General features: G+C 42.8%; 4 protein-coding genes and 1 long non-coding RNA gene across 8 annotated transcripts; 2 read left to right on the forward strand and 3 right to left on the reverse strand.

Annotated features, from left to right (window-relative positions):
- The first annotated feature begins 23,144 nt into the window (after positions 1-23,144).
- On the forward strand, positions 23,145-34,221 carry Mpv17l (MPV17 mitochondrial inner membrane protein like). Of its 3 annotated transcripts, XM_085694523.2 has the most exons (5): positions 23,145-23,561; positions 26,562-26,632; positions 28,050-28,116; positions 31,169-31,198; positions 31,574-34,221. In XM_085694523.2, exons 1-5 carry the CDS (start codon positions 23,252-23,254, stop codon positions 31,708-31,710), a joined length of 615 nt encoding a protein of 204 aa, XP_085550649.1. In that variant the 5' UTR covers positions 23,145-23,251; the 3' UTR covers positions 31,711-34,221. The 3 variants fall into 3 exon arrangements, with proteins under 3 accessions (XP_085550649.1, XP_048289218.1, XP_048289219.1); XM_048433261.3 differs by lacking the exon at positions 28,050-28,116 and having other exon boundaries at positions 23,199-23,561; positions 31,434-34,221; XM_048433262.3 differs by lacking the exon at positions 28,050-28,116 and having other exon boundaries at positions 23,387-23,506; positions 31,434-34,221.
- A 50,134-nt stretch (positions 34,222-84,355) lies between these two features.
- On the forward strand, positions 84,356-162,218 carry Bmerb1 (bMERB domain containing 1). Its single transcript, XM_048433263.3, has 6 exons — positions 84,356-84,637; positions 129,991-130,114; positions 149,971-150,044; positions 156,611-156,725; positions 158,107-158,189; positions 160,980-162,218. Exons 1-6 carry the CDS (start codon positions 84,535-84,537, stop codon positions 161,090-161,092), a joined length of 612 nt encoding a protein of 203 aa, XP_048289220.3. The 5' UTR covers positions 84,356-84,534; the 3' UTR covers positions 161,093-162,218.
- Positions 117,468-119,010, reverse strand: LOC125399783 (lysophospholipid acyltransferase LPCAT4). The gene is given in 8 exon segments (XM_087910849.1): positions 117,468-117,614; positions 117,616-117,667; positions 117,669-117,749; positions 117,751-117,988; positions 117,991-118,268; positions 118,270-118,427; positions 118,430-118,929; positions 118,932-119,010. Coding segments are annotated over 8 exon segments (1,533 nt in total).
- On the reverse strand, positions 135,222-142,598 carry LOC125399713 (uncharacterized). Its single transcript, XR_015738942.1, has 4 exons — positions 142,327-142,598; positions 140,025-140,073; positions 137,056-137,370; positions 135,222-135,350 (listed from the first exon to the last, which is right to left on the reverse strand). It is a non-coding gene; the product is annotated as an uncharacterized LOC125399713 (long non-coding RNA).
- Positions 162,219-171,973: 9,755 nt separating the features above from the next.
- Positions 171,974-228,481, reverse strand: Marf1 (meiosis regulator and mRNA stability factor 1). Of its 2 annotated transcripts, none has more exons than XM_048433267.3 (27): positions 228,341-228,481; positions 222,233-222,434; positions 220,054-220,740; positions 219,163-219,334; positions 214,117-214,343; positions 212,063-212,180; positions 211,109-211,281; positions 208,126-208,551; positions 207,776-207,933; positions 207,535-207,693; positions 206,262-206,451; positions 204,646-204,824; positions 203,231-203,311; positions 200,010-200,246; positions 199,802-199,921; positions 199,146-199,321; positions 197,475-197,695; positions 196,011-196,153; positions 195,716-195,849; positions 194,430-194,632; positions 193,121-193,348; positions 188,626-188,856; positions 179,095-179,307; positions 177,748-177,808; positions 177,547-177,663; positions 176,108-176,278; positions 171,974-174,432 (listed from the first exon to the last, which is right to left on the reverse strand). In XM_048433267.3, the coding sequence occupies exons 2-27, from the start codon at positions 222,371-222,373 to the stop codon at positions 174,185-174,187; spliced, it is 5,214 nt and encodes a 1,737-aa protein (XP_048289224.2). In that variant the 5' UTR covers positions 222,374-222,434; positions 228,341-228,481; the 3' UTR covers positions 171,974-174,184. The 2 variants fall into 2 exon arrangements, with proteins under 2 accessions (XP_048289224.2, XP_048289223.2); XM_048433266.3 differs by having other exon boundaries at positions 177,481-177,663.
- Positions 228,482-229,851: the final 1,370 nt, after the last annotated feature.

A 229,851-nucleotide genomic window follows, 5' to 3' on the forward strand; every position in this document is an offset into this window, starting at 1 on the left:
CTCCTGTTTCTTACGCATCGCCTCTGAAGCCTGAGCCCTTGTCAGTGTAGGAGGTCTCTACTTTGCATTTGGGTAATTAGCCTACTTGTGTTAATAAAAGTATTTCCTAGCAAAGGGAATCGTGTGTATTGCTATAGAGTTGGGAAAACAGTGACTCGCCAAAGAACTGTTAAAGAAAGGAGGGAGGGAGGGAGGAAAGAAAGAAAAAAAGATGAAATGGTACCCCTCAAAGACTGGAAATTGAATATGCTCCTGCTTGAACAAAACAACGTGTTATGAAATTTTTCAAACGTTTAGAAAAGTAGAAAGAATTGCAGCGCGCAGTCATGTGCCCATTCGCTAGATTTACCATTACCGGTTTCTGATGCTTGTTTTTATCGCATGTGCTCAGATAAACATCCATCAATATATGTTCTGATATATTACGTATCTGAACACCTGACTATTATTAAAGAATCAACTTTTAGGCAAAGGAGCAAGGATTGTCTCCCCCTCCCCCCACCCCGAGTTGAGGCCAGTCTAGGATACATATCAAATTCAAAACTAGTCATAGCTACTTAATGAGACCCTGTCTCCAAACAAAACAGACCTAAGGAGACAGCTGGAAAGGATGGTTGCCACTGACCACCTGAGTTTGATCCCTGGAACCTATATGATGGACGGGGAGAACCAACTCATGCAGGTTTCTTCTGCCTAATGTGCCTACGCACTCACAAAATAAATATTAACAACAAAAACAAAAACTCTTTTAAAAATAAAAAGCAGTTAATGGACTTTAGAGGTGTCTTAGGAGGTAAAGGCCTGTGCCTAAGCCCAGCTTTTAATTTGATCCCTGGGACTCAAATGGTGGAAAGAAAACCACCTCTGGAGTTGTTCTCTGGACAGTGGCACACATGCACACACACAAAGGAGCACACAAAAATAAAGATGTAAAAAAGATTTTTAAAAAGAAGCTCATGAGTGTAAAGTTACCTCCAGGTATATGTGGGTTGTTTTAAAAAAAATTGATTCAAGGACTGGAGAGATGGCTCAGTGGTTAAGAGCACTGATCGTTCTTCTGGGTTCACTTCCCACATGACAACTAACAACTGCCTGTAACTCCAAAAATCCTACATCCTCACACAGACATACATGCAAGCAAAATACCAGTGCACATAAAATAAAAATAGGTAAATTATTTTTTTAAAAAAATAGATTCAAGCTGGATATGGTGGCTGTTTGGGTTAAAGCCTCACCCCAGCCCCTGGCATCCATAAACCCAAAGAGTCTGGAATGTTCTGATGGAAGTTCAATCCCAAGCCCCTTCCCCTGGGATTTGCCTCAGTCCAGATTCCCTGCTGCCCCCAGAAAGACTGCAAAACAAGGACTCCTCCCCAGAGATACTCAAGACCACTCAACGGTTATTTAAACTGGCCCCCAGAGAACAAACACGTGGTTTTCAGGTCTTCCTTCCCTGGCTCCGCTCGAAAGCCATCCAGGAGCGTTGGTATCTCTTAAACGTGGGCTTTTTCTAATTCAGTTTGATTTGGTCTGATTCAGATTATTTCATGAGTGGAAAGGGTTATTGTGGTGCAGAAGTAGACATGTGGGTCATGTGGAGCAGAACAGAAGAGTCAGTCTTAAGTACAGGTAGTTACAGTCATCTGACACTTGGCAAAGATGCCAAGATTACATGCTGGAGGAAAGCTAGCATCTTTGGCAAATGGTGTTGGGGGAACTGGATGTTGGGGAAACTGGATGCAGAAGAATGAAATTGAACCCATATTGGACGCATATGTAATGCCCTGCACAAAAACCAACTCCAAATGAGCCAAGTATCTCACTGTAAAACCTGAGATATTGAAACTGCTAGAAGAAAATAGAGGCTTTAATCTACAACATATAGATACAGGAAAGGTCTTTCTGGATAGGACCCCATTTGTTCAGGAAATAAGGTCAACAGTTGGTCATCCTAAAACCAAAAAGCTTCAGTACAGACTTCGTGTGATATTGGTTCTGAATTGATAGTGATTCCATGAGACCCCATGAAACATTGTGACTTTCCAGTTTAAGTAGGGGCTTATGGAGGTCATGTGATTCATGGAATTTTGGCCATGAAAGTCCAACTTATTGTGAGTCAAGTGGGTCCTGGAATTCATCCTCTAATGTTTCTCTAGTTCCAGAATGTGAAACTGGGATAGATACACTTAGAAGTTGTCAGAATTCACACACTGGTTCCCTGACTTGTGTAGTGGGGGCTATTATGGTGGGAAAGGCAAATTGGAAACCATTGGAGTTGCCTCTGCCAAGGCAAATAGTGAATCAAAACCAGTATCGCATCCCTTGAGGAAGTTCATTGACTTGAAACATGCAGGGGTAGTGTTTCCTACATTTCTCCTTAACTCTCCTATTGGCCAGTGCAGAAGACAGATAGATAGTGAAGAGTGACAGGTGACAATTGACTTAAACAAGTCATGACTGATTGAAGATGCTCTATCAGATGTGGTCTCCTTACTTGAGAGATTAGCGCATCTCCTGCTATATGGTATGCAGCTATTGATCTAGCAAATGCTTTTCCTGGGTACCTGTTCATAAGGACCACAAGAAACAACTGACCTTCAGTTGGCAAGGCCAGCAGTATACCTTTACTCAAGAGTTCTACCTCAAGAGTATATTAATCCTCCAGTCCTGTGTCAGACTTGGTTCAAAGGAATCCTGAGTGTCTGTCTCTTCAAAAAAAAATTACAATGATGCACTATATTGATGACATTATGCTGATTGGACCAAGTAAGCAGGAGGCAACAGCCACTTTGGATTTGTTGGAAAAGCATTTGTGCATCAGAGGATAGGAAATAAATCTAAACAAAATTCAAGGGCCTGCTTTGTATCTCCACATCATAATCCTCACTTTAGTGTGTTACTCTGGCCCATATACTAAGTGACTTGGAAAGCTGTTTAGCTTTGTGTGGAGTCTGCAACAGGAGAAGGCTCTTCAACATGTTCAGCTTGCTGTGCAGGATGCTCTACCACTTGGACCATATGATCTAGCACCAGATTGGGACTGCTGAGACATCCAGTCTCGTAGACTGAATAACTAACAGATTCTTGGCTTTTCTGTCAGGAGACAGACATTGTTGAACTACTCAGACCACAATAAACCACTCTTTCGTGTGTGTGTGTGTGTGTATGTGTGTGTGTGTGTGTTTTCTTCCTATCATTTCTGTTCCCTTAGAAAACCGCTAATACATAAAGGAAGCAATCAGTCCAGTGAAGAAGAAGCCTACAGAAGGAATCAGACTCTGCCAGCTCTACATCCGATAGAGCATTAATAACCAGAATATGCAAAGAACTCAAAAAACAAATAATCAAGAAAACAAATGATTCAATTAAAGTAGGCTATGGATCTGAACAAAGGGTTTCCAAAAGAAGAAATAAAAATGGTCAATAAGTATCTTTAGAGTGTTTGATGTCTTTAGCAATCAGGGAAATATAAGTTAAAACTACTTTGAGATTTCATCTTCCCCAGTCAGCATGGTTAAGATCAAGAAACAGCTGACCGCAGATGCTTGTGAAGATGAAGAAAAAGGAACTCTCACTCACTGTTAGCAAACTGCAGACTGCTGCAGCAACTCTGGAAATCAGTATGGAGAGTTTTCAAAAAGCTAAAATTAGGTCTACCATAGGAGTCCCTTGGCATATACCTAAAAGATTCAATATCCCACAACAGAGATACCTGCTTGGCTGTAGTCATTGTCACTGTGTCCACAGTAACCAGCACATGAAATCAGCCTCAAAGTTTATCAGTTGATGATTGGATAAGGAAATACAGTACACTTTCAAAATGAAATTCTACTCATCTGTAAAGAAGAATGAATTTTATAGGTACATGGATGAAATTCAAACTGTTTCACCGAGTGAGGTAACCCATACCCAGAAAGACAAAAGCCACATGTTCTCTCTTATATGTAGCTCCTAGTTCCAAATCTTGAGATCTGAGTAAATAACCTGTAGTAACTGCAAGAGCCAGGAAAACAGAAGGGGACCATGGGGAGAGAAGGGAGAAGAAGCTCTAGTAAGGGGACTAGTAAGACACAGGTACTATGAGCGGGGACAAAGGAAAATCATGGAAGGGAGTTAACTTTGGGCAGGAAAAGAGGGTAATACTGAAGGAGAGATAAATTCTATTTTATTATATGTACTTATTTATGATTATGGGTGCTTTACAAGTATGTCTGTGCAACACTTGCATGCCTGGTGTAACACTTGCATGCCTGTGTCCACGGAGGCCAGAAGAGGGCATTGGATCCCCTGGAACTGAATTTACAGACACTTGGAGCTGCCATCTGTGTGCTGGGAGTTGTAGGGCATTCTGCAAAAGAGAAACCAGTGCTCTTAGTCACTGAGCCATCCCTCCAGCCTTTATTTTTCTTTCCGAGACAGGGTACTGTGTATGTAGCCCAGACTGGTCTTGGGTGACTCTGAGCTCCAGATTCCCCTCCCTCCATCTCCCAAGTGCTAGGATTATGGATGTGTAGCATTATGCCCAACTTTTCCTTTCTAAAATTATTTTAATATGTTCTGCTATATGAATTTTGGCCAAAATAATGGGGTCTAGTGTGTATCTCGGGCCCTGCATGAAGATAGGACATTTTGAACCTTCCAAAAGACCAACTGGACACCCTCACAAAAAGACTTTATTTTATCATACAATTCCAGATGGCAATCCTTAACTGTGGAAATGTTAGAGTTACATTGTTGCTCTTTCGGAAGATATGGGTTCGATTCCCAGCACCCACAAGATGGCTCACAACAATCCATCACCTCAGTTCCAGGAAATCTAGCACTCATAAATGACATGTGGTACACATATATGCACACTTGCAAAACATGTATACCATCATTATCCCTCTATTTAGAGTTGATCAAAATGAGACTGTCATTTATTTGGACAGCAAAACAGCCCTCAGGAGAGTCATCTGTTCTAGAGCCTTATAAAGGTCCCTTAAGCATGACCTTATAAAGGTCAGCACAATGGCCCCTTTGGTAACTGCCTACTTTTAAGCTTGAGAGTGTCTCATGTTAAACTGTCATAAACTTTGTCCTCTACACTATGTCTCAGTTGAATTCATCTAATGGAGATCACCAACACCAGGGAAGAGGGAAGAGCAGAGAGCAAGCTTCTGGTAACAAGATGACTATTATCTGACAAGAGTAAGTGGACGAATTTCCTCATGACCAGACATAGAAAGGGAAGGTGAGAGTTTCTAAGACCAGTCTTGAGGAAGAGAAATTCTAGTCCTTATGGCCTGCCTCAGTGGTGGAGTTATGGGGTAGGAACTGTGGTCAGACATTGTAAACCAGGGACGGTAGCTCACATCTATAATCCTACCACTTAGGAATCTGAGAGAGGAGGACTTCTATGAGTTTGAAGCCAGCCTGGGCTGCACACAGTGTTCTAAGCCAGACTTAGCACACATGAGATCCTATCTCATAAAACACAAAGCACACACACACACTAAAAAAAAAAAAAAAACTCTAGGTTGGGGAGATGGCTCAGCAGTTAGGAACACTGACTGCTCTCTCAGAAGATCTGGGCTTGATTCCCAGCATCTACACATAGGCTAACAGCCATACACAACTCCTGTTCCAGAGGATCTAATGTCCTCTTCTGGCCTCTGTGTACCCTACATGAAAGTGGTACACAGGCATATATGGAGGCAAAACAAGCTTAAGTTTAAAGATTAAGGAGCTAGAGAGATGGCTCTGAAGTTAAGAGTGCTTGCTGGCCTTTCAGAAGGTCAGAGTTCAGTTCCCAGAACTAACCTTGACAGCTCACAGCCAACTGTGATTCCAGCTTGGGGCAACCCAATGCCCTCTTCCAGCCTTGGTGAGCATGCCCGTCATGCATATATGGCTCATACACATAAAAAAATAAACCTTTGTAAAATCCAGGAAAAATATGCTCTGGTTTGCTTATTTCTCCTCAAGAATCCCCTGTTGTAAATGAAGTTGTAAGGTGGTTTTCTGAGGAATACTTTTAGATTTGGGAATAAGGAAGGAGCACAAAGCTTTTAAAACTCATGGTTACAAACATTTTGGCTCTAAGCAAGCACAGCCCTTTTGTTGCCTTTAACATCTTTGAGAGGTTTTTCAGGAGGACATTTCTTTGCTGTCGTCAGTTTTGGCCTAATCACAGTTGTGATCCTTTATAGGTCGTTTACATAGCACTTCCTTTTCCCATTTGAATATTGGGAATTTTTTCCTTTAAAAAATCTTTATTAATTTATTTTTGTTGTGGGAGGAGTATGGGTGCCAGTGTGTATCATGTGTGTTCCACCTAGGTGGCAAGTGCCTTTGCCCACTGAGCAATCTAGCCAGCTTCTATCTAGAGTTTTTCTTGTGTGCTCTGACCCTTACGTGTTGCCCTTGGTCATGGGTTCCCAGTATTTTTCTCTGATATATGCTAAAATTCTTTTGTCTCGCTCCCTTCCTAGTCTCTTTTCACAAAATCACCCTTAGGACACACTTGAATAGGCCCAAGCAAAGATGTGGTGCTTTCAGTTAGTTTGAGATAAAAGTGGCCTCTAGGATCCTTTTTAAAAGGCAATTTAAGCAACCATTGCCATCTGGGCCCACATCAGAGGCATGTCTACAACAAGGCCAGTAGGAGTGTTCTGCAGGGGAATCGATAGAACATTTGGCTGCAGGGGTGCCTGGAATGCTTAGCTTTGGGACTTCTGAAATGTCTACAAGTGGAGCTGGGAAGCTCACTCAGGTTCGCTCTGGGTTCCATCACCTCTCTTGAGGGTGAACTTTGGTCTCAATGCCTTTTAGGCATAGTAGTCTTTCTGTTGTCAGTACAGACTTCAAGATTAGCAAAAAGAAGTTATGCCTCAGACACTATGGTCCAGTGGGTGGTTTTTATTAAACTCCAATTCATTTAAACAAAATTAAATAATAACAGCTACAGTAAGCATCATTGTAATCATCTAAATGTATTTTTAATGGTATCCAAGGATGTAAATTGAAGTTCTGTTCCCACATCAGTACTTACTCCTCGCTGAGAGTTCCTAGCAAACTCCCCTTTTACATTTCAGTCTATCTGGTCTCTGTGATCCCAAACATCCTCTACCCACAAGGGAACTTAATAGCTCATGAATGTGTCCCTTTGTTACTGCCAGAAGGTCTCTGAAGCACAGATTATAGAGCACCATGTTAATGAAGTCATTGATCTCGAAACATCTTCAGTTTGAAAGTCACATGAGTCTTCTAACGTTTATTTGGTTGATAAACTGTCTTCAGCTACTGAATTTTTAAATTGCTTTTAAGCAGAGGCAAGTTTACAGTGACATATGCACATCCACTGGAGACATTCAATATTCATTTCCCTTACTTTCAACTCCCAGCAAATCAAACAGGTTGATTTGTTTGATAAAGACCATCCTGGATGTTGGCAGATGTTTGTCTTTCCAAGTACTTAACCAGTCCCTGGGCTTGCTGGGTATCTATGGCGAGTGATGGAGCTGGCACACACATTAGATTCCCAACAGACATTCATCCCATTCTTCTATGGTTTCAGAGACTTGCCAGAAGATTAAAAAATACAGTGTATCCAGTTAATGTTCCATTTTGGACAAACAAAGAAAGGAAACCCTTAGTGCAAATATGTCCCAAATATTTCTTGGGATATTATTATGACAAAAATATTTGATATTTAAAGTTAACAGCCTCAATTTTACTTGACAACCAATCCATCCTCTACATTACAGTCCCCAGTATCCTTTTCTAAGTACTGAATTCTGAGGGCAGGAGAGATGCTCCCTCAATAAAATGCTTGCAGCACAAATATGAAGATATAAGTTCAGATCTCTATCCACAATTTAATCTGGGCACAGTGAAGTACATCTGTAGTTCTAGTGCTTGAGATGGAGACAGGAGGATGCTTGGAATTCACTGTCCAGACAACTTAGATGAATAGATGAGTTCCTGGTTCAGTGAGAGATTTGGTCTCCAAAAGGAAGGTGGAAGATGCTTGCTATGTTCACTGTCACATGATCGTGAATATACAGGCTCACATACTCACACAAACACCATGAACACATATACACACATCCCAAAGAGCTATTCTTTTTTCTCTTTTCTTTTCTTTTATTTTCTTTCCTTCCTTTCTCTTTCTTTCTTTCTTTCTTTCTTTCTTTCTTTTCTTTCTTTTCTTTTTTTTTTGCTAGTGAATTTGATTAAGAGAACTGTCTGGGAATAATTGAAGAAATTTTTTTCCTATAAATCATAATTTCTGTCAATTTAGGAAAGATTTTGATTTCCTTATGTCATTACAAACAAAAGTCCTTTCTGCAGCATTGCTTGACCTAAATGGTGTCCAATGGGCATGTGTTAGGTGAATGTATGAGTATACAAATGTCCAAATGCCTGGAGTCTTGCTTAGGGTTACTATTGCTATTATGAAACACCATGACCTTCCACCATGAGGAGGAAGGGCTTGTCTTATGCTTCCATATTCATAGTCTGTCACTGAAGAAAGGACAGGAACTCAAACAAGTGAGTTTGAGGCAGGTGTAATGCAGAGGCCATGAAGGGGTGCTGTGTTAATCCCACTGACTGAGAATAGGACCACTACCACAGTTTAAAGTCAAATTTGAAGCAAGCATTAATTAAATACTGGCCAGGTAGATAGGCTCTGGACAGATCTGTCTCTGGTCCCTGGGGCCTCCTGGGGAAATGCCTTAGTCACAGTTTGTAGCAGCTGAAGAAGGAAAACTCACTATTCATTACAATTCCCACCAGGTACAATAAGGGGCAAGAAATATCCTGACATACCTCCAGCCTACATCCAGTCTGGGCAAGTGTACATCCTGATGTATTTCCTGCCTATGAACCTCCTACCCACATGCCACAGTCAGTGCAGATGGGGCAAACAAACTTGTTGAAGGGAGTGGAAATGCTTGGCTTGGTATCTCCCATAAACAACAGCCTCCAGCATCTCAGGAACTGTCTGTCCTTGGGCAAGGGGTTTGCAGAGCAGAGGCATTTTTGTTTCATAGATCTCTAAGACAAGTAATTAAAACTTAAAATTTAACTTTGGCTCTCACAACTGCATACTGGCTTGCTCCCCATGACTTTCTCAGCCTCCTTTCTTATAGAATCCAGGACCACCAGCCCAGTGATGGCCCCACTCACAATGGGCTGGGCAATTCTTTATCAATCACTAAGAAAATGCTCTGCCGGCTTGCCTACAGCCCAATCTTATATGGAGGCATTTTCTCAGTTGGGGTTCTCTCTTCTCAGATGTGTCAAGTTGACATAAAATTAGCAACTACAAATGACCCCTTGTCAACTTGACACACAACACTTTTTTGTTTGTTTGTTTCTGTTTATTTTTTCTTTTTCTTTTTCTAGACAGGATTTCTCTTTGGAGTCCTGGCTGTTCTGAAACTTGCTATATAGAACAGGTTGGCTTTAAACTCAGAGATCTGCCTGCTTCTGCCTCTTGAGTGATGGGATCAAAGGTGTGCACCACCACTGCACATTTGACACATAGCACTTTTTAAGATACAATTCTTCCTTTTTTTGGTTCATCAGGATTACTAATGAATATCACAATATAAACTTAAAAGTAAAACAAAGTCAAAAGTACCACAGTCTTTACCAATTCAAATACTTTAAAAGTTCAGTCTCTGTAAAAACCCAAAGTCTCTTTTAAAATCCAAAATCTCTTTTTAAAATTCAGTCTTACTGAGAGAAACAATTAATAAATGCGACCTCCTGAAACTGAAAAGCTCTGTAAAGCAAAGGACACAGTCAACAAGACAAAATGACTGCCTACAGAATGGGAAAAGATCTTCACTAACCCCACATCAGACAGAGGTCTGATCTCCAAAATATACAAAGAACTCAAGAAATTGGACACCAAAAGAACACATAATCCAATAAAAAAATGGAGTACAGACCTAAACAGAGAACTCTCAACAGAGGAATCTAAAATGGCTGAAAGACACCTAAAGAAATGTTCAACATCCTTAGTCATCAGAGAAATGCAGATCAAAATAGCTCTAAGATTCCATCTTATACCTGTAAGAATGGCCAAGATCAAAAACACTGATGACAATTTATGCTGGAGAGGTTGTGGGGAAAAGGAAACACTCCTGCAATGCTGGTGGGAATGCAAGCTGGTACAATCCCTTTGAAAGTCAGTGTGACAATTTCTCAGAAAATTAGGAAACAATCTTCCTAAGACCCAGTAATATCACTTTTGGGTATATATCCAAAGGATGCTCAATCGTGCCACAAGGACATGTGCTCAACTATGTTCATAGCAGCTTTGTTTGTCATAGCCAGAACCTGGAAACAATCTAAATGCCCCTCGACCAAAGAACAGATAAGGAAAATGAGGTGCATTTACACAATAGATTACGACACAGCAGAAAAATAATGACATTTTGAATTTTGCAGGAAAATTGATGGAGCTAGAAAACATCATATTGAGTGAGATAACCCAGGCCCAGAAAGACAATTATCACATGTACTCACTCATAGGTGGTTTTTAAACACAAAGCAAAGAAAACCAGTCCACAAATCACAATCCCAGAGAACCTAGACAACAATGAGAACCCTAAGAGACATACATAGATCTAATCTACATAGGAAGTAGAAAAAGACAAGATCTCCTGAGTAAACTGGGAGCACGGGGACCTTGGGGGAGGATTGAACGGGGGAGGGGAGAGGCAGGGAGGAGAGCAGAGAAAAATATAGAGCTCATTAAAAATCAATTAAAAAATTCAAAGTTTTACTGGGCAGTGATGGTGCACACCTTTAACCCTGGCATTGGGGAGGCAGAGGCAGGTTGATCTCTGAGTTTGAGGCCAGACTGATCTACATAGTGAGTTCCAGGACAGCCATGACTATGCAGGGAAACCTGTAGAAGGTCTTTCCTTTGGGCCACAAGCTAATAAAAAAAAAAAAGACAGAAACTTACTATTGATTACGAAAGCTTGACCTTAGCTTAGGCTTGTCCCATTAGCTCTTATTGGTTAAATTATCCCATTTATTTTAATCTACATCCTATTGCATGGATCATTACCTCATCTCTCAGTACTGCCCCTGTTTCTTTCTCCATATCTGGCTGGCAACCCTGCCTTTATTCTTCCGCTATTGCCCAGGATCTATGACTAACCAGTGTGGCTGCTGGGAATAAAAGTGTGTGCCACCACTGCCTGGCCTGTGTGGCTGACTAACGCGGTTTCTTTGCCCTGACCTTCAGGCAAGCTTTATTTATTAAATATCACTACATTTCCCCTTTCTGTCTAAAATAAAAAAGAAGGTTTAACTAATTTAAGAAAAACTATATACAGTAAGTACAATAGCTATATATATATATATATATATATATAATATACAAGCAACAAATACATCACCAATGTCTAGTCCATTTGATAAATTCAGAGAAAATATTCCATATTTATCCTATCTTGGTGAGTCCAAAGTCTTATACCTAATTTATTCTATCCTAACTTGCTTTCTGCATCAGGTAAACAAGAAAAACTATAACTAAAACTATCTAATCATCAAATCCCTCAGAGACCAAGAAAGAAATAATATTAACTGAGTAAGTAGGAGGTATGAGCAAGCAATTTCCAAAAAATGTGAGAAATGACAAAAACAGCTGACTTCCTGGACAATCACCCAAAATTTCTCTGCAACGCTGGGACATCCATCTTTGGCCTACAGGCCTATAATATCTGACAGACTTTTCTATGAAGCATGGTTTTCTGAAGGACTGTACATCCTGATCTTGACTATGTTTGGCAGTCACTTTCTTTTGTGTCCTGCTTGTCTAATTTGGACAGCAAATTGTCAGCAGTTGAGGCATGGGGATTTTCTTGCCCTGTGGCTAACTTTTCCTACAAAGAAAGCAAATTCCATGTGGAGTTTCTTCGACGCCCATTATCGTCCCTGAAGTAGATTGGTGCTGCCAGGAAGCAGAAAGAACCTATGTTATTAAAACATCTTAAATGTCATTTTCTGTAGTTATCTGAAGTGTTGGAAGGTGACTTATTTAAAATATATCTCTGTTTAACCTTGAAAAACACACCTAATGTAACTACAGTTTTGGTTGTAGTAGTGACTAATTACTAACCTGCATTTCCTTATTATCTTAAACAGTAGATAATTACTTTCAAGAAATAGAAATTTGCATTACATTATTAAATGAGCCATATAGGTACAATACTTTGAACAAGAGTGGAAACATATGTATAACATGTTTTAACAAAATTAATCTCAAATTTGTACACAATATACAAAAGTCCAATCCAGTGTAAAGCATTTAAAACTAGAGTTGCTTTTTAAAAGTAGATTCAATAATCTACCTTTTTATCTTATATATATATCCTCCCTTTTTTCTTTTCAGAGTAGATTCAATAATCTACCCTTTTATCTTATCATATCTATATCCCCCTTTTTTATTTTCAAAACAAGAACCTTGACTCTAATTTCCTTTCTTTAGCTTTTTTCCTGACCATTACCAATAACAATCTGTAACCAATCCCCTAAACAATGATAAATACCCATAATCCAATGAAAGACTAAATCACCCACCACTCCTCTTCAGAATGTGAGTGTCATATTCTTAAATTTACTTTCTGCTTTCTTGGGGGGAGGGACAATGGCATCTTTGTGGGATCCTGAAAAGAAAAATCTGGATTAATTCAAATCCTGGGAGAGATAGCTGTATTGTTTGTTGTCCAGTCTCTTGTAATGGAAAAGTGTCTCAAGTCCTGACTAGAGTAACCTGTTAAGCTGGATCATCTCAGCTAGCCACTTCAAAATTGTTCTGAGCAGTTTATAGTCCAAAGCCAATGTTTAGGTGGTGTTTTCAGCTTAGTGGTGTTATCATAGTCCTGGAGGAATTGGTCATGAGGCTCTATCCTCCTCATGGAGACTTCAGAGGTCATGGTTCACTGCAGAAAACTGATAGAGACTCAAACCTAACGTCATGTACAGGAAGGTACAGGAAACCTTCTAGAATTACTCTGTATGACCATTAATAGCATGACAAAAGTTTAAAATATATGCATATCTATTAATCTTATAAATCTTATACCTTAAGAAAAACTGTTAAAGAATCATCATAAAACCAAAAGATCATGAGGTTAGTGGCAATAAAATAGTACTTAAATATTTATTTTTCATCTGTCCCATATTAGCTGGCTTTTCTGACATGAGACAGAGATTTTGGATTTTACTTTAATAAGCATGCTTGGGTTTAGAGAAGGAGAGAGCCACACTCAACTCCAAAGCCAGCTTTAATCTTTAATTAGATTGGAACTATTAAAAGACCATTTGCATTATATGTCTGTAGAGAACAGCAGAAACAAACATTTGGGAAGATTTGTGAAATTTTATCCTGTTGGAAATGTCATATACCAATAGATCAATTTATTCCTTTTCTTGGATTTTTTTTTTCTAGATGATTTGTCCCTTTTCTTCAGATGTCTCATTTGACCAATGGTCTTCAGATTTATTAGCTGGATATCTTTATTCTCTTGAAAAGACAGAAACAAAACCTTTCTCCAACCCTAATTTGGGGAGTTTCCTTTTGGCAAGTTATATCTGATCAAATGAAAAACATTTCTTAGTTTTATAGGTTAGTTTAGATTAAATGGCCATGGTGCTTAATGAATTATTACCTCTTCTAATTAAGAGGTGTCATTTGTTCAAATTGAATCTTTATTAATTTTGATGGTATCTATAACTTTTCTTTTCCTATGGAAACAAAAGCAAAACCCCTTCCCCAATGTAACACATGTTCTGGTTTCCATTCTGAGGTCAATATGCCTTCAAAGTATAAGGCTGATTTAATTCCGTAGTTTTTTCCTACTATCCAATGACTCACCACAGCTGTTGTTCCTTTCTCATTAGCATGTTTAAAATTCAAAGTTAATAAAGCACTATGCAATCTTTTTTTCTGCAGGTATTTATCATCCCTTTCTGTTTATTTAACATATCCTTTAGAGTTTGATTTGATCTTTTTTTAATTCCCTGCCCTGTATGACTGTGTAGTATGCCTGTAATATGCTTTATATTATAATAAACAAAAAACTGTTTCATTTTCTTAGAAACATATGCTGGAGCATTGTCTGTCTTTATCTGTACAGGTATACCCACGGTGGTCATAACTTCTAGCAAATGTGTGATTACTCAATCAGCCTTTTCTGAACACAAAGCACTTGCCCATTGAAAACCTGAATAGATATCAATGGTATGGAGTACATATTTTAGATTTCCAAATTGTACAAAATGGAACACATCCATCTGCCAGATTTCATTCTTTCGAGAACTCTTTGGGTTATTTCCTACAGGTAGTGGTGTTTGGTTATAGAAAGAACAAGTACAACATCTCTTTGTAATTTCCTTGACTTGCTGCCATGTGACAGAAAAGTCTTCTTTAAACCTTTGCTATTGACATAATGTTTTTCATGAAATTCTGAGGCCTCCAGCACATTTCTAATCAATAATTGATTGATTTCTGCATTACCTTGTGCTAGAGAACCTGGCAGACCCTTACTGTATCAATTGTGTGTTACATATATGGGATGATTCATATTCCTGATTATATCTTGTAAATAAATAAATAATGAAGTCAATTCTGTATCACATGGTATAAATTCAGCAGTTTCAATATGCAAAACAACTCTTTCTATATATTGTGAATCAAGAGATTCTTTAAAATCCTTTAGCACTATGAAGATAGTATATAATTCTGACTTTTGGACAGAATCATAAGGGCTTTGATCCACTTTACTTAAATTTTCTGATTTGTAACCTGCCTTTCCTGATTTATTTGTATCAGCATAGAATGTAGGGGCTCCAGTTATTGGTGTGTCCCATAAAATGCAGGGAAGAATACAATTAGTTCTCTTTATAAGTTGAATTCTATTATTTTTGGGATAGTTGTTGTTAATCTCTCCTAAAAAAATTACTACAAACTCTTTGCCAGGGATTATTTTCTTCCCATAATTTGTCAATTTCATCATTATTAAAAGGTACTATAATTTATTCCTGCTAATTGATGAACTCCCAATTATTCTTTTAGAATTAACTCAGAATTAACCTTTTCCACATAAGTTTTTAAATTTTTACTTGGTTTATGTGGTAAAAAGATCCATTCTAAGATAATATCTTCCCTCTGCACTAAAATTCCTGTAGAAGATGTTTGGAGGGTAATATGATCAGAATGCAGTTAAGATTTGGATCCACATGAGCTACATGTGCCCTCTGTAATTTCTCTTCAGTCAAAGTCAATTCCCTCTCCACCATCTAAGGTTTTGTTTAAGTTAATAACGTCATCAGAACCTAATGGGTAATCTATAGTACCCAAGAGTGTACTATAGATAGTAAATGTCTCCTAGCTATCTCTGGAAGTCATTAAGAATCTGCAATTGATCTCTCCTAATTTGCACCTTTTTTGGGTCTAACTTTTTGTAAACCTATTTTAAAGCCTAATTAATTAATAGAATCTCCTCTTTGTAATCCAATTTGTAATCCCCAACAAGGTAAAATTTTCTTTACTCTTTAAACATTCTTTCTAAAGTATCTACATTTGACAGATAGCAAAATGTCATCCATGTAATGGTAAACTATAGATTCAGGAAATTGCTTACATATCATTTCCAATGACTGACTTACAAAATATTGGCACTGGGCAGGCCTATTTAACATTCCCTATGGGGGAATCTTCCAGTAATATCTTTTGGCAGACTGAGAATTATTATAAATAGGCACTGTGAAGGCAAATTTTTCTGTCTTTTTCTTGTAAAATTATAGTGAAGAAATGATCTTTTAAATCAATAACTATAAAAGGTCATTTTTTGGGGCAATAGAAAAGACAAAGAGATACCAAACTTTAGAGATTTCATTGGCTAAATCATCTTATTAACAGCTCTTAGATCTGTTACCATTCTCCATTTTTTTAGATTTCTTTTCATCAAAGAATACAGGAGAATTCCAAGGACTAGTTGATGCTGAGCATCTAGTTGCTTTTGTACCAGTTGTTCTAAAGCCTGCAGTTTTTCTATTGTTAAAGGCTATGGCTTAACTTAAACAGATTTTTCTGTCAATCATTTTAAAGGTAGGGCTGTTGATGCCTTTGAAATAGCAGCAGCTGTTGTGGCCTGTTCTTGTACAACCTGTATGGCTGGTGACTAATACAAGGTATTATAATACCTTGTAATATTTTCCCCAGAAACATACATTAATTCATGGTTTGTTTCTAAGCTTAGGGGAATGTTAATCTGAGTATTCATTGCTATAACAGATCATGTCCCCACAAATTCAACAATATATGGTTTTAATATTTCTCTCTGTCCTTCTAGTCCTATACATTTAACCCATCTTGTATTCTGCTTTACCTGAGATAAAGTTCTGATCTCTAAAAACTGAACATTTACATCCTGAAGAGGCCAATTTGTATGCCAAGATTCTGATGAAATTGTTGTTATATGTGTACCTGTGTCTACCAGACCTTCAATGACAATGTCATTTATTCATATTTTTAATTTTGGTCTTTGTTCATTTATAGAAGTTTGCCAAAACACTCACTTTATGATTTCTCCTGATTTTTTTCTCTCTTCTATAGGTGTTCTATTATCCAGAGCAGTATGGGTTTTTTTTGCAATAGGCATTAGGTTCTTTACTTGCTCCAGGAAGGAGTTTCCTCTATGATGTTAGGAAATGATTTAATCAAATTTGGCATAGGTGCCTTTGAGAGGCCCCACACCTTCCACAGAATCCAGAAGGAAGGTCGTTCTGAATGGATTATTCCTAGAAATTCTAGGAATGCCCTATCTACAATTTCATTTATATAACATTTGACATTTCAATTTTTCTCAAATCTCTAGAAATCACCTCTCCTATCCATGCATCATCATGTTCATGAGATTCAATATTAATTGTATCTCAGATCCATTCGTTCAAAAACGCTAACCTTGCCTTTAATGGCTCAATTATCCTTTTACATAGAGAATTGGCATTTTCAATAGCCAGAGATTCAATTATTATTTGTCTAGTTTCTGAATGTGGTACCATTCTATTTACTGCTGAAGTTGATCTGTATAAGAAACCTGTAAAGGCTTCCTTTGGTCCCTGTATAACTTTAGAAATGACTCAATTTTTTCCTATTTCTTCAATTCTGTCCCAAGCATTCAAAGCTGCTGCACAGTATAAATCCAGGGTGTGGTTGTCATATACAGCTTGCCTTTCTACATGTGGTAGAGGCACATACCTTTAATCCTAACACTTGAGAGACAGAGTTGGGTGGATGTCTGTGAGTCTGAGGCCAGCCTGGTCTATAGAGGGAGTTCCAGCCAACCAGGGCTACACAGAGAAATCCTGTCCTGTCTCAAAACAAAACAAAAAACAATCCAGGCAGTGGTTGTTCACACCTTTAATTCCAGCACTTGGGAAGCAGAAGCAGGCAGATCTCAGTGAGTTCTAGGTCAGCCTGGCCTACAAAATGAGTTCCAGGACAGGCAGAACTATTACAGAGAAACCCTGTCTCGAAAACAAAACAAAACAAAACAACAACAACAAAAAACCCTCAGCTTGCCTTTCTACAGAAGCATAGTCTCCTTCTCCAAGAATTTGATTTAGGGAAATTTTTCTATGTAGAGGTTCAATAATCTTAGCCTCTTTTCTCTGAACCACATACTTCATTGTAATTGTGGACCTGGCTCTAAAACACCTTTAACCAATTCTACCCTATCTTTAGGGATAATTCTATTACAAATTGACCACGAGTGTAACATTTGCTTCAGAAATAGTGAATGCATGCCATATGAGACTATTGCTTCCCTGAATCTCTTTATAGTTAACATTGGCACAGGAGCCCAGTTAGCTGTAATAGAGCCTCTGCCATTTAGCAGCTACTGGATATATCAAGGTTGGTTGTCTGAAAATCTTAGGCTGTTTCTCTCTATTCTTATAATGCAATGCTGGAATTGGCTTGCTATTAAATTCCTGTCTGGATTTAAATATATCTGTGATCTGTTTTCTTTGTTTTTTTAAGGTCTGTTTCTTAGCACTCAGAATAGTCAACTTTTTTAGTGATAAGATAAAAATGATAAAACCAATAGTGTTTACAACTGACATTACATAAATCTCATCTAAATTAGATATTCTCTCATTTAATTATTCCATTTTCAAACTGTCCAGCATACTATCATACAGAAACGCAAATCCCTTCAATGTAATGGTGTTTCCAATTTTTTAATGTTGGAAAAATTCTCTCTTTTAACTAATTCCTCCTTTAAGAATTCTCATTTGTTTTTACCAATTCTGCCTACAATGTTGATGAAGATATGAGGCTTATTGCTGCTGTGTAGGACAGTAAAAGCCTGACTGGATTTCAAACAACTACCTAATTTGGCAGCAGTCCAAGAAGGGGGTTGCCCAAGGTGGGGGGAGAGAGAGAGAGAGAGAGAGAGAGAGAAAGAGAGAGAGAGAGAGAGAGATCCGACTGTCTGAAAAACACACAAGTAATTGTTCATAAAAAAAACCACACGTCTGGGGGGTACTGCTTGAAGGCAGATCGAGGCAGTCTAGGGTGGATGAATCCTGCTGTGTTTAGAGCATGTGTGCTTCTGGAGTTCGGGTGACAGCTGGAGATGGCTTCAGAGAGGCTGCAACAGGAAAATCCCAAGCTCACTCAGAGACTTGGGGGAAATAAGGAAATAAAGTTTAGGTGGTGAAGGCTGGAGCCCCCCTCCAACTTGCAACTCCAGCAGCAGCCCCATGTGCATCTTGGCCTGTACCAGTGACTTTTTCATGAATTTGTACCCCAAACAGGGAGCCAAATGTAGCATGAATAATAAAAGCACAGAGACTGATATTGGGATTCAACCTGAAGATCAGAGAAACAAATCAGCCAAGCCACTAGAGAGCTCTTACCTCCATGAAATCTTCAGCGTGAAAGAGAGAGAGTTCCTGTCTCATCCCAATTTATATTCCTCTCTAGTGCTGGGATTAAAGGCATGCGCTACTACCACCTGGCCTATATGGCTGACTAGTGTGGCTGCTTTGCACTGACCTTGTTGCAAGCTTTATTTATTAAAATACAAATGAAATATTACTATAGTCCTGTTTGAGTTTCTCTGCTGGCTTTCTTCAGTGATGGACCACGATTTGAAGTGTAAGCTTAATAAACCTTTTCTTTCCTTTGGTGGTTTGAATAGGTATGGCACCCATAGACTCATGTGTTTGCATGCTTAATACATAGGGAATGGCGTTATTAGGAAGTGTGGTCTTGTTGAAGGAAGTATGTCACTGTGGGAGCAGGCTTTGTGGTCTCATATATGCTCAAGCTGCGCCCTGTGTGGCACACAGTGTCTCCTTCTGCTGACTGCAGATCAGGATGGAGAACTCTCAGCTCCTCTCCAGCACCATGTCTGCCTGCATACTGCCATGCTTCCCACCATGATGATAATGAACTGAACCTCTGAAACTATTAGCCAGCCCCAATTAAATGTTTTCCTTTAAAAGAATTGTTGTGGGGGGCTGAGTAGACGACTCAATGGTTAAGAGCACTGACTGTTCTTCCAGAGGACCTGGGTTCAATTCCCAGCACCCATATGGCAGTTCACAACTGTCTAAAAATCCAGTTCCAGGGGATCTAACACCTTTATACCAATGCACAAAAAATAAAGTTAAATAAATCACAAAAAAATTTAAAAAAAGAGTTGCTGTGTATTGGCGGAGGCTACTCATTTGTTTCCCAGCCATCCAGACTCCTGAAATCTGTAGTCAGAGGCTGTTCATTTGTTCCCAGCTGCTAAGACCCGAAATAATCACACAGAAACTACATTATTTTCAATACAGTTTGGCCAATAGCTTAAGTGTATTTTCTAGCTAGCTCTTATATCCTAAACTAGCCCATCTCCGCTAATCTGTGTATCACCAATCTGTGTGGCCTACTGGCAAAGTTTCAGTGGGCTCCAGTGGAGGTGTCTGTCTCTTATGGCAGCTGCATGGCTTCTCTCTAACTTTGTCTTCTCTCTCTCTCTCTCTCTCTCTCTCTCTCTCTCTCTCTCTCTCTCTCTCTCTCTGCATCTCTGTTTGGATTTCCTGCCTGGCTTTACTCTGTTATGCCATTTCCCAAAAGCAGCTTTATTTTTTTTAAAAAATATTTATTTATTTATTATGTATATAATATTCTGTCTGTGTGTATGCCTGCAGGCCAGAAGAGAGCACCAGATCTCATTACAGATGGTTATGAGCCACCATGTGGTTGCTGGGAATTGAACTCAGGACCTTTGGAAGAGCAGGCAATGCTCTTAACTGCTGAGCCGTCTCTCCAGCCCCAGCAGCTTTATTTTTTAAGCAATAAAAGCAACACATAGATAGAGGGACCTCCCACACCAGCTGTGGTCATGGTGTCTCTTTGTAGCAATAGAACCCCAAATTAAGACATTCCTCAACTTGCTTTTTGATTGTAGTGTTTTTATCATACAATAAAAACCATAACTAAGACAGGGTATAAGTAATAAACAGATATGTTGCTGAGCTAAAAGCTTGCCTAGCTGGGGAAAATCTGACAGATCCACTTAGGACCAGTGGTAGAAAAATGAGAGCACTAGAAACCAGTAAGTGGGAAGTATGGAAAGTCAAGGCACAGACACTGGCAGAGTCCCAGGGACTGAAGAGAAAGGATGAATTCGTTTCTGTACACTGTGATAATAGTATTGCAGACTAGAGTCAGTAGAAACATATTTTCTTATAGTTTGGGAAACTAGAAGGCCAAGGTCAAGCTAGCTCTATTCTGAACCCTTTCTTTGGCTTACCTTCTCCCATTCCTTTTAGTTTTCCTCCCCCTCACTTCCTCCTTCCTTTTCAGTTTTTGCTCTGCTACCTCTCTGTGTCTTTCTCTCTGTGTGTGTATATACAAGTGGATATGGCATGGCATGTGGGAAGGCCATAGGACAATTTGTAGGAGTCAAATTCCTCCTTCCACCATGTACATTCTGGAGATTGAAGTAAAGTACCTTTTCCCCCAAGCCATCCTACTGTCCTCCATTTTGGTTTTTAAAGTCAGAGTTTATATGGTCCAGGCTGGCCTCAAACTCATTCACTGTGTGGTTGATACTAATCTTGAACTCTTAACTCTATGCCTTTACCTCTCAAGTGCTAGAAATACAAGCAAGGACACTGTAACCAGTCCAAATAGCCAACCACCCATAGTTTTTCTTCTGTGTGAATCCACTATGGTGTCTCTTGATAAGTCTATTTCTTCTATGAAGACGCCATATAGATTGTCTTGTCTACCTCATGACCTCATTTTTACTGGGTCGCTTCTGTAAGGTCTTTGTTTCCAAATATAGTCACATTCTTAAGTACCAAGAGTTATGGTTTCAATGTATAAATCAGGCTAGGAGACAATTCAGCTTATAAAAATAACTTATAGTTAGGAACAATCTTAGAGAACTGGTCTATGGTTCAGAATGAAGTAAACCAGCAGGGCAGCAGCTCAGGGTGAGAGAAAGGGACTTTCTGGCACCTACTTAAGTTAGATCAGCATGTCAATGGGTAACTCTATTACAACAGTTCCTACTTCCTTGTTTGGATAATTGTACCATGGTTATGCAAGATGTGAACACGTGGGGAGGTTTGAGGAGAGAGTATGCGGTGGCTGGGCACTGTGGCACCACCCTGTAACCTTAGCTGGAGGATTAGGAAGATGAGGCTAGGTTACATGAGCCCTGGACTCAAACAAAACAAAACAAATGATCAAAGGTATATGGGAATTCTTTGTATTTTTTGTTTTTGTTTTCTTCAAATGGCATCTTGTTATATAGTCTAGGGCGGCCTCAGCAGCTCCTATTCCAAGTACAGGAATGACAAGGTCTGCCATCACACCCAGCTTCCTTTGTATAATTTTGCTACATATTTTGAAATCTGGAATTATTTCAAAATTAAATCACTGAGTTAGTGAGAGAATTTAAAAGATTAAGGCACTTGTCTCCAAGTCTGACTGCCTGAATTTAATCCCCAGGATTTACAAAGTGGAAGGAGAGAACTGACCTCCACCACTCGAGGACCCAAGTTTAATTTCAGCACCCACATGGCAGTTAATGATGATGTATGTAACTCTGTAGAAACTTGGCATGATATTAATGTACAGACAAAGCACACATACACTAAAAATAAAAATTAAAAATATAAATAAAAGAAAATATCCTTTAAAAGGAGCTAGATTTTTTTAAAGAAAGAAAAAAAATAATATGTTGAACAAACAGAAGACAGGAGCGATACTGAATGAGAGACTGACTATCAAGGAAGGAGGAACAGGCAAGAAAAGGCATGGGTCAAATGAGTTGCAGAACGTCAGAGTTTCTATCTGCTGCCCATACGCCCAATTACCTTTGCTTTTGGAGCTGGTACTATGAGTCTCCAAACCTGTTTTGGGGTGGCAGGAGTCACTGAGACACAAGTTGAAGTGGGGAAAGTAATCGATACATCATCCAGTACTATTTCATTCATGAAATGTCTCAGCCTAACCTTTGACATTTAGCAACGAATTGTGTGCTAAAAGAATGAATTCCCTGCATACAAGCGCCTCAAGTACATTGACACTTTGGTAGCAGAGCTAGCTTGCATTCTTCATTTTTATTGCAATAGTGGGGAACTGAAGCCGGGGCTTTCTGCTAAGTAATCACTACTACAGAGCTTGGTTTCAGCCCCACATCTTTAGAAATAGGATTTACGTGTCACAAAATTTAAGTCCACTTTAAATTGGATCTTGTGGCCCAAACCTGGAATCCCAGAACATGGGAAGTAGAGGCAGGAGAATGGGAGTTGAAAGTCGTCCTCAGCTAAATATGGAGTTGGGTCTCAGTTTGAAACACATGAGATCCCATTTCAAACAAACAAACAAATCCCGACTTTAAAGTGTAGAAGCCACTGGTTTTTGGCATATTCACAAAGTCTGTGAGGTCATCCCCGGTCATCCCCAGTGGCAGCCACAGTTCTTACAAGGCCCGGCCTTTGGGAATGACAGTTCTGCTTTCTGTCTGAGCGCCTCTCCTTCTTGAGATTTCTTGTAAATTGTCCAAACCGGGTGGACCCCTTTTGCCACAGAGGCTCCGCCCTCCCGGTGGCCAATCGTGACGGGATTGGGCACGCAGGTTGGGTGTGCATAGTGGTGTCCAATCGCCCTGGTGCCTGAGGCTCAGTCAGGTGTGCAGGAGCGGAAGGCACCCTGGGCGGTATGGCGAGTTGGTGGCGTGTGTTTCCACGCGCCGCGCGGCGCTATCCGTGGCCCACTAATGTGCTGCTCTACGCCGGCCTCTTCTCGGCGGGTGATGCGCTGCAGCAGCGGCTGCGGGGAGGCCCGGCCGACTGGAGCCAGACGCGCCGCGTGGCCACTCTGGCCATAACCTTTCACGGCAACTTCAACTACGTGTGGCTGCGTCTTCTGGAGCGCGCGCTGCCGGGCCGCGCGCCGCGCACAGTCCTGGCCAAGGTGCTGTGCGACCAGACTGTCGGTGGGCCCATTGTCCTGTCGGCCTTCTACGTCGGTGAGGGGCCAAGGCGGAGATCGGAGTCTGGGATTGGGGCACACAGGCCCGGCAGGAGGCTCGGGGAGTGGGGAAGACTGGGGACCGCGGAGACCGGAGATCAGAAACCACTGGGGCTGAGGCAGGAGATGACATCTGCTGCCAGGGAACCAGGGCTGGAACGAGGCCTTGAAGCAACGACAGGAGGACTGGATATTAGGGGATTTTAGGTTTCCGTGAGGAAGAATTTGGGGGCTGCTGGCCAGAAAACTGGAGATCTACCGTGCCAGGGATTCAGGGGGATGGTGTCAGAGCTGAGATGCTAAGGTGTGCAAGAGTGAGTGAGTGTGGGGTCTATGTTCCTCTGGAAAAGGATACATCCAAAAGACTCTGGCTTAGCTAATCTCCTAGTAGCTGCATCCTTGTGCTCTACCTGTTCTGGGAAAAACCACACAGCCAATACACCAATTCAAAGATGAGGAGATCGGTGACTCTGGGGGCAGAGTGGGTGGGACCCGAGATTATAGAAAAGTCTTAATCTTGCTTGGGCAACAAGAATTCCCTGAGGTGAGGGGCGGGGGTCACAGGGAGAATGGGAGGGGGTTGTGTACCTGAGGAGTTCTCTTCGTGCTGGACTGGATGGCTTGACCCTTGGAAGCCTATACTTACTACAGCTTGGTGCAGTGACAAAGGGGTTAGTCACGTCCTGCAACTTGACAGGCTAGATTCCTATTGGATCTCTGAGATATCACAATAGTAAGGTAATACTAATACAATAATAAGGCGGATACTCTCACAATTCCCATGCATGTTATAGAATGAGGAGACATGAATGGAGGGATTTGGAAGTTCACCAGAAGACAGCATAATCCAGGCTTCAGCCATGTTCTTCATCTTAATGTTGGTAGTCATAGTAGGAATCTAGGAAATGATGTTATCCCAGGGTGTGGGAGACACCTATGGTGAAGGCCTGAGGCTTTCTGATACATCACCTGCCGGGATTTTTGCTGCGTCTTGATTCCAGATGTGTGATTCAATCTCCCTCCTTCATGTTCCAGTGAAGGGGAGCATGAGCGGGGGCTGGGAGTTAAAGATGCTCCTTCAAAACTGATAGTCAGGGGCTGCACCTGGACGGGTTTGCTGCTCACCTCACTAAGCACTTTTTTAGACAAAGCCACGCTGTGTAGTGTTTATGGCAGTCCTCCTGCCTCAGCCTCTTGCTTGCTAGTTTTACAGTGCCACCATGACTAACTAGCTGTCTTTTCCTCCTACCAGTTAATTGTAAGGTGGGTCAAGTGATGTGCTGATGTAAGGACTTAGCACTAACTGGGTAAGCAGGTCACAGTACTGGTTGCTGGGTTCTGTCTCTTGTAATTGACAACAACACACTCTTATTTCCACCCCCATCCCCCTAAGTGCAGAGTCAGAATTTTTTAATTAATTTATTTATTTGTTTATAAAAATTTCCACTTCCTCCCCTCCTCCCCATACCCTCCCATTCCCCCCACTCCCTCTCCCCCCCCACTCCCTCTCCTCCTCCCTCTCCAGTCCTAAGAGCAGTCAGGGTTTCCTGTCCTGTGGGAAGGTCAAGTTCCTCCAGGTCTAGGAAGGTGAGCATCCAAACAGACTAGGATCCCAGAAAGCCAGTACATGCAGACAAAACAAGACCCAGTGCCATTGTCAATGGCTTCTCAGTCAGCTCCCATGTCAGTCACATTTAGAGACTCCGGTTTGATCACATGCTCGTTCAGTCCCAGTCCAGCTGGCCTTGGTGAGCTCTCATTTGATCAGTCCCAAAATTTTTAAGGGTTGTTTTTACACACCTTTAAAAGTAAGGTTCTGGCTCTATTTCTTGAATGTTAAACTCTGGTTAGAATATACTGATGGGAAATTTGTAGTTGCTGGAATGTCCAAGGCCCAGTAGTTTTTATCTTTAAAGGAATGAAGTTAGGGTGAGAGTGTGGCAGTGTAACTCAGTGGTAGAGCATGGGCTTAACCATGGTGGAGGCCCCAGGTTTAATCCCAGCACAACTAAAGAAGAACAAAAGAAAGGAAGGAGAAGAAAACTGGGAAAGGTTAATTTTTGTTGTTGTTGTTGTTTCCAAAGTTGGTGCCCGGGCTGCAACTCAGTTGGTAGAGGGCTTGGACTCTGGACTCTGCTCCCAGCAACACATGCCTGGGAATGGTGGTTCCCATCTGTAGCTTTCCAACACGCGAGAGGCAGAGACAGAGGATCAAATCATCTTTGCTTATCTAATAGTGAGTTTGAGACCAACCTTTGATACTTGAAGTCCTGTCTCACAAAACAACAAATTAGCTAGGGGCTCACACTTTTAATCCCAGCACTCAGAGGCAGAAACAGGTGGATCTCTGTGAGTTCGGGGCAAGCCTGGTCTGCAGAGTGAGTTCCAGGACAACCAGGGCTATATAGAGAGGGGAAAAGAAAGGACTGGAGAGATGACTCAGCAGTTAAGAACACTTGTTCTTGCAAAAGACCAGGCTTCAATTTCCAGCACCCACATTGTGGCTTGCAACCTTATCCACAGTGTGTGGTATCCATACATGTGAGGAAAGACACCTGCTACTAACCCTGACAACTGTGGAGCCCTCAGGGTGGGCAGAGAACTGACCTCAGCAGTTGTTCTTTGGCCTCCACACTTGGGCAGTGACAAATGCAAACACACAAGTAAATAAACAAATAAATGTAAAATAAACATAACCTGGAAAGACACCAGCAAGCTTGTCATCCAATGCTAGCTTTAGTTTGCGTTTTGTGGATTCTTCGTTTAGGTAAAGAATCATTCTGCTGTAACTTTTATACCTGGCTATTCTTACTTCCTACTTGGTGTTCCTTTAAATTTAGTTTTAAAACAGAGATATTTCTGTTTTTCTGTTGAGTCAACAGTCACATAGTGAATGATTGGAGTTGGCTGTGCCTGGATGCTGTTGGGATGAGAAACTTGACCGCTGTTAGACAGTGGCCATTCTACTTCTGAAGTCCTGGTATGTTTCTGTAAATAGGCATGAGCATTCTTCAGGGAAAGGATGACATATTTTTGGACCTGAAGCAAAAATTCTGGAATACATATAAGGTAAGACTAGCTTTTGAAAATATAATCGTATCTTTTAAAATATTTTTAACATTAAAGAAGAAGGCTCCGTGGGTAAAGGAGTTGCTGCCCAGCCTGAAGACCTGCCTTCTGCCCCTGGACTTCCATGGCGATTCTCACAGTTGTCCTTGAACTTCCCCCACAGTGACGTGATTTATCTAGTGGAATGATGGGGCTTAGGAGTGTGGAAGTCAGAGGTCCACTTGTGGGCGATCTCTCCTTCACTGTGTGGATCCCAGAGGTTGAAGTCAGGTCCTGAGACTTAGCAGCAAGCTCCTTTACCCACTGAGCCATCCTGCTAGCCCACCTAGTTTTTCTTTCAGTCTCTTCTTCCCTCTTCTCCCTTTCCCTTCCTTTTCTTTCTGCTTTTTTATTTCCTCCCTTCCACTCTTTTTTTCTTTCCCTACTTCCCTCTTTCCGTTCTTGAACACTGATCTCTATAAGTTGACCAGACTGGCATTCAGTTCACTGTAGCTCTGACAGCCCTCACTCTGCTGATTCTCCTGGGACCTCAGCCTCTGGAGGAGATGGATCGCAGGTTTATACCACCAGGACAGACTCCAAACAACTATGATTAAGTTAGACTTAACTTTGGCTGATCTGGGAATCCAATATTTCAAAAAAGCATTGTCTCAATTTTGTGACATTTTGTTTTGTTTTAATGAAAATGGGTATCTCATGATGTCGCCCAAACTGGTTTACAACTTTTGGGCTCAAGCAGCCTTCCTACCTCAGCCTCCCAAGTAACTGAGACTGTTAGGTTGGTGCATCTGCTTCGCGGGGACAGGAAGTAAACACTGTCGCTGCATTCAGGCAGGTGTTCACGATGATTTCTGACTTCATTAGATTTGTTCTGGTCAGCAATCACATTTATTCAATAGGTTTCCAAACCTATTTGCAAAACAGGAATTGTGGGCTGTGGGCCGTCAAGGCATTGTCCCCACTGCTGGTGCAGCGATGTGTGTTCCGCTGGTCCTGTGAAAGAGCCTTCTCCATGTCACAAAGGTGTTTCCCAGACTTATTCCTAGTGAGGCAAATCTACTGCTGTGTTCTTTCTTCAGGACAAAAGTCTATGTTGCTGTTGAGCCAACACTACCCATGCATTCAGTGAGGGCTTGTTGTCTTCAGGCCTGACAAAGTCAGTGACATTTCTCAGCTTTGACCCAGCACTAGACTGATTCAATTAATAATAACAATCAGATAGATAAATTTCAAAATCCCAAAATATATCCCTAATGTCTTTACTTGTACTTAGTCTCTGTCTGGGGTAGAGCACCTTAGCAGTGCTGAGGGTAGAGCTATAGCTTGGAGGTAGAAGTGTTTGTTTAGTGGAGGGATTCTCAGTTTAAAGACACAAAAGTGAAGACAATATGAAGCCACATTGAACTGTCACTTGCAGTGTTTCTATCGTCTTCTGGTGGATGGATCTGAGCCCAGAACCAGCAATGTCCATTTGATGATTGAAGGTAGACTGGAGATCTGAAGCCAGAGAACCCCAGAGTCCCTATAGTTAGGGACATTTCCTGCAAGGAAGGGGTTTAGAACTCTTGCTACTTCTCTTGGGTTAGAAATTGTGCTTCTACAGCAACTTTGGAATGTGACTTCCTTGTCATTTATTTTAGAAGGGAGTGAGGTTTCCCATTATATCAGATTCAAGAGAGATACATACATATGACATGTTTTATTAATTTAAACATTTATTGATTTTATTGTTTGTTTTGAAACAAGGTCTCACTGTGTAGCCCAGGCTGGCCCAAACCTACTCTGTACTCAAGACTGGTCCCCAAATGTATAGTAATCCTTCCTCAGCCTCCTGAGTGCTGAGATTATAGGCGTTGTAGGCTACCACACTGAGCTGTATGTCAAATGTTAGAAAGAAGAGGCAGCAGAATTGGCAGTACAGGGCCTTGGTAATCTCTTCCCTTAGTACTGCCTTGGGTGCAAGACCTAGGATTCTTGGCATGTCTTATGTCTTTATTTCCTTTCTAACACTGGGATTAGATCCAGGTCCTCACATACATAACCTATCCCTCCTTACCTACCCCAGTCTATTATTGTTATTGTTGTTGAAATTATTGTCTTATGTAGCTAAGGCTATCCTTGAGCTCATTATGTAGCTGAGGATGACCTTGCATGCTGGGACTTGAACCCAGAGCTTTGTGAATGCGAGGCAAACATTCTCCCAACTGAACCATATCCTCAGCCCTATTTACTTTTTTTTTTTTCCCCAGTGGACCCCAAGCATGCTAGACGTGCATGCTACCACCGAGTTACACCAAGCTTTTTTTATCAATCATTTTTGAGGAAGGGGTCACTGAGTTTCCTAGGCAGTTGTAGAACTTGCAATCCTCCTGCTTCAGTCTCCCAAGTAACTGGGATCACAAATCTTCCAAGTAGTCTGAGCCTCTTTCCCCTCTATTCTCTTTCCCCTTCCATTTCCTTCCCTTCTATTCCCCCTTCCTTCACCTTCCCTCTTTCCTACAGTGCTGGGGCTATCATTCAGGGTCTTGTGCATGCTAGGTACCTGTGTACATCTTAACCTCTGCACCATTTCTGAGCTGCCCTGCTGTGCTGGGTACTGTGTGGTGAGTCTTCTTGGCCCTGGTGTTCACCAGGTGCCACTCAGCTCTGGACTGTGAGCAAGGGCCTGCTCTTTTGTCCCAGCCACTTCTTTATGGTGGGTATGTACTCTGGGGTTCTTCTTTATTGTGGGTATGTACTCTGGGGTTCTTTTCTTTTTCTTCTAGCAGTTTATAATTCATTGTGATGTTTAATTAATTTTGGTGCTCAAAAACATTCCAGAGTTGGGTAGTGGAAGGTCCTTCAAGTTGATTTCTGTGTTCCTGCAAAAAGACTCCTATCTTTCACACATACATACACATACATGCTCGTGCGTGCACACGTGCGCGCGCGTGCACACACACACACACACACACACACACACACAATACATACTCTACCTCCCAAGTGCTAGAATTAAAGATTTGCCAACTGGCTCATGTATATATTTTATTTTTTAATTTTATTTATTTTGATTTTTTCGAGACAGGGTTTCTCTGTAGCTTTGGAGCATGTCCTGGAACTAGCTCTTTTAGACCAGGCTGGCCTTGAACTCACAGAGATCCGCTTGCCTCTGCCTCCCAAGTGCTGCAATTAAAGGCATGCACCACCACTGCCTGACTCGTGTATATATATGTATATATATATACATATATATATGTATGTGTATATATATGTATTTATTTATTTATTATGTGTACAATATTCTGTCTGTGTGTATGCCCACAGGCCAGAAGAGGGCACCAGACCCCATTACAGATGGTTGTGAACCACCATGTGGTTGCTGGGAATTGAATTCAGGACCTTTGGAAGAGCAGGCAATGCTCTTAACCTCTGAGTCATCTCTCCAGCCCCCTTGTGTATATATTTTTAAAAATTAATTATTGTGGCTCTTACTTATAACCCCAGCACTCAGGAGGCTGAGGTAGGAAGACTACTATGAGTTTGAGACCAAGCTGAACTACAGAGCAAGACCCAATTACAAAAGCAAATAAATTTAAAAAAATGATTTTGAAAATTAAGATGTTGGCAAGATGACTCAGTAGGTAAGGGGGCTTGCCACCAGGTCTGAGAATCTGAGTTCAGTCTCAAAGACTTCTGCAAGTATCTTCTGACTTGCCTACCCCCCCCACACACACATGTGCACACGCACACACACACTAAATATATGTAAGAAAAAATTATGTAATGTCAGCTAATCTTGTTCTGCATTAGATAGGTTGGGTGCGTGTTGTTCCATAAAGAACTGTTTGGGACTGTGCAGTGGTGGTGCACACCTTTAATCCCAGCATTTAGCAGGCAGATCTCTGAGTTTGAGGCCAGCCTGGTCTACAAAGCAAGTTCCAGGACAGCCAAAGCTACACAGTGAAACTGTGTCTTGAAAAACAAAAACAAACAAACAAATAAGAACTGTTTGGATTAGCCAGGTGTGGTGGCACGCGCCTTTTTGTCCCAGCAGTGGGAGACAGAGGCCGGTGGATCTCTGTGAATTCTAAGCCAACCTGATTTATAGTATGGGCCAAACTCCAGGCCAACCAATGACACTATAGTGAGACCCTATCTCAGAAAAAAAATTCTTTTGGTTTGGAATATACTTTGAAGAATTCACTGATTAAAAACCATGTAATATATATATTATATTCTGATACTCACTTGGAAATTATAATATGTAAATACATGTGATTATTTTAAAGTGTCTATTGCTTCCAGAATTTCATGCTGACTTTTCATTCCACACTTATAACTAACAAAAGGTGTACTCAGTTACGAGCTGTGCCCTCAAGTCTCCACTTGCTCTATTCTCAAGATGTCAAGGAGTCTCCATTTAATCAGCTCAGAGTGCAATCCAGACTTTGCTGGGCAGCCTACATGCCTGACATTTCTTAGTGTCTTATAGAATGAACTATGTGTTTGTTTTGTAACTAGACAGCATTCTAATGAGGGCTTTCTTTATTCCAGAGTGGTCTGATGTACTGGCCCTTTGTGCAGGTGAGTGCCAAGCTGTAGAGAATCCGGGTCTGGGGGCTGGAGAGATGGCTCAGCTGTGAAAGGCTAGGCTCACAACCAATAGTATAAGAGAATCTGGGGCTGGGCCTTGGCTCTATGGGAGAGCATTTGCCTGTCATGTGCTGGGTCAAAAGGTCAGTTCCTGGCATGGAATATAAACAAAATCGCAAACAAACTGTTACCTATGCATTCCTAACAGACTCTTTCTACATTACAGCTGACCAACTTCAGCCTGGTTCCTGTGCACTGGAGAACAGCGTATTCAGGACTGTGCGGTTTCCTCTGGGCCACCTTCCTGTGCTTTTCCCAGCAGAGCGGTGATGGCACAGTGAAGTCCGTGTTCATCTTCTTTCTCAGGAAGGAGGCGAGTGACAGGCCTCCAGAGGAGTGAGGAGTCCAGGACTCCTGCAAAGACTCAGTTTTGTTTCTCCATTGCTCTCGGTCACCTGCAGCAGGCCTGCTTCACCAATCAGTTATTATGGGCTCTGTCATGAAGAATTCCTTTTCCATAGGCCCACTTGTTTTGAAATTATCGATGACTTTTTAACTGTCATCCAAACCTTTCCCATTCATTCCAGCTTGAAAGTCTTCCTTCCGTGTTCTCACATCTCTAGTGCTTTGGCTAAAATTACAAGTGACAGGTGACATTTTGAAGTTATTACTATTTCTATTCTAATACTATAAGGCCAGTTGAGTTTTAAGAAACCTCCAGTTTTGATTGTTTATATTTCTAGCCTAAACTCTCGGACTATTTCCTACACGTCAGGATCAAATTGCCATTGGTCCTTATAGTTCAGTTCCTATCTACATAGAGTTCAGTGAAGACATTTGAATAATAAGCCTCCCCAGATACTCGATAATAATTCATTACATCAACACTGAAGTCTTCTTTCTTTCTTTCTTTCTTTCTTTCTTTCTTTCTTTCTTTCTTTCTTTCTTTCTTTCTTTCTTTCTTTCTTTCTTTTTTGAGGTAGAGTTTTTGTCCTGGAACTGGCCTTGAATTCACAGAGATCCACTTGCCTAAGTTGTTTAAGCAGATGCTTTTATCTTCAAAAAGAAACAGTGTTGGGCATCTTCTGGATAGAATATTTATTGTTACTATTTTTTTAAGATAGGGTCTCTCTTTGTGTAGCTCAGGCTACCCTGGAACTCACTGTGTACTCCAGGCTGGGCTTCAGCCTTACAAATGCTGAGATTATAGGCATGCGACATCTTGCCTTACTCTCCTGCTATTCTACCATCCAAGCACAACTATTTAATTGATATCTTCCAGCTTTGCAAAGAAAAAAAATGACCAACACACCCTAATTTCTACATATATGAAATAAAATATTTGATTTCTTAATTATAGTAAGTGAAAATTCTAGAAAACGAATTATTTCCTTCCTCTCTAAGGAATAATGCTAATCCATATTGTATTAGTGTACACAGTTTGCAATAGTCCTCTTGCCTCTGGGAGGATTACTTTTTCTAAATGCTGGGACTACAGACATGAGCCACTGTGCCTGACTTGTGTGTGTGTGGTACTAGGGATAGATCCCAAGGTCCTGCGCATGCAAGGCAAGCACTCTGTCACTAGCTGCATCCCAGGATGCTAATGGGATTCTTTCATAATTCAGTGCTTTAAAGTGAACACAAGAAACATCAGCCAGCCTTTCACATCTACTCAGCTTGTCTCGTCTCAGCCAGTCACCGTCAGTTTTCCGAAGTCTGTAAGGGAGGTGTGCTCCTCTCTGCTCGGGAGACTCGTGGAGGAGGATCACTCCAGCCCAGGAGTTCAAGACTGAACTGGACAAAACAGCAAGTCCCTGCTCCCAAACCACAAAGACAGACATTTCAGCAGTCTCGCTCACACATTGCCTATGGTTCTGTTGTCAATACCAGCGTACTTGACAAATGTTAAGATGTAAAACACTGACTTCTGAGTTTGTCTGGAGAATGTATATTTAAGATCATTTTTAGAATTCATACTTAAATTTCTAAGCAAATAATTTATATGGTTTGTGATATGTTGGTATAAATTATGAGCATGCACCTTCTAAGTGTCTAAGTTATTGAACTGTAACAGGTATTAATGCACTTGCATTAGGGCAGTAGTAAGAACAATTCTTGATGACTGTATGCTTTTGAAAGTTGGGTGGCTGTGGTGGTCTGCCTGCAATCTCAGTGCTCCAGAAGGTGGAAATGGGATTCTTTGGAGCAAGATAGCTTAAGCTTGGTCAGCTGAATGGAATCCATGAACTCAGGGTTCAGTCGGAGTTATTGTATCAATGTAGTGTTTGAATGAGAGTGGCTCATGGATTTGAATGCTTACTCATCCGGGAGGGGCACTCTTTGAAAGGATTAGGAGGCATGGCCTAAGAGCGGGCGTGGCCTAGAGGAGGAAGTGTGTCACTGGGGGTGGGATTTGGGGTTTCTGAAGCCCAAGTCAGGTCCAGTGTCTCTCTCTTCCTGTTGTTTGTGGATCCAGATATAGGACTCTCAGCGACTTCTTCAGCACCATGTCTGCCTGCATGCCACCATGCTTCCCACCTTGATGCTGGAGGGTGCAGGCAAAAGCACGTTGGCCCAAATACTGTCATTTTGACTTTAGACTCCATTTTACCTGCAAGGTGAAATAAAGTTCAGGTTTCCAAGCCCTAGGGGAGCTGAGAACTTTCCAATGGCTGACCCACCTCCTCCCTAAACCACAGAAACCTGTGTTTTGTGGTTGTGCACCTTTAGCTTTAGAAACATTGTGGCTGTTCCTAACAACAGAAAGAACAAATGAATCTGACTGATTGGACTGAAAGCCTTGCATTGTATATTAATTTACAATGATGGAAGTTCCTAATCCTGATTGGTGGAAATTGTAACTGTAACTTGGCAACAAATATTTGTGATTTCACTGCATATATTATTTTTTCCACTACTACCCCAGCTTAGTGCTGTCAGGAGAGTCCTTGTCCTGCAGCCCTGATCAGTCAGCTTATGTGGTGATTTAATAAAATCTTTGGAACCTGTAAGTGCAGTCTCTTTCCTTCTTCATGGAGCATAATGGGCTAAGTGTAGCACAATTATGGACCAAACCTCTGGAACTGTAAGCAAGCACTAAGCCCCAATTAAATACTTTTTTTCTTTCTTTCTTTCTTTCTTTCTTTCTTTCTTTCTTTCTTTCTTTCTTTTTTGTTTGTTTTTTGTTTTTCAAGACAAGGTTTCTCTGTAGCTTTGGAGCCTGTCCTGGAACTAGCTCTTGTAGACCAAGCTGGCCTTGAACTCACAGAGATCCACCTGCTTCTGCCTCCTGAGTGCTGGGATTAAAGGCATGTGCCATAACTGCCCAGCAAATGTTTTCCTTTAGAAGGGCTGCTGTGGGCATGGTGTCTCTTCATAGCAATACAATGGCTAAGTCAATTAGCAATGTGGAGAGGGATCAAAGAAAGATATCATATGTCAACTTTTGGCCTCCATGTGCACACACATACCTGTGAATGTCCATACACATATATGCTGTGGGAGCTCCTTCCGCTCCTTCAGCCAATAGCTGCTGAGATATATATGCATACTATCTTCACATACATACACACAAATATATGTAAATAGTTATAATATATGTAATATGTGTAAATATATAGACACTGGATGTACTTAGGGAGTTGGGATGTAGCTCAGAGGCACAGCTTTTGCCCATGAGTCATTCAAAGAAGGAGAGGAGTGAAGAAGAAACAGTGAACTGGGGCAGGGAAAGAGGGAAGAAAGACTAATATGATATTCTCTGGTCATTTCTCAACTTTGCAAAAATATATTGATTCTTTATAATGCCTTCGTAATTAAAAACTCTGTATAATTAGTACCTTATTGGTCATTTTCATTTGAGTGAAAACTAACAGGTTACTGTCATATCTATATCATAGTACGGCGAGAATTAGACCATTTGAGAGCTGGTGAAAAAAATTTTAAATAATCTTTATTTTACGCACATTGGTGTTTGCCTGCATGTATATTTGCGTGAGGGTGTCAAATCTTGGAGTTATAGGCAATACAGTTGTTAGCTGCCGTATGGGTGCTGGGAATTGAACCTGAGTCCTCTGGAAGAGTAGCTGATGCTCTTAACTGCTGAGCCATCTCTCTTCCCCCTTATGAAAATTTTTGTAAGAACTGATTTGAGAGCTTGTTTCAGTATTTCCATGTTTTTCTCAGTATGTGTTTGGTGGGTGATTTGGAGAGTGCTCTCTGCCTAGCAATCAGTGAAATTCGTCAGTTAGGGATGTGTTGTTCTTTGGGAAAATTTAATTACTACCTGATCTGTAGCAGAAGAAACCATTTGATGACTAAAAGTAATTAGAGATGCTTGATTGGTATGGTGGCTCACCCCTGTCAGTCATAACAGCAGGGAGACACAGGCAGGAGGACTAGAAGTACAAGGTCATCCTCAGCAAGTTCAAGGACAGCTTGGGCTATCTGAGCACTGTCTGAAAGACAAAGTAAAAACAAAACAAAATCCAAATTAGAAAAGTAAAGAAATAAAGGAAAGGAGAGGCTGGAGAAATGGCTTCTGGTTAAGAGCTTTAGCTGCTGTTGCAGAGGACAGCCGTGGGCTTGGTCCCCAGCTTCAACATGGCAGCTCAAAACCTCCTGTAACTCCAGTTGCAGGGGATCCAACACCCTTTGGGCTTTTCAGGAATCAAACATGCACACAACACACTCATACAGATAAAATTTAAATAAATTTTTAAAAAATCTCTGAGAAAGAGATTAGGTGTGCTAGTCAGATTTCTGAGTTCAAGGCCAGCCTGCTCTACATTGTGAGTTCCAGGTCAGTCAAGGCTATAAAGTGAGACCAAGAAGCTACAGTTACTAAAACTTATGGTTACAGTATAAAGAGAAAACACTTTAACATTCTAGTATTTTACAAATAATTGTCACTTTTGTTTTTAATGATTTGTGGAGGGAAATCTTTTCCATTTCCTTTACATTAAAACCCAGAGTTAAATAAAGAAAATTAACTTCTGCCTTTGAAGTGTATCTAAACAGGGCCTTCACATTAATTATGTGACTGCACTGGGCCAATTTAAATGTATCTCTTCTATAGACATAGATGACTCAAGGCACAGTTCCTAAGTCATATTTCCTTCTGATTGCCTTGATTATTTCTTTTCTTCTAAAGACAATCATCCTGCAGGATTCATTGCAAGCTATAAAAAAATTACTATTTTTTCTATAAGGACAATTTACTTTTAGCTCACTTGAATTTTATGTACATTTCTACAGTGTTTGCCAAAACACATTATGTCTAGAACATACTTAACATACTTAACATAGGCAGCTTTTGTTTGCAATTAGCTTCATTGTTGTTTTTTATTTTTTTTAACTCTTTTGGTCTTTGGGGGATCACTACCCAGCTCTCAAAGAAATCACACAGAGGCTTGTTCTTTCTTATGAATGTCTGGCCTTAATGTGGCTTATTTCTAGCCAACTTTTTTTTTAACTTAAATTATCCAGTCTGCCTTTTGCCTCTGGGCTTTTATCTTTATGCTCTATACCTTTCTTTACTTCTTATTCTGTGGATTGCTGTCTAGCTTGGTGGCTGGCCCCTGGAGTCCTCCTCTCTTCTCCTTTTGCTCCTTGATCTTTTCCTCGCAGATTTCTCCTCCTTATTCTCTCTGCCTGCCAGCCCAGCCCTCTTTCCTTTCTCCTGCCTTGCAATTGGAAATTGGCCATTCAGCTCTTTATTAGTCCAATCAGGTGTTTTAGACAGGCAAAATAACACCGCTTCACAGAGTTAAACAAATGCAACATAAAAGAATGCAACACATCTTGGCATCACAAAATGAATGTTTCACAGCATAAACAAATGTAACACATCTTAACTAATATTCTACAACAGTTCATCTTGTGAGAGTGCTAAAAGGTTTCTGTTCCTGATTTTTTTTTTCAGACAGGCTTGCCCAGGTTGCCCTTAAAACTATATATCAGAGGTTCCTCTACTTATGTTCCTCAAGTCTCAGAGTTTACTCAGCGTATCTTAGAATCTGATGCCCCTGAAGTGTGTTGACTGGGTTTACTGAGGATGGTGGAGTTTCTGTCTCCATCACTTCTTTCCTCTGGTTGGTTCTAAGCCAGGACTGGTCTCTTTTTGTCTCCTGCCTTGATTTGAAGACAACTCTACCAACCCTCTCCTTCAGAAGCTCCTGGCTGTAGGTCCAAGGAATTCTGTTGTTTCCTGGGGATGACTTCCATGTTTTGGCCATATTCGCATACATTTCTGACTCTAACCAGCATGCTGGTCTTTAAGGGTTGAGTGAAATCTCAGTATCCTGGTCTTTCGTGGGTCATTGAACAATTCTTGTTCACATATGTCTGTAACATATACAGAGTAGATGTGAGTGATACTCACTAGCTTACATTTACACAGAATTCCTTAGAGGCCAGCAATGTGACTCACAAGGTAAACTTGGAAGTCACTGGAGCCCAATTCAAGATGGAAGGAGAGAATCAACTACTAAAAGTTGTCCGTTGATTGCCAAATGCGTATCACGGCACATGAGTCCCCCTACTCTATCTCACACACATTCATGCAATAACAAATTAATTTTTATTTATTTTGTTTTTCTGAGACAGGGTTTACTCTGTAGCTTTGGAGCCTGTCCTGGAACTAGCTCTTGTAGACCAGGCTGGGCTTGAATTCACAGAGATCCATTGCCTCTGCCTCCCGAGTGTTGGGATTAAAGGTGTGCACCGCCACAACCTGGCAAATTTTTAAAACTGCTTGTGAGGATAAAGATGCTTGCCAAGTTTGAATGAGTTTGATTTCTGAGATCCACACGGTAGAAGGAGAGAATTGGCTCTCACAGGTGACTTCAGACTTCTATCCAGGAGCAAACATATTAATAATAATAGTTATAGTAGTAATGATAATAAAAATAATAAAATAAATGCATAAATGCATAAATAAATGGAAAATGTTCTTTTAGGGATCCTGGAAATCATATGTCACTTGTCCTTCTTCTGTGTCTACTGCATGATAGACAGAAGACTGACATTCAGTCAAACAGCAATGTGATTTCCCCCAAACAAGAGAACTGGTTACTTTCCCGTTTGAATGGCTGGAATGAGCATGCTATGATCTCTGTAAATACTGAGGACTGAGCCTTAGTCCCTGTTGATTGATACTCCTTTTGGGACTGAGGTTCTCATCATATTTGATGATGATTTTTAGAAAAGGACTGAGTGTGACTGATTGTTCTCTGCCACGGACAAACACTGGTTAAGTCTCCACTGTGTCTGAATACTGCTGCTTCAGTCCTGTGATGAGCACTTCTGCCTATCCACTCTGTAGCACCTGTATCCTTCGGTGTCTTATCCCTCTGAGCCAGGGGCCAGGAAGCTTGCTTCCTATTTTGTATGGAAAATGAAAGGCAAGCAACATTATTTGCTTTACTTTTGAGTTTAAATTTTACTTGTAGGATGTGTATCTTAAATTTTGACATCATAGCCAGGTGGTGGTGGCACACGCTTTTAATCCCAGCACTTAGGAGGCAGATGCAGGTGGATCTCTGTGAGATCAAGGCCATCCTGGGTTACAGAGCAAGTTCCAGGATGGACTGAGCAATAGCTACATACTGTTACAAAAAAACAAAACAAAACAGAATGATATATGACTTAGTAGGTATGAAAAAGTACATTGGTCTGAATGAACTGTGGCAAGTAATTGGCTGTTTTGTGTTATTGGTGATGTTTATTCTGGAAAAAAATGGAAGGATAATGACATTTACATTCTGTAATCTTTCCTAATGGTTTTTATTGAAAACGCAAGACATAGGCCTTTGTTTTGAACTAAAATACAATTGGTTTCATTTTTTCATTGCATAATGGTTATTTTCAAATGGTGACTCACATTCTGTTCTGCATGTATACAGGTGAACCATGTGGATTGAAGTTGTTAAGTGACTTCTCATTCTTTAAAAAAAATCATTTATTTATTTTTGTTGCTTTGTTTTGGGAAAGGGTCTCTCTATATAGTCATGGCTGTCCTGGAACTCACTCTGTAGACCAGGTTGGCCTCAGACATGGAGTCCCTGCCTCTGCTTCCTGAGTGTTGGAATTAAAGACACGTGCCACCATGCCTAACACTCATTCTTTTTTAATGTGAGTGTGCGCACACTATGTGTTTGCTTGAACATGGACGCAAGTGCACGTGCAGAGGTCAGAGGACAACCTGCCAGAGCCTGTTCTCTTCCCACCATGTGGATTCTGGCCATCAGTCCTGGAGGCAAGTATTCTGACTATCTCAATTAATTTTTTATTAATTATTATTATGGTCATGTGTGCATGACTGGTGAGCCCACTCATAGTGTCATGGTATCCTTGTGGACGTTAGAGGACAACTCTGGGGAACTGGTTCTTTTCCTCCATCTTTATGTGGGTCCCAGCAATGGAACCAAGTCACAAGGTGGTAAGGGAGCTGGAGAAATGGCTCAGTAGTTAAGAGTACTGGCTGCAGTTTTAGAGGACCTGACACTTTCTCCTAGACTCTAAGGATACCAGGTATGCATATGCTTCACAGACACACAGGCAGATAGATGAACATATAAGATAAATAAATATGTACATGCATAATACAAACATATATACTACTGCTTGTTTGGGTTGGAAGCCAACGCAGGCTAGGAGCACTCACTGCTCTTCCAGAACCTGAACTTAGTTCCCGGCCTCTTGGCTTAGGTTAGAAGCACTGGCTGCTCTTCCAGAATCTGTACTTAGTTACCAGCATCCACACCATGCAGCTCACAACTATCTGTTTTTGGTTTTGTTTGTTTTGTTTTTCAAATAGGGTTTTTCTATAAAACAACTCTGGTTGTCCTGGAACCCACATTGTAGATCAGGCTGGCCTCAAGATCCACCTGCCTCTGCTAGGATTAAAGGCATGCACCACCACCACCACCTACCGCTCACAACCATCTGCAACTACAGCTCCAGCGGATCTGGAACACACTTCTGGACTCCATGGGCACCTGCACTCAGTTTCAAACACCCACATAGAGACACACATAATTTAAGAACTAAAATAAACATTTTAAAAAGTCACAAGGCTTGTGTAGCAATGCCTTCTGTGTGATATTAGATCACACTGTGAAACCCAAGACTGTGTTAATTAAATAAAAGCAGCCGTGGGTCAGGAGCTGAAGCCAGCAACTAGTTGACAGAAACTAACCTAGAGAGTTAGAGAGAGTTCAGAACACAAATAGAGAGACACACAGGAAGTAGTAGGGAGGGACTTTGAGTGTGGTGGTCTTTTTGGTTTGGCGTGGTGGGAAGACTCTCTCTTTCTGAGATGCCAGTGAAGGAGGAAGGGCTGCTAGTTGGGCCTCAACCTCTCTGAGTTACCAGGTTTTCACCCCAGCCTCTGACCCTGAGTCTTCATTGGTCAATAAAACAATAGAGATTTAGTTAAAAACTACAGTTGGCAGCAGCTCCAAGAGGCAGTTCTGGTGGGACTTATGTGTCTTGCGAGGCCTCGGCCTGGGCAGCAGGGCAGTGATGGTGGAGCTGCACTGACATAGCAGTAGATTTAGGTACGGTCACTGGGCTAATGATAAAACAACATTTTGGCCCTCCAGCATGTGCCCCAGCTGTACAGATGAAGAAGTCCCACCAGCCTGGGCCTCTCCGAGAGTACTCACAACAGTAACCTGTCACTCGAGAGCACTCCAATCTTATTCCACATGATTCAGAATTTGTTATTTATTTAGTTATAACAAGTAATCAGAAATAGAAATCATCCATTGTAAGTAATACATATCAGATCCCACATGGTCTGCCAAGCCCTCCAGCACAAGGTAATGATGAAACTGTTCAGCTATTGATAGGAAATGTGCTATGAGCCTCAGAATTTCACAGGAAACACCACGTTAATAACAAAGTCTTGAATAAAGATTTTCTATCGCTTGGCAACAAAATGTTCTACTTGTTCTTTACATAACCAGATTCTACTACCTGCAGGAAGTAACCCAAAAGGTACTCAAAGAAATGAAATTTGGCAAATGACTGTGCTTCATTTTGCAGAGTTTGGGAAATTAAAGTATGTACATAATACCATGGATACATGTTCAAGGTTTCAATGGGCAACTGCTTTAAGTTCTGAAAGGCTGATTCTGCAATTACACATTTATTGTAAGTTATGGTCATTATAGGAATACCTGTACAAATTAAGACTGACAATGTCTCTAGTAAAATGAAACAGTTTTTTGCATATTACAACATAAAGCATATTACAGATATGCCACACAATCCTACAGGACAAGCAGCTATAAAAAAATCTAATTGTACTTTAAAAGATATGTTTAATAAACAGAAAGGGTTAATAAAGACCCCAGAGATAGACTGCACTATGCTCTATTAACTTTAAATTTTCAAAATGCTAATGAAAAAGGAACAACAGCTACGGAGAGACACTGGATAATAGAAAAAAATGCTGAATTAAATCATCCTTTAAATTTTAAAGTTGTGTTGACCTCAGAATGGAAACCAGGATATGTGTTATGTTGGAGAAGAAGTTTTACTTTTGTTTCCACAGAAGAAGAAAAGCTATGGATACCATCAAGATTAACAAAAATTAGATTCGAACAGGAGAGATCTTGTGATGAGGAGAGGTGATGGTTCATCAAACAGCATGGCCATTCAATCAAAAATAACTTATGAAGACTAATAAATGCCTTTCATCTGATCAGGCATGACAAAAATATTTTTGAATGATAATTTACTGAAGGCACAATTTCCTTACTAGTATGAATGGAAAAATGAGTTTTCTTAAACCACGTGTCTTAATTCCATGTTAGAGTATTAGACTGCAGATTGCCACATGGCCCATGCCATCTTGGACATCGGCTTTTGAGTTTTCTTCTTAAACAGAAAGGATATTTTTATTGTTTGGTGTTAAAAACCCAATAAGAGATTTAAAATGTTTTAAGTAAATTTAAAGAGTTAATACAGTTCAAGCTTGTTTTCGAAATATCAGGTAATTGAACGTGGTTCCTTTGCAAAAGCAACAAGTGCTCATAACCTCTAAGCCACAATAAAAATAAATCTTAAAACATAACAAAATGTTCTTGGTCTACTAGTAAAAGTTCTTGTAGATTTAAGGTATCTGTTTTCATTCCCACCCCTTCTTTTCTATTCAAGAAAACTAGGACTGATAGGATGATTCAGAGTAAAGGCACACACAGCCTGATGACCCAGTACCACTAGGTAGAAGGAGAAAACCAACTTCTTCAAGGTGGTCTCTGACCTTCACATGTGCCATGTATGTGCATATGTGAGCGCACACACAGGCACACAAAACAAAATTTAATATTTATAAAAATGAGACTAGGTGTGGTGGCACATGCTATAACTCCAGGACTTTGGAAGTCAAAGCAGAAGGATCAGGTCAAGGTCATCCTTGGGCACACAGCAAGTTTGAGACCGGCCTGGGCTAAATGATGCCTTATCTTTAAACAAACAAAATCTCTTTATGCCAGGGTTGAATGCCGAGTTAAGTAATATTTAAATGCTTAAAAAACAATGTGAAGTACTAAATTAATAGACTAAGCAAAAGATATAAACCCAGCATTCAGAAATAATCATCTGTTAAATTTCTGTAGACTGTTTCTTCTCTGTAATGATAAACAACACCAAAGAGAACTAATATCTCAGATTTCTGACCAATAATGAATTTCTGAGCATAGACAGCAGAACATTGTCTGTGGTGATGTGTAGGTTTTCACACACAACTAATGATTGCAATTTATTGAACCTGTTATTATTTATAAACACATGGTGGGGGACACACAAGGGGCAGCGGTAGGTCACCCAAGGACTCAGTGGGTCCTCTTGGCAGGCGGGTGAGTGACAGATAGATACACTATGCAAAGAGAAAGAGTTTGGGTATAGAGTTTATTTAGTGGGTTATGGAGGGGAAGGTGGGAATGGGGAGAAGGGGAAAGGGGGGAGAAGAGAGAGGGGCAGTAGTTACCTCTTCAGAAGAGGGACAGGAAGAGGAAGAGAAGGAGCAGGCTGGAGAGGAGGTGGGGCGGGGAGATCTGCTTGCCCTGGCAGAAGCAGGGGGAAGTTGGAAGTGGGCAGTGATGTGGGAGTCCCCTCTGTGTGTTGTGATTACCATTAATGAATAAAGAAACCGCCTTGGCCTGTTGATAGGGCAGAACTTAGGTGGAGAAGACTGGACTGAATGCTGGGAGAAAGAAAGGCAGAGTCAGGGAGATGCCATGGATCTGCCGATGGAGATAGACGTGCTGAAACTTTGCTGGTAGGCCACAGTCATGTGGAGATACACAGATTAATAGGAATGGGTTAAATTAAGATGTAAGAGTTAGCCAATAAGAAGCTAGAGCTAATGGGCCAAGCAGTGATTTAATGAATACAATTTCTGTGTAGTTATTTTGGGGCTAAGCTAGTCGGGCAGCTGGGAACTGGGCAGCAGGACAGAGACCTCTCCTCCTACAGGGCTGAACTTGTCTCTTAAAGGGACAGGGTACCCAGATGACAGGGAAGGTCAGCAGAATGATAACAGAACCTTCTAGAAAATTTTTAAAAGTTATAATAGACATTAGCTATTTCTCAATAGTCTGCAGCAATTATACCGGGCCAACCTAGTCTACATAGTGAATTCCAGGACAGCCAGGACTACTTAGAGAGACCCTGTCTCAAAGGAAAAAAAAATCAAAGAAAGAAAACCAAAGAGGGAAAGAAAGAGAAACTTGACTGGTGTGGTGACACCTAGAATCCCTGGACTAGAGGTGAAGGCAGAGACTCATCATCCTCAGAAAGGTAGTGATTCTAGGGTAGTAGTCTGTGCTGTATGGTACTCTCCCAAAAGAGCAAAACCTGAGCTGGGCACAGTGGCACACTGGGGTGCCAGAAGCAGGCAGATCTCTGTGAGTCTGAGGCCAGCCTGACTTACATAGTGAATTCCAGGACAGCTATGGCTACAGAGAGCAGAAGGACACTGTTTTATAAATATATATGGACTAGAGTGTCTCTAGGTGGTACAAAACTTCCCTAGACCCTGTGACTTTTATTCTTTTGTAGAAAAAGAAGAAAAACCAAACCAACAATACTGTTTTATGTGAAATTCAAATTAACTACGCCATTTTTCAGTGCTGCCTCAGGGACCGTTTGGCACTGTATGAAGACATTTGTGGTGGTTACAGCTGGAGCAATGAAGGCAGAATGTTGTGGTTTGGATGTAAAATGTCCCTCACAATCTCATGTGTTTGACCACTTGGTCACTTTGGGAGGTTGTGAACCTTGCTGAAAGAAGATTCCCAAGGCCTGCCTCATGTCTTTCCTGCCGTGATGGACAGATGTGGACAGCCCTGCTCAACAGCTTCTTATCTCTATTCTGCTTCCCCACATAGCTCACTTCCTTGTCCCATCTCTTTTGTTCCCCTTCCCAGTTAGGATCTGTTGTCTTCTGTGTGGAAGCTCAAAGTCAAAGTAAGATTTTAAGGGCCGGGATTTGACTTAACAGGCAAAGTACTTGGTGCTAAGCCTGATGGCTTGAGTTTGATTCTTGAGACCCATGTGGTGTAAAGAAAGAACCAACTCCTGGAAATTGTCCTCTGAACTTCGCACATATGCTGTGTCGTGCACATGCCCTCACACATACATACACATGCACAAACAAACAAATAAATAAAATTTTCAAACAACAAAGGACATTGTAATACTCGACATCCATCTTTGAAAGCCCCCTCCCAGGAGTTGCCTTGGTTCCGATCCACCTCCGGGAAAGCCCTCTCCCCAGGGAGAGGGTCAGGACCTCTCCCACAGGTTATTTAGGCTGCTGCCCAAAAGAGGAACACATGGTCTCGGGTTTCGTGGTCTCCCCTGCTCTCTCTCGCCACACTTTCCCGGTCACCAGGGAATGTTGCAGTAAACGTGGGCATCTTTTATTTGGTCTAATTTGATCTGATTGGAATTACTTGTATCTGTGGAGAGGCTCATCTTAAGAATTATTCCTAACAGATATTAGCATATTAAACATTAAGTTTACCTAAAATTAAATTCATAGGTGGAATTGATGGTGAGGGCACATGTCTTTAATCACAGCACTGGGGAGGCAGAGGCAGACAGATCTTTGTGAGCTCGAGGCCAGCCTGGTCTACAAGAGGGAGTTCCAGGACAGGCTCCAAAGCTACAGAGAAACCGTGTCTCAAAAAAAAAAAAAAACCAAAAAACAAAACAAAGCAAAATTATAGGTGGTCTGGGGCGATGACAGTGCAAGCATGAGGACCTGAATGCAAACCCAAACAACTAGTGTGGATGAAACAAGTGTGGGAGAGAGAGATTAAAGTGCGTGCCACGAAATGTGAGGACCCGAGTTTTAATGTCCAGCACCCACTGGACATGGTCAGGGGTATCTAGAATTCTGGTTCTTCTAGTCAGGATAAGAAGTAGAGGTAGAAAAATTCCTGAGAGCTTTCAGGGAAACTAACCAGGCATATGCATCAGCAAACAACAGAGGTGGAAGGTGAGGCCTGAGCCCGAGAGTGTCCTCTGACCTCCACACGAACACACACACCTTCAGAGAATAGTGGTATTTTAGGAGAATAGCATGGCAATGGGAATTCACATATCATTTTAAACTCTGGGCATGGGCCAGAGAGATGGCTCGACAGTAAGTATGCTTGCGTGTATGCCTCCTAATCTGAGTTTGATCCCCAGAACTCACATGGTGGAAGGGAAGAATTGATTCCTGCAAGTTGTTCTATGACCTCTGCTGTAGACATTTGCATGTTCCCCACTCAAAATAAATAAATGCAAATTAAGAAAAGGAATCTATGGACATATTCAAAGAGGTTGTGAAAGGGAAGTTTTTTTGTTTTGTTGTTTGGAATCAAATCCAAGCACATGCTAGGTAAATGCTCTGTCACTGAGTGGAACCTCAGCTCCAAGGGGAAGCATTAGCTGCAAACAATAGTTCTTGGCTGTATTTTATTTTCAATTGTGTGTCTGTGGGTATATGTGTACGTGTGTGTGGTATCTGCCTGATGTGGGTGCTCGGGAACTGAACTCTGATCCTCAGCAAGAGCAGCAAGTGCGCTTAATCTCTGAGTCCTCTGTAGCCCTGGCTACAAGATTCTCAGTAAAGATGGTGTCGGTGTAAATTTGAACAGACATTTGCTGAGCCCATGCTCTTGTAAATTTGCTATTTGCTTTCTATTTTTTTTCTTTTGAGGATTTATGTTGTGTGTATGTGGGAGTATGTGTCATGTGTGTGGTGCCCATGAGACCCTGGAACTGGAGCTTCAGATGCTTGACTTCAATGATATGTCACAGACTTGGGTCCTCTGCAAGAGCAGCAAGTACTGTTAACTGATGAGCCCTTAATTTTCTTTACTGAAACAGAGTCTCACACTATACAGCCCAGACTGGCCTTGTACTCTAGGGCAATCCTCCTCCCTCAGCCTCTTATGAACTGAAGCCATAGACAGAAGCCACCATACCTAGCAGAATTAATTTCTGGCCTTTTGGAGTCTTTTGTTACTACTGAGGGCAGGAGAGAAAGACGGGCAGTTCAGGGAACATGGAAGGGCAAGGTACCTCACACTCAGGAGCCTGATGGAAGCCTCTCACCATCTCAGAGCTACCAAGTGCAGCACAATTAGCAGCATTTGTTGCTATGGTTGCCAACACAGAGACAATATTCCTTTCATATAGTCATATTGCAAACAATAAATTTAAAACAGAAATAAATCATGTTTAAGATCCAGAGTTCAGTCTTCACATCCCACCAACTTGTGACATATAGTTTTACCTTACTAGTTGGAAATCCTATCTGAGGCATCTAAGTGACCTCTCCATGACCTCACTTACTAGGGGACGAAGAGGACACTTAAAACCTTTTGAGGGGCTGGAGAGATGGCGCAGTGGTAAGAGCTCTTCTTGCACTTGTTGAGGACCAGGATGGGAGTTCAGTTCCCAATACCCAGAGTAGGAGGCTCACAGCCATCTCTAACTCCAACTCTGGGGATCTGATGCCTTCTTCTTCTTCCATGTGCACTGCACACATGTACACATACATAAACACAGACAATCATACACTGAAAAAAAGAAAGAAACCTTTACAAATGTACATTTTGAAGCACTGAAATTGTGTATATGGCTACTGCAAAGATACTTGATTGAGCTCTCTCTTGAGAGATCACACTAGAGTGTATATTCTCCTTTTTCTAGCTCTGTTATATCTTCTGAATAAACTTCGGCTCTGGTTTATACCGACGCCTCCTGAATTCTGAATTCTGTGAAATTCTCCTGAAAAGCTGTGAAGCCAATTATCTAGACCCACTGGAGTGAAAGTCTGCCATTCATCTCTCAGCAACTCTCCAGAGCTGGATCTCTGGTCCCACCCCTGCGGCCACCACACAGGAGTGCCTTTCTTCCTGTCTTCCCAGGCTCACCTTTATCATTTTCTATTACATTGGGATTAACAGAGGCAACTTCATTTTGATTTTGATGACGTTCCCAGAAGTCTATTTGACACTTTTTGTATGCTGCTAGTGTCTACAGTCAGAGCAGACATGTGGGACCTAGCGACTCAACCTGTGGAATCTGGCATTCCCTTCAATATAGGCTGTAGGGACTGAATTTGTTCATAGAACTCCAGGCTGTGTCCACTGGAGAAAAGCTTGATGTCTATCAAGTTCTATAAACATTTACTCACAGGAGCGCTCTCTGAGCTAAGTATATGAGTAAAGAGAAGGGCTGTTTTTCTTTCAGAATTGAATGCTGAATTAAATGACAAGGAGGAAAAACTAAGGAATCTACAGAAGACAATTGCAGAGCTAGAACCAGCTGAGCAATGAAGGCAATGATTCCCACCCCCAAGTATGGTGGTCACTGTGCTGTGGCCGATTCTTTTCCATTAGGAACAATTTTGCAGAGGAAAGAAGTGAAATGAGAGGAAAGAACCCTGGAAGTGAAGAACCTTTGGGTGGCGGGAAAGGCACCCACATCTGCTGTAGTAGTTTTGGATTTGGTCACTTTTGTTTGACACAACAGAAAGCCTTGCTATCTAGCACAGGTCTAAGAGCCAAAGATATCCTGTAAGCCCTGCCTGCCCTAGGACCAGGTGAAAGAGCACCCCAAAAGGGTGTCTTCAACGCGTGGAGACCCTCGTCCAAGAACCAAGTCTGAGCCACTGGATGCAAAAGCAAGAGGTATTTTTATTGTTCACACAGGGCCTGTGGGTGCTGCAGTCACATGGAGAACTGAGCACCCTGGGCTGGGTTTTGGGGCAGATTATATAGGGTCGGGGGTAAGCAGAAGCAAGGTACAGAAGCAGATGCATGGTTACAGGGATCCCATTGGTCAGTTTGAATGAGGCGAGGGGTGAATTTGAGGGCAGGTCCCATGGTCCTTGGCCGGAATCAGAGGAACCAGATAATTGATAATAACTGACCTGACCCTATCTTAAAGCACATATGGTCTTCCTTGAAGTTTTCGTTCCCATCCCAGGCCAGATGTCTGATCATAAATCTCCTGTCTTGCAGCCTGAGGAGGCTGCCCTCGCTCTGACCTCAGGTATCCTGCCAGATGTCTGACCATAAATCCCCTGTCCTCCAGCCCGATAAGGCTGCCCTCGTTCTGACCTCAGGTATCCTGCTTTGCTCAGCACTCCGGTGACCTTTCTCTGAACTGAACTTGTTTGTCTTGAGCCCTTGCAAGACGGCATAACTGCAGCTAAAGCTGAGTTGGGGTCTTTCACAGGTAACTTCCTGGAATGCTAGGAGTTGCAGTTCTCAGAAAATAACAAAGCCATATGGAAAATATGGTGGCTATATAATTTTGTCCTTAAAAAACCCCTTACACACGCAACTTGTAACGGGCGTGGTCGATCGATAATTAAAGATCAGCCAGACTAGCTTAATACAAAAGATACAGCTTTAATAAACAGAAGAAAAACTTACACCAGAGTCCCAACGGTCGGTCCGTCCGGAATGCAGGGGCCAAGAGAGGGCAGGGAAGCGCACCCACCAGGTTTATAGGTAAATTTTTGCCTTAGGGCAACACGCCCCACGGACAAAATGTGATTGGCTGAACTCCCCTATCAGCGACTCATCGTCACTCACTGGGAATGCAGTTGTTGCCCTGACCAGAGTCCATACTGGTCAGTACTTAATTAAAACTTGCTTCTAATTTGGCTCAAATTTATTGAATTGATTTGTCTTTTACTAATCTCAGGATTAGCACTGGAGGCCCCAGTGAGATAAGAAAGACCTTTTCGCCCCAAATTCTGCAGCTCGGGCTCTTGACTCTGGCTCCAGGGACCTCCCACAGTGAATGGGAGGAGATAGCAAGCGTTGTTGGTAAGTCATGGAAGCCTTTTAGCTTCCTAGGGCACGTCTTATGCCTAGTTTCTGGGTTCTGGTTTTGGGGTACCCCGATCTGGGAATGGGGAGGATCTAATGAGGTCTGTGCACCCCTGTTCAGAGCAAGAAGACAAATCCCATAACTCTCTGGTTAATTCTGGTGAGTTAGGGAGTCCAGCCAGAGCCACCAGTTTCTCTCTCCTGATCTGCCTTGGAGCCCTGAGTTTCTAACACCTAGGTTAACCATAGAGGAATTCCACAACACTGGGGACCAATCCAAGGGTTTGGAAAGGCCCAGTGTGGTTTCAGGAGCTGAAGAGGATGTGAAGGGCCCAGCCTCTGATGGCTTCCTAGTATCAGGGTTGTACAAGAAAGCTATAAGAAAAGTGCTCTTGGTCATACTGGTGGACCTCTGAAGCAGAAGATTCCAATTGCTAAGTGTTGTTTTGGCCCTATGTCTTATCCTCTGTCTGCACTTGGTATTATGTGTTCTGACTGGGGCTCCCATACAGAAACCCTGCTGCAGCACCCCTGTGTCCGTGGAGAATTGGATTCAGCAGCAGCAGCTTGCAAGCCACTCTGTACCCCCAATTTATAACACTGGAGGAGGGAGGGAAAGTTTTTTTTGTCTGTTTTGTTTGGTTTTGGTTTTGGTTTTCTGAGACAGAGTTTCTCTGTAGCTTTGGAGCCTGTCCTGGAACTAGCTCTAGTAGACCAGGCTGGCCTCGAACTCACAGAGATCTGCCTGCCTCTGCCTCACGAGTGCTGGGATGGGGTAAGGTAGCCACTGCCATTCTCTTGTTAGAAACCGGGTGCTGTTCCAGTCCACCTTCACAGCTCAGCACCAGCAGCCGGGTCCTCACCACCTTCAGAGCTCGGCGCCAGCAGCCGGATCCTCACCACCTTCAGAGCTGGGCACCAGCAGACGGGTCCTCACCACCTTCAGAGCTCGGCATCAACAGACGGGTGTTGTCAAATGTGATCCTCATACCTTGAAAAGGTGCTCTCTGTCACAGACGTCGCTCTTGCTCTCTTGCTCTGTCTGTCTGTCTCTTGTCCCCACTGCTAGACGGCCTTTCATTCCACGTCCCCCACATACACAATAAATCTCATGTGAAATCTGTCGTATGGTGTGATTTCTATGTTTGGGGGTTGTGGATGTTGTTGCTTTGCTTTGTTTTTTGTTTTTTGTTTTTCTTTTTCTTTTTCTTTTTTTTTGAGACAGGGTTTCTTTGCGTAACAGCCTTAGCCATCCTGGAACTAGGTCTTGTAGAACAGGCTGACCTCAAACTCAAAATGGTCTGCCTGCCTCTGCCTCCTGAGTGCTGGGTTTAAAGGCGTGCGCCACTACCACCTGGTGCGTGAAGTGATTTCTACAGCACTCTTTTCCTGGATCTATCAAGGAACTCAGCCTCATAAACCCTAACCTGGTTTTGAATGTGTGAGCTTACTGTACTGTTTCTCCTATCGCTAGGGCTCAAAATTTACCTCTGGCCTTTCTGGCCACTGAAGCTGATGTAATAGGGATTGAAATGTCAATCGGGTATGCACAATATTACAGCTGTTTAATGCTCTCCTAGCTCCTCCTGTATGCTCCACCATAGGGTTTCTCTGTAACAGCCCTGGATGGAACTTGATCCGTAGAGCAGGTTGGCCTTGAACTCACCTGCTTCTGACTCCTAAGCGCTGGGATTAAAGACATATTGTATCACACCTGGCTGTTCTAGTTTATTGAAAAACTGGCTCTAAAATTAGGTAATGGTTCACCCTTTCCCAGACTCAGACATGCTTTTAAAACCTCTGTCTGAGTCAAGAGTTGAAACAGTGAGAAAAGAAAAAGACAGAATAGGTAAAGGGATTATTGGTTTCATTTAATTATCTTAAACTATTATATGAACTTTCTTTGGTTAAAAAATCTGTAATATCCATAACAAAAAGTTAATTTAGTCCACCAGAACCGAAGTGTGACAGAACCAGCTACCTAGGACAGAGAGTGAACAAGCGCTACCGGGAGCAGAAGCCAGGAGCAAATCCAGTCCTGGAAGCCACCCCAGTCCCAGGACACTGGCAGATCAGGACTGAGCCAGTGACCAGATCCAGAGTCAGCAATCTCCACCAGAACAGGTTCAACTCCAAGCTAGGGACTTCTGCAGGAGGGGATCCAGATCAGGATTTACAGAAACAGGGCAAAGCCAATAACTTAGGCCAAAGTAGACCTGAGACAGCAAACTGCAAGTGAGCAGAGCAAAGCACAGGAGCACTGAGTAACCAATGGGGTAACTAGAACTGTGACACTGACTTTACCATGAGGAACAACCATCTGAGCTTTGGATTCACTGGCACCTATAAGGTTACTCAACAGAATCTCAGACAGTCCTTATCATACCTACTAGAGGAAAAGATGAGTAGATCACACACTACACCACAAAGAGCAACACAGCACCAGTAAAACCTAAAGACCCTACAACAGTAAGACCTGAACAACCAAATACGGATGAACCAGAAGAAAATGACCTAAAAAATAACTTCAAGAGAATGTTTGAAATTCTTAAAGATGAAATGAGAAATTTCCTTAAAGAAATTGAGAAAAAGACAAAGAAAAAATTGGAAGATATCAGCAAATCACTTAGAGAAAACCAAGAAAAAGAACTCAAACATATAAAAGAAACTATTCAGGACTTGAAAACTGAAATAGAAACAATAAAGAAAACACAAGCTGAAGGAATTACAGAAGCAGAAATCATGAGAAAAAGATCAGGAACCACAAACACAAACATGAACAGCAGAATACAAGAGATGGAAGAGAGAATCTCAAGTGTTGAAGATACAACAGAGGAAATAGACTCATCAGTTAAAGAAAATATTAAATCTAACAAAAGCTTAATCCAAACTATCCAGGAAATATGGACACCATGAACAGGCCAAATCTTAGAATAATAGTATAGAAGAAGGAGAAGAAGTTCAACTCAAAGACACAGAAAATTTATTTAACAAAATCATAGAAGAAAACTTTCCCTACCTAAAGAAAGATATGCCTATGAAGCATATAGAACACCAAATAGACTGGATCCAAAAAAAAGTCCTCTCGCCACATAATAATCAAAACACTAAATATACAGAGTAAAGAAAGAATATTAAGAGCTGCAAAGGAAAAAGGCCAAGTAACATATAAAGGTACACCTATCAGAATTACACCTGACTTCTCATTGGAGACGACAAAAACCAGAAGGTCATGGTGAAGCATTATACAGACATTAAGAGACTACGGATGCCAGCCCAGACTACTATACCCAGCAATACTGTCAATCACCATAGAAGGACAGAGCAAGATATTTCATGACAAATCTAGATTTCACCAATACCTAGCCACAAACTCAGCCCTACACAAAATACTAGAAGGGAAACTCCAACCCAAGGAAGATGGGTACACTAACAAAAACACAGACAATTGATGATCTCATTACAGCAAATCCCAAAGAAGAAAAAAAAACCGCACAAATTAACATCACCAATGATGAAAACTAAATTAGCAGGAGATAGCAATCATTGGCCATTAATATCCCTTAATGTAAATGGACTCAACTCACCCATAAAAAGACACAGGCTAACAGATTGGATAAGAAAAGAGAATCCATCCCTCTTTTGCATATAAGAAATGCATCTCAACTTCAAAGACAGACATTGTCTAAGAGTAAAAGATTGGGAAAAAATATACCAATCAAATGGACCTAAGAAACAAGTGGGTGTAGCTAGCCTAATATCTAACAAAATAGACTTCAAGCTAAAATCAGTCAAAAGAGGCAAAGACAGTCATTTCATATTAGTCACAGGAAAAAATCCATCAAGAGGAAATTTCAATACTGAACATCTATGTTCCAAATACAAGGGCACTCTCATATGTCAAAGAAACACTTCTAAAGCTTAAATCATACATTAAACCCCACACACTAATAGTGGAAGACTTCAACACTCCCCTCTCACCACTGGACAGGTCAATCAAACAAAAAATGAACAGAGAAATAGGAGAACTAACAGATGTTATGATGCAAATGGACTTAACAGACATCTATAGAATATTCCATCTAAACAGAAAAGAATATACCTTCTTCTCAACACCTCATTGAACCTTCCCAAAAATTGACCACATACTTGGTAACAAAACAAACCTCAACAAATAAAAAAAAAATTGGAATAACCCAATGTACCATATCAGATCACCATGGTATAAAACTAGAAGTCAACAGCAATACTAATTCCAGAAAACCCACAAACACATGGAAATTAAACAATACTCACCTGAATCATCAATGCGTCAAGAAATAAATAAAGGGAGAAATTAAAGACTTCTTAAAATTCAATGAAAATGACCACAAAACATACCCAAATTTATGGGGCACAATGAAAGCAGTGTTAAGAGGAAAGTTCATAGCACTAAACACCTACAGAAAGAAGCTAGAAAAATCCCACACTAGTGAATTAACAGAACATTTGAAAACTTTAGAACAAAAAGAAGCAAACTCACTTAAGAGAACTAGACCGCAGGAAATAAACAAAGTGAGAGCTGAAATCAACAAAATAGAAACAAAGGAAACAATACAAAAAAATCAATAAGACATCGAGAAAATCAAAAAAATAGACAAACCTTCATCAAAACTAACCAAAAGGTAGAGAGAGAATATTCAAATTAACAAAATCAGAAATGAAAAGGGGGACATAAGAACAGACACAGAGGAAATACAAAGAATCATAAGGTCATATTTCAAAAACCTATACTCCACAAAATTGGAAAACTTAAAGGAAATGGACAACTTTCTGGATAAATATCACTTGCCAAAATTAAATCAAGACCAGATAAGCAAATTAAACAGACCTATAGCTGCTAAAGAAATAGAAGCAGTCATCAAAAGTCTCCCAAACTAAAAAAAAAAAAAACCCAGGACCAGATGGTTTCAGCTCAGAATTCTATAAGACTTTCAAGAAAAAACTAATAACAATACTCCTCAAATTATTCCACACAATAGAAACAGAAGGAACATTGCCAAACTCTTTTTATGAGGCTACAATTACTCTGATACCCAAACCACAGAAAGGCATTACTAAGAAAGAGAATTAATCTCACTTATGAACATTGATGCAAAAATATTAAATAAAATACTGGCAAATTGAATACAAGAAAGAACAGAAAAGACAATGTTGTCCACTCTCTCCATAGCTACTCAATATAGTTCTTGAGGTTCTAGCTAGAGCAATAAGACACCAAAAGGAGATCAAGGGGCTACAAATTGAAAAAGAAGAAGTCAAACTCTCACTCTTTGCTGATGATATGATAGTTTACATAAGTGATCCCCAAAATTCTACCAAGGAACGTCTACAACTCATAAACACTTTCAGCAATGTAGCAGAATACAAGATTAGCTCAAAAAATCACTAGTCCTTCGGTACATAGATGATAAAAGGGCTGGGGAAGAAATCAGAGCATCAACACCCTTCATAATAGCCACAAATAGCATAAAATATCTCAGAGTAATTCTAACCAAACAAGTGAAAGACTTATATGACAAGAACTTTAAATCTTTGAAGAAAGAAATTGAAGACACCAGAAAATGGAAAGATCTCCCATGATCTTGGGTAGGCAGAATTAACACAGTAAAAATGACAATCTTACCAAAAGCAATCTACAGATTCAACTGCAGCTACCTGGGGAGTCGCAGCATTTTTTAATTAATCCTTTGCACTCTGTTCCCCAGGGAGAGCAGAGTGGGCAGGTATGACTAGAAAGGAATGTGAGAAGAATCGTCCTACAAGAATGCAGGGCAGAGACAAGGTCCTGAGTGGGAAGGAAAGGGTCTTGTCTTCCCCATGACAGAAATTGGTGAGAATATTGTAGGACCCAAGTGTGATTTTAAAACAGAGTAAGTAGCTCCATTAAAAAGTCAGTGGACTTACCCCCTGCCTGTAAGTGCCTGGGCTTGGAGAGGGTAATGGGAGCCACCAAGTCTGGGCCCTGTCAGTCTGCCAGGCTGAGAAGCTCAAAGGCTCAGATGCCAATGTTGGTGAGGCTGGACCTCCATGGCATGGCATAGAGTACAAAACCTGCTTGTGGGCATTCTGACTTCCAGTGTCCAGGCTGTCAGCAGGCAGGCAGCTGAAGGTCAGAGCAAGATCATGACTAGTGGCCCTCTTGGCTGCATTTGAAACAGACTCCTGGTGAAGTTGACTTGGGCTGAGCTCTGGTCGACATCTCTTTTACCCCTTGTTGGGGTCCTGGTGACCTCAGAGCAGCTGCTAAGGCTTGGACCTGGAACATAGTCTTCTCTTGCAGTCTTGTCTGTGGGGAGGGCTCGGCTGCCTCTTCTCGGGAATTGAAAACTTTAAAAGGCCATTTTTACCAACTACTGTATGGGAGTTTGGGGGCCTACCTCAGCTTTTTAAAATTTCTAATATCTGGAGTTGACTGAGAAATGAAATGGGTGGTGAGGACCGTGACTCCTATTGGGGAGGCTGCGTCAAGTCGTGTATACTGAACAATGGTCTCTTGTAATCAATTTAGAAAAAATTCCAGGTTTCCACCAGCTAGCTGTGTAATTTCTGAGAGCTTATCAAAATTAACAACTTTGTTTGAGACCATTTCAAGGAGACAGAGGACCATGAGGTCCCTCCTCTGTCGCCCATTCTGACTTGGTTGATAGTCCCAGTATGTATCTGGCATGGCCACACCCCCCACAAGGACCATACTGTCCCCTAGGTGGGTCTGGTCTGCACTCTGTCTTGCTGCTGCTTCTTGAGAGTGAGAGTGGAGGCCTGGATGACATAGAGGTCAGAGGTCAAACTGTGGGCCTGGAACAGACAACAAAAATTCTTTGAGGGCTGGAGAGATGGCTCAGCGGTTAAGGGCATTGCCTGCTCTTTCAAAGGTCCTGAGTTCAATTCCCGGCAACCACATGGTGGCTCACAACCATCTGTAATGAGGTCTTGTGCCCTCTTCCAACCTGAAGGCATACATACACACAGACAGAATGTTGTATACATAATAAATAAATAAATATTTAAAAAAAATTCCTTGATATAAACAGAAGGATTAGCAGAGAAGGGATCCAACCACTTTTCTACCTGTAAGAGATCCTGAAGGGAGAAAGAAGTGCAGACTAGAACAATTCCATTGGCTCAAGCCACCTCTAAGAGAGGGCAGAGGAAGTCAGGAGTCGGGTGAGAATGGGTATGAGAAGAGACTGGGGAGGATTCAGGGCGGAATTAGGCCAATGTGTAGAAGGGGACAGGGTGTGGGTTGTGGCATGGAAGGGTCCGGAGGGGCCACAAAAGGAAGGGGAGGAAAGGAAGGTGGGTAAGGAGGAGACAGTCGGCCCAGAGGTAGGAAGGGGGAGGGTGGATGGGGGAAAGAACTTGAGGAGTATTGGCCACTGAATGGAATGCGTGGCCCAGTAGGAGGGGGTGGGTAGGCAGAGTTGGTGGGGGAGTTGGGGAAGGGGCCAGTATCTCCAGGGAAGGGCAGGAATGCAGTACTCAGAAACCATTGGTACACAGATTTCTGGCCACTTGTTGCCTTGCAGGCAAAAATTTTCAAGGTCACAGAGGATGGCCACTGTGTCCAGTTGTCAAGGACATATTGAGGCCAGGCCTTAGTGCCCAGAGAAGTCAGGCATTCAGGATGTATGGTGTCAGACAGCCCTAATTTAAAAAGATTTTGTAAAAGGCAGCCCAAGGGCATTTGGGATCTGACTTCGAATTGCAGGTGCCCATTTCACAAGTCTATGCCAGGACCTGAAGTCTAATGCAATGCGCCCACTGTGGTAGGTTTTAGGTCAAGAAGAAGGTTTATGGGATATTCCCTTGAACAGAACATCTCTGAAGAAGGGATTCCCAAGTGACAAAGACAGGTCTTTGTCCTTGTATTGGGTTGAGGGCCTGGCATGGCTGCGTCTTTGGCAGGGCACCCCCAAAATAGGAAAAGGACCTGGACCTCTGAGGCAATGACTTGGAAAGGAGCCAATCTTAGCCTGGTGTGGGAGAGATGGGTGTATCCTCACAAGCGGCCGCAGGCCAGTGGGGCATCATCAGTCCCCTGGTGGAACCTCCAGATGAAAGGTTTCTGCACCCTGATAAGCCTCTCTGCCGATGGAGCAATCCAAATCAGACCAAATCAAACCTGTACAACGATTAATAAAGACTCAGCTTCAACCTGAAGGTCAGAAAAGCAAAACAGCCAGCCACTGGTTCTTTTTTTTTCCTTTTTTTAAAAACTGATTTATTGAGCTATACATTTTTCTCTGCGCCCCTCCATTCCTCTCCCCTCCCCTTCAACCCTCTCCCATGATCTCCACGCTCCCAATTTACTCAGGAGATCTTGTCTTTTTCTACTTTCCATGTAGTTTAGATCCATGTATGTCTCTTTTAGGGTCCTCATTGTTGTCTACGTTCTCTGGGATTGTGATTTGTACAGCCACTGGATCTTACCTTGACCTCAGTCTGCAATGTCAATCTTGCCTCCAGGAATCTCAAAATGAGACTGTGTCTGAGAGCTGTCTCCTCTCATTTTATAATCCTCTCTAGGACTGGGATTAAAGGTATGCACCACCCAGTTTCTATGGCAACTAGTGTGTCTACAGGGCTTAAAGGTGTGTGTCAGCACTGCCTGGTCTGTAAAGCTTTACTCTCTGATCTTCAGGCAAGCTTTAGTTATTAAAATAGAAATGAAATACCACTACACAAACCAAATTAGAAAAAGCCTAGGTTTAATACATAAAACACTCTGGGATGATTTTCCAGGCCCCCAGAGAGGAGATAGGAAAGAGAGACTGGAAAACCACAAGTCTGTTTTCTGGGGACAGTTTAAGTACCATGTGGGGGTGGTCTTGAGTATCTATGGGGGAGGGATCATCATTTGACAGGCTTTCTGAGATTCAGCAGAGTTTGGAGAGAGATGGGGAGGGATCATGGGGTGGAGCTTCCACCAGAACATTGCAGACTCTTCGGGTGTATGGATGCCAGGGGCTGGGGTGAAGCTTCCACCAGGAAACCCAGACTTTTGGGGAATATGGATTGTTAGGAACCAGGCATTGTGCTGGCCTGCCCCATGTCAGCTGGAAGGATGCATGCACCAGCATTCAGGCAAATACTTAGCCCAAGGGCCCTACGATTGTACATTACAACATCATGCACTGTAGTTAGGTCATGGTTTGTGTGATGTGTAAGGCTCTGTAGGCATGTACAGAGGGTTCCCTACAAGCAAGTTCTGCCTGCCCTAGCTCTCTTACTCACCATTTCTCTCTCCCAGGTGACTGTCAGGAACCCCCTTTCACCTGCCTATCAACAACCTCTCAGGTGGATTTGTTGTATATTGTGGTTCAGTCTCTCCCTGCCGGCACAAAGCAACATGGATGCCATGGCTGGGGTGAAGCTTTCACTAGAACACTTTCTCTTCTTCCCCTGAATCACCTGGGAGTGCTTTGCTCAGATTAAACCTGGATTTATTAGTTTGGCCTGATCCAATTTATTGAATCAGCAAAGAAACTTAATAATTGGTACAGAAACCTTTTACGAATCTCAGGATCAACATCAGTTAGCCTCAAATTCATAATCTTGCCTCAGCATCCGAAGTGTTAGGTTAACAGTGTTTATTCTACAATTATGGGGTTTGGATTAGTACCCACATAGCAAGCCCAGCATCCCTGAAAATGCCTGTAAATTCAGCCCCCAGGGCACAAAGACAAAATGATTGCTTGACTCTTCAATTATTTCAGCTTAGCTGAGAAAACATAAGCCCAAGTTTCAAGGAGAGATCTTGCCTCAAAGGAACAAGTGGAGTGTGATAGATGAGGCTATCAGGTACAGACACACCCACAGCACAAATACACAGACACAGATATACACATTCACACAGACACAAGCACAAACACACAAACACAGATGCACACACCCATACACACACAGCAAAGCAGTCTCATAGATACAGATATATGCACTCATACAGACACAAGCACACTCACACCAGCACAGACACCCTCCCACACAGCACACTCACACTGATGCGTATGCCCCCACATACACACAAGCACACTCACATTGACACAGATGCACACACACACACAGCACAAACACACTGACACAGATGCACACACCCACACACAGCACAAACACATTGATTCAGATGCACACACCCACATGCAAGCACAAATACACTGATTCAGATGCACACACCCACATGCAAGCACAAACACACTGATACAGATGCACACACCCATACACAGCACAAACACACTGATACAGATGCACACACCCATACACAGCACAAACACACTGATACAGATGCACACACCCACATGGAAGCACAAACACACTGACACAGATGCACACACCCACATGCAAACACAAACACACTACACAGATGCACACACCCACATGCAAGCACAAACACACTGATTCAGATGCACACACCCACATGCAAGCACAAACACACTGATACAGATGCATACACCCACATGCAAATACAAACACACTACACAGATGCACACACCCATACACAGCACAAACACACTGATACAGATACACACAAATAAACCTCTTTAAAGAAAGGAAAAAAAGGGCTAAAATACCACAACAAAAATTGAGAGTTCTTAATCATTTGCTTGTCCAGTTGATTGATGTAGATCACGAATGTGGTAAGTTCCAGGTGTAAAGTAAAACTGTGGGTGTTATTTGTGATGTTTGCTCTTGTGTCCCAGAGTTTATTAAGGTCAGGCTGGACTTTCAGACCTTGTTTATCATTGTTTTCTAGACTCTAGACGTTCTACACGACATTTATTGAATTAGTACAACAATTTAGTTGTGCCATGTAAATTAGTTTTGTTTTTAATTTTAGAATTTGTAGCAAGTGTTCTGTTGGTCCAAGTAGAAGGAGATTGTTTTTAGAGAGGACAGAAATGGGGGTCATTCCAGGGAAGCATTCTACTACTGAGCTACATCTTCAGCCCCAGTCGGGCATTTTTTTTAAATACTATTTTATTTTTATATGCATTGGTGCTTTGCCTGCATGTGTGCCTGTATGAGGGTGTCAGATCACTTAGAACTGGAGTTGCAGACAGCTGTGAACTGCCATATTGTGCTGAAAACTGAACTTGGGTCCTCTGGGAGATCAGTCAGTGCTCTTAACTGTTGAGCCATCTCTCCAGACCCCCAGTCTGGCATTTTAAATCAACTTTCCTTTGTAAAGTAGGGAGACAAAATAATAGGAAAATAAAGGATAAGTTTTTTCAGACTCCTTCTTTTATGGTAGGATTAGAACCAGGAACACTTACTGCCATGCTAATGGAGCTCATCATCCTCACTCCCAGGAAGATCAGGTAAACAACTTCATCTCAGCGGGGGGGGGGGGGTGGTCCTTTAGCACGCGTGGCTCCATTTTGATTTTCAGCTAGGTTTATGCAGAAGCTGAGCCCGAACAGTGGTCTCTGTTATTTGTACTTAATAGTACAAATATAATGTACTCCATTAAAGATAATGGAGCTCTTGGTTAAGAGTGGAAGCCGAGACAGCTAAAATCCAGTTTAGAAGTAAAATAGAGGAAATACCAGTTTGGACTAAAATATTTATTGAGCAAATGAAGAACAAGCTCCTTGGAGTTTGTTAGGGAAATGGATGACTAAGGCTTCCAGACCACTCTGAGATTTGCAATACAGCAATGGTCAGACTACCTGTCTTTCATTTTCGAGCAAATCTTTACCCCTAGTATGAATGTGTAGCTGGAATTAGCGCTCAGGAGTCTGTCTTGGTTTGATGAAAAGCAAACATTCCCGAATACATTACTTTTGGAGAATGAGTCTCTTAAAACAAGGCTTCCAATTCCGCGGGAGATTCTGCTCAGACTGACTGAATACTCTCACGTCACAAGTCTTCCTTTATATTGGCCGAGGGGGCAGGTATGAGCCGCTTACATGACTGTAAGAGGTGTGAGCCTAGACGAGATGGGAGGATAGCATGTGCTGCTCTGATGTCACGTGGTGCTGGGGAAGGAAGCACCAAGGATGCAGAAAAAAACCAAACAAAACACATCCAGCAATGACCTAGGTGTGAGTGCTTTCATTTTCTGTACCACATTCTTTTTTATGTTTAAAATGAAGACATCTGTGATATTTTAGGTTTTTAGCTGCAAACTAAGAGTCTACAGGAAGCTTTTATGATATCTAAAGGGATAGAAGGCTTAGAGAATTTTATATTAGAACTTTTAGGAGACATGTATTTGTGTGTGTGTGTGTATGTGTGAGTTTACGTGCTTACCCACATACATGCTACCACATGTGGCCATCAGAGGATTATTTGTGAGAGTGGTTTCTCTCTCTCTTTGTGAGTTTCAGTTAGACTCAGATTGTCAGGTCTTTATCTACTGTCAGTGCCTTTATCTACTGAGCCATTTCATCAGCCTTTCACCTATATAATCCTAAAATTTCTGTCAGTGACTTAAAGATAGACAGACGTGCTGTTTGGTGTTATGGCCACAGTGAGTAGATCCCTTCTCATCCCCATTGGGATATTGTGGTTGGACCTGGTCTATTGGGACCCGGAGAATGAGATCACTCTGGCCACTGCTTTGCCAATTATGTTAATTTGTGGTTGAAGGACCAAAGTTCCTCCATTTTGTCCTCTGCCTCCATCTTATGCTGAAATAGTTAAATCTCTGTATGAAGCCACCAAGGGTGACTTCACCTGGACTGAGGAAAGGCAGAATGCACTTGACACTCTGAAACGGAAACTCCTAGAGGCTCTGGGTACTCGGACTCCCAGATGTATAAGCCATTCTACCTGTTGGTGGAAGAACACACGGGAATAGCAAAAGGGGTGCTCATTCAGGCAGTGCCTGTCTGAAAAGTTAGACCTTGTGGAAGTGGTGTGGCCTCCCTGTCCCCGCATTATAGCAGCTGTAGCCCTGCTGGTAAAAGATACTGACAAGCTAACTCTGGGACAGAATTTGACTATTGCCACCCCCGACGCTTTAGAGGGGATTCTTTTTTTTTAAGATTTATTTATTTATTTGTATATTATGTATACAGTATTCTGCCTGCATGTGTACCTGCACCCCAGAAGAGGGTACCAGATCTCATTATAGATGGTTGTAAGCCACCATGTGGTTGCTGGGAATTGAACTCAGGACCTCTGGAAGAAGAGTCAGTGCTCTTAACCGCTGAGCCATCTCTCCAGCCCTAGAGGGGATTCTTAAGCAGCTGCCAGACTGGTGGCTGAGCAATGCCTGCATGACCCACTCTCAGCTTTAGTCCTAAAGCCAGCCCAGACTACATTCCAAGACCCAACAACTTTCAACCTAGCCACGTTGCTACCTGATGGTGCAGGAGAATTGTCTGTATTCTGTCAATCATGTATTTTAATAAAACGCTGATTGGCCAGGCAGGATGTATAGGCGGGAAAGCCAGACAGGAAGTAGAGGTGGAGCAAAGAGACTGGGAGTATTCTGGGAAACAGGAAGCTCCCTCTGCCAGTTCTGCCCAGACCACGGGAGAGGAAAGATGTAAGCTGCCCCCCTGGAAAAGGTACTGAGCCATGTGCTAACGTAGATAAGGATAATGGGGTAACATAAGTTATAAGAGCTAATAAGTAGCCTGACCTAATGGGCCAATCAGCTTCATATCTTATGGAGTCTTATGTGTGATTTTCTTTGGGCTTGCCGGTTGTGGGGTACCAGGCGGGACAGATACCCCAACAAGCAGGAACTCATGTTACAACCTGACCCTGACCTCAAGGCTCCATTTCATGATTGTTCTGGGATACGGGCACAAGCGCATTGCATCAGACCGGACATGAAGGATATCCCACTACCGGACATGGAGGATATCTGGTTCACAGATGGAAGCAGTTACGTGCTAAACGGACAAAGGTACACAGGGGCAGCAGTTACAGCTGTAATGGTAAAACTTAAAATGCTGCATGCAGATCCCCAAGTGGCTGCAGTGGCAGAAACACTGCAGGTCCCAGAAAGTGGCAGCAGTAGCGGGCAGAGGGTCCCCGAGGGCAGTCAGTCCCAGGTAGGGATAGTGCACGAGGGCGCGAGGAGAGACAGATGCATGGGCATGCTGAGGAGGAGGGCAAGAGATAGATGGATAGGCATGCCTTGCAGAGTGAGGTTGGGTATTTATTTAGTAGGTTATGGAAAGGAAGGGGAGAAGGGAAGAAGAGGAGGGGGGAGAGTTAGAAGAAGGGGAGGGGGAAAGGGGAGGAGAATGGAGTGAGGCAGAAGCTGCCTCTTCAGGGGAGAAACAGAAAAGGAAGAGACTCAGGTTACAAGCAGGAAGGAAGATCTGACTGCCTCAGCAAACTGGAAAGGAAGTGGACAGGGCTTGTCTCTTAAAGGGACAGTACAGATTATTACAGCAACATACTACGGAAGTTGTAAGGGTAGAGCCCCTACCAAGGGGAACATCTGCACAAAGGGCAGAGTCGATAGCTCTCACCAGAGCTCTAAGACTGGGGAAAGAAAGGAGGCTAAACATCTACACAGACAGCAAGTGTGCTTTGGCCACTGCTCATATTCACGGGGCAATGTATAAGGTGAGAGGCCTCCTAACAGCTGAAAGAAAGACAATCAAGAATAAACAGAAGATCCTGGATCTCCTACAGGCCCTTCAGGAACCCTCAACTTCAGCTATTATTCACAGTCCTGTACATTAGAGAGGTTCAGGGCCCATGCAGAACCGGGGGTAAGGAACTTACCCCAGATTCTCAATTAAGATCTGGCATGGATCCATACCTTGCCTATGCTCAACCCCTAGAAATTGTGGAAAACAGCCGATGAGCAGGTCATCCTGACAAGGAAGCTAGGACATTTGTCTGTCCTTACATTTGGGGATAAATGTTAAAATTCAGAATGCAGTCAAGCCATTGAACGATTTGTGTCCCAGTATTGTGCCTGCCAACTGACCAATGCCATACTGTTCCCCTTCAGTCCTAGTGCTGGACAGAGGAGGACTCAACCAGGTATGTATTGGGAAGTGGATCTTACTGAAATCAAACCTGGAAATACTGGATATAAGTACTTGTTAGTATTCATAGACACATTCTCCAATGGACTGAGGCATATCCAATCAAACACGAGATGGCCAATATGCTAGCAAAGAAATTAATTGAAGGTACAGCTTCCCGGCCATAATTGGGTCTGACAATGGGCCCAGACTTCATATCACAGGTAAGCCAGGGAATGGCCACTGCACTGGGTACTGAAAGACAGGTTGGGTACAATATAACTTATGGTTCAGAGATCACACATCCACAGACTCCTCAGGACTGAAGATACTTACAAGTTAACTGTCAGGAACCCATGACTGGGTTCACTATAGTTACTAGAACAGGGGAAAATGAAGAACCGAAGTTCCTCCATTTTGTCCTCCACCTCCATCTTGTGTCTTGTTTAAGTTATTTCCTGTAAAACATTCCCGTCCTCAGAAATGACTTGGGGCAAAAGTAACAGGGGAGTCACCTGGAAAGTACAGATAACTGCAGAATGTCCCCATCCTTGACACAACAGGTGAGATTTGAAAATGAAATTTCTGAAAAGCCTCTAGACATGAGCCAATCAGGACTGAACCCATCACCCCACACCCTGCTAATGTAACTTTTCTGGGTTTTAGCTTTAAATAATGCCCTCTAGGAGGGCAGAGTACCTCTTCTTGCTGCAGCAGCTGCTGCTGCTGGTGCACCAGTTGCTTTGATGAGGTCCCTGCTGGCTTGTATTGTGCACACAATAAAACTTACTTTTGCATTTCAGTGACTCAGTCTCCCTGGTGGTCTTTTGGGGTTCCCCACAGACTGGGCATAACAGTGGCATCTCATAAAATGGGAAGATAGCCAAGTATAGTGTCACACACCTGTAATCCCAGCACTTAGGAAGTGAAGGCAGAAGGATCAGGAGTTCAAAGTCATCCTCAGTTACATGGTGTGTTCAAGGCCTGCCTGGGCTATTTGAGACATAGTCTCAAAAATAAAGTAGATGATAAGGCTGTATAAACTGATGGCACGTCTGCGCCATGTTACAGCTAAGGGGAAGGTTTTTATTGTAGACATGAGAAAGAGAAAAACCAGAGGCATTTGAAAGAGTCCAGAGTAGAGAGAGAAAGAAGTAGACTGAGCGTGGCCAGAAGACTGGACTTGGCCATGAGAGAAGCAGGAACAGAGAAGAGAGAGAGTCAGAGAGGAATGTAGAGAGGAGCTACAGAGCACATGTTGTGAAATAATCTTCTTGTACACTATGAAGATGTCTTGCTCTCACTGGTTTAATAAAAAGCTAAATGACCAGTAGCTAGGCAAGAGGAGGTTAAGTGGGACTTATGGACACAAAGAGAGCTCACTGGCATAAAGAAGGGTAAAACTGCCAACCAGGTGTAGAGGAGCAGGGTGTGTACAAGATGAGGTAACAAGTCATGAGCCACATGGCAGCAAATAAATTATTAGAAATGGGTTAGTTTAAGTTGTAAGTGCTAATTAGAAACAAGCCTCAGCTATCTGATGAACATTTATAATTAATAATAAGTCTCTGTGTGGTTATTTGGGAGCTGGCTGGTGGGAGAGAGAAGTCCATCTACAAGCACACATATCAAAACTAACAGGTGAATGAGTGGCTGTGGGGAGAGAAGCCCATGAACTGGAGGGAGTTGGGGGTAGACAACGCTGTGAGAAGGCCCAGAGTGCTCCATTCGACGCTATAGTCTGTATTTCAAAGCCCATATTTTTGGAAAGCATTGCTGTTCTGATTAGTTCCATATAATTCACATTTGAAACTGTTAATGTGCTGATAAAGTTTCAGATTACCAGGATGATACTGCATTATTCTCCTTTTCAGTCAACTGAGATGACAATAATGAAAGTGTCTCATGCTGGCCCTGCTGGCCTGGCTCCCAGGAATCATCCCTTGCCCTCTGAGTCCTTGGCCTTCTCAACAGAGTTGAGGCAACTGTCCAGGACCAGGAGTTGGCAGAAGGTGGCCACTCTGCACAGGTGGCCAGGACAGCCAGCTATTGAACTTGAAGCATTATTGCTCAATGCTAACGGGAACAGACTATTGCAGTGGTGGCCTGGTTCTCTGGGATCACAAATTCTATGTTCCTCAAGTGTTCAATGCTGAATCCATTCATTTTTGAGATGGTAGAGCAACATCTTGGTATGGGTGCTTGGGAAATGCAGAAAGTGGAAAGAGGGAAGCTTCCCCTCTTATCTCAACGATAGAAACAACTGTTGTTGGTAACATTTTCCTAGGTTGATTTCATGCACTATAAGCACTATTTAGGCAAGTGTGGGGTAGTGCATGGCTGAAAGATCAGCATTGGAAAGGAGAAAGCCCAGACAGGAGAATCAGAAGTTCAAGGTCATTCTCGGCTACAGTTTAGAACTGACCATTGAGTTGCCACATATTCTCAGCAGCTATGCCATCTCTAAGCTCAAGGAAGAGGGGAGAGAAATGGAAAGAGCGGGAACACAGGGAAATGGGCAAGAGATGCCGTCTTTTGATCATGGCAGGCCACTTCAGTTATCTCATAGCAGTTGTGGTTATTTGCCCAAGACTGGCTCTGCTGGGCTGTCAAGATGGCTAGGTGGGTAAAGGTGCTTGCCACCAATACTGGAGACCTAAATTCAATTGAAGGTACCACGCGATAGAAGGAGAGAACTAACTCCTGCAGGTTGTCCTCTGATATTCACATAAGTACAGGCATGCATGCACACACATTCATGTAATAATGATGATGATGATGATTAATAATAATAATAATAATAATAATAATAATAATAATAATAATAATAAATGTCCCTGTCCATAATCATGGATGCAGGAGGGGCTCATGAGACCTTACTCAAGCCATGTTAAAATATTGGCTACTGAAAGACCCTGATAGAAGGGCAATCATTGTCTTCAGTTGTGTCATGCTGGTGAGCCCACCAAGCTCCAATTGATAATTCCACGCTCATGGCTACTGGTTAAACTTAGTGAGTCACAAGATAAAGCAGAAGAACTTGAACATGGAGAAGGGATTTAGGATGGTCAGGAGTTGGCGGGGTGATTAGAGTATACAGAATGCATTTTATACACGTGTAAAATGTCATTGAACAAATTATGTTAACAAAAAGAACAAGCAAAATAAGTTTTATGATTATAAAAGTAATACATATTATTCCATAGGAACATTGGAGACTACAAACAAAACACTTGTCATCATGACATTTATAGGTAACTATTATGAATATTTGTTGCATGTCGTTTTCCCCTGGTAATGTGAGCAGATATGTAAACATATAACATGGGGAATGATTGCTGGCTGACACACACACATAATCTTGGCACTCAGGAGGCAGAGGATCTCCTCAAGTTCGAGGTCATCCTTGGATACTTAGCTACTTTGAGGCCAGCTAAGGCTGCAGAGATCCTGTCTCAAGAAAAAAATTAAATAAAATACTTTTCATTTCATTTCTACTATGAAAGAACAGAATTGAGGTCACAATGTGCATTTAATGTTAACCAAGGTCAAGAACAAAGAGGGCCTAATAGTACAAGCCTAACATTCCAGCTACTGTGAAAGCTGAGGCAAGACGGTCAAAAATTCTAGATTTTTCTGGGATACTCGGTGAGTCCAAAACCAGCCTGGGTTACATAGTAAAATGCTAAAGAAAATAAGGAAGGAATAGAGGGAGGAAGGAAGGAAGAAAGAAAGGAAAAGAGGGAGGGAGGGAGGGAGGAAGGAAGGAAGGAAGGAAAGAAGGAAGGAAGAAGAGAAAGAATACAAAAAGATATTAGTTGATGGGTCACAAAAATGAAAATTAAGCATTACTGAGCATATGGAGAAATTGTATATTTGCATATTTCTGGTGAAATGTAGAATGTTTGACAGTTCCTCAAAAAGCTAACTACAGAATTACCAGGTGGTCTGATAATTCTACTTGTAGATACATATTCCAAAGAAAATAAACAAGTCCTCAAATAAGTGCTTATACAAAGAAATACTATTCAATCATGAAAATAGATGAACACATGATTCAATGAGAATGAACTTCAAAGAGTGTGGTAAATGAAAACAGATAGACATAGAAGTCCATATGTGATGGGGTCATTCCTATGAAACATTCAGAATAGATAATTCTTAGGGGAAGAGCGGGGTGGTTGCTAGGAACTGGAGAATGGCAGAAGGTGGAATTACAGTTTTCTTAAAGGGTGGTAAAAAAAAGTTTTAAAATTAGTTAGAGAAATAACTCAACAATGGGGCCTCCCCACCAGCCCTAGGGTGCACCTTGTTGCAAGATATTTGATTACACTTTATAAAGATGAGTCACTGTGAGTGACTGAATAAAAAACTAAACAGCCAATAGCTAGGCCAGGAGAATAAGTGGAACTTCCAGTAAAGAGAGAATCTGGGTATGAAGGTAGGCACACAGAGGAGATGCCAGGAGAGGCAGAACAAGTTGGAGGTACAGGAAGAAAGAAAGGTAAAAAGCCACATGGTAGAACATAGATTTAAAAATATGAAACAAGCCTAAGCTATAGGCTAATGTTTCATAATTAGTAAGAAATCTCCATGTCATTATTTGGGAGCTGGCAGTGCAGAGCAAGGATTGTTACAGTGCCCCCATCAGAATACCCTTTCATTGTAAAGTACTGAAAGCATTCTTCTATAGTATCTTACCACCTTTTCAATTGTGTTTTTCTTAGGTACTTCACACACCTATGAAGGCGTAAGTCACAGACAATCCCACACCAGTTTGGAATTATGATTAATAGAATGGTTATTTATTCAAAGGGGAAAAAACTTACAGATTACCGTCCCAGACAACAGCCCCTCCGCGCGAACAGGAAAGGAGTCCAGGGGCCGGAAACGGAGCCGGAAGACAAAGAGAGAGTGGAGGACAGCCGCTGCTTTTTTTTAAAGGGAGAGACCACGCCCCAATGGGCTGGTAACTCAGCGGCGATTGGCTGAAGGAGCTGAAGGAACTCCCACAGCATCTCCCCCTTTTGTTTAAGTAAGAGAGTTCTAAGCCTACTACGCAATTATATACAATAAGTACAAACCTACGAAATTATATACAATAAATACAAATATCCTATTCTAACTAGCTTAAGTCTTGTATAACAAATAACTTGGCCAAGTCATGAAAGGAAAGTAACTACATTTATATAATCTTCAATCCCATCGAAGATCTGAGAAGGGAAATAATGTTATCTGAGTAATTAGGAAGTGCAATCAAACAACTTCCAGAACATGTACCAAATCGCAGAGACAACTGGCTACCTGGACAAACACCCAAAGTCACATTTGCAGCGTTGAAGCAACCAACTTTGGCTAAGGCCTGATGTAACTGACATACCATTTTCAAAGACAAGAAACTTCAAAACTATCTTACCCTGTCTTGGCAGGATATGACAGTCTTGTTTTATCCATTTACGGATATTCTGTAACTCTGTCAGTAGTTGAGGTATGAGCATTTTTTTACCCAAAGGCCAGTTCTGCCAAGAAGAAAGGCTCCAGGTGGAGTGTCTTTGGTGCTCAACATTCTCTCGGGCATAGATCAGTGTTGCCAGGAGTGATTGTGTCTCCCTACCATAGAACTCTGAATTAGATTAAAGGCCATTTTCTACAGCTCTTTGAAGAGGTTGAAGATTATCTATCTATACTGAATATAATCTCTATATATCTAAAGAACCTGATTAGTCTAATTATAAATGACAAACTTAGATGACTGTTGATCTATATAATTCTCAATATCTATCTAACTTAAAGACTGAGATAATAAACAAGTGTGCAATAAATGAGGACAATGAGACCTCCAAATATAAACAATGTGCAAGTATACATTGCAATATGGTAAATATATATCAATACATAAACAATATATAAGTATCTTAATCAGAGGTAGAAGTGTACAATGCAATATGGTAAATATACATATATCAATACAATATATATATACAAATACATAAAAATGTTTTAAACAGAGGTAGAAGCATGAAGCATGCATGCATAAAATAGTCAACATAATTTAACTTTGTATCAATATATAAGAATCGATACCAATATGTTTGTCTAAAAGCAATAACTCACAAGTACAAATCTATTTATCCCATAATCCAATTATCCCTCCTTTTTTTTTTTTTTTTTAAGATTCCTGTGCTTATAAAATTCCTCCCCCAACCCTCAACCGTATACTAATTATAACCAACCCCTAAATGATGTCCCTAAACCCAAGGACAAACTTTATTGGGAGAGGGGACGTCGTTCTCTAGAATTACTTCCAGCTGTCATGGGGGCGACGTTCTTTCTGGGGGATCCTGTGAAAGTAAAATGATGGTTAAATTTCAAGATCAATGTCTTTTAAAATTGCAAATAGTCTCTGAGTATTTTGTGGAGGTCTGGCCAGAATGTTGTACAAGATGTGCACCATTTCAGCACGTTGGAACCGTCTTGTGCAGCTGGTACCCAAAACAGGTCTTGTAGTAGCGCTATCAGTATCATGACGTCATATCAACCAGGTGGAGTTGTTGTTATGGGGCCCCATCTTCTTCCTGGAAACTTCAAATGTCACTGTAGGAAAAACTCATTGTTCATTGTGGAAAACTTAAACATTAATTATATAGACATATACATGAATACCTATATTCAATGAGAGACATGATAGATATATTTAATGAAGGTATGATAGATATGAAGAAAAGTAAAGATGTTTTCTAAACTCATATTTCTTTCTGTCCCATATCATGGCTCTTGACATGAGACAGAAACTCCAGAAACTCTGGGTTTTTCTTTAAACAACAGGCTTGGAATTAGAGAGGGACTGAGCCAGAGTTCAACTCTAAAACCAGCTCTATAAATTTAGAAATATGATTTAGTATATGGTACTTACAGAACCTATTCAGTTTTCTTGATAGTCCCTATTGGGCCGTTATTTTCCATCTGTCAGTATTCAAATATCCAGGGTCCCTTGAACTTTTCAAAGATCAGTGTTTTCCTGTGGAGATAAGAACAGAACCCTGCCCCCATTCTATATGCTTTTCTTACCACCTGTATGGTTATCATCATTGTAGATGCTGTCATTTCTCCTTTCCAAGAGGTTTCTCCTCTTCAAATCGAACCTTTATTAATTTTGATGGTATCCACAATTTTTCTTCTCCTGTGGAAACAAGAGCAAAACCCCTTCCCCAACGTAGCACATCTCCTGGCTTCCATTGAGAGGTCAGCACGTCTTTGAAATAAACAGGTTGGTTTAGTTCAGAAGTTTTTTCCATTATCCAATGCCTCTCTGCTGCTGTTGTTCCTTTCTCATTAGCATTAAGAAAATTCAAGGTTAATAAAGCATTATGCAATCTATTTCTGGGGGTATCTTTCATCCCTTTCTGTTTGTTTAGCATATCCTTTATAGTACGATTTGATCTTTCTATAACTGCCTGACCTGTAGGATTATTTGGTATACCTGTAACGTGTTTTATATTATAATAAGCAAAGAAGCGTTTCATTTTCTTAGATACATATGCTGGACCATTGTCTGTCTTTATTTGTGCAGGTATACCCATGATGGCCATAACTTCCAATAAATGTGTGATTACCGAATCAGCCTTTTCTGAGCTCAGGGCAGTTGCCCATTGAAAACCTGAATACGTGTCTATGGTGTGGTGTACATATTTTAATTTACCAAATTCCATAAAGTGGAACACATCCATCTGCCAGATTTCATTCCTTTGAGTACCCTTTGGGTTACTCCCTGCAGGCAATGGTGTTTGATTATAGAAAGAACAAGTAGGACATCTCTTTATAATGTCCTTAGCTTGTTGCCATGTAATGGAAAACTCTTTCTTTAAGCCTTTACTATTGACATGATGTTTTTTATGAAATTCTGAGGCCTGCAGAACGCTTCCAATCAATAATTGGTCAATTTCAGCGTTACCTTGTGCTAGAGGCCCAGGCAGACCGGTATGGGACCGGATGTGTGTTATGTACATTGGACAAAGCCTATTCCTAATTATGTCCTGTACCTCGATAAACAATGAAGTCAACTCTGTGTCATCTGGTATGAATTCAGCGGTTTCAATATGCAAGATAACTCTTTCTGCATATTGTGAATCTGTAACTATATTAAGAGGTTCTTTAAAATCCCTTAGCACCATAAGAATGGCATATAATTCTGCCTTCTGGACAGAATTATAAGGGCTTTGTTCCACCTTACTCAATTCTTCTGATTTATAACCTGCTTTCCCTGATTTATTTGCATCGGTATAAAATGTCCGAGCTCCAGTTATTGGAGCATCACGTACAATTCTAGGAAGAATCCAAGAAGTTCTCTTTATGAGGTTAAGTCTATCACTTTTGGGATAGTTGCTGCTAATTTCTCCCAAAAAATTAGCACAAGCTCTTTGCCATGGTTCATTATCTTCCCATAACTTTCTTATTTCCTCAGTAGTAAAAGGCACTATAATTTCTGCTGGGTCTATACCTGCTAGTTGACGAAGTCTCAGTTTACCTTTTATAATTAATTCTGAAACCTTTTCTACATAAGTTTTTAATTTTTTACTTGGTTTATGAGGTATAAATATCCACTCTAAAATAATATCTTCCCTCTGCATTAAAATCCCTGTAGGAGAAATTCTGGAAGGCAGTATGACTAGGATGGAACTAAGATTCGGGTTGACCCTATCCACATGTGCCTCCTGTAATTTTTCCTCAATCATTGTCAGTTCCTTTTCTGCTTCAACTGTCAATTTTCTGGGACTATTCAAATCCTTATCACCATCTAAGGTTTTGTTTAAATGAACTATTAGATCAGGTGTTATCCCAACAGCTGGTCGTAGACTGGAAATATCTCCTAACAATCTTTGGAAGTCATTAAGAGTCCGTAACCGGTCTCTCCTAATTTGTGCCTTTTGTGTTCGAATTTTCTCTAACCCTATTCTGTAGCCTAGGTAATTAATAGAATCTCCTCTTTGAATCTTTTCAGGGGCAATTTGTAATCCCCACCTAGGCAAAACTTTCTTTACTTCTTCAAACATACTTTCCAAAATATCTTTATTTGAATCAGATAATAAAATGTCATCCATGTAATGATAAATTATGGACTTGGGAAATTGCTTACGAATTATTTCCAGTGGCTTATTAACAAAATATTGACACAATGTGGGACTATTGAGCATCCCCTGTGGGAGGACAGTCCATTGATATCTCCTAGTAGGCTGAGAATTATTATAAGTAGGCACTGTGAAGGCAAATTTTTCTCTATCCTTTTTTTGCAAAGGTATAGTGAAAAAACAATCTTTCAAATCAATAACTATAAGAGGCCATCCTCTTGGTAATAGAGAAGGCAAAGGAATTCCAGATTGTAGCGGACCCATAGGCTGAATTACCTTGTTGACAGCTCTTAGATCTGTCACCATTCTCCATTTACCAGATTTCTTTTTTACAACAAACACAGGAGAATTCCAAGGGCTGGTTGATTCTTCAATATGGTTAGCATCTAGTTGCTCTTGTACCAGCTGTTCCAAAGCCTGTAACTTATCTTCAGCTAGAGGCCACTGCTTGATCCATATTGGCTTCTCAGTTAGCCATTTTAAAGGTAGGGCTGTTGGTACCTCTAAAGGTTTGCTATTGGCTGTGTGTTCTTGTACAGCCTGAATGGCTGGTGACCTTTTTCCATAATACCTCATTATATCCTTCCCAGAATTGTGAGTTCCTGGAACTACAGGAATGTTAATCTGGGTATTCCATTGCTGTAGCAGGTCACGGCCCCATAAATTTATTGCAATATTTGCTATATATGGCCTTAATCTTCCTATTTGCCCTTCAGGCCCTATGCATTCCACCCATCTTGTGCTTTGTTTTACACGAGATAGGGTTCCAATTCCCAGGAACTGAACATCTACCTCATGAAGAGGCCAATTCGGATGCCAGGATTCTGGAGTAATTATACTTACATCCGCACCTGTGTCTAATAAGCCTTCAATAAAAATGCCATTTATACAGACTCTTAGCTTTGGTCTTTGATCGTTAATATACGTTTGCCAAAATATACGTTTACTCTGTCCTCCTGAATTTTTTGACTCATTCTCCACATGTAATTCATCATTTAGACCAGTATTACTTTTTACGGCAGACATTGGAGTTTTTAATTTTCTTGGTGAGACACATTTTCGACTGTAACTGGGAATGACTGGGCCACTTTTGGCTTGGGGGCCTGCGAGAGGCCCCTCAAGGAGTTTCCCGATGGTATCGGGTTGCCTTGTCTGTCTGTTGTTGACCTGCATTCGTTGGACCAATGTCGGCCTTTACCGCATCTTCTGCATATACCTGAAGGCTGAGATCTCCTACTTTTGTCATTCCCAGAGGAGATATTATTCCTAGGATTTCTTTGCCTGCAATCCCTTTTCAGATGTCCTAATTTACCACAATTAAAACACCTGGTAGTTTGATGTCTCCTCATAGCTTTGGAAATCGCTTCTCCTACCCAGGATTCATCGTTATAGCTAAACATCTCAACATTCATTGTATGCTGTATCCATTCTTCCATTGGTGCTGATCTAGATCTTAAAGGCCCAATTATCTTTTTACATTCAGTATTTGCATTTTCAAAAGCTAGAGATTCAAGAAGTATTCGTCTAGCTTCTGGGTCTGTTACCCCTATGTCCAGAGCCTTAATTAATCTTTGCACAAAGTCAGTAAAGGGTTCTCTCTGTCCCTGCCTAACCCTGGTATATGATTCGACCCTTTTTGCTGGATCTTGTATTCTATTCAAAGCATTCAAGGCTGCTTTGTGACATAAGGACAGCACTTCTTCATCATAAAGAGCTTGGACCTGTGGATCAGCATATGCTCCTACACCAAGAATTTGATCTTGGGAAACCTCCACACCTTTTGCTCTTCCTTGCTGTTCCATATGTTTGGATTCTTCTCTGAAATAAATTCCAAACATCAAGGAAGGCCCATCATCTAAAACTGCAGACACTAGCTGAGAGAAATCATGGGGGGTAGCTCTGACATTAGAAGCCCAAGTCCTTATCATTTCCTTAACAAATGCAGAGTGCAAGCCAAAGTTAACGACAGCTTGCTTAATTTCTTTTAAATCATTCATTGCTATTGGTGTCCATCTAGCTTCTTTAACTCCCTTTGAGCCTTTGGAAGTTAACCCTTTGTCAGAATAAATTACAGGGTATGTTGTTAGGACCCTGGGTAAGCCAGTTCTAACAGCTGGTGGTGGCATTGTATCCTGTCCTTGTGCCTTCTTACTCTGTTCACCAGCTCCAATAGTTTCTTCAATCATTTCTAATCTTTTTATCATTGTATCCCTTAAATCCTGAATCTCCTGACCTACCCGTGTTTCTAGTAATTTCACTAAGGTATCAGTTTTTTGGTTCCCATTCTGGAGGTTCATTCTATCTGTTACCTTATCAAAACTTTGTGGTAACATCTGAACGTCAAATTCAACAGCCTGTACCCTTTCAGGTAACTTCCTAGTACCCTTGGACATGGAGTCAATTTTGTCTATCATAGTATCCACTTGTTCAGATAACCCCTGATTTTCAATAATTTTAATCCTTTCAACTAGTTGTTCAATATTAGTCCGTAAAAATCGTATCTTTCTTAATGATAAAATATTGAAAAGAAAACTGAAACCTAGCAACAAGTAAATTAATATATTCCCATAGTCATATAAACCTTGCATGACATAATCCATTGTATTAATAAAGAAAACAGTAAAATTGGCGTTGGAAACAAAAACTGCCATATTACCTCTTGTCTAGTTGGCAGCACTGTTGCCAAGTTGCGACTAGAACCACTGCAAAGGTGACTTAAACAGGTCCTGTTTCAGTGTCTGCCTTAGTATTTGTTAAAAACTAGGAAATATAAGTTGCTCAAGAAAGAAAGTTTAATTAAATCAATTCCATACACGGAACCAGAAACCCAGAATCCAGGGGTAGAAAAGAGCAACCCGGAAGCCGCGTATGCCTCCACGTGACCGAGTCGTTCTGATTCACGCCACTAAAGCACCGCACTTACAAGGGAAATTTAAAAACAACTCAGAAAAGAGCAAACCAGGCAGGCAGAGACTGTCCCGAGCCTGTGGAGCTTGGGAGGCGTGGGGTTTAACTGAACTGCTGGCTCCACACACAGGGCACAGGCCGCAGCTGAGGGAGGTCTCGTGACTAGCCGATCTGGTAGCAAGCAGTTGAGTGGGGGGGAAGGGGGGGTTCTACAACCAAACGTGGGGCGCCAGATGAAGGCGTAAGTCACAGACAATCCCACACCAGTTTGGAATTATGATTAATAGAATGGTTATTTATTCAAAGGGGAAAAAACTTACAGATTACCGTCCCAGACAACAGCCCCTCCGCGCGAACAGGAAAGGAGTCCAGGGGCCGGAAACGGAGCCGGAAGACAAAGAGAGAGTGGAGGACAGCTGCTGCTTTTTTTTAAAGGGAGAGACCACGCCCCAATGGGCTGGTAACTCAGCGGCGATTGGCTGAAGGAGCTGAAGGAACTCCCACAGCACACCTAGATTTGTGATTGCGTGCATGTACATGTGTGTGTTTACATATGTACACATGTGCATGCGTGAGGTTTCTGCTTGGCTAGGCAGCAATCTCACCATGCTGTAGAGAAGAACAACCTGGAACGTTGCTGTAATAAGTCTTTTCTTTGTCTCCCAAATAACAACATGGAGACTTTTGCTTAGACTTGTTTCTAACTAGCTCTTATAACTTAATTAACCCATTTCTATTTACCATGCTACCATGTGGCTTGTGGCTTTTACCTTTCCTCCTCCATGTCATGCTTCCACTGTGTCTGATTGGCAACTCCCATCTCTTTTCTTCCCAGACTCTCTTTCTGGAAGTCCTGCCTATACCTCCTGCCTAGCTATTGGCTGTTTAGCTTTTTATTACAGCAACCACAGTGACATCCAATGTCCCACAACACATTGTCTCTGTCATATAGCAAGATTCTAAGTATATGTAGGTTAATTGGAGGGCTTACAGTTTTCTTTCTTTGTTGTCAGGTTTTATTTATTTATTCTTGTTTTGTTGTGTTATGGGTTTTTCTTATTTAGGTTTTTTTTTTTGGTGTGTATGTTCAGGCTGTTTGTAGACAAGGCTGGCATGGAACTTGTTATCCTTCTGTCTCTGCCTCTTTTGTTTCAGGATTGCAGACCTGGGACACCATGTCAGGTTTTGTAAAAGTGTTTGATATCTCATCATTACATTTTCCCTGTCTTGTTCATTTTCTCCCATGCCTGTCTTTGCTCTTCTATGAAATTTGAATCAGCTTACCAAAGTTAATTTTAATCATGAATTTCTTGTTGAAATCTCAACTGGAATTATACTGAAAAGAATTTATCTTTATAATATTGATTCTTTCACCCACAAACAGAAGGGCTAGGGAGTTGGATGAACCTCTTGTCATGTAAAACATGAGGACCTGAGCTCAGATCCACAGCACTCACATAAAAATCTGGGTGTTTTAATACACACTGTGATCCCATTGTTGGGAAGGCAGAGGCAGGAGAATCCCTAGTGTCCCCTGAACTGATTAGCCCTGGCTTCAGTAAGAAACACTGCCTTAAAGGATATGAAAGAAAGCAATTGAGGAAGATAGCTGATCTTGTTCTGGTCTCCGTGTGCACACGGGAAAACCCTCTCCCCACAAAAAATATGTAACTTCATATGTCTTTGTTTTGCTTAGGTTGGATCCATGACCTTGAGTTTAACACTAAGTATACACTCCAATACCTTCCTAGGCCCTTAGCACCTGTAGTTTTCAGTTCTTTGTTGCTGTTGTTTCTTTCTGGCTTTGTTTGTTTTTAAGTCAAGATCACATGTAGCCCAGCTAGTCTCGAATCCTAATCCTCCTGTTTCTACCCACCAAGAGCAACCATGCTGGGTCCTTTCTGTCTTGTTTTATTGAGACAGCATTTCTCTGTGTAGCCCTAGCTGTCCTGGAGCTCCCTCTGCATACCAGACTGGCCTCAAACTCAGAGATACACCTGCCTCCTCTGCCTCCAAGAATGTAGATTAAAGTTATATGACACTATGCCCAGTGGCTTAGTTCATTTTATTGGTTCATTTTATAGAAATTTATTTTTGTTTATGTCTCTAACTATATGTATATGCACACATGACTGAACGCCTCTTTAGAGACCAGAAGATGGTATCAAATCCCATGGAGTAACAGTTATAGGTAGTTGTACGCCTCTTAATGTGGGTCCTGGGAACTCCAGGCCTGTGCAAGAGCAGCAAGTACTCTTAATTGCTGAGCCATCTCTATGGCCCCATCAGTTGATTTTTTTAAATGTTGCTTAATAGTGTATATAAAATCAGTTAATTAACTTTCCATGTGGCATAAAAGAACAGCTTTCTCAAGTTAAAAAATATTTGATTATATGTTTAATTTCTAATATACATAAATACTATTTTATATTAAATATAAATATATTAAATTCTTAAATTTTTATTGCATTTAGTTATTCATTGTGTGTGTACATGTGCATGTGTGTATGTGTGTGTTTGGACAGGAGTACATGCCATGTAGAGGTCAAAGGACAATTTGTAGCTGCTGGTTCTTTCCTTCTATCATGGGAGTCTCAGAGCTGAAACTCAGGTTATTATGCTTGGTATCAAGATACTTTACCCAGTGAGCCATCTTGTCAGTTCTGAGCTCAGGGATTATTGGCCTGTACCACCATACCTAATTGTTGTCAGGGTTTCTGTTCTGTCTGGTTCCCACAATTGTTAAGTACCAACGAAATCACACAGAGGTCTACATTAACTATGAACTGATTGTTCCTTTAGCTCAGGCTTCTTATTAACTCTTATAACTTATATTAGCCCATTAGTCTTGTCTATGTTAGCCACATGGCTTGGGACCTTTTTTCGTGAGGCTGTTATATCTTGCTTGCTCTGTGGCCGGGTCAGGACTGCAGAATCTGCTTCCTTCATCCCAGAATTCTCCTGTTCTCATTGACCCAACTCTACTTCTTGTCTGGTTGTTCCACCTATACTTCCTGCCTGCTATTGGCCAGTGTTTATTTAAAATATAATTGAGGGAATACAGACCATTGTCGCACATCACTTCCCACTCTTTTTTTTTTTTTGAAAAACAAAAACTCTGAATCTAATATCCTTTGTTTAGCTTTTCTCCTTACCATTAGCCATAAAAACTTGTAACCAACATTCTAAACAGAGGAAAATATCCATAGTCCATTTTTTGGGAATGTGGGCACAGTTTTCCAGGCTACTTCCTGCTGGTTGGGGGCACTGATAACATTATGGGGACCTAAAGAAAATTTAGAATTATGATCAAGTCCTGACTGAAGTATCCTGTGAGTCTTGATCATCTCAGGCAGCAGTCTTCAATCTGTTCTGGATGTAGAACTCTGACATCTGGGCCATCTGTTCCTACCAGAGATTTCTCAGGTGATCTTCTTGATCAAACCTGATTTTTCTTAACTCAGAATGAATCCACAGCCTCTCATTTCCTGTGGAAACAAAAGCAAATCCTCTTCTCCAAATTCAATTTTGAAGTCAAGGTATTTTCAAAATACCTATGTTGGATTAATTCAGCAGCATTTATAAATATCTTTTAGCAGTTGCTCCTGTCTCAGCATCCAAACAACTCACAGAGAATATAATAACACACAGTATCCAGACTCTCAGTGTGTTTTCCATCTTTATGTGGCTTTATTTTAAACTCTATTTCTTTTATTTTTACTTTTAATTTTTGGCTTTTTGAGACAGGGTCTCTGTGTATCTTTGGCTGTCCTGGAACTCCCTTGGTAGACCAGGCTGTCTTTGAACTCACAGAGATCCACTGCTTCTGCCTCCCAAGTCCTGGGATTAAAGGTATGTGCCACCACACCTTGAATTCACAGAGGTCTGACTGCCTCTGTCTCCCAAGTGTTGGGATTAAAGGCATGTGCCACCACACCTTGAACTCACAGAGGTCCATCTGCCTCTGTCTCTCAAGTATTGGGATTAAAGGTGTGTGCCACCACACCCAACTGCTTTCTTTTTTTTTTTCTTTTAAGGACTTTATGCTTTTTTTTCTTCCAAGCCTACATATATTTTTAAACACACAGTAAACAATTTAGAGGTTTTTTTCATCTTTGAATCTACCTTTACTGTATATATCCCTCTCTTTTTCTGACCACATAAGTCTTTAATTTGCTAAGCAATATGGATATGATCAAAGCCGTGGCTTTGATGGCTGGATTCAGCCCATTCTTTAGCTTTCTGAGATTCCAGCCTCATGGCAGAGGAACTGGCTGTAGTCATGTTTATTGCCACAACTCTGTGGCATTTCAAGGTCCCTGCCACCAAACAAGCTGCATCAGTCTGCTCATAAACCACACTCAAATGCTCTATAGCCACACCTCCTGCCTGAAGAGTCAGAGTTTGCATTGGCAGGACATTCAGAAAGCCAGCATTTGAAAATGGCATGGCTTTTATTCTGCTACGGCTGAAAACCAAAAAGCATGTGGTCAGCTTCTCATCAACACCATTTAAGTGTTTCATGGCAGGACCTCTTAAAAGAGCTGCAAGTTTTTGCAGCTAAAGCTGAGTCAGGAAGCCTCTCTTAAATGAGACACATTTGCCTCTAGCAAACAGAGCCTGAGAAAATGCTACAATCAATAAACCATACTTTATTCTTTTTTGTCTAGAATAACTTCTCAAGCTTTCTCAGGCTTTATGTGGATGTAGTTGTCCATGTGGGCGTTAATTTTATTTCAATTCTTTGGGTTTTTTTAAAGATTTATTTTTATTTTATGTGTATAGGTGTTCTTTCTATGTATCTGTACACATGCATCAAGTGCCCTTGGAAACAAAAAGAGGACACTGGGTACCTTAGAACTGGAGTTTCAGACCATTGTGAGCTGTCTTTTGGGTTCTAGGAATGGAACCCGGGTCTGATGTGTGAAGTCCTTCTGTATATGTTTTGCTTTTATTGGTTAATGAATAAAGAAACTGCTTTGGCCTGTGATAGGGCAGAGTAGAGTTGGGCAGAAAAACTAAAGTGAATGCTGGGAGAAAGAAGGCAGAGTCAGGGAGAAGTCATGTATCCCAACTGGAGACAGATACTGGTTAGAACCTTGCCGGTAAGCCACAGCCACATAGCAATACACAGATTAATAGAAATGGGTTAGTTTAAGATGCAAGAGATAGCCAATAAGAAACTAGAGCTAATAGGCCAAGCAGTGATTTAATTAATACAGTTTCTGTGTGATTATTTCGGTTCTGGGCAGCGGGGAACAAACAAGTGGCCTCTGCCTATACCTGGCCCTCTTTAAGAACAGCCAGCAGCTTGAGTCATGGCTCGGCAGCTAGGAGCACCTAACACTCTGCTTTAGTGCCAGAGGATGCGGGTTCAAATCCTGCCTGGTGCCGATAGCAATTGATAATTGATCGTTATCAATAATTGGCAAAAAAAAGTTTGGGCTAGAGAGATGGCTCAGTGGTTAAGAGCACTCACTGCTCTTCCAGAGGTCCTGAGTTCAATTCCCAGCAACCACATGGTGGCTCACAACCATCTGTAATGAGATCTGGTGCCCTCTTCTGGCATGTGGGCATACATGGAGACAGAATGTTGTATACATAATAAATAAATAAATAATTAAAAAAACAGCCAGTACTCATAACTACGGAGACTCCAACTTTCTTGTTTCATTTTTATGCTTGCTAATAAAGGAAATAAGATATTACTTTACGTTTTTATCTAATTAGGCTAGGACCTCTCAGAAGTGGCCAAATGGTAAGACCCTATCTCAATTCAAACTCCCAAACAAAACAGAACAAAACCTGGCATTATAATCTAGGTTTAGTTTTTTTAGTACTTTTTGAAGCTAGCTCCTTTTTCTCTCATAAGCTGTTTAGGAGTTCACTGTTGATAATTTTTTAAGTGACAAAATCATTTTCTTGAAAAAGTGGTCTGCTTTACACTTCCAAGTCATAAAAAAAGATACCAACATCCCCAAATACATTACAAAATAACCAGCAAATAGTAAGCTGGCATCTCCTGACCTAGATAACTGTCTGCTCCTCTCCCTCCATGCAAAATATAACTGCAGTTAAGGTGCTGCAGAGACAGTTTGGCAGGTAAGAGTATGCATGACTCTTGCAAAGAAACTGAGTTTGGTTCCTAGCACCCATGTCTGGTGGTTCACAACAGCCTGTGATTTCAGCTCCAGGGGATCTAATGCTTGTACTCACAGGCACCTCCCCACACGCACCCCAGCTTATGCACATACACATCATTTTTTAGATTCTTTAAATATAACCACAGGGACTGGAGAGTTGGTTCAGGGGTTAGGAGCACTGGCTGCTCTTCCAGAGGAACCAGGTTCAGTTCCCAGCACCCATATGGCAGCTCACAACTGTCTGTAACTCTGGTTCCAGGAGATCAACACCCCCACACAGACATACATGCAGGAACAATTAAAAAATATAATGTAACCACAGTCAAGGAAATTAGAACAATAAGAGGTGGAATTCAAATTCATATATTCTGAATTCATGGGCTGATCTTGTACCTGAGAAATGTGGGGATCTGGGTAAGTGAACTCTCTGAATGTCAATTCTGTCTTCTGTAAAACAAGGGGGAGTGGAGTGCTATCTTTTATAGAGACATTGGTAAGTGTTTTATACTTAGCAATCATTCAATAAGTAGTATTGATTTTTACCAGCCTAGCTGCTGATTACATTATTTATTCATTCATTCATTCATTTGAGACATGGTCTAGGCTGTCCTCAAACTCTTTACAGAGCCAAAGATGACTTTGAATTTCAGATCCACCTGCCTCTACTTATGCATTAGGCTTTTGCATGCTGGGGATAGTATCCAAGGCTTTGCTCATGTTATGGCAAGCATTCTACCCACTGAACTGCATTCTCATTCCTTCTTTACTTATATACACCACATATACATATACAATATATACATTGTGTATACATATACACACGGTGTATATGTATATATACACACACACATATATACACATGCACATATTGTGGGAGGGCAGAAGTTGGTGTAAGGTGTCTTAGGAAGTCCTAGGAATCCTCCTGTCTCTACTCCTAGCGCTGAGATTAGAAGTATACACTGCTGCACCTGCTCCTCTTTTAATGTGGGTTCTGGGGCTCAGCTGTGGGTCCTCATGTTTGGGCTGTGAATGCTGTACCAATTGAGCCCCATTGCCAGTCCTGGCCCTATATTTTAATGCAACCGTGTTTGGTCTCCATGATTATTCTCCAGGTTTGTAAAGATCAGTGTTCCAAATAGCTTTGTTGGCCATATATCCAAAATATTTTTGCCTCTCTTGTTGCTGTACCTACAAATACACAGGATTGGCACAGGTGTACACATACACACATGTACACACACATATACACACACACAGTGGGTGTCTCCTGCTCTTTTATATGTAAATCAGGCACATAAATGCGAACAATACAGATCCCACAAGCTGGGGTCCACACTCCTTCACAAAGGCCATATCATCTGCAAATACAGTCTGACTCACCAGTCACACTTGAAACCCACCAGCCCTCTGACAGATCCCAAGTCTCCCACAATTGCTAGATCCATTCACGCAAAGCCTCTTCACTGGTTCCAATATGGGCAGGTACCTTATTCTTGCTTCCTCTGCAGATGATTTTATTATAGTTGTTTTTGTTTTTGTTGTTCTAGAGAGTTTATCATTTGTCCCTCTTTCTCCCTACCCAGCCCCCAAACCTCCCCCCTCCAGCTTCCATTGCGCATGTGTTATGCCTCCCTCCCCCATCCTGGGTACCAATTGGGCCCTTTAGGGTGCTGGCAGTTGAAGAGATGGAGCTGCTTCCTCGGGAACACCGGGTCCCTTAAAACGCTGCTAACCGGAGCCGCCTTCCTCCCTGCAGCCTTCAGCAAGGATGGAGTGAAAGCGGATCCCTTGACCTGCTCACGAGGATTAGCCATGGAATTAAAGCAATCTCTGTCTGTCCATCTGGAAGCTGAAAAGCCTCTGAGGCGCTATGGGGCGGTGGAGGAGACAGCATGGAAAGCAGAGGGACTGGGAAGTAAGTGTTTGGGCAAGGAACGGGTGGGGACAATGGGGACCCGTGTGCTGGAGCTGGTGACTCCTAGTGCGGGGGTGGGGGGAACGTGGGTGAGCTGACAGGGGAAGCGCCCCCACAGCCCGGCTTCCAGTGTTGCACAGCAGCGATGTTCTCCCTACAAACAAAAGAGGGGACCCTCCAGGGCTGGGCTGCACCGGGAGGCTCCTCAGGAAATCACAAGGCAGCTAAGCCAGAAAGAGCCTGGGCCAATCAGGGAATCTCAGATCCCGGAGCCGGAGGCTGCTATTGCGAAGGATAGTCTTTCCTGCAGCCCAGAAAGGAGGATATTAGGGCGTTGAAATGCTTGAAGTCGCAGGAGCCAAGGGCCAGCTTGGGAAGCGCCCACGTACTGGAGATGGGGGAGTGTCTGCTTGCTTTCCTGCCTTGAGGTTCAGGACATAGCTTAAATCCCAGCATCTTCCCACCACTCCTGAGTCAGAGGAGAGGTGAAAGGGCAAGCAAGGGCAAGGTCAGCCCTGTGCACACCCCCGCCCCCCCACTCTTCTAGCCCTTGACTCGATGATCCGATTTGGTTTGTGCTCAGCCACAGCTGGCGGTTTTGAAACAGATCTCTGCACTCACCGATTTTCTCTGTGGTGTTTGGTATCAGCAGACATTGCTAAATATATTCAAGACTTTTGCTTTAATTTGTTGACTATGATACTTTAAGCTGCAAAGTGTGGAGGCTGTCTGGAAAGTCTAGGGTCACCGATGTCTCTGCAACTCTAGGGATTTCCCAGTGTCCTCCACCCCACCTCCTGCTCTGGTATGGCTTGCTCAGCAGCCCTGGTGTATGTAGTCTGCCAGGCTGGAAAAAGCCCTCTTGTCTTTTAGGGGACCTGGCTACCTGCTCTGAGGCAGGGTATCCAGGCTCAGTGACCTTTCCCAGCACGAGTCCCTGAGTTACTTGTCCTTAAAGTATTATAAATACTCCTTCCCACCTTCATTCAGGAGAAAGTGTGTGTGTGTGTGTACACATGAGCATGCACATGGGGTTATTTTCTTCATACTTGTAACTATGGACTCAATAGCTTAGCTATATTGTGTTTGGATCTCAAGTTCAAATATCTTCATTCCTGTTATGGTGGGTGTCATAGTCCTTCCAACCTCTTTCCTTTCATTTTCTTTCTTCTTTTAAGACCCGGGTCCATTCTTCTGCTTCATCCTCTCTAACTCTTTGGCTTTGGCATTTTGAGGTAATCTCAAGGCTGCAGGTCTGTTTTACAAGCTCAAAATAATGCCACTAATGGGTGCCTTTTGTTGTTAGTCATCATACCCTGAGGACTCAGACTCAGTGTTTCGTTTCATCACTGTCACCACTTCGTGTGGCCTTGTGACACCCTTGCATGAGAAGGCTGGGACTTTCTAGGTGACACAAACAGAAATGGTAGGAGCAGGATTCAGACCCAGTTAGCTGAACTCCACACGTTTGTGGTGAAGGTTTACTGCTTTCATAGTGTCAGGAACCTTCCTGGTCTGTTTCAAAGATGGTTAGTGATTTCACAAGCAGACAGTGGCCCTGTTGGTCCCTGCAGTCCACAGTGCTAGAAAGAAGGTTGGGTCCCCATAGAGTAGAAGCCAACCACAGTTGAGGAATCTCAGGTTTGACTAGAGCTTTTTGGCTGACAATGTGACAAGAGGCATCTCTGTCCTCACTCTACTCTGTCTTTTGAAGGTGGGGATAATATTATATACCATATGGATTGATCATGAATACCAAATAAGATGGTGCATGCAACGCTCAGGGGAGATCTCATTACACAGTTATGTTTCAAGAGCTCATCCTCCATCTGTAGAGGGAACTCCTTTCATCCTTTCCATGAAACTGCATAAAGCAAGACTCTGGGTTAAAACTGCAATATTAGGCAGATCTGTGAGTTCTAGGTCAACCAAGGCTACATAGCAAGTTCCAGGCCAGCCAGGGCTACAAAGTAAGACCCTGTCTCAAAACTAAAATGAAAAGCAAGCTGAAATACTGATCAATTCTCTAACAGCACACACCCTACTACCCCTCACTATCCCCACAAGGTCTCATATGACCCAGCCTGGCCTCAAATCCTGTAGCCAAGGATGACCTTGAATTCTCCTGCCTCTCCTCCCAAATGTTGGGATGCAGGTGTGTGCCAGCCAGCATGCCAGACTCCTTCCTATCTCTTCCCTTACAGCTTTGCATTTTCTTACCTTTTCATTGGGGAAAACAAAATTTAAGCATATAGGGAAATAGAGATAAGAATTTAATTTATGCCATCTAAGTCCCTGAAAATTTTGTGCTTCTGATTCCTGGCTATAGACTCCCTGATCCTTCTGTTCCAAACCATCCAAGTTTCTGAGACTTGTTTCATGGTTCAATAGCAGATCATTTTTCTTGTGTGCATTGGCACAGAGCCCCAAACCTGTCCCCTAGCTCTTTAAGCTATTCACATCTGAAATCTTCTCAAAGCAGGGATCCAGAGACTCACTTTAGAAACTTGAATTTGACAAGTTTTGGTATTTTGATTCTTATTTACAATCAGGCCTTTAGGGGTTTTTGTTTGTGCATAAATGTCTTCTCAACTTCCAAGTGATCTACAGAGCTATCCCATAGGTTTGGGCCTCTATTATTTATTAATTAAGTGTGGGAATTAGTAACGCTGGGGCTATGGCCAAACTACTGCAAACCAGTGCTGTAATACTTGACGTGTTGAAGGAAGAAAGATCCCATTAAGAAGATTCTGCCTCACTTCTGCATGCATTTAAAGATTTTTCTAAAGAACCGAAAAAAGGAGAAAGATGGTAGACTTGGTTGCTCTTAGCTGAGATTGTATTAACTGCTTCCTTTCATTTCATATAGAATATTTAAAGTATTTATGTACTCTGACGTATTTACACACAAGGTCTCATGTAGTCCAGACTGGCCTTGAACTGACTATATAGCCAAAGATGACCTTGTTTTGTGTGTGTGTGTGTGTGTGTGTGTGTGTGCATTCAAGCACTGTGGCATACATGTAGATGTCAAAGACAATTTGCAGAAGTCAGTTCTCTCCTTCTACCATGTAGATATCAATCAAATGTGGGTCATCAGGCCCGATGTCACGAGTCCTTACTGGCTTGACTTTCTCATCCTCCTTCTCATACTCATTTCTCATACTCCCGAGTTTATGGGTATACACCATAATGCCTGGGTTTGCATTGATAGGACTCAGACTTGGGACTTTGTGCATGCTAGGCAAGTGCTCTGCATGCACCCCAGCCCTCAACTGCAGCATTTACTTAATTTACTATCACTCTTATTTGTGGTACTGGAGCCTGAATACAAGGCCTCGTGAATGCTAGACAAGCGCTCTATCACTAAGCCATATTTTAAAGTCATCTAGGCCTTGAACCCCTACACTGTAGTCCAGGTAAGAACTTGGAACCCTCTTAGACCTGCACCACCTGGTGCAGCTCCAGGTCCAGTTGTACTACAGTCACAGTAGAAGAACAGAAGCGGTGCGAGAAGAACAAGCGGTGCCTGTCATCTAAGCCCTAGGTGGAGAGGCAGGAGGACCTGGACTTCAGGCTCTTCCTTGGCTACAAAGAGTGCTTGAGGCTAGCCCTGTCAAAAACAAATAACTAAAAATGGCAGAACAGGAGTTTGAAGTCAGGTGAAGTAAGTTCAAACTAACCCTTGTCCTTTCCATGGGCATATAGTTGAAGCTATATTACTGGTTGCTTTATCTGTAAAATAGGAATAAATGGGGCTGAAGGGATGATTCAGTAGTTAAGAGCCCTTGACCCAAGTTCAGTTCCCAGCAACCACACTGGGTGGCTCATAACCATCCATACCTCCAGCTATAGATCTGACACTGTCTTCTGAACTACACAGACACCCTCGAAGTGTACACACAAATAAATAAAACAAACACTTTAAAATGCGAAGAATCATAGTAACAGATGCTTGGGACTCGCTCTTGAAGGACAGAATGAGGTCGTTTAGCACACAACCTTGTGTGTTACAAGGTCAGTGCCAAATGGCTGTTGCTACAGCAGCCGAGAAGAAGCCCTTTGTACGTGAAGAGACTATTGAAAAGCTGTGTGGATGATGACACAGAAGTGTACACAAAAAGACACTTTTTGTTTTGTTTTTTGAGACAGGGTTTCTCTGTGTAACAGCCCTGGCTGTCCTGGAACTTGCTCTGTACACCAGGCTGGCCTCAAACTCCCGGAGCTCTGCACGCCTCTGCCTCCCGCTGCTGGGATTAAAGGCGTGCACCACCTCCGCCGTGCTAGAAAGACACTTTTTCAGTGTCCTACTTCGTGCTCCTTTTTAGTTCTGGGGATTGAACTAGGGCATCACGAATGCTAGAAAACCATCTAGTATTTTCTCACTTGAGACAGAGTCTAAGAAATTGCTTCCATTAACCCTTTCCCTCCTTAACCTTTACTAGGTAGCCCAGGCTAGCCTCCAAGTTGAGCTCCTTCTGTCTCTACTCCACCTCCCACCCATCTTTGACGGCATTTTCCTGTAAGCAGTGACTTTTTTTTTAATAACTCATCTGGAAAATTCTTAGTGACATTTTACTGTAGCAAGGTCTACAGAAATGCTGCTTTCCCACTGCTGTAAGTAATTAAGGGAGACAGGAAGATTCAGTGCCTTTGACAAAGCTTGGGGCTCTCAAAGGGCACAGTGGCCTGTTGTCAGGGTCACGTCGTGGCAAGTCTGAGTGTACCCTAAAGGATGGTCAGGACTGGGGGAGGGGATGGGGAAGAGATGGCCCTGTGTGTGGGGGGAGGGTAGAGGGAGCCAAGGGCATCCAGGTAGGAGAGGCTGTGGCAAAGTCACTGGCCCAGGGAACAGTCTTCCCAGAAGCCCCTGGAAGATGACTGTTCTTTACAAGTCCAGGGATGTGAAGCGACTGGTGATCGGATCATTAACTGACCAGCACCTCTGTTAATAAACAATACAGAGCTTGAAGTAATGTGACTTTGCTGCCTCTCTGTGTGACACATTGTTGGGGGGAAGGTTTGACTCATTTCCCTTGGCTTTCTAGTTAGGAAGAATAATTGTATTATTTCTTATTTTATTTTTAGCATTTTTCCTTCTTTTTTGTTTTTGTTTGTTTTGGGTTTTGTTTGTTTTGTTTGGGGTTTTTGAGACAGAGTTTCTCTGTAGCTTTGGAGCCTGTTCTGGAACTAGCTCTCATAGACCAGGCTGGCCTCGAACTCACAGAGATTCTCCTGCCTTTGTCTCCCAAGTGCTGGGATTAAAGGCGTGTGCCACCACCATCAGAAGGCTGCATTTTCCTTCTTAGTATAAAAATAATGCGTTCACTTTTGTTGTACTCTAGAGTCAGGACCTCATGTACCCCAGGCTAGCTTCCATTCACTGTAAAGCCAAAGATATCCTCGAGCTCCTGATTCTTCTGCCTCCACCATGAAAGTGCTGCTGTGACAGGTACACGCCGCCACTCCTGGCAGTGTTCATGAAGGGCACAGCACTGGGCAAAGCAAAGGCCCTCCCATATTTAGGGGATGTCAGGGTTAGGGATGAGGGTGTCAGATAATGTCTAAACAGCATGCCAGCTGTGATACATATTTTCTGGGAATTGTCAGAGAGGAGCCCTGCTCATTTGGCCATCAGGAAGTGACTGTTTGTTGAATGCTTTGACATTTTGACTTGCAAATAGCAAGGGATCCAAGCTCTGACTGCAAAGACAGAGTATTCCAGGAAGAGGCAGGTGGCTAAGCTTAGCAGCTGGGACCCAGTGAGTCAGGGCAAGGTGGTGCTTAGTCAGGAAGGAGGCAGGCCAGATATGACCTGTGGTTACAGTTTTAAAAAACAGTCTGAAGCTGACTACCATGGTAAGACATGTTACTGGGCCACGCTTTCCCATGTATTAATATACTTATTTATTCTGTGTGTGGGAAGGGCATGCGAAGGTCAGAGGAGAGCAGCCCATTTCTTCCTTCCACTACGTGGGTCCTAGGGTGGTCAGTTTTGACGGCAGCCCCTTTACCCACTGAGTCATCTTGCTAACCCCTGCAGGGACAAACACGGGATGGCTTTTGTTTTGAAATGCTACACTGGCTACTGGGGGAGAGTAGGACCACAGAGGGGCAAGCTGTGATCCCCACAACAGTGCTTGAGCAGCAATGACACCGCGCTTCTTCCTTCCTGATGACAGCCATTCTTAGCAAAGGGGGGAATGGCCTTGAGTGTGAAGGGTTGACAAGGGACAGAGACAGGAGAATGAGCACTGAGTGAAGCTACCCTCAGCTGGCAGGCAGCAAGGTTGACTTATAGAAGCTGTAGAAGCAGAGGTTGGAGTTATAGAGATGCTGATATTAAAGAATTTGTTGGTTTTTTTTTTTTGGTGTGTGTGGGGGGGGCTGGCCTCAAACTCTTAATGGTCCTTCTGCCTCAGCTTCCTGACTATCAAATTGTAGGCATGCACTATCACCCTTGTAACTGATGGCTCATGTTTTAGGTTTACTTTCTATGTGTTAAATGAAGAAGAAAATGTCAGGGGTGTTTATTGTTGGTGTGTGTGTTTTCCAAGACATGGTTTCTTTGTATAGCTCTGACTGTGCTGGAACTCACCCTGTCCTGTAGACCAGGCCGGCCTCAGACTCACAGAGATCTGCCTGCTTCTGCCTCCTGAGTGCTGGGATCAAGGGCGTGTATCATTGTGGCTGGCCTACCAAAGGTCTTACAGTCAGTCATTGGCAGAGCCTAACATGGTTCTAGGTTTCTCTGACTCCAAGTGTCCCTTTCCAGGAAGGGCTGGTATTTTGGGCCTACTGAAGGGGCAACTGAGATTGGAAATAAAGCAAGACACAGCCTGGAGCCTCAGAAAGCATAAAGATATGGGGAGAGGGGATGAAGTTAAAAAGAACAGTGTGGAATGAGACCTTTGCTCCATGAGAACACAGCAGGAGTAAGAGGAGACTGAGCTCACAGAGGGACTTCAGGCAGACAGCAAATAAGGATGTTTGCATTGGGCCTGTGAACTACGTAGTCTTTAGAAGTGAAAAGAGGTGAAAAGGACATTTCAGGTTAACTGCCAATTTGAAGAGAGGGCATCTCAGGTAAGTCGCCTGCTCAAAAGCTGGAGGCCACGCACTACCTTTGGGTTTTGCTTTTTTTTTTTTTCCTGGCTTCTTTTCCCTGGCTTAATGAAATATGCTTCCAATGGCTTATGTGTTATTCCACGTGGTTTCCTTATGGCAATCATGTGTTTCCTCCATGCACATGTGGTTTGGAAACTTCAGAACACTGCTTGTGAGTGTCCCTGAAGAGGCTAACACACTTGCTGGACAGGTTGAATGCCTAATGTGTACTAACCTCAGAGACACAGAGTAGAAAAAGCCCAGGCTCTGCCCTAGAAGAATTCTCTGCCTGTGTTCCCTTTTTTCACTCTACTGCTTCTTAGCAACTGGACTCTTAGGCAATGTGCCTCACATCCTTAAACCTCATTTTCCTAATCTGTGCCCACTTTATGGGCACAGTCCCCTGAGGACTAAGCAGGGCAGTGTCAGTAAGCATGGTGTTTGACATATCCATGTCTATGCTACTGAAAGACATGGTGTTAAGGGTCAGTCAGCTTAGCTGATGTTTATTAAGAAGCATCAGAGGTAGGAGGAAGGCTCGGTGGATAAAGGCACTTACCATCAAGCCTGAAGACCTGTCTTTGGTCCCCAGAATTGGCTCCCATAGGTTGTTCTCTGACCCCTACACATGCACACAGCACCTACTTCTCAGTTCAAAGGTGTGTGTGCACCAAGCTGAAGAGATGGCTCAGTCAGGAAAATGCTTGCTATGGAAGCATGAGAGCCCAAATTCAATCCCCAGATCCGATATAAAAATGATGGCTTTGGCGGCATGCACTTTTATTAACTCAGTGTTGGGGAGTGGATACAGGAAGATCTCTGAGACTCCATGACCAGCTAACTTAGCTGACTTGTCAAACCACAGGCAGTGAGATATCCGGTCTTCAAAAGACAAGGTGGGCAGTGCTTAGTCTTAGTGCTTAGTGTGAACTGCTGTCACACGTGCACAAGCTTATATAAAAAAGTACCTGCTAGGTGGGTGGAGCTGACTGTCCAGTGCTCACCACATTGTCCAGCACTTGGACCCTTCTTATTCAGTCAAAGTCACTGACTGGGGGTGGGGGCTGGTAAGCCAGAAGGCCTAGGTGCAAATGTATTTTGTAAATCTTCAATACTATGGCATTGAAAGTCAGAGTCTTGGTTAGTCTGCATTGGCTATCCATCTGCTTGACATCATTTGTTCCAGAGGCTGTGCTTAGATCAGTATTCTTACTTTGTTTTTGCAAGAAGTGAAGTTTTAAAATCACATATCTGGAATGGCACTGTTGTTGGGAACCAGTTACATTGACAATGTAACTGTGGGTAGAGACTGGGGTAGGCTCCCTACAGGTGCCAAGATCCCCAGTTCTTAGATACAACCACAGGTGGCACACTGCTCATAACTGGGCCTGTGAGGAGACACTGATCAGCTTCCAGTCACAGTAACATGAAAGAGTGCACAATTCTTGCTGTTGAATACCAGGGGGCTGGGAGTGATGTAAAGGACAGAAAAAGGGGGGCACAATGGGGAAGCAAATAAAATTATACACAAAAAAAGTTACACTGGGAAAAATATACATGCAACCATAATTGTATGTTTATGCTAAACTGTGTGTAGACTAGGAGAAGGGATCTTTGCCTTCAAAATGTTAAAAGTGTAGGTGAGTGAGTATGTTCATGTACAAGTGTGTGTGTTCATATATGAGTGTGAATGTGTATGTGTGTGTTCATGTATGAGTGTGTATGTGTGCTAGTGTGGGTCTCGGACATGAGGAAATTTAGTTTTAACTGACAGAATTCTTCTCACCCAACTTTCTAATTATTGTCTATGTTTTTAAGACAAGTTCTCACTCCGTAGCCCTGACTAGCCTGAAACTCTCTGTGTAGACTACACTGGCCTGGAACTCACTGACTCCGTTCATAAAGGCTCTACCCTCTTGACCTCATTGTTTCCCATAAACCATATTTACTCCATCATGTTGGGGTTTTGGTTTCAACATCTGAATTCCATAAACAGTCTGCAGTGTGCTTCCTGGTTGAGACGGGAAGGAGGACAGCTGGGAGTGAGACCAGGCTCACTCCGGGGTGAAGCACTTTTAGCTCTTGTTCTTGTTGTTGTTTGTTTTTCGAGACAGGGTTTCTCTGCATCTTTGGTGCCTGTCCTGGAACTTGCTCTATAGACCAGGCTGCCCTCAAACTCACACAGATCCATCTGCTTCTGTCTCCCGAGTGCTGGGATTAAAGATGTGTGCCACCACCATCTAACCATCTTTAGCTCTTAAAAGGAACCATCATTTTGACAAGGAGCAAAGGTACTGAAATTATTTCCATTTGGTTCTTCCCACACCCAGAGTGCCAGAATGAGCTAAGGGGTCCCTCCCCTGTCGCCACGCATTGAGGCAGGCCCCACCCATTGTCATCCTCTTTGGATGGTCACTGTGATGGTGCCGATGGCTCTCATCCTGGTGTCCAGGTGCCAGGAGCTAGGCAGCCCAGTTCTCTAGGGATCAGTTCTGCTTTGGTTATTTCCCGGAGGCTTGTGGGAGGGAAGACTAGGCTAGTTCATTCATCTCTGCTGAGATAGATCTTCTAATAAATGGGGGCGTGATTCACAAGGTTGATAATGACCTGTGTCCCTGTTGCTTTTCCTGTCACTGTGATATAATTAATACCTGACAAAGGCAACTTAAGGAAGGAAGGAAGGACGTATTCCGGCTGGCACTTTGAGGGCACAGTCTATCATGGTGAGCACACCAAGACAGCAGCCACTTGAGGTGGGCGCTGGTCGAGCTGCATCCAATCGGAAAGCAGGGAGTGATAAACGCTCAGCTCGCCACACTGTCTTCTCTTTATTCAGCCCAGGATGCCAGCTCATGGGATGGCTCTGCCCATACTTGAGACAGATTTCCCCACTTCTATTAACCTAATATAGGTAATGCTTCACGGGCATGCCCAGGGTTTGTTTCCTGGGTGACTCTAATACTGGTTTTCAAGGTGTTTTTTTTTTCTTTTTTCTCTCTTTTGAGGCAGGGTCTCAGGCTAACTTGTAACTTACTAGGTAGCTGAGGATGACCTTGAACACCCGATCCTGCCTCTACTTTCAAGTGCTGAGATTACCACACATGGCTTTTATGGTGCTGGAACTGAACCCCTGGCTTTGCATAAGTTAGACAAGCACTCCAACTGAGCTAGATCCCCAGATACTAAAGTTTACAATGTAGTGCCATTTAGTGCAATACATTGAGTGGGACAAACATTAGCTGTCTCATTCTCATACATTTGTTCTTCCCTAAAGTTAATTCTGGTGAGTTTACACAGTTTCTCCCTTTGAGCCTACAGGGCAGGAAAAGATTCTATCCTATTGTTACGTTCACGGCTGAGAAACTCCAATAACAAATGATGATCAACCAGAGAAAAGGTTAAGAATTTATCCATGCAGTTCAATGTTCCTTGTCTGGAACACCTGTGACCAGAAGTATTTTTGGCTGTTGATTCTGGACTGTTTGCTTATATTTGCATATGCATAATGAGATGTCCTGGCAATGGGGCCCAAGCCGCGACACTAAATTCATTTATGCTTCATATATAGCAAAACACACAGCCAGGTCATTTTTATACAATATTTTTAGTGTACTTCTGTGTATTATGATTCGTTACTCCACATTGGGTATGAAAATTTCAATACGAATTGTGATATTGATGCTCAAAAGGTTTCATACTGGGGACATAGCTCAGTAGTAGAGTGCTGACTTTCCATGCAAAATGCCAACTTTTTGTGAGCTGGGCAGGAGTTCCAGCATGTTGGAGGTTGAAAAAGGAGGGTGATTGTCTGAGTGAGACTATTTCCCCATAAAAAAAAATATTCCAGATGTTTAAGCATTTAAGACTTTTGAGGTTGGTATAAGTTTTATGGGATTGTGTGGAGGTCAGAGGTCACCCTTTGCTGTTATTCCTCAAGCACTGCCCACCTTGTTTTTGTGTGTGTGACAGGGTCTTTCACTGACCTAGACTGGCTGGCTAAGTAGCCAGTGCCAGGGATCCTCCTGGATCCTCCTGGACCCTCTTGTCCCGGCCATCCAACATTGGAATTACATGCAACTGATTTTTTTTCATGGGTCCCAGGGATCAAAATAAGGATTTTAGGCTTGTGCAGCAGGCCTTTTGCTGACAACCCTCCTAGTTCCTTGTGTGGCATTTCTTTCCTTCGGGCCACTTGAAGGTCTTCAGGTTATAATTGCATGAGGAGGTTCAAGTGACCCCCCTCTTCCTGATGTTTCCTCCAATACCAAGGTGCCATATTTTGGAGTAACATGTTCTGAACCCCACTGTGGCCCCTTTCCAGGTCCTTAGCACCCACTAGACTCTCTTTCTCTCTCTGTTTGGGGTATTTTTGTATAAATAGAATTCATCCAACATGTAACCTTTTCTGTTTGGCTCATTTCTTTAGCATCATTGTTTCAAGGCTTCTCAGTGTTCTAGCATCAGCACTTCAAACCTCACTGCTGAATGCTGCACTTATGAGAAGGAAGCTACATCCTGTTTGTCTACCCATCTGTAGACAGCTAACAAAAACCACCCCACAGCCAGAAATACCTGAGTTCAGGATGCAGATACTCTAGTCTAACAGCACTCCTATCCCCTCTCTTCTTCTTCACCCCTAGGATATCACAGTCTCGGTGTTTTGTACACCACACACACACATACGCACACACACAAGCTATGTCTTTGTCACCCAGGGCACTTTTCATTCATTTGTTGTTTCCTATGTACTTTGGGAGGTGGCAATACAGAAGACGTGATTCGTCCCTGGGAATTGATCCTATTCCAGAGAAAGCTCTGAGTCCATTGGCTAGGCAGACTCAGGGCAGCAGCCAGGGTTTGTGTGTACAGGGTATTTCTAGTTAGCCATCTGACGTATTCTTGGCAGTAAGTGGAAGTGACAATTTTCCCCTCACTTCAATTTGTCAAAAGCAGTAAATTTCCTAGGCAGGGAAGTTCGGAGAGAAATCAAAGCCGTTTGAATGGGAGCTTCTTCTCATTTCCAGAAGCTCTTAACTGTGTTTTCCTTCCACGGTTTTACTCTGAGCACACGTAGTACTTTTGCTTGTCAGTGCTCTGTGTGTGTGTGTGTGTGTGTGTGTGTGTGTGTGTGTGTGTGTGTGTGTGTATGTGTGGTGCATATTGTGTGTGGTGTGTGTGAATGGTGTGTGTGGCGTGTGCATATGCATGTGAGTGTGTGTAGTGTGTGTATGTGTGGGGTGTGTGTGTATGTCACAGCCTGTTTGTGGAGGTCAGAGGAGGCTAGCTGTGTCATAGCCCAGCATGTTTGTGTGAGTGCTGGAGACAGAACTCAGGTCTCAGTGCAAACACTTTACTAATCTGGACCATCCCCCAGCTCATTTCTTTTATTTTTATTTTTTCCAAACTGAAATTAGCATTCCTTTCATGAGGTAGAGGAGGAGGAAACGGCACCAATGGGTTTCCCACTAATATCCTAACATACCAGATGCTCCTACACATTGAGATGGTCTCTATCTCACGGGGAGGTCACCACATCCACATTCTCCATGTTAACTCTCAGTTAACTCTATTGCTGCCATCAGGCATAGAACAAATATGGACGATGCTGAGGAACATCTTGCCCTATGGGAGCTATCTCTGGCTGAACATTAGAGCCCTTCAAGTCACATTTAATACAATCAACCTGTTCCCTCCACCTTCCTTTCATACTGGACTAAAGGCCTCTAACTCAGAAAGAAGATGATATTCCCGAGGTCTGGGAAGCAAAATAAATCAGCCTGGACCCACTTGTTATATATATATATATGTCACATATATATATATGACATATATATATATATATAAATAAAAGGAAAGAAACGAAAAGCAAGGCTGGGGATGTAGCTCACTCTGCGTGGTATACACAAGATCCTGTGTTCTATCCTCGACATTACATAAGCCAGGCAAGACGGTATGTCATGCCTATAATGCAAACACTTGGGAGGCAGAGGCAGAAGGATCAGAAGTCAAGGATATCATCCACTACACATGAATTTGAGGCTAGCCTGAGCTATGTAAGGCTCTGTCTTTAAAGGGAATAAAAGCTAATGAGAAAAAAAGTCCCTTTATCAACCCCAATTACAGTGGCCAAACCCTGAGTCTTCTCAGGAAAACATTTGATCCAAATGTTCATCTGATCAAAGGTTCCCAGGTGAAACAAAGCAGCTATACTAGACTAGACATCCCTACTGGATTACAAAAGGCACCAATGCTCTCATTAATGTTTTTAAACATTTAAAACCTTGCCACTGATAGAGGGATGCAGAATTCATGTTCTGTGGGTCAACTCCTCCACGACTTTACTCCCCTTTCTGAAAAAGAAGAAGAAGAAGAAGAAGAAGAAGAAGAAGAAGAAGAAGAAGAAGAAGAAGAAGAAGAGGGGGAGGGGAAGAGGAGGAGGGGGAGGAGGAAGAAGAAGAGGAAGGGAAAGAAAGGCAACAAAGCATACTTAGAAATGACTCCTTTGGTTACAGGTAGATGCAGTTGCTAGAGAAGTGTGCCTGTACTGAGTCACCAGGTCTAAGGCGTGTTTCAGGTGACACAGCGTGTTAGATGCTCTGTGTTGCTCTGATGACCAGATTGAATTGTTTATTTTGCTCATGCTTTACATACTTTGGTCCATAGTGGGTGGGCTCTGTGAAGAGCAGAGTGTGTGGTTAATCAAAGTTGCTCACTTCAGGGTACTGGAAGCAGGGTACCAGTACCGCCTTCAAGGCCACGTACCACTGACATAACTTCCTTCCACTTAAGGGGTTCACTTCACCCCTATAGTGGGTTCCCTGGCACTGGAGTCAGGTTATAAGGTTAGCCATCACATAGGTGTATAGGCTGACTGGCCACCAAGCCTTTGTTATGTGTTCTTTCTCTCTCTCTCTCTCTCTCTCTCTCTCTCTCTCTCTCTCTCTCTCTCTTTCTCTCTCTCTCTTTCTCATCTTATGTAGCCCAGGCTAATCTTGAACTTCTTGGTGCTTCTGCCTCAGCTGACTACACGGGACTGCAAGTATGTACCACCTTGCCCAGCTATGTCTAGACCTTTAACACATGAGTCTTTGGGGGACATTTGAAATTCAAACTATGGCATATGGCCAAAACAAAACAAAACCTTTCCATATTATTGTAAAAAGATAATTTTTGGGAAAAGATAAAATCTTGTCACAAAGATAAAAACAAACAGAAGTTAGAAATTGTTGTGTAGGCCTGGCGCTAAAATTCAGTTGGGAGAGCTTGCATCCCCAGCACCACATAAAACTGCCTGTGATGTTGAGTATCTGTACTCTTGCACCCAGCTCCTGGGAAGTGCTGGCAGGAGGATCAGAAGTTCAAGGCCATCCTCAGGATGCACCATGAGTTTTAAAGCCAGCCTGGGCTTTATAAGACCCTGTAAATAAATAAACAATTGTATACTACGTTCATCTGAATCAATGTGAGATCCAGGCAGGTGTGACGACAGGTTTTAAAGGACCTGAAGGACCATGTAATCAGGAATACAGGATCATGTAGTTGGTAGGGATGTAGAGATGAATGTTCCCCGAGAGACTGAGAACAGAGTCTGCATGTGGGCCAGAATCACCACTTCCCCGGCACTTGTGTGGCGGAGACAATGAAAAGGTAGACTCGCGTCACCTCAGAGCTGACCTGGAGACAGTGTTTTCCACGGACACACGGGTTCTCAGGAAGCACACACCTTCCCCATATAATTCATGTGCACTTCTGAGGAGGCAATGAGCGTCAGGTACTTGGTAGCATCTCAAGCTGGCTTCAACTTGAGCGTCAATCCTCCCCAGTGATGAGATTTACAGGTGTGTGTGGTGCCTGCCTGTTTTATGCAGTGCTGGATCTTGAACCCAGAGCATTGTGTGTACTAGTTGAACACAGTACTAAATAAGCCACATCTCAAGACCCACAAAATGATTTCTTATGAAACCTGGTTCAGTAAGTATCTATGCTCAAAAACCTGGAGTCTGCAGGGACTGTAGAAAACTCACTGAAAAATTTGGTCATTTGTGTATCCAGATATTCTCAGCTGATGCTCAGGGCTCACCTTAGTCACTCTGTATGAACCTTAAACCCTGATGTGGACCCAGAGTTCACTCAGTCTTGCTGTTACCAATTTAGCTGACCCACAAACTAAAAGTATTCACCGTGTACACATATTTTCAGCTCAGGGTCACAGCCCTGCCACCTGTGTGTAGCGATGACTGCTTGGCTGGCAGATCAGATCATCCTTCTGGAGAACAAGAGGGGCTGGCACACAGTAGGAATTCTACACATACCTAATGATTACATGGAGATATTTGATTCCTAAGCCACCAAGGAAACCCATGTGTCAGTTCCTAAAGAAGTGGGGTTACTGGGCATTAACACATTTCTAAAGAAGGTCCTAGAAGACATTGCTTTGGCCTCTGTGGGTTGAAACCAGGCATCTGGATTTCTAGCATTTACTCAGCGGCTGCTCTTGTTATCTAAAAACAGAGCAAGGGCAGCTTGGAGCTGGCTTGTTGCCTAAGCCCCTGCTTGCCAGCCTGGCACATGCCATATTAAAGGTGCCACAGAAAAGCCTGTCAGAGGCAGGATTTAAACAGTTTCCCTGGAGCGGTTTGCCTTTCTCTAAGTCAGTGTTTTGTAAATCCTGTTCTGAGGAATCACACCTGCAGATGGGGCCCGGCTGTGGTGGCGCACGCCTTTAATCACAGCACTTGGGAGGCAGAGGCAGGTGAATCCCTGTGAGTTCAAAGCCAGCCTGGTCTACAAGAGCTAGTTCTAGGACAGGTAGGACTCTTACACGGTGAAACCCTGTTCAAAAAACAAAACAAAACAAAATCTGCAAATGGCTGTGTGAAAATGTAGGGAGTGGGATTTCCAGGCTGTTCTGCTGTGTTGGGCCTCACGTGTGCTAGGCAAGTGCTCTATCCCTGAGCCGCGGCTGTAGCTGGTGCAGAATGGAATTCTTTAATTGTGCATGGAACCTTTGGAGGGAGGCTGAGCTCCTGTAGCCAGGCTCCTGTTAGCTGGGGTTATGCCCTGTCTGCTCTTGACTTTGCATTAGTTAATATAGTTGAGCATGACTTTGAACTTCTGAATCTCCTGCCCCCACCTCCTGATGCTGAAATTACAGCCCTAGGCCTGCTATGTTCTTTTGTTTTGTTTTGCTTTGTTTTGTTTGTTTTCTTTTGTTTTGGTGTTTTGAGGATGGTTCAAAGTTTCCATGACCCTGAACTTCTGACCTTCCTGTTTCTACTCCTGATGATTATTGCATCCGTATCCTTTTTTGTTTTCAGTGTTGAGGGTAGAACCCGGGTTTTATGTATACATCCGCCAACTGAGCTATATCCCCACCCTGGGACCAACGTTTGAAAAATGAAATAGAAAAGAATAGAAAATCCAAGGTTGCATCTGAGGTACTAAAGGACATTTTTTTGTGCATCTTTTATTTGCTTTATGTTTATATGGCATGTAGAGACTGGGTCAGTGTATATTTCTTTTTTAAACATTTATTTATGGTGTGGGAGAGCATGCATGTGACACAACATGGGTGCGGATGTCAGAGAACACCTGTGTTGTCGTATCTCCCGGTCATTGGGTGCCTTTGGTCACTTAACTTAAAGTGCCTTTATCTGCCGAGACGTCTCACCTGCCACACTGCGTATTTATTAATGTGGATCACAGTAAATAAATTTACTTAAGTAATTTTGCAAAATCAAGGACCTTAAAGAATTACAAAGAATGCTTGCAGACTGGATTAGACTTTTTGTTCCATTCCGCTGTCCCCTTGTTGCTCCAGATGATACAGCTGGTATATAGTTTGCGCAGCTGTCCCTTGAGGGCCTCACTCAGCTCTACCTGAGATCCTCCTCCTTCACTCCAACTCTGGAAGGAAAAGAATTTCCCTCGATATTCACGTAGGTAAAGGTGCCCAGAAGACAGACTAGATTTGATGATCTCACTTTGAAAGGGAGGAGGAAGAGAAGACAGAGGAGGAAAGCAGGGGCTTCAGGAAGATATTTTCCGTGGGTGTCTGAGATTGGCAGCACGATGGCATTAACCTTCTATCATCAAAATAACACCCAGCTATATTTTTAAGATGTATTTATTTGTTATGTATATCGTGTTCTGCCTGTAGGCCAGGAGACAGCACCAGATCTCATTATGGATGGTTGTGAGCCACCATGTGGTTGCTGGGAATTGAACTCAGGACCTCTGAAAAAGCAGCCAGTGCTCTTAACTGCTAAGCCGTTGTTGGGGGATGCTGCTTGTTCATTCCTGACAAAAAAAAGGGAAAATGGTGTGGGAAGTCCTTCCATGTGCTGCTTTTATTGGTTAATGAATAAAGTTGTTTTCAACCAATGGCTTGACAGAATATAGCCAGGCTGGAAGAGATATATAAAGAGAGTAGGTGGAGTCAGTGAGGAGCCATGTAGCCACCCACAGGAGATAAATGCACCAGAACCTTGCTGGTGAGCCACAGCCACATGGTGATATACAGATTGATAGAAATGGGTTAGTCTAGGCTTTAAGAGCTTGCTGGAAATGTGCTGAAGCTATTGGCCAAACAGTGTTGCAAATAATATGGTGTCTGAGTGATGATTTTGAGTCAGGGCAGTCAGGAAACAAACTAGCAGCCTCCCCCAACAAGTCATCCCGCCAGTCCCTGTGATACAGGTGCACACCATTGTGTCTGGCTATTTATGTGGGTCCTTGGGCTCGAACGCATGTCTTCATGCTTTAGTATCTGAGCCATTTTCTCAGCTCTCTTTTTCTTTTGAAGTGAACAAGCAACTGAATTAATCACATTTTAAAAATGTGGGGGGAGGGGTCCCTGGAAACTCCACTGCCATCAAAGAAATGAAACTTGAGAGGCAAGAAAATTCAGTTCAGCACAATTTAGCCAGACTGGTCCAAGCTTTAGGAGTCTAACCTAAAGCAGTTTGTTATAAGCATACTATGCATGGTACAATTAGGAAAAAAGTTTCCTGACATAATCCAATCCCCAGTTCCCATGGAGGCATGGTTACACAGATGCTCATGTCATCCCTCCAAAGATAGGCTACCTGAGCTAGTGTGAGGGCTAGCGAAGTGTAGTATGAGGAGCAGCGGGCTCCCGCTGCCCGGATAGCTTAGCCCGAAATACTTACACAGAAACTGTATTCATTCAAACACTGCCTAGCCCATTAGTTCTAGCCTCTTATTGGCTAACTCTCAAATCTTGATTAACCCATTTCTATTAAATCTGTGTATCACCACATGACTGTGGCTTACCGGCAAGATTCTAACATATGTCCATCTCAGGCCGGAGATTCTTGGTGTCTGCCACACTTCTCTTCTCCCCAGCATTCTGTTCTATCTACTCTGCCCACGTAAGGACTACTCTATCAAAAGGCCAAGGCAGTTTCTTTATTCAACCAATGAAAGCAACGCAAATACAGAAGGACCTCCTACACCAGGGAAGGAGTTGGCCTGGTCTCTGACATACAGCTAGCATAGTGGGCACTTGGGCTGTTGACCACCTCCAGTCCTGGCTGTGGGAGCTTGGGGAACCCCTGGCCATATAGATAATGATTGTGGGAGCTTGATATGGCCTGGGTCTTTAGGTAACCAAGCTATGAATCACCTCTAATTCCCAGCCTTCTGAGTGGGCAAACAGGTTCTAATCTTTCCTTCTGAAAAGATAACCCTGCAAGCTTCACATTCCTGGTTTCCCTGGTGGTCTGTGGGCAAAAATTACCTTTGTGCTCCCAACCAAAAATGAGAGGAAAAATAATGAAAAGTTTCTTTTTCTCACTGTATGCTGAGTTCTACTATTTCTTTTTGCTTGGGTTTGACTAAAACATAGTTTATATTTTTTAAGAAAATTATCAAGGCCTTTCTCTTTTCTTATCATAATTTAAAAAGAGAAATATGGGGAACTGGGGAGTGTGGCCCAATGACAGGGTATTTTCCTCCAATGTGCAAGAGGTTTGCTTACCATCAGTACACACACGTGCACACACATGCACAAACACACACACACTCTCGCATGCACAAGTGCATGCAAGCACACACGTGGTCATGCTTCTCCAGCTCTGAAAACTTGGCTTCGTATTAATTGAATAATGACAAACTGTTCTCCTAACATTACAAGTGTCTTCAGTCCAGTCTAGAATGTTTATTAGTCATCTACTCAGTATAAAGCACTACTCCAACAGCAGTGGAAAATGGTTCAAATGTCTCTGCAGTCAAAGGGTTCTCAGTTTCACAGGTGAGGATCTTTGTGATTTCAAAGCATTTTTCGGCTTGAGAATGTAGCTCCGTTGCCTAGCATGCACAAGGTCCTGAGTTTGTACCATGGGAATGGGTGCGGAGGTGCAACCTGTAATCCTAGTGTGTGGAAGGTGCAGGCCAGAGAATTAAGAGTTCAAGGTCACCTTCAACAACAATAATAAGGCCAGTCTGGGCTATATGAGACTCTGCCAAAAAATAAAATCCAAAAGCTCCCCTCAAAGGGCTGGAAAAATGGCTCGGTGAGTAAAATCACTTGTTGTGCAAGCCTGACAATTTTGATTGTGCACTCCAGAACCCACTTAGAAGGTGGATGCAGCAGTGCAAATGTCCACAATAAAATTGGTCAGCTAGCCTGGCTCACACAGTAGCAAAGAGATTCTGGCTTAGACAAGGTAGGAAGGATGTACTCTGTGGCATGCTTGCTCGCTCGCTCACTCACTGTGTACTCTCACTCTCTGGCTCTCTATCTCTCTGTCTCGCTCTCTCTCACACACACACTTTAAAAGAAAAAGAAAAAAATCTTTCAAAATTTGATTTCTGTTCAGGCAAATGCATATGACTAATAACATATTTGAAGATACTTTGTAAAGTCAGCTTCTATTGAAAACAGAGCACATTCTGCTAATTTCTAACTGATTTCCCCCTCTCTGTTCTCTAACTTGTAATCATTATAAGATGATCTATGACCTGTGATTAAATCTTAACTGTTTAGGTAGAGAGCTGTGAAGTCTTCATGCTCTAGTGAGACTTTCTCAAGCCATCCATTGGAAAGCTCCAAGAGAAACAGCCACACTTCATGCCCTCCCTGTCTTTCACAGGGTTAGAGTTTTTCTTCCCTGGCACCTACTCAAACTACCTGTGCCTGGAGAACTTATGACTCAACAGAGGAATCATTACTAGAGGCTGGGAGTAAGTAAGCTAGCCCATCTGTTAGTTTACCTTCACAAGCACAAGGACTGAGTTCAAATCCCAGAACTGGAAAAACAGAGACAGGGGGATCCTTGGAGCTTGTTAACCAGCCAGTGTGATGAATTCATAGCCTACTTGATGAATTCTTGGTTTCAGTGAGAGACCCTGTCTCAAAAAACCCAGATGGATAGCGCCTGAAGAAGGATAGCTGGTGTTGTTCTATGGCTTCCATACACAGGTGCACAGTGAAGCATGTGTACCCACACTGAGCACTGCACACATGTATGCAGCTACCACAAATATGCACTTTTCATGAAGAAAAGCATCAAGATGGATCCTCTCTCATACGAACAGGCTGACAGACTGAGCAGAAGCAATGGAGAGCGACACCAGGAACTCGCACTGCACCCAAACACTTACAGAGCGTGTCAAGCTCTTCTCAGCATCTTATAAGCATTACAGACATTGTCAGGTTAAAATCATAAATAACAATAAATTCACAATTAAATCCAAACATTTATAGGTAGAACAGGGCTGTGGTGGATATGCTAGGAAAGGCACTTGTGATCTTTGGAAGCTTTCACAGTCTCCTGCAGCAAGAGAGGTAAAGACGAGCAGGAGAAGCTGTCTTCAGCCATTTCTGGCTTCAAGAAGCCACCATTTGTCATCAGGGTAGCTCTCCAGCACTGACCTGCTTAGTGAAAAATGGTTGAGGTTTGTGAAGCATTGAGAATAAAACCCAGGCTTTGAGTTGGGCAAGCCCTTAACCAGTGGAGCCATACCTTAGCTCCAGGTTTTATTTCACAGAATACACTATTCCAAAGGTCTTCACTGTCAAGGAGTTGACCATGCATACTCTGGCCCGACCTTCACCCAGTTCTCTGAAAAGACCATGGTTAATATCCCACTAATCTTAACAACAGTTTCTGGTTCATCAAATTGACATCTTCCTTTCTCTTTCAGTGGCTGAAACTTATCTACTGAATTAATTTCTTGGTATTCTTGTATGAAACTGTCAGGAAGCTTTTGTAAAATCATTTCCATGTAACAAAACCTCATTATAAAAATTTAAACCATACCCAAAAGGCATCTCTCCTTCATGTTTCTGTCCCCATACAAGTCTAGTGTACAAACTCCTGGGTTCTTATTGCATAGTTATGTTTACTGTTTTGAGTCCCATGTGGTCCAGGCTGGCCTTAACTGGATATGTAGTTAGGATTACCCTGAACTTCTGATCCTCTTGCCTTTACCCTGAGTGTTGGGATTATTGGTGTTTATAGGGTATTGAGGATCAAACCCAGGGCTTTATGCATGCTAGACAAGCCCTTTACAAACTCATTTATGTCCACAGCCCAGACATGTATTGATCTGTATATTTTAATTTTTTAAATTACATTTATCTATTTATGTGTTTGTGTGAACACATGTGTCATGAAGTACATGTGGAAGTCAAGGATAACTTGAAAGAATGAGTTCTCTCCTTCTACCCTGTGGGACGCAGAGCTATGACTCAGGCCCTCAGACTTGGTGGCACCTTCATCCTCTGAGCCGTCTTGCTTACCCTTCCTCTACATGGATCTTTCAAGTGGACTTGCTGAGTAAAGATTCTCAGTAAGGTTGTGAGTGAAATAAATAAATGAAAAGGAAAAGAACGCACGTGACTTCTCCTAGGTATGGAGGAGGAGAAAGTTATTATAGGTAAAAGGGAGAATGTAGGCAGAGACATCTGGGAGGGTCCAGAGAGGACACAACCCTGAGCCAAGCCATGCGAGGAGAGGGAGGAAAAGGGAGAAGGGAAAGAATGGAACCAGATGCAGAAGCTAGGAGGCTGAAGGTACAAAAAGACCCAGTAACTAAATGGTTGGATTATATAGGGAAGTGCAGTCCAGCCCTTGGAGTAGGGGACAAGGTATGCCACCCATGCCTTATAACAGGTAGGGATGCTGGGAAAACCTGGTGGCCAGCATCTGCTTTGATATGCTAAATAGGCACCTCAACCTTTTGTCCCAGATTTGAAACTTAACAGGCTAAAACGGTGGAGGTCTATACGTCTCCTTCACTCTAGGAGAGCTCATTTTTTTTTCCACTCAAAACTTCTTGAGCAACAAATGAAATGTAATTCCAGTGGCACAGTGAAGAGACTGGGAAATCCTGGGTGAAGGCCCTGTTCTCCCAACTGGCCACACTTCCAATACTTTTCTGGGCTCTTGTCTTGTGGTTCTTATGAATAATTGACAATGTCATTTTTTAATTAAAAATTTGTGTTCCCCTGTGTTCATGTGTCCAAGCCTCCTCATGGGGAGGTCAGAAGATAATCCGGGTGGCAGGTCCTTGCTTTCGAGCTTGTTTGAGGCTGCTGTCTTATCTATTGCCCTTGCACACACAAAGAACTAGCTTCTTTAGATTCTGCTGCCCCTGCCTCCCATCATGCCATTGGAGATCCAGGATCACAGTCACAATCATCTCATTCAGTTTTGTTTTTCTTTTTGCTTCAAGACAGGGTTTTTCTGTAGCTTTGGAGCCTATCCCGGAACTAGCTCTTGTAGACCAGGCTGGCTTAGAAATCACAGAGATCCACCTGCCTCTGCCTCCCGAGTGCTGGGATTAAAGGCATGAGCCACTACCTGACCAGAACCACATTCAGTTTTTACATGGGTCCTAGAGGTCTGAACTCAGGTCTTCGCACTTGCTCAGCAAGTGTTTTATCAACTGAGCCATCTCCCCACCTCGACAAAAGCATCTGCGATGGAAAGATGGCCTCTTGAGCACATTTGTTCACCATTGCCTTCAGAAAGGAGCTAAACTTTAGGGTCTGCAGCAGCCCACTGACTTGCTGCCTTTGATCCCGCTGGTGTGGGTTCAGATTGTTCCCACCTCTCTCACCAACCGTGCCCTCCTCATTTGCCAACGAATAACTCAGCTATCTTGCCTTCTTTGGAAGCATTTCCTGACTCCTATGATTTGATTTGATTGCATCACATTCTTGGTGCTTGAATCACATTTTATCTAAGTTTCCACTCTGGATTTATTTACTAATTCATTTTTGAGGCAAGGTCTCCCATAGTTTAGGCTAGCCTCAAACTCACTATTAACTAAAGATGTCCTTGAATTTTTGATCCTCCTGCCTCTTCACCAGGTGCTGGGGGTAGAACCCAGGGCTTTATGTATGCCGGGCAAGCAGTCCCCAACATTTAACATAAATTAAGGCTGTGAGGGAGTGACAGAGAAATACATACACAAACAAAAAGGACACAATGCATACAGAAATGCAGTAAGACAGCAGGTGTCAATCAGCCATGCCACTAGTTAATGTCAATGGGCCAAAGCTAGTGGTTCATTCCTGAAATCCTAGCCCATAGGAGGTGGAAGCTGAAGAAATAGGAGTTCAAGACCAGTCTGAGTTACATAATCAGTAGACCAGCTTGAACTACAAGATATCCTGCCTGAAAGAGAGAGAGAGAGATGATGGGAAAATTGTAATGCAAATGTAGAATCATGGAGGTGCTGCACATCTGTCAGGAAAAAAAAAGACTATCTGAACCAAAACAAAACACCAAAACCAAAACAAAGCGAAAAGCAAGCACTCACAAAACCAAAACATGTTAAAAATAGAAAGGAACTACAGAATGAGTTGTGTGTGTCTTCAGATACATCCTCAGGGTCCCCAGATATCTATCTCTATCTCTATCTCTATCTCTATCTCTATCTCTACCTCTATCTATCTATCTATCTATCTATCTATCTATCTATCTATCTAGTACCCAAGTAGCTCATTCTCCACTCTAGTCTTAAGGTGTTATTATGCTCAAGTGCACCCTAGTGGCAGCCCTAATGGAGAAAGGAGATCCCGCTGTAGAAAGGAAACAGAGAAAGGGCAGGCCGTTTTCTTGATTGTAGGGGTGTTGTTTAAAATCTCATTTTAATCACCTAATCTGGTGATGAGAGTACTATTCACTCTGACTTTGTTTCTTCCCATCACTCTCTTTCAAAAAAAAAAATCTTTTTGCAAGTGTTATGTGAGAGGTATGTGTATATGCATGTTCCCGTGCATGTGGGTGTACTGTGTGGGCATGTTCATGTGCGTGTGGGTGTACCGAGTGAGCATGTTCCCGTGTGTGTGGGTATCCCATGTGAGCATGTTCCCGTGTGTGGTGGTGTTCTGTGTATGCATGCTCCCATGTGTGCGGGTATATTGTGTGAGCATGCTCCCGTGTGTGCGGGTATACTGTGTGATCATGTTTCCATGTGTGTGGGTGTACCATGTGAGCATGTTCCCGTGCGTGTGAGTGTACTATGTGAGCATGCTACCGTGTGTGCGGGTGTCCCGTGTGAGCATGTTCCCGTGTGTGCGGGTGTTGCACTGTGTATGGAGCCAGAGGTTGACATCTGTGCTGTCCTCAGGGCTCTCAGAAAGGAAAAGCATCAGCTCAGAGCCTCCAAGACCAAGTTATCAGCACAAAGGTTAATTTGTTCAGAGGGACAAAGGGCAGAGAATAAGAGACAAAGACAGGAGTTAGAGGACGAGGGAGAGGGGAGGGGAAAGGGTGTTTGTCCTGGCGGGGAGCAGAGGGCTGCTCTGGATAGAGATGAGACAGACACTACCAGAAAATGGCAGATTATAAAGGGAAGAGGAGCAAGCCTGTGTTAGGAGGAGTCAGAAATGAGAAACATGACTCACCCACAGCCTTAGAATCACACAAATAGAAAAATATTTTTTAGTTGTAGTAAGTGCACTAAAGGAAAGCCCAGGCAGGGTTGCCAGGTACAATACCGACTGCGCTGTTAGCTTTGGCTTTCAGTTAAACCAGGTAGCTTGGAAAGTTAAGTATATCCCATGCAATAATTGAGATTACATTACAGTTCGCTTATCTAAAACCAAAGGGAACTGAGCGAACTATATTTTCATGTGATCAGTCTGGCATCCTCAAGTCCAAGATGTCACGACTCACATGACAAAAGGACTGCAGTGCTGTGAGGGGAGGGTGTGGCAGAAATGCGGAGATGCTGGATGGGGTGGGGGAGGGTAAGGGAAGCCTCGCTTGAGCTCCACAAATATTTAACCGGATAACTAGGAAGGGAGCAAATACATTTTATATTTCAGGAGGGACACTGCCCAAGTGTCAGGTGCAGTGCCTAAGTATTAATTTAATTTAAGAGCTGCATCTGGGGGCTGGAGAGATGGCTCAGAGGTTAAGAGCATTGCCTGCTCTTCCAAAGGTCCTCAGTTCAAATCCCAGCAACCACATGGTGGCTCACAACCATCTGTAATGGGGCCTGGTGCCCTCTTCTGGCCTGCAGGCATACACACAGACAGAATATTGTATACATAATAAATAAATAAATATTTTTAAAAGAAAAAAAAAGAGCTGCATCTGTGAACCTGGGCCTGGGCTACATCCAGCCCCTCTGTGGCAGGTGACAAGAAATTGTGACGCAGAGCCCAGAGCACAGCCAGTACACTGCTCCAGGAGTCATTTCCCAAGGGCACCTGACCTTGCCCATTAATAGGCAGCATAGCTTCGAAGCCTGGGAAGGCTCAGGAAGTTTGCTTTCTGTTGTGGGTCTGGAGAAAACAGCCTGGGGATGGGCACAGGCGAGCACTGTACAGCGAGCTGCAGCCTGGGGATGGGCACAGGCAAGCACTGTACAGCGAGCTGCATCTCAAACTCGTTTCAGTTTCAATATAAAGTGAGCATAGGAACTGGTGAGATGGCTTGCTGCCTAAAGACGCCTTGAAGAGGTAGAGGAAGGAGGATCCCTGAGCTTGCTGGATAACCAGTCTCGGGGAAACATAGTATCCAAGTGCCAGGGAGAGACAGGCCCAGGGAGAGACTGTCTCAAAAATAAAATAAAATAAAATAAAAAGATGAAGATTGATAGAGCAAGAAACCTAACACTGAACTCCAACTTAAACTTGTTCTTGCATGGGCACACTCTAATGTATATGTGTGCATACACACAAATAAAATAAAAAGAGAGAAACTATGGAGGAAAACCTTTCAGCAAACCACTAGGGAGAAAGGACTCATGAGCATCCTGTACATGGTGGGCTAGACCACAAGTCCTGACGTGACATCTCACCAACCCCTAGTAAGCCCCACACCCCCTTGACAGTTTTCGGATGCACAGATGTCAAACATGGGATATAGGATGCTCCTAGTGTCCCACGGGTAGAGGCTACAGACGCTGCTAAACTTTCTTCAGTACACAGAATGCGCCTTTGTCCCTGACAATGACTCACCTGGCCTTAAAGGTCAGTGTTTCAGAGGGTAAAAAGCCCTGGCATGGTGACATTGGAGTTGGGGAGGAAGCATGCTCCTGTGAATCTAATGGTCAAAAGAGCCTCAGTGTTAAAACAACTTCGAAACTACTTTCAAGACTTCCTCTGAGCCCCTGTGTCATCGTATCCTGCCAGATGTGACCAGGTTGTAACAAGGATCCTGGAGGAGGAAGTGCCAAGTCAGGAGAAGGATATATGAAAAGATATCCCCTAGGGCTGGGAACTGGCTAAGTGGATAAACTTCTTGCCATGCAAACATGAAGACATGAGATTAGTCCTTGGAACTCACGTAGACCAGGATGTGGTGGTTCACGTTTGACACCAGCACTGGGGAAGCAGGCAGTTGCATCCCTGGGTCAGTCAGGAACAAGCTTGACCTCTGGCCTCCACACATGCATGCATATGTATGTGCACACACGAAAAAGCATGTCTCTGTTTTCTTGTCCTCTCTGCCTTCGCACCACTACTTGCCCACTGAGCTCGTAAAGATTCATTGACTAGCCTAACTTTGGCTTTCATGGCTTCTTTTTTATTTTTATTACACTCTTAATCATGAAAGTAAACCTTTCTTATCTTAACTATTTCTCCAGACTGTGATTTAGGGAGATCATATGCAGAGAAAGAAAGGGTGTCTCTCTATTCTCCCACCTACTTGTCCACTCTAGCATTGGCTGCTGTGATGCAGGGTCTTAGCAACAAGGCCCAATCCTATCCCCTGCTTCCTAGTATGGGAACCTCCAATTGTGGACATCAGTTCCTTGACCAAATAGGAGTTCTTTATGTGTGTGCGCTATCTTCTTAATCATTTAATAATTTTAGGTATAAACATAGCCCAAGAAGGGGCTGGGGAGATATCTCTGTTGGGAAAGTGCTTACCACTCAGGCATTCCTAGTACCCTGTAAAGTCAGGCGTGATGGCATGCTGTTGTCCCAGCTGGAGAGGTGAGGACAGAGGTTTATCTGGGACTTTCTGGCCAGCTAGTCTGCCCTAACTAGCCATGTCCCAATGAGAGATCGTGTCTCAAAAAAACAAAACAAACAAACAAACAAACCAAAAAACTACAAGAACAAGGTGAGCTGGGTGTGGTGTTGCACGCCTTTAATCCCAGCACTCAGGAGACAGAGACAAGAGGATCTCTGTGAGTTCTAGGCTAACTGTTTTATGGCCAGTCAAGCTACATGAGAGCCCTGTCTCAAAATGTCAAACAAACCAAAAACAAGGTAGATGGCTCCAGAGTAAGACACCTGAGGTAGATCTCTTACCAACACAGACACACACACACACACACACAGAGAGAAACCTAAAGACGCAAAGAAAAAGAATCTCAGAGGGAGACTTAGAGCACCTGAGCTTGACAGGTCTGTGACCGAATGATTGGAATGCAATGTTCATACGGGGGAGTGGCTACAAAGATCTGCACATAGAATGTGATCATAGAGAGCCAAAAGCACACATCCATGCACACACACAAATACATGTAATAGTACCTCCTGCCTACACATGATCAAGCACATCCTGTGTTGTTGGGACTACCAACCTACTGAAGTGAAAACTTGTGACCTGCTGTCCCTTTAAAGTGTGACTCACACCTTGGGAGGCAGAGACAGAGGGATCTCTGAGTTTGAGGTTAGCCTGGTCTACAGAGTGTGTTCTAGGACAGCCAGGGCTACACACAGAAACCCTGTCTCAAAACAACAAAATAAACAAACGAAAGTAAAAACCAGCAACAACAACGAAAACAAAATAAAACAAAAACTGTGGTTTGTTATTTTACATAAACAGTCGCCAGCATTCCAGGAAGTTATGGTCACCTGCCCTTGGGCAACAGGGGCTTACAGGTTAAAGGCATTTTCATTTTTGTTTTATGGATCTCTTAGACACAGTAATTTAAACTTAGAACATAGTTTTAGCTGTCACAGGTACTCCTAGTGGGTATGCTTGGTCTTGAATTATTTATGCATAACTCACCACGCTCTCCAGTACCTTCTGGGATTATTCCCCATTAGGTCCTTTTCTGTAGTACTCGGGACTAACCTTGACCTCTCACATGCTAAGAAAGCATTCCACCACTGAGCTATAGCCCAGATTCTTTTAAAAAATGTTTTCATTTTAAGACAGGGTCTCACTAAATTGTCCAAGCTGGCCTTGTAGCCAGGACTGGTCTTGAACTTGCAATCCTTCTGTCTCAGTGAACAACAAATCTGCACCACCAGGCATTCGTCCTGTCTCATTTTAGGATCAACGTACTTCCTTCTCCCAAATACACTGAGCACCACCAGATGATAATATTTGCTTCTTATATTATTTTTGCATCAAATATGACTTAAGAAACACATGAGAAAAGCAGTTCATCCCATGGGCTCCTATTTTATCCACCTAACATCTTTCTTCCCAAAGTCTCAAGTCTTCCCCTGTCCCCATGCCTCTCTGATTAGAGACCATTTTTAGTCATTTTTAAAGCCAGGCTCATTCCCAGCAAGGTATCTAAGCTTCTCTTCAACAGAGAACGCACTTAAAATTCACCCCTCAAAGACAGAATGCACACTTCAGTACTTGAGACACATTGAGGCGCTTTCTGCAAGTTGCCCTGGTTTCACATCCACAATCATTCAAGTGAGTGCCCCCCTCTAAGCTACCTTCCTTTCTCTTTGGATTCCTTCTTTCAGAATCTTTTCCTTTGTTGAACTCTAATGGGGAATATTGGTGGGATTTCTTTGGATTTATCTTATTTGACATTTTCTCTTCTTTCGTATTCTACAAATTATGTTATCACATTTGAGACGTGCTCAACCTTTTCGGTTCTGTTATCCATTTGTTTGACTTCTGGATCCCAATAATAGGAACATTGGGATCCTATTTACTTATTTTTTAATTAATATATTTTAATTTAATGTTTATTTATGTGCGCAAGCATGCATGGCACAGGGACTGTGAGGGCTGGAGAATAATCGGCAGGAGTCCTTTCTCTCCCTCTGCTACTGTTGGGTCCTCATGTCGTGCAAAGGTGGGGGATGGGTCACCAAAGTCTATACTGTTGGGTCCTCACGTCGTGCAAAGGTGGGGGATGAGCCACCAAAGTCTATACTGTTGGGTCCTCACGTCGTGCAAAGATGGGGGATGGGTCACCAAAGTCTATACTGTTGGGTCCTCACATCGTGCAAAGGTGGGGGATGAGCCACCAAAGTCTATACTGTTGGGTCCTCACGTCGTGCAAAGGTGGGGGATGGGCCACCAAAGTCTATACTGTTGGGTCCTCATGGTGTGCAAAGGTGGGGGATGGGCCACCAAAGTCTATTAAACCAGAAGCAAACTTTAGTTCAGAAAAAGAAAAAAATCTCCTTGGGGTACACAAAGCTTATCAGCTACAGCTGTGACCACAGGTAGAGATGGGCTGCTGTAGCTGTGACCAGGGTCAGTTTCCAAACTCCCCTTTGTCTGATGAAGCAAACATCAGACATGAACAAAAGAATTTTTACAATCTTGAGTTGAAACTCAGATATAAATTACTTTTTAACAAAAAACAATTTTCATTAACAGGGGTTTTCAGTTAAACTAGTGTTTGTATTTAGTCCATTGTTTCTCTGGCATTCCTGATGGCATTTACCAAAGCTCTATAGTCCCCTGATATGGCCGGTTTTGCATAACAGGAAAGAGTATGGGACAATGAGCAACCAAAAAGCCACATACATGTCTTCATTTAAACATTAACTTAGATCATATCAGTTGCTGGCCATGAGTGGCTGGGGGGTATCTAAAAGCTGACCCTCAGAATGCAGAGTGACTCTAAGTTTGCAGAGGGGTTGTAAAGCAAGTAACCCACTGTTAATAGGTAATTCTTAAGCTGCTGAAAAAGCTGCTGACTGATGTGGGATTCCCCTCTGTATGCTGTGAATACCATTGGTTGATAAAGAATCTTGGGCCTATTGCAGCACAGAATAGGGCAAGGTGGGAATTCCAAGCAGATAGAGACCAAGCAGGCTGAGTCAAAGAGATGCCATGTAGCCGCCAGAGGAGAAAGACGCCCAAGATGTGCACACATCAGTACCGATAAACCACAAGCCTCATGGTAAAATATAAGATAATAGAAATAGGTTAATTTAAGATATAAGAATTAGCTAGCAATATGCTTAAGTGATTGGCCAAGCAGTGTTGTAATTAATACAGTTTCTGTGTGATTATTTAGGAAATGACCAAGCAGCCTCCATCAACAGCTGACAGTCTACTCTCATTCTCCTAGGCGTACAACTATATATTTCTTGTAAAAAGAGACTATACTTTTGTTTCCCAGCTGCCTGGGCCCAAATAATCATACAGAAACTATATTAATTACAGCACTTTAGCCGATGGTTCAGACATGTTTTTAGCTAGCTCTTACATCTTAAATTAACTCATTTCTATTATCACCACATGGCTGTGGCTTACTGGTAAGGTTCTTGTTTGGGTTAAGGCTCCACCCCAGCCACTGGCATTCATATATCCAAAGAGTCTGGAATGTTTTGTGAAAAGTTTCATTCCAAGCTCCCTCCCCTGGGAGTTGCCTCAGTCCAGACACCACCTCTGAGAAAGCCCGTCAAACATTGACCTCTCCCCAGAGAAGCTCAAGACCACTCCCACAGGGTATTTAAACGCCCCCCAGAGAACAAACATGTGGTCTTCCCAGTCTTTCTTCCCCATCTCATCTCTGCACCCAGGAGCACTGCCACACATTAAACCTGGACTTTTTCTCATTTGGTTTGATTTGGTCTGGTTTGAATTATTGCATTGGTGGTGAGGATTATCAGGTCAAAAAAATTTTCAGTTCTGGCCTCAGTCTCCTTTGGCAGCCCAAATGGCTAACCTCGTCACATTGAAGGCAAATACCACAACAACTTTCTTCAATGTCCATCAACCTCTCTAAAGGGATTGGTCTTCCAGAAGTCGAGTTGTCTCATTAGTGAGAAAAGTCTAAGTTCTTTAAATGTGATATCCTGTAGGTCTTTGAAAGGTTTGAGGATACCTAGCCATCTGAAATAGATCTCTGTGTTATCTAGAAAACCTAACTAATAATATTATAAGTTTGGTTATTATAAATGGCTATTTATTAATCTGCAATTTTTAATTATACATTAATTAAATTATACATTTTTAAATAAGCTGTCTAAACATAATACCTTAAACAAGAGTAGAAATATATATATATATATAAACAAAATTGACCTCAATTTGTACCAATAGACCAAGATCCATACCAATGCAAAGTATTCATCTCTATACTTATATCTCCCCCCCTTTTTTTTAAAAAAAAGAGAGATTGACTATGACCATTAATGATTTATACCCAACACCTTTTAAATGAAAATAAACATTTATTAACAATCTTTTTGGGAATTTGGGCATTGTTTTCTCTAAACTGCTTGTTTGTTGTGCAAAGTATTTTTATGGTTTGTGGAGACCTTTCAAGAGTTCTTGTTCCATCAAGCAACATTAGCCTAGAAGCAATCCATAGGTTCCCACCCTCTGTGGAACCAAAAGTAGAAATGCTTTTCCAAAGTAGCATATACTTAAACTCAAATTTTGAAGTCAAGATACCTTTATAATAAATATGTTGGTTTAGCTTAGCAGCTCCCAAAAGCAAATGTAGTCATTCATTTGATTCAAAATGAATTAAAAAAAAATCAAAAGAAAACACAATAATACACATAATTCAGAATCTCTGTGCACATTCCCTCTTTACGTGACTTGTTTTTCTTTACTCCTTTAATCTATGACTGTCTTTACTCTTTTATATTACTTTTACTGTCTCTTTAAAGACTTTGTTTTATTTTTTTAATATGGAATGGCAGAAAGCAATATTTCCATCTTTAATGAGGACGGAGCATGAGGGAATGGGATGAAAAATATGTTCACGAAGAAGTCTATTAAAATGTGCACATTTAGTAGGGGCTAACAGGATGGGAAGATACAAAATCACTGTATGCTTTCTATGAAGGAAATAGCCCCGTCCATTTGTGAGTGAGAAAATTCAAGTGTGCCCAAGATCAATCTCTAGTTTTTTAAAAAAAAAAAAATTCCAATGGAAATCTGGCAGCTGATCATCCATCTCTTTCCTTCCCAACTAATGACTGTATTCCTGGGACCGAGCTTCTTTTTTTAAATAAATTCATATTTATATATAAAACAGTCTTTTACAAAAACCCCACCAAACAAAAAAATAAAATAAACTTAAAAAAACAATGATAACCAAAAAAAAAAAAAAATCAGGAACAGAGATGGGGCTGAAGCTTGAGGACTCGCACAGTCCCGTTGGCCAGGGCAGGGGGGCTGCTTGGGGATGAGGCATTTGATATCTGGGAGGTGCTTCGAGGCTTGGGCGGGGGGCGGGGGGGGCGGGGGCGTAGGTAGGTAACTGAAAAGCTTTCCATACAGAGGGTCATGGAGGGAGAAGTTCTGGGAAGGGGGAGAGGCCTTGGCTGCCTCCAGGCTGGCATAACTCAGCATGCAAAGTCGTGGCAGCAGGGCGGGGTGAACCCAGCAATAAGGATGGTGCTGAAGCAGTCTCTGTATAGCAGGCGGCCAGGTCCTTCTGCTTGTTCTTCAGCAAAGAGCTCAAAGGCCAAGTGAATCAGCTCCTCCAGGGTCCTGCCTCCATCCAGGGCTGCTAGTGCAAGGGCTACATTTTGGAAGTCAACCAAACCCTTGGCATCCTGCTGGAAGTAGCTGAAGGCACCACCCACTGTCTGAGGATCAGAGAGCTGTAGCTGCTGGGCAAACGACTCTGGCCTGGCTCTGCCCCCATGCCCACACAACCAGGGGACAGCTCAGCCTTCTGTAGCACCTTTTCCAGTTCCCAGAGCTGTGGCTTCAATGCTGCCTTCAGTTGGTCCACCACAATCACAGGCAAGCTCCCCACAAACTCACATTCAGTGACTGGAATGCCCAGGGCCTGTGCCATGACTCTCTGCACATTGTTGGCATAAAGGGTGGGGTCCTTACTCTCCTGAGGTCTGGGCTGATACACTGGCAAGAACTCTACTTCCACGATGGTGCAGGGCTGTGAGCCAGAGAACTTTGAGTACGCCAGGACCCCTTCGTGCCCAGTTGGTGGTGTCCAGACCTTTGGGGTATCAGGTGAGGACAGGCTGCACAGGCACCCCTGCGATGAAGGCTCTGGGTTTGAACTTCAGCAAAGCCTTCTTGTTAGAACAGGTGCCTTCGGGGGGAAAAATAGTACCTGAGGTCACTTGCCTCCCGAGGTAGCCTGCCTTCGGACCTCCTCAACCACTGGGCAGTGAGAAGCTGGGTCACGCCAGAATACTAGGATGGCTTGACTGAATCGCAGAAGGGCTCCAATGACAGGCACAGAAAGATTCTCAGTTGGAGACACAAGTTTGGGCAGGTCACAGGGGAGTAGAACAATTGGGTCAAAGAAAGTTGAGTGGGGGGCAGCGACCAGTACAGGGGCTTCCAGAAGAGAGGCCCTCTGTCACCGAACACGGATCTGGATGAAGCAAAGCAGGAAAAAGAGCAGGCGGCTCAGACCAAGAACCCCGTTGTGGCATGCAGTCTTCCTCCATCCAGTAATTGATTCCTGAAGCTGCTCTTCAGTGAGACCCGTAATTTGGAGCCATGCAAAGGGCCAGAGAAGAACAATAAAAACTAGAAGCGCTTGGATTGGGGCCAGCAGTACCCCCAGGAGACAGAACTTAACCCTCCGGAGGCCTGAACGAATGGGTTTGGGGGCGCCGAGGGCCCGGAGGTGGGATCGAGGGGGGCCCAGGCCCCAGAACTTCCTTGGCTCATGATGGGAGAAGGTAGAGCGAGGGCCGCAGCCCATCCCCACCCCCAGACTTGGCCCCGCTCCCGTCCCGCTCTGCCTGTTTTATTCTTTAAAACTGTTTCTTTCTGGAACTGCCTATACCCATTTTCTTTTTATCTTAAGCCTACGAACATTTTAAAAAACACATTATGACCCATTTAGAGGTTTATTTCTGTCTGAATATGTCTTTATTGCACATCTGTAGTTCTTTTCTGACCAGGAGCACTCTTAAAGTGATAAGCAGCTTGGTAGCAGCAGTCCTGGATGCTGACTCCACCTCTCTTGGCCTTTTAGCATGGCGGAGGTACATTTACCGCCAGTTCTGGGACTTCTGGGTGGGAGCTGTGCTCACTACCTCAACTCTGGGAAGGAGTGTGCAGCACATAAACCCTTTTTGTCTGAGTAAAAGCTAAATCTGCCTTGCAGTATGCTGTGTGGCCTGGAAGTGTCTCTGTATATGGTGGTGGGAATCTGCCATGTTCTCCTGCCTGTGTGCTCTCAGTTACTTTCCTTCTAACCCCAAGTGGGCATACAAGCACCTGACCTGAAGTGGGTGGCGGATCCCGCAGGTTAGCACCAATTATTTGGGCATCATTTGTAAAAGAAGAGTGTACTTTTGTTTCCCGGCTGCCCAGGCCCAAACAATCACACAGAAACTAGATCAATTACAACACTATTTGGCCAATTGCTCAGGCATATTTCTAGCTAGCTCTTATATCTTAAATTAACTCATTTCTATTAATCTATGTATCACCACGAGGCTTACTGGTAATGTCCTGGAATCTATCTCCTTTGGCAGATACGTGGTATCTGCCTGACTCCTTCTTCTTTCTCCATGCATTAAGCTTAGTTTCTCTGCCTTCTGCCTTGCTATAGGCCAAAGTAGCATCTTTATTAACCAATGGTAATAAAACATATTCACAGTATACAGAGGGAAATCCCACATCAATTTCTTTATTTCTACATTTCTATTTCTGGAACCTGCAATTCTATATTTTTATTCTTGGACTCTTCACCATACAGCTCTTGAGGATCAAACTCAGGTTGCCAGGCTTGGCAGGAAGTGTCTTTCCCTGCTGAGCTATCTCACTGGCCCCTGTGTATGTATTTTTTCATTTCCCAGCCTGAAGCTCTTACTCTTGTTGGAGCCTCAAAGCTTGTTACTTATTTGTTTAGAGACAGTGTCTCACCGTAGAGCTCAGATTGATTTCAAACTCTGTAGCCTAGGCTGGCGTTGAACTCTCAGTCGTCCAGCAGAAGCTCCTTGAGTCTGGACTACAAGTGTAGCCTCATCCGGCTATTGCTTTCAGACTGGGCAACACTGCTCATCTGGCCTCAAGTTCACTGGTTTTACCCTGATGAGCATCCTGTTGAAGCCCTTTTAACTCAGTACAGGTGACCTTTTAATTTTGGTTGGGTGTTTCATTTTATAATTTTCTTGTTTAAAAGGTACAGGGTCTCACTCTGTAGCCCAAACTGGGTTTGAACTCACTATGTAGTCCAGGCTGGCCTTAAACTCATGGCAATCCTCCTGAGTCCTCCTAATGCAATCGTAAACCACCAATCTGGCTTGATTTTTTTTAAAAGTCTCTTTCTGGAGATTATTTGTAGAAATTTTCTAGTTTTTCTTTTGTTTCAGGAAAACTTGCAGGTCTTGTGTGTTGGTGCACACCTTTAATTCCCAGTAGAGGCAGGAGTGTGTCTGAATTTGAGACTGGTCTCTCTATTCTGCTTAAAGAATCCTGGACCAGCAAGGACTACACAGTATGACCTATCTGAAAAAGAAATGAATGAATAAATAAACAAATAAATAAATAAACAAACAAACAGACAGACAAAGAAAAAGGGAGCTTGCTACATTTGGACCCTTTCTGTGATTCAGCTAGGCTGCCCAGACAATAAGCCCCCACATCCTGCATCCTTCACTTCCCTAATGCGCAATCCGTTAGGTTTCTCTAAAGGAACAGAGATGATAGAGTGATGTAATATATATGCATTTATGAGAGAAGCTTATAGAGTGTGCTCTGAACAATCCAGTAATTTTTAGCTGCCTCCTGACTAAAAGGCTGAGGATCCACAATCTGTTCCATCTATGAGACTGGATGTCTCAGCAGTCCCATTCTGGCGCTGGAATCCTAGGTAAGTCCTAGAGAGCTGCCAGTTTCCAGTCTAAATTGGAATCCAGAAGAAACAGGTTCTGATACCAGTGAAGGAATGCTGTGGGAGCAGAGTACATAAACTTGCCAGCCAGAGGAGAGCAAGCAGGCAAAAAACAGAAGTTTCCCACTTCCATGTCCTTTTATGTGACCTGTTTTAGGGTGGGTGAGTCTTTCTTCACATGGTCTAGATCTAGTGTGGCTCTTGCACCTCCAAGAAGCTAACCAAGAAAAATCCCTCCCAGGCATGTCCAGCTGCTTGAGTTTCAGTGATTTCCAGATGTAGTCAAGTTGACAACCAAGATTAGTCATCACAAGTCCTCTTCTTGTCAAGTCGACACACAATCACGTCTCCTTATGTCATGGTTAATTTCCAAGTGAAAATAATAATCAAGTCATAATGGCAACCAGGGCTGGTAGAGAGACTCTGTCGCAAAAAATCCAAAACAAAAGTGTGTGTGTGTGTGTGTGCATGTGTGTGTAAGAAGAAGAAAAGGAACCAGCTGTTTCTTTCCACACTTAGCAACAGGGAACTAAGTTCTAATTCAAGGGTATCTGGAAGCAGCAGTGACTTCTACATCAGTTTCACACATGGAGGAGGGGGGTCACCTCTGGACATAGATTGAGGTGACTTCTAGGGCCCCCCATGTTTGGGGGATTTAAGAGGGGCTTAAAATAGCATTTATTGCTCATGTTCCAATTTATAAAATTAGTGCAGGTAAAATTGGAGCATCATTTATTGCATTGATTATGGGTCTTCTGTGGAGTACTAGTGTGTCAAGATTTGCATACATTACCTGTTATTCTTCATAAGAATTCTATTAAGAAGGCTCTGGTATGTGCTAACCCAAAGATGGGAGGAGAAAGACCACCAACCTAAATCATCATGGTCAAATTAATTAAAGCAAGCAATTAATTAAAACAAGCTTTTTTATTCTTTGTGCATGGGCTGTCTCTCCCTAAAGGTGGGGGTAGAGGATTTCCAAATCAATATAGGTGGGGTTACAGAAGCAGAGCATAACAATATAATCATAACAAGGTAGCCACAAGCTTTTATAACAAAGATAGGGTGGCAAGATGGTCATTATAATTCCTTGAAATAAAAATATGGCTACTTCACAATCCCAGGAAACCTAGACAACAAAGAGGACCCTAAGAGAGACAAATATGGATCTAATCTACATGGGAAGTAGAAAAAGATAAGATCTCCTGAGTAAATTGGGAGTGTGGGGATCATGGAAGAGGGTAGAAGGGGAGGGGGAGAATGGAAGGGGAGAAAAATATATAGCTCAATAAAATCAGTTTTAAGAAATATAAGGTAAAAAAAATATGGTTACTATAAGATGCTTCCTAAAATGGAGGCAGGCTTGTTCGTCATTTCCCCCTTGTCTTAAGTGTCGTTGTCAAATTCTTGTTAGGGGTATAGCATTCTTTATCTGGGGGTGGAATATGACAAAATTTGTAACACATCAAAAGATGCATGGCCTGTTTATAAATTATACCTGTTTAGTTAACGTAGAAAGAACAAAAATTTTAAGGCCATTATAGTCTTGGTATGCCAATAGGTACTATAGGTAAGCCATCTTGTCTCCTTTGCCAAGGTCCTGTTGATCTAACATTCCAGCCTTCTGTTAAAGATAAAGGTGATGTAGTCTCTACTTCTGCTGGTATTAAGACACCATTGTCAGGGCCCAGAAAGATGGAATGTTAGTCGAAGACCAGGAGGGGATTAGGGTGATGGGATAATCATTAGAAGCAGCTGGTTTGTTGACCAGCTGGAGAAAGATTGCCTGGGACTGCTGTGGTTTGGAGCACTTTTAGTTTGCGACTGATTTCTGGATGGTGCCTACCAGCTGAGTGGAACTCTGCCAAGACAGATTCAGACCAAGGGTAGAAAGCAAAGTTTAGGAACTTAAAGGAAACTTATATTTGGAGCATCCCCCTCAGGAATAGGCAGTAGGAAGGGAAGCTTAGGCTGCTGATTGATAGGAGTACTTGTCTGGAGTCCACTGACCTGTGAGAGATGCTTCCAATTCTTATGCCTTTCTTGATTCCATGAAACTTACACTGTGATGTTTGTGATCTGTACTGAAATTCACATTGTAGAGAAAAAAGCCAAGTGGTGTCTGCAAACAGCCGGAATTGCCAGGCAGTGGTGGTGCACGCCTTTAAACCCAGCACTCGGGAGGCAGAGGTAGGCGGGATTTTGTGAGTATGAGGTCAGCCTGATCTACAGAATGAGTTCCAGGACAGCCAGAGTTGTTACACAGAGAAATCCTGTCTCTAAAAAACAAACAAACAGACAAACAAACAAGCAAACAAACAAAAATAGCCGGAGTTGACTTGTGCATTTGAGTCATAGCAAGAGCTATGGCTCTGGGTTACAAAGCATGAACACTCTTTTTAGTCTGTCCAGAGAGCTGGGTATACAATGGGATAGACATGTTTCTAGCATGATGAGAAGCATCTTTAAATCCATATTTAGAAGACAATCAGAGGAAATCTTAAATCTTAAACTTGTAACTGATAATAGTAGCAGTTACCAGGGGTTGATTAATAACATCAGAATTCTATTGATTAATGTTAAAACTTTGAACTTTTGAAATTCTAGTATAACAATAGCATAACTAATATTTCTATATTTTAAATCATTTTCTTAAATCCTCATGATTTAGACTTTTATATTTTTAGATATTTATAATTTATATAAACCTTAAGTTTTTTAATCCAGTTAATTACCATTAGATATACATAAGTGGTTAATTACTGAGCGCACCCTTTGCAAAGCAAGCCCCTTTAAATAGTGAGAGTACATCTGGAACCAGTTTGTCCTGTAATATAAAGCCTGTTTGTCACACAAACCTTTCAGGAGACCCAAGAACTCTAGAAAAACAAGAACCTTGCATTGTTCTTGATTTCAGTGGGATCACTTTGAGTTTCTCTCCATTTAATTTGATGATGGCTGTTGGCTTGTTGTATATTGCCTTTATTATGTTTAGATATGTTCCTTGTATCCCTGCTTTCTTCAGGACCTTTATCGTTAAAGGATGTTGTATTTTGTTGCAGGCTTTTTCAGCATCTAGTGCATCTAATGAGATAATAATGTGGTTGTTGTTGGGGTTTTTTTCCACTTTGTTTATATGGTTGATTATATTGACGGATTTTCATATGTTGAATCATCCCTGCATCTCTGGGATGAAGCCAACTTGGTCATGGTGGATGGTTTTTCTGATGTATTCTTGGATTCAGATTGCCAGTATTTTATTGAGTATTTTTGCAACAATGTTAATGAGTGAGATTGGTCTGTAATTCTCTTAGTAATATCTTTATGTGGCTTTGGTATCAGGGTAACTATAGCCTCATAAAGAGTTTGACAATGTTTCTTCTGTTTCTATTGTATGGAACAATTTGAGGAGTATTGGTATTAGTTCTTCCTTGAAAATCTTGTAGAGTTCTGTGCTGAAACCATCTGGTCCTGGGCTTTTTTTTTTTTTGGTGGAAGACTTTTGATGACTGTTTCTATTTCTTTAGCAGTTATAGGTCTGTTTAATTTGTTTATCTTGTCTTGATTTAATTTGGTAAGGATATTTATCCAGAAAGTTGTCCATTTCCTTTAAGTTTTCCAATCTCCGAGTATAGGTTTTCAAAATATGGCCTAATGATTTTCTGGATTTCCTCCATGTCTGTTGTTATGCCCCCCCTTTTTGTTTCTGATTTTGTTAATTTGGATATTCTCTTTCTACCTTTTGTTTAGTTGGAATAAAGGTTTGTCTATTTTGTTGATTTTTTTCAAAGATTCAACTTTTTTCTCACTGATTCTTTGTATTGTTTTCTTTGTTTCTATTTTGTTGATTTCAGCTTTCAATTTGATTATTTTCTGTCGTCTAGTCCTTCTGGGTGAGTTTGCTTCATGTTCTAGAGTTTTCAGGTGTTCTGTTAACTCATTAGTGTGGTATTTTTCTAGCTTCATTATATAGGCATTTAGTGCTAAGAATTTTTCTCTTAACACTGCTTTCATTGTGTCCCATAAATATGTGTATGTTGTGTTGTCATTTTCATTGAATCTTGGGAAGTCTTTAAGTTCTTCCTTGACCAATTGATGATTCAAGTGAGCATTGTTTAACTTCCACGTGTTTATGGGCTTTCTGGAATTAGCGTTGCTGTTGAATTCTAATTTTAAGCCATGGTGATCTGATAAGATACAATGGGTTATTCCAATTTTTTTTTGTATCTGTTGAGGTTTGCTTTGTTACTTAGTATGTTGTCAATTTTTGAGAACATTACCATGAGGTTATGAGAAGTATATTCTTTTATGTTTGGATGGAATGTTCTATAGATTTCTGTTAAGTCTATTTGAGTTATAACATCTGTTAGTTCCCTTATTTCTCTGTTAGTTTTTGGTCTGACTGACCTGTCCAGTGGTGAGAGTGGAGTGTTGAAGTCTCCCACTACTAGTGTGTGGGGTTTAATGTGTGATATTTAGAAGTGTTTCTTTTATATGAGGGTGTCCTTGTATTCAGGGCATAGATGTTTAGTATTGAGATTTTCTCTCGATGCATTTTTTCCTGTGGCTATTAAGAGATGTCCTTCTTTTGTCTCTTTTGTCCTTTATCTCTTTTTGATTGATTTTAGTTTGAAGTCTATTTTGTTAGATATTAGATAGCTACACCAGCTTGTTTCTTAAGTTGATTGGAAATTTTTTCCCAACTCTTTACTCTGAGACAATGTCTGTCTTTGAGGCTGAGGTGTGTTTCTTGTACGCAGCAGAAGTATGGATTCTGTTTTCATATCCAGTCTGTTAGCCTGTGTCTTTTTATAGGTGACTTGTATCCATTTATACTAAGGGATATTAATGATCTGTGATTGCCATCTCCTGTTAATTTAGTTTTTGTTATTGGTGATGTTAATTTGTGTGTTTTGCCCTTCTTTGGGATTTGCTGCTGTAAGGTCATCAGTTGTTTGTATTTTTGTTGATGTAACCAACTTCCTTGTGTTGGAGTTTTCCTTCTAGTACTTTGTATAGGGCTGGGTTGTGGCTCGGTATTGGTTAAATCTGGTTCTGTCATGGAATATCTTGTTCTGTCCTTCTATGGTGACTGAAAGTTTTGCTGGATATAGTAGTCTGTGCTTACATCTGTGGTCTCTTAATGTCTGCATAATGCTTAACCATGACCTTCTGGCTTTCATTGTTTCCAATAAAAAGTCAGGTATAATTCTGATAGGTCTGCCTTTTTATGTTACTTGGCCTTTTTCCTTTGCAGCTCTTAATATTCTTTCTTTACTCTGTATGTTTAGTGTTTTGATTATTATGTGGTGAGGGGACCTTTTTATTTAATACAGTCTATTTGATGTTCTGTATGCTTCTTGTATGTTTATAGGCATACCTTTCTTTAGGTTGGGAAAGTTTTCTTCTATGATTTTGTTAAATATATTTTCTGTGTTTTTGAGTTGAACTTCTTCTCCTTCTATACCTATTATTCTTAGAAGGGTTTGGTCTTTTCATGGTGTCCCATATTTCCTGGATATTTTGTGTTAAGCTTTTGTTAGATTTAATGTTTCTTTAACTGATGAGTCTATTTTCTCTATTGTATCTTCAGTGCTTGAGATTCTCTCTTCCAACTCTTGTATTCTGCTGTTCATGCTTGTGTTTGTGGTTTCTGATCGTTTTCATGATTTCTGTTTCTATAATTCCCTTGGCTTGTGTTTTCTTTATTGTCTCTAATTCAGTTTTTAAGTCTTGAATAGCTTCTTTCATATGTTTTACTGATTTTTCTTGGTTTTCTTTAAGGTATTTACTGATATCTTCCAATTTTTTGTTTGTCTTTTCCTCCATTTCTTTGAGGGAATTTTTCATTTCCTCTTTAAGAGTCTCAAACATTCTCCTGAAGTCACTTTTTTTAGGTCATTTTCTTCTGCTTCTACTCTATGTGGTTGTCCAAGTCTTGCTGTTGTAGGGTCTCTAGATTTTACTGGTGTCGTGTTGCTCTTTGTGGTGTTGCATGTGTTCTTACCTTGTCTACTCATCTTTTCCTCTAATTGGTGTGATTGGGGGTGTCTGTGACTCTGGTGATTAATATTCTAAGTGTCAGTGGATCCAAGGCTCAGAAGGTTGTTCCTCATGGTATAGTCAGTGCTATGGTTCTAGTTATCCTGTTGGTCACTCCATTCCTGGAGGTCACTTGGAGCTCCCGGGGGTTTGCTCCACTCCAATGGAGTTTCCTGTCTCGGGCCTGCTCTGGTCTAGGTTGTCAGTTCTGACCTGTTTCTGTAAATGTCCTTGGTCTGGATCCGCTCCTGTGAAGGTCCCTGACTTGGGGTTGGTCCAGCAAAGATCTCTGGCTCCAATCTACTTCCTCAGAGGTCCCAGACTCAGATGTGCCCAAACCTGCAGAGGACCTGGCTCAGGCTTACTCCCTCAGAGTTCCCAGACTCATGCCCCGAGGTATGTTTTTTGTATGCAGCAGAAGGATGGATTTTGTTTTTGTATCCAGTCCAATAGCCTGTGTGTTTTTATATATGAGTTGAGTCCATTTATATCAAGGGATATTAGTGATCAGTGATTGCTAGGTCCTGTTATTTTTGTTATTGGTGATGTTGAGTGTGTTTTCCCATTCTTTGGGATTTGTGGCTGTAAGATCATCTATTCTCTGTGTTTTTGTTGATGTAGCCAACTTCCTTGGGTTGGAGTTTTCCTTCTAGTAAAACTGTGTAGGGCTGGGTTTGTGGCTAGGTATTGGTTAAATCTGGTTCTGTCATGGAATATCTTATTCTGTCCTTCTATGGTGACTAAAAGTTTTGCTGGGTATCGTAGTCTGTGTTCACATCTGTGGTCTCTTTATGTCTGCATAATGCTTGACCAGGACCTTCTGGTTTTCATTGTTTCTATTGAAAAGTCAGGTGTAATTCTGATAGGTTGCCTTAATATGTTGCTTGACCTTTTTCCTTTGCAGCTCTTAATATACTTTCTTTATTCTGTATATTTTTGATTATTATGTGGCAAGGGGACTTTTTTTTAATCCAGTCTATTTGGTATTCTGCAGGCTTCTTGTATCTTCATACGAATATCTTTCTTTAGGTTGGGAATATTTTCTTCTATGATTTTGTTGAATATATTTTCTGTGATTTTGAGTTGGACTTCTTCTCTTTCTTCTGTCCCTATTAATCTTAGGTTTGGTCTTTTCATGGTCTCCCATATTTCCTGGATATTTTGTGTTAAGCTTTTATTAGAATTAATGTTTTCTTTGACCCATAAGTCTATTTCCTCTATCTTATCTTCAGTGCTTGAGATTCTCTCTTCCAACTCTTGTATTCTGCTGTTTATGCTTGCATTTGTGGTTCCTGATCATTTTCTCATAATTTCCATTTCTATAATTTCTTCAGTTTGTGTTTTCTTTATTATCTCTATATCGGTTTTCAAGTCTATTTTGTTCTTTCATCTATTTGATTTCTTTTTCTTGGTTTTCTTTAAGGGATTTGTTGATTTCTTCCAATTTTTTGTCTGTGTTTTCCTCCATTTCTTTGAGAGAAGTTTTTCATTTCCTCTTCAAGGGTCTCAAACATTCTTCTAAAGTTACTTTTTGGGTCATTTTCTTTTGCTTTATCTATATTTGATTGTTCAAGTCTTGCTGTTGTAGGCCACTAGTTTTATTGGTGTTGTGTTGCTCTTTGTGGTGTTGAGTGTGTTATCATCTTTTCCTCTGATTGGCTGTGTCTCTGGTGATCAATCTTTCAGGTGCCAGTGGATCCAAGGCTCAGATGGTTGTTCCTTGTGGTGCAGTCAGGATTATGGTTCCAATCACACCAGAGGTCACTCCTTGTTCCTGGAGGTTGTTCAGTTTTCCTGGGGGTTGCTCTGTAGTACTGGGGGTCATTTGGGCCTGTTCCCATGGAGGTTTTTTGCTTGGGACTGCTTCTGCTGAGGTCTCTGAGGTCACTGAAGTTGCTGTCTTGTAGAGATCACTGGTTCAGGCCTGCTTCTGCAGAGTTTACTGGCTCAGGCCTGTTCCTGTAGATGTCCCTGGCTTGGGCCCAGTCCCGCAGAGGTCGCTGGCTAAGCCTGCTCCCTCAGAGGTCCCTGGACTCGCATCTGGACCCACAGAGGTCTCCGGCTTGGGCCTGCTCTGGCAGAGGTCACTGACTCAAGCTTGCTCCTGTGGAGGCAGCTGCCTCGGGCCTGGGCCTTCTCCAGCTCAGGTAGCTGACTCAGGCCTGCTGGGTAGAAGTTGCTGACTCAGGCCTGCTCCCATAGAGGTCTCTGGCTGTGGCCTGCTCCCTAGGCAGTCAGTCCCTCCTTTGTACTGTTCCTGTGAAGGTTACTGCAGCAGGTACATGCAGGATAGGGGAGTGAGCTAGGAAAATAGAACATGCTTTATTACAAGCTGCTTCCTACGTAACTAATCCAGGCCTGTGAAAGAAGAAGCATACCTTATCTCTAATCATGTATCAGAGGCTCCACTTTCTCTTCACCTCATTATGCTGGGACACAAGTCACATTTAAACCGTAGCACCGTGGGTTTCCTGGATTTGGAAGGATCCTTCTCTCACACCCGCTGTCAGCCCAGTTCATGTCTCTGCCCCTGTGGTGTGTTATGGCTGCTGGGGCTTTGGCTGCTCCCCAGAGCAATAGCACAATTTTCCCTGTAGAAATTCCTATTTTTTGGAGAGACAGGATCTCACTGTGTGTTCCAGATGGAAATCAAACTCACAACCCTAGTATCTGGGATGAAGAAGCACACCTCCATGCCTGGTGGGAATTTTTGGAAGCCCTCATGGCATCAGAGTCCTGACACCAGTTTCCTGTCCACACAGGCCAGCTGGACATCATCTCCATGGCTGAGACCAGTATGATGCCAGAGGAGATCGAGCTGGAGATGGTGAAAATCCAGCGTCTCCGTGAAGTCCTGGTCCGTCGAGAGTCAGAACTCAGGTTCATGTGAGTGAGTGGGGAAGCGAGGCAGAGGTGTGTAGGACAGTAGTGGCCTGAAGAACATGGGGTGATGGAACATCATGTACTAACATTGAGCCCTTACAGGCACCAAGAAAACCCCTCATGGGTACCACATGTTCAAGGAATTAAACTCAGTTTTCTTCCTTCCATATCGCTCCCCCCCCCCCGCCTTTTTTTCCTTTCTTGGTTTTGTTTTTTTTTTTTTTTAAGACGGTTTCTTTGAGTAGCCCTGGCTGTCCTGGAAATTACTATATAGATGAGGTTGGCCTTGAACTTAAAGATCTGCCTGCCTCTGCCTCCTGAGTACTGGGATTAAAGGTATTGCCACCATGCCTGGCTTAAACTCGGTTTTCTTGATTTAAAAAAAGTTTAAGGGAAGAAAGTAGAAAACCAACAAATTATAAAAAAACATCCTGGTTTCTTTGGTGAGGGAGATAGGGTTGGAGTCACCATGGAAGATGACACCTACAGGTGGCACCTACAGTCTTCTCTTTCTGGAAATCCCAGGGTTCCTGGGACCCTTAAGAAATTTGTCTTTATGTTGGGCAGTGGTGGAACATAGCTTTAATGCCAGCACTTAGGAGGCAGAGGTAGGCAGATCTCTGAGTTTGAAGCCAGCGTGGTCTGCAAAGCAAGTTCCAGGACAGTCAGGGATACATAGAAAACCTGTTTCAAAAAATAAAAATAAACCAAAAACCAAAAGAAAGAAAGAGAGAAAAGAAAAAGAAAAAGAAAAGAAAAATTTGTCTTTATGTTTCAACTTTGCTATTTTAAGTGGGAAGTACCAGAAACTGCTTAGTTATGGTATTTCTCAAAAGCTTTGTTCTCTGGTCTGTCATGTGAGAGATTCATTTTGTTGTATTGAGAAACTCTGTTAACTTCCCATCTCCTTGGGCTTGAACTGAGCTGGCTTACCAGCTCACAAGTTAACCTTAGAATGTTGACAGTGTAGGGCCCTATGGGGGTGCTATGACAGCTACACCCTGATGAAACTAAACGTGCACATGCAATCGTGTATATATACTAATGCGTGTATGCACAAGTTTGTGGGGAAAGGCAGTTTCTTATTTTGAGTCAGCAGAAATAGTAAGCTAAGATTTGCTGTGGAAACCAGCAGCAGCATTCCACGGAACTCGTGTTATCAAGATGGCTAGTCTGTGAACGTACAGCCTCTTACTTGTTCTAAGGAGATGTGGTATGATATTTAGAGGTAAGTTTTAAATTATCTAAAATAAGTATAAAATATATGCTTTGCTCAAATATTAATTTTATATGCAAAAAAGAACCTTAGATTCTTACTAGAATCTAAAGAAGTGGGTATCTATTGTCATCTATTTCTTATTTTGTTTTATTGTGGGACAGTGTCTCATTATGTATCCCAGGCCGGACTCTCGGGTGTTGGTTGAGTGCTATGTGTACTACCATGTTCAGCTGTTACCACCATGTCCACCTGTTCAGGCTAGCCTGCTTCCAAACCCACATCTCTTTCCCTGTCACTCATTAGGGGTGAGGTACCCACAGGTGCTGCCCTGGCGTGAGCTGAAGAGGCAGAGCTGGGCCGTCCTGGCAGGTGACTCCCTGGGCTTTGGTGCCCTCAAGTGCAGGAAGGGAGAAAAATAGCCTGTTTCTTTAGAGCTGCCTGGTGGTCTGGGTCTCTAGAGCTTAGGCTTCCTGGGAAGGAGCAGGGGGTCTCCCAAGAGAAAAGATATTTTATCAAACTGTTTGCTGTGCTTGGATTCTAAACGCTCATTGTGTTAGAACCCCAGGGGGACCAAAACAGCACTTCCAAACACCAGGGTCTGCAAAGAAGATGTGCAGGCATCTTCTCTGGCTCTGTGATGGCTCTCACAGAGAGAACACACGGAGACTCCTAAACGTGAATATACTTATGCCCAAGTGAACTTAGCTCCATCAAGCAAGAGCTGTGTGTGCGCGCATGTGTGCATGTGTGCGTGTGTGCGTGTGGGGGGGCAGAGTCCCCTAACCCATGCAGTGGCAAATGTTTGTCAATGTCAGTCCTGGTCAAATTCCTAAGCAAGCATTTTGCCCAGGCTACTGGACATAGAATGCATGGGAACTCTAAAATGACAGCAAGTGCAGCTGGATCCATTCCATCTAAATTAGAAAACAACAAAACAGGTAGCTGGACTGGACGAACATCTCAGCTGCCTGTCAGCTCAGTCCCACCTTCTGCCAGAAGTAGAATTGGGGAACATCACCCTCTAGACAGGTCACCATTCCTTCCTTGGTGATTTTTGTTTCAGTCCTGCCTGTTCAGCAGGGTGTGTGCTTATCTCATTTAGCAGAGGATGAGACCAAGCCTCAGGGGTTAAAGGAGATGCCCCAGGCCTCCCAGCTGGGAATTAGAACTCACGCCCAGTTCCCCTTCAAACCTGTGCTCTCAGTATAACATTCCAGCATCTTCACCCACTCCGTAGAATGGGGAGCAATACTGACTGAAGCGTGTACCGGAGTATGGTGTAAATGATGAGATTGATATTGGGGGGATACAACTCTGCTGATGGGATCATTTGGAGGAAGGAAGGTTTCTGAACTTTCCCAGTTTACAGATAAGAAACAATGTTCCCTTTCTCTGGAAACAAGCAAACCAAAACATAAGGGCTCAGAACAACATACCATACCATCTCCCCCACCCGCAGGCCACCCAAGCACTAAAAATTAGACAAAGAGCAAACACAAGGCTGCTTTAGAGGATTGAGGACCCCTTCAGTCTGGAGTTACTTGGGATGACCAGAGGATGCATCTGCTCCTAGGGGCCATGGCTGCCAGGTTATGAAGAAGGCGAGAAGAGATGGAAGGACAGAAGGAAAGGAGGCAGGTGGGAGGGAAGAGGAGAGGAGAGAAGGGGAGGTAAGAAAGGGAAAGGGGGCTGCAGAAACTACATCTACCAAAACCTGAATAGTTGCCTGTGTGGGGAGCCCTTTACCATCTCTCTTTATGTAGCATCTCCAGCATCCTGAGCAGTACTTAGGACAATTAGTATTTCTCAAATATGCAATAAATTACCTTTCTCAACCTTACCCATCCTTACCCCCTAGAGCCTTGTTATATTCTCTCTCTGTAGCACGAATAATAAAAACCCAGGGACAGATATTGGGGTTCAACCTGAAGATCAGAAGAGCAAAGCAGCCGAGCCACTAGAGAGCTCATACCTCCATGAAACCTTCAGACTGAAAGAGAGCAAGTTCCTGTCTCATTCTGCCTTACATTCCTCTCTAGTGCTGGGATTAAAGGCATGCACCACCACCGCCTGGTCTCTATGGCTAACCATTGTGACTGCTGGGATTAAAGGTGTGTGGCTATTTTTCAGTCTGATCTTCAGGCAAGCTTTATCTATTAAAATAAAAGCTAAATATCATCTCTCTCTCTCTCTCTCTCTCTCTCTCTCTCTCTCTCTCTCTCTCTCATATTCATGTGCATAAGACAAGACCCCTTGTCTAGTGTAAGAGGGAGGTAGTGTTAGACTCTGTAGCCTGTTGAGCATTTTCAGGCTCATGACAAAGCTTTGCCTCACCTGAGCCTAACAGCCTTTGGCGGAACCAGTGGTAGTTATGGCCACAAGAAGATTGGTTCTGTTATACCTGCTCTGACGTAAACATGTTAAGCCCACAGATGCCATGGGACCCATGAATTAACCTGTGTTCCACAGTTGAGGTGGCCATGTGCAGATCCTTTTCAGACCAGGTCTGGTAGCAGCTGCCATCACTCCCTCTGTTTCTTCCTTAGTTTGTTACTGCTCTTTCCTCTGGATGCACAGCCCATCCTTGTCTTTCTCTGGCCAGAATGTTGTGTAGTAGGAGAGGAAAATTTACCCATTCCCTGAGTGCTGGTGAGAACTTGGGTCCAAAGCAGCTAAGAGCTACTGCTTCCTGGGGCCTCTGAAATGTCACACAGTGTGCCCTACACATGGTATAGTTCATTCACAGAAACCAACAAAATTTTCTACTTTCCCCTACATGGATGTAGAATCTGAGGCAATAGAGACATGACTGACTCGATGTCAGTAGCTAGTGCACAACAGAAGTACAGCTGGGACTCATGGTGTCTGTCTTAGAGGCAGAGTCTTGACCCAAAGCTAATCCCAATGCAAGGATTCTCTTTCCCTGGATTGTTCAGCCCTTCCAGAGCAGAACTAGCTCCTGCTTGGATGCCTGCATGCCCATACTGGGTTTGTTTTGCTTCACCATCTTTGTCAGGCTCACTCAGTACCTAAACCATGTATTGCACTACAGAACCCTCCCTGCCTGTTCTCTGAGTGCCAGCACCCATGGGCTCTCAAAAGGAGTCTGGGGACAGCTTCTTTCTCATCTACAGAAAACTGATATGTTCAGACCTTAGCTAGAGCCACCTGATGACTTCCGAGTGTGTTAGGCTTCTGCTCGACACCTGCCCTGTTCACCAACACTGCTAGTTCTCCCCACCCACTCCTAGATTCTCAGACACCGCACTTCCAGCCAGCCAAGGGAGGAGCCACCTCCTCAGACTTACTGCGTGTAGCCTCACCAACCAGCACTGACCCAAGTCTCCAGCTGTGACCAATGCTCTTCATCCACCCATCACATCCTTCTTATCAACATTTCCCGCACACCTCCTCGCACCATGTGCCTGCTCACTGCTGTGCCCCAAAGACACTCAGGACAAATGCCTGACTGAGGTGTCTGTTCGCATCAAAACAGCTGCTAACTGCCAGGATCACCCAGCATCACAAGTTACAGAGTCCTGGCTCTTTCCAGCACAGCTCACCACCACCCCCTACCCTAAACCTCTCCAGCCCATGGGCCGGGCTTTGCTTCCCTTTCCCCAGCTTCTTCTTTTCCGTACAACTTGGCCATGTGCTCCCTTGGTCCTCTGCTCCTGGCTCCAGGTCCCCTCTCTTGCCCTCTCTCTTCTCTCATTCTTCTCCCTGCTCCCCATGGCCTGGTTCAGTCCGGACCCTTCCAGATACCTCTGCTGAACTCTCCCTCATACCTACTACAGTAAACCCCTTCTCCCACCATGTGTTGAGTTGAGGGTTCAGAGCAGACACAAGTCATATTGGACAGTGTTCTTTCTTTGGACAGAAACTGTGGTGGTAGCTTTCTGTTATGCCCACAAATACCTGGGATAATTGATTCATAAACTGAGAAGACTCTCTGGGCTCACTGTTTCAGGTCTGTAATCAGTTGGTCTCATTGTTGTGAGCCTGAGGAAACAGAATACCCTGAAAAGGAAGAAAGATGAGATAGGGATCCCAAAATCTTCTGCTAAAGAATTCCCCCTATGGCCTTCCTCTCACTAGGTCCCACCTCTTAAAAGTCCCCACTGCCTTCTAAGAGTACCATCTTGGAACTATGCCTTTAACACGTGGTCCTGTGGGGAACATTCTAGATCCAGGATACAGAGTGATGCTTTGGGACTTGCAGATCCCAAGCCCCAAGCAAGTAAAGCCAGCCCACTACAAACTTACTGTGGAGCCCCGTTTCTGCAAGGGTTCCCGGGTCTCTGTAATGATTCACTTTGATTGCCAACTTGACTGGATTTAGAATTGCCTGGGGGCACAGCTCTGGGAGTGTCTGAGGAATTTTACTAAGGAGGGAGACCCATGTTCAATGTGGGTGGCACCACCAGTCGGGTAGGGAACACGACTGAATGAAAAATGGAGACAGGAGAAAGCCACCTCATCTCTCTGCTTCCTGACGGTGGATGTGGTGTGACCAGTGGTCACATCATAGTGTGATGTTCCTGCTACCAAGCCTTTTCCACTGTTACAGGCTGCATCCACAAATAGTGAGCCCACATAAGACCCTCTACTCTTTCTTTCTAGAATAACAAAAAATATTTTACTAAAATATAAGATTTACAGAAGTTTCCAGATAAGTCATACAAAAATTGTCACAAGCTTTTCTTCTTCTTTTTCTGAGAGGATGGGGCTGAGAATCTACACTTGACAGCTAAGTCACAGTGTTATTAGTGAGGGCTGTGATGTTTATTTAATGTTCCCATTTTGGTTCAGACAATCAAACTTGTCCATCTACAGCCTTTAAAGTTAGACTTGGCTAGAAAGCATATTCTAAAAAACTGGTGAGCTGCATTTAACCACTGCAATTAGAGCCCATAAGAGGGAGAAAGGAAACCATAAAATTAAAATAAAACTTTCCCCCTAAAAATAAAATAAAAACACCCATACCCCTGGCAGCTAACCCTGACAACTGCCTTCATTCACAGTGCTTTGTACTTAAACTATGATGGGGAAACACATCCAAGCAGAGTCACTGCTTTTAAACACTTCACAACAACCTGGATGACACTTCTGGCCTCTGCTCATGCTCTACAACAGTGAATCAGGACAAGACAGAGACTTGCTAATGTGCATGTAATCACCAAAGATGAAGATGCTTGGATTTTTATTCTGTAATGTTTCTAAGACTGTGTCCATTAAATGCAAACAAAAAATGGAAGAGTCTTGGCAGAACAGGAGAAGTGATGTACACTTGATGATCTGGTTGACTTAAATATTATTCATGGCATATAGCCTAGGCCATGCTCTCGCTGTTTCTATGGCGTGGGCTTCATTGTCTTCCACTGCTCAGCTACATCATTTGCTAGTGGATCATCTGGATTAGGAGCATTTGACAAAGCCTGGATTGCTAGCAGAACTGTGCAAATCTGCAGTGCTGGGGACCATTTATCTACGAAGGTAACAGGCCCAGTATAATATAATAAAGCATGAAAACTTCCCTCCCACACATTGGTGTTAGCATAAAATGAGATTACAATGTTTAGATTCTAAATATGGAACGCTTAAGACAGAAAGGACACAGTAATATAGCGTAGGGTGACAAACAATACTTACCTTTCAAAATATCTAAACATATTCTTCCCATCCTGTCTACATTAGGATGGTAAATTTCGGTCATGAAACGTACCTTAGGTGCTGCCATTGGGTATTCTTCTGGAAGGAATAGTTCAAGTTTAAAAGTCCCTCGCTCAAAGGGGGAATCCTGGGGGCCAGCAATGACCACATGAAAATAACGGGCGTTGCTCTCATCTGGTTCTGCTTTAATGCCAGGAACTGGTTCTGCCAGCAAACACTGGGTTTCCTTGAAGATCCTGCGGGGCAGCCCGGCCATCTTGTCAGAACCCGAGTTCGGCCTCTGCTCTTGTCTCCAGCTCCGCTCACCTCACGCCAAGACCCTCTACTTGTTATTGGTTGTTTTTTTTTTTTCCCCAGCTATTTTGTCCTAACAGGAAAAATAAATATGACACTCTCAATAGTGGTATTGTTTTCATCTTCCTGGGCCCTGCACACACTAAGTGCTTCCTAACAGGGTATATCAAGACACCCAGGTCCATGCCGTCAAGTTATACACCACAGTCAGGTTCATAGGCCTGGTCCTAAAGGTGCTCCAGCGGTGTGTGTTTCCCAGCATGTCTTCCCTGTATCTTCCCTTTAGCTTTAGATCCCTTTAGCTCGCCCTCTGGCTTTGCGCCTACAAAATGCCATTTTGAGATCTCTTTGCTGAGGTTTGTTGATCTTTATGAACTTTCCCTCTAAGAAGTCAGGGAGCCCCTCGGTTTCAGAGGACCTCCCTACAGCCATCAACAGGTAGCTGGGGGCTAAAGGCTAGGGCTCCAGGACATGCTCATCTCTCCCGTCCTGTCTGCTGCTACAACCTCAAGCACACTCTTTCCCTTCATCCCAGCCAGGGATTAATCACATCATTGACTTCTAATAACTCAAACAGCTCTAGGCTGCCCGGCTCAGCTCTCTGTCTTATATCCCTCCCTGTTCCTGCTGTTTATCTGGGTTCCAGAAAATTAAGTACCCTCAGCCTCCCAGTGGGCCGAGCCAGTTATCTGCACTCTGCACCTGCTAGTTGGATTTTCATAAAACGAGTGTGTGGGCCGCCTCTCAGCTTGCTCCAGGTAGTGGCAGCTTTTAATGGCATCAGGCAAGGAAAATGAGAGAACGAAGGGTGCATCTCAGGAGTGAGGTCCTGGCTTCTAGGATTTCCCCAGAACCACTTCATTTAGGGGCATGAGGTTTGAGGAAGAGCTCAAGTCGTAGGAACCAGCAGAGATTCCAAGAGGGGCAGAAGGTAGACACACTGTAGATGGCAGCCATGCTCGACGAAAATTCTCTGTGCATTGATGTATTAATCTTCATCACAACTCTTGTGGGGGTTTGAAAGAAAATGGCCCCAAAGGGAGTGGCACTATTAGGAGATATGGCCTTGTTAGAGGAAATGTGTCACTGTGGGGGTGGGCTTTGAGGTCTCCTTTCTCAAGCTTTTCTCAGTGTGACAGTCAGTTGACTTCCTGCTGCCTTCTGGTCAAGGTGTAGCACTCTCAGTGCCAGCACCACATCTGCTGCCATGCTCCCTGTCATGATGATAATGGGCAGAACCTCTGAAACTGTAAACTAGTCACCCTAATTGTTTTATTTAAGAGTTCCTGTGGTCATGGTATCTCTTCACAGCAATAGAAACCCTAACTAAGATACCTCTAGAGGCAGATGATGTCACAAACTCGTCTTATACATGAGAACCTGGAGCACAGCAAGATCAAGTTACTTGCTCAAGCTTGCGTGGCTTCTGATAAAGTAGATGATAGTGGTATAACCTGGGCTCTCTGGAGTGAGGACAGGGACAAATCAATGGTCTCAATCCTTGAACTTCTCAATGGTTTTATGTCTAGTTTCTTTTTAAATTTATTTATTTTTATTTTATGTGCATTGATGTTGGGTCCCCTGGAACTGAAATTATAGGCAGTTGTGAGTTGTCATGTGGGTGCTGGGAATTGAACCCAGATCCTCTGAAAGAGCAATCAGTGCTCTTAACTGAACCATCTCTCCAGTCCCAGGTCTAGTTTCTATTACCAACTGTGTGGCCTAGACTCATCTCCAGTTCCTCTCTCTGACCAGAAGTCCCACCTCTTCTCTCCTATCTAGCTATTGGCCATTTAGCTCTTTATCAAACCAATCACAGAGATACATCTTCACACAGTAAAAACTAATTTTCTGCAACAGGGGATTGTGGAATGGGTTTGAGTGGGGTGAAGAGAGAAATATCCCTTACCTAACAAGCCCTTGGTGTTCCAGCTTCATGGTCAGGCAAGGGTCAGGGGGCCATGCTTCTCTCAGGTAACTCCAGGTTACCACAACCTGTTTCAGGCCTGGAGCTGTGGTCCAGGATTAGGTATTAACCTAAGCCCTCACAAGGCTGAAGGTTAATCCCTTTTGTGGTCAATCCTGAGCCACAAAAATAGTCTAGGAGCTGAGTGCACTGGTGCGTACCTGTCGTTCCAGCACTTGGGAGGCAGAGGCAAGAGGACAGTGTGAGCTGGAGGCCAGCCTGGTAACTTAGTAAGACACTCCTTTCCACCCATAAACCATCTCTCCAGTCTTTGAACCGGGATCTTGAACATGCTAGGTAAGTGCTCTACCACTGCACTGTGTCCTGCACCCAGTTGATTTTGTGGTTAAGCTGGTCTTGCTATATCACAAAGGGAGAAAAGAACATGGGGAGAGAATTACCCTACAGAAATTCTCACAGATGAGCAACAGACGGAAGACTTCACAGTGTTCATAAAAGTCTTGTTTGCCATAGAAAACTCAAAACAAAATCAGAAGCAGCTCAGATCTTATAGCAATAGAAAACACAAATTGATTATAGCCTGGTTATATGGTGAAATAACATACACTCATGCATACACACCAGCTTCAGGCATGCACATGGTACACAGTAACATGTTTGGTGCAGAAACACGAGGACCTCAGGTTAATCTCCAGAACTGACATAAAAAAGGGAGTGCATGGTGGTGGTGGTGGTGGTGGTGGTGGTGGTGGTATGTCTGTAGTTCTAGCCCTGGGAGGTTGAGACAAGAGGAGACTTACCAGTCATCCAGTTTAGTTTCATCAGTAAGCTCCAGGTCAATGCTAGAACCTGTTTCATAAAATAAGGTGGATGGTATATGAGGAAGGACACCCAAGGTTCCCCCTGGACTTCACATACACACACATATTCAAATTCACAAAAAATATGATAGGTAAAAGACTTGTATAGAGATGGAAATACATAAAAATCAAAAACTATAACAATACAGGCATTTAATGTGGATATCACATAAATAAAATAAAATTTACATAAGGAATTAACCAGCTCGCTGCATCACTTAGCTCTAAGGAAATAAAGAAGCTAGGAGGAGACAGGGTGCAATGCTTTTAAACATCACAGAGCAGTTACCCTGGGGCAGGGTGCCAGTCCGCTGTAGTTCTATGACTCCACCAACTATATGCTTTCTGCCTACTTTTGTGTATAGTTTACAAACACACAGTTTCCTCAACTTTTAACATTTTTGGTAAAATTAGCATAAAATTTTCTCTTAGCCATTTAAGAATGTATAACCCATTTATATTCATCTACATTCTATCACATGGCTTTACCTCTCTTCCATATTCCACCTCCTATTTCCTCTTTAGTGAAGAAGGATACTTAAAAGAAATCCTACACTAGCTCAGAATTGAGAATAATAGAGGGTTATTTATTTAGGGGTAGACTCACAAATCAGAATCCTCTGCTGGAACAGAGAACAGAAACCAAATCCCACAGCCAGAAAAGAGACCGGATGCATGCTTTACATAGGCATAAATAGTATAAGAGGCCACACCCCAGTGAGTAGGTAACTTAAAGGCTGTATGATTTCCTGCAGCATTATGGTCTTAACTGGATACAACCAGGGATAGGCTGGGAGTCTCTGGAGGGATGGGGGGAGCCTCTGGGGATGGGGGAGGCATTAAAGTTTGGACTTTTGATGATTAAATAGGAATTGGTGCCTGTGATGGTTAATCTACAATGTCAGCTTGACAGAATCTAGAGCCACCTAGGAGACACACCTCTTGGCCTGTCCATAAGGGAGTTTCTGATTGGGTAATTGAGGTATGAAGACCCATTCTGAATGTAGGCTGGGTTTTTAGGCTTATTGTTTATAAACTACCCAGCATTTGTATCACAGTGGCTGCAGTGAACTAAAGCCCCTGAATAAAACCTCCTCTTGCTGCTGAGCTCAGAACCATGGTCACACCAAGGAAGCCACCTGTACCCTTCCCCATCTGTGCCCAGTCTTACCACTGTCACTCTGTTTCTGTGTATATGTGTGTGTTCATGTATATGCAGGTGTACATGTGTGTATATACATGTGGAGGCCAGAGTATCTATTATTGTGTTTATATGTGTATATGTGCATTTACATGTGAGTTGGTGCATGTGGAGGTCAGAGAACATCCACGTTAAGAACAATGTTCACCTCCTTTGAGGCAGGGTCTCTCCTTGACCTTAAGCTCACCAATTTGACTAGAATGGCTAATCATCAAGCCCCAGAGATTCTCCTGTCCCTACTTCCACATTCTGGGGTTTCAGGTACCTGTTACATGTATACTGGGGGTGAACTCAGGTCCTCATGCTTGTGGGACAAGCATTTTATTAACTGAGCCGTCTCCCCAGCACATGATTCTCTTCTCAGAAGCTTTGTCTGTGTTTGTAAATCTGATATGAGTTCCACAGTTTCTTATTGGATGCTGATCTCAACAAGGGCCACCAGTATTGACCCATTTACACTCATTGTTTTCAGTATTAGTGGCAATGTTCATGGCCCCAGATATATGGCCAAACCCAGTACTGGCACTCACTGAAGATTTAATGAGTGGGTGAGTTCTCAGCTTCCTGCTTTTCCTGTTGTCAGACTGTCCCATCTCAAGCTGCCCTGGGGGTCCGTGGGTGTGAGCAGTATGGCTCTAATGTGCAGGGGAGGGCATGCCTAGGCTTCAGGAGTGGACAGTGCTGCTACGGCTCTCGGTGGAGATTTGCCTCCCTGGGCTGGAGGACCAGGCAGAGAGACCCAGTCTTAGGCAATGACCATTTGTTCCCTCTACAGTTTTGGAGGCCAGAAGTCTTGACAATCACCGCCCTGGTTCACAGTCGATGCCTCCCTCAGCTGAGGCTCCTGGGCAAGAGCCTTTCCTGCCTTTTGCAGCTCTGGGTTTTGCTGTTGTGTGAACTTTTCCTGGGGAGACATGACCAAACATTACCCACCCCAGACAGTGCCCAACTGACCAAAGAAACTATTTAACTAAGCTAACTTGGTGAATCAACAAACTTATTAGGCCTATTTTTTAGGAGCAAGGGTGAGGGGTTACTTACCTCTGAAAAGTTTCCCACTAGCATGGATGACCACTCACTCAGGTTGGCATATCTGGGTCTCTTCAGGTAACCTTCCGTGTGTGTCATACATTCCAGCACCACCTGAGACCACTGGTATTGGGGCAGAATTAGGTACAGCTGGGAGGAGCTGCTGGAGACAGTGGGCGGGATCTCAGGTAGACCTTCCTCCCATCCTATTATGGGGGAATCCCAAAGGGCTCCATCCTGAGGGACATTTACAGGTTGACCGAGTTGCTCAGATTAAAATGGTCACAGTGGATGACTCAGTGGATAAAATGCTTGCTGTGGTAACCAGAGTTCAGATTCCAGCACCCACGTAACAGCTGGCCATGGAGACAAGCACCTGTCTCCATGGAGACAACACCAGCGAACAGAAACACACAGATTCCTAGGCTCACTGGCCACCAGCTCTACATTCTGTAAGAACTGTCTCAGCAATGGAGGTGGGAAGCAATTAAGCCAAATACCCAACTTTTCTGGGCTCCACATATGTATAAACATTGAGCTCATCCAAACATGCAAACACATGCACACACACACATACCACACACACACATAAAAAAAAGAGAAGACAGCAATGGCCATTATATTCAGAATAGCATCCCACAATACTTGCTTTCCTTGGCTTGTATTATGCCTAACTCTGCAAAGTCCCCTAAAAGCCAACAAGAAGACCAAGTCCCTTATGTAAAAGCAAAGAGCCTTTATTTTATCCAAGTTTGCAAACTCTGCATGTCCAACGAATTGGAATAAACTGAGAGCCCCGAGCTCAGTTAGAGTTGGGTTTTTATAGTTGCGGGTGGGAGATTTCTGAAGTTCAGGACCCCTGATTGGCTGACATTTGTCTAGGGGTGTCCTGGTGAGTGTGTTTTGGCAGGTGATCATATCTACAGTTGGAACGTTAGGCATTTCCTTTGGATGCTCTGTTCCTGGGTGATGCTCAGGTAATCTCAGTTTGTGGTTCTTCCTGCAACCAGGTATTGCTTCAGGGTAAACTACTGAGACTCAGGCCTCCATTAAAGTTATCTATGGCTGAGTCCTACTCTGGCAGGTGATAACGGTTGGAAGAAAAGAACTTCCTTTGGGAGATCTGTTCATATTTAGCTTATCATGGCTGGCTCCCACAGCTTGCAGCTCCTTCCTGAAGTCCTTATTTTACCATCTTTAAATCCGTCCTGAACCTCTCTCTTGTGTGTCAAATCTCCCTATTTTTTAAAACAAAATTGTCTTTTTTAAATTTTATTTTATTTTTTAAAAGAAAACAAGCTATCTTTTTTCATTTTACATACCAATCCCAGTTCCCACTCCCTCCCCTCCTCCCATTCCTTCCACCTTCCCTTCCATCCCACCCTCCATCCACTCCCCAGAGAGGACAATGCACATTGCTCCTAGGAAGAACCAAGGCCCTTCGTACTATATCCAGGCTGAGCAAGATATCCATCCAAAGAGAATGGGTTCCAAAAAGCAGGAACAAATCCTGATGCTACTGATCATGGCCCTGCAGTCTTCCCTAGCCATACAACTGTCACCTACATTCAGAGGGTCTAGCTTGGTCCTATGCTGGTTCCTTCCATGTATGACTGGAGTTGGTGGCTCCCATTAGCTCAGGTAGACTGTTTCAGTGGGTGTCCCCATCATGGTCTTGACCTCTTTGATCATATTTTCACTCCTCCCACTCCTCAGCTGGACTTTGGGAGCTCAACCCCCAATCTCCCTCTTAAAGAACACCTGTGTGTCCATCTATGGCCCACCTGGATGAATAATTCAGTGTAATCTGGATCCTCATTTTAGTCATAGCTGCAACATTCCTAATTAATAAAATTTTTACAAGTGTTCTTGAATCTTGAAAATGAAAACTACCTCAGCAGAGCACAGATACACCAGGGTCCAGGAGTTCTCTCTGCTAGTGATTGAATTCATTGAGCAGTTGCAGAGTGCAGTTACCATGCTAGCTACTAGGGAAACACAACAGAGTAGTCCCCATAGTTCAGAATTCCAGAATGACTTCTAGGGTTCTTCTAGGATGAATAGAAATTGCTTTTCACATTAGGAGAAAGAGAAAAGTACAGTCAGGATATACCAAGGCATTTTTCTAACAATCACAGATAATTTTGCAGGTTGTCAACATCACACAAGACCCTGCTTAGATAGTGATAAATTAAAACAAAAATGAAACTATTTCTCAAGCATGTCTGAACCTAGACAAAAATGTGAGCATTGTTGTAACATGAGGGGGCCGGCTTGTTGGGGTTTCTGTCCCGCCGGGTACTCCACAGCCAGCAAGCTCCAAAGAAAATCACACAGAGGACTGCATAAGATTATAAACTGATTGGCCCATTAGCTCAGTCTTCTTATTAGCTCTTGAAACTTATATTAACCCATTATTCTTATATATGTTAGCCACATGGCTCAGTACCTTTCTCAGTCGGAGGTTACATCTTGCTTCTCAGTGGTCTGGGCAGGACTGGACTGCGGAGGGAGCTTCCTGATTCCCAGAATATTCCTGTTCTCATCGCCCCACCTCTACTTCCTGTCTGGTTGACCCACCTATACTTCCTGCCTGGTCAATTAGCGTTTATTAAAAGATGATTGACAGAATACAGACAATTCTCCCGCACCACATTGTTAAAGCTACAGAAACCAGCAAACACGTCTTCATCTGATTTCTATTGCTATAAGAAAATACCCAATAGTGAATAATATATTTCTTTAAAGAGAAGTGTATTTGTTCCATGATTCCTGCAGCTAGGACACAGATGGGTGTCTGTTGAGGGATCTCTGACCACATCAGAACATGGCAAATGTATCACATGGTACGAGCATGTGTGAGACAGTCCAAGGGGTCACAGGGTAAGAGAGGAAGACACTGGAGAGAGACCCAGCTCAGTTTTGAACAACAACTACCCTGAGACCCAACCCATTCCCCAAGACTTAGCACTAACCTTTTCCTACCAGGGTCATTTTGCCTTAGCAGCTGCCTTTGGTTCTGCCTCTTCAGAGTCTCACTCACTTTTAACTTCTTTAGATTAGGGGGTCAAGTTTCTAGAGCATGAACTTTTGGGAAACAAGCCATATTCAGACCATAATAATGTCCATATTCTGACTCTGATTGGCTATTGACTTCCTTTCTTCCTACCCTCACACCCCTCTCAGGCTTGCACTTCTCAATTTGTTTCTACTGTACCTTTAAAAAAATTAATTGGGTTTATTTATTTAATGTGTTAATGTTTTGCGCATGTGTGTATTTGCACTACCTGTATGTTTAGTGCCTGTGGAAGTCAGAAGGAGCTGAAGTGACAGATGGTTGCAGGCCAGTGTGTGGGTGATGGGAATTGGACCCAGGTCCCTTGCAAGAGCATCATGTGCTCTTAACAGCTGAGACATCTCTCTAGTCCCCAAAATACATTTTAGTTGAAATAGAATTAAATCACTTTCCCCATCATTTCCTTCCTCCAGCTCCTCCCAGTACCTTCCCTCAAACTATTTCCATATTCCCCTCATGTGGGGTCTCTGTGACTACCAATGCCAGAAGGGTAACAGTCAGAGATAAGAAGCCAGTCCAGTTCCACATGACTCAGTAGTAGGTGTTGGTTCAAACTTCAAGAGTCTGACCCCATGTCATTTATAGCACATTACAATTTGGTGAAACTTCCAGGTGATAATTAGCTCAAACCCATGTACACAGTAAAGTTTAAGACATGATCATCAAAACTCTTTGTAAAGTGCATGTGGCACCTTCAGGGGGAAGGGGCTTGGACTTCTCACAGGGCAGGGTTTCCTGCCCACTCTTAAAGAGGGAGGGGGAGGGAGGAGGGAGAGTGAGTGAGTGGGAGGGGAGTGGGAGAAGGGGAGGAAGTATAAATTTCTTTAATGGAAAAATAAAAAAATAATAAAAAAATAAAAAAATGACGTGAGGGTCAGACTCCTGAAGAACTCATAGATTAAGAAAACTGAGTTCATATAAAGGGTCTGAGGAGGATCTGATGTGTTCTCAGCCACACAGGTAGTGCAAACATCACCAGGCTGTAAGTCACCTCCACTCCCAGCCTTCTCTCCCTTTGAAGCAACACCCTTCGTATTTAACATTCCTGGTTCCTCTAGTGCTTGCCTGTGAGCACAAGGACCGCATGCCTCACATCCTCCTACATCTGCTGGTGCAGCAGCTCTAATGAGACTTGCAGGAGGTGTCTGGAGACAGCTGAGGGCTTCAGAGGGGGACCCTCTGTGCTTTGGTGGGGGCAGGACACCTGCCATTCTGCCGCTGAGATTACTTTCCTCCATCCCTTTGCCATGCCCAGCCCAAGCCCACTAGATTATTTAACTTGGGGTTTGTGTGATACAAATCCATTTTTAAACATAGCATGACTCTCTCTCTACCAAATGTTTCACTTACATATTATACAAGACAGAACTGAGCCTGGCTACCCTCCTCACAGTCTCAGCACTTGAGAGATAAAGGCAGGAGGGTCAGGAGTTCGAGGCCAGCCTCAGCTACAAAAGGAGTTAGAGGCCAACCTAGGCTACATGATTCCCTCCCTCCAAAAAAATTGGGGAAATATTTTATTACCTATGTCAAAAGTAGTGAAGAGGTTTTGAGTGATAATAGAAAATGCGGAATGGGACTGAAGTATCTTCAAACCCTGCCAAGAAAACCCACCTCCCAGGCTTACTCCTGGGGCATTGATTTATTTAATCACTTAGTTACTTATTTTGATTTTAGAGACAGGGTCCATCTATGTAGTCCTTGCTGTCTTGGAACTCACTATGTAGACCAGACTAGCCTCTAATTCTCAAAGATATGCCTGGGTGGGTATATGACCACACCTGGCCTGATTCTGGGCCTTCTAAAAGGCTCATGGCCGCAAAAAATGGAACAAAGACGGGGAAACTATCTGGGTGACATCTACAGACAGTGTTACCATGGCAACTGTCTCAGCTTATCGTCTCTAGACTCGTGCCAGCTGTATGGTCTTGGTTGAGAGAGTTAAGAATGAGGATGTGTACCCTTATAGGCAGTAAGCATTGTACTAGGCAGAGCCAGGACCAGACAGGCTGGCAGGACATTGTCAGCTATGTGTTAGCTTTTGTTGGTGTCAATGTGAGAGAGATGGGTGAATTTTGGGAGTAGGGATAGAGGGTGTGGAAGGGAAAACAGCATTGGCATTAAGTCTTGGCAGGTGATGGGCCATGGAAGGCTGGGGGGAGGCCATTGACAGAATGCAAAGATGCATTACCCAAACTACCAGTGTTTAATTGGGTTTCTCTCAAAAGACTTACCACCTTTGATAGATGTCATTACCCTCCTGGTGTCTCGCTCATAGGATTTGAGATTTTCCAATTGCATTGGAAGCTCTAAGCCTTGTTTTGAAGGAATTTAGGAATGTGTGCTCTTCTCTATGTCTACCTGCTAGCGTGCTTGTTTTCTTAGAAGATCACATATTGACTGAGGTGTGCCATGCAAGACACAGAAGTCAAGTCCCTTTAAGGAGGGCATAGTCTGTTTGGGGAACACAAAGCTGGGATACCATGAAAGGAAAGGAACTGAACCAGCCTGGGAGCATAGGGAAGGTTCCAGAAGGAGGCACTGGACTATTTTGAAGGCTACACAGGAATTAGTTTGAGAGGCAAAGGTGCTCTGACTTAGGAAAGGTTTGGTCACAGACTGGGAAGATGTGGTCTCTCAGCTCACAGGCTTGAACCCAAGCACTCTGGCTAAAGGTGAGACAGAAGAGAACAGGGAATGGAGGAGGTTCTTCTGAGGCAACTGTGGTTATATTGGTCTCCAAAGAAAGGAGTGGCCCATGCAATTAAAAATGTACAACCTTTCAAAGTTATCTAGAAAGGAGCTGGGTGGGTCAGGTAGCCCAATGGGAAATCATTTATCTAGTTTGACCAAGGCCCTGGATTCCATCTCTAACACTATACATGTGTACACACACATTTATTATTAGTAGTAGTAATTACTATAATTAGTAATAATTAGTATAATTAGTATAATAGTAGTACTATTAGTAGTACTAATAGTAGTAATACTACAAATTTAAAAATTAAATGACAAAAACTTATTGTAAAAATGAAAATAAAAAACTACAGAGAAGAGGCTGGGAATGGCTTAGTCAGCAGATTGCTTGCCACATAACCATGAAATCCTGAGTTCAGTCACCAAGCCACTATGTGGAAAAGGCAGGTGTAGCATTGCACTATAATTCCAGTGCAGGGAAGGTGCAGACAGGGGGATTTGGGGGTTTCCAGACCAGCCAATCAGTGAGTTCCAGGTTCAGTGAGAGACCCTTTCTCAAAAACTAATGTAGTCCCTCTTCTCCCAGGTCAGGGAGCACCTCAGAAGAGGGGGGAGGAAGAATGTGGTGGAGAATGGGCTGTGAGATGTTGTCTTCCGGACATGACCTGTTGCTGCACCCATAAACTCGCTACAGCTTTTTTAAGATCTTACCTACACAAGAGCAAGCCAAAAAGATTAGTTAGTATTCCAACAGGCGGTACTACACAGACTTAGTAGGTCTTGCGAGAGAGCGAGAAACAGGCACACACACACAGCGAGAGAGAGAGAGAGAGAGAGAGAGAGAGAGAGAGAGAGAGAGAGAGAAGATTCTTTGTGTATATACGTGGGCATTTGGTTTTAGTCTTGCTAGGTGTGTTAGTTAGGATCTCTAGTGCTGTGATAAACACTGTGGCCAAAAGCAGCATGGAGGGGCAAGGGTTTGTTTCACCTCACAGTTTTTTTTACATTTTTTCAGGTGGTGCTATCTACATGATGAGTTTTATGGCCTGAAAGGTACTTCCATCGTGGAGTCAGTTGTGCTAAGGTCTAGGAAATACTAAGGTCTGGGGTCCTGTTACAAACCAACAGGCAGTAGGCAGTCTGTGTCCTCCTGGCAAGCCTGGCTCATTCAAGGTAGCCTGCTAGGATGTTCTAAGCCAGGTCTTGAAAACTTCCTGGCCTGCCTCTGGCATTAGGAGATGTAGACTACCCTGGTCCTGGGATCTTGGGTGCTAGGAGTGGGGTGAAAAACATAGACATTTGTAATCAAACTGGTGGGTTTAATCATTACCCGTGTTAAAGACCTTGGCAGGAAGAAGCCCAGAGGCCTCACAGTAGTGAGAGATAAATACACCATACGAAAAAGGGGGCTGTGGTGATGCTTCCGACCAAACACTGGGGGCACTGCTGTGGAAGGTTCTATGATTTTGAGGATGTGGGGTCTGGCTAGCTTTGGGGGTAGAGGGTTCTACATGCCAGGCTCCTACCCAAGTGCTCTGTTTCCTGGCCTGGATTGTATAAAAGGAGCTTCCAGACTCACGTGGCTCCAGAGCTGTCTGGTCCCCTGCCTTCCTTCCAATGGTAGACTGTAGTCCCCAGAATGATTGTCCTAAATAACTATCCTCTACCCCTAAATTAATTCTTGGGAGGTATTCTTTGTCACAGCTAGGAAAAAAACGATGACTACCCAGACTTATCCAGAAACAGGCTGGTCACTGATCCCCTAGGTCTCCTTCAACCAAGTTAAGCAGTTGGCATAGCCCTCAGAAGGGGCACCACTCTCACCAGCCTCCTGGGTTCAAACCAGGACGATGCCAAGGTGTGTTTTGCCCCCTCCCCTACAGGATGGATGACATCCAGCTCTGCAAGGACATCATGGACCTGAAGCAGGAGCTGCAGAACTTGGTTGCCATCCCAGGTAATGTGAGTGATTGTATCCTTTCATAGCCACTTCCCAGGGCTCCTTGCGTGCGCTCTGTATTAATGGGATTGGGAGGAGTAAGGCTGTTGTCTCTTTTCCTAGTGGCGGCTCCATAATTTAAACACAAGTTTATGTAGGGTATGGTGGCACACACTCATAATCTAAGCACTTGGGAGGCAGGAGGCAGGAAGACAGCCCACTCATTCAAAATCAGCCCGGGCTACTGATTGAGACCACACCTCAAACAAACAAGGTAAGCATTAGTTTATGTCAGACAGGGCCACCTTTGACCTCAGACAAGCCACTTCCCTCCCCCGCTGACTCAATTTTTCTTTCCCTGAATATGGAAGAGTCATATACCTAACATCAGTCTCCTGAAAGACTAAGAGGAACAGTTCAATGGCAGAACACTTTCCTAGTATGTGCAGGGACCAGGTTCTGAACCTCAGCACTTCAAAAACACGGTAGAGCTGTTCAAGTCGAATTATCCCCGAGGGCAGACCCATCACTGCCATGTTTATAATGTGTGGAAACAGGGAGAGTGGAGCAGTCATAGGCTTCATAATGGGGTCAAATCTACATCAGTTGTCAACAGTGTTGATTATCTGATCCCTTGTCCTCCTAAATGACTTATCTCCCCAAAACACTCTGGGTTAGGTGCCCCATGGGTCTTCTGCTTCTCAAAGGAATAACCAGTCAAATGCCTGTTGTATTAGGATTCTCTGGAGGAGCATAACCCACAGTTTGAACATGTATTTAAAAGGGATTTTTGAATTAGGTTGGCTTACATGATATTCTCTGGTCTCTGCACACTGGAGAGGCTGAGAGGCCAGTTGCTGCTCAGTCAGTCTTGCCTCAGTGGTCCCAATATGTCCCTGAGGGTCTGGCAGATTACTGTAGAGTCAGTGGTTGTCAGTTCACATTAGAAGGTCAAAGAATCTGGTTCTGAGATCTGCAAAGAAATGTAGCAACCACAGCAGCAGGAAGCAGGTAGATGACTTCACAAACACTGATAAATAATAGGCAAAAAAACCACAAAGTTTTCTTTCTCACAACCTTTATCTGTGCTGCAATGAGAAGGTGCTAACATTTGATGTCAGTCTTCCCACTTCAAATAACCTGATTAAGAAAACCCCTCGTGATTGTTTAGGCAGCTCTCCTTTCAGTTGATTCTAAGATACTAAGACTAACCATCATACCTGTTGACTGGATCATGCATCTTTCTCAGTTCATGTCACTGACAGCACGTGTAGGAGTTTGGCAGTGCTAAGGGAAGATTATTAATAGACACAGCTTCAGTTTCAAGAACTTGACCTTGGCAAGTGTTTTACTTGATTTATTCTCCTAAAACTTGGAACTGGTTGGCATGGCTGGTGTATATAGCAACTGTTTATTGACTGTCTGTACATATTCCATATTACAGGCAGTCTGGAAGTGACTTAATATATACAAGAGGATATTCAGGGTCATATATAAATAATAATAATGTCAGGGCTTAGAAAAGCTGATGCATTAAGTTTCATGAGTATGAGGGTTGCCTATTTCAAACTAACCAAGCAAGCAACTTACAAGAACTCTATGACAATCTATGCCAAAACATTGGATGCTCAAAGTAGTCAAGGAATACACCCAGAGTCACACAGCTGGGCATTGAGGGCAAGCAGACCATCCCAGCACAGACAGTAAAGTTCACAGGTGAGACAGAAGCTATGGGCCTAGGAAACCAGTTTAGGGAGGATAGATGTTGGTCCTAGCTGAGGAAATAAAAAGTAGAAGCAAGCATGTAGGAGCATTAAGGACCAGGGTTTGTGATACAATAGACGAGGTGGACTTCTTATTCTAAAGTGAATGAAAATAAGGATGTAAATCGTCCCAAGGTATAATTGAGGAGAAGGTTTTTGTTGTAGATATGAGGGAGAGAACAGCCAGATGCATCTGGAAGAGTCCAGGCTGAACATGGTCAGCAGAATAGACCAGGTCAGGAGAGGAGGGAGATGGGGGAAGAGCAAGAGAGGAAGAGAAAAGAGAGGAGAGAGTGGTCAAAAGGACCAAGAGAGCCCACAGGAACTAAAAGAGCCAAAAGAGCAGGCAAGGCCAAAATGGCCGAGTTCTATAGAAAAGGAGAAACTGGAGGAAGAGAAGCAAAACCCATGGGCTGGAGAGGTTTAGGGTAGGGGTGGGGGTGAGAAGTGCTGGGAGGAGCCAGGACTCTGTACCTTGTGATGCTGGGAGAACCCGACAGCCAGCATCTGCTTTAATGCTAACAGTCAGCCATTTGTCCTGAGTGTCCTGGAGATCTACCATTCCAGCCTTTTGCTGATGATAAGATGTGATGATCTCTTCTGTAACTACTTCCTGCTGAAATTAAGGCATTGTTGTGGGTCCAGGAAGGCGGAATCTGTCAAAGGATGGGAAGGGAGAGAGGAGTGTAGGCTGAGGGATATCTGTTTTACTTGTTGCTCAGGTTCTGTGAGATCACCAGGGGCTAGTGAAGTGCAGGCTGCTTTGGACCCATCTGGGATATAGGTGCCAAGGAACACTGGTGCTGACCCATTACAGGCAGCTTTGGAGCAGTTCATTGGACATCTGTTGGGATAGGTATAGACTAGGAACTGAAGGTAAAGTTAAGAAGTTTAGGGGAATTTTTTTTCCAAGACAGGGTTTCTTTATGTTTGGCTGTTCTGGAATTCACTTCACAGACCAGGCTGTCTGCCTCCCAAATGCTAGGATTAAATAAATACGTGTGCCACCACTGCCCAGCAAGGGAAATTTTCATCTTAGGTGTACATTTAAAATTTCCAGACCTCTCTTCTTGGTAATGGGAGCTGGGGGAAGTCCCAAGGTAGAGAGACAGAGATACAGAGACAGACAGACAGAAACATACACACACACACACACACACACACACACACACACGAGAGAGAGAGAGAGAGAGAGAGAGAGAGATCCTCTGTAACAGGCAAGTGGGGAAACCCGAGCTGCTGATTGACAGAGTACTTATCTGGAGTGTGTTTGACCTGTCTTCGCTGTGTCAGCATTACCACTGCTAATGATCCATACTGAAATTCACACTGTAGAAAAAGCAGTTGACTCACACTTTTGAGTCATAGAAAAAGCTTGAGAACCCAAAAAATAATTCTGGATTAAAAGCATGAACACTCTTTCCTCTGTCCAGATGGTTGAATACATAGATTAGACAGAGATGTTTTCAACACAATGAGAACTTTAGTCCGTGCTTTACTAAGGATAGTCCTGATCAGAACTCCATTGATTAATGTTAAAACTCTGAACTTTTGAAGTCTTAATATAACAATAGCATAATGAGAGAAAAAAATCTGAAACATTTCTCACTTTTTACATATCTTAAATCACTTCCTTTACAACTCACATTTATACACCTTAAGATAACCTTCTTCAAGTCAGATGGTGGTGGTGCACTGCTTTAGTTCCAGCATTTGGGAGGCAGAAGCAGATGGATCTATGTGAGTTCAAGGCCAACATGATCTACAAAGCAAATTCCAAAATAGCCATAGTTACACAGAGAAACCCTCTCATGAAAAACCAACCAACCAACCAACCAAACAAACAAACAAAATTACTTTCTTAGACCCCTCCACACCACTTAAATAAATATCAAAACTTTTCTTTTTCCATTTAACCAATTACCAGGAGACACAAGTTGTTGATTACTCAGAGTAGTCATTGCAAAGCAAGTTCCTTTAAATAAAAGAATAGTAAAGATTATGTTGAAACCTGTTTTGTGAATTTATCTCTTTCAGAGTGAAGTCAGTCACCAAGGGAAACTGCTTCTGTCTTTCTTAGCAAGAAACCTAGTGGCTCTAGAAAAGTGAGGCTAGATTTTACAAAGGAAATAAATTGACCAGGCAGATGCAGCCATGGAGAGAGGAGCTGCCAAACTGACAAAGCTATAGTTAGCCATCAACACCATCAGAGATCTGAAAAGAATAAATTACAGCAGGAGGAAGTATAATCCAGATGGTCTACGTAGCAACTAAAATGACAGAGACTTACCCACTACCTAGACAGTTATTCTGGTCTCCAGTGATCTTGATGACTTCATTAGGAGGCAGAGGTTTTGGTCTTTGGCTGTCACACAGGACCACATCACATCTTCAGCTGCTGCACAGGCAGCCTCAGCCTTTGGCTGCCAGACCCAGAAGGTCTGAGGAATTTTCCTGGAGATGAGGAACTTGGAAAAGTTGACTTACCTTGATGAGGCAGAGTAGGGCAGTCCATCCAAAAGTGTCTACAGTTTAGGCAGGGCTCTGGCAGAGGGTAAGGCATGTGGCTGTTCTTTGCCCAGTGGTTAGCATTACCACAATCTAGGGAGAGTCATCTGTGTCCCATATTCTTTGGAAGCCTTAGGGTTGCTGATAGGAGCTGACATTTTTTTTTCTACCATGGAAAGCTTTTTCCATTAAACACTAGACACCAAATTCAGCAGATCTGAGAAAAGTTTGAGGACCATTATCTATTAAATATACATGAGTTAAACAAACCTTTACTTGTTTTTAGTTACTTGCTTTAGGCTTAATCTTGAAAATATATACAGGAAGCTAAATAAAACTTGTCACTGTAAATGAATTACATTTGTACTTAGCATGACTATAAGAATAGTTCTGGGGGGGGGGCTGGAGAGGTGGATCAGCGATTAAGAGCATTGCCTGCTCTTCCAAAGGTCCTGAGTTCAATTCCCAGCAACATGGTGGCTCACAACCATCTGTAATGAGGTCTGGTGCCCTCTTCTGGCCTGGAGGCATACATGCAAAAAGAATACTGTATACATAAATAAAATAGAAATAAATATTAAAAAAAAGAATAGTTCTGGGCACATTAAAGAATTTGAGCATTTAAAAGGTGACTGACCATTAACATGCATGTCTGGCGTCCACAGATACCTTCAGGTACATGGTACACACACATATACTCAGGAACACACACATAGACATTAAAAAAAACAAAACAAAAACCACAAACAAAACCAGGTATGGTGGCACATGCTTTTAATCCCAGCACTTGGGAGGCAGAGGCAGGTAGATCTCTGTGAGTTTGAGGCCATCTTGATCTACTAGTGAGTTCCAGGACAACCAGGACCTTGTCTCTAAAACCAACAACACCCCTGTAGGTGGAGACTGTGCACTCATTTCTCGGCCACCCAGACCTGAATAATGACACAGAAACCATATTAATTTTATCATTGCTTGGCCTATTAGCTATGGCTTCTTATTGGCTAGCTCTTACATCTTAAATTAATCCATTCCTATTATTTTATATTTTACCACAAGGCTTGTGGTTTACTGGTAAGGTTCCAGGGCAGACATCTTTCTCCTTCAGCAGCTACATGGCATCTCTCTGACTGCTTTTTTTCTCCTCTATCTCTGCTTGGAATTCCCACCTTGCTCTATTCTGCACTGCCATAGGCCCAGAGCAGCTTCTTTATTAACCAATGGTAATAAAACATATTCACAGCATACAGAGGGGAGTCCCACATCACTCTCGCCCCAAAAGTGAACCAAAAACGTTAGCCAGAACCTGAGGAAGAACACCTGTCCTAGTTAGGATCACTACTGCTGCGATGAAACACCATGAACAAAGATGCTTGGGGGGGGGAGAGTTTATTTAGCTTATACTTCTATATCATTGTTCATCATCAAAAGAAATAAGAACAGGAGCTCAAACATGGCAAGAACCTGGAGGCAGGAGCTGATGCAGAAGCCATGAAGGAATTCTGCTTATTGGCTGGATCTTCATGGCTTGCTCAGCCTGCTTTCTTAGAGAACCCAGACCATCAGCCCAGGGATCGCACCACCCACCGTGGGCTTGACCCTTTCCCATCAATTACTAATTAAGAAAATGCCCTCCAGGGTTGCCTACAGCCCAATCTTAGGGAGGCATTTTCTTAACTGAGTTTCTCTCTTCGGTTAAGTTGACATAAAACTATCAGTTAAGTCAAGTTGACATAAAACTATCAGTTAAGTCAAGTTGACATAAAACTATCCAGCACAGCACCCATTGTTGACCACTGGTTTCCACCTGAATGCACACATGAGTGAGCACACAGACTACACATAAACAAACACACAAGAGGTCAAAATGCCTCTTCAAGTTAACCCAGTGAGCAAAGCAGCAGAGACCCATGTCCGATCCCATCCCCCTCGGACTCAGGGTTCCCACTACTTACACTCGCTGCCTGTTCGGACTCAGGGTGTCCACTACTCACACTCGCTGCCTGTTCCCATCCCCCGCGGACTCAGGGTTCCCACTACGTACACTCGCTGCCTGTTCCCACCCCGTCGGACTCAGGGTCTCCACTACTCACACTCGCTGCCTGTTCCCATCCCCCTCGGACTCAGGGTGTCCACTACTTACACTTGCTGCCTGTTTTCACTACTCACACTCGCTGCCTGTTTTGTTGTCTTGAGACCGGGTCTCACATGTTGTCCCAGGCTAACTTCAAACTCAGCATTCTCTTGCTTCAACCTCGAGGGTTGGGATTGCAGACAAGCACCATCATAGCTGCCCCACTGTTTTCTTCCTCCCAGAAAAAGAAAAAACCAAGCTGCAGAAGCAGAGAGAGGATGAGTTAATCCAGAAGATTCACAGACTGGTGCAGAAGAGAGACTTCCTGGTGGATGATGCTGAGGTGGAACGGTTAAGGTGGGTCCCAGGCCATCAGACCCCAAGCCTCTGCTCCCTGCACCACCCAGCAAACCCATTGTCTGCTCCTGGGCCTTATGGCCTTACCTAACAGCTTGGCCTCTGCCATTGCTCCCCAGACACCAAACCTTTCTGACCTCAGAACCTATTTCATATTCAAGAGAAACACCACTTCATCCCTCAAAGTCTAGGCAGGTGGGCAGGGAGAAATTCCATTATGTGTTAGAGGACAAAGTGCCCTACACATCGCCTGGCTACATCTAAACTTCTGTCGATATGGACAAACACCCTGCCACCAGGACAGCTTCTCCCAAGTTCCCAGCTTTGTGCTTTGCTTTCCCTTTCCCCTTCTCATGCTGCTTCCTGTCGATGTGTGCCTGCCAATCTTGGCTTGGAGCCCCCTGGCTCTAGAGGAGCCCCCTGGCTCTGGAGCTGTGCTACTAACTGGAGGCCCCAAGGATGCTGCTGTCTGGGTGCAGCCGTGTGTCTTGGGTATTTTTGTCCCAGAACAAAGCCTTTGGATCTCTCTCCATGTAGGGGACTACTTCATCATCTGTGTCCTCTGAGAACTTTGCCAGAGTCAGCCGGGCTACAGAAAACCCATTTTATTCTTGGCAGCCTTGAAGGTGAAGGTGACTTTCTTTCTGAGATGGGCCTAGAATCTTGTGGGAGTCAGAGTGTCTGGGGTAGCTTGAAGGCACAGGGATGCTTCCCAGTTCACTGAACCCCAGCCAGGAACATGTTCTTCTGTAACATGAGGGCTGGCTTGTTGGGGTTTCCGTCCCGTCCGGTACCCCAACAGCCGGCAAATCCCAAAGAGAAATTACACACAGGACTCCATAAGGTTATAAACTGATTGGCTCATTAGGTCAGGCTTCTTGTTAACTCTTGTAACTTATATTAACCCATTATTCTCATCTATGTTAGCCATAATGGGCTCAGTACCTTTCTCGGTGTGACAGCTTACATGTTGCCTCTTCGGTGGTCTGTACAGGAATGCCTGAGAGAGAGCTTCTGCTTCCAGAATACTCCCAGTCTCTTTGCTCCACCCCTACTTCCTGTCTGGCTTTCCCGCCTATACTGCCTGCCTGGCCAATCAGCGTTTTATTAAAATATGATTGACAGAATACAGATAATTCTCCCGTACCATTCTTCTTTCTGTCTTGAGGTCTCACTCTAGCTCTGGGTCAGCATCTATACAGTAGTGTGTGCCTTCATTAGAGATAGGGTTCACCTAACACAGTCACACGCCATATGCACATGTTACATGTATATAACCATGTCACTCACCAAGCTCAAGCTTGGCCTCTTTCTGGCCATCACTGGCATTTTCCATGCTGACTTTATTTTTCTCTTTTCTTTTTCACGTCCATCTTCCCAGGGAACAGGAAGAAGACAAGGAAATGGCTGATTTCCTGAGGATCAAGTTAAAACCTCTAGACAAAGTAACCAAATCATCAGCTAGTGAGTGCCTGCATGGTCCCCCCTTTCCTATGACAAAGAAGACTTTAAACAAGCGAGGGTCGGGGCATAAGACACACTTTATGAGACACACGGCTTAAGCAGGTAGGGCTAGGCTAATGGCCTGCAGCTTGTGCAGCTGCCAGGGTCCGTTCCCTGATGCGCACCACACTTGGTTTAACGATTTGCTACAATTGTCTGTTTAGTTTTGGTTCCAGGAGCCTTACGCTGTCATTGTCCTCAAGCAGCTGGTCCTGCAACAGCTGTCCTTCCATAGTTCCAATCTGATGTGTTTCATAAAGAATAAGATGGCAACCATGGCCTTCAAGAGCTCCAGCTGCTATTAGGGCTGAAATCTGGAAGAGCCAGAGACACAATTCTCAAAATAACTATTAGCTTTATGAGATACCTGAAACAGAGAGTTTTTAATGAGACAAGTTTGGAAATACCTCCTGTCCACCAGATGTTAAAGTGATCATGGTTCCTGGGGTCAATGTCTTTTCTTTTTTGATGTAATGTTTGGCAAATATTTCTAACTGCTACATTAATGAGGTCTCTTTCAGTTGTAAGAAGTGGATATTCTGCCAGGAGATGGTGGTGCGTGCCTTTAATCCCAACAGTTGGGAGGCAGAGGCAGGTGGATCTCTGTGAGTTTGAGGCCATTTTGATCTACAGAACTTGTTCCAGGACAGCCAAAGCTGTTATACAGTGAAACCCTGTCTTAAAAAGCCAAAAAGCAAAAATAAATGCAAAATAAAGAAGTGGATATTCTTGGATATTGGTGATGCACATCTTTAATCCCAGCACTTGGAAAGCAAGGACAAGGGGATCCATGTTAGTTCAAGGCCAGCCTGGTCTACATACATTAAGAGTTCCAGACCAGCTAGGGCTACATGTTGAGACCCTAGCTCAAAAAAAAAGTACATACCTTATTAAATTTAGACTTTGCAGAAAACGGGAAGGAGTTGTTGGAGAAAGAATAAGAACTCAGCCTCAGGGACACAGATCTGTCAGACCTGTCTCTCTCTTCCCACGAGCACATTGCCTCTGTGTGCTGGACCTGTGTGTAAGAACAACTTGAAGGAGTAAAGGTTTATTTGAACTCCTAGTTTCAGAGGTGTCAGCCACCATGATGGAGAAGAACAGCTGACATGTCTAGGAATCAGAGAGAAAAGACCATAGGAAGGGGCCAGAACAGAGTGTACCCCGCAAAGGCACATCCCAGTAACCCAGCTCCTCTTGCCTCTACCTTCTTTCACCTTAGTGATCCTATCATATTAAGAAGCCTTCGAGGAATGGTATCGCTGATTGGGCCAGAGCCTCAAATTCTAATCTTCTCTGGAATACCACCACAGACACAACCAGACTTAGGCTTTACTAAATATATTTTTTCAAGCCAATCAATTTGAAAATTCATACTCTAATAAACAGGCCCTTTCCATAGGCCAGACCCTGAGAACCACAGTTTGACAACTCCAAGGCAATGTCAGACTCTTCCTTACATTAGGCAGGGTTCTCTAGAATGAATCCGTCAATCTCTCTCCCTCTCTCTATTCTAGCCATGTTCCTACCTAGAAGGTGCATGTATCTGCCCTCTCACCATGCTATTAGGTGGGGTCTTTATATTTCATGTTTGATAAAATATCAAATAGACAGGCCTGTAAGGAAAATGACTTTAGTCAAGACCGTGTGCCTTGTGGTTTTAGTGACCAGTACAAGGCAGACGTTCTGTATTCCCCACAGTTGTTTTCACAGGTGGCACAAAAAACTGAACTTGTAGAACTTCTCAGAGAGGATGCACACATCTCTCACATAGTCTTCCATAGGTAACAACCTCCAGGAATATTACCTGACAGTAAATTTTTAAAACCGATGAAAAATTGAAACATCATGATAGGAAAAGCAGATGCGACAAAGAAAATGACTTCCCAAGAACCTGATAGAAGAAGACATCAAGATGGCTCAGTAGATTAAAGCACTTGTAACACAAGCCTGATAGCCTGAGTTTGATCTTCAGCACCTGTGTAAATCTGAAAGGAGAGAACTTCACACGGTTGTCCTCTGCCCTCGACACTCATGTACTCCTGCATCATTTGTGTGCACACCATAAATTATAAAGAGCTTTTTTAAAAAAAAATTTAAAAAGAAAACAATCTTGAAGAGACAGTGCACTAAGTATATTAAAGTTATTAAAGAAAGAAAAAACAAAACCCAAGATGAAATAGAACAACTCTATGAAAAAAATGTAAATAGACTTGCAAAAACATTAGCCTCATTAATAAAACTGCCGTGGGGGGAAAAAAAAACTTAAAAGGATTGAATAAGAAGACACAGTTGAAAGTATGCTTCACAAAATGGAAGGCAGTCCTGAGGAAATTACTCAGGATACAGAACAAAGAGGAAAGTACAACAGCTTCTGCAAAGAGAGAGGACAGAATGACAAAATTAATTTACATCTGATAGGCATTCTGAGGGGATAAGATGGAGGATGATCAGGAGGGCGTTCTGAAAAGGTAACATGAGCATTTTTCTAAACTGAAAGAATTTCCCGTTTACCCTGCACTAGGCCTGGAAGCTAATATAACGAGAGGAACTGACTAGGGGGGAGGCTCAGGCTGCACTTGGAACCTGAGGAATGAATGACAAGAAAGTCCACAAATGTTGGACATAGAATGCATAGCCATTCTCCATACTAAGGCCTGGTCATGGGTTGGGTTTGGGTTGGACTGCCAGTGGTCAGGGATTTCTTCTCCTTACCTTTCTCTCTTTCCCTCTGCTTTTCCTTTACTGCAGGCTCCCGGGCAGAGAAGAAGGCAGATCCCCCACCTAGCAAGCCAACAGTGGCCAAGACAGGCCTGGCACTCATCAAGGATTGCTGTGGGGCCACCCAGTGTAGCATCATGTAAACCCTACATGGGGTGTCCCAGAACCATGGGGACCATCCCTTCCACCCTCTTGTCCTCACAGCCCCCATTTTACAGGGGTCTAAGAGATTTCCAAGGCAGAAGGGGTTGAAGGCAAGCCCATGACTGCTCTCATGGGCCATGGGCATGGCAGGTGGGCCCAGCCACTGCTGTGCAGAGTGTAGCAATAGAGTGCCCCTCACTGTCGCATGGCCCTCCCAGAGCATGCCCAACCCGGGAGTCTGTCTCGTCAGTTATCCAACCACCAAGAAGCCCCTCTCCTAAAACAGTAAACCCTCATTAACCTACCATGTGAATGAACTGGGAAAGGGGCGTGGCCCCCGGTGTGGAGAGCTGTGAACTTCAATAATCTCGCACCATGTTGGACCCATTACCTATCCACCCTCCCAGCTTTGCTGTCAGATAGAAGTCCTGTTCCCTGTTTGTCCTCTCCCAGTGACTGTAGCCTGGAGGGTTCCTCATAGTCCACCCATCTCTTAGGCTCCATTGTAATCATTTTCCTAGAGACACTGGCCTGTCTGTGAAGGCTGAGCTTGTGTATGGTGTTGGGTTTATGCCTCCTGCTCCCTCCCATTCTGTATCTGGGCATAGTTTACATCAGGTGTGTATCTGCCAGGCTCCAGGCTCTTTCTCAATTTGCCATGTCCAACCCACAGTGGAATGGGATGAGGAGGAGTGAGTGATCAAGAGCCGATCCGGTGCCTGGACCAGTTTGCAGAGAGCTGCAGGTGCCACTGTCGAGTGGACAAGAAAGGGATCCAGAACAGATGCCAACCAGCATCCTCTTCACCCACTGAGGCTGCTACAGGGAGTAGCAGTGAGAGGTCACCCGCTGGCCCAACATCTCAGTGAAGAACAACTGACAGGAAGCAGGAGAGGAAGTGTGACCCAACTGTGTCCCAGCCATCTGGTGGCGTGTTTGAGCCAGTCCCACAATTCCTCCTGTGTAACTTGATGTACATTTGCCATGTCCAGCGCGGCACAGCCTGTGTGACCTCTCTGTGCGTATATGTGTGTTGTGATTGGCCTAAGTAGTTAGCACCAATCAAAATTTGCTGATTTGCAAACTATCCATCAGAGAAAATAAAAATGAAAAACACACAGAGCATTTTTAAAGTTCTTCCCTCTTTCTTTATTATGGACATAACCTGTGTGCATAGGAAGTTATTTTAACAGTACAGAGAGTATGTAAAAGTCAACCATGCACAACTTTCGCAGTGACCTCTGATATTCTGGCATATTTCCTGGAAGTCTTCTCATACATTTCTTTTGTCATGATTGACATCATATTGAAACATTTTATGCCCAGCTTTCTTTTCAGTTGATATTATACCACATAGGCTCCTCTTACATCATTAAAAGCTCTTCGTTAACATTAAACACTTTTCATAAATATTTATATTTGCTGCTTAGCGCTCCATCCCGTGGACATGCTGTCACCTGCCTCACCACTGCCTCACTACTAGACATCTAGACTGCCCACCTTTTCCCACATTATAATAAAGTCATGGTCAACACCCTGAGGACATAAACCTTCATCTAATTTCTGTCTTTTTTTCCTAAGATAAACCAGAAGGAACATTATTGGTCCATTAGTGGGAAGCATTTTCAAAATACTTGTAAATTTGACTTGGGATGTAGCTTAGGTAAGTGCTTGCCTCACAAGTACAAAGCCCCTGGGTTCTATCCCAACTTGTATGTAAACTGGGTACAGTAGGGCACATCTGACTCCTAGCACTGGGGGAAAGGGAGGAAGTGGAGGTGGGAGGTTCACAAGTTCAAGGCCATCCTAGGCTACAATGTTGTATTTAAAGCTAAATAAGACCTCTATCTCAAAAGCAATGTAAATTTGGAGTAGATCTGTAAAGCCATCACAATGGCTTTGGAATTGACTTCAGTTCCAGCTGTGGGATCTTGGTGGGGTAGACAGTGTGTGTCACACCCTGTACTCTGTCTCAGATGAGTTTCTGCTTCAGCTCTCACGCCCACATCCTGACATCCTAACAGTTCACTAGGGCATTTGTCAGAATACTGGCCTCAGGGGACATCATGTCCTCCTTCAGTACCTAAGTCCACATGTGAAGTCAGGCTGTATGTGTGTCGTAGAACAACCACACTAAGTGAGCACAAACTGGGAACTCAGCACCACAAAAACCCAGTGTGAAGTCAAGGGGTCCCTAGGACTTTCCCTGCCAAGGCTATATATGGGCAGAGTACCTCTGTTTTGTTCAGTTCCTTGGGCTTTGGTTGGTTCCAATGCTCCCATCCCTACCTTTGAGGCATTCTCCTCCCTCATCATGTAAGACATCCGTGATGAGTGTAGTGCCTCAACTCAGTCTGATCAACTAAGTCATGATCTTAGATCTGGCTGCATGGCTCAGATTTCATTGCTGTGATGGGATGCCTGATGCATACAGCTTCAGGAGGAAGACTCTGGGTTCATAACTATGAGGGATCTTATCCATGGTTGTTTAGCTCCACATACTTCAGCAGAACAGAATGACAGTGTAGCATGTTAGAGAAACCCCAGCCCTCACAGCAGGCAGCAATGCCCACCCTACCTGTCTTCCCTCTTCTATTCCACTAGAATGCCCAGCCTGTCAGATGGGGTTCTGCCACTCTCTCTCTGGAAACACCTTCATAAACACACTTATAGGTTCCTTGTTGATTCCCCAGGTGAGAAGATGAACCATCATAGGTAGACATGAAATTGGGGCAGATGTTATTCAATTTCTTATAAACCCTTTACCCTCTAACACAAAACACTAAGACAACACAAAAGGCTCTCTGCTGTCCTTCCTCATGGAAAACACAGAAAGCCAAGGGGCCAAGAACAGACAATCCCTCACAAATATCCTGCCTCCAGTAATCACCCACTAAGCTCCCAGAATCCAGTATCCCACTAAGCTCTCAGCCTCCAGTACCCCACTAAGCTCCCAGCATCCAGTACCCCACTAAGTTCCCAGTATTCAGAACCCCACTAAGCTCATAGAAGACCTGTATTATTTCCTGCTATGGTGTGGGAGACTTGACTGTATTCTGTCAATCATGTTTTAAATAAACACAGATTGGCCAGGCAGGAAGTATAGGTGGGTCAACCGGATAGGAAGTAGAGGCGGGGTGATGAGAACAGGAGTATTTTGGGAAGCACAAAGCTCCCTCTGCACTTCTGCCCAGATCACTGAGAAGCAAGATGTAATCTACTCGGCTGAGAAAGGTACTGAGCCATGTGGCTAACATAGATAAGACTAATGGGTTAATATAAGCTACAAGAGCTAATAAGTAGCCTGAGCTAATGGGCCAAACAGTTTTATAATTTATGGAGATCTCTGTGTGATTTTCTTTGGAGTTTGCTGGCTGTGGAATACTGGGCGGGACAGAAACCCCAACAAGCAGGCCTTTCATGTTACACTGCTATTCCATATTGGTTTTGAAAATAAATATCTAGGACCAGTAAGATGGTTTAGTGGGAAAAAGTGCTTGTCACACAAACTTGATAATCTAAGTTTCATCCCCAGAACCCACTGTCTTAGTTACTTTTCTATTGCTGTGATAAAACACCATAGTCAAAGAAACTTTTTTTTTAAAAAGTTGGGCTTATGGTTCTAGAAGGTTAGAGTCCATGATGAAGGATGAAGGAAGGCATGATGGCAGAAACAGTTGAGAGTGAACATCTTGATTCACAAGCAGAGAATTGAGAGTACACTTGGAATGGCAGGGGTCTTTTGAAATCTCAAAGCCCACCTCCAGTGACATACTTCTTCCAGCAAGGTCACACATCCCAACCCATCCCACCAAAACAGCCACCAAATGGGAAATGCACAAAACTTATGGGGCATCACCAGATGCAGTGGCAAGCCTCTGCAAATCCAGCATTCTGGCATGAGACAAAAGGAACAAGACACTCACTCACCCAAAAGCTCTTGTGTCAGTTAGCTTGAAATACACAGCATGGTAGAAACAAGAAACCCTGCCTCAAGGGAGAGAACTGCCCCTTGAAATTGTCTTTTGACCTCCAGTAGACACCTTTGCACAGTGCATCCACACTCACAGCATATTTCACACACACAATTTTAAAAGCTGTAAAACAAACATTTATTTGCGGTTTAGAGGGACAGGACCAGATGAAATTGAGAGATGATGCTCTCAGACCACAAGGGCTACCTACCACAAAACTGGGGAGCCTTGAAGACCATAGAACCCTCCACACCCAGCACCAATCCCTGTTGATAGTATCAGGGCACAGGTGGCAATAGAAATCCCATTCATTGCACTGAGTAATATACACAAATCTACTTGTTGTGTTTCATGTTGATCAGGGAGGCAGGTCCTGTTACTACTTCCACTGTGCAACTGAGGAAATGGCAGGACTCCATGGGCCAAGTTCATGGCAGTTAGTAGGGATTATCTTTCATTGCTCATGCTCCTATATCCCTGACAGCCTGTTCTCTTCTTACTGCATTTAGACACATCTCCCATTTAAGCAAAGAACTCTTCCCTGCCATTGCTGTCTTTCTCAGCATCTTCACAGCCATACATTTTTGAGGTGGTCATAGCCTTGCCTTCTTCATTTTACTAGCCTCCTAAGTCTACTTGTTTGTCTTGGGGCTGGGACTTGTATGTGTTAGTGCTCTACCACGGAGCTACTGACAAACCTCTTGAGTAGATTTAATCTGCTTGTTTTACACTCTCCTCTCACCAGGAATACAGTCATGAGGTTACATTTGGCTGGAGCACCCCAGCCAGCCAAAGCTCTATGCTTGTGTACAGATATATGTTTTCCTCACTGGTGTGGTGCCCAATCTCCAGGGGCTTCCTATCTCCCTGGAGGACCTTAAAAAGGATCTCTAGTCCTTTTTATTTTACTTGTTTTTGAACTTTTTATTTATAGGTATGTATGTGTGTATATGTATTGCATATGTGCATGTGCCACGTGTACATGTGCCACATGTGTGCAGGTACCTGTGGAGGCTAGAAGAGGGTGTCAGAGGCCATGGAGCTGGAGTTACATGAAGGTGTGAGCTGGGAATTGAACTGTAGTCCTCTACAAAACAGTCAGCACTCTAAACTGCTGAGCCATCTTTCTGGTCTCTTATTACATGGTGTCATGCTATGTAGTTCTGGTCAGGTGAACTCAATACCTAGACCAGCTTGGCCACAGGTTGTCTCAGACTTGCAAGCATCCTGTTCATGCCTTTCAAATGCCAAGAATAAAGCCTAATCTCCTAGACTCCTCTAAAGCTTCCTGGTCCTCAGGGACCCTCAGCAGTCTGCTCTTTTCTCTCTTTCACTTTTAAAGCATTTTGGATAGTCAACTACACTCAAGAAGCATCTTTCTCCTAAGCTCAGATTCTTCCTGAAACTGCACTGGACTACAACATGTACTCTAACCTAAGACACCCTAAAACAAGGACGGACAAGCTGCTGCTGAAGGCTGACCTGCCTTGTGTCTTTGTAAATAAAGCTCTAAAAACCTTTATCTTGGCCAGGCGTTGGTGGTACGTGCCTTTAATCCCAGCTCTGGGAGGTAGAGGCAGGCAGATCTCTGTGAGTTCAAGGCCAGCCTGGTCTATAAGAGCTAGTTCCAGGACAGGTTCCAAAGCTACAGAGAAACCCTGTCTCGAAAAAAACAAAAAACAAACAAAAAACAAAGAAACAAAAAAAAAACCACCTTTATCTTGATTTTGTGTATATGGGAGTTTGGCCTGCATGTATATTTGAACACCACTGCAAGAAGTGCCTACAGAGACCAGAAGAGAGTATTAGATTTCCTGGGACTCAGGTTGTCACAGCCACATGGGTGCAGGGAATCAAGTGAGCCCAGGTCCTCTGAAAGAGCAGCCAGTGCTCTTAACCATTGAACCACATCTCTTGCTCCTATTTAAAAAAACAAAGTTTATTGTAAAGACGTCACTCTCACTCATTAGGATCATCTTTGGGTGCTTCTGTGCTAAATGGTGAGCTTTGTAGTAAAGAACACATGACCCACAAATTTCCTCCCTGAGGAAACTGGTCAACTTCAGGCTTACAGGATGGCTCAGCAGGTAAGGTGCTTGCCACACAAGCCTGATGATGTAGGTCCTGTGTGGAAGGAGGGAACTGACTCTTGAAAATTCTTAGACCGCCACACTCATATTATCAGTGTGTAGGGCACAGGAGTCTCCCAGCCCCCACCTGTGTCCTACACAACTTAGTAGTAAGTTTCTTCTAAGTATTTCCATGTTGGGTACCCCCTGTTCCCATCTACCTGAGGTTATCCTAGGACTTGCCCTCTTGCCTTTGACTTCTCTATTCGATCGCTATGTCTTTAGCATCTACTTCATAAGTACTTCTAGAATGTGGCCTCTCCTATGGTAGCCACTGTCATTACTTCATCAGTTTTTGTCAACTACAACTACTCATTAACCCTTCATTAACACTCATTCCACAGTAGCCTGCTGATTTTTCCTCAGGCATTTTTATGGTGAAAGAACAAAACTGGTGCACGTCTATGCAGCTTACCACCCTTCCTGTACCCCAACTCTTACCTCCTGGTGCACGTCTATGCAGCTTACCACCCTTCCTGTACCCCAACTCTTACCTCCTGGTGCACTTCCATGCAGCTTACTACCCTTCCTGTACCCCAACTCTTACCTCCTGGTGCACTTCTATGTAGCTTACCACCCTTCCTGTACCCCAAGTCTTACCTCTTGGTGCACTTCCTTGCCCTTCCTGTATCCTGTACCCCAAGCCTTACCTCCTGATGCTGAGACCAGAGACCTCAGAAGTTCCTTGGCTCTTCTTACCACCCTCTCTGTTGGCTTGTCTCCTAGATCTTCATATACTGTCCCCTCTGCCAAGGACATCTCAGGTTCCTTGCCAGCCCCTCTTCCTGCAGCTCTGCCTCCAGATGGATCGTGCTGAGCTCTACAACTGAAGTGATCTTTCCAAAGCATAGATGTAACCAGGGCTGCTGCTTGAGGCCTCCTGTACCTTCCTATAGGCCTTCGTGAGAGAGTTCAGGATCCTGGGCCAGCTTCCTCAGGTCCACACAATCTAATCCTTCTCTCTACCCTCTTCCCAGTCCCTCTAGATCAGTGCTTTGGTTCATACTGACTTAAGGGAATGAAAACGGATTGAAAAGGAACTGCCAGGGAAGAAGGAAGGCTGCAGAGTGTATCCAGGAGGAGGAGGGAATGCTGTATACCGCCCAGGAAAGTTCTGGGGTAGAAGTCAATGTATCAAACAGGGAAGCCCCTTTCACTGCAACACTGCAGGGCAGTGGGGCCAACATCCCCAGTTGGTAGATAGGGAAAGTGAGGTTCAGAGTGGGGAAGTGATAAACTCAAAATCACATAGCATTTAAGAGAGTGATAGAGTTGGGTCCAGGGACCAGAAGTCTTGAGCTATCTATGTGAGAGTCTATCAGACCTGGGTTCACCGTATACATGTGATTCCAGCAGCAGCATCAATGCCCTGGCTGTGACAGACCAAAGGGAATTAACTCATGGTCATGTCAGTAGTCAAGCCTCCATATCCCTCAGGGTATCACTCAGCTCATGCAAAACGTGGGGAGCTGTAGCTCCACTTAGCACAGGACTCGGGACACCTGTTACTCATAAGACAGCAACTGAGTATCATGGCTGGGCCCAGAGTGCTGAGGTCAGATGGCTTAAGGAACAGACATCAGGCAGGTTTCCATTTGTGGATGTGTGAGGTAATTCCATTGGTCAATGTAGTCCTTGACAGATGCTGAGAAACGGATTGTGTGCACCTTGTACCCTAGTGAGAAAGACAGAAGCCAACGGGGAGCTTGGAATCGGAACTGAATCTCCATGAATAGTGGGGCTAGCCAAAGAGACTGGGGCTTCACTGTGGAGCTATACTGCTTAGAATAAAACCCCAGTGGCGCTCCCCCAGGGCAGTCTTCACTTCTCTACACTTTCAGCTTGTAAGATACAGGAAGGCACAAGAGGACAAGGGGAGCCTAGGCATGTGATAAAGGAAGCTGCCACCAGGAAGCCTGCAGACAGGAAGCTAGAAGTGGGAAGGCTGCTGGGTTTTGCTGTGGACCACAAATGATACAGCTCTGATACCAGCCAAGGCCCCATGCCATGTACTTTCCCAAGATTCCTGCACAGCAACCTCATGGGACTTGCAGATCCCTGACCCCTTGACTTCCTTTGCCTGCCTCAGACCCTTTGCCTGAGCAAAACACCTGTGCCTGCAGCTGCTCTGAGCACGAGACCCTGATGGCAGGGGAGTGGATTCTGATGAGGCCTGCAGCTGAAAAATCCCAAGAGCTGGGCATGGCTAAGGATGCCTATATAAAGTTTCCCTGGAGCACAATAAACTTGGCATTCTTGTATCAAGGATGAGCCGTATCTGTGTGTGTCTCTCTCTGTCTGTCTCTGTGTTTTTAAGTCTCCAGGCCCAGTTTCCGGCTCGCATACCAACCTGTGGTGGCACAGGCGCTACAGGCGCAGTACCGTAGGGTGGACGTGCTTTACACCATAATCTCTGAACCTCAGCATCTGCTGGCAAAGATCTGTCACATCTCTAAGTTCCTGTCCCTAGCGTGATCTAACACAGGGTTCAGGGCCTTCTTCTCCATACATCCCAGGATGCAAAGTTGCATAAAGCCCCAGGGCACAAAGCAAATCGAATCTTCCAGAATGTATATGAAAGTAGAAGGGTTTCTACCATGGCCACCTGTATTTTAATATTTGTATTTTAATAGTTTGCCTGAAGATCAGAATGCAAGACAGCCATACTAGTCAGCCATACAGGCCATTTAATAGTGGCACACACCTTTAATCCCGGAAGCCACACTAGTTAGCCATAGAGGCCAAGTGGTTGTAGTGCATGTCTTTAATCCCAGCACTAGAGAGGAATATAATGTGGGATGAGACAGCAAGTTGCTCTCTTTCAATCTGAAGATTTCATGGAGGTAAGAGCTCTCTAGTGGCTCGGCTGCCTTGCTTTTCTGATCTTCAGGTTGAACCCCAATACCTGTCTCTGGGTTTTTAATATTTATGCTACAGCCTCCTACATGGGAGGAGATTGACCATGAATTAGTTTCCTATCTCCAACAGTTCTGTCACCCTCCATGTCCTCATCAATTTCCTTCCTGCTTAATTCGAACACTCTAGGGCAGTTCCTAATGCTGTGACTCTTAATATACTTCTTCATGCTGTAGTGACTGTCAAACATAAAATTATTTCCCTGCTACTTCATAACTGTAATCTGGCCACTATTATGAATCATAATGTAAATATCTGTGGCCCCCAGGTTGAGAACACCACTCTAGGTTCTCTCCACTCTGACAAACAACTCAAGGCTCCCCCTCATACTGAGAAGTCTCAGCAATAGCCAATCAGTTCCAGGTTCTACCAGTTCTCACCCAGCAGGTTCTTTAGGGAAGGAGGGTGCAAAGATTTCTCCCTTCCTCCTTATGAACCATATCGCTGTGAACTGTTTGAAGTATCATGAATTGTTTTCCCGATCCTGCTGTGGAACTAGAAGGTACAGAGGTTGCAGGAACGTGGAAGGAGACCTCACAATCTAGAGTTCAGATTTTCTGAGAAAAGAATCACAGGAATGAAAAGCTGGGAGTGGGCACTTTGTGGACACACACACACATGCACACACAGGCCAGAAGCCAAAACTGGGTGTCTAACCACTCTCCACATTGGTTTTTGAGACAGTGTCTCAGTGAACCTGGGCCTTACCCATGGCCAGGCTCTGCCTGTCTCAGCCCATCAGTGCTAGGATCACAGCTCTGTCTGCCATGCCTAGCATTTCAGGTGTGTGCTGGGGACTGAAATCAGGTTCCCATGCCTGTGCAGTCAGCACCAGACCCACCAAGCCATCTCTCCAACTCCCTCAACTTCTGCAAACTTTGCTATGGTGAAAGATGTTTTGTAGGCTCTGCCCAGGATCTTTTGGAGCTTGTAACACTGACTTTCCCAACCACAAACCTACTGAGAAGCGACTTGTTTCTTTCTTCCCAAAGGGGTACAAGTGGGGATGGGATGGGGACTCCACAGCTGAACCTGCAAATGAAGTCCTTCCTTCCCAGACTTATTGGGAAAGCAAGCTTCAGGAAGCACAAACCAAGCATACAGGAAGAACCTAGAATCCATCCTGGCTCCTACACACCAGGAACAGGACGCAGGGCTGGAAAATGCAGATTATATTCACAAGAGGCCAATAGCTCAGCCACCTGCCTCAGCCCCCAGCATCCCTCTCACCCCACACTCCAGACTGGACTAGTTTGCTCTGCAGCTGACAGACTTTCCTATCCTCTTGCCTCCACCTCCAAAGTGCTAAAATGACAAATGATTTATATGGCGGTAGGAATTTAACCCAGGGTTTCATGAATGCTAAGCAAGCATTCTACCAACTGGGACACCCACATCTTTAGCTTAAACACTTAACATTTCAGAAAGGGTGAAAAGCTGAGGCCACCCAATAAGAGGTGACTGGTATAAGCAAGTCCCTCAAACCACGTAAGTGCCCAGGCCCCTCCTCTGAAGACCTCCAACTGCTAGATTCCACCCACCCACAGGACACTTTAAGTGCTGGTCCCAGTCTCCACCCTACAGAGTAAAAAGTCCAGTGAAATCCCACCAATCCCCCTCCATGAGAAAGGCTATATGAGCCTGTATCCTGCTGAGTGTGCTGCTGTTTCTCACCTGAGCGGAGGCAGTCACCCTCCTGTTTCTTTTCCCCTCCCAATAAATTTCTTTGTGTGAGGTTTGTTGTGTGGTGTGACTTTGTGGTATTCTGTGATTCCCAACTGCCAGGATACTTTCCCATCCAAACCATAATGCTTACAACGGGACTGGTTTTTCATTCAGCCCCCCAAAACAAAAGCACTCATTATAGGTGCTTGCTCATAAAGTTTATTGACAACTGTTTGGTCCCAACACACAAACAGCACTTGAACCACGGGGGGGGGGGGGGGAGTTCAAACAAAGTAGACAGTTGAGGAAAACATCTTGTCCCCGAAGTCTGATCAAAAGCAAACAGTGCAGGGTGGGAAAGGGGATTTTGGTGGTAACTTTTTTCTTCTTAACAGATAAATCTAATCTGGTACATCTTTCCACCCAGAGTGTCTTGTCATCTCCATACATCACAGCAGCAGCATCTAAGCCTCTGGAGAAAGAAATAGTGACTGGATGGTCACTGGAGGTTGGCATATCACAGACTCAATGAGCTTCCACATCTTTAAGCAGCAGTGGTTCGTTACACGCATCCCAGACGCATGGGCAACTCCAGCAAATGGCAAAGAAACGCCCATTTACTGTGCACAATTATTCTTTGCTGCCCACAGAACAAACTGATGGCTGAGATGGCTCCAAGTGACTTTAGTGACACCTGGTGTTTTCAAAGTACCTAATCCCTTCTACACTTGCAAACCTGAAGTTTGAGCAGGCGAGCTTACCCTTAGGATGTCTGTGATTAAGGCAGCCCATGTTCTCAACACTAACTTTATTACATTGCTTAAAAGCCTTAAAGAAATTGCACATGTGCCGTTGTACTTCCGTGTGCTAGATCTGCAGTGCAAGTGTTGCCAGGCCAGGCCCGCACGGAAGTACCTTGAGGCTTTGCACAGAGTGTGGCAAGCCTGTAGAGAGCGTTTCTAGTGCAGCTCCATTTTGTACTGAGAACTGGGAATCACTGGCTTCATTTAAAAGATTTTGGCAACAAAAATCCAATTGGTTTTAAAAAAAAAATCTCTCCAGAGCTTTTAATTTTGTGACATTTTATCAAACTGCTGGTTATGAAATCAGAATCCATTTTCTGGCTTTCTAGAAAAAAACAAAATATGAACATTTCCCACCAAAGAAACGATCTAACTAGAGGAAGACTGTGTTGCCAACAGGTTCTTTCTGTTCTATGAATGGATCCGCCTTTTTTGCCCAACAAATACAATCCATTGTAAATGTCAGGTCTCTCCAGAAGGGGTGAGAGGCCACTCATGAGCGGACACCTCAGGCACCCAGAGAGAAGGTCATTCCGCAGGGCGGTGCCCACAAAGGCTGGCTTTTCCCAAATGCCAACATCAGACACCACAAAAAAAAAAAAAAAAAAAAGCTTCCAATAGCGAGAAGTAACAGTAAAACCAGACACTATTAAAAGACAAGACAAACTAACATGGACACACATCTTCACATCGAGAGCTTCCCAGCTTTACAGCTGACTTTAAAATTACAAAAACAAGGTTAGGCTGATCAACCTTGGCCTTCACATTATAGATAGAACTCCAGTCTCTTTCTAGAGGAGATAGTATCAACTCCACTCCTTTTGAAGCACCTCACTACTCGGCTGATTTACAATTTATGCATCTGATGCATAGTTTAAAAAAATCAGACTCTTTCCAACACCACCTCTCAACACATAGTAATGTGTGCCGTCACTCAAATGCTGACTTTAAATGCATGACACCAAGACCATCTCCTTTCCTAAACCTGATCCTTAGCAAACTGGAACAGAAAAGGGAAGCATGAAACAATTTTCTAGAAAGCTCCTAAATGGAATTCTCAAATGGAAACATTAAAAAAAAAAAATTGGGATGAAGCCACACTGGTCAACCACAGACATAGTAAAATAAAAAACAAGGCACACCAAGAAGTCACCTGGAAACCAGGAACCTTCCTATGTCAGCCTGAAAATGGCTCTCCTACCACTCATTCGTCCCCGTGTGTGTGACCCACAGGTTCCTGGACATGCTTGGCTTCTCCAACAACCACAAGGCCATTTGCTTAAGCAGAGGACAGAGGCTGCTCAGTGGGAGTTAATCCACTTCCTGCTGAGTAACTGCTGCTTACTCCCTCCCACCACATTTCACAATAGTTTAGAAACATTTGGTAAATATATTATGGATTCCTTAATGAAGGCCAGAGTTCTGTCAAATAACTTGGAAAAATAAAGAAAAAGTTCATCTGAAAGTTCAAAAGGAACATCACCCTACGGACTGTCTATAAAAATGGCTTCTGGGGTCAAGACAGAAAATGAGGTTTTTAAGCCCATTTTTGTGTGTAGAGTCAGTTTTTCCCATCCTAACGAAATTGTGTGTTCAAATGGGAGTTAAAGTTTGGTTATACGTGCAAAAGAAAAGTTGGCTGCCAATTTGACTCTATTTTTGGGCTGCTTTTTGGCTGGGCTTTCCACTGTGTCCTTGCTGAACAGTGGTTCATGGGCTTCCAAAGAGGGACTTGGAGGAGTGGGGACAGATGCTGGGCTGCAGGGCGAGCAGGAGTCGCAGGGCGGGAGCCCCCCCTTCTTCACTGGTGCTGGAATCTCAGCTTTTTCTTCTTGGCTTAAAACTACAGTTTCTAGAAAGACAGAAAAGTAAATAGAGTTAGTGCTAGGGCTCAGAAGATGTTCTGGTTTTCAGTTCCCCTGTATTTAAAACAGAACAAACAAACAAACAAAAACAAGTTTATAAAACCCTACCAGAACCAGGTGTGGTAGGTGGCTTGTTATTCTAGCCCTCAGGAAACTGAGGCAGGATTACCACAGGGCCGGCCAGCCTTGGCAACACGTCAAGACACTGTCTCAAAAAACAACAAAACAAGGTAGTCGTGGTGGAGCACACCTTTGATCCCAGCCCTCCAGAGGCAGAGGCAGGTGGATCTCTGAGTTTGAGGCCAGCCTGGTCTACAAATCAAGTTCCAGGACAGCCAGGGATACAGAGAAACCCTGTCTCGAGAAAACAAACAAACAAACAAAACAAAAATCAAAATGTCATACTTATGTTAATTTAGATATGGGCTACACAGTCAATAATATGTCACAAAAGTCTATTACTTATAAATGACAGATCACCTCTCTTTGGATTACAAATTTTAGATCATATTTAGCTCCCTATCAAAGGCTAATTTTTCTTCCTCAGACTCTTTACTCCTCTGTCTGGTGATCAAAGACTCTGAGGCCCCATTTGAACTTTCTGAGGCAACAGGGACTTTAGTGTGAGTGAGTGCCTGCTCATTCTTCTTACAGAGGCCACATGCTCACCTCAACATAGTGTTGATACCAGGGACAAGAGAGCCAAATGGAACCACGGTTACTTTAGAAGGTCACTTGTCTTAGAGCACAGGTAACCCACAGATAGTTAAACACTGCCTTAAAAAGACTAGAGCCTAGAGCAGAGAAGGAAGTATGGGCAGGAAAAGGAGGAGTTGGATTAAAGTGACAAAGAAGGGAAAGCCAAAGGTCTCTGAAGAGCATCGGGGACTCCTTGAAGAAGGCAGAACTGCAGACCGACAGTCAAGAGGCCTTAGTCACTTAACCTGTGGACTCCACGGCTTGCACAGTCAGAGTTCCACTGTTCAACACCCCAACACCTGATAAAGGTAAGAAAACTGAATGGACCTCACACCAGGTTGGCACTAAGTTAGGATGTTAAGAGGTCAGCTTTCAGCCAGGCGGTGGTGGCACACACCTTTAAACCCAGCACTCAGGAGGCAGAGGCGGGTGGATCTCTGTTGAGTTCAAAGTCAGCCTTGCCTACAAAACAAGTTCCAGGACAGGCAGAGTTGCAGCAAGACCCTGTTTTGAAAAAAATCAAAAAACCAAACACAAACAACAACAATTTTTTGTTCAGTTTTCTTGGCTTTCAGGTCACGGGATATAGAGTCCAGGGTCTCAAACCATAGGTGCCTTGCTCACACCAGCTTCCTAAAGCCCTAGTATCCACTGGACCCAAAGCAAAGGTTGTGTAGCAGGTGACAGGTGTTGCCTAAGGAACAGCTGAGCCTCAGACACGGTGGTAAGGTCAGAAGTACCAGAGGACCTGAGACAGGACTCATTACTCAAAGGCTCTTCCACAGCCCAGTGATACTGGCCCACAACTTCAGATAAGACCTGATTTATAAATCCTATTAGTCAAAACCCAAACAAGGAAAGGAAGAGCCTGAATAATCAGCACAAGTATTTTACAACAGTGTCATTTTCCCTTTGTCCACCAGACACCCTCTACACTGACCCAACATATACAGTGTAACCTACCCAGAAGCTCTTGAGGACGTTCTTCAAACTGAATGAGATCAGCGGGCTGCAGGATGACAGGATCTGGAGTTAGCTGAGGGGACGGCAGGCAGGAAGGGACAGGAGCACAGAGGAGGTCAACAGGGGAGCTGTTGGCCAAGTGCAGAAGCTCCTGCTCCATCTGGCTGGGCCCTGTAGAGAAGGCAAGCAACTGCATTAAGCAAGACACAAATGTCTGCTTCAGCCCCAAACGTCATCACGTAGGACTCAAGGACTCAGTGTGTGTGTGTGTGTGTGTGTGTGTGTGTGTATGTGTGTAAAATGAACAATAACAAAGTCACTATTGGAAAACAATATACCAAAGGCAACAGTCTGCTGAAGACTTGTGTTCTTAGGAACATTGGTCTCTCAAGAGGCCCAAAACGGAAAACGGCCTTTGGAGGAGAAACAAAGCTGCTGAAGGTTAGGGGCAGTGAAGGAGCCAGGGCAAGAAGCTTCAGCAATGTCAGATGCTGGAAATATCTTCTCTCTAAGCACAAGGCACAATAATCCTTCTATCTACTCATGATGTATGACGATCCCTCTCACATTTAATGGTGAAGTTAAGTCTACAGGATTCTGGAATGGCGTCTGTCAATACAGAGCTAGCTCTACATAAAGCCTGTGACTCAGTTACCTGGAGAGGCACTTTTGTACCACTATGTCACACCCCATGGTGTGCCTTGCCCTGAGTCCTTTTCCTCATGAAGGATGTGTGCTGCGTCCTTTCCAAATTTAGTCTATAGAGAACCCTGATAACCCAGCTCAGCATAGCCCACCTACCTTGGTACCTACTCACCCTGACCAGGATTTAGCAGACTTCTATTAGACTATCAGTACAAACTCACCCACCCTTCCACCCACCTCTGTGTACCCTTTCCTGGAACTGCCCCAGGTCTTCCGGGCTCAGCTCTCTTTCCTTCTGTCACCACAGTTTTAAACAGTCACTTTAGCAAACATCAAAAAAAAAAAAAAAAAAAAAAAACATGTGAATTGGGATATTCTTTAAGGACTGTACTTTAACCAATCATTCAATGCTACCTGTAGACTGTTGTTAACTACACACCAAACTGCATTACAAAAAAAAATGAATGTTTAGGTCTGGAGAGATTGTTCATCAGTTAAGAGCACTCTTGCAAAGGACCCGAATTTAGTTTCTAGCACCCACAAAGTGGCTCACAGCCATCCATAATTCCTGTTCTTCTGACCTCCTCAGTTACTAGGCAGGTGCACACATGGTACAGATGCATGCAGGCAAAATGCTGATACACATAAAAATGAAATACATCTAAGTTTTTAATGAATTCTTAACTTGATGAAATTGCCCACCATCCTCTTTCCTCCAGGTGACTCACCCCAATCCTCCTCCTGGAACTTTAAGGCTTTGCCTACTTTGTTGCTTTTCTTCCAGTACCTAGTACCTGTTCTGAGCTGGAGTTCTGATGCTACACAGGATTCTGGCACCTCCAGGATCTGCATGCTGACGGCAGGCTGGTCTTCATGACTGGCAGGGAACAGACCAAGGGAGCTTACCCGATCTACAAGAAAAGAGCACTAATCAGAGAGAAAGGTCAGTGAAAGAGTCACAATGGAGTCAGGGGAGGGTAATGGGGCTTACTTACTTTTCATGTCATTTTTTAATACTACAATTCTCTTATGACCATGTCCTTTAATCCAGACCACCTATGCAAAAACATACACCCAGTTAAATAGTGGAAAGGAGGAGAAAAACACCCTAACATTCAGGAGAGTGGGGCTCCGGTGCTGCTTCTCACACTCAGAACTCAGTGAATGCCAACAGGTTTTCTATGTGCTTTCTTTAGCTTCACAAATAGCAGGTGGAACTCCTGCACTCCTACCAAAGCTGAGCAATCAGAACTCACAAGACAGTAGTAAAAGTACTTGTAACTTCAATAATGTCTACTGTAGCTTTAGGACTTAAATCCTGAAACTTCCCACATCAGAGTACTTATTTACTCCCAGGCATTTTGTACCATTTCATCAGAGGCTGAGCACCCTCTGTCTCAAATGCTTTGAATCAGAGGGAGTTTGGATTTGGGAGTATTTGCATATACCTAATGAGATAATTTGGGATCTGGGTGCACTTACTAGAAATTCATCTGTATCACATAAGCACTTTAGATGCATTTTCAAACGTGTTTTGATGTAATTCATCAAGGTAGTCAACTGTGGTGTCATGTTACTTCCAGAAGTTTTGAAATATTGTGGGTTAGAATTTGACTACAAGTGCTCACATGTATTTTTAACTCAGCTCAACTCCTTCACTGACACCTTCTGAGGTCTGGGCAACAGTCAGGACCCTGCATGAGCTCCCTCCTCCACTCCAATTTCCCTTAGCTCTTCCGGAGACAGCAGGGATGTTTTCCAAAGGCAAAGCTAGGCTTCCCTGCCTTCTCCATAGCAAAGGGAAGCTCTTACCTGGAGGAGCAAGGCCCTCAGAACAGTTCCTACCCTAGCAGAGGCTCTACCATGCTTGCGTTCCTTCATTTTTCTTCTTTTGCAGCACTGAGAATCAACCCAAAGTCTTGCCATGCAGCTGGACAAGCACTCTCACAGCAGTCTCACCTCCTCTCACATTGCGTGCCCCAACCGACCATGGTGGATTATGCATGCTCCTTGCCACATGGTAACTCATCTGTGATGCTGCCCCTCCAGGATCCCCATGTTCATCAAATGGGCCCTGCCTGGGCCACTGTCCATACTTACTGAGCAGAGAGGAGGGCATGGCTATGCTGCTCTAGCCACATTCTACTTAGGACATCTGCTTTAGTGTCCTATTCGGTTAGGAGACCACTGAGCACATTTCTGAGGGGAAGGCCTGCAACTTACTTACCTGGCACACAGGAATAAAGGTTTGCAAAAGCCACTGAGAAACACTAGCATCATTCATCTTATCTGGCAGCACTCTGGCAGCACCTGACATCTCTGACCTTCAGGAAGACGCCTACCTGTGGGATGGCTCCCAGTAGCTCCTCCACACTATTGTAGCCATATGTTTTGGGCTGCAGTGTTTCTCCAACATACTTGGTATAGGCCATGGAAAATTCATGAAGGAAAATCTGCTGGTAGTGATAGGTGTGAAGCAAAGACCGTACATTCTTTGCAAACAAGTATAGGCTTGTGAGCTTCACATACTCTTCTGCCTTATCATTCATAAACACCTGGCCCAGAAGAAAGAAAGAGAAGGATTAGAAATTTCCTGAGTGACCGGTCCTATCCCCTCTGGTTAAGGGCCTTCTGCCAAGAAAACTCTGAAGGCCCCAAATCAACTTGGTTTCTCAAAGAACTTTAGGAGGGGTTCACAGAAGAGTCTTACAGAGCCCTAGGAGGGGTTCATGCAAGGTCTTCCAGGGAGGCTAAACAACTCAGAGCAATTTGGTTTCTCTGTAATGTAATCCTGACAAGTTTAAAGAAACTGTGTGAGCAAGGAAAGAAAGCAGGGAACCTGCAGTCTCAAAGCAAGCACACAGGAAAGGTGGGGCAACCCCGATAGACACACACAGTGGCTATGGCCACTAGATCTCATCTCCCTGAAATAATGTGAGGCAGAACAGTGGCTATTCCTGCAAACACCCATGTCTTCTGGCACCCAGCTTTTGAAATTGTGTGTGGAGACTGAAAAAAATCTGGAAGTATAAAAATGTTTCTGAATCCCAACAATCAAAAATTAGTTGGAAAACCAAACTCCTAATGAACCCAAGGCATTTCTGTAGCAATTTTCAACACTATCTCACCTCAGCATTACACATATTGTCATGCCATGCAACACCAACAAATTCTGCCTAAATGACCTCAGTCAGATTTGCATCTACAATATGCTATTAATGCAGCATTTTTACTACTCACACCAATCTGCTGTTATTTAACTCTGAAAAACATTGAAGATGCTCTAGGTCCTACAGTTTCAATATTCAGCCAAGATTCTTTTACATGAAAGCAAAAGTACATCTACCTCAGTATGCAAGTCTCTGTTCTTCTTTTGTAAATGGTAAAACTGCACGCATACCATTTAATCTTTTAAAAACAAATTTTCTTATTGTTTATCATCAAACAAATACTTGCTTTGTACACCTATTTGATATAGTGATATACCCAGTGTTGCATAAAAAGTTACTGAGAAAAAGGAGGGTTGAATGGGGAAAAACTTAAGCAGCGCTGTTCTACTCCATCAGATGTGCAATCATCACCAAGAGAAGGGGCATCTCCCGTGTCACCGAGCATGACAAGCTGTTTATCCTAAAGGTCTGATAGCACTACTTAGATTGTTAGAATGTAATTAACAGTAAAAACAGTAAAATGCCAGACTTGGGGCTGGGCTGTTAGCTTAGCAGAACACTTATTTAGTGTGAGTGAGGCCCTGAGTTAAGTTCCTAGGACTATAGAAACAAGAACTTGAATTCTTTTCATTATTTGTCCAGCACATGGTCACATGATGATAATTTATCTTTCATTCCCTCCACGGCTGGATTTTATCCACTGACATCTTCTATAGAATCATTTTCTTTTAAAAGACTATATTAAACCAGGTGTGGTGGCACATGCCTTTAATCCCAGCACTTGGGAAGCAGAGGCAGGTGGGTTAATCGCTGAGTACAAGGCCAGGCTAGTCTACAAAGTGATTTCCAGGACAGTCAGGGGCTACACAGTGAATCCCTGTCTCGGTGAAAAATGAGAGAGAGAGAGAGAGAGAGAGAGAGAGAGAGAGAGAGAGAGAACATTAAGATTAAAATAAAAATAAATGATGTGCTAGGGTCATACCTCAGTGAGTGGCAAGATGCTTTTTTGGCATGCATGAGGCCTGGGGTTTGATTCCCAACACAACAAACCAGTAAAAGCAATTTAAAAAAAAAAGTAAATTATACCCTTTATCACATTTCTTTTCATGCCCTAGAATGTTCTGTTTTCTTTTTAAAGTTTAAGTTGGAACTGGAAAGATGGTTCAGCAGTAACAGTAACAGTAACAGCAACAGTAACAGTAACAGCAACAGCAACAGTAACAGTAACAGTAACAGCTCTTCCAGAGGACCTGGATTTGGTTCCCAGCACCTACATGGCAGTTCACAATCATCTGTAACTCCAGTTCCAGAGGATTCAACACCCTCTTCTAGCCTCCAGGGGCAACCAGATGCACATACAGTGTGCATACATACAAAACACTCAAGATACATAACATTTTTTTAAAATCATTTTTTAAAAGCCTGAAAGTTAGACAGGAACCAGAAACCTCTGCAGGTCAGGGTATGAGTCTGGGCCCTCTGAAGGAGTAGGCCTGAGCCAGGTTCTTTGTGGGTCTGGGTGCACCTGAGTTTGGGACCTCTACTGATCAGAGCCAGACCAACCCCAAGCCAGGGACTGCCGGAGCAGATTCAGACCAGGGACGTTTACAGACACAGGTCAGAGCTGACAACCTAGACCAGAGCAGGCCTGAGACAGGAAATTCCATGGGAGTGGAATAAAGTCCGGGAGTGCTGAGCAACCTCCAGGAACACGGAGTGACCAACAGGGTAAATAGAACCGTGGCATTGACTGCACCACGAGGAACAACCATCTGAACCTTGGATCCACTGGCACCTAGACGATTAATCACCAGAGTCACAAACAGTCCCAACCACATCAATTAGAGGAAAAGATGAGTAGACAAGGTAAGAACACATGCAACACCACAAAGAGCAACACGACACCAGTAAAATCTAGAGACCCTACAACAGCAAGACTTGGACAACCACATAGAGTAGAAGCAGAAGAAAATGACCTAAAAAGTAACTTCAGGTGAATGTTTGAAACTCTTAAAGAGGAAATGAAAAATTCCCTCAAAGAAATGGAGGAAAAGACAAACAAAAAATTGGAAGACATCAACAAATCCCTTAAAGAAAACCAAGAAAAAGCAGTCGAACATATGAAAGAAACTATTCAAGACTTGAAAACTGAAATAGAGACAATAAAGAAAACACAAGCTGAGGGAATTATAGAAACAGAAATTGTGAGAAAAATGATCAGGAACCACAAACAGCAGAATACAAGAAATGAAAGAGAGAAAGAACCTCAAGCGCTGAGGATACTATAGAGGAAATAGACTCATCAGTCAAAGAAATCATTAACTCTCACAAAAGCTTAACACAAAATATCCAGGAAATAGGAACAGAAGGAGAAGTTGTTCAACTCAAAAGCACAGAAAGTATCTTTAACAAATCATAAAAGAAAACTTTCCCAACCTAAAGAAAGATATGCCTAGGAAGATACAAGAAGCATACAGAACACCAAACAGAATGGATCAAAAAAAAAGTCCCCTTGCCACATAATAATTAAAACACTAAACATACAGAATATAGTAAGAATATCAAGAGCAACAAAGAAAAAGGCCAAGTAACATATAAAGGCAGACCTATTAGAATTACACCTGACTTCTCATGAGACAATGAAAGCCAGAAGGTTGTGGTCAAGTGTTATGCAGACATTAAGAGACCGCAGATACCAGCACAGAATATTATACCAAGCAAAACTTTCAATCACCACAGACGGACAAAACAAGATATTCTATGACAAAACCAGATTTAACCAATACCTAGCCACAAACCCAGCTGTACACAAAAAATACTAGAAAGGAAAACTCCAACACCAACAAAAACACGACATTTGATGATCTCACAGCAGCAAATCACAAAGTAGGGCAAAACACACAAATTAGCATCACCAACAATAAAAACTAAATTAACAGGAGATAGCAATCACAGGTCGTTAATATCCCTTAATACAAATGGACTCAACTCACCTATAAAATGACACAGGTATACAAGAAACACATCTCAACCTCAAAGACAGACATCGTCTCAGAGTAAAGAGTTGGGAAAAATTTTCCAATCAAATTAACCTAAGAAACAAGCTGGTGTAACTATCTACTTTCTAACAAAATAGACTTCAAACTATAATCAATCAAAAGAGACAAAGAAGGACATTTCATATTAGTCACAGTAAAAATCCATTAGAAGGAAATCTCAATACTGAACATCTATGCCCCAAATACAAGGGCACCCTCGTATGTAAAAGAAACACTTCTAAAGCTTAAATCACATTAAACCCCACACACTAATAGTGGAAAACTTCAACACTCCACTCTCACCACCGGACAGGTCAGTCAGACACAAAATTAACAGAGAAATAAGGGAACTAACAGATGTTATGACTCAAATGGACTTAACAGACATCTATAGAATATTCTATCCAAACAGAAAAGAATATACCTTCTTCTCAGCACCTCATGGAACCTTCTTAAAAACTGACCACATACTCGGTAATAAAACAAACCTCAAAAAATACCAAAAAAAAAAAAAAAATGGGATAGCCCCATGTATCTTATCAGATCACCATGGCTTAAAATTGGAATTCAACAGCAATACTAATTCCAGAAAACCCACAAACACATGGAAATTAAACAATGCTCACCTGAATCATCAATGGGTCAAGGAAGAAATAAAGGGAGAAATTAAAGACTTCCTAAAATTCAATGAAAATAATCACACAAAATATCCAAATTTATTGGACACAATGAAAACAATGTTAAAAGGAAAGTTCATAACACTAAATGCCTACATAAAGACACTGGAAAAGTCTCTCACCGTGAATTAACAGAACATCTGAAAACTTTAGACCAAAAAGAAGAAAACTCACCCAAGAGAACTAGACAAGAAATAATCAAATTGAGAGCTGAAATCAACAAAATAGAAACAAAGAAAACAATAAAAGACTCAATGAGACAAAGAGTTGGTTCTTCGAGAAAAATCAACAAAATGGACAAACCTTTATCCAAACTAACCAAAAGGCAGAGAGAGAATATTCAAATTAACAAAATCAGAAATGAAAAGGGGGACATAACAATAGACGTGGAGGAAAAACAGAGAATCACTAGGTCATATTTCAAAAACCTGTACTCCACAAAATTGGAAAACTTAAAAAAAATGGACAACTTTCTGGATAAATATCACTTACCAAAATTAAATCAAGACCAGAAAAACAAATTAAACAGACCTATAACTGCTGAAGAAATAGAAACAGTCATCAAAAGTCTCCCAACCAAAAACAAAAACAAAAACCAGAATCAGATGGTTTTAGCTCAGAATTCTACAAGACTTCAAAGAAGAACTAATCCCAATACTCCTCAAATTGTTCCACACAATAGAAACAAAAGGAACATTGCCAAACTCTTTATGAGGCTACAACTACCCTGATACCCAAACCACATAAATTACTAAGAAAGAATTACCGACCAATCTCACTCATGAACACTGATGCAAAAATACTCAATAAAATACTGGCAAACCGAATCCAAGAATAAATGGGAAAAATTATCCACTATGATCAAGTCGGCTTCATTCCAGAGACCCAAAGATGGTTCAACATATGAAAATCTGTCAACATAATCCACCATATAAACAAACTGAAAAATAAAAACCAAATGATCATTTCATTAGATACCAAAAAAGCTTTCGACCAAAGACAACATCCCTTCATGATAAAGGTCTTGGAGAGGGCAGGGATACAAGAATCATACCTAAACATAATAAAGGAAATATACAGCAAGCCAACAGCCAACATCAAAATAAATGGAGAGAAACTTCCAGCGATCCCACTGAAATAAGGAACAAGACAAGGTTGTCCACTCTCTCCAAATCTATTCAATATAGTTCTTGAGGTCCTAGCTAGAGCAATGAGACACCAAAAAGAGATCAAGGGGATACAAACAGGAAAAGAAGAAGTGAAACTCTGTTTGCTGATGGTATGATAGTTTACATAAGCAACCAAAAAAATTCTACCAAGAAACTTCTACAACTCAGAAATACTTTCAGTAATGTAGGATACAAGATTACTCAAAAAAAAAAAAAAATCAGTAGCCCTCCTGTACACAGATGATAAGTGGGCTGAGAAAGAAATCAGAGAAACATCACCCTTCACAACAGTTAAAAATAGCATAAAAGATATCTAACCAAACAAGTGAAAGACTTGTACGACAAGAACTTTAAGTCTTTGAAGAAAGAAAATTGAAGAAGACACCAGAAAATGAAAAGATCTCCCATGCTCTTGGGTAGGTAGAATTAACATAGTAAAATTGGCAATCTTACCAAAAGCAATCTACAGATTCAATGCAATGTCCATCAAAATTCCAGCAAAATTCTTCAAAGACCTCGAAAGAATGGTACTCAAATTCATATGGAAAAGCAAAAAACCCAGAATAGCCAAAACAATCCTATACAATAAAAGAACTTTTAAATGCATCACAATCCTTGACTTCAAACTCTACTACCGAGCTACAGTACTGAAAACAGCCTGGTATTGGCATAAAAACAGACAAGAGGACCAATGGAACCAAATCGAAGACCTGGATATTAATCCATACACTTCCAAACACCTGATGTTTGACAAAGACTCAAAAAACATAAAATGCAAAAGAGAAAGCATATTTAACAAATGGTGCTGGCATAACTGGATATCAACATGAAGAAGAATGAAAATAGATCCATATCTATCACCATACACAAAACTTAAGTCCAAATGGATCAAAGACCTCAAAATAAAGCCAGCCACAAGGAACCTCATAGACGAGAAAGTGGAAAGTACACTTGAAAGGATTGGCACAGGGAACCACTTCCTAAATATAACCCCAGTAGCACAGACACTGAAAGAAACAATTAGTAAGTGGGACTGCCTAAAACTGAAAAGCTTCTGTAAAGCAAAGGACACAGTCAACAAGACAAAACAACAGCCTACAGAATGGGAAAAGATCTTCACCACATCAGATGGAGGTCTGATCTCCAAAATATACAAAGAACTCAAGAAACTGGTCATCAAAAGAACATATAATTAAAAAAAAAATGAAGTACAGACCAAAACAGAGAACTCTCAACAGAGAAATCTAAAATGGCTGAAATGCTCAACATCCTTAGTCATTAGAGAAATGCAAATCAAAACAACTCTGAGATTCCATCTTACACCTATAAAAATGACCAAGATCAAAAACACTGATGACAACTTATGCTGGAGAGGTTGTGGGGAAAAGGAACACTTCTACATTGCTGATGGGAATGCAAGCTGGTACAACCCCTTCTGATGTCAGTGTGGTGATTTCTCAGAAAATTAGGAAACAACCTTCCTCAAGACCCAGTAATACCACTTTTGGGTATATATTCAAAGGATGCTCAATCGTGCCTCAAGGACATGTGCTCAACTATGTTCATAACAGCTTTGTTTGTCATAGCCAGAACCTGGGAACAACCTAAATGCCCCTCGACCAAAGAATGGATAAGGAAAATGTGGTACATTTACACAATGGAGTACTACACAGCAGAAAAAAAATAATATCTTGATTTTTGCAGGAAAATGGATGGAGCTAGAAAACATTATTTTGTGTGAGGTAACCCAGACACAGAAAGACAATTATCACATGTACTCACTCATGGGTGGTTTTTAAACATAAAGCAAAGAAAACCAGCCTACAAACCATAATCCCAGAGAACCTAGACAACAATTAGGACACTAAGAGAAACTTATATAGATCTAATCTACATGGGAAGTAGAAAAAGATAAGATCTCCTGAGTAAATTGGGAGCATGGGGGACCTTGGGGAGGGTTGAAGGGCGAAGGGGAGAGGCAGGGAGGGGAGCAGAGAAAAATGTAGAGCTCAATAAATAACAATTAAAAAAACAAAAAAGCCTGAATGTTACCTGGGTTTTCCGCCCCAGGGTTAATGGAAAGACTTAAGGCTTTTTATTTTTAGTTTTTTACATTGTGTATGTGTGTTTGCATGTGTTCATAACTTCAAATGCTTCAGCAAGCATATAAAGTCAGAGGACAACCAGCAGGGGTCGGTTCTCTTCTACTCAGCAGATCTGAGGGATGGAACTCACAATAATTAGGTTTGCTAGAAGGTGCCTTTACTTACTGAGTTATCTGAAGACTGGTTGTTAACCAATTAGGTCTTGACACCTGTTATCAGTAGTGAAGTGTAAACAAGCTATGGTCTTTCTTGTGGTAACTGCTCTAGACTGACGTTCCTCTCTTTCTCTTTCTTTCTTCAAGACATGGTCTCTCTGTGTAGCCCTGGCTAGCTTCAAACTCACAGAGATCCACTTCCCTCTGCCTCCTAAGTGCTGGGAGTAAATGTATGCAACACCACTGCCTAGTTCCTTTCTTTTGTTTCTACATAGCCCTGGCTGTCCTGGAACTCAGAGATACCATCTGCAACTCCCAGTCCTAGACTAAAGGCATGGCCCCCATGGGCAGCTCCTCTGTTAACTGACTTTTTCTCGGATAAGAGCTCTATCACTTGTCCTGGGTTTTTCTATGTGCTGCCAAGTGGCAGAGTCTTCTCATTTGTTTGTTTTTTTTTTCCCAGCAACAAGAGCCATTTCTGAAAACGTGCCTAGAGCTGACCTTCCTTTTTAACCTCCACTGCTGTCACCTGAAACTGTCACATAGGCCAGTGAGGCATCAGCATCAGACTCTCTTCCTGACTTCCCCGCTCATTTTCAGCAGGGTTTCCTCACTTTCTGGGCCTCGGTACCTGAAAATAGTTATCCAACCACAGATAAGTGTACCTCTCATGCATCATCAAAGAAGCTTCTTTTGCAACAGATGGCAACCATTACAGAAGACTACAACTAATCCAAATGCAGAGAAAAAATGATAATGCAGTGCCTAGCTCCAACAGATCCAACTCCTACACCTAAGACTCAGGGAACATCACAAAAGAGGGGACAGAAAGATTCTAAGAACCAGAGGAACTAGAAGTCTGCTGAGATGTGTCTTCTAGAAATGACAGGCAAGGCACACCCACAAAATTCCATCAACAAGGCTACCTAAACAAGGACAACAAGGGATAAATTTCACAAGGCCCCCAACCCTAGGCAAAGAAGTACAGGCAACTAAGGAAAGCTGAAAAGTAGGAGACATAGCCTTTTCCAGGAAAAAGTCCCCTAACTGTTATCTAATACGAAGTGGTCAACCCTGATATCATACACACACAGGTAACATATAGACTGTGCAGGCCGTGTTTAATTTTAGGAACACACACACACACCAAACAACACTCACACACACAACCCAAACAAAGAAAAAGTGGCATGGAGAGACACTTCTGTTGGCACCAGGCATGCATTTGATCCAAGCAAACATTCATACACATAAAATAAAATAAACTGATCTAACAGTAAATAAGTAAACACAATTTTAAAAAAGAAATGAGGCCATGAATTTGAGAGAGAGCAAAGAGAGGATACTGATTTTATTTAAATTTCAAAAGATAAAAAATTACTGAAAGAAAGAAAGGAAGGAAGAAAGGAAGGAAGGAAGACAGCCAGCCAGCCAAGTTCAGGACCTCTAGTGTTCCTCCAGTTCTACACATACTAATGCAGACAGACCTAACAGGATTCCAGAAGTGCTAGGTGGAGAAGCTTCCAGTATGATGGCCTAAAGCCCTCGCACACACGTACCTCCACTAAGTAAGGCAGACTCTTCAGTAGCTCAGTCAAGGTCATGAATCCATATTCGCAGGGGTTGAGAGGAGTACTGTGGGTGGTTTCATAATGTCTCCTGAGCTCATCAACAGAAAGATAGGCATCTCCTTCCCAAGACATCAACAACACCAGCAACTGGGCAGTGAGAGACCGCAGAGACTTCCTGTTGATCAGCTGGATCTGTTTGCCAGACTCCAGGTCAGCAACCTAAGGAGAGGAGAATGCAAACCCACTTCAGATCATCTCATTCTTGCTAACAAGACCAACAGAGCGAGTGAGTCTCTTTGTGACAGCAGAACAACACTTGGAATGAGACTGGAGCAGAAACTGTTTTCGCCCTCCCTACAGTTTAGCCCATAAGCCCAAACTCCACGCTGCCACGGACCGCCTCTCGTGGAGGCACTCAGACCGAGGGAAAACAGGGCGAAGGTGAATTCTACCACTCCACCCACTCATCTTTCATGAAGTAAACTGGAAGACACTGTTGTGGTTCTCTCTTCCTTGATGTTTTCCTCAAACACAGACAGCAAGTGAGCTGACATGCCTTGGCCAAGCTACTGACAAGGCTGCTGATCACAGGGAGAACTACACTTTTCTGAGGCTCTACAACTAATTTTAACCCGATATTTTCTTCTGCTATGCATCTAATCAATCATTTCAGATTCTCAAAGAAATAAAGAACTTAAGGGAAGGAACCTGTGAAAGCTATATGGTATTGTCTGGACACCAAATACCAAGGCAGAGACAAGAGTTTGGTGATTGAGATCATTCATTCACCTTGTTCAGGTGCAAGGACATGCCATAAATCTTAACTGTAGGTGGCAGAGCTCTGGGCACTCACACCATCAGCCAGTGAATCCAGTCTTCTTCCTTAGGCTTCTTTCCTGCTGGCTTTGCTTTCTCTACAAGGACCAAAGGGCTCACTGCCTACAGTTAAGACCTGAGGGATCACATGCTTATCCTCTTTAGGACTCTGGACTCAGCCCAGCATCAGCACATTCTGGACTGACTCTAGGAACACTGGCAGACTCCCACTCCCATTGTGGCAGCAGAGCTGTACACATTTCAGGCTTAGAAAGCAGGGTCTCGGGGGCTGGAGAGATAGCTCAGCAGTTAAGAGGACTTGGTCCTCTTACAAAGGATCTGGGTTCAGTTCCCAGCACCCATATAGGGAGGCACAACCACGTATAATTCCAGTTTTAGGTGATCCAATGTCATCTTCTGGCCTCCACAGGTATCGCACTGACATATACACACAGAATACAAGCAGGCAAGCACAAATACACATAAATAAACATAAATCTGTAAAAAAGAAACAAAAGAGAGAAAGGTGGCACTCAGTTAGCCAGGAGACACAAGCCCAGACCATTGGGCCGGGCAGTGGTGGTGCACGCCTTTAATCCCAGTACTCGGGAGGCAGAGGCAGGCGGATCTCTGTGAGTTTGAGGCCAGCCTGGTCTACAAAAGCTAGTTCCAGGACAAGCTCCAAAGCTACAGAAAAACCCTCTTTCGAAAAAAAATAAAAACAAACAAACAAAAAGAATCTCAGACTATTACTATTTTTTAAGAAAATCAAACAAAACTTTGTTTCTTTGATACTGCTAAAACCTATCTCTTGATCTTAATCATCTAGGACGTGGTTCAGAAATACTATAGCTTGGAGCACACCCAAGGTTCTTGCAGACTGCTTAGGAAGTCTAGTATTTCACTCAAGTTCCTCGTGAGGATTGCACTGGGTCTCTCACCTTTTCCTGACTTTGCTACTTGAATCAAACCTCTATTAATTAATCTTTGGCTCAGAGTACTGAGTTTTTGTTATTTTGAAACAGAGTCTCATATAGCCCAGACTGGCCTCTGCAGACAGCCAGGAGCAACCTTGAATTCATGATTCTTCTTGCTTCTACCCCCTTCTACATGGAATGGAAGACAAAAGCAATTCCACTGCTTAGTCCTTCTCATCCTTTGTTAAGGAATGGAATCCATCTCTAGGTGGAGACATGCCCTTAACTCCTCCCTTAGGAGTTAAGAAAAAGGCTGGAGAGATGATGGTTCCTTAGTTAAGAGCACTGGCTGCTCTTCCAGAGTACCAGGTTTCAATTCCAGCGTGACAGATCACAGCCATTTGCAACTCCAGTCTCAGGGGATCCAATGCCCTCTTCTGGGCTCCACGGGCACTGCACATATGTGGTGCACAGACATACAAATAAGCAAAAACCCATATACATAAAAAATAACAAAGAAATGCTCTTTAAAAATAGTTAATTCAGTTGGGCAAGAAAAAGATCTGGCTAAATGATGCAAGGGTTCGCCATAAGACAAAGTACTTTTCCTTCCTAGCATTTCCAACCCCCATCCACAAGCCACCATGAGGCTTGGCTGGGACTGCCCACCTTTTGGAATCTTGACTTGGAAAGTCCTGTTTCTTCTCTTCTATCTTTTCTTTCAGATACAACCAGAGCCTCGGCACATGTTTCCTTGTACTCTGGGTTTCCTTACACTTTCTGTAAAACTCCCCTTCTGACCTCTGTGCCAGCTTTTCAAACAGCATGACTTTGCCTCCTTTCTTCTTTACTCTTCTCCTTTATAGCCGGCTTGCCTGGTTTTTTTTTTTTAAACTCTAGTAAACTGACCTCAGTTTTGAGTCTGTTTTTAGATTTTTCATCAATGAGACTAAAAACCCCAAGAAGAAACTCAGATTTCCTATTTTTTGAGTATCAGCACTGGCTCTGCTGGATTCCTCAGGGGTTTCTGGCAATACTCCTTGCCTGCCTTTTAATGACAGAGCAAAGAAGCTGGACTGCCCCACACTTCTAGACAACATTACTCTCTCCAATTCCCTGCTTTCTCTCAAGTCTCAGAGTCCTTTCCTCACTTGGTTCTGTTTTCCTGTCCCCAGTACTGAGGACTGAACCCAGGACTTTGCATGCTGGACAAGCCCTCTACCACCGAGCTGTAACTCCAGTCTTTCTACCTTTCTAAATGTGGAGATTGGGTCTTGTTAAATTTCCCAGGCTAAACCTGAATTTCAAGTCTTCCTGCTTTAGCCTCCTGAGGTCCTGGGATCGCAGGCCAGGTTTCTGTTTCTTATATTACTGTCCACCTTAGCAACAAGGGACCACTGGTTCACTGGCATTTGTGTCAATTTAAGTTTTTTTTACCCCTAAGTCATTTCTGTCGTGGTCATCTGGTCAGCTCTCACCATGAGCCCAGCCATCAGCCTCTGAACCTGCATCTGGGTGACACGCCAATGGTGGCTGTCTCTACCACCCATGAGCATCATGAGCATGAGCTCCTCACGTGCACAATGCTGCTCCTCACCCTTGAGCCCACACATCAGACCTTCTCTGAGCTCTTCTGCCTTAAGCCTTGAACCCTTCTCTTTAAACAGCTATTGCAGCCTTCCATTTAATGGCAACATAGCATTATTTTCATGGTGACAAATACCAGAATTAACTTTACTAGGGCCAACCCAACAGCCCTCATTGTTATGGGCAGTCTGTCCTTCTGGTCCACCTCCCACCTCCTCATTCTACCCCAGAAGCCTTTCTTGTGTTCATTTCCCAGAAGCCCTTCTTGCCTTTGTCTGCTCACTTCTCAAGCCATCCTTCTTTGGCACTCACAGATAAACTCAACTGCAGCACCTGCATATCAGGCCAGCAGCCCATTAGTTCTCTTCATCCTGTGTACAGCTGTGTCCTCACACACTTCCTCTCACATTCAAGCTAGCCAAAAGCTGTGGCATATCCTTCTATCACTCTCCCATGACACCCCGACATCACTGCGCCTACTCTAAGTGCTATTCTCAGGAGCAGGCCAGTCGCCACCACCCACCGAAGTCTCAGAATGCAACTGGTCCATTCCCTTCCTGTTTTTTCTACCTATCAGTAATTAGTACATATCCAGATTCCCCCTGTGTGATTGATGGCACCACCACTTCTTGCTTCCCTTTCCATTTCTTCCTCCAGGCAATTAACTGTTCCCTAGTCCTGTGCTACAGACGTTCTAGAAACTGTCCAGCGGCTCTATCTGTAAGTGGGAGGGTCAGCTCAACGTAACAGGGTAGGGAAGAGGAAGGAACGTGCCTTCTAGGAGGGTTTTGCAATCACAAGGGCAATTCTAAGCTAGTGTTTATTCTTAGGATGACTCCTAAATGAGTCAGGATCCATGGAAGATACATGATACCATGTTCCAAGAACCTTGGAAACTCTCCGGAAGAATTCAACTTTACCTGAGCACTCATACCCTAGGGTAAAAAGTGACCTTATCAGTTCAGAAAGGTCATAAATAAAGATATAAAAGGAAGACCATGAGTCTAAAGTATCAAATCAAGCCACCTCCTATTACCTAGTAAGGTTTCACTGACACACAGCTGTAAAGCAGCAGCAATGCACACAGGGAACAGAAATGTGGTGATACACACAGTGCCCCACATGGGCCATACCACAGGCTACTCAGTAGGACATCGGCTTACCTTTACAACATGGCAGAGTTTTTGTGTCAAAGCAGAGACCGAACTGACATCATAGTCTTGTAGACGAAATGTATAACCAAAAGTTTTAGCATATTCTGTGAGCAGATCTGTCATCATAAGGCAATTATCCTTTTGGGACCGCAGAAGCTTAACAAACTGGGCAGCTAGAGCTTTAAACCTCTCCACTTCAGTCAAAGTCAGGATTTTCTCTTCTCCACATTCCAATACCTTAACAAACACATAGGGAGGAATGAGGGGTCTGAACACATGATTGTATGTAGAGTTAAATGGCATGAGAGCCTACACACTGGTCACTCAGGATGGGAGTGTGGTTATGGAGGCACAGTTCTGCAAGGTCAGAGAGCTCTTCCCTGGGCACGCAAACACATATGTAGGATGTTCCTTTTCCTGGCAGTAAATTCTAGTATGTATATTTCACAACAATAAAAAGTTTTAACAACACATCTGGAATCAAAGACCATGTTAATAAAATTAATAACAGAAATCCAACCCCACTTGGAAAAGCTTGGCATGAATTCTTTCACCCTACCTCTAACCAAAGGGATTTGGGAAGCATGGTGCTGCTTAAAACATAGCCAGTTTAACATTTAAACCATCCCATCCTGGTGTGGGAGAATTGTCTGTATTCTGTCAATCATGTATTTTAATAAAACGCTGATTGGCCAGGCAGGAAGTATAGGTGGGTCAACCAGACAGGAAGTGGAGGCAGGGCAATGAGAATAGAATAAGGCTACGGAGGAGGAAGGTTCCTCTGCCACTCCTGTGCACACCACCAGAGAGGAAAGATGTAAGCTGCCCCACTGGAAAAGGTACTGAGCCATGTGCTAACACAGATAAGGATAATGGGGTAATATGTGTTATAAGAACTAATAAGAAGCCTGACCTAATAGGCCAATCAGCTTTATAATCTTATAGAGATCTCTGTGTGGTTGATTTTCCTTGGGAGTTGCTGGTTGTGGGGTACCGGGCGGGACAGATACCTCAACAAGCCGGCCCTTCATGTTACACCATCCTATTTTTAATGATTACCCCAACACAAGTTGAAGATATTTTTGAGGTGGAATCTTGTTGTTTAACCCAGGTTGGCTTTAATCTTAGAATTCCCCAGCCTCTACCTCATAAATTCTGGGATTACGAACAAATCCTCCAATTATCTAAAATTACTAACAGGTCAAAATACAGTTTTGATGATGAGAATATTTCAGACTCATAACTAAAAACAGTAACAACACCTCTCTATACACTGCTCAGAAAAACACTTAAAGAATAAGGTAATCTCTGCACTTACTTGTAAAATCTCAGGTATGGCTTCCAAAAGTTCAAGGAGCTTGGTAAATCCATAGTATGCAAGCTTGCACTGTCTGCCAAAGTGGTGGTGGTAAGAGGGAATGAACTTGTTAAATGGCATCCGGAAGTGGGGCTGGTGGCGCAGCAGGTCCACAACATCCTTGGAGAACTGCTTTGTCCTCTCGATCTCATCCTGAGTTCGTTCTTTACAAGACAAAGAATATTACACATCAGGCTCCCATCCATTGTGTTTAGTTCTAACCTGCAGGGCACTGCTGGAGTCACAGAGGTCAGCTCCGTGAGGCTACTACTGTGTGAGGTGAGAGACACATGTGTCATCACCTACAAGACAGGAACAATTTCTATAAATCCTGTCCACTATACCTATGTGAACAAGATAGACAGAGGTCTGGTGCTTCAAGCAATACAGTGTTATTTCTACAAAATCACACTACAAAACATTCACACATTTTTTATTTATTTGATCTTCAGTTCAAAATTGCCAACAGAAAAGAGTATCAAAATTTCAACAAAATTCAAGAGAAAAAGTACTTAAACATTGATCTTCATTTCTATTAATTTTAAATTGATTGGAAGAGAACTGGGAAAAGACAGACACCACAAATTTTAACTCTGGAAGCCTGTGACCTCAGGGACACAGAGACACTCTCACTGGTAAGGGGGAATATGATAATTAGCAGGTCTCTCTCCCAGAGTTGACAGTACTGAACTACTAGGATTGGAAAGACAAACGCCACATTTCTATGAGCTTGTTTTCTTCTAAAGTATGCATTGTGTAATAATTCTCAGAGCTGAGACAGAGTCTCCATCAAGTGACAGAGTCATTAGAAATTGCTGTACATAGCTGGGAAGCATTTAACAAAGTATTGGCTACAGTTTCTTCTCATCTTTGAGTACATTCTTAAAGACCAGTGTGCTTTCTTGCAGGATACATGGCTTCCCTTCCTCCAAACAACACAGGTTCTGTGTACCAGGCAGTTTTACAAACCATACTTCCAAAGGAACCATTAAGAACCATGGAAAAGGAGGGAAAAGGGAACCCCCCCAAACAAACAAACAAAAAACCTATTTCATTTAAAAGTAACTGATAACTAGAATCATGCCTGCAATCCCAACACTTTGGGAGGCTGAGGTCAGAGTAATACTGAGGTCAAAGTAAACCAGCCTGGGCTACACAGTGAAGTTGGGCCTCAAAAGTACAAAACAAAACAAAACAAAACAAAAAGCCAAAGGCACTACTGAGACAGACAACACCTCTCCACATACCTCTTTTACGGATATAAATGACCATGTCATCATCTTGTTGGGACAAGCAGATGGTTGTGTCTGGGATCTCTGATATGATATCAATCAATTCACATACACCATATTCTGTGACATCCCAGTCCCTTGAGAAACACCTATGTTTTAAAATGGGAAAGGATAAAAAATGAGTAAAACTCATTACCACAGTAACAAGCTTTACAAAACTCTGCTTAATGGAAACGTGAGAGGAGTATTTGAAACTTGTAGGAAAAAAAGAATGTTAAATTTTTTTTTTTAAAGCTTCCCATCAACTCACCAATGATAAGCCTGTGAGAACTCTCTCACAATGACCTGCTTGCTGGCCTGGGACTTGAGAAGTTTTAGTAAATCCTGAGTAAAGCGCTTCACCTGGGCCCTATGAGTGAGGGTCAGCAGACGTTTGGAGCCCATTCCAAGAATCTGAAAATGAAATGTTCTCATTATTTATACTGAAGAACTCAAAAGATATGTTGTGTCAACCTCATCTCTAACTTTCTTGCTCTTGTTATTTTCAGACTATCTCCCTCTATGTACAATGTCTGCAATCTGAAATGGACAAAATTCAACATATACAGTTGAAAAGAACAATGGTCCAGGTTCATTTGTTTTCGAAGTGCTGTTGTCTCAAAAGATCATGAGCACAAAGAGGAAGAGCATGTGCTTAGTCTGGATGACTAATTTCAGCTCTAAAAGATAGCTAAAGTAGTCACCGGGTGGTGGTAGCACATACTTTTAATCCTACCACTTGGGAGGCAGAGACAGGTGGATCTCAGGTGAGTTTGAAACCAGCCCAGTCTACAGGGCGAGTTCCAGGACAGGCTTCAAAGCTACAGAGAAACCCTGTCTTAAAAAAATAGCTGAAGTTTTTCAAGCGTCTTTAACAAGTGGGAAATTATGAAAACACTGCCTTCAGGGGAAGTTAGAGGCAGCCTAGAAAATAATCCAAGGCCAAACTCTAGTTCAGTGACTAATGTCCAAATCATGAAGGGTGGAGCCCTCGACTCCCTGGTAGGTTATCAACATGTAAGAAAATGATGGTCACAGCAGCCCCCTGTGGTGCAGGAGAATTGTCTGTATTCTGTCAATCATGTATTTTAATAAAATGCTGAATGGCCAGGCAGGAAGTATAGGTGGGTCAACCAGACAGGAAGTAGAGGCGGGGCAATGAGAACAGGAATATTCCAGGAAGCAGGAAGCTCCCTCTGCCATTCCTGCCCAGACCACCGAAGAGGCAACATGTGAGCTGTCACACTGAGAAAGGTACTGAGCCGTGTGGCTAATATAGATAATGATAATGGATTAATATAAGTTACAAGGACTAACAAGAAGCCTGAGCTAATGGGCCAATCAGTTTATAACCTAATGTAGACTCTGTGTTATTTTCTTTGGGAATTGCCGGCTGTGGGGTACCGGGCGGGACAGAAACCCCAACAAGCTGGCCCTCATGTTACACTCCTGTAATGAGCATCCTAGAGAACAACACTGCAAGAAAGGTATCAGCCCATAGACACTGGAAGAAAAATGTTCACAGGCCTCTAGGGAATTATTCCAGGTTAGAAATTTGTAGTTCCCTCAAAACTTGAGAGGGCAGCTGCATTTTGAAGCAAGTTATAACAGGATGTTTAGCTCAGTATGGCTTTCTGAGAAATGAGGTACTATTTGTCTGTGTCTTTGGCTGTGGCAGCTGAAGTCATGGAAGAACACTCCTTTCTTTGAACAAATAACCCCTCGTGCCCTTTACCTGTAACACGTGAGGCACTGCTTCTAATAGTTCAATCAGCTTGGAATAGCCATAATCTGAAACTCGACACTGCTTTGCAAAATGGTGATGGTATGAAGGGATAAAATTGCTAATTGGTAGTATACAAGACGGTTGATTCTTCAGTAAATCAATTACTTCTCTACCGAATTGGATCAGCTGGGGATTACCCACAGGACTTTTAGAACGCAGAAGCCAAGGGTCTAGAGAAGGAAAAAAAAACACAGAAGACCTTAGGCATGATTTCACTGACACAGTAAACATACATAGTGTGTTCACTACACAGCAAGCCACTGTTTCAAGTTTCAGCTTGAACACAGGAGCCACAGAATCAAACAACCAGGCTATCTTACTATAGGCAGGCAAACCAGTGCCCATAATTCTCAAAAGGTGTCAAAGGAAAGCACAGAGCACTCTGGGGTTATGGCAGAAGTGAAGATGAACAAGGATTTCCCAGACTACATTGGCTATATTTCAAAGATCGATCTGTAACTTGGCCAATTGGACAGTATTTCTCCCACAGACACAGTATAGATGGATCCCAGGCAGATGATCGATGAAAATGCAATTAACCAATAATGGAGTTGAAATAATTACCCACAAAGATATAGGAGGCAGTAACGGGAGCAGGATGGAAAACATCGACTCAGAAACAGATCTATCTACCTACTTCCTTCCTGAGACAGTCTCACTATGAAGCCTAGCAGGATGAACCACCCCATAAAGACCAAACTCAAATTAAGCCTCCTCTGTCTCCTACATGCTATGATAAACAGGTCTATACAATCAGGGTTAAGCACTATCTCAAGGACTCACACCTCATAAAAGCTTTAAACAAAAAACAAAACAAAACAAAAAAAAACAAACCCAAAAAAACCCAAAATAACTTAGGCTGAGCTAAAATAATGGCAAGTGCCCTTAATCTCAGTACTGGGGCAAGGCAAGCTGAAGCAAGAGGATCCATGAGTTCAAGATAAACCTGGGTTATATAAGTAAGACATTATCTCCAATAATAATACAAAAGTTAAAATTCAAAAAATAAAACCTAAAAAAAAATCAGACAAAAACCTTTATAGAAATGAAGAGATTTGTGAATTCATGGCACAAGACAGCGTGAGCCTTGCATGGCTCCTAGGCAGCTTGAAGCTGAGGGGGAGGATAGGTTCAGGAAGGAGCTTCTGCAGAGCTCCCCAGAGCTGCTGACTCAGGCTCCCAGTTACCCTCTCCCCTTTCCTGTACAGGAAACAGAGGTACAAACCTAGAAAGGAAGAGACATTAGGGCTAAAGAGAAGGAAGAGAGCGCAAGCATGCATGTGCGTGAGTTTGCGCATGCACCTGTGCACACACATGGCAAGGCACAACTTGTGGAAGCTGGTTCTCTCCTTCCACCATGTGAATCCTGGTGCTCAAACTCAGGTTGTCAGTCTTCATGGTAGGCTCCTTTACTCTCTGAGCCATCTTGCTGGCCCAATGCTGATATCTTCAAAAGTCAGACTCTACCAACCCCTTAGCAACTCTGGGGAGTCTTAAGATCAGAGGAGACATTGTGAAAAAAACGGTGCTGCTGTTTAAAATCAAAGCTACAACTTTCTCCTGGCCTCCTTGGAGACACGAGGGAGCTTAGGCCTTAATCCCTGATACCTGCCCACCTACCAGTGTTGGGAGGTGGGGGCTTGTTGTGAATCCACTTCACTACTTTGACACCATTCTGAGCACTGGCAATGTTCACTCCTGGAATGCAGGTGATGAAGTGCTCTAAAGGGACACCCCTGGGGCTGTCTTGCACGATTTCTAGGTCACCAAACTCCGCAGCATAGCAATCTGGAAAGCTGAAGTGGGGGGGGGGGATGTTAAATGGAAATAATGGAAAAGGCAGTACATGCTCAACAACAGGCTTTAATCTATAGTACTGGTCTCTGTGATATTCTAACAGCTCTAAGAAATCCCTGGGCAGTGCTCACTAGGAAGTTAGACAAAGCACACTGGCTGCCAAGGCCACCAAGTCTGGCGGTGGTCTTTGTTCTCTACAGCTTTGGAACCTGATCACAGATGGAATGATGCGCTCTACGGGCACTTGTGCAGCTTTCCATTTGGATGTCCCTCTTTCCTGCAGAGAAGAAATTGCCCTCATGTTTATGTTTGTGAAATTCAACATAAGCTCAGTTTCTTGTTGAAATACTGAGTGCATGGATCTACTTCTTAAAGCTTCAACCCCAGGACAGAGCCCTATTTTTAATCCTTGGTTCAGTCAGTAGGCAGACTGCAGGAATGACACTACCACACTACTCCCAACGGCTAACATTGCTCACCTTAGCAAAGGCACAGCGCCCTCATGGGTCTGGAGAAGACTATGAACTTGAGGTGCAAACGCTTTCAAAGAAAGGACCACAAAAGGGATCTTGTAAGAGTCTGGATCAAATTCATGTTCACTGCAGGAAAGACAGCAAGCAGTGAGCTGGCGCTTCTCAGGAGTGGAAAGCATTCCCTGCTCACACTCTCTGGAGGGTGCCGATGTACCTGAAGTCCTTGTTAGAGCAGTGCTGCCTGCAGACAGGTTCATGATATTCCAACTCTTCAAAAAGAACTGGGCTGCAGTTCGTGGAGGAGCCATCAAGTGACTGGGAAGAGCCCAGGGGGCTCTGGCGGGCCTGGCTGCTGGGTAAGAGACACACCAGCCGCCCATTTCCCTGCTCACGGATTGCAATTGTGTCTGTTAATTTATATAAATCAGACACATTTAACTTGTGTCCATACCTAAGAACAGGAAAGAGATATTGTCTTAGAATATCTTTATTTTTTTTAAAGAATGATTTATGTATTTAATATGTATACAGTGTTCTGTCTGCGTGTGTGCCTGAAGACCAGAAGAAGGCACCAGATCTCATCATAGATAGTTGGGAGTCACCATGTGGTTGCTGGGAATTGAACTCAAAACCTTTGGAAGAGTAGTAAATAGTAAGTGCCATTAACCTCTGAGCCGTCTCCCTAGCCCTAGAAGGTTTTTCTTATGTAGAAATACCTGACCTGTCTAAATAAAGCAACATAGAATAGCTTCCCCGTGACTGAACTTATCCAGTCCTACAGTCATGTGGCTCCTCACATGCTGACTCTACTTCAGCCTTTGTAAACTTTACTCAACCAATTTGAACCTTAATTTTGCTGTCTTTAAAACGCTGAGGTAACTTGTACCTCGTGGTGCTAAATGAGGACAGTGTGTTCTTAGGCATGGGTGGGCTTGGCCTGGGCACTGGCAATCCCTTCCAACCTCTCCAGGTTCCGCTGCCAGCTCCCTACCTCCATCAGGCCTCTTTCCTACCCACACGGGGAGACACACATTATCTCTGTTCTTTCATTCCTAGTCATATGCTCTCTGATCCTTGAGAGTAAAAATAACTGATCTCTCAGGACTGACATTTGCTCAGGCTCTAAACCTCTTCCCTCCTGGCTGTATGTCACCAGTTGTCCCTAAACCTCACTCCGCTTCCTCAGCCCAGAAACTTTCCATGTCTGGCATGTCCTTTTTCACATACTTTCCTTACCCCACCACCCTCACCCCTGGGACGCTGCTTGTTACCCTGGTCTTCCATCCAGTTCTACTTCCCTCCCCAACCTCTTCTGACCCTATCTGCTTCCCTGCCCCTCACAATGCCTAGTCAACAAATAGCAGCCAGGACTTTCAGAGCCAACATGTCTCTCACAGAGCCTCCAAAATAGCACTCCAACTCTCTGTATCAAGACTCCAACAGTGCCCAAAACTTTTATGTCCAAGACCTAACACTTACTGTGATCTCATTCAAACTTCATGCCTGTTTCCTGTTTAACTGTCCCCGCCATGTTCCCAGGTCAAATGTTTTCTACCTTTAATTTTGCCATCTTGTTTCCTACCCAACATCAGTTATCTGATCCTGATTTATAGGAACTTGAATCTCCTTTTTCAAAAAAAATGTATTATTTGATGTGTATACATGTTTTGTCTATATGTATGTCTGTGCACCACATGTGTGTAATGCCCTTGGACGCCAGAAATAGCATCATATCCACTAGAGATAGAGTTACAGGTGGGTGTGAGCCACTTTGCAGGCGCTGGGAATTGAAACTGGGTCCACTGCAAGAGCAGCCAATGCTTCTCCTAAATGCTAAGCTATCTCTCTAGACAGTGGTTCTTAACCTTCCTAATTCTGTGAAACTTTCATACAGTTTCTCATCTTATGGTGTTCCACCCCAGCATAAGTTATTTTTGTTGCTACTTCATAAATAAAATTTTGCAACTGTTACTAATCATAATGTAAATATCTGATATGCAGAGTATCTAATATTTGACCACTGTGAAAGGGTGGTTGTTTGACCTCTAAAGGGATTGCTACCCACAAGTTGAGAACCTCTTTGCTCTAGCCCACCCACCCATTCCTCCATCCATTTATTTAGTTTTTGAGACAGTATCTGTGTCTGGCATTTGTACAGCTAAGTATGTCTTGAACTCCTGATGTTCTGAACTGCACTCCCAAATGCTGGAATTACCAATACATGCCACCAGGTCTCAGAGAGACTTAAAACTTCTGTGGCACATAGTCCTTGTAGTCCAATTGCATCAGACAGAATTGGGGCTGGTGAAGAACGTTCCCTCTTTTTTCCTGTCCTTGAAGATGGCTCTGACCACCATACTTCTCTGTCCCCCATTCCTCCACTCATGCAATGGCTCATTACTCATGGAGTAACTGCCACACCTCTGGGATGCCTTCCTTTGGATCTCTGAAGCATTCTCTCTTCCATGAACCTCCTTTTCACTGACATTTCTCTTTGATTCATAAAGAATTTGTGAGATTCTCTTTCCTTCTTTGGGTACAGAACCACGCCCTTTGCAAATCTGCATTTTCTGCAGTGCCTCAGCTTTTGTAACACCTGCTGTGCATTGCACACTGGACACTAAAAATTCTAGTCCCTGTCTAAAGTATAGAGCAATCTCACAAATGCCATCCCAAGAGTAATAAAAACTAGTTGGTAAAACAAAATAAAAAAAGCTTAGCTTTCAGAATTGTGGTGGTTTGAATGAAAATGGTCCCCATAGGCTTAGGGAGTGGCACTATTAGGAGATGTGGCCTTGTCTGAGGAAATATGTCACTGCAGGTGGGCTTTCAAGTATCAGAAGCTGAAGTCAGGCCCAGCCTCTCTCTCTTCCTGCTGTCTGTGAATCTGAATGTAGAACTCACAAGTTCCTTTTCCAGCGCCATGCCTACCTGTGTAACATGCTTCCCACCATGAGGATAATGGACTAAACCTCTGAAACAATAATCCAGACCCAATTAAACGTTTTCTTTTAGAATAGCTTCCATGGTCATAGCTTCACAGCAATAAAACAGAAACTTGAGTACAATTTTGCTAAACATAAAAGTTTAGGACTGGAGAGATAGCTCAGTGGTTAAGAGTACCAACTGCTCTTCAGAGGACCCGGGTTCAATTACCAGCACCCACATGGCAACTCACAACTGCTTGTCTGTAATTACGGTTCCAGGGCACCTGACACCCATGACAAAACATCTGTATACACATGAAAATTTTTAGAAAAATTTAAAAATTAAGAATAAAATGATTTTAAAAAAATTTTTTAAAAGTGTTAGATTCAAATTTCCAATCTGATCAGAACCTTCTCTGTGAGAAGTTCCTTAAGGGTGAGCATAATAATTTTTTGCATGAAGTCACCAATCACTACTGACTACATCAACAGAATAAACAGAACTTACTTCTTTTCATAGGTGTCTATAAATTTAAAGAGAGGCAAACAGCAGGCGGGAGCGTCCTGAAGAACAGAGACTGTTTCTGTGCTGTAGGACAAAGGCCACAAGTTAGAGAGGAGCTTATTCCTGTATATTACATATTATATATATTTTCTTCTTTTTTTCCCCCCCTGGATTTTCAAGAGACAGGATTTCTCTGTGCAGCCCTGGTTGTCCTGGAACTCAATCTGCAGACAAGGCTGGCCTCGAACTCACAGAGATCCGCCTGCCTCTGCCTCCCTAGTGTGATTAAAGGTGTGTGCCATCACAACCCAGCCAAAGTGTGTTTTTAAAAGGTTTATAAAATTAACACAATGTACATGCAGAGTAAACTTCCGAATTTGATATGTCAAGAGTTTACTTTTCAGAAAAGTTAAAAAGAAAATCAAAAAGGTTTTAGGATCAAGCCAAAGAAAGTAAATCAAGTCATTCCCTGGGATTCCCTGGGACTCAGTAACAGGACTTCCTACATCAGTGCAGCAGAAAGACATGGGGTCTCCTAAGGACAGGGGGAGGGACACACATTGGGCTTTAAGTCCAAGTGAAGACAGAATAGCTTGAATTATCTCCTGCCACGTGTGGTTTATGTGTTAGATATATGAGGCTGGATTTCCTGCATGTGGCTGGACATGTAACTGTACACAGTAGCATCTTCATTACTAGTTACAAAAAAAGGTACTGGTGCCACAGAAATAGGGGTCCAAACACTGCAAAAATCTAAGTATTATTTTTATTCTTAAAAAAAAAAAACCATGCCCACAACTTCAAATACTGTCTAAGTACAAACCAGAGAAGGTCCTTGATATTTCAATACTCAGAGTGAATCCCATTTCACTGCTCCCACAGCGAGAGAACCAAAGCAGCATGAGGAGCCCACACTGACCCAGTCTTCAGGAAGACACTGCACTAGGACTCCAGCATGGATTTTACCCTGTTCAGGCTTCTGCATGTTACTGTAGTGGTCCGTTAGTCTTAGAACCTGTTCTGGGTAATATGCTACTTCATTCTCAAAGGGCTGCCAAGTTCAAGCTTTGGCTTTTGATTAAAAACTTGAACAAAAGGCAGAGAGCAGATTTCAAACCCTATCAATTTACAATAACCTTTATTGTACACAGGAGGATTGGAAATGTGATAAAATTTATTATTTTCCAAATCATTTGTGGCTCAGTTTGTTATGTCTTGAAGTGAATGGCTTGGATATTGTATTTGTTTGTTTTGTTTTTCTAGACAGGCTTTTTCTGTGTTAACAGTCCTAGCTGTCCTGGAACTAGCTCTCGTAGTCCAGGCAGGCCTCAAACTCAGAGATCTGCCTGCCTCTGCATCCCAAGCGCTGAGATTAAAGGCGTGCACCACCATGGCCTGGCTTGGATACTGTTTTTTACCTTAGCAAAGAAAGTGATTTGTTGGCAGTTCCCACAGAGAATGAGACCAGAATTTTCTTGCTGCCAATCTTGTGCCTATGGAGGCTGTTCACTGCACAGATTGCTTCTTGCAGGTTTCCCATCTGCACAATGGCCTTGAGCTGGTAATCGGTATGAGGACTGAGCTCAATACTCTTGACCTACAAAAGGACAAAATGAAACAGAGCACTACCAATATTTACCCAGAGCCTGTCATCTTCAAAAACGTGAATGAACTGTAGAAAAATATGCTACTAGATGTCAGGGCCTGCATGAGATGACTTGTCTGAATAAGGTACTGCAGGTGACCAGAGTGTAGATGATCTTCAGAGAAGCTGGCCTGGCCAGTCTGCCTGTGTGCTCTGGCCTATGTCACTCAGAGGCAGACTCAGAGAACAGGGTTTCTCTGACTCTGCAAAATACCAGGTCTATAAAGGGTGCATTTTTTTTTTAAAGCAAACTGCACCTAAACACTGGACTGGGTAAATTAAAATACAATAAGAAATAGCCAATATTCCTTTAGACTAGTGGTTCTCAACTTGTGGGTCAAACCCCTTTGGGGGTTGAGTGATCCTTTCACAGGGGTAGCATATCAGATGTTTACATTACAATTCATAACAGGAGCAAAATTAGTTATGAAGAAGCAATGAAAGTCATTTTATGGTTGGGAGTTACCACAACATGTGGAACTGTTTTAAAGGGTAGCAGCATTAGGAAGGTTGAGAACCAATGCTTTAGATTTTTTGTATTTCTGGATGTAGTTCTTGGTAAGTTCTTCTATCTATGACAGGCACTTCTCATGACTAGCTTCATTTTCTCTTACGTGTTTTATACTTCTTTTAGCACAGAGAAGGGAAAAGAAGTTCCAATCTGTCCAGTCACACCCATGTCCTAGCTGTGGCTCTGTGTGTCCCATTAGGCCCTCTGGTATTAAACTCTACCAGGGGTAAAACAAGCAAGGACAAGAGTGAAAGGGGGGAGGGCTGGGAGGGGCAGCTGGAGAACAAATGGCTCAGCAGATAAGAGCCTACATATATTACTCTTTCAGAGGACCAGAGTTCAGTCAAAGCATCCATGCTGGTGAGCTTAAAACCCACTGTAACTCTAGCTCCAAAAGACCTGACACCTCTGGCACCCACATCCATGTGCACACACCCTCACACAGATACACACATCCATATAACTATTTAAAATATATCTTTAGGGGCTGGAGAGATGGCTCAGTGGTTAAGAGCACCACCTGCTCTTCCAAAGGTCCTGAGTTCAATTCCCAGCAACCACATGGTGGCTCACAACCATCTGTAATGAGATCTGGTGCCCTCTTCTGGCCGGCAGGTAGAGCACTGAGAATACTGTATACATATTAAATAAACAAATCTTAAAAAAAATAAAAAAATAAAATATATCTTTAAAATAATGAAAGAGTGAAGAAGCTGAATTGTGGCTTATGATTTTAATCACATCAACCGGGAGGCTGAGGCAGAAGGACTCTCCCATAGTTGAGACTAGCTGAGCTACAGAGTTGAGATCCTGCCTTAAAAATGCCACACACTCCCAAAAACCCAAACCAATTACCCTAATAAAAAGAGTGAAAGTACCTGGCCATGCCTGGAAAAGGCCTCCTGGAGGAGCTGCTGCAGCTCCTTCCGGGACAGCCTATAGTCCACATTGCTGACCTGGATGTCAACACCATTTGCAAATGGGTCTGGGCAGTCAGCACTGCTGCTGGGATTGGCAACATTGAAAGCAAGTGGCGAAGCTCTGTTTAAAAGGTTTGGAGACATACTCCTGCAGAAAAAACACAAGATATGAACAGTTCTATGTACCGGTTTCTGCCAGTTCAGCTTTGTCTCACACTATAGATAACAGAGACTTTCCTATTTGGCTTTGCAGTGGATATAGCTTAAGCCTATGCTGATTTAGGCTTACTGTCTAAAGTACTATGAATTGGACTCAATAAAAAAATCATTCGGTATCAAATGTTATTTCACAGAAATATTTAAAGCAAAACAGAGAAAATATAGGAAGTCTTGCTAAATTAAAATTCCACTCCAGGCATTTAGTCTTACAAACTTAGCCTCTAACACTTACGTAAGATTTAACCTCCTCTGATTTACAAGGCCTGCTATTACAAATAAGGCAGGCTCTGGGGCCAATTGCTACATGAAACTGTACATTTCCTTTCTGCAGTGATTTTTTTTTAAGATTTTTTTTCTAAGATAAGGTCTCACTACATAGCTCTTGCTGTGCTGAAATTCACTAAGTAGACCAGCTGGACTCAATCTCATAGAAATCTAAACCTCCCAAATATTGGGATTAAAGGCATGTACCACTGGGCTTGGCTTTTCCAGAGTGATTCTTAACCAGCCATGCATAGCAAATGCGTGTAAAAATAGGCCTTTATGGCAGCCCTGTCTGCCAAATCTCACAGCAGCCTCCTACAAAGTAACAGCCAATGCTCATCTCATTTTGGCTTTCCTCAACACAAAGAGTGCAAGATGCTGTTTGTCTAGTTGATTGTTTTTATTTAAGGTCTTGCGAAGTTAACACAGGTTGGCTTTGAACTCATTATGCAATCCATGCTCATGATCCTCCTACCTCAGATTCCCAAATCCTGGGAACCTAGGTATGTACCTGACCATAAGGCCATCTTAATGTCCTTCCCTGTTGATACGGTATCATCTAGATTTCCAAATGGAGGAAGGAACAATGGAGGAAAGCATTGCCTCTGAATGTCAGCTACAGTAATCTGTAAATAGGGTCGCAGCGAAAATGGCAGACCTGCCTTAGTGTGCACAGTCTCAATAATTAATGCAGTGACCTATAACCTTCCGGCTGCATATCCACCCATGGGTGTGAAGCTGGACTTACCTCGGAGACCAAGACTGAGAGATGAGCAGAGGGCTGACTTGCCTTGAGGCGATCAGCTTGCTGAATGCAGATGGGTAGCTCACTTGGAAGACAGTCTCCTCTCTCTCCTTCTTCTCTACAGGAGAGCTGGCAGCACTCTGGGAACTGACATTCTCTTTTCTAACAGGAAGAAGAATTTGAGAGTAAATGTCACGGGTTTCCCATGATTTCATAGAAGCAGCTACAAGAAAACTGGACATACTTCTGATTGCTTCTGTAAAGTGGCTCCATCATGCCTGTGTTCTTCAGAGTGGGCACTGAAGTGCTTAGGCCACCATCAGGCAGTGCTGCCAACCTCCCATGGCCTTGCTGGTGCTCGCCGTTTCTGCTGCCAGTCTTTGACTCCATTCGGCATAGCTCCTTTAAAGACACAAGTGTAATGGCCTTGAACCCTAAAACCTCAGATGAGTCAGATCCTATACAAACTGTAAGGTCACTGAGTCTCAGCAAAAAAACAAAGTAAAAGGACACAACAGGAGCTGCAGGCACAGGACACACAGAAAGAAACCAAACCTACCATAAACGTCAAAAGGCAAGCAATATCGAAGTTACCTGTAAACTTTTAATGTTTGTGTTTTTTGTAGCAGATCCAGAATTTGCCTGCAACCCTTTGCCAGGCATGGCTTTGGCATTGGGTGACTGTTCACTTGTGTCTTTGATGAGGCACAATTTTGAGTTCTTAATTTTTTTGGGAGACTTCGCCTTATCGGCAATTGCATTTGAGTTCTTGGTTTCAAGGAACTCTCTATGTTTTGGAGTAAATGACACAATGATCCTGTTACCAAAGACATCTTCATTTTCCATTCGCTTCTGGGCCCGCTCTGCACTGTCCTGGTTTATGAAGCGGAGAATTGCACTGCAGCCTGATATACTCAGCACTTTGCCACCGCAGTTATCAGACAGGCGCCTAAGCCTGTTGCTGATGCTCTTGCCGTCTTTATTTGCTGGTAGGTTATACACATAGAGCAAAGTGTGGCACTGCAAACACGGGGAAAGGAGTTATTTCAGTCAGAACAAGAACAAGTGCTGTCTTCACTTCAGTTAATTCACTGAAAACGTAGGGACAGCAACTTTGACGGGAAAGGGTAAACTCATTCAGTGTAACTGAATGTTGTTTCCAATAATCAGCTAGGTACAGATACACTGAGTGATTCTGTCTCTATACAACATCCAGAAAAGACCAACCTAGAGTCCAGTGACTAGCTGCCTGGATGAAAAGGGAATCACCATCAACTGGCAGACACCACATGGAAACCATTTCTAACTGAGAGTGCATCTCAGTAAATATTAAAAACTAATTAGCTGTACATGTCAGCTAAGAGCCTATTACTTCTAAGGTCAGAAGTCTTCCAGATATCCTGAAATGTGTGTATCAAGAAATAGGGCCAGTTGGTGGCTGTGTAAATCTTTAATCCCAGCATTAAGGAGGCAGAGGTAAGTAGATCTCTGAGTCTGAGGCCAGCCTGGTCTATGGGGCAAGTTCCAAGATAGCCAGGGCTACAGAGAAACCCTGTCTCAAAAAACTAAGATAGATAGGAAGAAAGAAAGAAAGAAAGAAAGAAAGAAAGAAAGGAAGGAAGGAAGGAAGGAAGGAAGGAAGGAAGGAAGGAAGGACGGACGGACAGACGGACGAACAAATGAACGAACAGGGGTTGGGGATTTAGCTCAGTGGTAGAGTGCTGACCTAGAAAGTACAAGGCCCTGGGTTTAGTCCTCAGCTCAAAAAAAAAAAAAAAAAATAGAACTGTGAAAATGCTAGGAAAATGAAGATAATTGTGGAGAAGGCTAAATCAGGGAGCCACAGAAAAAATATTCAAGGGTAACAGAAAAGAAAAAGATTTGTTTAAAAAAAAAAAAGTTTAGTACGAAGGCCAACTGCAGACAGCACTTTTTACCTGTCACACTGGCAAACACTTAAAATACATTCTCACTGATAAGAGTAGGGATCAATGTCACCTTCTTGGAGGACAAGTAAGAATGTGCCAGTGACTTCTGCCCAGAGCTACCATAGCTGAGAATGTACTCTCAAGACACCCTGGGTAAGCTGCTGGAGATGATAAAAACTAAGTAAGAAAACATGTCCAATAACAGGCTGACTTCATAAACAAATCAAAGGCCAGTCACAGACAAGCTGTCAGTCGGCACTCATTTTGTTTGTTTATTTACTCTGTTTTGAGACAGGGCTTCTCTGTGTAGCCCTGGCAGTCCTGAACTCACTCTGTAGACCAGGCTGGCCTTAGACTCATAGATCTGCCTGCCTCTGGCTCCTGGGATTAAAGATGCATGCTGCCACCACCTGGTTAGCATTCCAATGGCTAAAAATATGGGCAATTTGTACCAGTATTTTGGAAATACACCCAAGTTTTGATACTAATTTTTTTACAAAGATATGATTTAAAATTATTTTTATATATTTTCAACATCTGGAAAACAATGTTAAACTGTAAACACTGGGAATCATCCCTCACATGATCTGGACTAGGACAAACTCCGGGTTTGCTGGCAACTGGGACTAGCAGGTGGGCTGGTGGACCTGAGTCCAGTCTCTGCTTTGCTGTGGTTGCCAACCTGCTTCTTTTAATTTCTACCTTCCTCCTGTGAGGATGCTGGATACCATTCTTTCTCCCTGTTTTTGATAGGGTCTCAATAATGCAGCCCTAGCTGGATAGGAGCTATGCAGCACAGGTTGACCTGGAATTTGTGATATCCCTACTGCTAACTCTAAATGCTGAGATTACAGACATATGTCACATGTTCTGAGTTGGACAGGGTCATTTATAATATACACTTGCAACTGTGAAGTTATTAAATTATGCATTAAAATCCACTTAATGTATGGGAATGCCATCCTTCTGGAACACCCATACTGTTCCATACAGGTCCTTTCCACCACTGTTAGAATTTCTTTCAGAGTTACACATGCATTCCCCTAACAGTTCTACACATGGCTCAGCACTGTGGCAATCAACTTTATCCCAAATCAAGTCTAAAAGAAATGCTGTTCCTAGTAATGTGCTCATACTCTCCTAGTATGCATGGCCTTCAACATCCAATGTCATACTCATGCATGACAAGAAACACACTGTAAAAAGCACAGCCTCTGCACCTGCTGCAGTTTGGGAAGAAATCATCCAAAATGCATAATTGCTCTGCTTATCTGTAGCCAGACAAACAAGTGCAGGTGAGCTCTCACCGTGTTCTCTACCCATAATACCCGAGACCAAACCACTTAAACTCTTCTTTCACTGTTTCATCCATTTGATAGAAAGTGTCTTTAGCCTTGGGGACAGTATCATGTATCTATCTCTGAGATAAAGTCACAAGTTGGTTCTCTAGACAAGTTTGAAAAGCATTAAAAGAAAATTCATCTGTATCTATTCAAGACAAGAATTTAAGGTTTCCAAGCTTATTTCAAACTCTGATCAACCTTTTACAAAGAACACCATCCCACACCTGGTGACCCCTGGCTCAGGGCTATGTCTCAACTCTAAAATCTACCAGTAAAAACCACCAAAGGCAACATAAACCCACTCACAGGGATCTTCAGTGGTAACCTGGGGGGTAAATCAGAAATGAATTCTTCAAATCTGATCAGCTCGTTAGCATGATGCAGCAAGGCTTCAGAGGCTTGGTTTTTATGCACCAAAATGATGTGGAAACCGTGCCTGTGCCTCAGGTCACTGAGTTCCAGTGCAAAATTGACATCAGCTGAAAGACAAGACAAATTATTAGAAACATCAACAGAAGCAGCCCTGGGCAGCGAGTGACATGACAAGGAGGCAGCGGAGACTCAGCCACTTTCCACTTTTGAACAGGAGCACATTTTCTTGTAAAAAATTAACATGACAGGGTAATCATACCTAACACACCTTCTTCTTCAGTTTTTCTTTTTTTCATGACAGAGTTTCTTTGTAGTTTTGGGAGCCTGTTCTAGAACTCGCTCTGTAGACCAGCCTGGGCTCAAACTCATAGAGATCCACATGCCTCTGCCTCCCAAGTATTGGGATTAAAGGCATGTGCCGCCACTACCACTTGGCGGCTTCCATCTAGTATTAACAGGGAGCAGGTAGCAACACACTGGGGAGATGTGAATCTAAAAATTTATCTTGCATTTTTTTAAGTTTAATACTGAGGGAGGGGGAAACCCCTACTACCCAAAAATGATTTTCTTGAATAAACTGACCCTGTAATATCTCATAGAGAACATAAAGAGTCAGATGCTTTTTTCTTCTACCTTTCAGACAAGTGTTCACTATGTAGCCCAGTCTGGTGCTGAACTTATCCTCCTGCCTTACTTAGCCTTCTACACACTGGGATTAGAGGGGTGAACCACCACACCAGGCTGTAGACTCAGCGGTTTACTTAAACAGCTGTCAACGTCATCACTGCATGCCCTGTTTTTACCTCTCTGTAGTTCTTTCGCTTGCACATTTCTAGTAATTCCCATGCAGTGATTGTGGCTGAAACCAACAGATGCTTTGACACTTACTTGATACAAGAACCACAGTAGCGGGAGCAGTATGCGTATTTGCAAACCTTCGAAGACTCTGACGGAGCTTGTCATCAGCAGCATTCTTTGCAGTAGCATTTATGTGAGCAACAGTTACCTGTGATTATTTATCAAAAAAATCATTGAACAAGATCTGGGGTTAGAAAACTGCCACACTTGGTCCACTTTAAAAAACAAACAAACAAACAAACAAACAAAAAACAAAAAAAAAACAAGGTCTCTTTGGGAAGCCCAGGCTAGCCTTAAATTCTTGATCCTTCTGCCTCAGCCTCCAGAGTGCTGGGATTAGAGAAATGCACCACAATACCTGGCACCTAGCAGATAACACACAAGGAAAAAAATTCTCTCCGATTTCTGTTGGGAATAGGGAGGTTACAACCGGATCTCAATAATTTCAGAACTGGTTCTCCATATGAAAAGAGGAAAAATTACTATCCCAAGTCTCATTTCTAATTGCTTTTGAACTTCTTTTATCCCCCTTCTTTAAAAGAGGAGGAAAAGAAGGTAAAATTCAAGTCATCAGGCTTTCCATGATATATTTTGTCCAAAATCTGCATGTGGTACAGTTAAGGTACAGTGTGGGGTTTATTTTATCACCCATCTCTGCCATCCACTGTCTGGAGCCTATAGCACCTGGAGACGCATGGCAGATGGAAGACGAAATAACATTCCTAAAAAAGTCAAACACATTGAGTACTGTTAAAATTCTAGACTTACACAAAGCTGTTTCCAAAGCAAAGTGCCTCAACCACATGTAATTTTCATTTGGATTTGACAGAGAATGTGTATGTGTATAAATTACATAATATATATCTGTATGTTACACATAAATATATAATTCTAAGCAGAAATATGGAATGTCAAAGATACTATTTATCTAAGAGTCAAAACATTTGGATTCTATCTTTAGATTTACAGCAGACCTTGCTGTCAGACAGCCTTGACTTAAGTATTAGTTCATAACACTGTGCATGATCATGGTTTTAATCTCAACACTCAGGAGACATGAAGTAGGCAGATCTCTGTGAAATTAAGACAAGGCTCATCTACAAGTTTTAGGCCAGCCAGGGCTATTTGGTGAAACTCTGTCTCTAAATAAATAAATAAATTCCAGTTCTTTCCTTTATTGGCCATATAACCACAAGAAAGTAGTTTCCCTTCTTAGAGCCTCAATTTCATCCGTAAATTGGAAATACTACATGCATTCTGTATGGATGTGGGCTGACACAGACAGCACACAGTCACTACAGTGCACAGCACCAAGGTACAAACAACTTCCTGAAAGATCAAATGTTTAAATTTCAGCATTCTAGGAAAAACTGTGTGGCTTTCTCTCATTTGAAAACAGCATAAAAACAATAATATCACTAAACCAAACTGAAATTGGAATTTTAAACAAAACACTCCAAGTAATCAGGCCGACTATGATGACACACATCTTTAATCCCAGCACTCAAGAGGCAAAGGCAGGAGGATCTCTGTGAGTTAAAGCCTGGTCTACAGAGAAAGTTCCAGGCTAACCAGGGCTACACAGATAAACACTGCCTTTAAGGGGGGGGAGCAGGAGAGATGGCTCAGCAGTTAAGAGTGCTGCCTGCTCTTCCAAAGGTTATGAGTTCAATTCCCAGCAACCACATGATGGCGCACAACCATCTGTAATGAGATCTGGATCTGGTGCCCTCTTCTGGTCTGTAGGCAAACATGCAAAAAGAACACTATATATATAAAAAATAAATCTTTACAAAAAATTATGTGAGTGGGTGCTTTGTATGTCTGTATACCACATATGTGCCTGTCACCTGCAGAGACCAGAAGAGGGTGCCAGATGCCTGTAACTGGAGTCGCAGTGAGTGCTTTGTCTGTATGCCAGAGGGCACCAGATCTCATTAAAGATGGTTGTGAACCACTATGGTTGCCAGGAATTGGACTCAGGACCTCTGGAAGAGCAGTCAGTGCTCTTAAGCAATGAGCCATCACTCCAAAGATTGCAATTTCTAACATACACACACACACACACACACACACAATTTTACCTGGCAATTATTTAGTTCCTGAATAACTTCCTTGTTTTCTTTACTGATGTCACACACACAGATAAACTCTGCTTCTCTGTGTCCTCTAAAAAACTTCTCACGAATTCTCTGTACAACAGTCGTTGCTGACCGGCCAGAGGGGACTGAGCAATTTTCAATATCCCAGAAAACGCCAATGGGGGGTAGGGTCTCCAGCACCTGTCCAGCGACTGCAACTTCTGGTGACCCTTAAGAAATATTAATACTTCCAGTTACACATAGTGAAAAAGAGAACAGCGAGCTAAAACACAACAGGTAACTACCCATCATTCTAGACAGCAGAAATATTGAGTCAGTGCTGCCATTAAGTTTAAGGATAACAACTTCCCACTGACCAGCCTAAGAAGCAACCAACCACAATATCCAGTGACATACTGAGATCATTTCTACTTTTTCTTCTGAGACAGGGTTTCTTTGTGCAGCCTTGACTGACCCGAAACTTGATTTTAAACCAGGCTGGCCTTGAACTCAGAGATCAGTCTATCTCTGCCTTCTGTTTCTGAGTGCTGGAATTAAAGGCACGTCCCACCACTGCCTGGCCACTCTACTTTCAATAACAACAAAGCTACAAATAAGTGGTGCCAACAGACACCGAGAGAAACAATAAATGGGACCTCCTAAAACTGAGAAGCTTCTGTAAAGCAAAGGACACAGTCAACAAGACAAGCTCTTCACCAACCCCACATCAGACAGAGCAAAATATACAATGAACTCAAGAAATTGGTTATCAAAAGAACAAATAATCCAATAAAAAAAATAGGGTACAAACTTAAACAGAGAATTCTCAACAGAGGAATCTAAAATGGCTGAAAGATACTTAAGGAAATGTTCAACATCCTTAGCCATAAGAGAAATGCAAATCAAAACAGCTCTGAGATTCCATCTTACACTGGTAAGAATGGCCAAGATCAAAAACACTGATGACAGCTTATGCTGGAGAGGTTGTGGGGTAAAGGAACACTCCTCATTGCTGGTGAGAGTGCAAACTGGTACAGCCCCTTTGGATGTCAGTGTGGCGATTTCTCAGAAAATTAGGAAACAACCTTCCTCAAGACCTAGTAATACCACTTTTGGGTATACATCCAAAGGAAGCTCAATCGTGCCACAAGGACATGTGCTCAACCTTGTTCACAGCAGCATTGTTTGTCATAGTCAGAACCTGGAAACAACCTAAATGCCCTTGCACAGCAGAAATGCCCCTACACAGCAGAAAAAAATGACAGCTTGAAATCTGCAAGAAAATGGATGGATCTAGAAAACATCATATTGAGTGAGGTAACCCAGACACAGAAAGACAAATATCATAAGTACTCACTCATAAGTGGCTTTTAGACATAAAGCAAAGAAAACCAGTCTACAAATCACAATCCCAGCGAACTCAGACAACAATGAGGACCCTAAGAGAGACATACATGGATCTAAACTACATGGGAAGGAGAAAAAGATAAGATCTCCCGAGTAAATTGGAAGCATGGGGACCATGGGAGAGGGCAAAAGGGGAGGGGAGAGAAAGGAAAGGGAGTGGAGAAAAATATATAGCTCAATAAAAACAATTAAAAAAAATAATAAAAATAAGTGGTGCTAAAACAGCTCTATATTAACAGTGCGACTTCACTCCCTGCTGACCCATGATGCTTCTGCAGTGATGACCAGAAACTGAGTGGATGCTGAGGACCCTTGACCTGCCTCTACCTCAGTGTAGGCTGCCTGCTGTGTATGAAAGAGCATTAAAGAGACCACCAAAGTGAAAAGGGCACTGATTCTCACTTTAATCTACTCTAATATGTCAGTAACATCTGTTTTAAACTTTCAGAGATGTATTTGGATGATAAACTATCACAGTAACTACTTTTTAAGGAAATAATTTTGATTTCAAACTCTAAGGTTTCAATAATCAGCTACTACTAAATTTTTCTAAATACTAAATATGTCTAGGGATTATTAAGACCCTAAGCTGAATTCAAGCATGGTTGGTGCGGGAGAATTATCTGTATTCTGTCAATCATATTTTAATAAAACGCTGATTGGCCAGGCAGGCAGTATAGGCGGGAAAGCCAGACAGGAAGTAGGGGTGGAGCAAAGAGACTGGGAGTATTCTGGAAGCAGAAGCTCTCTCTCAGCCACTCCTGCGCAGACCACTGAAGAGGCAACATGTAAGCTGTCACACTGAGAAAGGTACTGAGCCCATGTGGCTAACATAGATAAGGATAATGGGGTAATATATGTTATAAGAGTTAACAAGAAGCCTGACCTAATGGGCCATTCAGTTTATAACCTTATGGAGTCCTGTGTGTAATTTCTCTTTGGGATTTGCCGGCTGTTGGGGTACTGGGAGGGACAGAAACCCCAACAAGCCAGCCCTCATACTACATATGGCGCCAACGTGTGGACAACTGTATCCACATAAAGCTTGAGACAGCTTGGGAAGTAATTCTAGAACAAAATAACAGCATTGCATGGTTTCTTGGTGGCAGCAATTTCTCAGGTCTGCTCTGCTTGCTAGAGGCAAGCAAATGCTCTCATCTAAGAGAGGCTTCCTAACTCAGCTTTAGCTGCAAAACTTTGTAGCTCCTTTAAGAGGTCCTGCCGTGAAACACTTTAATGGTGTTGATGAAAAGCTGAACGCATGCTTTTCGGTTTTCAGTCGTAGCAGGAAAAAAGCTGTGCTGTTTTAAAATGCCGGCTTTCTGGGCTGTCCTGCCAGAGCAAACTCTGACTCTTTCAGGCAGGCAGTCCGACTGAGTGTGGTCTGTGAGCAGAATGCTGCAGCTTGCTTGCTGGCAAGGACCTTGAAACGCCATAGAGTTGTGGCAGTGAACACAGCTCTGGCTGGTACATCAGCCTTGAGGCTGAAAAGCTAAGGAATGAGCTGAATCTAGCCGTCAAAGCCACGGCTCTCCATATTGCTTAGTAAATTAATGGCTCATGTGGTCAGAAAAAGAAAAATATACAGTAAAGAGAGATTCAAAGAGGAAGAAAACCTCTAAATGGTTTACAGTGTGTATATGCAGGCTAAAAGTTAAAGTTCTTAAAGTTAAAAGGAAAGAAAGAGAGTAGTTGGGTGTGGTGGTACACACCTTTAATCCCAATGCCTGGGAGGCAGAGGCATATTGACCTCTGTGACTTCAAGGGGTAGAGGTAGATTGACCTCTGTGACCTCAAGGTGTGGTAGTACACGCCTTTAATCCCAATGCCTGGGAGGCAGAGACAGAGCTCTGTGAGTTCAAGGTGTGGTAGCATACACCTTTAATCCCAGCACTGGGGAGGCAGAGACAGGAGGATCTCTGTGAGTTCAAAGACAGCCTGGTCTACAGTGTTATTCCAGGACAAAGATATACAAAGATCCTGTCTCAAAAAGTAAAAGTAAAAATAAAAGAAATAGAGGTTAAAATAAAGCCACATAAAGATGGAAAATGCACAGAGAATCTTCATACTGTATGCTATTATACTCTCTTTAAATTGTTTGATTGCTGAGGAAGGAGCAACAACTGCTAAAAGACTTTTGTTTATAAATGCTGCTGAACTAACCCAAGATAGGAATTTTGAAAATACCTTGACTTCAAAACTGAAGTCAAAAGGTATGTTACTTTGGAGAAGAGATTTTGCTTTTGTTTCCACAGAAAACGAGAGACTCTGGATTTATTCAGAGTTAAGAATAATCACCTTTGACCAAGGGAGGCCACCTGAAAAATCTCCGATAGGAACAGATGGCCCAGATGACAGAGGTCTACATCCAGAAATGATCCAAGACTGCTGCCTGAGATGATCGAGACTCACAGGATACTCCAGTCATGACTTGATTATAACTCTAAATTTTCTTTAGGTCCCCTTAAGACTATCAGCGCCCCCAACCAGCAGGAAGTAGCCTGAAATACTACGCCCACATTCCCAACAAATGGATTATGGGTATTTTCCTTTGTTTAAAAAAAAAAAAAAGAGGGAAATGGTGCGGGAGAATTATCTGTATTCTGTCAATCATATTTTAATAAAACGCTGATTGGCCAGGCAGGCAGTATAGGCGGGAAAGCCAGACAGGAAGTAGGGGTGGAGCAAAGAGACTGGGAGTATTCTGGAAGCAGAAGCTCTCTCTCAGCCACTCCTGTGCAGACCACCGAAGAGGCAACATGTAAGCTGTCACACTGAGAAAGGTACTGAGCCCATGTGGCTAACATAGATAAGGATAATGGGGTAATATATGTTATAAGAGTTAACAAGAAGCCTGACCTAATGGGCCAATCAGTTTATAACCTAATGTAGACTCCGTGTGATTTTCCTTGGGACTTGCTGGCTTGTTGGGGTACTGGGTGGGACGGAAACCCCAACAAGCCAGCCCCCTCGCGCTACACATGGTGGTGCAAACCTTTAATCCCAGCACTCAGGAGCAGAAGCAGGTGAACCTCTGTGAGTTAGAGACAAGGATAGTCTATACAGAAGGATCCAGAACACCCAGGGCTACATAGAAAGACCGTCTCAAAAATATTAAACCAAACAAACAACCTGAGTCCAAGTCTCCTACAGCACTTAATCTCTCCAATACACTCCTCTTCCTACACAGATTCTGGTCTCAAACAGGATCAGTTTAACATAAAGGCCTATAATCACAAAGATTCTTGCCAAGGGAGGGAAAAGAGGACTCACATACACTTCCAAGTGCAAATGAACCCCTAGTATCACAAGGAAAGTTTTATAGGCAATTAAATACATTTGTGTCAGATATTGAAAACAACTCAAATGGATGCTATAGATGGCTCAGCAGTCAAGAACACTTTGCTGCTCTTGCAGAGGACAAGGGTTCATTTCAGTTCCTAGCACACACATGATGGCTGATAACCTTCAGTAACTCCATTTTCAGGGGGTCCAGTGTCCTTTTCTGGCCTCTACAAACACCAGGCACACAAAAATACACTTACATACATGCATACAAAACACTCATACACATAAAATAGAAATAAACATTGGAAAAAAAGACAACTTAAATGAACTCTTTTATGTTACATCATTATTTACCAAATTTTGAAGGAGCTTTGCCTAGAGTGGTTGCCAACAGTGAGGTCTCCTTCTCCATCCCTTTTGTTCCACAGCCATTACACAGAGGGATAGCTCCAGGTGCAGATTGAGTACTTGGAGGTGGTATATTCGGCCAGATTTTAGCAGCATCAATTATACTATTTCTTCCTGACTGTTTTATAAAGGAAGAAGTTTTAGGCACATCAATAAAGAACTCAGATTCATATATAACTGAAAACACCATCCAAAGCCTTTTATCCTCCTACCCAATAGCCTCAGATAAATTGTATTTTCAAATAATCTTTATCAGAACTACCAGCCACTAATCCAGTCTCAACTGAAGAAGCAACCTGAAATGATCAGAGACCTGTTCAAATACTGAGTCCTTTCAACCTGGACATGCATTTGCTATGAAGGAGACCTTGGATGCAGCTCCCATAAATGACAGAAAAACCTTCCTTTGAACATTTGTGTGAAAGAGTCCAAGTTTCACGTTCCTCATATTACAAAGAAACAATGTATAGTTACTGTTCTGCCATGAAAGGGTGAGTGTATAAGCTGAGTTTAAGTTATAAAAACTCGACCAACTCTGTCCTAGAGAAAAATGAAACAGATAACAGACTCTGCAAACAAAGCTGTCCTGTAGGACATGGTTTTCTTGTGACCAGAGGCTCTAAAGGCACAAGCTACACACCTAACTCCACTGTACTTTTCTGGATGGTCTCCCATTTTACCCTTTGCATCTTTCAGTATCAGACGAATGGAGCGTGATCTACATCATAAGACTCTTCAACCCTATGCACAGTAAAGACATGGCAAGATAAAGCCATTTCTAAATAGAACCTCAAACTTCATTACCTGGCCCCAAGATAAAGAATAAAAGATACATACCTTGTTTAGACAGTCTTCACAGTAAAGTGAGCCCTTTAAACAAACTGGAGGTGCCACATTTAGGTGAAGAGAGTTGGTGCACAAGTGAGATGTGAGCTCTGACTGGGAAAGGCGATCTTCCAAACGCCCGCGAACCCCACTCGGGAAATCAGAACAGGGGAAATAGCCAGCAGAGGTGCAGCCCTGGAGAGTCGGGAACTGATGCAGCTTGTGTATGTTACTATGACATGACTGAAAGTGGAGCTTCCCACAACATGGTAGATGCTTGCAGGAAGGTAGGCTACTCTCTACACACATGCTGGGAAAGTCATTCGCAAGGCCCACCAAGTTGTTCCTAGTAGAGGCATTCTGCAGTGAAGACACAGACTGGAAAGCAAACCCTGACCCTACTTGACACGTGACTGTTCTGGCGCTTGGTGAGTCTAAGAGCGAGCCTGTGTGAATCAAGCTCCCAGAACCTCCACTACTGCCACCACCACCACCAAAACGCATGGGGGAAGTGGAGGGTTCATTAGGGCAATGAACACAGCAGCTTACTTTGGGAACAGCTGAGAGCTGTACTTTTGGTTGCTGAAGGGAATGAATATCAGGAAGTGGGACTGCTGGGAAAAGTTTAGAGCCAACATGAAGAGGAGATGGTATATCCTTTAACTCCACCGCAGCTTTCTTGTTCTCCATGTACTCTTTCTGAGGAGAGATGAAAACACAAGTCAATTTTTGGAGACCACTGTATTTTTTCTCTCATACACTACTGTGTTAGAAAAAATAGAAAACAATGTTCAACTCTTTTTTAATAAATAAAATTCAACTTCTTCTTTTTAAGATTTATTTATTATGTATACAATGTTCCTCCTGCCTGTACACCTGACACCACAAGAGGGCACCAGATCTCATTATACATGGTTGTGAGTCACCATGTGGTTATTGGGAATTAACTCAGGATCTCTGAAGAATAGCCAGTGCTCTTAACCTCTGAACCATCTCTCTAAATCCAATTCTTTTTACATCACTCAATCATAACTGAACAAATATAACAGTATCCAGTTAAGACCAGGAACAATCTTCAGAGGTCTTGCAGGAAGGGAACACAGAAACATACAACTAAGATTAATGTTACTTCTATCAAAATCTTAAGATGGCTCAGCAAGCCAGGTTAACCACTCATACCTCTCTTGCTTCAAAGCACTGTCTAAAGAAAACTGGGATATGCAAACAAAGATTTCACAGCATTCAAGGAAGGTGGCTTATAAGCAAGTAGCTTCCTTTTATTTATTCCTGTAGGTGGTGAATAAAGGGTTTTAGTGGGGTTCTCCTTAAAGGAGGAGAGTGATATTCCAAACACTATGAATGAGGCCAGCCACCTGCCCAAAGTGGCCCAGCTGTGCTGCTGATAGAACTGAGGAAACACTGAGGCCTTAATAGTCTTTATACTGTGGCCAGTGCAAAGATACAATGATTAGAACTATCCATTCTCAGTTCAAAACCCAGCACCACCAAAAATGAAAAGAAATAATATACTTAACACCTACAAGAAATCCTGAACAAAAAGGTATCGTCAATCTTTTCTAATTTACGAGACTTAAAACTAAGAGGGTGAGTCAGGAACAATGGTCACACCTGTCTGTAACTCTGCACTTGGGAGGCCAAGGCAGAAGGATCACAAATTCAGAGTCAGCCTGGACTATATAAGAAAAACTTACCTCCAAGTTTGCTGGTCATAGGCCAAATTCACTTAAGAAAGCTATAAATACAATTTGTTTTAAACTTTTCATTGTTTTTAATATGCAAGCTTTAGAATTTGGGGCTTTAATAAGAAACCAAATTTCCAGCCAGGTGGTGGTGACGCACGCCTTTAATTCCAGCACTCGGGAGGCAGAGGCAGGTGGATCTCTGTGAGTTCGAGGTCAACGTGGTCTACACGAGCTAGTTCTAGGACAGGCTCCAAAGCTACAGAGAAAACTACTCTCAAAAAAACAAAAGAATAAACCAAATTTCTCCGGATTTTAAATGATTAAAACTTCTGTTACTCAGAGAGAAGTACAGAGTTGAGCAGGTGATCATAAAAATGTGCAGATATAGTGCATAATAGTGCAGAGGTGATATAGGCGGGAGAGAGACTGCCCCAGATCACCTGTACCCATCATCTATTCACAGCGTGCTGTATCTTGAACATACTTACCGTTTGGGGATTAAGAGGCAACGTTTGATCAGGATGAGAAAAACAACCAGAGAATTTCCAAAGCCAAGGCTTAGCATCCTTATCTTGGTGAAGCCATCCAAGTGTTCTGCTGCAAGGGTTCTCAGTTCTGTTCCCTTCCATCACATAGCCAGACAATGTGGTTCAACATTCTTTCATCTTTCTTTTCCGTCATTCTTCCACCCTGTTAAAAAAGTTGTCTTAGTTAGGGTTTCTATTGCTGTGACAAAATACCATGACCAAAAGTCAAGTTAGGGAGGAAATTTGGTTTCTTATTAAAACCCCAAATTCTAAAGCTTGCATAGTAAAAGCAATGTTTACACTTCACCATTGCTGTTCATCGCTAAAATAAATCAAGACAGGAACTTAAACACAGCAGGATTCCAGAGGTAGGAACTGATATGCAGGCCATAGAGGAGAGCTGCTTACTGGCTTGCTTCCCATGGTTTGCTCAGTCTACCTTCTTATAGAACCCAGAACCAGCAGTTCAATGAAGGAACCACCCACCATGGGCTGGGCCCTCCACCACTGATCACTAAATGAGAAAATGCCTTACAGCTGGATCTCACAGAGGCATTTCCTCAGCTAAGGCTATTTCCTCTGATGACTTTGGTTTGCATCAAGTTGACACACAAAACCAGGCAGTGCATAAGTCAAAATCTATGTTACTTCTTACACAAGTACACATTTTATAATGTTAATATATGAGATCACAACATGATACAATGGCTCTCACGTTCAGACCTTAAAGAACAAAGGCAGCATGGATATTACAGCTCACTACAAGATACTAAGATTTGGTAAACTTGGTTGATTCTAACTATTTAAATTTGATTTAGAGTGGTGGCACACACCTTTAATCCCAGCATTCAGGAAGCAGAGGCAAGTGTATCTCTGCGAGTTCAAGGCCAGCCTGAGACATCTACAAAGCTAGTTCCAGGACTGCTAGGGCTGTTACACAAAGAAACATTGTCTTAAAAAACTAACAAAGCAAAACAAAGCAAATTGATTTAGAAATAAAATCTATGATCTGAGGCTGGGAGATAGCTAAGAAAAGTATTTGCTACACAATGATGTGGACCTGAATTCAGATCTCATTCTTATAAAAGACAGGCATACAACTATAACTCCAGCATGGGAGAGGCAGAAACAGACAGACCCCTAGAGTTCAATGGCTACTCTGCCCAGCAAAAATCAGTCAACTCCAGATTCAGTGAGACTACCTCAAAAAATAAGGTAGAGGGGCCAGTGACAGGGATCAGTAAAGGTGATTGCCTCTAAACCTGACAACCTTGGTTCCACTCCAACATATCAGAGAGAATTGACTCCCACAAGCTATCTTCGAACCTCCACATTTATGCTATAGTATGTATGCATATATACACATACACACACAAAATAAATAAATGCAATTTTTAAAAAATTAAATAAAGTGGGGCTAGAAAGATGGCTCAGCAGTTAAGATCACTGGCTGTTCTTCCAGAGGTTCTCAACCACATGGTGGCTAACACATGGTGACTAACAACCACCTATAATGGGATTTGATACCCTTTCCTGGTATGCAGGTACATACGAATAGGGCACTCGTATGCATAAAATACACAAATAAATCTTTTTTTAAAAATTAAATAGAGAATGATGAGGAAGATACCCAGCATACAACTCAATACATATATCTACATATGTGCAACAGCATACACTCCTACATGAAAACATGTACATATACCACACAAACCATTTATTATCTGCCATTCCTCATATCCCAGTTTTTTTTTTCTGTGTGCAAATGAAGGAGGGCAAAAGGATCCTCTTACATGTGTGTAAAGGTTGGAGGTCAGTCTTGGGTGTTTTCCCTAATCTACTACCTTTTCTTCTTCCTCCTCCCTTTTTTTTTTTTTTTTTTTTTTTTTTTTTTTAAGGATAGGGGTTCTCATTGGACCTGGAGCACACCAGTTTGGCTAGACTGGCTGTCCAGCGAACACTGAGATCCTCCTGTCTCTCCCTCCCCAGCTCTGGGATTACAAGTACATGTTATTACCTCACCCAGCTTTTAAAAAGAGGTGCTGAGGACTGAACTCAGGCCCTCATGCTTGTGCAACAAGCACTTTACCTACTGAGCCACCTCCTCAGTCACTAGAGCTTCACACATGAAGATGGATTATAGATTTATTTATTTTTAAGACACAGTCATGCTTGAAGGACAGAGACAAATCATGGCCTCTGCATATCTCTCGGGGAGAACTCTCCCTCTTCACTCAGCCGAAATAACCCTCCAGGCTCTAAGCAGACTTTTTCTATAGTTTTTCTCTATTTGTTTTGTTTTTTCAAGACAATGTTCCTCCATGTAGCACTGATTGTCCCTAAAGTATGTAGTTTGGGCTGGACTCGAACTCAAGAGATCTATCTGCCTGCCTCTGCCTCCCTAATACTGGGACTAAAGCATGGGCCATCATACTTGGCCTAGAGTTTTTCTTAATTTTCCTATCTCTTCCTATAAATTCTGCTTAGGAAAGCAGAGACGTTAACAGTAAGGAGAACCTAATGTAAGTAAAAAGAAAAAACACAGTATTAACTTTCCTATGCCCCTGGTATAAGCAAAGAAAGGACAAGTTAAGTGACCTCTGAGGACTTTGAACTCTATTGTACCAGAGAAGCCATCCAATCGATTTCTTGGTTTGTTTATAATGAAAAGTGCAATGTAACAGACTGGGTCGCCAAACATCCAGCAATTAAGAAAGTCACAACTCACAGATGTACTTGACTCCAACACGACCACATTCAGGGTCCTAGTACACAAAGGCAAAGCCAATGCACACTTATTGGGCAGAGATGAAGCTAGCAATGGTGAGAACAACCAAACCTTATTGTAAGTCCTCACCACAGCAGCCATTTTCAGTGATTAGCAGAAATTTCATCTGTGCATGTAGAAAATAATTTCTTTCAGCTGTATCTCTGATAAGATGCTTCTAAGAGATTTTACATCTCTGTAACAGGGTGAGGGGAGAATGGTTCAAAATGTATGTCAAGTCTGGGTGGACTGATCATATAAAGAACTAAACTATGGTCTGCCAGCCAAAGCCAGTCTGCTACCTTATATGTATGTGTATGTTTGTGTATGTCTACCTAGTGATTCTTGGACAGGATACAGGATATGATTCTGTAATCTTGAAGGCTGGCCTCAAACTTTTAACAACTTTTTTTTTTTACCTCAGCCTTTTAAATGCTGAGATTACACACCTGTATTTAAATGTTCTGTGAACTAAAAATATATTTTGGATATTTTAAATTCCTGAGAAAGTATTCTTAAACACGAAATTCAAACTTTAGTATCCATAAAGTTCTACTAGGGCACAGCTATACGCTTTCATTTAAATATTAAATCTATGGTTGACCTGAATTGTAATTGAGACTTGAGTCTTTGCCACATAATCTGACGGCAAAGCCCAATATTTTTATATTTACTATTTAGCCAGTGTGCTGAAACTATAAAATTTAAGTTTCTGTTGGGGGGGGAGTGCGTGTATGGAACTTAGTGGCATATGGAAGGTTCTGGATTTGATCCCAGACAAAAAGAGGGGGAGGGAAGGAGAAAAGCAGGGAGAGAAAGTAGGAAGAAAGAAAAAGATATTTGTTTCTTTGTCTGTATACTGTCTCTATCTGCCATAGCATTATAGAAAATGAATTAAAAATACACACACTGCCCATTTTCACCACTGTATCTTGTCGCCAGCCTATTCTGTGGTAATCACAAAATAATTATTTGTTGAATGAAGAAATTAGCAGAATTAACCTAGTACACACTTGAAAATAATTTGAAGACAAGGTTAACTGCTATCATTGTTTGAATTACAATACGTGCTGTTATTACTAAATCCAGGTTGTGCCAGGTGGTGGTGATGCACACCTTCAATCCCAGCACTTAAGAGGCAAAGGCAGGCAGATCTCTCTAAGTTCGAGGCCAGCTTGGTCTACAGAGCGATTTCCAGGATAGCCAAGGTTACACAGAGAAACCCTATCTGGAAAAACCAAAACTAACCAACCAACCAACCAAACAAACAAACAAAAAATCCAAGTTGTATATCATCCAAAAAGCTCCTCTCTTAGTCATAAGAACTTCTGAGGCTCATATTGTTTATAATTTCAGCATGCTCAGACCTTTTCAAAGCCAAGTGAACTACGACTTCTAACAATTCACTGAGAAACAAGAAACTTAATAGTTTCATAGCTAGCTTGAGGTCAAAAGGCTCACCTACCTCTTTCTACTACCATCAACACTGCTCAGTCAAAGAACCAGTAGTACTGGCACACATCTACAATTCCAACACTCAGGAGGCAGAGACAAGATATCTGCAAGTTGAAGAGCAGCCTGGGCTACATAGACTTAGTCTCAAAAAAAGTTTAAAATTAATATATATAGGTGTTGTTGGTACATTTTTTTAACTCTTACTTTGGGGTCTTGCCACCCAGCTCCCAAATAGACACAGGGAATCTTATTCTTTCTTATGGATGCCCGGCCTTAGCCTGGCTTATTTCTAGCCAGCTTTTCTAAAATTATCCAGTATACCTTTTGACCTTTACCTACCTCTATTTCTGTATATTTTTTCTTTACTTCTTACTCTGTGGCTTGCTGTATAGCTGGCCCCCAGAGTCTTTCTCTCCTTCTCTTGCACCTTCAGCCTCCCTCCCCAGATTTCTCTTCCTATTTATTCTCTCTGCCTGCCAGCCCCACCTTTCCTTTCTCCTCTCTTTCTATTGGCCATTCAGCTCTCTTTTAGACCAATCAGGTGTTTCAGACAGGCAAAGTAACACAGCTTCACAGAGTTAAACAAATGCAACATAAAAGAATGTATCATATCTTTGCATCATTAAACAAATGTTCCACAGCATAAACAAATGAAACACATCTTCAACTAATATTCCACAACATAAAAGGATATATATAGATTACTCTCGGTACAAATAAATAAAAGGAAAAGTATTAGTGACCTGTACTCTAAAATTTGCCCAAATATTCCTAGTTCCATTAGGCATCTGAGCTAACCAAAGGAAGCTCTGATGTGAGAGTCTTCCCTTCTGCCACTCTCTTTGTCTTTGATCAACTTAGACACAAGCTGAGAACGCACTGCATGCTTACTGGGCCCTAAGGCCATCTCCCCACTGTGTAGCTATGGGCAACTCATCTTTCTTAACCCAAGGCCCATCTTCTGTAAGTCTGACAATCATGGCAACCCCCTTACTTACAGAGTTATTTGTGGTTTGGTGACAAGAGATGAATTATTTCTCAAATGGCCTTCCCCCTGCCACAAACTCCCAAACCGTGCTAATCCATTTTACCGGTTCTGTGTATTTTATTTTTCTACCTTTTATCTAAAAATGACATTATTTATTGGTGTTTTATTATTTTTCTTCCCCATTAGAATATAAATTCCATGACGATATTGACTGCTATTTTCTGCTGTATCCCCTGAACGTAGCACTCCACTGTGCCTCGCAAGTATCAACAAATGACCGCTGGACAAATGTAGAGCTCACTAACTGTGAAGGAAGATCATTTAGCTGTTTCCTTGTATACAAAACAGGAGGATCCTGGAAAGTCCAGAAGATACGGCTAGTACAACTAGAAAGCTCTTCGTTACACCAAAAGAAAGTTTGGCAAACTCTAAAGGCCAACACGTTCGTGCTAGAATTAACGGGGGGAGCGGCTGATACTGAAGCTGAATCCAAAGAGGCTAATAAGAGACGGACCGCTCTGGAAGGCTGCAAAATACAAAAAACAAACAAGCTAAGGGACGCAACTCCATCACTGTCCCTTTACTCTCAACTTCCTAACTTTGCACAGCCGGCAAAGGTTGTTGCTTACACCTGAAGGGCCCGGGAGCGAGCAGGGAAGTAGGCGCCGGCGGGGAGCCGAACGCCCCAGAAGACATCGGGATGGTATGGGAGACCGATCTTTTCGCGCGGTTCCTTTGGCGGGTCCCGGACCCCAGCAGCATCAGTCTGGGGAAAAGGGCGCTGTTCCCGGGCCAGTTGCGCTGCTGGCCGAACAACCCGAGCGCCCGAGTAGAGTCCCGGAAATGACAGAGGACTCACCTTAGCCGCCAGCTCCTTCTCCGCTCACATTCCGACCCCGCCGCCTTCCCCCCCGCCCCCCAGGCCCTTTGTTTTGATTCCCGACTCCGCAGCTCCCGCCGCCGCCGCCAAGCGCACCCTTCACTTCCGCTTCCGCTTCGCCCCTCCTCTGTCGCAAAACCCTTACGCTTCTCGTCTACTAGGCCCGCCCCTTTCCCCGTTTCCCCCACCCACGTCTTCCAATTATCACATCCTTCCTCAGCACCGCTCCTATAACCACGCCCCTGCCCCGCCCATTCCCGCCCCGCCTCCGTCTTGTCCTATTCCTTGCTCCTCTAGCCCCGCCCACTCCCCCTTCCGCTTTTTCATTCCTCGGTTTAGCTCCACCTCTTCCCTCGTCTTGCCCCTTTTCTTCCGCCCCGCCCTCGCCTCGCGTCTTCTTCGCGCCAGGCACGATGGGAACTGGGGGGGGCGGGGCCTCGCGGCCCTGCAGCCTCGTCAGGCTCAGTCCCCTCCCGATAAACCTCTAAATAGGGCCTTTCCCCGGGACGGCCCCGGTTATTTTTGATCACGAACACCCAGTTTAGGAGTCCTCCCCGCTGGCTTGATGACTCCAGGTCGTATGGAGCCTCCAGGCGAAGAATTGGGGAACTCGTGTGATGGAGACGAGAAAAAGTCTGCCAAATGGGGTTTGCTAGGGTCTAGCTCTTAAGGTCTTGCGGAGGAAGACGAAGGAGACAAGAGTTCTGTGATATACGGCGTTGTGGTGGCTTTTCTAACGTTCTGACTCGTCACGTGATAGTCCTGTTTTATTTTTACTAATTGTGTATGTTGCACAACACATCTTTTAGTGCAACCTAGTGGCGAGTGGGGAAAGAATAGTAAAACCCGTCAAATGAGCTCTGGCAAGGTCCTTCCTACCGAGTTTCGTCCAACTGGTGCCGATAAACTACACGCCAAGACTGCTGAATATTGTCACCAGCGATAAAGAGTACAGGATAACCTACCCCCCTCCCCTTTTTTTTTTTCCTTTGTGGAGACTGCATCTCACTTGTAATACCTGGTTGGCCTGGAACTTGCCATTTAGACCAAGCTGGCCTTCTCAGTGCTAGGATTAGAGTCGTTTGTCTCGCCTGGCAAACTTTTCATTTGAATAAACCTGGTGCTTTGTTTCAAATAAACACTTTTTAGGTGACAGGTTGGGAACGAAAAAGAAGACATTAAAGTTATAAAAACTTAGTAAAACCAAATTGTGAACTACCATATGGGTGCTGGGAATATGAACCAGGATCAACTGGAAAGAGCACTAAGTGCTCTTAACCGCTAAGCCATCCAACACTTTCTGTTTTAAATGCTTAAACCATGCTCTGTATTGGCTCCCCTTCTCAATTGAGCCTCACAGTCTTCACTTTTACTTGGCCTAAATATCAGTTGGAACTTTTTGTTATTCTTTGCTTTTTGAAACAGAGTTTCTCTGTGTAACACTGGCTGTCCTGGAACTCACTCGGTAGGCCAGGCTGGCCTTTAACTCA

This window comes from Myodes glareolus, chromosome 9, assembly GCF_982192425.1.
Source record: "Myodes glareolus chromosome 9, mMyoGla1.1, whole genome shotgun sequence".
In the NCBI taxonomy this organism is placed as follows: domain Eukaryota; kingdom Metazoa; phylum Chordata; class Mammalia; order Rodentia; family Cricetidae; genus Myodes; species Myodes glareolus.

What these genes read in the sequence shown, in the direction of transcription:
- Mpv17l (XM_085694523.2), top strand. Translation starts at nt 23,252, where the DNA reads ATGGCGAGTTGGTGGCGTGTGTTTCCACGCGCCGCGCGGCGCTATCCG. An exon ending in AATTCTGGAATACATATAAG is followed by an intron (nt 26,633 to 28,049) that starts GTAAGACTAGCT and finishes TGTCACTTGCAG; the next exon opens with TGTTTCTATCGTCTTCTGGT. An exon ending in TGTACTGGCCCTTTGTGCAG is followed by an intron (nt 31,199 to 31,573) that starts GTGAGTGCCAAG and finishes CTTCTTTCTCAG; the next exon opens with GAAGGAGGCGAGTGACAGGC.
- Bmerb1 (XM_048433263.3), top strand. Translation starts at nt 84,535, where the DNA reads ATGGAATTAAAGCAATCTCTGTCTGTCCATCTGGAAGCTGAAAAGCCT. An exon ending in GAAAGCAGAGGGACTGGGAA is followed by an intron (nt 84,638 to 129,990) that starts GTAAGTGTTTGG and finishes CTGTCCACACAG; the next exon opens with GCCAGCTGGACATCATCTCC. An exon ending in GAGTCAGAACTCAGGTTCAT is followed by an intron (nt 130,115 to 149,970) that starts GTGAGTGAGTGG and finishes CCTCCCCTACAG; the next exon opens with GATGGATGACATCCAGCTCT.
- Marf1 (XM_048433266.3), bottom strand. Translation starts at nt 222,373, where the DNA reads ATGGAAGGGAACAGAACTGAGAACCCTTGCAGCAGAACACTTGGATGG. An exon ending in AAATCACTTTCTTTGCTAAG is followed by an intron (nt 203,312 to 204,645) that starts GTAAAAAACAGT and finishes TTTGTCCTACAG; the next exon opens with CACAGAAACAGTCTCTGTTC. An exon ending in ATAGACACCTATGAAAAGAA is followed by an intron (nt 200,247 to 203,230) that starts GTAAGTTCTGTT and finishes TCCTGTTCTTAG; the next exon opens with GTATGGACACAAGTTAAATG.